This window comes from Balaenoptera musculus, chromosome 6, assembly GCF_009873245.2.
Source record: "Balaenoptera musculus isolate JJ_BM4_2016_0621 chromosome 6, mBalMus1.pri.v3, whole genome shotgun sequence".
In the NCBI taxonomy this organism is placed as follows: domain Eukaryota; kingdom Metazoa; phylum Chordata; class Mammalia; order Artiodactyla; family Balaenopteridae; genus Balaenoptera; species Balaenoptera musculus.
Window position 1 is genome coordinate 110,076,492 of NC_045790.1, and position 235,695 is coordinate 110,312,186.

At 42.7% G+C, this 235,695-nt stretch overlaps 2 protein-coding genes, 1 long non-coding RNA gene and 1 pseudogene across 16 annotated transcripts; 3 read left to right on the forward strand and 1 right to left on the reverse strand.

Annotated features, from left to right (window-relative positions):
* Positions 1-4,840: 4,840 nt before the first annotated feature.
* FNBP1 (formin binding protein 1) lies at positions 4,841-148,361 on the reverse strand. Of its 11 annotated transcripts, none has more exons than XM_036854771.1 (18): positions 148,079-148,361; positions 103,871-103,986; positions 83,087-83,143; positions 82,239-82,386; positions 67,082-67,144; positions 66,542-66,646; positions 39,445-39,573; positions 37,993-38,139; positions 35,805-36,002; positions 34,680-34,832; positions 31,630-31,713; positions 29,074-29,088; positions 25,103-25,212; positions 16,127-16,259; positions 14,086-14,207; positions 13,632-13,771; positions 11,607-11,765; positions 4,841-7,865 (listed from the first exon to the last, which is right to left on the reverse strand). In XM_036854771.1, exons 1-18 carry the CDS (start codon positions 148,100-148,102, stop codon positions 7,858-7,860), a joined length of 1,911 nt encoding a protein of 636 aa, XP_036710666.1. In that variant the 5' UTR covers positions 148,103-148,361; the 3' UTR covers positions 4,841-7,857. The 11 variants fall into 11 exon arrangements, with proteins under 11 accessions (XP_036710666.1, XP_036710665.1, XP_036710664.1 ...); XM_036854770.1 differs by having other exon boundaries at positions 13,632-13,768; positions 34,680-34,862; XM_036854769.1 differs by having other exon boundaries at positions 34,680-34,862.
* On the forward strand, positions 7,889-10,158 carry LOC118896662. Its single transcript, XR_005020236.1, has 2 exons — positions 7,889-8,376; positions 9,311-10,158. It is a non-coding gene; the product is annotated as an uncharacterized LOC118896662 (long non-coding RNA).
* Positions 22,098-22,428, forward strand: LOC118896915 (annotated as a pseudogene).
* A 7,092-nt stretch (positions 148,362-155,453) lies between the features above and the next one.
* On the forward strand, positions 155,454-229,298 carry GPR107 (G protein-coupled receptor 107). Of its 4 annotated transcripts, XM_036855168.1 has the most exons (19): positions 155,465-155,615; positions 174,258-174,380; positions 174,689-174,739; positions 174,991-175,070; positions 176,112-176,251; positions 177,845-177,882; positions 179,486-179,542; positions 182,991-183,101; positions 183,452-183,585; positions 188,172-188,247; positions 189,817-189,890; positions 190,292-190,409; positions 193,450-193,580; positions 195,779-195,822; positions 210,743-210,792; positions 211,984-212,067; positions 212,800-212,921; positions 226,630-226,731; positions 226,843-229,298. In XM_036855168.1, exons 1-19 carry the CDS (start codon positions 155,475-155,477, stop codon positions 226,937-226,939), a joined length of 1,773 nt encoding a protein of 590 aa, XP_036711063.1. In that variant the 5' UTR covers positions 155,465-155,474; the 3' UTR covers positions 226,940-229,298. The 4 variants fall into 4 exon arrangements, with proteins under 4 accessions (XP_036711064.1, XP_036711063.1, XP_036711066.1 ...); XM_036855169.1 differs by lacking the exon at positions 226,630-226,731 and having other exon boundaries at positions 155,454-155,615; XM_036855171.1 differs by lacking the exons at positions 155,465-155,615; positions 174,258-174,380; positions 174,689-174,739; ... (2 more) ...; positions 177,845-177,882; positions 179,486-179,542 and adding an exon at positions 181,030-181,162.
* Positions 229,299-235,695: the final 6,397 nt, after the last annotated feature.

Genomic DNA, 235,695 nt, shown 5'->3' on the forward strand with positions numbered 1-235,695 from the left:
GACAAGAATTAATATTTCACTCTATTTCAAATGCTTAGAAAGCTTTTATTGTGAGTTAGATTGCGAATGCAAAGTTTACAGCCTTCTGGTACTGAAAACCAGATACACAAAACAATGTTACAGACGATGAAGATAAAGAGTATTTTTTCTTTTCAGGGCTTTGAAAAAAAATCACTTAAACTCTTATTACTGAATAGAGTGAGCCTAGAATCCTGTTTATATTCCAGGGAAAAGAAAGTCTGCATTTGTTTCATGGCTTAAACCATCTGGTTTATACATATTACATTGCAGTAGTGATATTGAAAAATTGTCTCTTGCCTAGTGTTTTTATTGTCCTATGAACAGGAATTAAATTTTAAAGTACTGCTTGAAGATGGCTGTGCTAACTAATGTCAACGCAGGAACAATATTTTTACCTGTTTCTAGATGACAATATTACTAACATTTCTAAAATGAAGGCATTTGTTTAGTCTCAGTTACTTAAGAAAAATATAAATCGTAAAAAGGACGCTGAGATAAATCATGATCTCAGAGGAACTTTCAGATCGTCATTGTTCAGAAGCAAAATAAATACAATGGACCATCAAAACAAAACAAAAAAATTAATGTGACAAATGAGCAGACACCACGGGGGGCTTTGCATGGCTCCCCGAGAGCCAGCGCATCCGGAGGCTTCAGGAGGAAGTGGAGGCCGAGCTGCTTTAAACACCCTTCGGCCTGTGTCTCTCCTTTCCTGGAACCAGCCCCGGCCCCAGAGGAGGGGGGCCAGATGTGGTCGGGGGATGAGGCCAGCACAGCCCCAGGGCCGCTCGCCTCCTGGCATCACACCACGGACTCGGTGCCTGCCGGCTGCTCAGAGCAGCCTCGGAGCAGGGGTCCCCCTCCCTGGACCCCGCGAGGGCTGCACTGGGGGTACCCTTTCCCTTTCCTCCCCTGACGGCTGACGTTGGCACCTCCGTCACAGCATCGTGGTTGCTGGTGTCTGGCATCGGGAGCTCCCTCACATTTAGTGAGGCTAGTCGTTTATAGTCGCTGTGGTTTTGGTTGGTTCTGTTTATGCTTTGGGGGTTTGGAGGGGAGAGAAGAACTTGAGATTTTATGTATGACTTTAAACATTTACCTGTGAAATCCCATCAGACGTGCATGTGCAGAGACACGTTCAACACAGAGTGATAAAACAGGTGACAGGTACCGCCCCTAGGTAGGACTGTTAACCAGCTCCACTGAAGCCCCTTCGGGGCCTCCGGATCACCGCCCCCCTGCCCACCCCCGAGGACGCTCCTTCCCTGCGTTTCCTTCAGCCCTCACTTTTCTTTATAGTTTCACCACATACGTGTGTGTCTGAGCGTCGTTTTAGCTTTGCTCACATTCGAATGTTGGATCCCATGGTACAGATTTTGTGATTGGCTTTTCCTGTTAAACATGGAAGATGGGAATGGGAAAGTTTTGTCTGGAGGGTTGCTTGATGCGGAGGTTTGGAGACATTCATTTGTTGTATGTACTACAGGAAGGTGAGAGAGAGAGGTAGGTACCAGTTGGCCTTAAGATGTTTCCTCTATACTTTCCCTTGAAATACCAGGCTTTTCAGTGGCTCGGCCACACTGAGATGCTGGCATGTGAAGACAGGACAGGAGCATGTGATTGTTCACCTCCATTCACAGACGAGCGGAGACAGGCAGTGCTGGGCGGCAGGGGAGGCCGCCTCTGTGTCCTCTCTCCCACGTGCCATCCCGTGGTCGGGCTCCTCTTCCAGGCTGGCCCAGGCCTCGCTCCAGCGACACCTTTTAGAGTCACAAGCCAGCCGGCAGACTGGGGAGTTTGTAGGCCAACTGCCACCTGTGTCTGCAGGCCTTTCCACCTGTCTGTGCTTCTGCTGACAAAGCTGCATCAGAAAGTACATTCCCTGGTGGTCCAGTGGATAAGAGTCCGCGCTTCCAAGGCAGGGGGCACGGGTTCAATCCCTGGTGGGGGAACTAGGATCCCACATGCTGCGCGGTGTGGCGGGGAAAAAAACAAAACAAAACAAAAAACATTTGCAAGGTGCAGCCACCCCAGAAGTATAGCTTCCTACCTTTGTTCTAGTTGGAATTATGTGCAAACGTAAATTATCCTGCGAGTCTTTCACGACCTCATTTTGAGCCCCAGAGAGCCTCTGGGGAAGCAAAAGGTGTTTTGGAATACCTCCCTCTGGCTCTCTTCCCTACGACACCTTTACCTACAGCAGAGAGAGGCCCCGTTGATCGTAGCAAAGGCACAGGGTGCAGAGGAAATTGATGCCCTTGGGAAAAGCTGTGAAAAAGAGCCGTCCACATTTTGGACAAAGTGTGTCCTGGAAGGCTGCCCTAGGGACATGTTGGGACGCAGCCTCCAGGCCTTCCTTGGACTTGCCACCAGCGAGCAGCCCAGATGAGGGCTGTCTGGAGAGCCCGAACTGCGGGCAGGGCTCTTGGCCTGGCGTGTGGGAGGATGTGCACCCCGTGAGGGGCACGAGGCCCCCGGGGCAGAATGCCGCAGCACCCAGGGGATCCTCCCGCCCCCGCTGCTTCCGGGGCCCAACAGGAAAATGAAGAAATCCCCGTTTCCTCCCGCGGCTTTTGGTCCCTTAGCTCTGAGGACAAAGCTACGTTGGGGGCCGTTCTCAGTTTCTGCTGTACCTTCTGTGGCCCAGCGACGTCTCCAGCTAATGGGAGGTCATTTAAGTAAATGGCACTCACTGTACCGTCTGGACAGAGACAGCGTTTAAGTCAGGGCCGAATGCACGCAGCTCCGGAGAAACGGCTCCTGACGCTCTCAAAGAGGCTGCGAAGTGCCGTTTGCAGCGTTTGCACTTTAATCCCCGGTCTCAGAGGGCGCTGGCAACAAGGCTTATGCCTCCCGTTCTCAGAAAAGGCCAGCAGAGTCCAGGGAAGAGGAAGAGAGGCCCCCTCCAGGCCAGGTGGGCCCTCACTCAGACCCGCACCAGCCATCTCTTGCTGTCCCGTGGATCGCACAATTCCAGAGATCTCTCTTGCTTTAGTTTAAAAAGTGACGGCATACTCGAATCCCCCTGCTTCTGCCCACTTCCATTTCCTTCCTGGTCACCCTGCTGGGGACCCTCGTCCTTCCCTCCTCGCCCGCCGGCTTCTCTCCCACTAGGGGTCGCCAGCGCCTCTGCGCGGCGGCGGCGGCGGGAGGCGTGGCCTGGGCGTGGCCGGCAGGTGGGGAGCGGGGAGAGGCGGGGCCAAGCAGGGCGGATGCTGAGATTCCCAGCCCCACCGGAGGAGCCTGACCGACGGGTCTGAGTCAGGGGTTTGTGCGCTTACAGAGGCTGCCTTCGGGAGCACACCGGGAAACCAGGTAACTGCCCGCAGCACGTACTGCGTTGCCGCCGCTGGTTTCCGTGTGCGATGGGGTGAGGCGTCACCTCCCCGAACGCTTGAACCAGGTAGGTGCGTAAAGACGGGCCAAGCTGGGAGGCGGTTCAGTGTTTCAGACCCGCGAGCGCAGCGTAAGGTCACAGAGCTGCCAGCCGTGAACTCTGTCCCCGAATCAGAATAACACAGGCTCCATCACGGAGCCGGGAGGGAGCTCGGAATCAGAGCTGACAGCTAAGAACGGCTGTGGAGGTGGCGTCCACCAAGTGTTTTCCCAGCGGTCTCCTGTCCTCACCCCACTACCGGGGAAACTGAGGCCCAGGGAGGTGGGGACACGCGCCCCATTCAGACCCAGCTCCCAGCCCCTCACGATGGCGGGGTCCTGCAGGGGGGAAGGTTCTACGTGAGACAGAGGGAGACATTCTGTCTCTTACCGACTGTTAGAGACTAGTCCCCAAATATGATAAAAGCCCAGAAAGAACATGCTGGAGACATTCTTCCCAGATTGACCTTTTGCTGACAACCTGGACAAGAGGACCTCAGTAGGACAGTCATAGGGCCACCTAGTTCCCTTGACCATCCCCTCTCTTCCTGAGAACCCCGACTTGATTGTTTGGAGGCCTTGGCTCCCCGACGCCATCCTCCCCAGCACCGACGGCAGCAGACTTTGCTGAGAACATGGCGAAGCTCTTGCTTGAAAGGCCAGTCACACGCATCTGTGGGAGGAGGCCGCAGCTGCAGTGAGGCCTGGTCTCTTAGGGGTGGCCTCACCTCCCACCCCTCAGCGAGTGAGTGGCACTTGGCATTAGTCAGGCCGCCCTGCTCACTTAATATTTCACTCCCTCAACAACGGTTTTCCTAAATCGGCTCTAAAGAGCCTTAGGAAACAAAGAGGTGTGGGCACGAACCAGTCTTCCCCCCAAAGCCTGGGGTGAGAGTTTCAACGCTGGGTATGGAAAGGGCCTCCCGCTGCATGCAGCCGCTTGGTGCAGGCACGAGGCCCTCACCCTTAAACGCTGCACACTGTCCGCGGCGTCACAGAAACCAGTGATAATTCCAGCCAAGCTGCCAAGGAGAGGGTGGGCTTGAGCACTCGTGACACCAGACTGCCAATGAAACGCAAACTCGCTACGATTTCCCGGCCCCTCGGTCCCCACAGTAGGGTCCCCGAAACCCCAGAGTAGCTGCCAGCTGAATTTGCATGCACGAAAAATGGCCTGGACCTAAGGAGCCTCCCCAAATCCCTGCACTGAATCAACCTGAATCCCACATCACTGAGGTCTCTGACAGCTTCCCCCAGTGGGCGGGGCTGGAATTTGGAGCTCCCTGGGTCTCAGGCCCCTCCCCAAGCAGATGGCACCGGGACTGGTGTCGGGTTGACACAGTAAATCAGTGACATGCAGATGGGAGCCCAGCCCCCAGCCCAGGGTACTCTGACTGCTTCTGTGACCCGGGTCGCCTCTTTGTGCAACAGAACAGTCCCGCGATACCGTGCCAGAAGTTACACTTTTATTTAACATTTAGAGGATTAACATATAGTTACAAGGTCAATATAAGCCTTCCAATGGAAGCACTTTATTTGGTTTAATTCCATCTCCAGAGACAAATGGGCAATTCCATAACCTTTACAATGGCAATGGGCCGTTTACAACACTGAAATGCCTCCAAAGTTTAGAATTAGTGCAACACACACAGATAAACCAAGAAGTTTAAAGGTGCTCGACACCAGGTTAAAATAAAATTTTGGATCACTTTTTAAAGTTTTTTGATATAAGCACAGGAGGCAGAGCCATTAGGAAGTATGAAGTCGACATTTCTGGAAAAATACTTAGCATCAACATAACTTTTTCATGTTCAGTAAACTTTTCCCCAGTAATTACAGATGTTACCAAAAGGCATTAGAGGCCTCTATGCTACTGCTGGAGAGGCACCCTGCTTGCACCCAAAAGCTTCCGGATGATCGTGATACAAACCCGAAGGAAAATCCCATTACAGCTTTCCATGCCTGTTTATTTTTTCCTATCCTGCAAAGGAAAAATTGGGTAAACAACAAGTTCCTCTCTTTCATTTTGTTTAAGTTATTTTCAGGGTAGCTTCTTTAAAAATGAGTTATTCTTACGGCACAACAATATTCTAGCATTGGTGGAGAAATGACGGGCAGTGGATACGAGGGAAGGCTGAGAAAGAAGCACATGGGAAATTCCACGTTTCTACTCTATGTGAACTGCTCTATAATAATATATAGATGATTTCACAGTAGGATTCCCAGAGTAAATGATATACCTCAACTATCCTATAATAACTTATTTCCTTTACTAAGCCCAGCTGGTACAGCATTGCGCTTTCCCCATAGCCACACAGACTGTCAGAGAAGCAAACACCAAGGTTAACATTGAAAAGCACTCATTATCCATTCTTTTTTGGACACAGGTGGTACAGAGAAGAAAAAAGGCACAGGGGATACAAGAGGATACCAGCATATTCTATATTGGGTTTAACAGACATTAAAAGAACAAATTACTGCAGTTTATGCCTTTTCCCCTAGGTTGTAAGAAATTAATCTATCCTGACCCCTAATACGAAAGATGCAATGCACATGCATTCCCAAGGCTCTAAAATCAGATTTTAAAAATATGTTTAGCATCTTTGTAGAGTGAAGAGTGGGCAGCTTGACTTGGTGAGATTCAGAAGTTGCTGGAGACACCCGGTCACCCTGCCACTGGGACTGTCCGTAGGAACCACGCACCTGCTGGTCTGCAGGGACACGGGTGAGGCCCTGACTCTTCTCGCCCTTTGGCATCCTGGCTTCACCGTCATCTGCCAAGACGGTCCTCTCATGAGACTCAGGAGCATGTGACAATGGGGCCGCCCCTTGGGTGTTAACGGAGCGGCCCCCAGACGCCCACAGCTGCAGAGGCTCGCTCCGGGGAAGAAAGAGTGAGGGGGTGTCTCACGCTTGCTCAAACCTGAAGCCACTTCCTCTTCCCCTGCTTGCCCTTGGTATTTGCTTCCTCAGGGTTTCTTGTCACCAAGGGTTGACTGAGCCACTCTCAGAGGCTGGTGTGTGGTCAACCCTGGTTTGCCGAGAGGAACCGTTTTCCTACCACTGAACAAAGGCCCAACCCTCAGGACCTGTCCTTTCTGTCCTTGTCCCTTCGGCTCCTGTAAGATTTCCTTGTCTTGATTCATAAGTGTTGAGAAGCAATGAAGACGCTCAGGGTGACCTCCTAGTTACCAAAAGCCAAACCAGAGAAGAAAGATGCTGGTGGCATCCCTGGGCTTCTGACGGCATCCTCGCTCGCAGAAACTCACAGCCAGTGATTTCTCTGGGCTGTTTCTGCACCGAATAAGTAGAGAAGCTCTGCTGCTCTAAGGCATGAGTGACCACAGGGTACATGACCTCATGTCTTCCTCAAAGATCCATAAGAGGAAGGAAATTTAGCTCAAAAAACAAACTTGATTAATTCCGCTTGGCCTGGAGAGCAGGTGGGAAAACGTGGAAGCTGTAGCCACAGGATCACTTGATGGACCACAAGAAGCACAGGGTCTTTGGTGATGAAAGCACTAGAATCCTAAGATGCGGATCTTGGACTTCATGGAAAGGGGAGAGTCTTCCCTTGGCAATGAGCTAATGCCGAGGTGAGACCCTCGTCCACGATCTGCAGTTCTCGTTAACAGGTGGCCAACGGGGAGAAGGGGGGCTGGGGCCTTCCTTGACCCCATGAAAGGTGGACACAGGCAGGACAGCTGGGCTGGCCCAAGAGCTGGAATTTGACTTTCGCTGTGGACTTTTCCAGGCCACTGAAGACAGGGCCCCAAACAAAAATGTGTGTACGTGTGTGTATGTGAGTGTGCGTGTACATGCCCCAGTGCCCGCCACGGACACTCTCAGGCTGTGAAACGTTTCAAGGGCCAGTTGTTTAGTATGAGGTGAGGACGCACAGTCAGGAAAGGACCACCGAATACCCAATGGACTTGGGAGAAGATGAGTATTTTCTAACGTAAAGGACACGGGGACACGTGAGTGACATTCGGGCGCTCAGTCCAGCTGGTGCAGACCTGACCCTCCTTGTTCAGATTCGGTTCGTCTCCCCAGGAGACCAGTGGCAAAGTTTTCACGAAAGGCACAGTGTGAATTGTGGACGGGCCGGGATGCGCCAGGTGGGCTGAGGGCCGAGGCCCGGGAAGGAGGGACCACGCATCAAGCCGCCTTCTGTGGCCCCGAGTTGGATGGGGACCGAGACAGGGACAGACCTCCCCGCGAGAGGCAGCCAGTCTGGGCCAGGGGAGGAACCAGGCTACGAGGAACATGCTGTAAAAAGAAAAGAAAGAAAAAGGCAAGCAGCTGCACGTGGGGATGGATGTCGCTTCAGGCTTAGGTTCCGAGGGCCACACACCAGCAGAGCCCCAAGGCGCTGGCGGGCACCCAGGCCTGTGGGGACAAGCAGACCGAAGGGTTTCTCCTGGGAAGGCTCTCCCGAGGCTCTGGCTCCCGGAACCATCTTTAGGAATCTACAACACAAAAGACAGAGAGAGGAAAAGGCTGTTAGAGTGTCTGGCAGCAGGTCAGGGGCGGGCACTCCGCTCCTCAGTGCAAAGTGCACTGCCCTGGGGGTGGGGGGGGGAGGGAGCATTTTTAGAGCAATGGGTTACCACAGGGCGAGTCTGAGATAAGGAACTTTCACGGTTTCATCTGCAATCAGAGCAGCTAGTCTTTCCTTCAGGGGTAAGAGGAGCCGCCCAGGAGATGATGCGCCCAGGCACCCGAACTCATCTTTCTCATAAATTGAGTTCTGAGACAGAGAAAGAAACCAGCTTCCCAGAATGATGCCCGAAGCCCAAAGGCCTGGTTCCCTCTCCGACTGACACTCTCAGTTCCTTGGCAGTACAAGGCAACATCTTTGGTGAAAAGGAAAACCTGTCGCTCAGCGTTTACTCAGCAATAAACAGTGAAAGTTCTTCATCTTGAGGGGACAGAAGAGAAACAGGAGGCAGACTCCACAAGCCCGGAGGTGAACACAGGGTGAGAAACAGAGAAGGTGTCATCATATAAAAGGGGGAAAGGGCAGGATTTTTTGAAAAGCATTTGGCTAGAAAATTCCCCATTATTAAAGACGAAAGAGTTAAATACTCGGATTACACAGAATAATTTTCTCGGAAAGGTGAAAAATCATTTAAAATACACAACACTGAGAAAAATATAACGTTTATTAGAGAGGCAGATACGAGGGTACAACTAAAAGGTGCCAGACAGATTCTTTTCTTGTAGGATAAGGAGAGAGAGAAACAGTCATGTTGGCCATATTCAAACAAAACTTACTCAGAACCCAAGTGTCTACAATAAACTCAAGTGTGGATCAGCCGGCAGGGGGCCTAGCTACCAGTGTAACCGTCCTTCCGGCTCCCCCAGCGGTTACAAAAACAAAAAGGTCATTAGGCATCAGAATCACCAATAAAACAAACAGATAAAAGAGTAAAACATTAAAACAACGAATTCAAGTAATCTTTTTAGTTTTTCTATTGCAGTATATACAAATCTATTGGGGCGGGGGGCGGTTATGGACATGTTTCACAGAGAGCAATTAAAAAAAACAAAAACAAAACCATGAAAGAGGACAGTCACAATTCAGTTGACCAGTTGGAACTTACTCTAGTCTAACTATTTTGGCAATTATTAAATAGTCACATGGTAGACACCACACACAAACACAAAAGTGCACTGGCATTACTGACAATAAAACAACTCCTTTTGAGTTATGGGCGTCGGAAAGCAGCAGCCCCGCCCACCTGGGATGGGCTTAAGGGGAGGGCAGTGTTTATGGAGCAGGCTGAACAGATTTATAAACAAGGCAGGGAAGGAAGGCTTCTACATACATGATTAACCTCTAAGTGTATCTCTGAACAAAAGGAGAAAACTTTATATACAAGCTGAGACTTTGCTACTTTTATTTTAACAGATAACTGTTGGAAGAACACAAGTTATACTTTGGGTGGAAATGGAAATTTGTGATTCTCCGGGAATCAAGACTTTTGCTAATCCTCTGCGCATTGACTAGATGGACCTGAAACTACAAAATATCTTTCACCGTTGAGTCACTAGTACATAGATTCATCTGGTAAAGGTACTGAGGCATACAACCTAAAATAATGATCATAATTTATGTGCCCAAATCGCCCCTCCCATCCCCGAAAGCCAGCTGAGCTATTTCCTGAATCAGATTTGCACAACTCTAAAGAGGAGGGGAAAAACAAAAGAAACAACACCAACCAACTTCGTGGAATGCCATACTTTTCAAGTCAGGCTTTTAAAAGACTAATGTTATGCCTCATTTTAAGACATTTTCAGTGCTTAGTTTGCTGTCTCCAATAATTCACAGTCTGGAAATGAGTTCATCACAGGATAGAAAGGTTAGGTTTTAATATCTTAGGGAGTCACTTGGTTACCTGCCCAAAGCTGTGACCCCCCTACTGCTCGTTAAATCCCCATGGTCAGCTGATTTTCTCGCTGCAGTAGTTAAAAGGAAGAACTGAAATGATTCTCCTGAGAGGTCTGGGGTCAGGGTGAGTGGCTTTATTGATATTACGGCAGCAAAGGTATAATAAAGCAAAAGAAATCTGAATTACAAAATTATATTTTTTAAAAAATCAGGCTGGCCGGGGTCGGTTTCCCACTTTTGATATTGGACCACAATTGTGTCAGATGTAACCACTGGGGGAAGCTGGATGTAGGGGATCTTTCTGTACTATCTTTGCAACTTCCTGAGACTCTATAATCATTTAAAAATAAAAAGTGTTTTAAAAATCAGACAGTCATTAAGTAAGGTTACTAAATTCCATCTTGGCGGCCCTTGGGAAATGTAAGAGAGCTTTCTGCTACATTCTGCACCAGTCACCCATGCCTCCTGCCAGCTCCTAGACCCTTGATGTGCTGCTGTCAGTTTTAAAATCAGCTTTAAATTGATCTGACATTCTAAAAGGAGCCCACAGTGTAGAAGCAAGGAGCTAATTTCCTATTTAAGAGTAGGAAGGACATGAATAAATAATTTTCAAAGCCAAATAAAAAGAGAATCTCAACCCCATACCTTTATTCTGACTCACTTTTAGCTGGTTTTCTGTGATCTCAGGGAAGATTCTAGAAATGAGCACAGCCATTGGGCATGTCACCCATTTCACTACCTATCCTGCCAATTTAAAAATGCAGATCCCCATGTGACCCAGATTCTTTTAAGATGGTGAAACATAAAACGAGCTAGAAGTTCTAAAACAGTTTTCAGTAAATTCACACTTTGGGTCTTAAAGATGCCAATGATTAAAAAACAAACCAAAAAACCCTTGAAAAGTGATGTGCTGGGGTCTGTGTGTAGAAGCAGTTGCTTACAAGGGTCTATTCACAGCCCCACCTGGGCAAGTATGAGCGGAATACAGCTCCACTTCCCACAAAACCTCCGACAGAACAGAACGGAGTGCGCTGTTTTTATGTTAAGTTTATCTAAACAACACTAGCACATCTGATCAACTCTGTCAATTGGCAGAAGGAAGGAAGATCAGTAGTCATATGTAAAAATCAACTGGTTGGTCGACCAAAGTTTTCCATATTTCAATTGGTTGTTTAGGATCATATAGACATAACCTGAAAACACGGTGATCTAACAATTATCTTAAACATGTTTAAGGAAATATACACACTTTTGGTACCAATCTTATTCTTTACTTATTCTGTACTTCATTGATGACTTCCTTCGAAGTGAATGACTGTAAAATTTAACAAACTAGCGTAGTTCAGTTTATGAAGTTACAAAATGTAACATTCTAAGGTAGTTCAATTTCTGGCAGATACTACATATAAATAAGAGAACTGAAGTCTTCTGCACCCCTAGGATGTGCATGGACTTTTAGATTCAGAAATACGGATTAGAAGCTAGAAGGCAACTTTTTGGTTATCTACAGATGCTGCCCAAGAAGAAATGTTTATCGGATTTCAAAGGACACAGTTGTAAATTGGCAGCTGGCAGCTTTCCAAGTGAAATGTCATTAGCAAGTGAAACTTGATTATCGTCAAAACCAGCCCAGGAAATTCAGGTGTAAGATGCCTGAAAGTCCACCTCGTCCCTAAAGGAAACTGCGACGCTCCCCATTCAGTCTTTTGAAGAACTGCCTGTAACAGTCATAGTTGTGGGAGCAACAACTCCAATGTTTTAAAGTTTTGTGTGTTTTTGGTTTTTTTTAAGTTGTATTAAATATAAGTCTTAGCACCTTTGGCATTTTTGTCCAAATAGACTTCGACGTACGAAGTGGGGACATAACCCTCTTCATCTTCATTTCTCCGGATGCGGGTCCACCCGTCGCCTTTGTCTTCCTCTATAACGTACACTGTTTCTCCTTCAACTACTGAAATGGTTCCTTCGTTCTGACCTGAAAAAGCAATATCAGAGTATTTTAGGCTTCTTGTCAAATCCGGGTTGAGAGCACAGCTTTGCAACGACGAAACAAGTGTAGGAAAAGATGGATGCACTGACCCTTCTGCTCTCCTCCCACACAGAAGCTTCCAGGTCCTCACCTTGCGTCTCTCTAGGACCCTCTTCTAACTCCTCCTGGGAGCCCTCTCGTTCCTCCCTCCCAGAACAGGAGGAATTTTCCACAGAGGAAATCTTGGGTCCGCTTCTCTACTCTTCCCTGAAGGTACTCCTATGGCGTCAATTACATCTCTTTACACAGCACCCCGGCTTTTCTTTCTCCTGTTCTGGTTCTCGTCTGAGGTAAGGTTCCACTTCGCCTTCTGCCTGAAGCCCATTTCCACCTTGATGGTACCCGGGCACCTGGAACGCGATAGGGGTGAACCCGGACTCACTGTTTTTCCTCCCAAACTAGATCCTCCTCCCACTTTCCCATTTCAGTGGACATCTCCATCGTCCCAGGAATGCAACTTCAGGGATCATCTGTGATTTCCTCCCCTCTTTGTTTCCAACTTCCAATCAGACACGCGTCTGAGCAGTTTATTGGCTGCAGCATCTCTGTGTCCATTCCCTAATCAAGGCCCCAAACACCATTTGCTAAGATAATTTCAAAAGACTAGCCGCCATCGCCCAAGCAGTGTCCTGAAAGGCAGACTGTTTAGGGGGCTGTTAATAGCAGTACTGTGGGCGCGGGGGGGAGAGGGATGGTGTGGACGTGAAGTAAAACCAGGAACATTGAACCTGGCACTTCTTTTTCTTATTTTGTCACAATGAATATTTAGTTTATTAAAGGCTCTAAAAGTCCTAGAGTAAAGGGAATTCCCTGGTGGTCCAGTGGTTAGGATTCCGTACTTCCACTGCAGGGGGCCCAGGTTCAATCCCTGGTCAGAGAACTAAGATCCTGCAAGCTGTGAGGTGTGGCCAAAAGAAAAAAAAAAGAGTCCTACAGTAAAGAAATTCATTTATCCCAGGGCTTCTGAAAATGATCTGAGCTCTGATTGCTTCTTTCACATCATCCTTATCAGCATCCTGCAAGATGCCGTTTCAAGGCTCATCAGTTTAGGAAACACCAGGCTAGTCTTTCTAACCAATTTCCCTGTCTTCTAACTGATCCTACACATACGACAATAAATGTCTCAAGGTACAGCTCTGCTTGTGTCAACAACCTGCTCAAATACTTTCAGTAGCTTCTCGACATTTGCCAAATAAAATCCAGACGTTTCTGTTACCCATACCCCCCACTGGCACCGCCTACACCCTCATCTTACCACCTAAGACATCTGAGCGCCAGCCATACGAACCCCATGCCTTCCTCGCTCCATGCTTGGCAGTGCCCGTGCCTCTGACACACTTCAGCACGGAGAGTTCTCCAAATCCCCTTAAGGAAGTGATCTCATCCTCGCGTGAATCCCCCATCACTCTGTAGCCCTCCTCTGGTGAATATTGCAGGCAGCCCTCTCTCTACGTGTGTCTGCTTTATTTCCTCCAAAGGTGGATGCCAGAACATACCATCTGCCTCCCACCCTTTCAGGGGTCTTTACAAGACAGAAGTTCTATAAGTATTGAATGAATGGATGAAATAATCATTATTCCATACTATCTGCTGCAATTAAGCTCACTCAAAGTTGTTCAAAAGTACAGACCCAAAGGTAAAATATACAGCCATCGACCAGATCATAATCATAATCACAAATACCACGAGCAGAGCAAAAGAGCAATGAGGGAAAGTTCTGGACGACTTCAAAAGAAAGCCTGATCACAGAAAGAGAAGAGTGACTCAGACAGTTCCCAAAAAGTGGGGAAATTAGGTGACACGCAGTGTTACCTTCGAACGTGTAGAGAGCTTTACACGTCCCTATGGCAGGGAGGGACTCCTCATCATCAAACTCATCGTCGAAATCCGTGGCCAGCACCTTGACCTCACTCTCCTGACTCTGCTCCTCCGTGTAACTGCCATCCGGGCTGCTCAAGAAAGCAAAACACACAGCAACTATAGCCACTGACCCCAGCGAGGACTCAAATTCAGCCCCCGCGAGAGCAAAGTGCTTGCAACCCACCCCCATCCCCATCCCCCGATTGTTGTAACTAGGACCATCTTCAATCACCCCGCAGGCTTGGGCACCATCCACGGGGAACTAGACACCTGCACCGTGGGAAACATCACAGGCCAATCATCACAGACGCTTGGGATCTAACAAGTACCTTGTGCTCGTCTCTGATTCCAGAACTGAGAAATAAATACGAAGCCAAAAAAAGCAGGCGCCGTACAGATACTGTACCTCTCCCGATCCTGTGCACAGCTGTTGACGGCCGGGGGGTTCTGCACATCGTACATGCCACTCTGCCGACGGGCCTGTTCGCTGCGTGCTGGGAGTCTGCCTTCAACCTCGGCCAGCCAGGCCTGCAAACAGAAGCCATGAAAGACTCTGGTCTGAGCTCAGCTGAGGGCCTGACCATGCAGGCTTCAGGCCCCAAATTTGGGCTGCTCGTTGGTCATTGAAGCAGACTGGAGAAGGACCCCCTGGGGGCAGAGTCTCCAATTTGTGTGCCTTGACTGTATAAATGTACTCGAAGGCAAAGTTGGAGAAGTACAGGCAAACGTATATTTAGCCACTGCTCATAATGTGGCAGAAAGACACTGGCCTCCGTTACACTCCTGGGCTTTTTAAGCAGCTGTGTGATTTTGGTTAAGTCACTTCTAGTTCTTTCTGGTTCCCAAAATTCTGTGACCATGAGGTCACACTGGGAAACATGAGGGTCCTGCCACACTTAAGCCATGACTCAGTTTGAAAGCCACACTTCCCATTTTTGTTAAGGAGTGTAACATTTTTCTTTTTTTAAATAGTGAAGAAAACTCATACATAGGAAATCAAAGTAGATCAAAGTATCTTCAGCAACATTTGAAATAGTGTAAAAGAGGCAAAAGAATCAAAATGATCAGCAAAGGACATTTCTAGGTTCTAAAATCTCAAATGCTAATACCTTATTGACAGATTCTAGAAAGAATGAAAAAAACCATATTTGACCTTTTATGGCTAGAAATAATCTATTCTGGTTGGAATGCTCAGTTACTAATTTATTTTTCCAGGCTCTGTAGTCTTTACATTTCGAGGGGAAAAAGAAGCCTTCTGTCCACAGCTTTTGAGTGCCCCACTCCCTCCTTAAAAGATTTATTATTTGTGTTTCTTTTTCATTTCTTATCTGTGTTTCCCATTGGTTTTCACATATATCATCTTTTGATAATGGATCCTTTGAAAGAACAATAACATATTTCAATGGTTTTTTCCCCCCCAGAAGTAAACTCTTGTACTTATGATCAATTGATTTGCGACAAAGGGGCCAAGACAATTCAAGGAGGAAAAGGTCTTTTCAACAAATGGTGCCAGGACAACATAAAAAAGAATGAAGGTGGACCTCTACCTTTAACCATATACAAAAATTAACTCAAAATGAACCATAGACCTAAATGTAAAAGCTAAAACTATAAAACTTAGAAGAAAACATAGCATAAATGTTTGTGATCTTGGATTAGGTACTGGTAACTTAGCTATGACACCAAAAGCACAAGTGATAGAAGAAAAAAAAAATGATTCCATCAAAATTAAGATTTTTGGGGACTTCCCTGGCGGTCCAGTGCTTAGGACTCGGTGCTTTAACTGCCGTGGCCCGGGTTCAATCCCTGGTCGGGGAACCAAGATCCTGCAAGCCGTGTGGCATGGCCAAAAAAATAAAAACATAAATAAAACTTTTGTGTTTCAAAGGACACCTTGAAGAGAGTAAAAAAACAATCCACAGAATGGGAGAAAATATTTGTAAATCATAGATCTGAAAAGGAATTTGCATCCAGAATATATTTTGAAAATTTTTACACTGATACCAAAGCCAGGCAAAGACACTACATGAAAATTACAAATATCAATGGTCTTTTAAAAATTATCTTTTTGATTCACTGAGATGATGGACGACTGTATATTCCCAATTATACCCACTGTCAACAGGAGATGAAGCAGAACAACTTAAGTGAAACACTTAGATGAAAAAAAAAAACAAAACGAACACTGTATACAAATATAACCTTAAATAGTGTCCCTTTTAAGGGACACCATTAAAATAGGATATGCTGAAAAGCTGAACACCCAGTGGATGACAGTGTCTTTTTCCTTTTATCATAACTCATGAGACACCTGATTTTTCCAGCTGCATCTCTCGCAGGGAAAGAAACGCTGGCGATTTACAACCATATGCATCTCGTGACCCCTCCACCCACTTCTATTTCTTTTTTTTTTCCAACAAAGCTTTTCCACAACAGCTTTTTCCTACCTCAAATTTCTGGGCCTCCAGTCTCAGTTTTTCTATATTTTGGCTGACTTCTGCTAATTTGTGATCCAAACTGGCGGGGTCTCCCATTTGCGGATTCTTTAGGTAGACATCTTTCATTTTTGTGATGGCATCTCTGAAAAGAAGAAGGGGCAGAGCGTGGTAAAGGTTAATGCTGTCGTCAGCCAGTCATATTCTCCCACCACCATGAAAACTACGGGAATGAGGGCATGGCGAGACTGCACCGCGGTGTGGATTGGAGGGGGATACTGGGTCAGCCTCCCTCTAAAACGTCTCTATAAGGATTCTGCTACCAAGGTCGGTATGATCCAGAGACCCATATTTAAGTTCCAGTTGCCTTTTCGGAACGAAATCTCCCTCTTGTCTTTAGCGAGTAAGAAACATAAATTAATCCTGCACATCGCTTTGCCCTACATAACAAGAGACAAAACCCCAATATTTCCATGTACATGTTTTGCATGCAAACCATGGTCTCGTGGGCTGCAATGTTTACCTCATGAAGAAGCGCAGGTCATTGCTTTGGGAATTTTAAAGATTAAGTTAAACAGTTCGATTTCAATGATTTCAACTATTAAGAAACGGAGCCCACAGTCGGGATCCATGACAGGTGGGCAACAGAGCCTTAAAGCTACACACTGCAAGATCCCACACCCCTCCTGCAATCCTGTCTGGAAGGCCGCCCGTAGCAGCTCTCTGAAGGTTGTTTCTAGGACCAGAGAGCTCTGCTAACTGGAACCCTGGCTTCAAGGGACTTCAGGAGCATTCGAGTTAAATTTAGAGCAAATGACTCCCTGCCGAGGGTGAGGGGCTAACTTTAATGAGCTTCAGCAAAAGAAACTCTACACCAATCACCCAGCATAAGACCAACAACACAAACTGTATTTTGAGTCATGGGAAATAGTTTAATCAAAAATACAGAAATAGGGGCTTCCCTGGTGGCGCAATGGTTGAGAGTCGGCCTGCCAATGCAGGGGACACGGGTTCGAGCCCTGGTCTGGGAGGATCCCACATGCCGCGGAGCGACTGGGCCCGTGAGCCACAACTACTGAGCCTGCGCGTCTGGAGCCTGTGCTCCACAACGAGAGGCCGCGACAGTGAGAGGCCCGCGCACCGCGATGAAGAGTGGCCCCCACTTGCCACAACTAGAGAAAGCCCTCGCACAGAAACGAAGACCCAACACAGCCAAAAAAAAAAAAAAAAAAAAACAGAAATAAGTGGAAGAGAATTTCCACAAGTCCTCACCACCCCTCCACCTGCCCCCTTGCCTCTGAGCCCGTGTTGCCCCTTGGTGGGCACAAGGAACCCTCTGTTCTTCCCTAAGACCACATCTCCACGGGAGCCCTCCACCCACTTGCCCTCCCAGCCCACTTACCTCGCTCTACTTTCTTTTATTTCCACTGCATGTATCTCTTCCCAACATTATATGACTTGTTATTATGCTTATTGTTTATTGTCTGCCTCTCCCACCTAGAACAGCAGCTCTCCGAGGAGCTCTCTGGGCTCAACCCCTTTATGAACATGATAAACCCCCAGTGACCGGACGACGCCTGGCGCACTATAGATGCTCACTAAGTATTTGTTACATGAATAAATGTCCCTACAACAAACAAACTGCAAGGTCATCCACATGTACACAAGTCTTCTCTTGACTTCATGGCCTATACCTCCAGTACCCTATTTCTCTGCAAAACTTCTCAAAAGAGTTGTTTAAAATCACTATCTCCCATTCCTCTTGCCCAGGTCTCTCCTAATCAATCTCTGCAGGTTTTTCAATTTTGTTAATCATTTCAAGGAACCAACTTTTGGCTCTGTTCATCCTCTCTGTTGAATGTGTGATTCTTTCTATTTCATTAATTGATACTCTTTCCTTTATCGTTTCCTTTCTTCTATTTTCTTTGGTTCAATTTGCTACTCTTTTTCTAACTTCTTGAGATAGATGCTAAGCTCATTGATTTGCAGCCTTCTTTGTTTCTAATATGTATTGGAAGCTTTAAATTTCCTTTTATAAGCATGGCTTTAGTGACATCCCAAAAACGGAGATGGAGAATGTACATTAAGGTTAAGGCTCAGTTCTGTTTCATATATTTTCTAGTATCTATGATGACTTCTTCCTTAATCTATGTGTTACTTAGAGCCACATTTCTTTCTCTTTTTTTTTTTAAGCAGTAAAAACAGATTATATTTAAAAAACACAAAAAACAAAAAACAATTGCAGTCGGGGAAAACACACCTCAGTTTAGAGCTGGGTTCAATTCCTAATACAGTAAAGATAGCTGGGGATTTTTAGCCAATAAGCAGAATGAGGGACTCAGTGGATGGAAAATCAAAGGTGAATGGAGTGATTCCTGCTAAACCAACTTAACAGGATTCTTCCTGATGTCATGCCAGAGTGATAGATAACAAGGGTGGGGAGCCTTTCTAACTTGACTGAGCAGGCTTCTTGCTATAACTGAGCCAATGCAGAGAGCCACATTTTATTTTATTTTATTTTTTAATGGGTATAGTTGTTTTACAATGCTGTGTTAGTTGAGAGCCACATTTCTTAATTTCTAAATTTTTGTTATTGATATCCAGCTTAATTGCAGCCTTCAGAGAACATACCTTGAATGATGTCTATCCTTTGATGTTTGTTGAGATTCATTTTATACAACCAGGATATGCCCAATTTTTGGAAATGTTCTATGTGTGCTTGAAAAGAATGTGTAGCATGCAGTTATTGGATATCTGTGTATTAGGTCAGTTTTGTTAATTATATTGTTCAAATCCTCTATCCTGACTCTCTGCTAATCTATTCTATCAATTACCGAGAAAAGTGCATTAAAAATCTCCCACTATAATGATGTATTTGTATTTCTTGTACTTATGTCAGAAGGTTGATAGCATAACCTTTTCTATATTTTGAGGTGATGCTATTATGGTTCTACAGATTTAAAATTGTATGTCTTCTTGGTGAATTGAGCTATTTGTTATTTGAATCATTTATTTTATGAAGTTGATCCTTTTGAGCTGAATAGTTTGGGGTGTTTTTTGGCCTGAAAGTCAGTCTTCTCACACCAGTTTTCCTTCTGGTTGGTACCTGCACGGTCTGTCTTTTTCCATTCTTTTTTTAAAAAATTAATTAATTAATTTTTTTTTTTTTTGGCTGCATTGGGTCTTCGTTGCTGCACGCAGGCTTCTCATTACAGTGGCTTCTCTTGTTGCGGAGCACGGGCTCTAGGCATGTGGGCTTCAGTAGCTGTGTCTCGCAGGCTCTAGAGCACAGGCTCAATAGTTGTGGCACATGCGCTTAGTTGCTCCACACCACGTGGGACCTTCCCAGACCAGGACTTGAACCCCTGACCCCTGCATTGGCAGGCGGATTCTTAACCACTGAGCCACCAGGGAAGCCCCATCTTTTTCCAGTCTTTACTTTCAACCTTTCTGCACTTTATGAGTTGGACGTGTCTTTTGTAACTAGCATACATGTGGGTTTTAGTTTTTTGTCCAATCTGAAAATCTCTTTTAGTTGGAACATGTAGTCTGTTCACATTTAACATACTGATTCATTTTATTTTACAAACACAATATGCCAGGCACTGTCCTCAGCACCTGACATACCCTGACACACTTAATCGTCATAGACAGGCATATTAACTCCCTTTTCAAGGTGAGGAAACCGAGGTACTAAGAGGTTAAGAATCTTGTCCAAAGTGTGCAAAAGAAACAGGTGGAACCAGATTGGAATCCGGGGTGTCTAGTGTGCTTGGAATTTTAAATCTTCCACTCTATTTTGTGCTTTTGATTTGTCCTGCCTATTCTATATATTAATATTTTTTCTCTCCTTTCTTGACTTTTTGGATTGATTATTTTAAAAAAACAAAACCGAAAACAAACAAAAATCCAACCTTTTCCAGATCATGCCACCTCTGCTCAAAACCTTTTATTTTCTGTTCCTCCTGCACAAAATGTAAGTTGCATGAGAACAGATGTTTTTGATGTGCTGTTCATCACTTTATCCTCATTGCTATACCTAGAATATTTCCTTGTACACAGTAAATGCTCAATAAACAGAGGTGAAGTGAGCGGTTGAACGTGATTTGCCTTATTACCAGCAAGCGCTGCTCTGGGGTTTCAAACGTTAACCAAGTTCCATGGCCACAACCCAAGTGACACAGAAACTTTTCTGCATGATATCAAACAATTAGAGAGAGTCTGTCAACAACCTATAAAATGTCATTTCAGATATTTGAGTCATAACTTGTTACTCCTGTGCAAAATATAAGTGCTCACTTAGTAAACAGCAGGAGGTTTATAATACATTTATAAACCCTTTTATATTTGGTCCCAGATGTTATAAAATGTACAAAGACTTTTATTTATAAAAAGTACAAAAAGTTTTATTTCATAAAGTATATTTTTAATATAAAACTAGAACAAAGTTCATCATATGTGTTCCTCTTTTCAACATAGTGCAACAATGTTTATAAAATGATCTATTTTTCAGGAGTTGCTCTCCCAGAGATTAAAAAAAAAAATCAAAACCCACTTTTCTTTTGCATGTACTTAAACTGACTGCCTTACCAAGTTTGTTTGTTTATCTTTTGCACAACCAAGTTTTAACCCCAGCTTCAATATAACTAAGTTTATGTAGGACTACAATTTGGCCTACTTATAGAGCACAAAATCTCAAGTTATCTTTTAAGTTCAAATCGCTATTAATGATGCTTCACTTAATTCCCTCAGTGAGAATATAGGTGAGAGAATAAAAAGTAGCTGTTCTTTTCTTTTTTTTAACTGGAGTACAGTTGATTTACAATGTTGTGTTAGTTTCAGGTGTACAGCAAAGTGATTCAGTTATACATATACATATCTAACTTTTTTTCCAGATTCTTTTCCCTTATAGGTTATTACAAAATATTGAGTATAGTTCCCTAAAGTGGCTTTTCAATCAGGATTATTAGCAAGTATCCCCTAAATGATGTGAAGGTATTATTCGTTATAAATGTGGGAAGGAAGTGCAAATGGGAAGAGATATTGAATCTTTTCCTCCTTTTTTCTTTTTTTTTTTTTGCATATGCACCAACCTACCATCCCTAGGATCAAACTTACAGAACAGCTCAGAAACCAGGGGACTCTCACCGTGGGAGCCTGGGCAGATGGGCAGATGCTTGTCAAGAACAAGCAAATATTTACACCTCTAATGGCTGGTGATGTGTATAAGACGTACTGTGACTTGTTTTCTAGATACCATCAACACACTCTATAAAAAGACAAGAAGACATGAGAATCTATAGGAAGGCTGATTTTTACTTACCCTCAAATAGAAAGACAAGTATATTTTGTATCCAAAGCTCGGACGTGGGGCAAGCGAGAGGGTGGGGGTCATGCCACTTTGCTCTTCCTCATTTGTACAAAACCTCACCTCTACACTCAGGATAGAGAGATAACAGGAGTTCCCTGGTGGCCTAGTGGTTAGGATTCCAGGCTTTCACTGCCACAGCCCGGGTTCAATCCCTGGTCAGGGAACTAAGATCCTACAAGCCACGTGGTGCGGCCAAACAAAGCAAAACAAAACAAAAACAAACAAAAAAAACCCCACCGGGGCTTCCCTGGTGGCGCAGTGGTTGAGAATCTGCCTGCCGATGCAGGGGACATGGGTTCGTGCCCCGGTCTGGGAAGATCCCACATGCCGTGGAGCAACTAGGCCCGTGAGCCACAACTACTGAGGCTGCGCGTCTGGAGCCTGTGCTCTCGCAACAAGAGAGGCCACGATAGTGAGAGACCTGCGCACTGCGATGAAGAGTGGCCCCCGCTTGCTGCAACTGGAGAAAGCCCTCGCACAGAAACGAAGACCCAACACAGCCAAAAATAAATAAATAAATAAATAAATAATTTTAAAAACCACCAGAAAACCTTTTTGAAGCCATTTGGAGCCTGAGATGTCTTGTCATTGTCTGAAGATTCTTCAATCACTATGCCAAGCGACACAGATGTTTCTCTTTCTTCATATGATGAAGATCAAGTATCTAAACTTATCCAGAAAGCTAGAGAGGCACCATTTGTCCCCATTGGAATGGCAGGTTTTTGCAGCAATCGTTGCATATGGATTATATAGATTGAAGAGCAGGGGAAATACTAAAATGTCTGTTTATTTGATCCACATGCGTGTGGCAGCCCAAGGCTTTGTTATGGGAGCAATGACTCTTGGTGTGGGCTATTCCACCTACCGAGAATTCTGGGCAAAACCTAAACCTTGGAACAGGAGATGCTGTCTTGGTCTTCTTGGCGGTGCTTGCTTTAGTTAGACATCTCATATTGAGATTTATGTTTATGTTGAAAATAAACTGGGTCAGACAATAACATGGTAATTTGAACACTGGCGTCCTTTCTTGCAGGCTTGGTTTGCCTGGTGACCAAGTTACCGTGACTAGTTCACTAGCTAGGTCATTCAGGGAAGTCAAATTAGCACAGAAGAAACATGTCACTTTTAAATGCACTTGGTAGTGGTACAATGTCCACCTTATTTTTTTTTTAAGATTTATTTATTATTAATTAATTAATTTAATTTATTTTTGACTGTGTCAGGTCTTAGTTGCGGCATGGGGGATCTTCACTGGGGTGCGCGGGCTTCTCTCTAGTTGTGGTGCGTGGGTTTTCTCTTGTCTAGTTGTGGTGCGTGGGTTTTCTCTTGTCTAGTTGTGGTGCGTGGGTTTTCTCTTGTCTAGTTGTGGTGCGTGGGTTTTCTCTTGTCTAGTTGTGGTGCGTGGGTTTTCTCTTCTCTAGTTGTGGCACGCAGGCTCCAGGGCGCGTGGGCTCTGTAGTTTGTGGCACGCGGGCTCTCTTGCTGAGGCGCACAAGCTCAGTAGTTGTGGCGCGTAGGCTTAGTTGCCCCGCGGCATGTGGGATCTTAGTTCCCCGACCAGGGATCGAACCTGCGGTCCCCTGCATTGTAAGGTGGATTCTTTACCACTGGACCACAGGGAAGTCCCCAATGTCCACCTTCTTAAACTCTTCTGATGAAATTAGTTCTAAAGAGGACAACACGCCAACCAATCCTGAAATGCTCCCAGTTAGTTGCTGCAGAATATCATATGCTTTTGATGTAATGTAGGACTCTTATTTACCTCAGTTAATTTAACTCTTTCTGACTGCCTTGTGGACTGAGTACTGTTTTGAGGGCCGGTTGGCTATTGAGGAACGCTTTCAGGAACGGAATACAACATTATAAACCTCCTAGCAATTATGTGTATGTTTTTAAACCAAACCTAAAAAGCTGATAACAGAGCTGCTTAGAAGTAGTATTTATTTCAGAATCATAGTTGTAAACATGAAAATAACTTAAGGGACTTCCCTGGTGGTGCAGCGGTTAAGAATCTGCCTGCCAATGCAGGGGACATGGGTTCGAGCCCTGGTCCAGGAAGATCCCACATGCCGCAGAGCAACTAAGCCCGTGAGCCACAACTACTGAAGCCCGCGCACGGCAACAATGAGTAGCCCCCACTCCCCGCAACTAGAGAAAACCCGCGCCCAGCAATGAAGACCCAACGCAGCCATAAAGAAGTTAATTAATTAATTAATTTAAAAAAAGAAAATAATTGTAGATCCCCGTTTAGCACTTTTGTAATTGCAGGGTTTTATTTTGCTGCTGTTATATTAGAATTTTATTTTATTGGAGTAAAATTGCTTTACAGTGTTGTGTTAGTTTCTACCGTACAATGAAGTGAATCAGCTATATGTGTACATATATCCCCTCCCTCGTGGACCTCCCCCCTGCCCCTGCATCTAGGTCATCACAGAGCACCACGCTGAGCTCCCTGTGCTATACAGGGAGGTTCCCACTAGCTATCTATTTTACACATGGTAGTATATTTATGCCAAACCTAATCTCCCAATTCGTCCCATCCTCCCCTTCCCCCCCGTGTCCACATGTCCATTCTCTACATCTATGTCTCTATTCCTGCTCTACAAATAGGTTCATCTGTACCATTTTTCTAGATTCCACATATATGCGTTAATATACGATATTTGTTTCTCTCTTTCTGGCTTACTTCACTCTGTATGACAGTCTCTAGGTCCATCCACATCTCTGCAAATGAGATGTTGTTCCTTTTGTTCCAATGTTGTTCCAATTTTGTTCCTTTTTATGGCTAATATACATCTTGAAATAGAAATGTGTTTTTTAAGTGCTAATGCAAAGGTAAATGAAAAACACTTTTTTTAATGTGTGCAGTATGTTTATTTTCTCTATAAGAATCATAAATATTAAACTAAATAGATTACCTATAATGGAAGTGATTTATGAGCAAACTGGTTTGGTCAGACATTATACAAACTTTGGTATGCTACAGAATGCTTTGTTGTACTTGTGAAATTTTCTTGTCTAACCTGAATTTACATTCCATGGTGATAACATGGTAAATGTAGCATTATTAAAGTAAGTGAACACATACAAAAATAAAGAAGATAACCATATGTATTTTGTTGCCCAAACTCAGAATAATACCTATTTGTTAAAAGAATCCTCCCTGTCTTTTTGTTTTTTTAATTTTACACTTTATTTATTTATTTATTTTTGGCTGTGTTGGGTCTTCGTTTCTGTGCGTGGGCTTTCTCTAGTTGCGGCGAGTGGGGGCCACTCTTCATCGCGGTGCGCGGGCCTCTCACTGTCGCGGCCTCTCTTGTTGCGGAGCACAGGCTCCAGATGCGCAGGCTCAGTAGTTGTGGCTCATAGGTCCAGTTGTTCCACGGCATGTGGGATCTTCCCAGACCAGGGCTCGAACCCGTGTCCCCTGCATTGGCAGGCAGATTCTCAACCACTGCACCACCAGGGAAGCCCCCTCCCTGTCTTTAATAAAGCAACCCAGCAATCCAACCAAACACACAGCTAAAATAATCACTTGGATTAAAATCTAATTTAGGGCCTCCCATCTTTCCAAACTGAACTCAAATTTCTTAATAAGTCATATTGATCCACTCTACCTTTGATCCATCTCCTTTTGAATTTCTTTATTTAATTCATCGACTTTCTGTTGTAGCTTTTTCCTTCTCTGTTCAGGTGGGAGGTTGCTGAAATCTTCTGGAGTCGCACCCTGCAGATGCAAATAGAAATAAGCCAGAAAACCTCACGGTGCTCCTTGACAAAAAGACACCGAGGGAAGCCTGCGGGAAAGAGTCCCCAGATAACAGGGCAATGCAGATGTCTGCATGTGTTTTCATGAACTAAATTAAGCTCTTTCCCACGACACCCAGCTGAGATGCAAAAATCAGTGCATGCAAACCGCAAAAGGCCCGCAAACCGTTTCATGCCGGCCCCGCCACCTCTGACAAGGCAGGGAGCACCGAGACAGGAAGATATACCTCTGACTCCAGAGAGGATCAATGAAAAACAAATTTGGAGACTGATTCTGCACTTTACTGTCAGTGTCGGTGGCAACACTGAAGCTTTAGGTTTATGTTTCTTCACATAAAACAGTGATAAGTGCCCCCGCCAACTGTTTCATTTCCATGGCACTGCTTCTCCCCACCCCACCCAGTCTGAGTATTCCTTCCCGTCTCTTCACACAGGCTGAGGCCAAAAGTTTCCATCCCCGTGAAGTGACAGATGGGACGTCTAGTTCCTCAGAGAATGTGGGTAAAAGGGACATTAAAAAAAAATCCCCCCCCCACCTCCCTCCCATGCACTCTTCTTGCCTCTGCTGCCTCTAAAAAATCTGGTCGGTTCTTTTTCGTCATCTTTAGGATCATCTCAGAGAATTCATAGAGAACACCGCCCCCAGCCCCAAATTCAAAACCAACTTCCCACAGTGTATGAAATCGGCCTCAGCTGTTTCTAATTCATCAGAAGAAGTGTACTTTGATATCTTGATTCCCTTTCAAAAAAATTGCTCTCTTTCCTCTGTGCACGTGATTTAAGTAGAAAATATCAACCGTGAGTTTCTAGACTCCTACCTACGCTTACACGTCAGAAGCTGTAGCTAAGCTGTGGTCATCAGGTGCTTTTCCTTAAATGAGGCTATTTTCATAAAGAAAGAGAAATTTATCAACAGCCAGGGATAAGCCAGGGAATTTAGAAAAGAGATTTTGCTTTAGAACCAATTAAACAAAGGCAAGACGGGCTTGCCTGGGAGTGGGTGGAAAAGAAGGGACCGGATAATATAATTGCAAAATTAGCTTGAGTTTGCCAAGCAGCTTACACGGGGGCTTGTGACTGAAGTTCCTAGGCTGCTTATGAGAAAATGCCAGGCTGCTGGGTTGGAAGTTTGTGATTCAGCAAATAGTTCACCACTAAGGCCACCAAAGACCTTTCAGCTAATAGTCTCAAAGACTTGTGTGTGTGTGTGTGTGTGTTTGAGTGAAAAGCAAAATAGAAGTGATTATTCCCTAATGCCAAACCAAGGAAGTTCAACTTGCTTCTAAAACTAAGATGAAGCCAACTAATCTTCAATATACAAATAAAGCAGACTTATTTTTCCTTTTCCATATACTATTGGGCTATAACACTTGAAACCTTAATTAAGTGCTTTTCAATTTTCTCAACTCAGTCACTGAGCCTGAAAGCTCAGTACTTTGTTCTCATGCTGAATTGACTTAAAACAGATCAGCATGTTTTCTAGAACAGAGATTTTGTTTTTGTTTCATTTTTGTTTTAATGCTAGAATGCGACAAAACACAGCGTGAGATACACTGCTGCAGAAGTCAGCAAACCTAGTAAGCAGTCAGTGTTAATTCATACAGATTTATTGAGCCTCGCTATGTGCTATGAGACCCAAAAGAGCTTTCTCAGTGATGGAAATGTTCTCACATCTGCACCGTCCAATATAGTAGCCACACGTAGCTGCTGAGCCCTTGAAGCGTGCCCAGTACAACCGTGGAACTGAATTTTAAAATTTTAGTTACTTTTCATTTAAATTAAGTTAAATTTAATTAAGTTACCTGGGGTGAGTGGATACCATATTGTACCACATAGGTCTAGACTGTGAACAGGTGTAAGATTTGCACTGGATAAACAGGTGCATAGAAATCTGTAGTAAAAAACACTCTAACTTATGACTTATAAATAGATAGCCCAAACAACAATAACAACAAATGCAACCCTGATTATCTACAAAAACGAAAGCAATTAAATAATAAATGAATCCCCTTCACTTGATCAGGAGTTAGTCTAACTGACCAATTAGGTCCCTTTCAATAGATATTCTATATTTCTGTGTTGTTATTTAAAAACTAATCCCAGTAACTATGCCTCAAACAAACTTCATGTTACCATTGGAGATTCAGGTCAACAGCTTCTTCTAGATCCAAAGAAACTTGAGGTTTCTGGAAAGTACCTTCAAAGGTTCATTTTGTCCTATTCGCCTTTTGAAGATTGAATTCTTTCAAACAATACTCTCACCTATGATTCATTTTGCCACAAAAGAATTTTTAGTTCTACCTTCGAGTCAGAATAGATTTTCTGAACTCTTTGGAGGGGCACCTAAGAGACTGGCAGTACCAGGGTTTGGAAAAAGGGCCAAAATACGCATATTTTCAATGGCTGTGGCTCTAAGAGGATCTTGTTTTACGTGCTACTGGAATCAAACACTTGCTCCTGGGCAATGAAATGAGCTGCTTCTTGAGTTTTATTATTTTTACACCCAAGCCGTCTGTGTGTAACTTCTTTGTTAGCTTCAAAGTAAGGGCATCAAGCAACAATTCAATACAAGGTTGGTAAAATGATTTATCTCAAACAGAAAGACTGCCTGATAATATTATCTTCAGCTGCTAACACGTGAGCAAAAGAACAAATAAAGGGCAAAAAAGAAACCCTGGCATCTGACAGACTCCCAGTTAACGGATCCAATTTCTCCCAAATTCATACTGCTGCTAATGACTGATGTTCATTTAAGATCTTTCCTTCTTGTAGAATTCTTCTTGGGATTTTATTTTGCCGTCTAAGAAATGTTTAATTTAATAAAATATTCCTTTTCCTTAGGGCTGGAACAGTTGCCAAATACTGAGTCAGGTCAAAAAATTAGGTATATATATGTTTATGTATATACTGAAACACATATAAAAGTATGTATAAGGATAACCATAAAATATTGTCCTACTTTCTCAACAGCAGCGCATAAAATGCTGATCTTGTTCCTGGTTGAAGAAGTGTCACAGTTCACCATTGTCCATAATTTTAGGATATTCTCAGCTCTGGTGTTTGAGACTATTACGTAACTTACACATATTTGAAGTACAGTAATGGGTTATGTGGTTAAGAGTTTCTTTTAATAGATTTAATGATTAGTTTGACTATTTACTAGGGCTATGGAATTAAAAGTAGAAACAACACCGAACACTAAAGAAATCATTTTAGAAAGGCTTAGGAGGCTCTTTTCATTGTCCATAAAATCGTCTTTGATTTCTTAAATCAGCTATGCGCAAGGCACCAATGTATTTATGTAGCAACTTAAAGATTTCATGACCTCCAGTTCTCGAAGGTGCCTTAGACCTGAGTTGGAGCCCGGCATCATTCCTGCATGTCTCCCTCAGGTCCCCAGCATTTTTCATCTGCTTCTATGGCTCCCGGGGAGGAGCAATTTTCAATGATTATATTTGCTTTTATTCCAAATGATCCAATACATAAACTCCCTCATATTTAATGTTCATATTTATGTTCATATTTAAATAAAGTTTATCAACATCTGTCATCCTCTTAAGACTCCAGTGGTAAAGAAAACCAAATCATGAGTTAAGCGTTAATTTTCTTAGCAACTTGAAAAGATTACGATCACCTCTGTTAGACTCTGGACCTTTGTATTCCAGAGGTCTAATAAAGAAACACCAACAAAAGCACACACAAGAGAAACACAAATCAACAGTTAACTCTGAAGATATGTTGCACAGTGGCACAGCACCCACAAAACATACACCAAAAAACCTGATTAGATTCAGGACATGCATGGAGGAATTGTGCTTACCAGCTTGAGAGAAAGCTTCGTGTAAAAATTGAAGGGGTAATAGGGAAAAAAAGAGAGAGAGAGAGAGAGAGAGAGAAACAACAACACATGAGAAGAAGAGGAACTTGGTCCATTCCACTGAATTAACATAACACACCAATTCACCTGGCACTTTGTGAAAATGATTTGTAGCGGTTCTGTGCCAAAGTTCCCAAGAGGGGCTGATCGACCAAAACCTTTCTTTAGCTGCCACGTTGCCAGAGCAAAGAATACAGATAGAAAAGGAAAGTTTCCGTTTACTGCTCTGGATTGGTCACATCAGCCTGAGTATAAACTAATATAAGTTTGCAGTCGGTGAAACAGCATGATTACAAAAGATGGAAATAATCGCATAGCCTTTTGTTCACCGAATTTCCCATGGAAAGTTTCACACAGACTAAAAGCGTTGGGAAAGCAATTAGTTCCAGAACATCCCAGTAATATTTTTATCTTAAGGAGATCTAATAAATACGAACAGTGGCATTTCCTAAAGGTATTAAGGCAAAGTCTCAAACTGGTAAGTGGGAACCAAGGACTGGAAGATGCTCTAAGAACCAACCTCCAGGGAGCCTTTCAGCGCCCGGCTGGAGGTGGAAGCATGATGCTCTCTTCCACCTGCGGACTTCATGTACCTCTTGCTCTGCAGAAGGTGTCTTCTGGGGCTTTCTATCGAACTCAGAGCCCTACCCACAGGGGTTCTATAGCATCTGGGGAGTTAACAGAAGCTGCTGCTCTTACAAGTTTCCTGTAGGAAATAGATAGCCAACTGTCTCAACTACTGAGGTGTACTTACTCCTTGCTATGGAGTTCCTGTTAATTACCAGGACACAGCAGCTGCAATTCTGCTAGGCCCGGAGACTGGCAAAACTATACTAATTACTGGATCCAAAACCAGATTAAAAGGCATCTCAAAATTAGGAAAAGAAACATTGGTTCTTCAGAAACAGGTGAGACATGCTTTTTGGCTATAAAGCAGTATTTTGAGAGCTCGGTGCACACTTACTTAGCTGTTATCAACCCTAAAGTTTAGGCAATTGGTAGTAGGATCCAAAAATATGTCGGAGACAAAGTACCAAAGAAAGTGTCCTTTGATTTTAAATTGGGAGGGGAGAGGGTGTTAAAAATTCCTTAACTAGATTTTAAAAATCTTATTCTTCAGATTAACTCAAAGTTGATACTTCTTTGTGAACAAGCATTAAGCTTTTAAAGAAATTGTCCCTATGGGGAAAAAGACTTTTAAGGAAAGATGTAGCAAGACAAAACTTTGGGGGAAGCAGGTACAGTCAGATTCATGACCGCTCTCACACAGGCAACCTACATGAATGCCTTGAGCCCCTCTTGTAAACTTTAGCACAGATCTGTTCATCACAATTTGAGTTCTTTACAGACAACACTTATGGTGCACAGCAGAAAACTTTGCAAATATCTTCCCTGCAAAGCATACGTCCATATACAAATGCTTCTCAGACATTACTGTATAAATGTCCTAATTTGAACTCAGCACTCTATCTGCTTGCTATTTGGCTACTTCCATTGCTTAAAGTAATATATTCTTTCTTAAGCATTCCAAAAACAGAATTCTAACATCAAAACTAAGAGCATAGGAATATAACCATTTCATAATAAAAAACAAGTCATTAGGATTGAGAACAAATCTCAACAGAGATAGGCAATATCGAATTCTCAGACAAATTCAATTTTCTGAAGTGAACAGTGATGGATAATCTACAAGAAGTGCCATCACAGTATATGGTATCCTTTTTAACAATTATAAACTGGTTTTTGGTCTTAAGCTGTAAGCCAGCCAGTTAGATCATTTCAAATTAGAAACTGAATCATCTGCCAAGAGAATACTTTTAAAGGTTGCATTAAGTGCATTGCAAGACACCTGAAGAGCTAAAAAGCTGTCAGTTTCAGGCAACAATTACGGACCCTGGGGAGCCACGAGTGTCAATAACACATGAGGGCACACAGAGCTGGCGGATCCATGTGTTATTGGGCCGTCACAGGTACTAACCTCAAGTACAAAGAAAGGGGACGGTGAACATGAATATATAAGTATCTGGTTTAAGGTCCACGGAAAGTCATTTCACTGCTCTATGACCTTGCTCAGGCTTCGCTGATTTTTTGGTTGTCCCTTACGGATCCACGGATCCATCTGTTTCAGACGTGGGTGTGGGTAAGCGTGCTACACGCTGCCGTCTGCGAGAGTGTCATTCTCCCGTGACCAGCTGCCTTTTAGGGGTGAAATTCTGCCGTAAAATCATACCTAGTGACATCAGCTCAGACGGCAATCCCAATCAGTGAAAAGGGGAAAAACACAAGCTCAGCTCACTGACATTTTTAGGAAGTTTGATAGTTTGGTTCCTTTTTCCATGCAACTTTTCCGGAAGAAGAAGCCTGTGTGGTTGGATCGATACAGTGAGGCTTTTCCCAGCGTCCGGGTCAGAGAGCATCTGGGTCCCCAGTCTTGGTGCTGTCACAGGGGTTAGTGCCTGTGCCGTGACCGTATGACCTAGCCGTCACAGGTAAACTTACAACATAATCCCTAGCTTCAAAAGCATACGTGGGTTTCCCTATCGTCCTCTTCATGAGTTCTTTGTGAAAACAGAGAGACTGAGTCTGCCAATAATCAGCAAGAGAACAAGGTAAAATAAACAAAATGAAAGTAACCAGAAGATTGTTACATCTGATAAACAATTGGTCGGGATTTTCAAAATCTTTTGATCAACGATGATGGTATTTTTCTGTACAATTAACTCTAAAACGTGGGGAAAGTATGTCCATATTTTAGATTTAGAAGCCCCTTGCTCATACCAGAAAAAGAAATGTTAAGACAATAAAGTTACACTTTGTAGACTGCAAATTGAGAACACACAATCTAGCTTCATTCTTCTTTGACTTCAGTAAAGATGAAATAATGGTTAATAATGGCGGCATGCCAATCTTTAAAGATGTTCAATGAGACATTTGCTTACAAATGTGAATGATTTACAACAAAAAATATTTTTATCCTACTTAGCTCTTCAGAAACGAAATTACTTAGCGAAGAAACGTTTGCATAGGATTTATACATTCTGATAATAGAAACAAATGATTAAAATCTGGATCTGAAAGCTGAAAAACATGATAAATAAAAAGACATATTAAAATAACAGGTTTGTTATTCTCCTAGAATCCTTTTCCTATCTTTGGCGCAACAGTCTTAAAAAGTAGAATAAATGAAATAGCAAGGACTGCATCATTTTAGTCATGGATCCCATTAAACCACGTACCTTCCGTTTTGAAATTGCTTTAAAATCAAATTTATTTCCCCAAACTTCAGATTTTTTTAAACTTCCTCATCTTACTTGTATGATGTATTTCCTTTCCTTTTTTTTTTTTTCTGCACTGCTACTTCCTGAAGAAAAGTACATCAAATCTGATCCTAAAAACAGATCAACTAAAAATGAGGGAAGCAAAAATATGTTTCTATTTATTTACTGATGCTTCTAGTGTGTGTGTGTGTGTGTGTGTGTGTTTATTCTTGAAAACACACTCAAAGTTTAGGAAATTTTTTTAAAAAAATAGAAGTTTGCTGAGCACAGATTTGAGGTGTAAGAAATAAAATTTATTTTTGCTAATTATGTTTTTTTTTTTTTAAATGGGATAGGGTTCCTTTAATTAATCAAAATAACCTGTTTCTCATTTCACTGTTTTTGTTTTCAAGTGTTAATTTTTTCCTAGCCATCTTTTCTTACACTTATTGATTACTGACATTCTTGGTCTCTTCCTAAACATTTAGAGAACACCATGAAACATGATTCAGAAACCATGTGCAACCAAAAGACTGTGATGTTGAGAGAAGAATGGAATAGATACATACACAAATGGTAAACAATCATGAATATTCAACATCCTTCATTATGAGATTGCAAAAGACAATGCAGAGATATATTTATAAATATAATAAATGAGTGCTCTGTGAAGGTTTTGGAAGCAGCAGAGATGGGGTAACTGATTTACAGTTAATGGAAAATTTTATAGTCTATAGTCTAGTATAGCGACACACAGTCATATGTTGAAAATTCTTCGATGAACAAGGAGCAGAGATGGATGGAGAATTCTAAAAGCCAGCATAATGGAGATCTAATTATAGAACTCAACACGATTCATCATCCACTTTTGAAGCTATATTCTGCCTTCCAACAAGGCCTCCCTTGAAATCTTTAGGAAATTAAATTCTAATTCTTAACCTGGATATGCTGGGTAACCTTAAAACAGGATAATTCCACCAACTGCATTCTTTGCATAAAACGTTGAGATTCCATTACTAAAGGAACTCTGCATATAAAGAAATGAGGTTTTTGTCCCTTATTTTAAAAGGTAACAATGTAGCTATCTACTATATTTACAACTTTTTTACACAGAGGAAGGGAAAAGTAAAAGTTGTATTTGTACAAGAACACATCCCACTACAACTATATTTCAACTCCCACAGGACAGGACAAAAGAAAACCTTACTGGATATGTTAATGCACTGAATGTTTGTTTACTCATTATTCATTATAAAGAATATCTGCGGACGGCTTAGACTAGACTGACCATTTAGGTTTATTCAGGAGGCTAGGAATGACCTTGTTCCAACCTTTTTCTAAAAAACCAAACTGGTATCTACTTTGGACTGCTGATCAATTCCATAAAACCCTGTGACTTAAGCACATGAGATCTTAATTAGGATGGCAAACCTGAGTCTAAATAACATCCACTTATGAGTCAATCATAGGATAATAGATTCTCCCTGAGTATGGACTTATAGAATCTCAGATCATAAGCAGGCTCCCTGGCTTTAAATCCTGGCTCAATATCTTCCTAACTTCATCTTTGTATGCACCAGTTTTCTTATCAGTAAAATAAAGAACTCTTAGTACCTAGGTTCATAGGGTGGTTGAAAAAAGTAAATGAGCGCATAGAACAGAGTCTGGCAAATGACAAGCACTCAGTAAATGTGAGCCGCTATTATTTCCCCCTTTAAGATAAATACTGCATTATGCCTTTTTGCAGTCAGTCTGTTATCAGATATTTAATCAACATCTTGTACGATCACCAAAATAGCTAAAGAAACCGCTGTAACCCATGCCATTTCGCCTCAAACCCTGAGGCATAGCTCAGAGAAAAGTACCCTCATTACATATTGTTTCAGTAATTATTAAGCAAATATTTTCTGACTATACAGTGATTTCCAACGCCTCAAATGTTGCTAGCTTTAGAAACGAAATCTAAGTTTCCTTTTTTGGTAAAATCAAGGTAAAATATTAATGACTTAGATGTTTCAAAAGGGAAACGGAGAAAGGTCCATCCAAAATGTACTACAGACAAAAAGAACTCTGGGGTGGCTGGCTCCACACCCCTCCCCCACCCATCCTGCTTCCTTCCTTCTTTCCTCTCTCTGTGGCTCTTCTTCTTTCCGGCTATAATGAATCATAGGTTCTTATTGTTTTATGTTATGGGAAAACACAATGGAGTCATTCACAAACAAAATAAGTTATGCAGAACAAAACATGCAACCAAAGCGCACAAGAGAGACAGGATTCCAGAGCAGAACTTACCCCACGCTTTAGACTCCTGAAGCAGTGGATTTTGGGTTTGGAGGTCATGAACTCGTTGAAGCGATGGGAGAGGGGTTCCTTTTGCTGCTTGGGAGACTGGGGGCCGTTGGGAACAGCAGAGGGTGAGGCAGAGGCAGGGGGAGGTGGGGGAGGCTGATGGGGGGATGTTAAAAGGGACATAAGCTACGTGTAAGAGACGGAGCAGTGACAGAGTAAAAAATCAGAAACAAGAAGATAAGACACAAAACAAAAATAAGCATCAAATAATATTTGAAACCCAAAGCAAGTCAAACACAAACAATTAAATATTTCGGCCATGGTCCAAAAGAAAATATGTAAGGATATGTTAAATGAGAATATGATGAAAGTGGGAGCTTTAGTAAGTAAAGCAACAGAAGAATAGCAAAAAATATCTGACAAGAAGCTCATGCAGACTTTCACATGCAAACTACCGTTCTAATTAGTTACTCTAAACCAGTGTAAGCCAGAAGGGTAAATATTTCTAAACCACCTAAACTAACACAGCTTGATGGGAGAAAATGAAAGTCCTTAAATGCTAAGGTTGTGAAAACAGCAAAGACAGTCTTGAAATATTAAATTATTCTAAGGTTAAAGCAGTCATGTCGCCTTGATCATACTTTATGCCCAGGTTAATGCTGTCATGCACTTACGTATCACACTATAAAAAGAAAATGAAAAATGTTCATGGATACATATGTTAACATGAGTTGGAAACCAAGTTATTAACCCATGGAAACAATTTCAATTAGATATGCTGATACATAGTTATAGAAATGTTGTACAATTTTCCTACTCCCAGCCCAGGTAACCAGCAATCTAGGAGACTTAGGAGTGAAAGGCATGATGCAAAACAGCCAGAGGTCAGTAATCTGTTAGTGTGGGTGACACAGTGCAGGTGATAATGTGTCTGAAATAAGACAAATGGCCATAGCCAAGGTACCATCACCAAAGAGAGATACTGTCTTAAAATAAAATAGCACACTAGCTTTTTTTTTTTGCATTCTGAAACAAGCTTAAAATCTTCGTTCCTTTAAGACTAAAAGATAAAGTGAACACCTCCACACTTTATAACACTCATTTCACACTGGGTCCAGCCATCAGTACCTTATTTTTTTTGATGAACGGCCATAACTTTCCTTTGGATTTGCCACCAAATTTGAGCTCTGATTTGCCTTCTCCTCTGGAATTTGAAAGGCTGTTATCTGACACAGTGCGCTTCATCGGCTGAGTGTAATCCTCAAATTCAATGTCTCCAGGCGGCTCAAAACCAGACTTATAAGCTTCTATGGCCAGCTGTGAATCCTGAAATTACACCCATCACACACAAATACGTTCAAATGCATGCAAATACCTTTTACACAATGAACTATGATGACCTCATACAGATGATATTCTAAATAAGTTATATTGATTAATAATAGATTTTCTAGTAATATTTTTATCATTAGAAAGAATAATTTGTAAAGCTACATGTCTAGCTGAGATTTGAAGATACTTTTAATAACTGACCATTTTTCTACATTTACAGAAACGAATATTAATTAAGAATGACTTTGCTAAAAGCAGAAAAATTGGGCCATTTATTACGCAATTCCCTTGAAAAATACAGTAGTACAAAAACTGGTTCTCATCAGAAGGTCTTAAAGCAATTTGGCATACACAAAGTCAAAACAAAGAGTAGATAATCTCTCTGATTTCTTCGGTTAATTGTGGTTCAAAGATATGACTTTATTGAATAATTTTTCTTTATGTATATATTTGTTCACAGTCTCTCCTCTACTAGAATGTAAGCTCCTTTCTGTTTTTCCTCCACTGTGTCCCTAGTACCTAGATGATGTCCAGTGATAATGGTGCAATAAATGTTTGCTGAATAAATCAGTGAACTGATTGCCTACTCTGTGGTGTGCACCCTGCTAGGAACTTTGAGTTCAGAATCTTCTTGGGGTCAGGTGGTGAAGACCAACACGTAAGGAAATGACAACCATCGTGTCAAAGATAGATAGATAGATGTATAGTTAAACTGTTACAAAAGCACATGTGATTTGTAATAACTTTCTAACTCAATGATCATCTGATTTAAAAAATCTACTAGATGGGACTTCCCTGGTGGCGCAGTGGTTAAGAATCCACCTGCCAATGCAGGGGACATGGGTTCGAGCCTTGGTCCAGGAAGATCCCACATGCCATGGAACAACTAAGCCCATGCACCACAACTACTGAGCCTGTGCTCTAGAGCCTGCGAGCCACAACTACTGAGCCCACGTGCCTAGAGCCCGTGAGCCACAACTACTGAGCCCAAGTGCCACAACTGCTGAAGCCCACTCGCCTAGAGCCCGTGCTCCGCAACAAGAGAAGCTGCCGTAATGAGAAGCCCGTGCACTGCAACGAAGAGTAGCCCCCGCTCGCCACAACTAGAGAAAGCCCACATGCAGCAACAAAGACCCATTGCAGCCAAAAAAATATATAAAATAAATAAATAAATCTTTAAAAAAAAAAACTACTAGAGAAGACAATTTGGAAAAATCTCAACTTCCTACAGTGAGCCCACATTTTAATTTGCCATAGCTATTTCAGTTGACACTGATTTTGTAGGTGTGCCAAAGGGATGAACTGTCTTGCAATAGCCAATCACCCTTCCTTCTTAGTAACAAGAACCCTGATTTTAAGTCAGGCACATGGCCACCCAGCAAAAAGGCTTCACTCCCCAGTCTTTTGTACAGCAGGAGGTGGCCCCTAAGTTTTGACCTCTGAGATCTCTTGAGATGTAGGCAAAAGTACAGGGAGCAATTTTAGGAAGCCTCTTTAAAGAGATGGCATGGGCCCTTCTCTATATAACGTTTTCTGGAATTTGGATGTGATGGTTGGAGCTACAGAAGCCATATTGAGTTTGAAAGTCATATCATCAAAAGCTGTGAACTAGGAGAAGCCTGGGTCCCTGAGAACTTGTGGACCATCTGCCCATACCATGGTTGGACCCTCTTGCCTCTAGACATCTTTACATGGGAGGAAAAATAAACCACCTTAAGACAACACTGCCATTGTTATATGAACCTAAACCTATACTAGCAGATTCAGCTCTACAATCCTAAGTGTGCCAGTGACTATACTAATCCAAAACACAGAGGGCTGAACTAAAAAACTCTAAAATGGTGCTGTTACTGTTGAAAAGTATTTGTGACCACTGAAAGCAACTACTTTCAGGTGATTAAATATGGTCACTGTGCAAAGGGGCAGGGAAATAATGGGACCACAAACTCTTAGTTATAAATTAAGTCCGAGCTACAGTACTTACATTTTTCGGATCAATTGACTCGGCTGCCTTTACTATTCCATCCAAGCACTTCCCGATGATTGGAATCACCTGCCGATCCAGCTCTGCATACGTCTTCACTGATTCTCCAATTCTCACTATCCTCCTCTCCTCCATCTCTTGTATTTTCTGAAACATTAGAATTTGCATAAAATTAATTTGGTCCACTGTTTTCTGGGTTTTAAAAAAATCAATTAATTAATTAATTTAATTTTGGTTGCTTTGGGTCTTCATTGCTGTGCACGGGCTTTCTCTAGTTGCGGCGAGCGGGGGCTACTCTTTGTTGTAGTCCGTGGGCTTCTCATTGCAGTGGCTTCTCTTGTTGCGAAGCACAGGCTCTAGGCACACGGGCTTCCGTAGTTGTGGCTCGTGGGCTCTAGAGTACAGGATCAGTAGTTGTGGCACTCGGGCTTAGTTGCTCTGCAACATGTGGGATCTTCCCAGACCAGGGCTCGAACCCGTGTCCCCTGCATTGGCAGGCAGATTCTTAACTACTATGCCACCAAGGAAGCCCCAGTTTGGTCCACTGTTACTTAAGGAAGTTGTTTCTTGACAGCACTGTTACCTCTAAAAAATTCTCTAGGCGGGAAATAGGCCTATAAAAAGGTTAGAGTTACAGCAACCGTAAATTTCTTGTGCCTCTACCTTAGCCAGCTGGACACCTATTTTATGAATTGCTGGGCTGCCTAAATGTACACTTTACACAATTCCATTCCAATTTCATTAAGAACCCGAAACTCAAGTAGTTTTACTATTAACACCATTTGGTATTAGATTTTAAACATCTCCTCCACCTTTGAGGCACTGCTTTATCCTTTACCAAAAGTATGGTATTTGGTTAACTGCCTTGACCCAACACAGGCTTACATTAACTAGTATACCTGGCTTCTACAAGCTGGAGGTTCTTGTTTGCTGTGTAGACACTATGACAGAAATATTTATTATTTTTTCTACAGTTGGACTTTAAGTTGTAAAAAATTCCCAGAGTGGGAATGTATGTATCTTTTCTCATACTATTTTTGACAACCTAAAGTAGCCAAAAGAAAAACAATCCAAAGGAAAGAACTGTCATCTGTTCAAATCCTACAACTGTCTCAATGCCGCTTAGATTCCTAAAGGTAAGTTGGAAGTTTTGTAACCAGAACGGTCCTTTTACCAAAAAGAGTGTTAATCTGAGAATCACAGTTCTAAGACTGACCAAGAATGGCTGCAGGGGCAAACCAAGGAAGTTTGCAAAGGCTATTGATTAATCCTGAGATTCATGTTAGATTTCATCTTAATGTCAGTCAGTGCTTGATCTGAATGTTTTAAAAAATGATTTGAATTAGAGGAAACTTAGAATTATATAAATACTTAGAATATAAGCCCAGAAATCATGATTCCAAGGCAACGTTTTTCTAGGCAAAGCAAATCTGAGAGATCTGAACTCCTTACCTGAAAGATATTGGGAATGTGAGTATGGTAATATTCATGCTGCTCGTGGTTGAATTTCTGAAGAATTGATGAGTAATCTGCTTTGCTGTCCTCTGCCATTTGGTGACGCATTTGAGCTTGTTGTCGTGCCTTAGGGCAAAAAATGAGAATACCCCCATGTTTACACATAATAAATAAAAGCCTAGGATTGCAAACTGGAGGAACTGGAGGATCAAATTTACCTTCCATTTGTTGTATTTAGCAGGTGCTGTTTTTTAAAAAAATTGTTTAAACAATCCAATCCAAAAATGGGTAGAAGACATGAAAAGACATTTCTCCAAAGAAGACACATAGATGGCCAACAGGCACATGAAAAGATGCTCGACATCACTAATTATTATAGAAATGCAAGTCAAAACAACAGTGAAATATCACCTTGCACCTGTCAAAATGGCTATCAGGAAAAAGTCTACAAATAACAAATGTTGGTGAGGATGTAGAGAAAAGTGAACCCTTGTACACTATTGGTGGAAACTGGTGCAGCCCCTATGGAAAACAATATAGAGGTTCCTCAAAAAACTAAAAATAAAACTACCATATGATCCAGCAATTCCACTCTTGGGTATATATCCAGGAAAAAAAATGAAAACATTAATTCGAAAAGATACATGCACCCCAATATTCATAGCAGCACTATTTACAATAGCCAAGACATGGAAGCAACCCAAGTGTCTATCAACAGATGACTGGATTAGGAAGATGTGATACACACACACACACACACACATACACACACACACATATATACACACACACAATGGAATATTACTCAGATATAAAAAAGAATGAAACACTAACATTTGCAGCAACATGGATGGCCCTAGGGAATATTATGCTTAGTGAAATAAGTCAGACAGAGAAAGATAAATACTGTATGAGATCACTTACATGTGGAATCTAAAAAAATAGTACAAATGAATATCAGACTCACAGATAGAAAACAAACTTGTGGTTACCAAAGGGGAAAGGGACAAATTAGGGGTATGGGATTAACGATACAAGCTACTATATTTATAATAGATAAGCAACAAGGATATACTGTATAGCACAGGGAATTATGGCCATTATCTTGTAATAACCTAGAGTGGAGTATACTCTGCAAAAATACTGAATCACTATGCTGTACACCCGAAACTAACATAATATTATAAATCAACTGCACTTCAATTAAAAAGAAAAAAGAAAAAGAAATTATTTAGAATTTGAATTTACTTTAGGCAAGGATGTGCACCCTAATTTTTCACAAACCCCACCATTCTCTATCGTCTTAACTTGGCATTACTTGCTAGTTTGACACATGCGCCAACATTCTTTATTGTCTGCACTTGGCCCAATTCGCACATTGATGTTACCTAGATTTAGGTTCCCTTGTGGGAACCACTGATCATATTTTTTATTTCCTGAGGAGGGGACGGGCGATCCATAAATTTTTTAATCCGATTCTCAACGGAGTTCATGAATTTAAAAGGCATATCGGGGCTTCCTTGGTGGTGCAGTGGTTGAGAATCCGCCTGCCAATGGAGGGGACACGACTGTGATCCCTGGTCCAGAAAGATCCCACATACCGCGGAGCAACTAAGCCTGTGTGCCACAACTACTGAAGCCCGTGTGCCACAACTACTGAAGCCCGCGCGCCTAGAGCCCGTGCTCCACAAGAGAAGCCGCCGCAATGAGAAGCCCGCGCACCGCAACGAAGAGTAGGCCCCGCTCGCCGTAACTAGGGAAAGCCTGTGCACAGCAGTGAAGACCCAACACAGCTAAAAATAAATAAATAAATTAATTAAAAAAAAAAGGTATATGAACCACTGATCTAAAGCGACCTTTCTAAAACGCTCCACTATGTTTATTTTCAGAATATACTTCAAAGAAGCAGTAAGTATGGTGCTCTCTTTGTGCTTTTTATGTGTGTGTGTGTGCGTGCGTGCTATTTTGTGTTTTACTGCATTGCTTTTCTCCTAAATAATAATAGAATTCTTAAATTTGTTTCTCTCTTCTCATCCATTTTTTGGCTAATTACACACAGGCAAGAAAGGGGCTCTTAGTGACAAGCTGCAGAATCGATTTGAAAGTTCAAACAAGAATGTCTGTAAAGTCACAAGTCCTCCACAAATAGCAGAGATTGTTATGCTGGTAAGAGCTCCTCAGATTCCTCTAGCACCTTGGAGGTGCCTTGATAAATACAATCTCATGAATCTCTAAGACAATCTGAGGTCCGTGCAGGGAAAAAACTACCCCCTGCCAGATGAAGAGATGGCTTGGCCTGTATACGGGGCAAACTTACCACACTGAACCAACAACACAACAGGAAAAGGGCCTTGTTCCAACATACCCAAGGCAACTTTTGTTTGTTGTTTTGTCTTGTTTTACTGAACCTAACTGCTTAAAAAAAGAAAAAGAAAAAACAAAGAACCGTTCAAATGCCAACACGAAGAAGAAAGGCTGGAGTCGTTTGTCCCACTCTCTGTGTGATCACTGGTACCAGATCGGTTTCTTCGCACCTCCATGTCCTTCATTGGTTTCCTGCCTCTGTGACTTGAAGGCTTAACCTGATTTCACTTCCTTGATATGCTTTGCTCATCTGTGTATCCGTGAAAGCCCAAGGTGGTCATTCAGAGGTGCTTCCTTTATTTTCTTCCCTGTTCATATGTAAACACTTCCCAAATGCAGGGAACAATATTAATATTTCCAAACTGATTTCCTTACTACCTGAGGTTTCTTAGTTTCTTAAGACCTTTAGGTACCTCAAAACCAATTTACCAACTTCTCACCTCCCCTCAGTTAGTTCAGCTGCCACATTCTTCCTCTTTGTCAGCGGACTGTTAACTCCCTTCCTGACCATACGCTTTGGCTTCTGCTTTACTGTGTTCACTAGCAAATACATTAAGCTAGTTCCCAGCATGTTGAGTCCCCAGCTACCCTGCAAAATCCATGCCTTTCCAATACACAGTAACCCTCCTCCATTTAAATAGTAGCCTCCCCACCTACGTGCACTCCATCTGTTCCCCTGATGCAACCAACTCAAAAACCCTTTTAACTCTTTCAATTGCCTAGAATTTTATCATTTCTCACTCTATTATGATTATGGGGGAAAAAACAAACAAACAAGGAAATTCCCAGGTAGACCTCCCATTTCTAAAAAATTCTCTCTTTCATTTACAAAACTTCCTCAGAAAAAAAGTCTCAGAAAAATCCCAGGGGAGGGAGGTTGCGTCATCTCTTTTGTAAGGAGAGTAGTAAGATGGACAGTCTCCTTATTTATTTTGGAGAAATGATTCTAATTTGGTGAAAACTTAAAATAGCTTAGTTCTGAAACAGAGATCAGAATGTCATCATTAAATGCACTTATGTGTGTATACACACACACACACACACACACACACACACACCCCACATAAGCAGATTAATGCTTCCTGACAATCAAGCCATCATAACGACCATGGAATATTTTACTCATGAGAACTGGAGGTGAGCCTGCCAGAGGTACCCCAGCACCATCTGATTGGAAGTGGTTGTCATCCTCTAACCTCCGAACTCCCCAGAATCTCTAATCACGTTTTTGCTTTGGCTATATAATTGCTTTTATAAGCATATTAATTCATAATAGTTTCACAGTGCCCTGCACAATGCATTCCTGAAATGTAACTAGGTGACCAGTAGATGTAAACTATGGAAGAAACTGAGATAAGGAAGAACATGGATAAAATCCAGCCTGGAAAGTGAGCTGAGTAGAAGAAAACAAACAGACTCCAGAGGGAATGGGTCTACCTTTTGTTAAAGAAGCATGATCTCTCTGGGAGTTTTCCTGAAAGGAAAAGTTTGGACCTGAGGTTGCAAAAGCCTCTGTACCTCTGCAGATTCTCTGTGACTCACTAAAAGGATAAAGCAACATTTAAAAGCAGCAAAATATTGTCACACATCAGATTCTGCAAGGCCACAGCAGGAAGACAGGACTGTCTTACTCTCAATCGCAGCATCCAGCTGCTTTGAATTAATACTCACTGTTGAATCCCAGGCCCAGGAATGTGCCATTGTTCTGACCAAGATTTACTATGGCAATCTATTTTTGTTTCGTAAGCTGCTAGGTTTATTTTGCGATGGAACTTCAAGAGTCTCCCTCTAAAACTAGTGCTGAGTCAGTTACTCATTACTACAAATATGTTTTTAAAAATATCTTTAAAAGTATTTTCAAAAACTTATTTGGAGTAACCGCTAAGTAACTAGATATTTTCGAGAGTGTATCTCCTAATGTCTAAGGCTACATGAAGATTAGAAGCATCACAACTTCTCCTCCCTTTTTAAGTCCATCTGAAAATAGCAACTATTATCTTAAAGAGGTACAGTATTTCTATTCTCAGCCAGACCATTAGCTATTTCTTTTCATTCATGTTCTCATTCTAAGAAAAAAAGATACTGCATCTTATAGCAATATTACTGTAGGGCAGAGAGAAGGTCAGAGGATTTTTTTTTTTTTTTAATGACTCAGAGTTACAGAATTTAGAGATAACATTCTAAAAAAGTCCAGAATGACCACAACTGCCTGAGGCTGTAATTCACAGACATCTTTAAATAAGAACTACACCAGTTTCACTGTCAATCAGAAAGACTGAATTTAAATTTCAGAATTTCTTTGACAAATCCTTGGGAATCTCCCCAAATAAATCCAAATAGGCCTAAGTATGTATTGCTTAAGCGCTACTTCACTGCTTAGTAATTCTTAACACCGTCTAACTCAACATCCTATGGAAATAAAGCTGTGCTGCCTAAAAGGTCAGAGTTACAGTTTCTAAATAAAGAAAACAATATTTTAGAAACTGAGCTGCAGCCCAATGCTTCTAAATCCTCACAGGTTTAAAGACAAAAATACTAAAATCCATTCAGTTAGTTAAATTTAGATGATTAGCATGGCCAAAATGTGTAGCTATTTCCTGTTCAATTCGCTATTACATTTTCCTTAATATTTCAAATATTAAGAAGAAAGGAACACTGCTGGCGGAGTCTCAATTGTCATAAACAGAGAAAATGAGCTATACTAAGGAATGTGTTTACTTTCACACAGGGAACGCAGTTATACTTACCAGGTTATACCCTCACATCTTTTATCAGGGCTGCTTATAGCTTTTGACCTTTTAACAAAATGAGCAAATATGGACTGGTTCTATTTATATATTTATTGTTAAATACATTATGAGATGTATTAATTTTTGAACATGACCTCAGATTTCTCAGGACTGTAGACACTGTTGTTCCTTAAATGATAAACTATTTATTGCAGCAGCATTCCTAGCTTTTGGAAAGTCATATTTTTCCTTGGTTAGAAGTATGTAAATATAACAACTTAGAAAGGCCCCACTTGATTACCAAAAATTGGGGGAGCACAATGAAAAATGTTTCATCACTGGTAGTTCCAACAGCAGTAAATGTTCTCTGGAGCAGCTTGACTTTCAATATTTTATTTCATCATTATCATAAGAAGAGATCAATTGTATTTTAGGCCAGAGGGGAAAGGAGGGCTAAATTGAGATTTTATTCTGAATTTACTATTCTGAACCACAGCTAGGCTGTCCATATTTATTATCCAATAGCCAGTGACCTGCAACAGCTCCACTTAGGGGGCAGATGGCCTGACCACCAGCCCCGAAATCCAGCCAAAAGGGCACAGAGCCTGGGCTGGAGACACAGCAAGAATCCAGCAGGGCACCTGGCTCTCGATTCACCCCTCTGCAACTACCTGAGCCTCTGACTTAATATTGTGAATAAAATCAAACCTACGAATTTAATAACCTGGGTTATCTGGCCTCTCTCCATCTTTAGTTCTTTTTTCACCCAATTTCAAAAATATGCTTGCTGTAAATAATTCAAATTTACAGAATTATAAGGTTTAGAAACTAAAATTCCCTGCACATTCCACCCTCTGGTAAACATTGGTAATAGTGACAACCTAGTGTCCTTCCCTGGTGGAGCGGGATTTGAGATAACACTGAGAGGAGGTAGAGCAGCCTTGGGAAATTCACCGGAAAGTTCCAAGAACACAGCTGCAAGGACATCATTAAATGACACCACCACATTACAATGATCCCCAAGCAACAGCTGGCAAAGATGGTGAGTCTCAGAGTCACCAGTAGCTCCAATGATTGGAGCACCTTTTCTTTTGGACATGGCCAGGTTAAAGAGAAGAAATGCACACATTTTCACAGCATACAAGAGAGGTAGGGGCCACTGGATATTGTGACCTATTCTCTAGGTGTGTCGTCCCCCCCGCCCCATGCAGCACCGCACAGCATGTGGGATCTTAGTTCCCCAACCAGGGATCAAACCCACACCCCCTGCAGTGGAAGCATGAAATCTTAACCACTGACCACCAGGAAAGTCCCTCTAGGTTGTTTTTTTTTTTAAAATAAAGGATGTACTTTTTTTTTTTTTTTTAAGTAATTTATTTATTTATTTATTTTTGGCTGCGTTGGGTCTTCATTGCTGCGTGCCGGCTTTCTCCAGTTGCAGTGAGTGGGGGCTACTCTTTGTTGCTGTGCACAGGCTTCTCATTGTGGTGGCTTCTCTTGCTGCGGAACACGGGCTCTAGGTGCGCAGGCTCAGTAGTTGTGGTGCACGGGTTTAGTTGCTCCGCGGCATGTGGGATCTTCCCGGACCAGGGATCAAACCCGTGTCCCTGCATTGGCAGGCGGATTCTTAACCACTGCGCCACCAGGGAAGTGCTCCTCTAGGTATTTTTGAGACCAGAAAAACAGCAATCTATTGAGACTCCCTGAAACTTCTAACTGGTAAACTGAATTTCTCTATGATTTGTCAATGATTAGGAGTAAAACTGATTTCACCCTAGTCTTTGACCCAGCAATTCTACTTCTGGGAATTTATCCTAATGAAATAATTTTCAGTGTTCACAAAAGATATCCACACAGTATTGTTTATAATAGTTAAAAATTTGAGACCATGTGCAGTAATGTGATTGGTTAATTATATGTCATACCCTTGATGGACTATTGTGTAGCCTGGAAGAAAAATAATGTGAAAGAGTATTTAATAAGGGAAAGTGAAAGCTATATATAATTTAATTTTTTTCAAGTTTCTAAAACAGTATTTACAGTATAATCTCATTATTATAAAAATAAAACATTAATAATGATCACTTCTGAAAAGAGTGATGAAGTTAGTTTATTTTGCCAAAAAGCTTAGCGAAAGAGGCAAATTCTAATGCAGAATTCCAGAAACAGTGAAAGATTGAAGAGGTATGGCTTGCCTTTGAGGTACACACACACACACACACACACACACACACACACACACACACACTGCTCTGAAAGATATAGTAGGAGGGATATTAACAAAGGAAGAGACGGAAAAGTTCTCTGTCTGGAGTAATGTTGTTGTATGATAAATGGCATTGTTTCAATTTCCCAGCAAACTGTTGCATCTAGAATACATTTTCAAGTTCAAGACTAAAATGCATCTAAAAATTCCTATTCAGACAGAGCACCGTGTGTTTTTGTTGGAGACTTCCAGGCCGGGGACTTGCCAAAACAATGAGTCTGTCTTTGATAAATTGTAAGGGCAGCTAAAATACAGAACACAGAAAAACTTCAAAATAAGTTAACCAAAGAAATATGCTTGAAATATTCCAGCAATTTCCTGATTTCTTTTTTTTTTTTAAACAGGCTTACAACTTCTAGTCCCAGCATTGTAGGTTACTTTGGTGCTGAAATAGGAGAGAATATGGAAAGATAGCAAAATGAGACCAGCATCTCAATCCCTCAGGGGCCATTCACTTGCTAAATAGTTTAGAAAAGGCCTTCTGTTTCCCTATACCCCAGTTGCCTTATTTAAAAAGTAGAATTAGAAGGTGAGTGACAATTTCTGCTGAAACAGAAGCCACTGCTGATATGGTTGCTCTTGATGCTGGCATACCTCCAAGTTAAGCTGGTGAAAACAAACTTGGTATGAGCTCAGAGATCTTGGTAAAATATAAATCATGGTCTCCAAGACTTGCCCCCTCCTCCTCCCTGGCTTCTAACACATTATTATTGGTAAGGGTCTTGAGTTTTCAGTTATAGTAGGTTGAGATTGATGATTTCTTTCTCTTCCCTTTCTCCCCTTAATAAGTAACATCACCCCAAAATATGACACTCACAAGGTTCCATATATGCACAGCTGAAGAGAACAGCCTGGATTCTGGAAAGTTGATGCCTATATGATCACCATTCTCTATGGCTGTGGCATTATTGTCAAGAGCAAAACTACTGAAAGCACTCTGGAATGCAGTTCTACAAAACATATATATTCCTTAGAAGAGTAAAAAAAATTAATCATGTTATATACCCCAGAGAAAGAAATGAAATACCATGAAATCTGAGGTATATATATGTACGTACACACACACACACACACACACACACACACACACACACAAAATGGAATATTACTCAGCCATTAAAAATAATGAAATAATGCCATTTGCAGCAACATGGATGACCTAGATATTATCACATTAAATGAAGTAAGTCAGAGAAAGACAAATACCATATGCTGTCACTTATATGTGGAATCTAAAAAAAAATGAGACGTGAACTTATCTACAAAACAGAAGTAGACTCACAAAACAAACTTATGGTTACAAAAGGGGAAAGGGGAGGGGGATAAATTAGGAATTTGGGATTAACAGATACACACTACTATATATAAAATAAACAACAAGGACCTACTAGATAGCACAGGGAACTATATTCAATATCTTGTAATAACCTATAATGGAAAAGAATCTGAAAAGGTATATATATATATATATATATATATATATATATATATATTTATGGCTGAATCACTTTGCTGTACACATGAAACATTATTAAAAAAACTATACTTCAGTTTAAAAAAAAAAAAAAGAGAAATCTGAGGTGTTTGGTGAGCAGCTGTCCATCCTTAGTACCCAAGTCACAATAGATGTTTAATCAGGAATGTTTAATACTAAAAATCTTACAGATGTTATTTTCAGTAATATATTATTAATAGGTCAAGATAAAAGATTACAGGCCCTTCCTGAATTTTGACCACAGTACTACTTTTCTCTGCGTTCTTTAAGCTGGGCAACACCTAGCAAAACTTCTAGTGGTCAAAGAAGACAACAAAGAAGTTTGATTAGGTATCAGGCTATGGGATGAAGTGGGGTAAGAGTGTCCTCTGAGAAACAAAACCTTAAGCCTGTGTATACCATAAAGGTGTTGCAAGAATCTCCACCACAAGAAATTAACATAAAAATCGGCCCCAGGTTGTCTGGCCAAAATAAATATAAAACCCTAATGGGAGTGGGGATACACCCACAATCCTGCTTTTAAGGGATTCCCAGAGGAAAAAAACCATCCCTGTTGAAGGTATGCTCATACAAAAAATAATAGTATTAACAATCATAAATGCACAAGGAAATAAACCACTGTGAGAGCTGACACAGTAGAGAGAAAAACTATCACCATAAAAACTTGAGCTAGGGACTTCCCTGGTAGTGCAGTGGTTAAGAATCTGCCTGCCAATGCAGGGGACATGGGTTCGGGCCCTGGTCCAGGAAGATCCCACATGCCGCAGAGCAACTAAGCCCGTGCACCACAACTACTGAAGCCCGCGTGCCTAGAGCCCATGCTCTGCAACAAGAGAAACCACTGCAATGAGAAGCACGTGCACCGCAATGAGGAGTAGCCCCCCTCGCCACAACTAGAGAAAGCCCATGTGCAACAACGAAGACCCAACGCAGCCATAAACAAATAAATTAATTAATTAATTAATTTTATAAAAACCTGAGCTAAAAGAAAAATTTAAAGAACATATAAAACAAGAACATTTAAAAGGATTAAAGAAATAAAAGAAGCAATAGAAATCACAAGAAAATGAAAGACATTATAAAGATGAAGTATATCTGAGAAAGAACCAAATGGAACTTCCAGAAATAAAAAATGCACTCATTGAAATTTAAAAACTTAATAGATCAGTTAAATAATAGAATAATTGAAGAGAACTCATGAAGTAGCTGAGAAAGTTACACAAAGTGTGATATATAGAGATAAAGAAATGAAATGAAGGAAAAAGAAGTTAAGAAGCATGGGGAATAGAATGAGAAGTTTCATACATATCTGAGCCCCAGAACCAACAATTCAAGAGAATGAAAGAAAGGCATATTTGCAGAGTTAACACCTGAGATTTTTCCTACATGTATGAAAGGAACAAATCCCCAATGAACCCTAAGCAGAGTAAATAAGAAACAAAAAGTCTGTACTTTGAAATATCACAGTGATGCCACGGAACACCAGAGGCAATGATGAGGTCTTAAGAGCTAGGGAGGACAGTCAAATATCCACAAAAGGAACATAGTTATTAAGTAGTTAGCCAACTTCCCAAAAGGAACAATGAATGACAAAAGACAATGGAATGAGGTTTTCAAAATGTTTAGAGAAAATCATTGTCAGCTTAGAATTCTATACCTAACTAAACCATCACATTAGAGTGAGGACAAAATAAAAACATTTCAGACAAATAAAGAACTTACTACTCACAAACCCTTATGGAAAAAAATAAAAACAACCTATCATTCAGAAAGGAGGGAATTTAACCCAGAAAGGAGGAATATGCAAGCAGTAACAACACTTGGCCTGCCTTAGTACATGTCTCTGGTTGTGTGGATAGATGGTGAAGACATGGCTGCCTCCTTTAGATGGTCCCTGGACCCACCTCTCCTTATTGGGCCCCTAGTATATACTGAGGCTTCACGTCAATTGCTATTTATCACCTTATCCCAGCCCATTATCACCAGCCTAGTTCTGTAGGCAAGAGCAGTGGCTAACAATAAAGAGCTCGTTTAATATAAACCAGGAGTGAAATCATACGGTACACTGGTAAGGACACTGAGTTCACAAAGAATTCATTGAAATGTGCTTCAGTCTTAGCTCTCCCACATCCAGCATGGCCATTTTAGGTTACTGGTAATTTTTTAAAATTTTTTAAATTTTATTTTTATGGCTGTGTCAAGTCTTAGTTGTGGCACGCGGGATCTTCTCTCAGGTGTGCAGGCTCTTTGTTGTGGCATGCAGGCTTCTCTCTAGTTGTGAAGTGCAGGCTTTTCTCTAGTTGTGGTGTGCGGGTTTTCTCTTCTCTAGTTGTGGCACACAGGCTCCAGAGCGCGTGGGCTCCGTAGTTTGTGGCACGCAGGCTCTCTAGTTGAGGTGCGCGAGCTCAGTAGTTGTGGTGTGCGGGCTTAGTTGCCCCGCGGCATGTGGGATCTTAGTTCCCGGACCAGGGATAGAACCCGCATCCCCTGCAGCGGAAAGTGGATTCTTTACCACTGGACCACCAGGGAAGTCCCAGGTTAATGGAAATTTAACACTGTATAGCCTTACCTTTTTTATCTATAAAGGGATAAAAGAATTATGGCAAGGACTGAAACCCTCTTCGAAAAAAATAAAACACGTTCCCAGTGTAAGTTTTTTGAGAAGTAGGTCCAGTACCATTTCATGCAGATCACATTCATTCTCCCATTTCACTCTTAATATCCTTCACAGTCTGTTCTCATGTCACCTCTCTGGAAGATCCTACTCAACTCCCTGTCTGTCAACATCAGCAGCATGCTTCCCGCAATGCCTGAGATGAAGTTCTCTCCATCTCAGATGCTCCCTCTCTGCTCTATCCATTCAATTTCTACCCATCCATCATACTCAAGTCCTGATTCTTCCTTCAGCCCTATCCCAACAACCTGTAATCCACATGGAGCTTTTTCAGATGCAGAATCTATGAGCAACTTTTAAGCTCCTAGTATTTGCTGGTCATAAGACCAGGTGATTTCACATATGATATACCTCATTAATCATTTTTTATCTACTGCTGCTCTGAATATCTTCACCCCGCAGCTTGGCATGTTATACACATTATCTGATTCTGCAACTGACTCGAGTTTTCCTTGTCTCTCTATCTCTTCGTTATCTGCTAAGCAAGGCCCTCAAGAAAGGTATTCATTATAATCTTACTGATGCTCTGAACTATTTGTTCAATAAATACTCTAATAGAATCTCTAGGATGTTTAAAATATACTTAATCGGGGACTTCCCCGGCGGTCCAGTGGTTAAGACTCTGGGCTTCCACTGCAGGGGGCACGCGATTCTAGCCCGTGCACCTAGAGCCCGTGCTCTGCAACAAGAGAAGCCACCGCACCGCAACGAAGAGTAGCCCCTGCTCGCCGCAACTAGAGAAAGCCCGCGTGCAGCAACGAAGACCCACCACAGCCAAAAATAAAAAGAATTAATGAATTAATTTAAAAAAATATTAAGAACCAGCTCCTGGCCAAGATAGACCATTTACTATCAGTAAAAATTAAAATATTTTATTAAATGAGTTGCTGTACAAAAGCCTTTAGAACGATGAGGGGCACAAAGGAAATGCCAAGTATTGAAGCCACACACACACACAAACACACACACTCAAATAAGTAAATATCATTTATTTATTTTATTTTATATTCATGTTCATATATTCATATAATATGAATATTTGTATTCATGTTTTATTCAATTCACTTTTATTTTCAGATCTAGGGTATGGGAATGACCTAACTTACTTCATTCTATTGCTATTTTGAACATTCACTTAAAGGCTTTGTTGTTAGGAGTACTAAAGCAAAGCTAAGATAGATTCTCGTGTTAGCATTTTCATGTAAGTAACATAATGCATACTGGAAATAGTTCACTGAAGAGGCTTTTAAAAGTATTTGGTCTGGGCTTCCCTGGTGGCGCAGTGTTTGAGAATCCACCTGCTAATGCAGGGGACACGGGTTCGAGCCCTGGTCTGGGAAGATCCCACATGCCGCGGAGCAACTAGGCCCGTGAGCCACAGCTACTGAGCCTGTGCGTCTGAAGCCTGTGCTCCACAACAAGAGAGGCCACGACAGTGAGAGGCCCGCGCACAGCGATGAAGAGTGGCCCCTGCTCACCGCAACTAGAGAAAGCCCTCGCACAGAAACGAAGACCCAACACAGCCAAAAATAAATAAATTAAAAAAAAAAAAAAAGTATTTGGTCTTTATATACATTCACTTTGGGGAGCACCCCACCCTCCAACATTTCTGATGCTCTGAGATTTTGACATTTTGACTTTCCTGTTTCTTTTTAAATGTTTGTTTACCCAAACTCCATTTGCTGTGTAAAAACCACTTATTTCCAAAGCAAAGAAGCGAAAATTAAGGTCAACAACATAGAGGCTGTAGTAATTGCTAGCAAATGAACTAAAACTGGGAGCTGAATGCAACGTTAAGAATACCTGTATGTGAAACATTTAACCACAGTAAATAATTTTATGTTTCAACATTCCTATCACAAATTCATTTTTTAAATATTGAGTGTCACAGCCTTAAAAAAAAAAACAACGCATCCTACTAATATTCAAAGTTGTGTCCTGTTTCCAAATATAAATTCATTTATTCCACATTTGATAATTGGGGAAAATTTCCATTAAATTCCATTTCCCATGTGAAGCATCAAAAAAGAAGAAAACATATCCGTATTAACTCAGGACAAACATTAAGCATCAAAACAACCGAAACCATCCAGGATGTTCATTTAATACAGGCACACTGAGAAGCAAAATAAACAAAACATAAACTCTACAGATATGACTACTTACAGGACAAATATAAACAAGAGGATAAAAAAGATGACTTTTCTAGAATCTTTGATTTGAACACTGAACCACTTTTAAAGAATAGTCACAGCAACGATATCCATTTTTAATTCTATACATTTTTCTCTTGTTGCAAACGAAAACAATTTTAAACTAAAAGATCAAGCTGCCGTTGCGAAATTTATTTCCTGCATTCATACAAACCACTTCCTCTTTTGGAAAAAAAAAATTGTTTTCTAAATTGTTACAGTGAACAATTCCTTCAGATAACCAGTCAGACATTTGATATGAAGCAAATTTGGGGAAAGCCCCAAAGATATTAACATGTTTAATAAAGATGTCAACCTCATGGTTGCAGCAAGGGCAGAGAAAAAATTTAATAGTACAATTCCTTATACGTACAATAACTAAAGTAGTCATCTTGCTAGAGAATGTTTCCCCAAATGGTAAAAAAATTTAACACTCTGCTACTCAGCTGGCTTCAGTTAGAACAGAACCAACTTTGTCCTGCCTGTGCTTCACAGAGCAGACATCCCTGATTCCAACTGAGGACAACCTCTTAAACTAGTAAATTTCATTTGTTTTATCAAGATAATTATCAAACTGATAATCATTCAAAGTAAATTCCTTCATTCTTGCTTACCACTGACATAGATTCTTTACTAAAATTGTATTTTTCTCTTTAAAAGATTCTATTATGTAATATATGACATAAAAAGAGTGCATGCATAGTTTATTGTCATTAGAAATGTGAAGTTTTATCACATACTTCTTAGAATTCTACCTTAATTCATAAATGACTCAGAATGTCCTGTTCTACTTCATGATAGGGGCATCTATGTAGAATTTAAAAGCTAATAATGTTCAAAGCCAACTATGTTTGGAAGCCATAATATCACACAAAAATGGAATGCAAACTCCCTAAGAAATGGATACACTGTTCTAAGGGCTCATGGTCAGCATTTTAATTTAATTTAACTTTTAAAACATTTCCTTAAATCGGGTTATACAGTAAAACTCATGATTAGGCCAAACAGGGCAACTTCTCACATTGTATAGAGAATTCTTCTGGTTAGTCAACACTCAGAACTGCAATGAATTTGAATTAAGAAGCCAAGTTAACTGTTTGACGGCAAACAACTGCCCAGAAAATGAAGACGTTAGCAGTCAAAGAATCACACAATTTAAATGAAACTAGACCTGTAAGAAAAGGAGAAATTGATGCCAGAGTTTAAAAACCATAACTTGAGCTCACTAACAATTTCTGCAGCTACTTGTAACCACGAACTGCAGTTTCTGTTAAACAATATCCTATTTTGCATTTAGAAATTATGTAAGAGCCAACAGTCACAAGGCAAGGGCGAATTAGAGAAAGGGAATTATTCATTGCCTGACATGGATGAACTCAGTTTAATGCATGCATTTAGAAAATACTGTTCTCTCTGTTCGGAAATATTAGTTCACATTCCATTCATTTTGATAACCTTTTCCTTTTTCATCCCAGCACCGCACTAGCCAGCTGCAGCATTATCAGAAAGCAGAGATTAGGCACTGCCTCTCATCCACATTTGTCTAGCATGTTATTATTCCAAAGCACAGCGACAGATAAAACCCGACTTTAAAGTGTTTGTCACCAAAATGGCATTCAAGAAGTATGTAGGGAGCACATGGGAAAATTCACCATACAGTCACTAAGTATTAGGAAGAAAACGAAAGTCAAATTCCTTCAAGTCAAGGATTGTGTGATTCCATGACGGTATCTATGCCACCACCACACCTCACCAGCACATAGGCAACAAATAATGGGTGAGGGAATGAATGGATGGGAACACTTCACAACTCAGGAATGCTGTCAACAAGTTAGATGCTTTTTGAAAATGACGATAAGGTCATGAAATCATGATTCCATTAGAATTCCCTTAAATTAAAAAATATATATATACGGTAACACATTTGGGGGCCCATGTTTAAATAGAAATAGACAGGGAACATATGTATATGTATAACTGATTCACTTTGTTATAAAGCAGAAACTAACACACCATTGTAAAGCAAGTATACTCCAATAAAGATGTTAAAAAAAAAAAAAAGAAATAGACAACTTCGGAATTTAGTTGGATGAAAAGCTATACCAAGCGGAAGCAAACTGCAAGAAAAAAATTACTAGAAACATTTTAATAAAATAAATTAATGGCTACTTAGCATTCTGATTCTTCACAAGTAACCTCCAAACTCTATAAAGCTTGAAATACTGACTCCGTTAAAAAGTAGTCTCTTGCCCACCTCTTTACACACTATACTCTACCCCCGGCCCCCCAAATCGAGAATACATCAAGAGTTTAAATGGTCCTTTGGCACCATGTCCAATCTGATGGCACTGGGCTTCTGAGAGATGGGGCCACGGAGAGCTGGGCTCTCTGTATTTCTAAGCCTGATCCTTAAAGATGTGTAACTTGGAAATGATAATATTCTGGTTGTCTAGGCTTTTTCCATCACACAACAATATTTTAATAGCAATGATGAAAATTTTAAAATAAAAGATGACCCACATATCGATTAAAGGCATAGAAAAGGCTTTATTGGGGGTAAGTAAAGATAACTGTATTAGCATATACATACATACATATGTATATATGTACACACTCACACACACACACACATATATACATACACACTCATATACGAAGTGTATAAAGAGCACCTGTATGCCAGAAAGAAGAAAATCTATTTTTAAAATGAGCTAAAGGGACTTTTCTAGCAGTCCAGCAGTTAAGACTCCACGTTCCCAATGCAGGGGGCCCGGGTTCGATACCTGGTAAGGGAACTAGATCCCGCATGCCACAACTAAAGACACCCCATGCCGCAACTAAAAATCACACATGCTGCAACTAAGACCTGGCACAGCCAAATAAATAAATAAATAAATATATATATATTTTAATGTTGACCTTGAATGCAGTTAAATCACTGCACTTTATTTTTTCTTTCCTTTTTTTAAAAATGTTTTATTATTTTATTTTTATTTATTTTTGGCTGCGTTGCTGTGCACGGGCTTTCTTCTAATTGCCACAAGTGGGAGCTGCAATTCGTTGTGGTGCATGGGCTTCTCATTGTGGTGGCTTCTCTTTTTGTGGAGCATGGGCTCTAGGCGCGCGGTCTTCAGTAGTTGTGGCACACGGGCTCTAGAGCACAGGCTCAGTAGTTGTGGCACACGGGCTTAGTTGCTCCGCGGCATGTGGGGTCTTCCCGGACCAGGGCTCAAACCCGTGTCCCCTGCATTGGCAGGCGGATTCTCAATGACTGCGCCAGCACGGAAGCCCCTAAATAAAATTTTTTTTCTTTAATAAAATGAGCTAAAGATTTGGGCACTTCAAAAAAGAGGTTACTCAAATGGTGGATAATGGCATACGAAAAGATGCTCAACATCATTTGTCATCAAGGAAATACAAATGCAAATTAAAACCACTACCAGAGTCCACTCCATGCTCATCAAAAAGGCTAAAATAAAAGGACTGAGAATACCGACCCTCCATGAGGGTGAGGAGCAGCTGCGGAAGGTGTGTCGGTTGGTACAGCCACTTTGTCAAAGCTCTGACAGCGCATCACGCCAAATACGCACCTGTGACCCAGGGTTCCACCGCACCTCAGGTACACACCCAAGGCGGAGAGACCATGGCCACCAACTGACATGTATAAAAATGTTCACAGGAGCTTTTATTCTTTTTTTTTTCCTTAGGAGCTTTATTCTTAATTTAGTCTCAATATGGAAACAGTCCAAACATCTACCAACCTGAGAATGGATAAATTGTGGTACATCCACACAGTGGGCACCACACGGCAACACGGACCACCCCCGCATGACAAAAATATGAATCTCACAGACATCATATTGAGTTAGAGAAGTCAAACAGAAGAATATGTATTATATAATTTGTATGAAGTACAGAAATAGGCTAAACGAATATATGTCAGAGGTAAGAATAACAGTTATTATTATTATTACAATAACTTTGGGGTGGGGGGAGGGTTCCAGGGAGCCTGCTGGGGTCCTAGAAATGTTCCTTATCTGGGGTGGTGGCACACGATTTCATATATATGTAAAAACTCATTGAGCTGTCCACGTAACATGTGGCCACGTTATGGTATGTAAATTACACCTCAATAAAAACCTATTTTAAAAGGTCTATAAGGACACATACCAATGGCGAGACTGACCACCTCTGAGTAGGGTCTGGAAGGTGGACGGCTGGACAGCAGAGAATACTTCCACCTTATCCTCAGTGCTTTAATTTTTTTACAAGAGACTCCTATATTTGAGTAAGACATAATATGGTTTGATTTTTCCATGTTCCCTTGCAGTCCTTTGACTGCTCAATATTACAAGACAGATAGTAAGGACTATCTTTTCCATCTCCTTAAAAAGGAGGAAAAAAGTCTGGTTTTACCTTCAACTTGAGCGTATGGGTCACGAGCCATGAGATGACCTATTCCAACCTCTATTGGTTCTTTGACATAGCCAGCTTCCCTGATTTCAAATCACTACAACTCATTCCAAGTCTTCAAATCCAAAGCTTTCTGACAGTGGCATAAAAACCATTCCATTGAACTTATTTTCTTTCCCCATCGTTCTTCTAAGGCACATGGCATCCTCACAACATCCAAATATGTTCACTGGCCCAGAGGTAAAACTGTCAGTTTTTTTTTCTTATGTCTACTTTCTATGTATAAATTTACATTTAGTTAAACTGGGTGCCTCAAGGCTAACAAATACCCTCTTGTAAGCAAATGACTAAACATCTGGCCACACACTGATGCTGAACACAAAGCAAAAACGTGGACTCGAGCAGATTTAGGCAATTTGAACACAGAGCCAATCCCTCTGCGGAACATTTAACTTCCCAAAAGGAGAAGAAGAAAATCAGGCTCCTACCCAGATCCTACGCAGCTTAGAAGATGCATGCACATATAGTTCCCATGAGCTGTGTCATCAAACACAAGCGTAGTTTAGGAAAGTCCATCCTACTCATGGTGGGAGCAGCTACAATGTCTTTGTAAACACAGGCATGGCATTCCAAGTGTCGTGGGGCTGACTGCTGGAAAAAGGAGGGGGAGTGATCTTGAATACAATTGGATAATTTAATCATGGGCAGAAACTGGAGGAAAAGACATTTATATTAGATCTGAAGGCTATTAGAAGTCAAAATGGGAAATTACATTAAGTATCCATAAGAACTGAAACACTGCATCCTTTCAGCTTGATACTGACAAGAGGCTTCACTGCTGATAATGCAAAAACTGATATAACAATCAAATCACAGTTGGTTTTGGGGAAATTATAGTGCTTCAAGTGATACCCATAAGCAAAATAACTTAAGAATAACTTAAGAATTCCAATGTTTAGACATTGCTCTATGAGCTTTAACATTTGTGATGCTAAAATCCAGTAATTTATCACATCCTTAGGGAGGAGGTAAATAGTACTTCCATAAAAATAACAAAATGACTCTCTACGTATAAGAAATAATAATACATCCTTGGAAATATTAAAATAGTTGAGGAGAGCAATTCAGTTTGGTAGTACCTTCCAAAAGTCCTAAAGCTGCAACTGGACCCAGCAATTACACGTTCGTTAAGTTAACTACCTTGGATCTGACCTGAGGGAGGAAAATTAAAAAGTCATCCCGGAAATTTTTCAATCACAAAGGACTAGAACTCACACAGCATGTGTGGATCCCCAACCCCAAGCTGGAAATTCAGATTGATGCAGTCCTGGCCTGGTAGTGACCCCAGGTAATGCCAACTCCCTGGAGAACCCACTTTAAATGTAGGCCAGAGATGAAATTCCAAGAAACGCACATTTATAATCACACACACTCTGTTTTGAATCTCACATGTTTTTCTGCTGTGACATACTTTCTTATGTGACTGAAATATAAGGCAATGATGTTGGTATAACACAGAAGGCTTGCCAGTCTATATGCAATTTTTCACAGTAAATTAATGTTTCGAAGCAATCACAGGTAAGCCTTAGCAACGTCATGCAGATTTTAAGAAAAAGGCTAAGTACGCCTGAAACTAATATAATATTGTACGTCAATTATACTTCAATTTAAAAAAAGAAAGAAAGAAAAAGGCTAAAAATCTACAGAATTGCAACTAGTGGCTGCTTCAGTGTCTTCAAGAACTGCTACAATACTCATTCTGTTGAACTACCTGGTAAAGCTACGAATGCAAAATCTGGAAAGATATTTCCACCTGTGGCAGAACGACAGATAAGTGCAGGAAGTATTTAGCCAGGATCAGATTTTTCATTTTGCTGAAAGTGAATGCTTCCAAGGACCTACATGTCTTAAGGCCCTAATACTCAGAAGGACCTACATCTTAAAGGACAAGGACTGTGATACTCAATTCAAATACTAGTTGTTTTACTAGGATTGTTGTTTTGTTGGTTCTCTGGTTACAAAGTTCTGTAAGTATTGAGTGATCTATTTCTAAGCCTATTTTCCCCTAAGTCCTGTTCATTATTTTTAGCAGCTTTTTTTGCAGAACATAAAGTTTTTCAGCAACGCATTTATGGCATTATAGAAGAAAGGACAAAAATATAGGAGGAAACAAGTCACCATAAACAAGTCAGCAGACACAACAAACTGAAGAAACAGGCCCATATAAATTGTAGATACTGAAATTAATCAAATAGAGAATATGAAGTCAGTGTGTTTAGTATGTTTAAAGAAGTAAAATATGGTACAAGGGTGTGAGAAAGCAACAAGAAAATAACAAATGACTAGATAGATTTTAAAGAGAACTATAAAGAACTTCTAGAAATGAAAATGTAACAACTGAAATTAGAAACTCAATGGACATGTTAAACCACAGATTAGACACAGCTTAAGAGAGAATTACTGAAATGAAAGTTATATCTAAAGGAATTACATGGAACACAGCAGAGAAAGAGAGAGACAAAGAGATGGAAAATACAAATATAGCTTAATAGGCATGGAGGACATAGAGTAGATATTTTAACTAATGCCTTATAATCAGAGTTCCAATGGAAACAATAGAATGAGGAATAGGCAAGCATCAGAAAATTCCAATCTGGAGGTAATAAGCCCGATGAATCAAAAGGAAGGTAAAGAAAGTCACCCCTATTTTAAAGACAAAAAGACAAGAAAATAGATTTTAATAGTTACTAAAAAGAAGAGACAGATTATCTTCAAAGGATTAACAATTATACTGGCTTCTCACACACTGTGACTTGTCAACTACAAATGGGAGTCAAAAGATGGTAGCATAAGACCCTCCAGGTGCAATACAATCACCCTAGGGCTGTACACATGGAGAAATCATGTTTCAAGAATGAAAGTGAAAAAAGGACAGTTCCAATCAAACAAAAACTGAGATTTTACTGGAATAAATCTCTGCTAAGGGAACTTCTAAAGGTGTCTTTTGGGAAGAAGGAATAAGACCCCAGGTACAAAAAGAAATGGTGAATAAAGAAAATAGAAAGTATACTTACAGAACTATAAAAAAAAAAATTAATGCAGTTGAACCAAAAATATTCACAAATACATTGCAATGTTAAGAGGGAGCTGGTTTTAGTTAAAGTTGGTTGGGTGGACACTAGTAAAGACCTTAATTTTCTTTATAGTTAGGCTGAACATATATGTTAAAACGTCTAGGACTTCCCTGGTGGCGCAGTGGTTAAGAATTCGCCTGCCAATGCAGGAGACATGGGTTCGAGCCCTGCTCCAGGAAGATCCCACGTGCTGCGGAGCAACTAAGCCCGTGTGCCACAACTACTGAGCCTGCGCTCTAGAGCCCATGAGACACAACTACTGAGCCCACGTGCCACAGCTACTGAAGCCTGCGTGCCTAGAGCCTGTGCTCCGCAACAAGAGAAGCCACCACAATGAGAAGCCCGTGCACCGCAATGAAGAGTAGCCCCCGCTTGCCACAACTAGAGAAAGCCCACACACAGCAACAAAGACCCAATGCAGCCAAAAAAAAAAAAAAAAAAAGTCTAGGTTTACCAAATAAAGCACAGAAATAGAATACATAATCTTCAAAGCAGTAGAGGAGAAAATGGAATGAGGAAAACAAAACACAATTTTCAAAAATCCAAGAAGGCAAGAAACAGAGAGTATCAGGGAAAGGGGGAAGGAAACATAGAAAAAGTGAAACAAATAGAAATAAAATGAGATGGTATACATCCATCCAAACTCTCCAGGTGAAAGGTAAAGACCATCAGACTGGATTAAAAAGAAATCCAGCTATATGCCATTTACAAAAGACACATCTAAATATGGGAACAAAGAAACATATAGACTAAAACTATGGGAAAGACTTGCCAGGCAAATGCTGACCCAAAGAAAAGGCTGGTTTATGTTGGGTAAAATAGACTTCAAGGCATAAAGCATGACTGTGGAAAGAAGATCACCACATATCAGTGAAAAATTAAATCACATTGAAGACATTACAATTCTAAACTTTATTTTTTAATAAAACAGTTTTACAATGGAAGAGCAAAATGGACAGAAAATAACAAATCTTTCATCATTATCATCCCAATAGTTAATGTAATGATCACTGGCCACTGCCATAAATGGCTTTGAGTATCTTGTACATATTATCTCAACCAACACTGGCATCAGTCGTTTCCTTCTGTGTTCCCATTTTACAGACAAGGAAAGTGAGGCACAAAGAAGTGACATATCTCTATCAAAATACATTACAACAAGCAGACAAAAAATCCTTAATGATGGGAAGATGTGGGTAATCAGCAAGTTTGCTCTAATGAAAAAATGTAGAACTCTGCAACCAAGAAGTGGAAAATACACATTCTTTTCAATTACTTAGAGAACATTTATAAAAACTGACCCTGTACTAGGCTATAAGACAAGTCTCAACAAACGTAAAAGTCTCAAACTCAGACTTTCTATAACCACAATGCAATTAAGTTAGAAATCATTAACAAAAAGATAAGTTTAAATACACCATACAATTGGAAATTTAAAAATATGCTTCCAAATAAATTAGTGGAGAGACTAAATAGTAAAAGAAATGAAAAATATCTGAAAATGAATAATAATAATAATAATACTGCATACCAAAATTCATGGGTTGCAAATAAAACAGTACTTAAATGGGAACTTTGTTCCTTAAATGCTTATATTAGAAAAGAAGAAAAGTTGAAATGAGGAAAGCATCTGCAGAAAGAAATTTTTAAAAGGGCAATAAAATAAATCCAAAGATATTGACAGAAGAGGAAGAGGAGGAAGAAGAAGAAAAAGAAAATAAATAAAATAGAAAGTAAAAAGAAGTTCCATAAAGATAACTTCTGGTTCTTGTAAAATACTAATAAAAAATGATTTAAAAAACAGACCCTCGGGACTTCCCTGGCAGTCCAATGGTTAAGACTCTGCGCTTCCACTGAAGGGAGCATGGTTCGATACCTGGTCGGGGAACTAAGATCCCACATGCTGCACGGTGTGGCCAAAAACAAACAAACAAACAAACAAACAAATAAAAGATGAAGACCATTAACGTCCTTTAAAAAAAAAAAACAGACCCTCGGACTTCCCTGGTGGTGCAGTGGTTGGGAGTCTGCCTGCTGGTGCAGGGGACACGGGTTCAAGCCCTGGTTGGGGAAGATCCCACATGCCATGGAGCAACTAGGCCCATGCGCCACAGCTACTAAGCCTGTGCTCTGGAGCCCATGAGCCACAGCTGCTGAGCCCATGTGCCGCAACTACTGAAGCCCGTGCGCCTAGAGCCTGTGCTCTGCAACAAAGAGAAGCCACCGCAATGAGAAGCCAGCACACCGCAAAGAGGAGTATCCCTCACTCACCGCAGCTAGAGAAGGACCGCACGCAGCAGCAAAGACCCAACACAGCCAAAAATAAATAAATAAATAAAAATTTTAAAATGTATACATTATTAAAACAAAACAAAACAAAACAGACCCTTCCCGGGACTTCGCTGGTGGTTCAGTGGTTGAGAATCACCTTCCAATCCAGAGGACATGGGTTCGATCCCTGGTTGGGGAACTAAGATCCCACATGCCGTGGGGCAACTAATCCTGCACGCCGCAACTACTGAGACTGTGCACTCTGGAGCCCACATGCCACAACTGGAGAGAAGCCCGTGCCGCATCGAAAGATCCCTCATGCCACAATGATGATCCCGGATGCCACATTTAAGACCAAATGCAGCCAAATAAATAAATAAATAAATAAATAAGAATTGATTTAAAAAAAAAAAGGCCCTCCCCCAAAAGTATAAATAAATAATATTAGGAATAAATAAGGGGGACACACAATATATGCAGCAAAAAATTAAGGTGAGAGAATATCATGGGCAACTTTTGGCCACTTAACTTGAAAACTTGGGATGAAATGGATATATTTCTAGAAAAATATAACATACCAGGATCAACCAAAGAAAAGATAATAAAGGAATTGGATCAGTAGTTAGAAACTCTCCCACAATAAAGTATTACAAAATATTTAAGGAACAGTTAATTTCATCTTACATATATTATCCAGAAAATAAAGGGCAAGACTCCAAAACTAAAAAGAAGTAAAGCAAAAGCTAGAACAGCCAAGAAAGAAAAATTACAGGTCAATTTCAGTGACTATAGATGCAAAATCTTAAAATGTTAACAAAATAAATTCAGCTCTGTCTAAAAAAAAATACATCATAACCTAGTTATATTAGTCCCAGGAACGCTAATTTGGTTCAATACAAGAAAATTTAATAATGTAATCTACCTGTTAATGGATTAAAGGAAGCAGAAAAGGTATTTGATGATGTTCAATATTAAGTCAAGCTTTAAAAAAAAACTTCTTGGGGTTTCCCTGGTGGCGCAGTGGTTGAGAATCTGCCTGCCAATGCAGGGGACACGGGTTCGAGCCCTGGTCTGGGAGGATCCCACATGCCGCGGAGCAACTAGGCCCATGAGCCACAACTACTGAGCCTGCGCGTCTGGAGCCTGTGCTCCGCAACAAGAGAGGCCACGATAGTGAGAGGCCCGCACACCGTGATGAAGAGTGGCCCCCGCTTGCCGCAACTAGAGAAAGCCCTCGCACAGAAACGAAGACCCAACACAGCCAAAAATAAATAAATAAATAAATAAATAAAATTTTTAAAAAACAAAAAACAAAAAACTTCTTGGCAAAATAGAAAAAGAAGGGAAGTCCCTTAGCCCAATAAAGGGTATATTATAATCATGCTTAATGGGGAAACATTTGAAGCACTCTCTTTATAATCTAGAACGAGATAAGGAAGTCCACAATAACTGCTACTGCCAGCATAATAGAGGTCATAACCAGCAGAGCAAGATAAGAGAAATAAATAAAAGACATAAAGATTGAAAAAGAAGAAATAAGACTGTATTATTTGCTGGTGTTATGACTGTCTCTACGGAAAACCCAAAAATAGAAATAAAAAGAGAGTTTAGCAAGCATCTGGCTCTAAAATTAATATATAAAAGTTATGTGCTCTATAGTCCACATGAATTAAGTAAAAAACATAATATCAAATGAAAAACAGTCAAGTCACATGAAAAGAAATGAAAGTATGATTTTGTTTCTATAAAAGTGAAAAGGGCGCAAAATTATGAAATAAACTCTTTGGAGGTACAGACACCTACGGTAAAGCTATGAAGAAGCGAGGAGGTGATTAACACCAAATTAAGGATAAAGTTTACCTCTAGGGTGAAGAGAAGGATGAAGTTAGGAAGGGAGACTTGAAAGGCAACAATAAGATTTTTATTTCTTAAGACAGGTTGTGGATTAGCAGCTGTTCCCTTTGTTACTATTCTTTACACTGTACATGTGTAGTATACATAATCTTTTTTAAAGAAAAGGCTCTGAGGGAGTTCCCTGGCAGTCCTAGTGGTTAGGACTCCGTGCATCCACTTCAGGGGGCACGGGTTCGATCCCTGGTCAGGGAACTAAGATCTCGCAAGCCACGCGGCACGGCCAAAAAAAAAAAAAAAAAAAAGCTTTGTTTAGAGACCAGGAAGGAATGGTGGAGGCTCTGAAAGGTATTTTATTAACCGTAGTTGGATGTTTTAATTTTTTTCTCCCACTTCATTTGGTTGTATTTTCAGGTATTTCTACAATGAGCAAGGATAGATAGCTTTTTTTCTAAGAAAAGGCCATAATAGTAATGCCTTTTAAAAAGTCTTTCAATAAATAAAAATCACTCCAATTTTACATTTAGGGTAATAAAATATTTGCTACAGAATGCATACCTTTGTGCCAGGCATGCTTCTGGGACACATATACTGATTTTACCTCCTCTAACCCCAAATGTTTTTTTGATAAACTTTGGGTCAATCTATTTTAATGGAATAACATATTAAATACTTTGGGGAATTAATATTTTATGAGAACTTATAACAAATTTATGGTAACTTTACCAGCAAATTAATATATCTTTTGGTAAAGTAAATATCTCCACTCAAGATCAAATATAGACATTAAGAATGTGTTTTCTAATATATTAGATAATTTTAGAGGAAGGCATACTAATATATACCTAGGCTTTAAGCAAGGAATTTGGCAGAATTGGGCAATAAATAACTAATTCACACTATTTTCTGAGCAAATTCAATTCCAAATAATCTGGCAAAAGTGAAAGAAATCTACAAAAATGCAGGGTTTTCCCCCATGTAAAGCATGAGTCTGTGAATGCCAAAATAGCCCTGGGCAGTCACGAATGAATACTGTTATTAACAGCCTAGTTTTGTTTACACTAATATTGATGACTTTTATAAAAAGAAACTTTAACTTCCAGGGAAAAAACACAGAGGGAACCACAGGAAGACACAGTACAAGCTTTATAATAATATTCCTAATTGCTAATCCAAGTCCATTTCGGGAAAAGCTTTCGGGAGGACTCTCCAATGCAAGCCTTCAAGTACAACCTGTTAGCAACCTGAATGAATCCATTAGAACACAGGCCACTCGTGTGAATCTCTTTATCTTTTTAACAGAAGCACCGTAAGCGGCCGAGCTCTTCCAGATGGCACTGGACAGTCTGCTCCAGCTTTTAAGAGGCTGACTTTTTCTTTGAAAAGCCATTAAGAGAGAACCACAGCCTGCGGAAACCACCCCCTAAGGTATGTTCATGGTCTAAGTCTCCGTGTTATCGTCCTGATGACTAAATAAATCAACAAACTGCTCAAATCATAACACCGAAGATTCCCCAAATTTTAGATTCTCTCCCTGACACCCCACCGCCAACATCCTTCCGTTGACACAACACGAAAATGATCCCAAGTAAAGTGGCCTTTTGTGGTTGCAGCAGAAAGGAGAACTTGGGGACCAGCAGTCTGGGAGGATACGTGATGAACATTAAAAAGGGAAATGAAAGAAAGACCCTCACTTTCACCTTACCTTTTCAACATCTGCTTTTGTAACATTTATGTCAGCATCCATTTTCTCAAAGTACTGCTGGGCTCGGTCAGCCTCTTTGCAATCCCTCTCAAAACGTCTTTTACTCTAAAAGCAGAAGAAGATGGTGGCGGGGAAAGTAATTTTTAATGAAACCGTGAGATTCTTATGAGAAGATGTAATTTTATCGACATCCGCCCCGCCCCCCACCACCCCGAAAGCTTTCTTCTCCAAACTGATTTGTTCCGTGTCATCATTTCAGGAAGTTATTTTAAAATCCACATTTATTTCCATCCAAACTGTCTAATCTTTGTTCTTTCCATATGATTTTTAGAAAAAGACTCTGCTTGAACTCTTTTGGGCTTAACATTTTACTTTCAGTAATGATTTCTAGAAACCAGTTAAATTCAAATTATAAAAATCTCTAAAGACAATAAATAGTGTCTCTGTTTGTTTTGTACTTACTGGTTGATTCAAGCTTAAGTTAAATTCAAACGAGAAAATCTATAAAGACATTTCTTGAGCGGTTGGGTTTTCACTTACTGATTCTAGTTGCTTCCAGCAAGTCTCTATGTGCTGCTGTGCCTTCCGTCCGTCGTGAAAGTGCTGGAGGGGGGAACACACCCATAATTAGTACCCCCTCTTTCTCATATTAACACTTGAGAAAAGAAAAATTCATCCACTTCAATGATATTTAAATATTGAATATCTAGCATGTGCATGCCAGAGAAATTTAAGAGTTAAAAAATAAACGGGAAATGAAAACAGTAATAGTCAAGAGTTCACTTTCAAACTTTAGCTATAATAATACTGAATGCTAAGACTTACATACACCACTTGTAAAAATGACAGGAATGCTTTATTAAGACGGCAATCACTTTGATCTTTATTTTTAATTGCTTTGAGATGTAATTCATATACCAAAAGATTCACCCATTGGCATTGTTCAATTCAATGGGTTTTAGTATAGTCACAAAATAGGCAACCCTCACCAGTCAATTTTAGAATATTTTTATTACCCCAAAAAGAAACGCCGTACCTCTTAGCTGTCACCCGCCATCCTCCCCAGCCCTAGGCAACCACCACACCACTTCCTGTCTGTATAGATTTGCTTATTCTGGAAGTTTCATATGAATGGAATCGTACAATATGATGTCTTTTGTGACTGACATCATGCCTTCATTATTTCATAATGTTCACTTAGCCTAATGTTTTCAAGGTTTATCCACGTGATGACATGTATCAGTACTTTATTCCTTTTTATTGCGGCGTGATATTTCTTTGGATGACTATACCACATCTTGTTGGTCCATTCACCAGCTAATGGGCATTTGGTTGTTCCCAGTTTGGGGCTATTATGAATAATGCAGCTGCAAACATTTGTATAAGTTTTGTGTGGATAGATGTTTCCATTACTTAGATTTTCTTAAAACTTAAAATTCACCTCCCTGCCATCTGCAAAGGCCCTGAGGCAGGTATGTGCTTGGTGTTGACCATCAAGCACACCAGAGGGCCAGACCAAAGTGAGCCTCAAGAATATGAGGAGATGGGGTCAGAGAAGAAAGGGGCAGCCTGTGCAGGGTCTCGTAGGCTTTTTGTATGAATGAGCGGGGGATCTGTAGATGCCGTAAAGGAAGGTTCCAGGTGGGAGTCTCTCTCCAACCCTGGAAATGATGGAGACTTGGACCATGGGGTAGCAGTGCAGGTGGTGACAGAGGCTCAGATTCTCGGTGTCCTTTGATCAGGAAAACCACTAGGATTTGCTGGCGAATCAGATCAGATGTGGGCTGTGAGATACGGAGGGGTCCGGGTGATTCCAAGGTTGTTCAGACTTGCATGGACTACGTGAACAGAAGCCCTTGCCCTCTGGTTCCGTTAGATTTGCCACGGAGAGGGTTCTGGCATATCAGAGGGCGTGAATTTCCATCTGCAGCTTTCCCTCGCTAGGATGCCAGGGGCTGGCCAGGTCCTTTGACCAAAGGCCACAGCTCCGGTCAGGCAGCGCCCCTGCAGCTGATCTCTGAAGTTCCTACAAGGCTGCCTTGCCCTTTGAGACCCAGGGCCACGGCAGCTCCCCACCGTGATTAGCCTGGGGGTACCGCTCCATCCCTTACTGCTTTTCCTGAGCCCTTTCCACAAGTGGTAAATGCTCCTTTTAATAAATGGCCTTCCCTCAATGACTAGGCTTGAATGTGCTGTCTGTTTTCTGGCCGCCGAGGTAAGCACGGCTGGGAGGGGTGTGCTGTAGAGAAGGCACGGTGAAAGGGGGACAGGCACGGAGAGGTCCCCTTGGTACAGCCTCAAAGCCTTTTCTCTCAGTCGTCAGCGCCTATGGCTTAGCCGAGTCACAAAAGGTAGCTGACTCCTGGGAGGCCAGGGAGGAGGAGACAAAATCAGATTTTTTTTTTTTTTTTTTAAGAACAGTGTTCCTTTATAAGGGAATGTTTTCTTGTCTCTCTTCTGAGGTCAAGTTTCACCATTTTAAGCGCCTCTTGACAGCAAGGTTTATCCATCTAGCAATTTTTTGGTCTAGAGGAGCCCCGTGGGGCTTCATTTTTCAAGTCTCATAATAGACACAGGGATAGGACCGAAAAGAGATGGAGTTGAAGGTAGGAATAAACAAGCAAGAGAGGATCGGGCTTCGTGAGGAGTAAGGTAAGCTGAGAGCAGAGTTAGGGAGCTTTGGAGGAAGTACAGGTTTTCTGAATGCCACATATATCGTTTTAAAGACGGCTCAGGAGGGAGATCAAGGCTCAGCTGTGCCCCTCGGCCCTGAGAGTCCCTCGTCATTGTCCCAAACAGTCCAGAGGACCGGCCCCATTTCCTAAGCTGGTCCCCTGCAGCTTTTCTGCAGTTTGCAGAAAAGATACTTCCATTCCCTCAAATCTTACTTCGAGATTCAAAGACAGACACAAAAAGAAAAAGAAAACCTAGGCACCCAATTCAGAGCTGGGCTCTAAGCTTCCGCTCCAACTCGACAGCAACTCTGAAATGAATGTTTTCACAAAACGAAAGCTCCCTCACAGCCAGGGCCGTCCTGATGGAGAGGAAACGCACACAAAGAACATGGAGAAGTGACGGACACGGCACAGGAAAGGTGGAATGGGCTTTACTAGCAAAGGAATCTTCTCTGAAGACAATAGTGTTCCAAAAAAGGACATGTTTTTGGAAGCACGAGGGATGATTTTTATTGAAAATCTACTACATAGTAAACTCTCTTGTCACTTCTTCATTCCAAGGTTCAAAAATAAATATGAATTTATTTTTCAAGCACGGTGTGGACCTTGCTTGACGTTACTGGTGAGCTTTTTGCCAGGAAGGACTCCTGTCACGACACACCCCATGACACCACAATTCGGTGGGACCGAAACCATGATCTGAGAACTACACCTGTGATTGCATTCCATGTAGCTTAAGAAAAAAAATCGAGGTGTCACTGATTTTCCTTCCAGTCTTTCTTGCCTAGTATGTGTTCCTCCAAAATGGATTTGCCTGCAACACACAAAAACAACCTTGTGCTGCCTGACCCCTTAGGAAACTAACGGATGGAACAAAAGCCCTCCTGACAGTCCTGAGTATCCCATGACCTAAATAGCGGCGGTCCTTGGTAGCCAGCTCCATCTTCCCTCCTTTAATCGGAAAAGCTATCTTAACAGTTACAAAGTTAAACAAACCAACCAGCTTGCCAGATGTGTTTGTTGTTTACTAACAAACAATGGTCAAACATTTCTTCTCTGGACAGATAGCAAGTGTGGATCTAAAAAGTGTGTCTCCAAGCCCTAAATAAAGAGGAATTGTTCTCTAGAAAAAGATAATAAGCACTTCTTTTGGAGCCACGGGGTGAAGTCATCACAGCTCTTTTCTCGTGTCAGAGGAGAGACAGGAAATGCCATCTCTAGAGACCCAGAAAAATGCTCTTTGCTTTCTCCTGTAATAAGATGCTTTAGTTTCTCTTCAAACATAATAATAGACCTTTTAAAAATGCCTGATGGTATCTGGGGTGACAGCTGAACTTACTTTCATTTCAACTTTTTGGTTGAACCTTAAAAATATACAGGTAAAATCTATACAAATAAAATCAGCCCTGAAAAATTTTTTAGAAATTTCCTGGGGGCCAGGGGTAGCTGAGATAAAAAATCACAGGGAACCTAAAATAGGCAAACATTAACTTAAAGCAAAATGACAATGACAGGGACTTCCCCGGTGGCGCAGTGGTTAAGAATCCTCCTGCCAATACAGGGGACACGGGTTTGATCCCTGGTCCAGGAAGATCCCACATGCCTCGGAGCAACTAAGCCCGTGCGCCACAACTACTGAAGCCTGCACTCTAGAGCCCAACTACTGAGCCCAAGTGCAGCCAAAAATAAATAAATTAAATAAATAAATTAAAAAAAAAAAAAGACAATGACAAAGCTTCCAAGGAGATTTTACTGCACTGCAAGAAATCATACTTAGGCTGGATAAACAAACAGTGAGAATGTTTATTATTCACACGTTACAGTTAGGTACAACAGCCGCTCCTTTTACTATATATATATAATATATCATTAATTTTTAAAACTACATTTAAAAAAGCAAAATATGGCATTGATGTGAGAACAGCCACTTCAAAAATAGAAAAAAGTGGAAAAAAAAATAAAAAGAATAAACACTCAACTAAGGACAGCCAGCCATCTGGAATTTTAAATAAAACTCAGATTCCACAGATGAAAACAAAGGAACACAAAAACTTGAAAAGGCCAAGAGAAAAGGAGCTTCCAGAAAATATGTCTGTGACAAATATTAGAATTTCCTCAAAACCTACAGTGTGGTGGGTTTGAATGCTAGCAGCTTCTAAGCCTGACTCAGGATTAATTAACGTAGCAATAAATCTGTGTGTGTAGATCTTTATGTGGACCGTGTAGGAAAACTGTGAAGCATCTTCAGACCTGCTCAAGGGAGCATTCCGTCACTTCACTGAAGTCCCAAACCATAAACCCAGAAACGTTCCTGACAGGAGTTGCATTCTGCTTTTCTTCAGTAAGGCCTGTTTTCCCCCAAATTCATTTATAATAAAAATATCTTCTCAATGAACTTGTTTAAAGCTCCTAAAAATGCCTGCTTCCCAGTGCCATGTTTTCAGTTATTTAACTTCCCCCGTAACACTGACCATCCAGGCACTGGGCAGCACCCCCCACCTCTACCCTCCCCAGTCCAGGTCCAGGTCCAGCAGCCCCGGCCAAGTTTCCTTCATCCCCTCTCCAGCTGCTCCCCTACGCCACCGACCCTCTTATTCTCAGGCTGGCTTTTACTCCCCAGAACTCTCCCCACAACCACACTTTTTTTTCCCCTTGGCTTTGCCGTGCAGCTTGTGGGATCTTAGTTCCCCGACCAGGGACCCAACCCCAGGCCTCGGCAGTGCGAGCACTGAGTCCTAACCACTGGACCGCCAGGGAATTCCCCACATCCACACTTTTTACCTAGACTCCAGTAGTCTTTTTTAAGCTGTTCTTCAAAACAATCCCTTCTTTCACATCCCTTAAAGTTCTAATTCCTCTGAAGAATCCCAATTAACTCAGGATGAAAGGATCTTCAAATGATCAGTATTAAGCAGCAAATGACTCAGATTCCTCACTTGATCTCTTCCAAGGGTATGAAACTGTTCTTCCAAACCAAAACAAGGAAAATCGCCCTTAATAAGGACTTTAGATAGAGTTCGAGGTTGATGGGTGAAACGTTTGGGACAGTAATCCTTCCTTGGGCTGAAAGATCTTAAAATCTAACTCAAATCGTTCACTCGACAGGTGTTAATTCCACACCCACATGTGCAGGGTGTTGCTTTACTTGCGAATAAAACAAAGCCCCTTTCCTAGTGAAATAGTGGCCACAGCAGTAAGAGAAAGAGGGTAAGGAACTCAAGAGGAATGGGTGTGGGTAGAGGCAGCATTTAGATAGGGCGGTCTGGGAGGATGCTTGAGCAGAGACTTGAATAAAGTGTAGGAGTGAAATTGCAAAGCTCTCGGAAACACCCTTCCAAGCAGCAGGAACAGTTAATGCAGATGCTTTGAAGTCGGAAAGGGCTTGGCGTGTCCAAGGAACAGCTAGAAGCCAGTGCAATTAGACTGAGAGGAAGGATAAGGCAGAAGAAGGCGGCAAGGGCTAGACCGTGGACAGCCTCCCAAGCCACATGAGCACAATGGAAAGCTACTGGAAATTTTAAGAAGGGAAGGGACATTGTCTGATTTGCACTATCACAAGGTTGCACTGGCTTCTGCATGGAGAATGGACTGAATGGGGGCAGGAGGTGCAAGGAGACCAGGCAGGAGGATGGGGACCACCTGCCTAAGGATGAGCTGGTGGTGGAGACGGAGATGGGGAGCTGGACCACGGACCATGGGGCAAGCCTGGAAGCAGAGATGAATTAAAAATAAAAGGCTTAGGACAGTCCTCCAGATGAGAGATGATGAGAGACTGGATGTGGTGAGAAGTGTTTGGATTCAGAACAATTACTGAAGGGGGAGCTGACAGGACTTGACACTAGACAGAAGATGGGGCATAAGGGAAAAGTAAGTCCTGGGTGCCCCACGTTTTTGGCCAGAACAACTGGGTTAAAAAGGACTGCCATTCACAGATGGCAGGAATTGCAGATTGGAATGGGGCATGATAAAGGATAAACTTTGGGGAATCCAAAGTTTGTTTTGGACAGGTTGACAGGGCCACCGCATTGCACAACTCTGGGGCATCCTTCACCCTGTTGCCGGGCTCCAGGGCCTCTGCTGACAGCGGTGCGGACATGGGTGATGGGTGATGCTATATCAGACATCTAAGGGGAGATGACTGGATATAGGAGAGTCAGGTGAGACACACCACAGTAGTCAAGAAATTCTCACACTTTTTGGAAGAGAAAGAAGGTCTCATTCTAACTTACAAGGGGGAAATACAAAACCCAAAGTCGCATTTCAAATCCAAGAAATCAAGGACAGAATTTAAGGATCCTGATAATTAAGTATGTTACCCAATAAATGAGAAAATAAAATTTTTTTGGTTCACCAGGCCAGTGGTGTTGCAGTGACAGAACCACAGTGGGGACAGGGTGTTATTTAATTGAATGCCGCTATCACATGTTCTTTGAAAACAAAGAGAACAGAACAAAACAAAATACACCTAGACATACATTAAACCAGGGGCTATTAGTGGGTGCTGTATAAGCGTGACATGCAGAAGACCAACAACTTTTATAGGGTTTCCCGCATTTTGATTTATTTAAATAAATGCAGTAACATCAGTAAGGAAGAACAGCACTTTAGACCCACTGCTCCTTTTCCAGATCATGAAATCTAAAATCTGTCTTGCTTTTCTGTGTTTTCTTCCTACAGGTTCTGGCTTTATAGCAGATTATCCACAGTTGAATCTCAATAGAACTGAATAAATCAAAAACAGATTTGTAATTAGCTTGGTCATATAGATAAGCTCCTTTTACTTTTTGCTTTCCTTCATGCTAAGTTTTGTCTCTTTGCTGTCATCTCTTATAAAAACATGTTCTAGGGAGTGCCCTGGTGGTCCAGTGGTTAGGATTCAGCACTTTCACTGCTGTGGCCCAGGTCAGGGAACTGAGATCCCACAAGCTGCATGGCATAGAGCAGCCGAAAAACAAACCAACCAACAAAGACCAACCAAAAAACCAAAACATGTTCTAAACATACTAGAGTCAGTCTGGGCTGCAGAACTGCCTTATAGGAAATTAAGCCTCTTCATAAGTTTCATAAATACGACATAGCCAATACCTAAACTTTTTAATGTGTGGCTTTTATTTTATTTATTTATTTTAAAAATTTATTTATTTATTTATGGCTGAGTTGGGTCTTTGTTGCCGTGCGCGGGCTTTCTCTAGTTGCGGTGAGCTGGGGCTACTCTTCGTTGCAGTGAGCGGGCTGTAGAGCGCGGGCTCAGTAGTTGTGGCACTCGGGCTCAGTAGCTGTGGCACATGGGCTTAGTTGCTCCGCGGCACGTGGGATCTTCCCGGACCAGGGCTCGAACTCGTGTCCCCTGCACTGGCAGGCAGATTCTTAACCGCTGTGTAAATGTGTGGCTTTTAGTATCCATTTTTTTTTAAATTTATTTATTTATTTATTTATTTATTTATTTATTTATTTATTTATTTATGGCTGTGTTGGGTCTTCGTTTCTGTGCGAGGGCTTTCTCCAGCTGCGGTGAGCGGGGGCCACTCTTCATCGCGGTGCGCGGGCCTCTCACTGTCGCGGCCTCTCCCATTGCGGAGCACAGGCTCCAGACGCGCAGGCTCAGTAGTTGTGGCTCATGGGCCTAGTTGCTCCGCGGCATGTGGGATCTTCCCAGACCAGGGCTCGAACCCGTGTCCCCTGCATTGGCAGGCAGATTCTCAACCACTGCGCCACCAGGGAAGCCCTAGTATCCATTTTTAAACATTTCCAAAACCTTGGGGGAAAATTTCATATTGTCAATTCTCAGTAATGTGGGGTCTTGCAAGCATTATCTGAGATTTATAAAAATTTTAGTGAGTCACTGAAGGTATAATTATTTCCTCCAGAACTCTTCAGATAACCATTGCCAAAAAAGTGATTCTGCTCCTGGCCAACATTTCGTAATCAAGCGTTCTTTCCACCTGCCAGGAGAAACGTAGTTGGAGGTTCCAGTAAATGTTGGCTGGAAATTCCTCATTCCCCTCCTGGAGCCTTAAATCTCCATAAATCCCTCATATGTGGTTAGTGGTGACCACTACAGATAACCCTACCCAGACTCAAAGGTTGGAGCTGAATCTCTCTCTCTAAAATTCTTTAATAACTTGATTCAGAGTGCAAAAATTGCTAGTAAGAGCATATTTATAATAGTTCTTTCAGAGGAATCTATCTGATAGAAACTCTGAATTACCCACATCTCAGATAAGCCAATTCACACCCAAGTTGGTCCTTTCAGCAACTTGGGAATCTCATCTTTTCTTCTTTTAAAGACCATCAATCTCACAAATGGCCAAAGTTGAACCAAGAACCATGAATCTGGTCTGCTTTGACCTCATATTCTCATTTCTGGGAATTTAGCTTGGAGAAATAATCCCCACCTCCCACACAAAGAAAACAGCTACAAAAGTAAAGAATTCACGGCAGTATTATTTATATAACTAACTAACTAAATAAATAAATAATCAGAAACCACTAATAACCTATGATCAAACAGTAATTAGTTAAGTGAATTATGTGTTAGAATAATACATAGCCACTAAAATTCTAATTATGAAAACTATATAGTTTCATGTAGAAACATATAAAGTGTTTATGATATTGAATGGGGAATAAAGAAAAACAAATTATACCTATACTAGGACTAATACCCTTAGATATTATATGTATATTATATCCATATATAGAGGATATCAATACTTCGCTATATAAATAACTATATATCTATAAATGACATCCAAAAGGAAACTTGGAAAAATGATTTTGATTGATAAGAATTGTGAGTTTTTGTTCTTTAATTCAGAGTTTTAGTAACATTCTTTAAAAACTTTGGTAACTAATCAATGAATCACAGCAACTCCCCTTAAAAAGGGAAAGTAAATAAAAGAAACAGACGTTCTTATTGTATGTGGTCAGCTTAAAGAGATGATGAATCTTGTACTTCCTGTAAGTTTATAAAAATCTAGGAAAATCAGGCAAGTATAAAATGTCTAAACTTTACACATTAAAACTAATCATGTTGTCTTAGAAAGAACTGTTGATTTTCCACTTATTTCTATCCATTATCATTGAACACCAGTAAATCCCAGACATTGTCACAGGATCAGATGCATTGATAATTTATGTTTGAGAATAAAAGACTGAAGGCAAAACAAAGGAACGGTCACTGTGTGCTTTGACTTATATTCACCCCAAGGACTGGCCACTGAGTCCATCACCTCTAAAGAGAAGGTGAGCATCTTGACAAAAATACAATTGCTTTAAGTGGAGCCCATGAGGTGAAGAAATTAAGAGCCCCCCTCCTCTCAGGCTTCCAGGAGTGTTGGTGTTTCTTAATGAGAACTGCTGCTGGCTTGAACACCAGGCTTAGGAAAGAACCTCAACAGCTGTGCTCTTGCAAATGGCAAGTCAAAGCTCTCTTTTAAAGAATTTCCTTTTACAAAATCAACATATTCTCATCAAAATGAGCAAACGGATTTTTGTGTGTCAGGACCAACACTGGTTATTCATAATATTATGTGAGTGAGCTGCATTGTAATAGGAGAACATAGCATATGTGGAAACTGCTGCATAAAAATCACATTTTCTCAAGTCTACAAATAACAAACGCTGGAGAGGGTGTGGAGAAAAGGGAACCCTCCAACTCTGCTGGTGGGAATGTAAGTTGGTGCAGCCATTATGGAAAACAGTATGGAGGTTCCTCAGAAAACTAAAAATAGAACTACCATATGATCCAGCAATTCCACTCCTGGGCATATACTGAGACAAAACTATAATTCAAAAAGATACACGCACCCCTATGTTCACAGCAACACTATTCACAATAGCCAAAACATGGAAACAACCTAAATGTCTATCAACAGATGAATGGAAAAAGAAGATGTGGTACATATATACAATGGAATACTACTCAGCCATAAAAACGAACGAAATAATGCCATTTGCAGCAGCATGGATGGACCTAGAGATTATCGTACTAAGTGAAGTAAGTCAGAAAGAGAAAGACAAATACCATACGATATCACTTACATGTGGAATCTAAAATATGGCACAAATGAACCTACCTATGAAACAGAAACAGACTCACAGACATAGAGAACGAAGCCAGGGGCAGGGGGGCGGGGGTGGTGTGGTGGGGAGGGAGAGGGACGGACTGGGAGTTTGGGGTTTAGTAGATGCAAACTATTACATTTAGAATGGATAAACAACAAGGTCCTACTGTATCGCACAGGGAACTATATCCAATCTCCTGGGGTAAACCATAATGGAAAAGAATTTTTTTTTTATGTTGACAAAGTCTTTTCACACTTTTTTTTTTTCTTTTTTTGGCCGCACCACGCGGCATGTGGGATCTTAGTTCCCAGACCAGGGGTCAAACCTGTGCCCCCTGCTGCGGAAGCGCAGAGTCTTTCTTAACCGCTGGACCACCAGGGAAGTCCCAAAAGAAATGTATATATATGTGTGTGTAACTGAGTCACTCTGTTGTACAGCAGAGACTGGCATAACATTGTAAATCAACTATACTTCAATAAAAAATAAAATAAATTTTAAAAAATCATCCTTTCTCCCAAAAACATGAACAGCAAGTACTATCCTATTTTACTTTTAAGACTTCAAGAGTTTTTAAAATTAATTTTTATTGGAGTATAGTTGATGTACAATGTTGTGTTAGCTTCTGCTGTACAGCAAAATGAATCAGTTATACCTTTAAGACTTTAAGCTTTTGTTTAAGATCAAACAGCTGGCTCATGAGCACGATATGGCCTCAGGGGCAAGGAGAATATCCATCTCTCCCACTACCTTACTGTATTCTACTTCCTTTCAAATGCATTCAAAAAAGGAAGGAAACCTCATCTGTTTGCATGGTGAGCTATTTCTCACCAGGCACTCTTGTTAGAGATTCATCTATTCCAACATCGCAAAATCTATATGAAAAATAATTTTCTACTAGTATTCTGAACTGAACTTGGAAATCCTCTCTATATGCAGTAACGAGATCCAGCAGTAATCCTGTAAATTCTAAATCATCCCTTTGGGCAGGGAGGATTTCGCCACTGTATCAAATGGCCCAAAATGTATTAGGCTGATGGTTAAGAATGGTACTTTAGCAAGACACTATTTGTAGTCAGCCATGAGAAACAGTAACTCCACCTAAAATTTTAAAAGCGGCTTGTTTTCAATGCCATCAGCCAATTCAACATTTTTTAGACTGGTCCTGTTATGGACAATATGTTATGACATATGGTCACAAGGAGACCTGTATATGCTCCTGTTTTCTGTAATAAACCCTGATCAAACCCTTTCTGGAGTAGAAAGGAGATTCTGTATTGAGAAACAGAATGACCTGATGGAAGGTACCAGATATGCAGTGCCTATATATCAATACACAGAATGTGGTGCTAGGCGGTTTGTACCTGTTTTCTTGCGATCCTCCCCTGAACTCGGGAAGGTGGTTTATTATAATCAGCCTCAGTTACAGATGCAGAACTGGCTGCTCAGAGAGTTATATAACCTGCCTAAGGTTTCCTAGCTGGTGGGGCTGCCCGGGTCCTGAGTGGGTTTGTTGACTGCAGAGCGTGGGTCCTTTCCTCTCCTCCCTGCCTGCCAGGAGCTGCGGCTCTCTGGACATACTGCTGATTGAGGCTCTCCTCTCCTCTAAAGAAGATCTGAAGTTCACTGTCAGCCCTTCATGGTCCCGCATCAAAGCAGCAACTGGATTTGACCCCAGAAGAGCTGGATTTGGGCTCTCGCTCTGTTGTGGCACTTCTGCTGATAATTACCGTCACCAGAAAGTGGAAACCATCACATTCTCCTATGGTTTTGACAGTCATCCTTATGAAAATTAGATCACTTACTAAGAAAAGTCAGGGTAGCCAAAAGTGAAAGGTTGCAAGGAGAAATACTGCATAGTGTGAGATGATCTCAAGGAGCCCTTTCTACAGCTGACTGCTGATGGAGACCTTCACACCAGTTAGCCCAGCATTCTTGGGGGTCAGTTCAAGAAAATAACTCAGTGGGAACCAGAGCATGTGTGTGAATGCGCGCTGCCCTGAGAGGTGGGCTGCCTGGTAACAAAATGTAAGATAATGAGCACAATGTATAAGATAACAGCCCTCCCCCTCCCCCAGGGATGCTGTGAGGATAGAAGTCAGTTATTATAACCTGTAAAAACGATCCCTTGAGGCCAAACAGTTAAATATCCAATATTATGAGAGTAATTTTAGAAATCAGAGAACATCAACACAATGCCACATCATGCAGTCATTCAAAATAATGGTAGCTATTACCCACATAATAAACAAAGCAGAAATGTTCATGATGCATGATAGCAAAACACCACAAATGTACATATACTTACTGATACTCTTTCTAGAATTTTAAAAGGTTTCACAATTTCCAAAATTTTCATCTCAATAGAATTACAAAAGGCTTTAAGAAAGCACACTGTTTACAGCTCCTCTCAACAGAACATCTGACTCAGAGAAGCATACATGCAGTTCTCCTTAAAATAAAAGGAACGCTATGCATCGCAAGATATTATTTAACGTGTGTCTGCACCACCTATAATTTACTCATTAAATTACTATAATTTTTTATTAAAAAAGGAAAAGAATTCAAAGTACAGACATGACAGACTGTAAAAAAGACATGATTACCAGTGAGTAAATAAAACAAAAGGACACAATCATAACACAGCAAAGAAATACAAGGATCTGCAACTAGTGAAACGAAGTCTAACTGAGAACTAAGCTATGCCGAAGAAGGCTGCTTCTGCTTCTCAATTCTTTCTTTCACTCCAAGAGTATTGATCAAGAGCCTGCTTTGTGTCACACTGGGCACCGTTCCAGGGACTGAGAATACAACAGTGGACAAGAAAACTCTTGCCCTAGTGGAGCTTACAGCGTGGGGTGAAAGAAAAACAAACAAGTAAATACATAAAATGTTAGATGCTGGTTAAGTACTAAAGAAAAATAAAGCAGGGGGAGGTGGTAGGAATGGGGTGGAGAAGGTGGGGGGACTTTGTACTTTTAAATAAGGTAAACAAGATAGACTTCAATGAGATGATATTCCTGAGAAAGAAGTCAGGAAGTGAGTTCTGCAGATACCTGGGGGAAAAGCTTACCAAGGCGAGAAAAGCCAGTGCAAAGGCCCAGGGGCAGGATCGCACAGGGCATTGATCGCACAGGGTAAGAAGGCCACATGGTTGGAGGGGGAGAATTCAAATAAGTAGGAGGAGGCCAAGTTATGTGGGCTTCACATTTCATGATTCACTCCAGAAATACAATTAATGATTCCTACTAAGGTAAGTGCACAGTTTTTGTTTAGGGTGTTGGCTAAAATGCTAAACTGTATGAGTGAAGGAAGGTCAGCAAGAGATACAAGCCACTGACCAAAGTAACAAATAAGAAGAAGGCATAAACTTTGCAAGGTCAAGGGCAAGTCAGGAACGAGGGAAGTAGTCCAGCATTGTGTTCAGATTTATTGTGTTTACTTTATGATTATATTAGGTATTTTGCTTAATTCCAAACCTTAATATTCTGTTTCACTTCTTCCTTTCCATCATATAAAAGAAAAGCTCTCCTTTAGTGCATGGTCTATAGAGACTGTCACCTAATTGGAGCTCTGGTGCAGGGTTTCTCAGCCCCTATGGACATTTTGGACCAGGTAATTCTTTGTCGCGGAGGCTGTTCTGAGTGTTATAGGGTGTTTGACAGCACCTTTGGGCTCTACCCACTACATGCCAGCAGCAACCCCCCAGCTATAATGCCCCTAATAACCAAAAATGTCTCCAGACATTGACAAATGTTTGCTGGGGTGGGGAGCAAAATTGTGCCTGCTTGGTAATCACTGCTTTAATGTGAATAGATAAAAACATCAGCTCGGTGTATTAGCTCTTTTTTTAATCCAATGGGTTGATCCTAAGGCATATATCTCTTCCTAACTTCTAAACATACCCAAAGCTATTTGCTACATATTTACAGTTCAGAAAGAACTAAACTCCTCAGATGTTCCAAACACCTTCCTGTCTCAGGGCCTTTGCACGGTTGCTCCCTCTGTTGAATGTTTGTCCCATGCAACTTCTACTTGTCCCTCAAGTCCTGTTAAAGCCTTAACTGTCAAGCCTCCCGGGAAGCTTTCCCATGATCCAGAGCATAAGCATGTTAGGTGTTCCCATTCATTATATGTTCTCACATATGTACTCGTACTTTGTCAAAACTATCACAACTGCAATTAAATAATTATTTTGGTCATTATTATTTAATATCTCCACCATTTCAGCAAGAACCCTATTAATCTTGTTGTCTCATGTATCTCCAGAGCATTAAAAGAATTACTGTGGACTCAAATTTATATAGAAAAGCATATCACTGGCCAACTTTGGTACTTTATTACTAACAAATTATTATGCACCTCACAGGCGATCAAAGTACAATGATACAGACCACCATGGCTTAATGATAAATCTCTTAGGGCAAAATCTTGACTATGAATATACTTTACTTGAGGGTACATTTTTCCCTTTTGTTAACAACAAAAGCTATGAAAAGATTGTAATGATGACAAAAGGAACAAAAAGGCCCTCTTCATTAGATGACAATGAATGAGCCATGGAACGAAGTGGCTGTAACTGAGGTCATCTTTCTGGCTCTTTTGAACTCCTTATAACATTTATTTTAACACAGTTTATTCCACACAGCGTACATCATATTGTATTGCTTACTCTTGTATATCCGATAGCCGCAAATATATTTAAATTCCTCAAAGGGGTTAGTATTCTGGGATCCACAAATGAGTTTCAGAATGTCCGAGGGATGCTTGAAATCGGATGTAAAGACCTAGAAACACTTTCTACGAACAGGGTCAGGAATGTTTATACGCGTCTCAAAGGTGGCAATTTAAGACCCACCATCTCATATGATTCCATTTATTGATAATTTTAAAACTTGTAGGGATACTCCCATCATCTTTGGTCCATCTTTTAGGAAGAAAAAACAAATTTTAGTTACCGATTTCCTCTCCTGCTTCAATTCCTGGACGTAGCGTGCTAACTCCACGGTGATCTGGGAGGTCATATTCTCGGAGATGACTTCATGCTGCCCAGCATAATCGTTCATCTCATTCAGGGTGGAAAGGAAGGCTTTACATGCTGTATACCTACAGAACAGAATGCACACCACTCCTTTTCAAACAAGGCCCATCCTCTCTCATGTTGCTTCCCACCAGCGATACAGTAATTAAAATCAGGTTAATTTGCATCCAGTTCCCATAGGGTCTTGACAATTCATTACACATAAGAGGGTTCTCATCAAAATGGCGCAGAATAAATTACAACTGAAATATTTTTCATTTTGTGAAGCCAAATTGCCCTACATAAGGCAATATTTGGCTTTGTTAATAGCCCACATATAACCCAAAATACATATACGTACTATAGGTACTAATGTCATGGATATTTAGATCTAACTTATAGACAATACTTTTGGGCTTTTCATGTTAAGATGTCTTAATTGCTGTCTGAACAGACATATTTCTTGGATGAATGAGACACCTGATATTACAAAACCAAATCAAGATGTAGAATGCACAGTCCACACTTCCTGTATTTGCTTAGATTATATTCTAAGCTTATCCTAATTACCTTAATTGAAACAATCTGGAATAGGTCTAGTGACTCAGTATAACTTATTTCAGTAGGTTTTTATTGTCTTTCCCCCAATTTAAAAACTGACACAGATATGAATGAGGAAGGCAACTTGTTTTTGTAGATATATCTACAAAATATATGTAGATTTCCTTTATAATCATCAACAATGCCATACAGATATTACCACATAACGATCAGTGATAAACACACCTGTATTCTTCTTCCTCCTTCGAGTTCTTTTTAGGTTGGTATTTCTTCGAAAGATTCCTAAAACAAAAAGACAGACATGTCACCTTATACAGAAGGATAATTGAGAAATGAGGAATGAACGAAGTCAGTGCTTTTGTTTACAAGTTAAAAAAAGAAGTCACAAAATGTCCACAGCTGAAATCCATTTATTTCCTTCCATCTTTCAGCGTGAAAGACTTGCATAGCTTTGACTCTTTTACCTAAAGGTAGAGCAAATAAGAACAGAAATGGTCGCCAACTGGTCATTTACCTGGATGTTAAGACCTGACATTATTTAACTGGAGAGGGCAGACCATGTGTTTCTATGCAACCATTATTGCTCTAAATCCAAGGCAAGCATATGGACTGAGTCCAAATGTTTAAATGAAAAATCAAAGTGTCAAGGGCAGGTTTTCAAGGCTGTGTGCTGCTCTCCCAAAACCTAATGAAAACTACTTGTGAATAAGTCTTCTTGAAGGAAGTAGAGACAATATTGGGGGGATGGTTATGCTAAGCCAGTTAGCAAGGAGAACTTTTAACCTGCTTAGCAGGCTTGCACTGAACACACTCAGATGAGTCAAAATTGCTCTAATCTCTCTTCCTAATCCCATCTCCAGGTCAAGAATCCAGATACTCCCCTCTACATTCTGCATGCTTCAAGTTACACAAAAACTAAGAGGTAATCTTGAAAAAAGAAAACTCACTAACATTTGTTCCACTGATTGATTTCTTTTGGGTCCTGATTTTGGCTTGTGTAGTTAGAAGAACAGCCATAGAGGGACTTCCCTGGTGGTCCAGTGGTTAAGAATCCATCTTGCAATGCAGGGGACACCAGTTCGAACCCTGGTCAGGGAACTAAGATCCCACATGCCGCAGGGCAACTAAGCCCATGCGCCACAACTAGAGAGAAGCCCTAACGATGCAACGAAAGATCCCACGTGCCACAACTAAGACCTGATGCAGCCAATAAATAAATAAATAAATATTGAAAAAAAAAAAGGAAGAAGAACAGCCATAGATAAAGAAGATGTGGTACATATATACAATGGAATACTACTCGGTCATTAAAAAGAATGAAATAATGCCATTTGCAGCAACATGGATGGACCTAGAGTAAGGATGGACCTTACTAAGTGAAGTAAGTCAGAAAGAGAAAGATAAATACCATATGATATCACTTATATGTGGAATCTAAAATATGGCACAAATAAACCTATCTACGAAACAGAAACAGACTCACAGACATAGAGAACAGACTTGTGGTTGCCAAGGGGGAGAGGGCTGGACTGAGAGTTTGGGGTTAGTAGATGCAAACTATTACATATAGAATGGATGGACAACAAGGTCCTACTATATAGCACAGGGAACTATATTCAGTGTCCTGGGATAAACCATAACGGAAAAGAATATGAAAAAGAATGTGTGTGTGTGTGTGTGTGTGTGTGTATATATATATATATATATATATATATATATATATAGCTGAGTCACTTTGCTGTACAGCAACTAACATCAACTATACTTCAATTAAAAAAAAAAGAAGAAGAACAGCCCTAGGAGAGGACTAGTGGTCCACAGTGGGACTCTTCATATGACAGCATCTCAGTATTCACTTCCCTGTTTATTCCATGTTGCTATTCCTCTTTCATAGTAGCTACTTTCATTATTTCACATTCTATTTCTTTCATTTCCCCTGAATCTACAGATGTGCCTAGAAAAGTGTGCAATAATAAATTTACAGGGCTTCCCTGGTGGTGCAGTGGTTGAGAATCTGCCTGCCAATGCAGGGGACACGGGTTCGAGCCCTGGTCTGGGAAGATCCCACATGCCGCGGAGCAACTAGGCCCGTGAGCCACAATTACTGAGCCTGCGCGTCTGGAGCCTGTGCTCCGCAACAAGAGAGGCCGCGATAATGAGAGGCCCGTGCATCGCGATGAAGAGTGGTCCCCACTTGCCGAAACTAGAGAAAGCCCTCGCACAGAAACGAAGACCCAACACAGCCATAAATAAATAAATAAATAAATAAATAATTTTTAAAAGTTACTGTAAATTTACAATTTTGATCATGGTACGTTTTACAGACAAAGCGAAATGTGAGTTCACCTCTAACAGGTGTTACTAGGTGACATGAGAGGCAGAGGACTTTAGTAAAAAGGACATTGCTCTGGGAATCCAGAGGCCATGTGACTAGATGGTGTAACCTCAGACAAAGCAATGGGCAAGCCTGTGCTTCCAGTTTCTCATCTCTAAGCCCGAGGCAGGTGGGTGAAATGACCTCTATTGTCCCTTAAAGTTTGTAAATTCCCAGGGAATATATATCACCCAATAGAATAGTGATTGTTGCAATTACTTTAAAAAGAAGGCATGGGTATATAACAATTTAAAAATTATAATTAGACAAACTGATGAAAGAAAAATGTACTGACTTGGAGGTTGCTATCACGTGAGCTATGCTTAAACAAACTACATTGTGTTCTCTCTACTGATACTCTGGATACACAGCAAAGATTATCTAATAGATCTAGATTTGAAAGAATGTGAAAAAGCAGTATTTCCTCTAAGCATGTGCCTTAAGAGAAAAATTAATGCAAAAGAGAGAAATTTTTGTTTTTAATTTAATTTAATTTTTTAACATCTTTATTGCAGTATAATTGCTTTACAATGGTGTGTTAGTTTCTGCTTTATAACAAAGTGAATCAGCTATACATAGCTGATTCACTTTGTTAAAAGAGAGAAATCTTATATATTGAAAGCACGGTAGAATTCTTTGAGTTGCCTACCACATTTAGTCCTTAAAAAGGTAGATTTAATAAAAACAATAGCTCCGACTTACATGTACCAGGAATAAAAGGGGAGCCATGGAAAGCAGATGACTAATCAATAGGTTATTTTCCAAATATATTTAAAGCAGCATATATGGGACCTGCAGTATTGAAAAGCCTAGAGGTTGCATGTGAGATATTTTTAGTGCATGGTTTTAAATATTGACCATTTCTTCCGCTAACTATAAATTACAAATGGAAAATGTCACTTCTAAATTCACATCTTATATAAAAACTCATTCAAAACTGTTATTTTAGAGGTTGATTTAAATCTACATTTTCTTTTTAGCTTTCAGTCATTAGCAGCCGTAAAAATAACTTAAACTTTATATCTAGTTGAAGGAAACATAGCTTGAAGAGATCCAGGTGAAACCAGTACTTTTTATAGTTCCGTTTTACCAGTCAAATCCTAAACAGGATTAAAGACCAGTTGTGGGTGCTCTCCAGTAAAAACGGTCCAGTACTGAAGAATGAGTATCACTTTGACGATGTTAGCATATATAGCATTCAAAATGCTTCTTAAAAGCATCAATGAATATTTCACTCTATAAACACCAGCAGAAAACTAAAAGCTTAAGAGGTCTATAAGAGAACTTCAGATCTAAGGATATTTCTCTCAGGGACCACTACAAAAAAAAGAGCAACTTGCATTTCCATTCTCTGGCGGTGGGCTTTCTCGCCCCATTTGTATGAGGTTATTTTAAAAATAAGCAAGCAAATAAACACCAAAAGCACCTTTAAATTTATGGGGTCCTTCTGAGAAATTTAAATTGTTTTATATACTCGCTCTTCAGATAGGCTAATTGAAAGGTAAGAGGAAAACAGATATCTTTTAATAAAGATACTGGATTTAAATTTGGTTGGTCCTAAGAACTGCAGTTAGGCTTTTAAAAAGGAAACACTTGGGCCTCATTCCAGACCCTCTGAAATGGAAGGTCCAAGGCTGGACATAGGAATGTTTTGTGTTGTTGTTGTTTTTTTTAATCTGTCTTTTATATTTTAAAAGCTCACCACAGATTGCCAGATAAAGATGGCACAATAAAATCTGATCAGAGAATTGTGCTTTTCCAACAAGAGGTGAAATAAAAGCCAGGAAATTTTCAACAGCAGAAAATAAACCAATGAAGAAAGGCACATAACCTCAATCTACACACTTTGAGAAGCGGTGACCAGCGTGAGGGACAGAAGATTCTGGAACAGTGTAGAACAGATGCTTGAGTCCACAAAACCCTGAAAGCCGATTCAGACAGAAGTAAACTGAGGGGTGAGTAAGCACTCAGGGAACAGTGACAGAAAAGATCTGAGAGGAAGACATGCAGGCCGACCACCCTGATTCCAGGGCTTGGCAGGAGCTGGGGCTGGCCACCTGGGCCTCTACTTCCCAGGGCTGCAGGCTGAATGCCTGGGGAAGATCACCACAAAACCTAGGGATTCCCAAGGAATAGGGGTGAACGCCTTTGACCTAATGGAGTGAATGCTAAAACAGAGCCTCTAACAAAGTTTCAGAACAGACAACAAAACTCAGAGTCTCAAAGACAAGATGTACAAAAACAAGTGCTTTTGAGACCATGCCCCATGGGGTTAATAGAAACTGGTGACTAACAGAAATTCTTGAGCTTGCCTTCCAGTTTATTAAAAACCCCTTCACGTGTAACCTGCCTTCACCGATCAAGCCGATGCTTTAATTGTTGCTACAAAAGGCTTAGTTGTCCTCCAAGCATCACACAGCCGAAACAATAAGATGTTTGCCTGGGTTGTTTTCCAGGAACTTAGAGCTAGCTGTGTCTAGCTCAAGCTCAAGCCAGCTAAGACTGGTTGGGACTACCTAAAACAGGGCCTGCACAGGTGTCTGGTAAAGGACATTTTGACACCAGAGGGCCAAAAACCCCACCTTCAGATCATGCTAAGCGCCTCCATTTTTGAACATGCATCCCATGAAGAAGCAAGTAACTCAGATATGCCTGCACAGAACACTAATTACCTCACCTTTTCCCTACCTGCAATCACCTTTCCCCACGCCTAAGACCACCCTGCTTCTTTATGCCATAAATATCCCAAGTCCCTCGCCTTCAGGGAGGTGGATCTGAGACTTGTTCTCCTATCTCCTCGCTTGGCTGCCTTGTGAATAAACCCTTTCCCTGCTGCAAACCTCGGCGACTCAGTGTTTGGCTTGCTGCATGTTGGCAAATGAACCTGGTTTGGCAACACTTTCGCCCACCTTACCCTATAAGGGAGCTCAGAGGGAAAGACCAATGGCACCGGAAGCACAGCAGTGATCATTCACATTCTATCAGATCAAACAGGGGCACTGGTGTTGCTTGTGTTAATAACAAAAACATGCTTAGGCATCAACCTAAGACGTTTACATGTTTTATCTCATTAAGTCCCCTCAAGACCCTTATAAGGTGGGAATTATCGTCATTATTATTATTCACATATTACAAATGAAAAAGACAAAGTACAGAGAGTAATTTGTCCCAAATCATATTACTATTAAGTGGAAGAACATCCCAGGCATTGGGACTCTAGAGTCTGTTACTTGAAACCACTTCACTAAACTGCCTGTATTAAATATAAGCAAGGTGAAAAGATGCAGTATGTAATACAGAAGAAAAGGAAGGGACTTCCCTGGTGGCGCAGTGCTTAGGAATCCGCCTGTCAATGCAGGGGACACAGGTTCGATCCCTGGTCCGAGAAGATCCCACATGCCGTGTGGAGCAACAAAGCCTGTGCGCCACAACTACTGAAGCCCGTGCGCCTAGAGCCCTTGCTCAGCAGCAAGAGAAGCCACTGCAATGAGAAGTCCTTGCACTGCAATGAAGAGTAGCCCCCACTCACTGCAACTAGAGAAAGCCCACGCACAGCAACGAAGACTCAATGCGGCCAAATTTTTTTAAAAATAAAAATAAAAAAGAAGAAGAAAAGGAAGGAAGAAAATGACAGAGAAAAACCCAATCTGTAAGAAAACATACAAGGAAATGAAGCAAATCCTAACTTTGGATTAGGATTTGCAGAATATTTTACACTATAAACAAATTTAATAAAAACACAAAGCCAATAAAGCAAGAATCCCCAGCCTACAGGATAAAACAGAATGGGATGAAACTGGGAGGCTGCAAAGCTAAGGAAATGAACTAAGAACTAAAACACACCACTCCAGAGCTAATAAATAAATTAGGCTGGATATCAAATTTAAGTGAGGAAAGTTTTAAGACAATCATAACGTGGAAAGCAACTCTCATAATCAGAAAAAGAAAAAAGATCTGAAGAACAAGATGCTGTAACATAAGGAAAATGGATCTCTGAAGCATATGACCCAATAAGTAGAATAGAAAAAAATTCAGATATAATTGACAAAAGTTCCCCTGAAATAAATTATTGACTTTTCATATGAAAGGGAAATTGATAAAGAGTGATCAACCACAAGGCATTGCTTGGTAAAGTTATCAAACTGCTAAGTGGAACAAAAAAGTTCTTCACATACAGAGTCAAAAAAGCAAGTCACCTACAAAGAATAAAAATTTGGCTGGCCCCAGACTTTTCAACCAGAAGACAATGCAGCAACAAAGTTTGGAGAGAAAAGTATGACCAGAGAATAATCAAGTCAAATTGTTGTTAAGTGCAGTCTACCCTCTGCATCTGTGGGGTCTACATCCACAGAGTCAACCAACTGTGGATCAAAAATATTGGGGGGAAAATTCCAGAAAGTTCCAAAAAGCAACACGTGAATTTACTTCATGATGGCAACTGTTTACACAGCATTTACATTGTATTACGTATTATAAGTAATCAAGAGATGATTTAAAGTATACAGAAGGGTGTGTGTAGATTATACACAAATATTATGCCATGTCATATAAGGGACTTGAGCATCTTCAGATTTTGGTATCCGAGGAGGGCAGGGGCAGGGGCAGGGGGTGGTGTTCCTGGAACCAATCCCCCACGGATTCTGAGGGGTGACTGTATAGTGGCATTCTCAAACAAGAAAGAACTGGAGGATTATGCCACAGGCTCCTATAGGGAGAAAATATCCCTATTTTTCTTGAGGCCAACAAACAAGTGGAGAGGCTGTGGTAGAGGGAATGGTGATGAGCATAAATCTATAATTAAGGCAAATTAACTGTGAGACTCATGTTACAGACTAAATTATATAACTCAATTAGGAGAGGAAGTAAAACAGGTAAATACTATTTTCTTTATCTTTCCTACCAGTGAGTCAATTGAGCCTGTTTAAAATTACAACATGAGGGGTTTCCCTGGTGGCGCAGTGGTTGAGAATCTGCCTGCCAACGCAGGGGACACGGGTTCGAGCCCTGGTCTGGGAGGATCCCACATGCCACGGAGCAACTAGGCCCGCGAGCCACAACCACTGAGCCTGCGCATCTGGAGCCTCTGCTCCGCAACAAGAGAGGCCGCGACAGTGAGAGACCCGCGCACCGCGATGAAGAGTGGTCCCCGCTTGCCGCAACTAGAGAAAGCCCTCGCGCAGAAACAAAGACCCAACACAGCAAAAAATAAAATAAATAAATAAATAAATAAATAAATAAATAAATAAATAAATAAATAAATAAAACTCCAATCTACTAAAAAAAAAAAATTACATGAGTTAAAACAAAAACAAAAATCATGAACGACACCCTACACATTTTTCATAATCTTTTTTCAAAATCTTATAAGAATTTGTTTAATATTTCAAGTTTGCTAAATCCTTCAGTTTCACTTTAATAAAATATTTTTAATTGTTCAAGTAAATTTAAATTTAATACCTTGCATATACAATATGCAACATATTTTATAAAATGACTTTTACACAGTTACCTTTTATTTACAATGAAAAAAAAAAAAAAAAAAAAAAAATTGACCAGGACAAGAATGATTCATCAAGAAGAAAGTACAAACAGCTCAAATGTATAAAAACATACTCAACCTCATTCATGCTAAGAGAAACACAAATTACCTGTCAGACTTAGCAATTTTTTCTTATCAAATCGGCAAAGATAAAAAAGATGGGGAACAAGAAGCATTGAGGGTCAAGGCGAGAAGCACCGCCACACACTCTGAAATGGTGATAAGGGTCACAGCTTCCGAGAAGCGCAACTTGGCAAATTCTACCAGAACCAAAGTGCTGCTTTTAGGCACTTATTCTCTAGATATGCTTGCCCAAGTGTATCATTCAAGGTTATCCAGTGCAACTCTGTTCAGAGTTGCAAACAATTGGAAACAACATATCCACCAATTCAATGCAACACTGTATAGCTGTAAAAAATAAAAATGAACCCTCGGAATAATTTCCAGGATGCAGAAAGGCAAGGGCACACTGAACTGCTGGGGAAGCAAGGAAGAAAAGAAATTTGACACTTCCTTGCCTGTGTATCCATAATATCTCTCTGGAAGGATACGTAAGAGACAGATAACATTTACTGTCCCTGGGAACAGGGGTAAGAGAAGGGACACTTCACTGTAAACCATTTTGTACTTTTAGAAGTTTTAATCATATGAATTCATTACCTGGTCATAACAAATAATTTAGTTTGTTTTGTTTTTGTTTGTTTGTTTGTTTTGGCTGCGTTGGGTCTTCGTTGCTGAGGGCAGGCTTTCTGTAGTTGCGGTGAGCGGGAGCTACTGTTCCTTGCGGTGTGTGGGCTTCTCATTGCTGTGGCTTCTCTTGTCGCGGAGCACAGGCTCTAGGGTGCGTGGCCTTCAGTAGATGTGGTGAGTGGGCTCAGTAGTTGTGGTGCACGGGCTTAGTTGCTCTGAGGCATGTGGGATCTTCCCGGGCCAGGGATCGAACTCATGTCCCCTGCATTGGCAGGCATATTTTTAGCCACTGCGCCACCAGGGAAGTCCTGTTTGTTTATTTTTAAAGAAACAGTTGCTAAGGGGCAAGCAACAATAGTTGGTTCTCTTATATAGGTCATGTAAGATGTTTTAAGATTATATTAAGGGGACTTCCCTGGTGGCGCAGTGGTTAAGAAGCCACCTGCCAATGTAGGGGACACAGGTTCAAGCCCTGGTCCGGGAAGATCCCACATGCCACGGAGCAACTAAGTTGTGGCCCATGTGCCACAACTACTGAGCCTGCGCTCTAGTCCATGAGCCACAACTACTGAGCCCATGCACCACAACTACTGAAGCCCACGCGCCTAGAGCCCGTGCTCCACAACAAGAGAAGCCACCGCAATGAGAAGCCCGTGCACCGCAATGAAGAGTAGCCCCCACTCGCCGCACTAGAGAAAGCCTGCGTGCAGCAACGAAGACCCAATGCAGCCATAAATAAAAAATAAGAATTTTGAAAAAGATTATATTAAGAATTTGGGACTTTCCTGGTGGTCCAGTGGTAAAGAATCCGCCTTCCAATGCAGGGGACGTGGGTTCAATCCCTGGTCAGGGGACTAAGATCCCACAGGCCACGGGGCAACTAAGCTCCCGTGCCACAACTACTGAGCTCATGCACCTCAACTAGAGCCCGTGAGCCCAAACTACAGAGCCCATGTGCTCTAGAACCTGCGCACCACAACTACAGATTACACATGCCCTGGAGCCTGAGCGCCACAACTAGAGAAGAGAAAACCCACACGTCACAGCTAGAGAGAAGCCCACGCACCACAATGAAAGATCCCGCATGTCTCAACGAAGATCCTGAGTGCTGCAATTAAGACCCGACGCAGCCAAAAATAAATATAATAAATAAATCTTTTTTTTAAAAAAAAGATTATATTAAGAATTTGACCCTACGCTGCCTTGAATGGATATTAACTATAGCAGGGGTCAGCAAACTTATATATAAGCACATATATGTGTAGATGCTTATATATAAAAGCAAATTTATAAAGGGCCAGACAGTAAATATTTTAGACCTGTAAATATTTTAGACTTGCAGCCTCATGGTCATGGGGCTGCAAAAGCAGCCATGGACAATACATAAATGAATGGATGCACCTGTATTCCAATAAAACTTTATTTATAAAACCAGGCAGTGATGGGTTTGGCCATGGCCATGGCCAGTAGTTTGTTAACCACTGACCTACAGAAATCAAAGCCCTAATTATCATCTTCCATGTCTAAAATAAGTTGTTAGAGTTTTTTTTCCTCTAATGCAGACAAGAAATTATTTAACGACAGACAACTCCCCAAAGAGATCATGATGGTTTTTCAACATCATATTGATGTTTTAAGCAAGTCTTTGTTGAATATGCTCCAGTCACACTGGTCTTTCCGTTCCTTGAACATGTCCCCACCTCAGGACCTTTGCACTCGCTGATTCCTTGGCCTGGAAGAACTGCTCTCAGATTTTTGCATGCCTGCTTTCTCCTTGTCTGTCAGTTCTCAAGCAATGGATTTCCCTGGCCAGTCAGGCTAAGTAAGCCTTGCCCTGCCATCATGCTCTAATGCATCACTGGTTTTACTTATTCGGGGTGATAAATGCTATCTTTAAGTGATTTACTGCCTTGCTTATTTGCATGCAGTCTTTTCTCCATAGTGAGAAGGTGAGTCCCTCAGGCTCAGGCACTTCCTGTGTCTCGTTCACTAGAGTCCCCCCCACCCCCTAACTCTGTTGACACATTATTAGTTGTTCTGTTTGTTTTTAAACCCTCATCAGCTCCCATAGGCCTGTGCAAACACATAATTCTCCTTGAAGCAGTGCTGACCGAATACTGTAGACCTGTTCCCTGTTGATTCACTCTTTCTACAACTATTTACTAAGCACCTATTTTATGCACTGTTCCATACTACAGGGATTCATTAGTGAACACAACGCAAAGAGCCCTGCCCTTGAGAGGCTTATATTCTAGCAGGGAGGGAGCAGAAGACAATGAACAACACAATATATAAGAAAATTACATAATGTTAGAAAGTTATCAGCGCTTTGGAAAAACCGAAAAGTCCAGCAGGGAGGCAGGGAGGCCCTCACTGAGCAGGTGACATTTGAGCAAAGACTTGAAGGAGGTGAGGGAGTTGGCCACGTGGATCCTGGGGGATGAACCCCTAGGTGACATCTATATGAAAGGCTAATGCAGCATCCCGGGGTGAGAGCATGCCTGGCACGTACAAGATACAGCAAGGAGGCCAATTCTGTTACAGCAGAGATACGAAGGGAGAGAGAGAAAGAGATAATGTCTGAGAGGTAGAGAGACCCGTTCATGTAGGGCTTTGTAGGACATCCACCGTAAGGATTTTCGATTTACTTCGAGGGAAATGGGGAGACGCTGGTGTTTTGAATGAGGAGTACTGTGATCTGGCTGTCTTGTGGAAAAGACGGACAGTAGGAAACAAGGGAGGAATAAGAAACCAGCTAGAAGACTCATAATAAGCCAGGTAAGAGGTGATGGGGACTTGGACCACAATGCCAGCAGTGGAGGTGCTAAGAAGGGCAGGGATCCTGGATCAATCTGGAAAGCAGAGGTACCAGGACTTCCCGACGGGGGCGGGGGAGTGTGGGAGAAAGACAAAAGCCAAAGATGACTCTGGAGTTTTTGACCCAAGCAAGGAAGGATGCAGCTGCCCTCCAGCCGAGCCGGGGAGTTGGGGGGAGCCGGGCTGCGGAGATGCAGATTTTGTTGGGTTTTTTTTGTTTGTTTTTGGCTGCGTTGGGTCTTCGTTGCTGCGTGCGGGCTTTCTCTAGTTGCGGTGAGTGGGGGCTACTCTTCGTTGCGGTGCGCGGGCTTCTCATTGCGGTGGCTTCTCTTGTTGTGGATCACAGGCTCTAGGCGCGTGGGCTTCAGTAATTGTGGCACGCAGGCTCAGTAGTTGTGGCGCACGGGCCCAACTGCTCCACGGCATGTGGGATCTTCCTGGACCAGGGCTCGAACCCATGTCCCCTGCATTGGCAGGCGGGCTCCCAACCACTGCACCACCAGGGAAGCCCCGGAAATGCAGATTTTGAGTGGATATTCTGTTTCAGACATCCACATGGAGATTCTGAGTAACCTGTTTCTGGAGTTCAGGACAGAGGTCAAGCTTGGAGACATATCTGTTGCCGTAAAGATCGTACTTAAAGCCATCACCAGGAGAGTATAAATAGAGAAGGGAAGGTGACAGAGAACTGGGTGCCGGGGCACATCGGAGTGAAGTGGCAGAAGGAGAGGAGGAACCGCGAAGGGGGTTGAGCAGAGCTTCCGAAGGGCTTCTGGTGAGATAGGAAGGAAGCCAAGAGACTGGGGTTTCAGACGCCAAGTGAGGAAAGTGTTTCGAGGAGGGAGCATCCACCCCTTCAAAGATGCTCAGGGGTCAAGGGTGGTGAGAACTGAAGACGGGCGACTGGGTGGGACAGGATGAAGGTCACTGGTGCCCCGAGGAGCCATTCTGGTGCAGAGGTGCAGGTGAGCTTAATAGAGAGAGGAGGGAAACTGGAGAGACACTGTTGGGAAGGTTTGCTGCAAAGGAAGGCAAAGAAATGGTGGCAGCTGGTGGGGGAAGTGAGCTCAAGAAAAGTTTTGTTTTCTTGTTTGTTTTTTAATGATGGGAGACAATGGTACATTCTTGTGACCATGGGAATAATCCAGTAGAAAGTAAAGCCTTGATAACATAGGAGACAGAGGAAAACTAATGGGAACAGAGCTCCGGAGTCGGAGAGATGGGGGAAGATCTAGTGTGCAAGAGGAGGGCTTGGATTCTGCCAGGAGCATCAGAGGAGGGGGCATCGAGGTGTGGGAACAGATGCTGACAGATGGGTCACAGGGCCTGAGAGTCTGAGGGTGTTTTCCTCTATCTGCTTCAATTTTCTCAGTGAAGTAGGAAGCAAGTGGTGAGGATGGGAAGGGAGGTGTGGGGGTTTGTGGAAAGGGAAGCTCTGAAAGACGCAGGCAAGTGGGAAACCAAATCAACAAAGGGCAGATAGTATGATTACTCATCAGCATCAAGGGCCCTGCCCAGATCTCAGTCCAAAGAATTAGAAGACACCTCCAAAGGATTAGTAATTGTCTTGAATTGTCTTCAATTACTCATAATCTTTTTTTATCAACTTCTCCCAATAAGCACAAATTTAGATACTTTGCAGGCATGTGATGAAACAGATGTTAACATTTAAATCTCAGGAAAAGGACTTCCTAAGAGATTACCATCAGAGCAGTAATACCGCTACTCTATTTCAAGTCATGAAACATGATCCAGAACAGGGTAAAATGGTCGATGGAGAGCTATTAAATGTTATCCCAAACCTATTATTGGGATTTGGAGTCTTTTCCAATAGCCTCCAATTTTGTTACCTAAATCATCACTTCCCTCATAGAGGGGGATGAGAAAGGGCAGGGAGCCAGGTGCTTCCCAGAGGGAAACAAAGAAAGCACCTTCCCTTCATGACAGAGAACTGATGGAGAAATTTGCTGAGAACCGACTTAATGACATCCCATGACAAACCTCCAAAGCAAAACAAGACAGTGGATAAGGCACCAGGAAAGAAGAGACTAGGCTAAGAGAAAAAGAATACAACAAATATAGGGAAATCCATTAGGTGAGACCTTACTTTGCCTAAAGCTGTTAGGTAACCCATTTCCACATGAAAGACAACATTTTATGACAGCGCAATGTTTAAATAATCAGCAAAGCAGCTCATTCTCCATTCACACTTTCAGTTTTAAAAGCCTTAAAGTGCTAATGAGGCTGATACACATACAGGGCACCAGAAATTCATCTGGAATAAAAGTTATTTATAAAAAAAATTTACTTATTAAATTCTTATTAAGCAAATTTAAGAATAATTTATTTATTATTAAATTATTCTTAAATAAATTTATTATTAAATACATTAAATAAAATTATTTATACAAATTATTTCATTGAGCAATCTGTTTTACATTTTATTTACTCAACGGAAACAAAACTTATCATCCATAAAAGTATACCATATGTACTACCACTTAGGTGCTTATTTACAAACCACAACAACAGCCCTCTGTGAAGCCACATTCTTTCAAAGATACATGACATACACCTTATCCAGATGCTCTTTGGATTAAAATGAAATATTTCTAAACCAAAAGTCATCTAGACATTTCACAGTCTGTGCAAACCAGCCAAACAAGAAATCATTAAAGGGACTTACTTCCCTGGTAGCACAGTGGTTAAGAATCCACCTGCCAATGCAGGGGACACAGGTTCAAGCCCTGGTCTGGGAAGATCCCACATGCCGCAGAGCAACTGTGCTCTAGAGCCCGTGTGTCTATAGCCTGTGCTCCTCAACAAGAGAAGACACTGCAATGAGAAGCCCGCACACCGCAACGAAGACCCAAAGCAGCCAAAAATAAATAAATAATTAAATAATTAAATTTTTTTAAAAAAGAAATCATTAAAGATTTTGCCACTTCAAGTTCAAGCTTAGTTCTACCAGCCACTTTTAAACATTTTATATAAAAACACAACTTTCTTGGATAATTTCATCATTGTTGAATTGTTATAAGAAAGGCCTCGGGCTTCCCTGGTGGCGCAGTGGTTGAGAATCTGCCTGCCAATGCAGGGGACACGGGTTTGAGCCCTGGTCTGGGAAGATCCCACATGCCGCGGAGCAACCAGGCCCGTAAGCCACAACTACTGAGCCTGCGCGTCTGGAGCCTGTGCTCTGCAACAAGAGAGGCCACGATAGTGAGAAGTCCGCGCATCGCGATGAAGAGTGGCCCCCGCTTGCCACAAATAGAGAAAGCCCTCACACAGAAACGAAGACCCAACACAGCCAAAAATAAATAATAAATAAAGAAAGGCCTCCACAGGACCTCTCACACACTGCTGGAGGGATCGTGAATCAGACAAACTGTCTGGAAAATTGTTTGACTCCATCTACGAAAGCTAAACATACACAAAGCCTATGACCCAGGAATTCCACTCCTGGGTATATACTTTATATCCCCCAACTGGAAACAAGCAATAGCCTAGTGACAGTAGACTGGACAAACTGTGATACATCCATATACCAAAATACTAAACAGCAATCAAAAGAAAATCACCACCACATGCAACAACACAAATGAATCTCATAGACATAATGAGGAACAAAGGAAGCCAAATACAAACAGTGCATAATAAATGATTACATTTGCATAAGGTTCAAAAGTAAGCAAGACTAATCCAAGCTGTCAGAGATCAGGAAAGTGGTCAACCATGGGGGGAGGGGGATGAACTGGAAAGGGCTGGGGCGATGGGGGGCCTCTGAGGCTGGTAATTTCCTGTTTCTTGACCTGGGTGCTGGTCACATAGTGGTATTCACTATGAAAATTTCTGGGGCTTTACATTTATGATCTGTGCACTTTTCTGTATATATATTATATCTTTAAAAAGTTTTCTGGGGAAAAAAAAAAAGGTGCTCCAAAATTCAGCAGAATCCTTTTAAGAAACAGAGCCTAGAGGTCAGACAGCAGAAGCAAGAAGAACTACAATCCTGCAGCCTGTGAAACAAAAACCACATTCACAGAAAGACAGACAAGATGAAAAGGCAGAGGGCAATGTAACAGATTAAGGAACAAGATAAAACCCCAGAAAAACAACTAAATGAAGTGGACATAGGCAACCTTCCAGAAAAAGAATTCGGAATAATGATAGTGAAGATGATCCAGGACTTCGGAAAAAGAATGGAGGCAAAGATCGAGAAGATGCAAGAAATGTTTAACAAAGACCTAGAAGAATTAAAGAACAAACACACAGAGATGAACTATACAATAACTGAAATGAAAATACACTAGAAGGAATTAATAGCAGAATAACTGAGGCAGAAGAACGGATAAGTGACCTGGAAGACAGAATGGTGGAATTCACTGCTGCGGAACAGAATAAAGAAAAAAGAATGAAAAGAAATGAAGACAGCCTAAAAGACCTCTGGGACAACATTAAATGCACCAACATTCGCATTATAGGGGTCCGAGAAGGAGAAGAGAGAGAGAAAGGACCCGAGAAAATATTTGAGGAGATTATAGTCGAAAACTTCCCTAACATGGGAAAGGAAATAGCCACCCAAGTCCAAGAAGCGCAGAGAGTCCCAGGCAGGATAAACCCAAGGAGAAACACGCCAAGACACACAGTAATCAAATTGGCAAAAATTAAAGAAAAAGAAAAATTATTGAAAGCAGCAAGGGAAAAACGACAAATAACATACAAGGGAACTCCCATAAGGTTAACAACTGATTTCTCAGCAGAAACTCTACAAGCCAGAAGGGAATGGCACGACATACTTAAAGTGATGAAAGGGAAGAAACTACAACCAAGATTACTCTATCCAGCAAGGCTCTCATTCAGATTCGATGGAGAAATCAAAAGCTTTACAGACAAGCAAAAGCTAAGAGAATTCAGCACCACCAAACCAGCTCTACAACAAATGCTAAAGGAACTTTTCTAAGTGGGAAACACAAGAGAAGAAAAGGACCTACAAAAACAAACCCAAAACAGTTAAGAAAATGGTCATAGGAACATACATATCGATAATTACCTTAAACGTGAATGGATTAAATGCTCCAACCAAAAGACACAGGCTTGCTGAATGGATACAAAAACAAGACCCATATATATGCTGTCTACAAGAGACCCACTTCAGACCTAGGGACACATACAGACTGAAAGTGAGGGGATAGAAAAAGATATTCCATGCAAATGGAAATCAAAAGAAAGCTGGAGTAGCTATACTCATATCAGATAAAATAGACTTTAAAATAAAGAATGTTACAAGAGACAAGGAAGGACACTACATAATGATCAAGGGATCAACCCAAGAAGAAGATATAACAATTATAAATATATATGCACCCAACATAGGAGCACCTCAATACATAAGGCAACTGCTAACAGCTATAAAAGAGGAAATCGGCAGTAACACAATAATAGTGGGGGACTTTAACACCTCACTTACACCAATGGACAGATCATCCAAAAGGAAAATAAATAAGGAAACAGAAGCTTTAAATGACACAATAGACCAGATAGATTTAATTGATATTTATAGGACAGTCCATCCAAAAACAGCAGATTACACTTTCTTCTCAAGTGTGCACAGAACATTCTCCAGGATAGATCACATCTTGGGTCACAAATCAAGCCTCAGTAAATTTAAGAAAACTGAAATCATATCAAGCATGTTTTCTGACCACAACTCTATGAGATTAGAAATGAATTGCAGGGGAAAAAACGTAAAAAACACAAACACATGGAGGCTAAACAATACGTTACTAAATAATCAAGAGATCACTGAAGAAATCAAAAAATACCTAGAGACAAATGACAATGAAAATACGACGATCCAAAACCTGTGGGATGCAGCAAAAGCAGTTCTAAGGGGGAAGTGTATAGCTATACAAGCCTACCTCAAGAAACAAGAAAAATCTCAAATAAACAATCTAACCTTACACCTAAAGGAACTGGAGAAAGAAGAACAAACAAAACCCAAAGTTAGCAGAAGGAAAGAAATCATAAAGATCAGAGCAGAAATAAATGAAATAGAAACAAAGAAAACAACAGCAAAGATCAATAAAACTAAAAGCTCGTTCTTTGAGAAGATAAACAAAACTGATAAACCATTAGCCAGACTCATCAAGAAAAAGAGGGAGAGGACTCAAATCAATAAAATTAGAAATGAAAAAGGAGAAGTTACAACAGACACTGCAGAAATACAAAGCATCCTAAGAGACTACTACAAGCAACTCTATGCCAATAAAATGGACAACCTGGAAGAAATGGACAAATTCTTAGAAAGGTATAACCTTCCAAGACTAAACCAGGAAGAAATAGAAAATATGAACAGACCAATCACAAGGAATGAAATTGAACCTGTGATTAAAAATCTTCCAACAGGGCTTCCCCAGTGGCGCAGTGGTTGAGAATCTGCCTGCCAATGCAGGGGACGCGGGTTCGAGCCCTGGTCTGGGAGGATCCCACGTGCCGCGGAGCGGCTGGGCCCGTGAGCCACGGCTACTGAGCCTGCGCGTCTGGAGCCTGTGCTCCGCAACAAGAGAGGCCGCTATAGTGAGAGGCCCGCGCACCGCGATGAAGAGTGGCCCCCGCTTGCCTCAACTAGAGAAAGCCCTCACACAGAAACGAAGACCCAACACAGCCAAAATAAATAAATAAATTAATTAAAAAAAAAAAAAAAAAAAAATCTTCCAACAAACAAAAGTCCAGGACCAGATGGCTTCACAGGTGAATTCTATCAAACATTTAGAGAAGAGCTAACATCGATCCTTCTCAAACTCTTCCAAAAAATTGCAGAGGAAGGAACACTCCCAAACTCATTCTATGAGGCCACCATCACCCTGATACCAAAACCAGACAAAGATGCTACAAAAAAAGAAAATTACAGACCAATATCACTCATGAATATAGATGCAAAAATCCTCAACAAAATACTAGCAAACAGAATCCAACAACACATTAAAAGGATCATATACCATGATCAAGTGGGATTTATCCCAGGGATGTACAGATTCTTCAATATAGGCAAATCAATCAATGTGATACACCATATTAACAAATTGAAGAATAAAAACCATATGATCATCTCAATAGATGCAGAAAAAGCTTTTGACAAAATTCAACACCCATTTATGATAAAAACTCTCCAGAAAGTGAGCATAGAGGGAACCTACCTCAACATAATAAAGGCCACAGACGACAAACCCACAGCAAACAACATTCTCAATGGTGAAAAACTGAAAGCATTTCCTCTAAGATCAGGAACGAGACAAGGATGTCCACTCTCACCACTATTATTCAACATAGTTTTGGAACTCCTAGCCACGGCAATCAGAGAAGAAAAAGAAATAAAAGGAATACAAATTGGAAAAGAAGTAAAACCGTCACTGTTTGCAGATGACATGATACTATACATAGAGAATCCTAAAAATACCACCAGAAAACTACTAGAGCTAATCAATGAATTTGGTAAAGTTGCAGGGTACAAAATTAATGCACAGAAATCTTTTGCATTCCTATCCACTAATGACGAAAAATCTGAAAGAGAAATTAAGGAAACACTCCCATTTACTATTGCAACAAAAAGAATAAAATACCTAGGAATAAACCTACCTAGGGAGACAAAAGACCTGTATGCAGAAAACTATAAGACACTGATGAAAGAAATTAAAGATGATACCAGCAGATGGAGAGATATACCATGTTCTTGGATTGGAAGAATCAATACTGTGAAAATGACTATACTACCCAAAGCAATCTACAGATTCAAGGCAACCCCTATCAAATTACCAATGGCATTTTTTACAGAACTAGAACAAAAAATCTTAAAATGTGTATGGAGACACAAAAGACCCCGAATAGCCAAAGCAGTCTTGAGGGAAGAAAACGGAGCTGGAAGAATCAGACTCCCTGACTTCAGATTATACTACAAAGCTACAGTAATCAAGACAATATGGTACTGGCACAAAAACAGAAACATAGGTCAATGGAACAAGATGGAAAGCCCAGAGATAAACCCACACACCTACGGTCAACTAATCTATGACAAAGGAGGCAAGGATATACAATGGAGACAAGACAGTCTCTTCAATAAGTGGTGCTGGGAAAACTGGACAGCTACATGTAAAAGAATGAAATTAGAACACTCCCTAACACCATACACAAAAATAAACTCAAAATGGATTTGAGACCTAAATGTAAGACCAGACACTATAAAACTCTTAGAGGAAAACATAGGAAGAACACTCTTGACATAAATCACAGCAAGATCTTTTTTGATCCACCTCCAAGAGTAATGGAAATAAAAACAAAAATAAACAAATGAGACCTAATGAAACTTAAAAGCTTTTGCACAGCAAAGGAAACCATAAACAAGTTGAAAAGACAACCCTCAGAACGGGAGAAAGTATTTGCAAACGAATCAACGGACAAAGGATTAATCTCCAAAATATATAAACAGCTCATGCAGCTCAATATTAAAGAAACAAACAACCCAATCCAAAAATGGGCAGAAAACCTAAATGGACATTTATCCAAAGAAGACATACAGATGGCCAAGAAGCACATGAAAAGCTGCTCAACATCACTAATTATTAGAGAAATGCAAATCAAAACTACAATGAGGTATCACCTCACACCAGTTAGAATGGGCATCATCAGAAAATCTACAAACAACAAACGCTGGAGAGGGTGTGGAGAAAAGGGAACCCTCTTGCACTGTTGGTGGGAATGTAAATTGATACAGCCCCTATGGAGAAAAGTATGGAGGTTCCTTAAAAAACTAAAAATAGAATTACCATATGATCCAGCAATCCCACTACTGGGCATATACCCAGAGAAAACCATAATTCAAAGAGACACATGCACCCCAATGTTCATTGCAGCACTATTTACAATAGCCAGGTCATGGAAGCAACCTAAATGCCCGTCGACAGATGAATGGATAAAGAAGATGTGGTACATATATACAATGGAATATTACTCAGCCATAAAAAGGAACGAAATTGAGTCATTTGTAGAAATGTGGGTGGATCTAGAGACTGTCATACAGAGTGAAGTAAGTCAGAAAGCGAAAAACAAATATCGTATATTAACGCATGTATGTGGAACCTAGAAAAATGGTACAGATGAACCGGTTTGCAGCACAGAAATTGAGACACAGATGTAGAGAACAAATGTATGGACACCAAGGGGGGAAAGCCACGGGGGGTGTGGGGATGGTGGTGTGCTGAATTGGGCGATTGGGATTGACATGTATACACTGCTGTGTATAAAACTGATGACTAATAAGAACCTGCTGTATAAAAAAATAAATAAAATTAAATTTAAAAATTAAAAAAAAAAAGAAACAGAGCCTAAAAGCAATAACTTGGTTTTTATGTTTACTGTCCTCTAAAAAATAATTTTCAATATTAAAAAAAAAAATTGTTTCTACTGAAATAAAAGCTTACATGAAAGGGGAAAATAAATATTTAAAGGATTATACATTTACAGTATAAAATGAGGATATAAATTATCTTTACATCCATTCTGCAGTTAACAAACTTTCTCAATATCAACTTACCTGAGTTGCTTTGCATAGCTGAGTTCAATCTCTGTCCTTTCCTTTACAAATTTGATGTATTTCTCAAGAATATCAATTCCCCACTGTGTGTGTTTTTCTAAGTTGTCAAATTGATCCTGTTAATAAAAAACAAAGGGAGAGCTTGTAATCTTTCTCTGTGATTAACGTAACTTCAGTGAACAATTCTCTCAACAATAAATCAGTACGTAGAAAGCAGTTCTAACATTTTCCATGATTGTACTCGGGTGCTTTTTCGCTGAGCAATTTTAAATCAACATTACCAAATTTGGTTTGAAAACTGCCTGAGATATTGAACTCTGACCCCTCTGTTCACGTCCCCTATTCCTGTTAGAAACATGGTGTTTGGATGTATTTAATGTCCTAGTGCAAAGCAAAGTGTCTTCTGCAGATACCAAAAACTGAGAGATGAAACACACTCCCGTGTCAACTCAGTCACACTATTAGCACCTTAACTGTTATCTCTGAGTTAGCATTCAGGATAAGCTCACTGAAATTTGGGACAAGGAAATGGCAGGGAGAAGAGTTACAAAATACTGCTTTCTTCAAACAAATGACTCATGCGGACTTCATTCCAACATTCAACCATGCATCAAGCCTACTCTATTTGCCAGGAATGGTGCTAGGGGCTGGGGAACAAGAAAGAAGAGAATTATAGCCACGATGTACAGGCTGCCTCAAGATTCCTAGTCTGGAAGAGAGCGGGTAGGTATTCCAGCCACCCGTAATGCAAAGGCAGGGAGAGGCCCAGGAATCAGGGGGACCGGTCCTGCTGGAGCTCAAGGTGGGGGTAGGGCGCAAGGGAATGAGTGGTGGTGGGTGACGGAACTACAGGGTCCCGGCCTGATCACCCAGGGCCTTGAATGCCGAGTTAAGGTGTCTAGACTCCCTGGTGGGCACAAGTGAGCCACTGAAGGGCTCGCAAACGGAGTGGCACAACCAGAGATATGTTTAGCATCACCAGGAGCTGGATGTCAGGGGACTGTTCAATAGTCCAAAGCAGAGAAACTGGGAGCAGAGGGGAGGATTTTATAGACCATGAACAAAGAATCAGCTAGTCTTCGTGACTGATCCGATGGGGAGGCTGGAAGGGATATGCAGGAGAGGGGAGGATTCTAGGGCGACTCCTTGGTTCTGCTTCCTGTGAGTACACAGGCGGAGGGGCAGCAGTTTGGGGTGAAGTGACATGTGGAGTCAGGGACTGACATGTCCAGAAGAGAGTTGGAAACACAGATGTATTCAGGGCTCAAGGACGGAGGCCAGGGAGCTGGTAGATCTGAAACAATAGCCAAGGATCAGAACCCCAGAGTCGGCTGCAGCTCTGCACTGAATTCATAAAGAGGGCCAAGCCCAGGGAGGAGAGCCCGGAAAGACCTACGAAGGTGAAGAGGGTGTTAGCACAACATTGGGGAAGAGGAATTTGCAAAGGTGAAAGTCTGCTCATAAGAGGTAACAGCAATAGCGGATGAGGTTCTAGCCCCAGCTCTGGGACTTCGCAGAGAAAGGCCACGGAACATCTCAAGGTTTTAGTCATCCGCCTACAAGATGAAGATAGAATCCCCGCCTAATTTGAGAAATCGGTCGTGAGGATCATGTAAAATGGAAAAGTGCCAAGTCAAATACAAACACATAAAGCCACCATGTAACCCTATCCCAGGCGTATACAATCTTACAATATACACTCGGCATTGCCCTTCAGCTTATTTTTTAGATCCAGCGTCTTCAATTTTAAACCTATCATTGTGCTTTGATTCTATTTTCCATTCAAAGCAGTGCAAACTGTAACATGAGAAAACGTTCCATATACTTGACCTGGAGCAGCAGGGTGGCAGAGTCAAGACACTTTTTTCTCAAACTTGAGAAACCCTTGGGGCTTCCCTGGTGGCGCAGTGGTTAAGAATCCGCCTGCCAATGCAGGGGACACGGGTTCGTGCCCTGGTCCGGGAAGATCCCACATGCCGCGGAGCGTCTAGGCCCGTGAGCCACAACTACTGAGCCTGCGCGTCTGGAGCCTGTGCTCCCAACAAGAGAGGCCGCGATAGTGAGAGGCCCGCGCACCGCGATGAAGAGTGGCCCCCGCTCGCCGCAACTGGAGAAAGCCCTCGCACAGAAACGAAGACCCAACACAGCCAAAAATGAATAAATAAATAAATAAATAAATTAATTAAATAAATAAAATAATAAAAAAAAATTCAATCCTTTCCTGGAAAATGTCACTGGTCTAAGAAAATATTCCATACTATTTCAACCTAATCTTTAAAAAAAAAAAAAAAGAAACACTGCTCAAGAATGTTATTTATTTATGTTACCTATAAGGTCAAGGGTTGTCAGGCAAATTTATAGTGTAAACAAGACTGTAGATCTCTTTAAACTACTTGAGAGCGCAAATATACAAACAGTTCAAGTAATGATTACAATCATTCCTAGTTATTTAGAGAAGGCTTCTTTAAAGCTCTCTGCTAATCGGTAACCCTTTGTTAATATAGTTTCATATTGACCTTATTTATTTAAAATTCCTTTTCACACACCTCCCTCCATTTGAGAGCCCTCTCTCTGTATAATTTCCTATCTCCAGAGCCTTACTGTTTTTAGCAGTTATAGATGTTTATAGATGTTATAAACATCTATAGATGTTTATAGATGTTTCCTTGAAGACTTACTAAGATAGTCTGCTCTTAGATTTCACCCTTGTCCTGCTAACAACCTAAGTTCATATTTTTCCTTATTATATTACTTTGCAATTCTTTTTAGCCCTAATATGTATAATATAAAGCAACAGCTTTTGAGATCAAAACACTTTTTTAAAAAATCTACATTTGAATTGAGTCCACCTTAAAAATTACGGGCCTCAAACCAACAATATGTTTTCAATAAAGTTATCTGTATTCAAGAACATTCTGCAAGCTATAATAAAGCACTTACTAAAATAACAGGGTCCAAGTGAGATAGAAGATCTTAATAATAAAAAACCTGACTCAGTAACAAATAAACTAGTACTTGCTTGTGAATATAGCATAGTTCTTTTTTATGCTACATTAAAACATCTCCAGTGATGCCAGGCTCTACTGCTGCTGTCACATGGATGGCCACAACATGGACTTTCTTGACAGCAGCTACGAGAAAATTCAAAACAGATGAAAAACTAATCAACCCACTTACATTCTTGACTAAAATGTGGAAAACTTAATGGAAAAAAAACTCCAAATCTTAAAAAGACTCTTTTGTAAGCAAATATTTTAGGTGGTGTTTTTAAAAATAGCCTTTGCTACTTTGGGGATGGTACCATTATCAAAAATGAGTCCTTTCCATTATCTGTGAATTATACCTCAATTAAAGACAGGGAGGGAGGGAGGGATGGAGAGGGAGAGAAAGAGAGAGAGAGAAATGCATCCCTTCCTGTTTAATGTCACATGATGACAGTTTTGAAGACTCCTTTGCCCTCTTAAAAATCGTTGAGGAGGGCTTCCCTGGTGGCGCAGTGGTTAAGAATTCGCCTGCCAATGCAGGGGACATGGGTTCGAGCCCTGGTTCAGGAAGATCCCACATGCCGCAGGGCAACTAAGCCCGTGCGCCACAACTAGTGAGCCTGTGCTCTAGAGCCCACACACCACAACTACTGAGCCCACAAGCCACAACTACTGAAGCCCGTGTGTCCAGAGCCCGTGCTCCGCAACAAGAGAGGCCACCACAATGAGAAGCCCGCGCAACACAACAAAGAGTAGCCCCCGCTCGCCGCAACTAGAGACCGCGCACAGCAACGAAGACCCAACGCAGCCATAAATAAATAAATAAATAAATTTAAAAACAAATCGTTGAGGACCCCAAAGAGCTTTTGTTTACATGGTTTATAGCTATCAATATTTACTCTATCAGAAATTAAAAACTAAAAGATTTTTAAAATACCTATCAATTCACTTAAAAAGACAATAATAAATCCATTACATATTAATGTAACTAGCATATATTTTTTTTTAATTTTTAGGAACTTTACTTTCCAAAACAAAACAAAACAAAATGAGAAGAATGGCACTGTTTTACATTTCTGTAAATCTCTTTAATGTCTGGTTTAATAGAAGACAGCTGGATTCTCATATTCTTTTACATTTAGTCTGTTATGAGTCTTTACTTTGGTGGAAGTACATCAAAAAATACAACTTCGGGGCTTCCCTGGTGGCGCAGTGGTTGAGAATCTGCCTGCCAATGCAGGGGACACGGGTTCGAGCCCTGGTCTGGGAAGATCCCACATGCCGCGGAGCAACTGGGCCCGTGAGCCACAATTACTGAGCCTGCGCGTCTGGAGCCTGTGCTCCGCAACAAGAGAGGCCGCGATAGTGAGAGGCCCGCGCACCGCGATGAAGAGTGGCCCCCGCTTGCCACAACTAGAGAAAGCCCTCGCACAGAAACGAAGACCCAACACAGCCATAAATAAAATAAATAAATAAATAATTTAAAAAAAATACAACTTCACACAGATATGTAGTTAGAAAATGGAGGAGTATTTCAATGCCTTTCCTAGGTAATTGCAGATGTTCTTATTTGACACCACACCCAAACTCAACAAATAGTAGTTTCTTAAAGGCTAGCTGCAATGTGAAATCTGAAACCATGGCAATGAATTTTTCATACTGGTTACAATAAAATGCACTAGTCTATCTTGCACTTTGAATGGATCTTTTACCTACGCATGACTGCATTATGCATTGGTCATTTGGAAAATATTATTTCACTGATATATGCAGATCTTCCAAGTGTTGACACATTTCAGTATAAAATATTTTAAAATTCCATGTTTATTTCACTACCTATCTTATCTGATGAGTCTTTAAATATGTGGAAACTGTCAAGCTCACAGTGCCATGTACACATTTTCCAAAATTCTAATTTCCACTTAAAAGCTGGAATTTTATCATTGGCAACAAATGTTGTCAGTTGTTTCCTTGAGGTGACAGGCTCACTTCATTCATTTTTGAGAAAATGTCTGCCAAATGCCCAAGAGTTTGTCTGTCGATCGTTCTTTGAAGTAAAAACGGTGTCCTATGATAAAAGCAGCTAGACCAGCTCAAAACAATCACTTAAGTATTTTGGTTTAAGCATACTTCCTGTCTGTCTTGTCACACACACTATTAAAAAGATGTATGATGTATATTCAAAGGTTGAGATTTAATAAAATTAATAATCTTTACTGTTTCATCAAGGACATTTAAAAACAAAACCGATTTATTTTTTTAACAACTAATGGTGAAGAACTCAGTTAACTTCTACTACAATTTGGAGCCACCGCCCTGATTCCTGCTAAGGCACCAGCCATCTTACCAACACTGCTTTTGCACCATCAGTACAAATGCCAACACAGTGAAAAAGACAATGTCTTAGTATCATTATGAAAATAGTTTTGACTGCATGGACTCCATGAGAGGGTTTCTGGAACCTCCAGAGGTCCGGGGACCACACTTTAGGAACCACTGTCATATGACACATACTCTAAAATTTCTACTTGAAAGCTTCATATTGCCAAAGATGAAGAAAGTCAGATAATGTATGACCTAATGGAAAATGTTTAATTTATAAGAGCATACTATATTTACACTCAACAAATAACTCCAAAATTGCCAAAAGGACTGCAAATGGACGCATCCAAGTAGCTGGTTACAACCTGACAGGTACCTTTCCAGAATCTCCCCTCTCCCCCAGAGCCTCCTCTTGAATTCTCATTGCTCCCTGAATTCCAACCAGCCAAAGGCTCCTGCCAGGAGCTTTCAGCTATAAGGGACTGAGTAAGCTCAAGAGACAAATGAGGAAAGTTGCAATTGTATTAATCAATATACGATTGCTGTATTTTACAATTATTTTTCAGCTGTGGTTTTCTGTCCTAGACTGTGATTAAGCTCCTTTATACACTGAAGACTGAACCGAAATAAGCATGAACTCTGGCATTTGTTTGGCTCATTGTATCTTCATCAGTTTCTAAAAAATCATGAAGCTGGGACTTCCCTGGTGGCGCAGTGGTTAAGAATCCGCCTGCCAGTGCAGGGGACACCGGTTAGATCCCTGGTCCAGGAAGATCCCACATGCCACGGAGCAACTAAGCCCATGCACCACAACTACTGAAGCCCACGTGCCTAGAGCCCGTGCTCAGCAACAAGGGAACCACCACAAAGAGAAGCCCTTGCACTGCAATGAAGAGTAGCCCCTGCTCACCGCAACTAGAGAAAGCCCACGTGCAGCAACGAAGACCCAATGCAGCCAAAATAAAAAAATAAATAAATTTATTTTTTTTAAAAATCATGAAGCTGAATACAAACAAATTTTGCCTTCCCATATACCTACAATATAAACCCATCAGTCAGGGTTGAGACTGGTCTCTCTAGGTCAGCATACAATGATTATTCTTGGTTATTTAGGAAGACTTCTGAAATCTGATTTTTTTTTCAAATGATGCAAAAGAATTAACACAGGAACTACATGCACAAAAGCTATTTACTTTAAGATGAGGAGACCCAAATCAGCCACAAGGAAGTTTTCTCCAAAGTGTAGGTCAATTTTTAACACGATACTTCCTGTAATCAAAAAGTATTCTAGGGACTTCCCTGGTGGCACAGTGGTTAAGACTCTGCGCTCCCAATGCAGGGGACCCGGGTTCGATCCCTGGTCAGGGAACTGGATCCCACATGCATGCCACAACTAAGGAGCCCGCCTGCCACAACTAAGGAGCCCGCCTGCTGCAACTAAGACCCAGCACAACCAAATAAATAAAGTATGCTAAACAGATACATTCAAAATCTCTGGAAAAAGCCAATCTAGTAAGAAACTAAGTTGCTAAAGTTGCCTCTGTGTAAATGGCTCAGACTCAGAGGAAGGGTATACTGAGGGTAGCTCTCCTCCACTTAAATCCGTCCCTCTGCAAGTTAATTACTCAGGGAAGGGAACTATCCCCGCCATATCACTGGGGCACTTCCATCTGTGCTATCAAACCACCATGTTAGGATACTCTAATTCTATAAAAATCCACTTTCCTAAGGACTTGGGCACTTTATAAAGCGGCAGACCTTAAATGGCTCCATTTCAACAGAATCGCTTGGAATGCAATTACTGGTGTTGGCTTCCTCTTCTCTTTGAGGGAAGAGTGTCAGAAGGAATTTGAAAAAGAATAGATACAGGTATATGTATAACTGAATCACTTTGCTGTACACCTGAAACTAACACAACATTGTTAATCAACTATACTTCAATATAAAATAAAAATTAAAAAATAAGAGTGTCAGAAGGTATAGATTTATCCTCAGTAAATGTAACAAAACCTCCATTTAAAGTGTTTTTAGGGACTTCCGTGGTGGTGCAGTCAGTGGATAAGACTCCACACTCCCAATGCAGGGGCCTCAGGTTCAATCCCTGGTCAGGGAACGAGATCCCATATGCATGCCGCAACTAAGAGTTCGCATGCCACAACTAAGGAGCCCACGTGCTGCAACTAAGACCTGGTGCAACCAAATAAATCAATTTAAAAAAATGTTTTAAAAAAATCCATTTGAGTCTGAATAGTCAAGTGGCTGCATCTACAGAAACAAAAAACGTTTTATAAAACTTTATAAACAAGGGACCTCCCTGGTGGTCCAGTGGTTAAGAATCCACCTTCCGATGCAAGGGACGTGGTCCGATCCCTGGTAGGGGAACGAAGATCCCACATGCCGCGGGGCAACTAAGCCCTCGCGCCACAACTACTGAGCCTGCACACTCCGGAGCCCGCGCACCACAACTAGCAAGAAGCCCGTGCGTCGCAGTGAAGATCGCATGTGCTGCAACTAAGACCCGACGCAGCCAAATTAATTAATTAATTAATTTTTAAAAACTTAATAAACAAAAATGTGTCATCCAAAATACCACCTGCAATTCTATTTCTTGAATGTTTAACAAAGACTTCAATTCATTTTCACGGACAAAAGAAGACTTGTTCTCATACATTAAATTAAAAGCAGAAATACCCCCAAATATAGGTTCAACATAAAAGTTGTCAAACCTTAAAAGTGATGAAAAACCATTACCCAAAGTGACTTCAATGTTTGACCACAGTAGATAAAATGTGAAAGGCAGCATTAGAGTGTTTCTTTCAAGCAGCCAGAAACCCTTGTGTTTTGGCAATACAAGTAGAGGCAGATTCTGTCAAACCATATACACAATACATCTGCTGATTCTGAAACGGGTCCTGTGAATTAGTGTGGTGTGCTCCTTGGGTTGAAAATGCCTACTCAAGCAAGAGCCTGTGACATAATTGACAAAATAGGGGCTCTGATATCATAGGGTCATGGCTGGACAGTCAAGTTAGTACAATGGATTTTAATTAGGAAGGGAATGCACGCAAAATGAAAGGTTTTCCTGAACTCAGAATCTTTTTAAAAAGCAAGTCTACAACATGTCATAAAAATAGGTATACAAATTTAGGTATATTTGCTGTAACGAGTCACCATTGAACACTCTTTCTGTTGTGAAAATGAAAAGACTAAAGAATTAGTCCATGTTCACGGTTCTTTCCAGCCATTGCATTGGAAACATGAGAGGTAAGAACATAAACAAACACAAGATGAAAATACATGTATGAGTCAAAAAAAAAAAACTTTAGCTGAAGTTTGAGGCAACAGCATATGGATGAAGTTAGCGACATGAAGAATGTGGAAAGGCGCACAGAACGTGAAAAGCTGCATTTTGGAATTTTTCTAACGATAATTATATTGTGTAAAAAGGGCAATAAAGAGGCTAATGTTGGATGTACAACAAATGAGAGGCCCCAGAAAGCAGAAGACTTGGGGCTAATGAATGTGGGGTGCCCTCAGCCAAATGTGATGCGATTTCACATTGCATCCTGAAGTGAAAAGAGAAGGTGACAACTATAACATGGAGAAAAAGCACCAGAATTTTGACTCTACCAGAGTCCAAGCAGATGAGATTTGGAGGGGAAATTGCTATGGAACGTATTCCTTTAAGAAGCCACAATGAGGGGCTTCCCTGGTGGCGCAGTGGTTAGGAATCCGCCTGCCAATGCAGGGGACACGGGTTCGTGACCCGGTCCGGGAAGATCCCACATGCCGCGGAGCGGCTAGGCCCGTGAGCCACAACCACTGAGCCTGCGCGTCTGGAGCCTGTGCTCCGCAACAAGAGAGGCTGCGATAGTGAGAGGCCTGAGCACCGCGATGAAGAGTGGCCCCCGCTCGCCGCAACTGGAGAAAGCCCTTGCACAGAAACTAAGACCCAACACATCCAAAAATAAATAAATAAATAAATTTATTAAAAAAAAAAAAAGAAAAGAAGCCACAATGAGTTTCCGGCCTATGTCAATGTTCTTAGAACACCTTAGTCACTTTCCACCCCCATCTCTGTTCCTTTGGATACAGTAAAAGCAACAAACAAACATCTGTAACTCCCCCAAACAGACTGAGTGAAAGAGACTGCAAAGGATAAGATTTTAAGGAAAACACATTTCAAATAGCGCTTACTTTCTTTCATTAAAAAAAAAAACAAGCCAACCCACTAACTTTGTAAATGATATTTTTAACAGTATTTTTCCAGATAGGCATTATCAAATATCTTAAGCAGACGAGGCAAAGAATTAAGGATGATGGGTGCAGGGGGGAGGGATAAATTAGGGAGTTTTGGATTAACAGATACACACTACTGTATATAAAGTAGATAAACAACAAGGACCTACTGTATAGCACAGGAACTCTACTCAATACTCCATAATGATGTATATGGGAAAAGAATCTAAAAAAGAGTGGATATATGTACATGTACAACTGATTCACTTTGCTGTACACCTGAAACACAACACTGTAAATCAACTATACTTCAAAGAAAGAAAGGAAGGAAGGAAGGAAGAAAGAAAAAAAAGGACGATGAAGCTATAAAAACTAGGTTCAGAAAGCTGGGTCTAGCTTGTACGTAGTGGGCTGAATCAATGCTAATTGAAGATAGAAACTAGTCAGAGAACAAAATCTTGTTCTTCATAAGAAAAAACGCTCTGTCTCATTGTGACAGCACACAAGAGGGGCTTTGCTTAGTCAACTCATGACTGTAAGATGAACATCTGTAACACAAACACCCAGAATCGTTACTGTCTGGCTTCAACCTGGCACGGAATCTCCTCATTCATTTCCTGGTTTCTGTGCATCAGCTTGGAACACTGAAGGTTGTCTAAATATGAACTGGTTCCTTTCCCGAGCCCACTCCATCAGCAGGTGCAAGAGTTCAGTCCCCTTCCCCTCCTCCAGCTGTCCAGCATTCCTCTGTGCCCTGGAGAACTCACTGTACCTCTCAAACATCCCACACTGTCCTCCACGGGTGATTCTCTCCTCCAGGAAGCATGTTCAAGACCAACACAAGGGCAGAAGAAAAGAGGGAGGGAAGGAGGAGGAAACCACACTCTAAATACCAGGAAGAACTTTGAAGGCAGTCCAAAGACTAAGGAAGAGCAAAGTACATAAGCTAAATTTTTAATGAAAAGGAAAAGCCAGATTTTAAAAGTCTGACTTATTTCTAAACTCTATAAAAATATTTCCAGGTGTGTGTGGGGCGTTGGGCAAAATATTATAGAAATATCACAGGGAAAAAATTTTTTAAGCCCTGGCACCAGAAACTTAGTTAACATCAATGAAAAAGATTATCTGAACATTTAGCAATTTACTCACTTCCAATTTTAAGTAAAGAAGGTTAAGCAAAAACAGGCTGTCCCTTTCCAAGACAGGGGATACCAAGTCTCAATCCCACTGCCACAACCCAGTGTCTGACCCAAAGAACCCACATGACAGGCTAGATTGGACCCATCAGAAAGTCTCTGAAAATAGGTGCTGGACGTAAGAGGTGAAAATTGTCCCTGTGCATGCTAAGTTAGAGAAAAAAAAACGTGAGCCTGCAGAGATGGAGAATAAAGCAGAGATGCCAGACAGCATTACTCTGGGCATTCAAAATGGGTGTATGGCGAGCTTTCCACTGGCTGACTCAAGTCCTTTGGGAGACTGGCCTGTTCTTCCAGCCCCTGGTTCTGTAAGATATCCCTTGGAACAGACCCTCCTTGCTGGCAACGAAGCAGTTGCCTGCCCCCCATTCTGTGGGTCGAGCACCTCTCCTGATACAAGGTCTCTTTTCCCATCTCCCTTGCAACTAGGACATGAACATGTGACATCACCCTGGCTAGTCAGGTGTATGGGATATCTACAGGTGGCTCCTGAGAAAGATTATCCTCCCTATTAAACTCCTCCTCTGGGCTTCCCTGGTGGCGCAGTGGTTGAGAGTCTGCCTGCCGATGCAGGGGACACGGGTTCGAGCCCTGGTCTGGGAGGATCCCACATGCCGCGGAGCAACTGGGCCCGTAAGCCACAACTACTGAGCCTGCGCTCCGCAACAAGAGAGGCCGCGATAGTGAGAGGCCCGCGCACCGCGATGAAGAGTGGCCCCCACTTGCCGCAACTAGAGAAAGCCCTCGCACAGAAACGAAGACCCAACACAGCCATAAATAAATAAATAAATAAATAAACCCAAAGCTTTAAAAACAAACAAACAAACAAAAGTTTATTAAACTCCTCCTCTTCTTAACTTGACTTGGTCATAGCTGCCTGTGGTGCTTGGAACTGCACCCTCTCTCCCCAATTTGCCCAGCTGCCTTTTACTGCTCCTTCTTGTTGCAGTTTAAACATCACTTCCTCTGAAAGGCTTTCTCTAATCCCACATCTAGATTGAGTCCCATACTTCCAGGCTCCCACTGCCTTTTTATTTTAACCCCCACTACAACTCCAGTGTTTCCACTATAATTCCAGTGCCTATGGTCAGCGCTCAGTAAGAAATGGTTGAATGCTTGCAATTTTGGAAAAGAAACAAGGGGGTGTGGGTTAGATTGAAAGTAACAAAAGACACGAAGAAAAGAGGCTTAGATGGTAAGGACACATACTCTCTCACATTACAAAGAGTCCAGAGGCAGGGATGTTCCAGGATTGGTGTTGATGGTCAGTAATTTCATTAAAGAGCCAGATGTTTTTCATCTCTTGTTTCTGCCATTCCCAGCACATCAGTGATGTTTCCTCCTCCTGGTTACAGGAAGTCCCCTTTCTAAATTCTAAAAAATCTGAAATTCCAAACACATCTGGCTCCAAAGGTTTTGGATAATATCAATAGATGTTGAACGTAATTTGGGGAAATCAGTTGCTCAATAAGACAAGATAGGAAAAATAAAAGGTACAAGGATTGGAAAGGAAGAAATATGTCACTCACAGAAGAAATATGTCACTCACAGATTATATGATTAACTATGTAGCATAGACAAAAGAATCCAGTGATAATTTTTTAGAATTAAGAGTTTAACATGATTGCTGGATATAAAATCAATGTACAGGACACAATTGCTTTTCTATAAACCAGCAACAAACAGAACATGAAATTTTAGAAACAATTTCATTTACAATAGCATGAAAAGTTGCAAGTAGATAGAAATGAACTTAATAAAAAATGTGTGAGATCGTCAAGGAGAAAATGATAAAATTTTCTTAAGAGACATTAAAGAAAACCAGAATAAGTGGAGAGATACAAGCCATGTTCATGGATTGGAAGGCTCTATACTGTAAATGTATCAAATCTCCCCCAAATTATCTATAGATCCAATGCAGTTTCAATTAAAATCTCAACAAGTTTTTGGAGAATATAACTCAAAGATTAAAAGGAGTTGAGGGACTTCCCTGGTGGCGCAGTTAAGAATCCGCCTGCCAACACAGGGGACACACGTTTGAGCCCTGGTCCTGGAGGATCCCACATGCCACGGAGCAACTAAGCCCGCGTGCCACAACTACTGAGCCTGTGCTCTAGAGCCCGTGAGCCACAACTACGGAGCCCGAGTGCCACAACTACTGAAGCCCACACGCCTAGAGCCTGTGTTCCACAATAAAGAGAAGCTACTGCAGTGAGAAGCCCGCGCGCCGCAACAAAGAGTAGACCCCGCTCGCCCGCAACTAGAGAAAGCCCACGTGCAGCAACGAAGACCCAATGCAGCCAAAGATAAAAAATAAATAAATTGAAAAAAAAAGGAGTTGAAAAGGTAAATCAATAGCCAAAAACACGCTTGAAGAACAAGACAGGGGTGGGTACTAGCCACACCGGATACTGACTTATTATGAAGTTAATTAAGAGGCTGTGTGGTATTGGCCAGGGACAGAAAAATAGGTGAATGCAAAGAACAGAAAGGCCAGGAACAGACTCATGTCAAAAAAGACTTTGTATAGAGAACCTGATGGCAGGACCTGGGGTCTGGAGCTAGAATGAATTGGTTTGAACTCTGGCTCTTTGACATACCAGCTATGTCACATGGAGCAAGTTACTTAACTTCTCTGTGTTTCTGCTTCTTGTCTAAAAAATGGGCATGATAGCAGGATCTATTTGTAGGGTTACTGTAAGGTTTAAATAAGTTATCTCATGCTTAGAGCACTGCTTGGTACATGGTAAGCCCTCAGGAAGTGTGAATACTAGCATCACCACCACCACCACCACCATCATCATCATCAAAGGCCAATGGGGAAAAAACAAGCTGTTCAATAAAAGGTGCTGGAAGCGGCGGGGGGTGGGTGGTGGTGGTGTGATGAATTGGGAGATTGGGATTGACATATATACACTAATATGTATAAAATGGATAACGAATAAGAACCTGCTGTATAAAAAAATAAAATAAAATTCAAAAATTCAAAAAAGATAAAATAAAATAAAAGGTGCTGGGATCATCATATATCTATTGAAAAAAATGAAATCAAAACTCTCTTACAATACATACACAAACTAATTCCAGGTAGATTAAGGACCTAAATGGAAAGGGCAAGACTATAACATTTTCAGGAGACAATATAGGAGAATGCTTTTCTGACCTTGAGGTAGGAAAGGATTTTTAAACAAGATACAAAAAAGCATTCACTGTAATGAAAAATAGATTGATAAACCTGACTGTATAAAAACTAAAAACTTCTGTTCATGAAAAGATACCAGGAGGAAAGTGAAACGATACAGGACAAACTGGGAGAAGATATTTGTAACACATGATCAACAAAGGGCTAGTAAGTATCTAGAATATAGAAGGAACTCCTTCAAATCAATTTTCTTTTTTTAATTGAGGTATAACTGACATATAACATTATATTAGTTTCAGGTGTACAAAATAATTATTTGATATTTATATTGTGAAATGATTGCCACAGTAAGTCTAGTTAACATCAGTCACCATACACAGTTACAAAAAAATGTTTTTCTTGTGATGAGAACTAAATCATTTCTCAAAAAGAGGAAATAACGGGCTTCCCTGGTGGCGCAGTGGTTGGGAATCTGCCTGCCAATGCAGGGGACACGGGTTCGAGCCCTGGTCTGGGAAGATCCCACATGCCGCGGAGCAACTGGGCCCGTGAGCCACAACTACTGAGCCTGCACGTCTGGAGCCTGTGCTCCGCAACAAGAGAGGCCGCAATAGTGAGAGGCCCGCGCACCGCGATTAAGAGTGGCTCCCACTTGCCGCAACTGGAGAAAGCCCTCGCACAGAAACGAAGACCCAACACAGCCAAAAATAAATAAATAAATAAATAAATAAATAAATAAATAAAAAAAAGAGGAAATAACCCAATAGGAAACGGGGCAAAAATCATAATAATTTTAAGAATGAAATGACATATAGCCTTTATTAGTAATCAAGAAAATGCATATTAAAATTATACCCACCCACCTGGCAAAATTTTAACTCAGAAAACACCAAGTGTTAACAAGGATGTGTTGCTAGGTGAATGCTAATATACCGCTGGGGACCTTGGAACACAGGTTGGTTTACCTAGTAAAGGTGAGCATTTGCCCCTGTATAACCCAGCAATTCTTCTGCTGGAGATGTATCTTAAGGTCTAGGACCAAAACAATAAACTCTTGCTCATGTGTACCAAGGGACATGCACAGGAATGTTTATAGCAGCATGATTCACAGCAGCAAAATACAAACAACCCAACTGTCCATCTGATTCCATTTATATAAAGTCCAAAAAGAGACAAAACTAAACAATGTATTGTTTACCGATATATTCATAAGTGATGAAAAACTACAAAGAAAAACAAAATAGTATTTTTAATACAAAATTTTGAATAATACTCAATTAGGGCAGGAGAGTATGAAGGTGGAGATGTGATCAGGCTCATAGGGGGCTTCTGGAGTGAAGTTCTATTTCTTTCCCTGGGTGAAATGCACATGGATGTTCATCTCACTGCTATTTCTGTACACATCATTCTATTCATACAGTTTCATACATTCATTTGTAATATACCATAATTAATATTTAATTGCTAGTTTACAGTTGGATTGACAGGGAAATCTTCAGTATAAGAGGGACTTAAGATCACTTGAACCTCTGCCAACTGGAGAACAAAAATGAAGATACATTTATGAAAGAAAAAAAATGAAGTCAACAGAAACATCTTACATAAAGTATTGAACTATTACTTTTTCCTTGATTGATGTGCTTATTTTGTTCCCATAAAAAATATAAAACGTTCTTCAGAAGATGGGCATCATTTAATACCCAAGTATGGATTGATTATTGATTGCAAAAAAAGACTTCACACTTAGAAAGAAAAAACTTTTTAAAAATCCAAGACTAGGGCTTCCCTGGTGGCGCAGTGGTTGAGAGTCTGCCTGCCAATGCGGGGGACACGGGTTCGAGCCCTGGTCTGGGAGGATCCCACATGCCACGGAGCAACTGGGCCCGTGAGCCACAACTACTGAGCCTGCGCGTCTGGAGCCTGTGCTCCGCAACGAGAGAGGCCGCGATGGTGAGAGGCCCGCGCACCGCGATGAGGAGTGGTCCCCACTTGCCGCAATTGGAGAAGGCCCTCGCAGAGAAACGAAGACCCAGCACAGTCATAAATAAATAAATGAATAAATAAAAGAACGTGAATTTCTTTAAAAAAAAAAAAAAAATCCAAGACTATTATTGTCTAAAAGCCAAAAATATTTTTCACATAATATCACAGGAATATAATCATTTCTCTCAAGTAAAATGTCGATGAAGGTTAAGAGAACACAAAATATTACAGTCAACAACATATGCTGTTTCTTCCCTATGCCAAAATCACATTCATCCATTCATTCATCCAGCGATATTTTATTGAGCACTTACTATGTGTTAAACACTATTCTAGGAACTGAGGGTGCAGCAGCAAAGAGAAACATAAATTTTCTATTCTCATGGAGCTTACATACTACTAGATCTTTACTGTACAATGCTATAAAGAAATCTCAGAAAGATTAATTCAAAATTAGTTTACATTCCCATGAGAAGAACTACTGGGTCTCCAGATAGGAACATCTTAACACCCACTGATACCTATTAGCAGAAGTGACAGTCAAAATATTTAACAACCACTTATCAACTGACTCCCCATCCAATCAGAACAGAGGCCAGCTGTGTTGTAGCATCCTGACTGAAAACCAGCGTTGTCTGCTGCCGAAGTCTCTTCCAAAACAGGTGAAACAATTACACCCCACCAACAGAGAACAAGGGTCCCTATCTTACTGAACCCTGACCAGAACTGAATATTACCATTTGTAAAACAAAGAACAAATGAACAAAAACAAAACCAAAAAACCCATTTTGCTTACTGGGTAAGGAAAGTGCTTTATTATGAATTTCTTTGATTATTCGTGGAATTAACCTTTTTTAGACATGTTCATTAGCATTTGGAATTTCCTCTTATAATGGTTCTGTTCTTAATCCTTATTCACTTCTCTGTTAGAAATTTTGAAATTATCTTATTGTTCTGCATAAGCTCATCATATCTTAGAGTGTCATATTTGGTATAAATGTTGGATTTAAAATTTGATATGTATTTTTGACACAGAGAAATATAAATGTACGTTTACCTAGGGGGTTAGAACTGTGACTATTTTCCACTTCTCTGTGTGTTCCAAATTTTCTTCAATGAGCATTTTTCCTGATTATCAATATAGTACAATGCTAATTTAATTAACAAGTTATTATTTTAAAGACACCCAAGGAAATAACATAAGGAAATATCTATTCTGGAAGTACCTTTAACCTTCACTTTATTGTATTACCACTTCCTTCCAGGTAGTAATTCATGATAAAATAACATAAATGTTGCCATTTTACTCAAGTTTGATGCTTTTACTAAAAGGAAAAACATCTCTACTGACATATCATGTAACATTAAACAGAAATCCAGGGTTCACTTTCAAATGTCTTTTCCTCTAAATTTCTAAATCTACTGCCAAGTGCTGCCACCTTCATACTAATCAGTTTACCGAAGGTGCACCAGGTACTCTTACCTGTAATCCCAACGCTAGTTACCTCTTTCACTGAGCATGACCTCATCTGAGCCTGACTCACTACATCTTGCACCATCAGTCAAGACTAACATGGCACATACCACCTGGGGGCCCTTGTTAAATATTTGTGGAATGAATGAATGAGTCAATGGAAACTCCTTCAGCCATTACTGTAATTCTTCTGCTATTTAATTTCTTCAAGCCCATTATCAGAGTCAATTTAGTTCACATACGTCATTTATTTTCCTGGATTTCAGGATAACGTGTGCCAGCCTCTCTGCCAAGAGCTAGGGATGCAACTGTGAACAGAAAAGTACCCTGTTCTCATGAAGCTATTAAAAATGTTACTTTCGAAGAGCCTGCAGTAACATGAGATTTTACATATATAGGGTTGCTTTGTTTTTTTTTGCCTTGTTTCTTAAACCTCCAATCATACCATTAGGAGCACTTAAGGCCCTGAGCTCGGGTGCAAAAAAAAGCTTAAAAAAAGAATTCTAGTACATGACTGCTTTCCCTAAGCTGTTGCCAAAGAATGTGAGGCAGCTAAATGTTTAGATACCTATAATCCTGGCACAAGTGTTTTCTGTTCATTAATTATACACGGATAGTCAGTTTTCTTAATAAGTAAAAGCTATTCAGGTTTTAAAAATAAACATGAATAGATAGTTCAAAGAAAACCCGCATGTTTGGCTCTATTTTTGAGTGGTTGTAAATTATTTCTAGCTGCATCTTATTTCATTCTTTTGAGCTATTTCTGTGTTACAGATTTATTTTGGGCAAATGCTAATATAACCAATACACTATACTAATGCTTTAAAAACAAACTAAAATGAGTAAACTAAAAACATACAGCGCTGTTGGTCAGGCTAAGTGTTTTATTGCAGGGCAGGGGGAGGTTTGTGGACTCTGTGGCATGAGACTCCAGTCTCAGCGCCTCACTGCACTAGCAGTGTGAAGTTGCATAACTTCTGTGTTACAGTTTCCTCATCTGTAAGTGAAAATAATAATACCACACTTAAAGCCATTGAACTGTATACTTAAAAGTGGCTAAAATGGCAAATTTTATATTATGTATATTTTACAATAAAAAAAGTTTATGAAAAAGACTATTAAGAGAAGTCAGAAAGATCACATTAGACTAGACACTATAGGGCCACGCTGGCCATTGGCAGGAATTTTAGAGTAGGTTGGGGAGTCACTGAAATACTTTGAGAACAGTGAATTGTTCTGATATCGCTTACTGACTTTCAGTATTCATTTTTCACCCCTTCGAAGTTTCTACTTTACCAGAAAGACTAGAAGGCTAAAAACTACATTTCTGGGCTTCCCTGGTGGCGCAGTGGTTGAGAATCTGCCTGCCAATGCAGGGGACATGGGTTCGAGCCCTGGTCTGGGAAGATCCCACATGCCGCGAAGTAACTAGGCCCGTGAGCCACAATTACTGAGCCTGCGCGTCTGGAACCTGTGCTCCGCAACAAGAGAGGCCGCGATGGTGAAGAGGCCCGCGCACCGCGATGAAGAGTGGCCCCCGCTTGCCGCAACTGGAGAAGGCCCTTGCACAGAAACGAAGACCCAACATAGCCAAGAATAAAATATATAAATAAATAAATAAATAAATAAATAAATAAAAGATTACTTAAAAAAAAAAAAGAATAATAATTTAAAAAAAAAACAAACTACATTTCTCAGACTCTCTTGTACGTAGGGATCTGTGTTTAGGTTTCACAAGCGAGATAATGCTCATGAGATCTGAAAAGTGAAAATGAGGCAGTGGGGGAAAAAAAGTACCAACCTGGTAAAGTGGTTGGGACATAAAATGAGTGAATATGGAGTAAAGTGCTGAGAATTGGCACCAAGTAATTAAGTAGCTAAATAATAGCTTACTGACAAATTAAACATCATATCATAGCGATATCATAACACAGGTCAAATGGTTAAATTCTGTACCCTAAAAGACAGGTAAGGGACTTCCCTGGCCATCCAGTGTTTAAGAATCCATGCTTCCACTGCAGGGGGCACGGGTTCGATCCCCGGTCAGGGAACTAAGATACCGCATGCCAAGTGTTGTGGCCAAAAACTAAAAAATTAAAATAAAAAATTAAAAGACTAGGTAAAACCATCTTTAACACTAGATTCCATTCCCACTTTCTGCACATGGGTTACTCACAGTGTGAGCTAGTAAGGAATCCAACATTGCTGGTGGTTATGACCATAATCCTGAGTCTAAGAGCAGAAATCCCAGTGTTCCAGGGATTTGGGGTAGGACTGTAGGAAACCTCTAATTCAGTGGGAAGTGCCCATATTTCAGGAATTCTTCAAAGAATTATGCAAACACAAGGGTGCAGAAGATGTTAACAACTCAAGATAATCTGCATGGTCATCCATCGACCGATGAATGCATAAAGAAGATATGATACATACATACAATGGAATACCATTCAGCCATAAAATAGAATAAAATAATGCCATTTGCAGCAACGTGGATGGACCTAGAGATTATCATACTAATTGAAGTAAGTCAGAAAGAGATAGACAAATACCATATAATATCACTTATGTGTGGAATCTAAAATATGACACAACTGAACTTATCTACGAAATAGAAACAGACTCACAGACATAGAGAACAGACTTGTGGTTGCCAAGGGGGAGGAAGATGGGGGAGGGATGGGTTGGGAGTTTGGGACTAGCAGATGCGAACTACTATATGCAAGATGGATAAACAACAAGATCCTACTGCATAGCACAGGGAACTATATTCAATATCCTGTGATAAACCATAATGGAAAAGAGTATGAAAAAGAATATATATATGTATATATATGTACATATACATGTACGTATATATGTACATATATATGTATATATATGTACATACAAATATAAAACTGAATCACTTTTCTGTACAGCAGAAATTAACACAACATTGTAAATCAACTATACTTCAATAAAATAAATTTTTTTAAAAATGGAATCTTCAGAAACATTTTATGAAATCATACATCAATAAAACCTTAGGGGACTTCCCTGGTGGCGCAGTGGTTAAGAATCTGCCTGACAATGCAGGGGACACAGGTTCGATCCCTGGTCCAGGAAGATCCCACATGCCGTGGAGCAACTAAGCCCACGAGCCACAACAACTAAGCCCGTGTGCCACAACTACTGAGCCCACATGCCACAACTACTGAAGCCCGTGCTCCTAGAGCCTGTGCTCCCCAACAAGAGAAGCCTCCACAATGAGAAGCCCGCACACCACAACGAAGAGTAGCCCCCTCTCGCCGCAACTAGAGAGAAAGCCCGCGTGCAGCAACAAAGACCCAACACAGCCAAAAATAAATAAATAAATAAATAAATTTACTTAAAAAAAAAATTAAAACATTAGCCTCTGGGGGTGGAAAATGTCTTTTTAAAAGAAAGGAGCAACATTGTAAAGCAACCATACTCCAATAAAAATTAATAAAAAAAAAAAGGAAAGGAAAGAACCAATGCAGATTCTTTTAAGTTTAAAATAAAAATCGATAGACAATTTTTTTCCTTCACAAGAGCTAATAGGTTAACAGGTTACTTAATGATCTTGGTTTACTGCACTGATTTATTTTTTTACTTTTTAATTAATAGACTTTTTTTTCCCCAGCAGTTTCAGGTTTACAGGAAAATTGAGCAGAATGTACAGAGTTCCCATATACTGCTCTCCCCATCCCAGTTTCTGCTATTATTAACATCTTGCATCAGTGTGGTACACTTGCTATAAATCATTAGCCAATATTGATGCATTATTATTAACTAAAGTCCATAGTTTACATCATGGTTCACTCTTGGTGTTGTACATTTTATGGGTCTCACCAAATGAATAATGGCATGTATCCACCATTACAGTATCATACAGAAGCGTTTCACTGCCCTAAGAATCCCCTATGCTCTACCTATTCATCCCTCCCTCCATCCTAAACCCTGGCAACCTGTGATTTTTTTACTATCTGCATAGTTTTGCCTTTTCCAGAATGTAATACAGTTAGAATCAGACAGTGGGTAGCTTTTTCAGACCGGCTCTTTCACTTAGCAATGTGCATTTAAAGTTTCTCCATGTCTTACAAGGACCTACTGTATAGCACAGGGAACTATACTCAATATTATATAATAACCTATAAGAGAAAAGAATCTGAAAAAGGATATATATACATATATATATATATGGGATATGTATAACTGAATCCCTGTGCTGTACACCTGAAACTTACACAATTTGGAAATCAACTACACTTCAATTAAAAGATTTTTTTAAAAAAGTTCCTCCATGTCTTTCTGTGACTTGAAAGTTCATTTCTCTTTATTGCTGAATAATATTCCATTGTCTGGATGTACCAGTTTGCTTTACACCATTCACCTACTGAAAGACATCACAGTTCTTTCTGAGTTTTGGCAATTATGAATAAAGCTATAAACATCAGTGTGCCGGTCTGACTGATATTTTCCCTTCCAAAAAAAATTCTTTTTTGTTCTGGAGTTGTTCTCTTTATTTCTTTATTTTAAAAAGCGACATGGATAACAAAAGAATGACAGTATTATTTAAAAAGCACACTGCACAGAAAAGTCAGGATTTCCTCAAATTAAGAAAACTTTCTCTTGGATGGTTCTCTCAGCACTATTAGGCATTTATAAGAAATTCTAATGAACAAAAAAGGACATGGCGCCTTTAAGAACTATGAATAATTTAAGGTGGGGCAAATTGTAAGAATGTTGTGCAATTTTTATTTTCAGGCAGTATTTGTAAAGATAGCATAAACTAGCAAGACAATATTTACTTCTCCAGAGAAGCCTCTTGAAATTACCTGGACTTAGCTGGCTCCCCAATCATAGTCTCATAATATTATGTACCTTTCTCTTGCGACATTGATCAGAGTATAAATCCGCATCTACCTGGGAAGTTATTTAATTAGTAAGCTCTATGAGGGCAGACACCCTCTGGGTGCTCACCCCTGTATTCCCGCAGGACATAACAGAATGAATATCTTGGCAAAAGTACTATTTTAATAATATCAAAAGAGCCAGTGTTAGTGAGAAATTTCTTAAACTTAAAAACGTATTTCTGGTTTTGAGAAGATTTAAATGGCATCACATTCATGGCTAATTAAAAATTATTGTAGAAAGAAAAGACAAAAGAATTACTAAGGTTCACTGCAATTTTCACTATCTCAAAATTTTGTTTTTAGACCTGCCATATAGCATATAGAGAATACCTGGATTATTTTAAATGCAGTCAAAAGAGTCCACTTTTATATACAGTTACCACTTAGTAACATAAGAATATATGAATAAAGAAATGTGTCTATATAAACAATGGAATATTATTCATCAAGAGAAAGAAGGAAATACCACCATTTGTGACACATGGATAGACTTGGAGGGTATTATGCTAAGCGAAAGAAGTCAGACAGAGAAAGACAAATACTGTATGGTATCACTTATATGTGGAATCTAAAAAAAGCCAAACTCAGAGAAACAGAGTAGAATGGTGGTTAACAAGAACCAGGGGAGAATATGGAAATGGGAAGATGCTGGTGAAAGGGTACAACCTTCCAGTTAGAAGATGAACAAGTTCTAATGTACAGCATGGTGATTATAGTTAATAATGTTATATTATATACTTAAAAGTCGCTAGGAGAGTAGATCTTAAATGTTCTCACCACAAAAAAAGAGATGGTAATTATGTGACATGATGGAGGTGTTAGGTAACACTAAGGTGGTAATCACTCTGTAATATATAAGTGTATCAAATCAACAAGTTGTACATCTTAAACATATACAATGTTATATGTCAATTATATTTCAATAAAGCTCAGGTACAGAAGAATATAATGTAGCTGAATTGTACCAGAAGAATTTCTACTAACTCTGAAAATTCTGCCCCCTGAAAATCTGAAGTACGGACTTTATTTCAAGCAAGTAAGAATCATCTTTTGCTAGCTAGAAATAGTAAAATAATACATTAAAAAAGACAATCAAATCATTATATTTTTCCCCAGACAAAGGCCAACATACACCAGCCAAGCTGATTTTTTGGATTGAACTGACAATCAGATTGCACTGGTTTCATAAAAAGTCTTTATGGGTTTAATAGTGATTTTGGATGAAAGATACACCCATGGAGTGATTTAAGAAAATATTTTGGAATACCAATTTTGTAATTTGCTCTGATGTTTACTAAAATCAATGAGTAAAGCTCCAAAAGAGATCATTATGACTGCGCCATCTGGAGCCCAAACTGCCACACAAATTCAAATCTGACAGTAATTAACTGGAAAGAAATAAACAATACCACCCCTGCTTGTTTTGTTGTTTGTTTTGGTTTTCTGAATGATGGCTGGCCAGGAAGGAACCTCAAATTTTTCAAGTGGTCAAATGCACAATGCTGATTTTATCTCTATAAACACTGCACTATTTTAACAGGACCCCACTAGATTAAAAACAAAACAAAAAAGACTACAGAACTTGAAAGTAACCACTACAAGTCCCTTGTAAAGCTGTTCTGATGATTTGCCTTTTAGGCAACAGAACTATGTTTTAATCATATTTCTCCACGTGGATACTAAAGGGGAAATCCCCATTGGCTGTCAAAACCCTAGCATGACACACATGCCACGAACAGCAGTGATTCTGCCTAGGAGACAATGTCATATGTGCTTATTTTCACATCAGCAATATACATGAACATAGATTTTCTCATTTAATCGGGGGTACTTTAGAAATGCCCTCTAACTTTTCTTGTGTTAGGCATTTTTTCCCTCTTTTTGGTTTACTAAGTGTTGTCTATTTGAGACTATTAGTGCAATAATAACTTTAAAACGACTGTTTCTGTAACACAAACTACGTCACGTCAACATAAAACCAAAGGGTACTAAGAATTTAGTAACAACACCAAAAATTACCAATAGGAAGAGAGCATTACTATGCTACGCCAACTCAGCAGAGATAGAGTCCAATTCAAACCTTAAGTTTCTTGTACTCTGCTCTGAATGCCTTAACAGATTCAAGGGAGGTTAGCACTCCAGAACTTTGAAAAGCTGCCATTTTCTCAAGTGGCAGGCAGCCTTCAGCCCTTCATTCCCACTGCAGGAACAACAGAGAGTATAAAACCCACTGGCCCCTGTAGATCGTGGGCGTCAGCATACAGCCAGAGTTAGTTCTAACATCCTCTATTACTGAGATGAATTAAAATCACTGTTAAATAGATACCCATAGATTCCCACCTCTGTTTAAAAAAAAAAAAAAAAAAAGACTTCTCCAAAATAATCTCAAATTGCTGGCTACTTTTCCAAAGTGCTTCTGACCTAACATAAAACTGGTCATTCAGAACAGATGGGTTTTTAGGTGTTGAAAAATTATGATGGCAATTTCTAGAAATCTCATACCTATTCAACTTAAGGACGGCTGTCAGGTCTTTTCATACCCAACCCCTCGGCACCTCGCTCGGTGCCTTGCACAATGCATGTTTGTGGAAGTGAGTTATAACACAGGTAAACTGAATGATGTTTATAGTCAATCTAGCTATAGTGGCTTTAGAAAAAGAAAGAACCAAATAGTTATTTTCGGTCCCACGCTGCAATTACAGTAAGGTGTAAAAAAGTCAACCTTGACCGCTCACCCTCAGTTCCCACTCTCTTCTACTTCAGAACACTACCATTAGCCAACTTAACTGAAAGCCACTAAATAATGGTTTGGGTAGATAGCTTAACAACTGATTTGGTGAAAAATTAATTTTGCAGAGAGAACAGTTACCAATTAATTTTTTGAGTTCGGTCTAACGTTGTGGGTATATTTTTAAATAGCACCTAATATACCCTTAGAACCTTTTTTGCAACAAGAGTTCTTAGACAGTCACTAAGGAGACTTCAAACACGACACAGCAATCCTTTAATTATTTGGGAAAACATTTCTAGAACCCTTCTGAGAAGCTTAAACTCAATTGTTTTATACAGTGTTTACAATGGCTTTTACATTTCCAAAGACCAAGGAGCTTCCCAGATGATCAGTTTGCCATCTTAGAGATAACAAATACGCCCAGTACCAGTCTGATTTTTTATCTTTTTTTCTTTTAAATTGAGGTGAAATTCACATAACATAAAATTAACAGCACTCGATTGTTGAGTGGATATCAAAACGTTTGATTACACACAGTTGGGGAAAACTCTAACACATGGCTGGTGAGAGCACAATTGTTAGACCCTCTTTGGAGGGTGGTTTGGTGATACTTATCTAAGTTCTTGGTATTTATCCTCCAAATATACTTACACGGATGTAAAATAACACATATAAGACTATTAATCTGTACTATGTTTAATAGGGAAATATATTGAAGACAACTTAGTGACCACAGCAAATTTCAATATATCCATAGGATAGAATTTTATTTATTAAATAAGAATTAAGTTACATTAAGAAGAATAAGGCATGTATAGCACAGGAAATTATACTCAATATTTTGTAATAACCTATAAGGGAAAAGAATCTGAAAAAATATATATTATATACATATATGTATAACTACATCACTTTGCTATACACCTGAAACTAACACAACATTGAAAATTAACTATACTTGAATTTAAAAAAAAAAAAAGGAAAAAAGGGGAAAAAAAGAAGAAGAATGAGGCAGCTAAGGAAAACAAAACAAAACAAAACACCAAGATAGTATAAGCGATAAAAGTAAGGTTAAAAAAAAGTGCAAACAGTATACTAACATTTGTATGGGGGGAGGGGCATCTGTTTATAAATGCTTGATAGCTCTCTGGAAGAATTCACAAAAACCTAGTAACAGTGGTTGCCCCCAGGGAGGAAAAGAGGTATATCGTCTATTCAAATACATAAATAAATTCAAGACGTAAATAAGAAATAAATCATTCTTTTGAAATCATGACTTTTCCCCAATTTGGCTGCTTTAATAGAGTCTTCTATCATGGCTGAGCTCTCAGAGTTCATTTAAGTGTGGAAATGCATGAAGTATATTATGGGGACAAAATAACACACAAGTAGGGTTGGCGGGAGGAGGTGAAGGGGCACGAAGCTACCCCGGGCAAGGGTATTCCTGGTGGAGGGCAAAGCTGGGACAAAGCAGTACAGAGCCCTGGGGGAGAAGCAGGCTGGTGCGCAGGATGGATTGAAAAGGCAGATGTGGCTGGAAGAGAGTGTCTGGGGGCACCGGGTAGGCAGACAAGGTAAAGGACTGTCTAAATTCAGCTTTTACTCTGAGATGGTAAAGGCCTCCTTAGGTTTGGGCTCAGGTCCGCCCCTCACCCACTGCATAGGAGGTAACCCAGGTTACCCAGGACATGTTCTCCCCACAGTACCCCTTGGAGCTGCCTACAGGATCCAAAGGATGGGTCATCTTTTTAAATCTGGGCATTTAGCATTTACTCAGTTTCTCTGAGCTCAACCTTCTATTGACATCAGCAAACCTTACATTCCCTCTAGCTAGTCTCTCTTTTCTCCCTTTCTTTCTTTACTTTCATCCCATATGACATTGCCTGGTCCCTAGGACGGGCCCACAATTCAAAGATGACCAAGCAAATAGTGTAGAAAATCCTTTAATCTCCCTTTGAGATACCCTAGTCTCTGCCACATTGAAAAACCAAGTTAAGTATAATCTTCAGCTTGGCCTACATTTGCAATCATTTAACAGCCAGCCCCACACTCCAAGCATGTGACCTGGGTGTGGTCTATACCTCAAAGAAACACAATTTATTTTTAAACAAACAGATCTTTTTACAGACTACCGGACATGGGTAACACCTAACTGAGCACTGCTGATAGAGATAATCCTTTGCCCAATTCTGCAACTGACTCTGCAATTGATTAAAGTTTTTAATCATCTTCTTCTCTCCTTCTTCTTCTTCTTCTTCTTCTTCTTCTTTGGTAATAATCAAAGAATGTATAGATCTGCTTGAAATTATCAGAAACATTCTTTATCCCAGCCAACTGTTTCCAATGTCTTTCATCTAACTGAGGGTTTCCTTCTCATCTAATTAGCTTTTCCTTCCACTTTCTCAATTACCAGCACTTCATAATCCAAAAATAATCCAGAAAGTAAAGAAGAAAGAAGTCATTAACCTGCATTTCATTTCCATCAGGTGCTTGAATATTTTTATCTAGAAATGAAGCACTTGCCTAAAGTTTTTCTGGAATGGTCTTATTTATCTACCTTATTTACCTACTGATCTACCAAAGTGACAAAATAAATTAAACACCAAGCCTTTCAGGTTTCTCAGCCAAAAAGCTTTTGTTCAGCAAAACAGTCCCTGATATTTCTGCTTATAGTGTCATACCCAAGACATTCAATCCATGTACAGAGTGCCTGACAACTTAAGGAATGTGCCTAATGATTCTATTTCTGTGTCACTTTTTGAATTGCTGAAACTTTTACAAACCTCCTATTAACATTACTGGCATTTCTTTGGGCTACAGTGTGGGAACTATACATAAAATTTCTAAAGAGTTTCTAGCCTTGGAAGTAGTTACTCTACCATAACTGACCTTGATGTATTCTCCGTGTATTATGAATCAGTACCCCTGGGACAACCACTTCCAGTGTCAGTTGATCCTGGAACTGGGATTACCCTAGAACACTTGAGTTGAAGAGACTTGAGGTCATGCAGTCTAATCTACACCCAATTCACTGGTCACGTCTACAAAACCCCCAACAAAGAAGTATTCATTCAGTTTCTTCTCAACATGGAACCCAAGACGTGAACCCAAATATCACCACAACCAGCAACATACGAAGGTGAATAACAATAGCCAATGCTCATAAAGCTTATTGTGTCGGACATTTAGTGCTCTAAGTATTCATTAACTCATTTAATGTTCTCAGTAATCCCATAAAGCAGGCACTATTATTATCCCCATTTTACAGATGAAGGAACTGAGGTTAGATGACTTGTCCCAAATTACTCAGCTAGGTTCATCAGACTATGAACCACGCAGTTGGCATCCAAACCCATGCTCTTGAACAATACGGCACTGACTAAACTGTAGAAATCTTCTAAGAATAGAACAAAAGAATTTAAAAATAAGCAGCCATTAGAGACTAGAAGCCCAAGTGTTCCACTCACAGAGTGAAGACAGAGTGAGTAGCAGAGAGACAACGAGATCCATATGCTTAGCTTTAGTCTGACAGATTCACTGCCTCCAGAATATTGATTCTATTTCACAACTAAAACTACAGAAATTATTGCGTTTTTTTGATATTTCTTAAAAAACACTTCTTTAGTGGATCAGCATGGCTTACATTTCAAAGGAGAGAAGATGAATTTTAGGGAGAGAAAACTAGAAAAACCATTTCTTACAAAAAGGATGGGCAATGAAATGTCCTCTTCTGTGGGTCAATGGCTATGACAATAATGTAAAAATTCTTGAGATTTTGTAAAGAATGACACAGCATCATCATAGTCAAAGTGCACAATCTGGTGACAAGAACCTTAGAACAAACTTAGTTTGAGGAGTTTACTTTCTCCTATAAGTCTTCATGTCAGAGGTTCTCACTTTCCTATTCCATCATCTTCAGAGAAAGTAAATATGAATACTTCTTGAATGTTCCCCAACTTTTCAATTTCTTATTTGAAGGGATTTCTTCAGAGAGAAAGTGATTTTATTTTATTTTTAAGAAAAGGACACATGGTAGCCCTATTCTTAAATAAATAAACAAGGATAGTAGTATTATTATCTAGCCTGACATCCAAGGATATTGTTCTAGTTGTTATTGTATAAGAAATCAGCCCCAAAACTTAGTTGGAGAGAACCATTTAATTATAGGTCAGCGATTTGACAGGGACAATTTGTCTCTGCTCCTCCGTGGCTGGGGCCCCAGCTGGAAAGGCTTGAAGGCTGCAGGGACTTGATTGCAAGGGGGTACAATCATCTGGACACCCTTCACTCAGGCTGGCCGCCGATTACATCTGTTCGCCGAAACCTCAATTGGGTTGTCAGCTGGAACCCCTACAGTTGACTTCTCCATATGGATTCTCTATGTGGGCTGCTTGGGCTTCCTAACAATATGGTGCTTGAGTTCTAAGCGGAAGCATCCTAAAAGAGCAAGGCAAAAGTGCATGGCATATTTATGATCCTGCTTCAGAAAGGATCATATGGCATCATATGGCACCATTTCACCATATTCTACCCATCAGGGAAGTCACAAAGATCTGCCTAGGTTCAAGGGGAAGGGATGTAAGCCCTCCCCTTCCCCTCAGTGGGAGGAGTCTCAACATCACACTAGAAGAGCACGTGGAATTGGAGATACTGCTGTGGCCATCCTTACAAAACAGAATCTGTCACACATATGAAGTAGAGCTCCCCCCAAAATCTGATCAATTTGGTGATCTAGTATTGCCGATTTTAAACTATCAGGTATGACAGAGATCTAAGTCAACACAGTGTAAACTGAATAATTCTAAACATTTGCTAATCATCTCCAAAGCAAATAGGCAGCTTTCAAAGAAACTGAAAATCTTAGACTGTCTGCAAAAACCTATTAAAATGATGCATGTGTGACATTAATTTCTAATGATTACCAAAAACTCACTACCCGTCAGTGGCCATTTATTTTTATTTTTTCATTTACAAGTTGGTACATTAGTTTTATTTCTACACCTATCGAAGCTTCAAGATCTGTTTATTATGCTCATATAACAATTTACAAAACCAATCAACTCTTAATAGTCTATGCCCCTCCTAACCTAAACCAAGTTTCACATAATGATTCTCAGTAAGGCAAACAGTTCAGCAAACAGGGAGCACAGCCGCTGTCCAAAAGGGCAACATATTATGACAGTTTTTCCAAGTGACAGAGTTCTAAAGTTAAATAAGAGTGCTTGCAGGAATATAACTATGTCAAGAGCTTAGAATTTTACCATTATAATTCTAGCTTTTCCTACTTACATTGGGTAATCAGATCCAAACAGACCCAAACAGCTTGGATCTGTTCCCGGAGCTCCAGATGCGTACATTTAACTAGCTACTAGATACAAGATACTTAGATATCTAATAGGCATCTTGCAAAATGTCCAGCACTAAAATTCTGTTCTTTTCCCCATCAACCTTAATCCTACTGTTTTCAGTCTCTCAAAGCCTTATTTTTCTCCATAGCATTTATCATTATTGGATACATTAGCTATACCCTTATACTTGCCTTTAGATCACATATATTAAGGCAAAATTTTTTATTCTGTGGTTTACTGCCATTTTCCCTTCGTCTAGAACAAAGGGAAATATGCCTGGCATATAGCAGGTGGTCAATAATATTGTTGAATGAATTATGACTTATCTGGGTCCCTGAGTAAATCACAAGGAGAGAACCAAGGAATAAAGGGATAAAGGAATAAAGGGTACCTTAGAACGATTATGCTTGTAAGTGGTTGACAGGGTAAGAAAGTAGCTCCAAAATATTGCTAGATTTAAAATTTTTTGTAAAGAATAAAAATGAGCAAAAACTGAGACTGTATGCGTAGGAATCTTACTGTTAAATCATGCTACCTAAGCCACATCAGAATTACCAAGGAGAGCTTTTAAATTTATAGATGCTCATTCTTGCCAGTTTGGGAAATGTTGGATGGAATCTCAGGGACGAAAGATGGAATAGAGATTAGAATTTAGAAGGTCTAAACATAACCAAAGGGACCTCCCTGGTGGTGCAGTGGTTAAGAATCCGCCTGCAGGGGACACGGGTTTGATCCCTGGTCTGGGAAGATCCCACATGCTGCAGAGCAACGAAGTCCGTGCACCACAACTACTGAGCCTGCACTCTAGAGCCTGCGAGCCACAACTACCGAGCCCATGTGCCGCAACTACTGAAGCCTGCGCACCTAGAGCCCATGCTCCACAACAAGAGAAGCCACCACAATGAGAAGCTCCACACCGCAAGGGGAGTAGCCCCCACTCGCCTCAACTAGAGAAAGCCTGTGCGCAGCAACGAAGACCCAGTGCAGCCAAACTATCTATCTATCTGTCTGTTTGTCTGTCTGTCTATCTATCTATCTGTATAACCGAATACCCTGTAGTCTGTCTAAAGAAAGGACAGGTTAAAAGGAAAGGGAATCACCCACATAGCATCTGTAAAAACAGACTCTATTCTACCCTTAATGTAGATCTATCCCTCTAGAAGAGATAGATGCCTCAAGCTTCCACAGCTTGGTGTCACAATCCATTAAATTCCTCCAACTCGATTTTGATTTTATGCTCTCCAAGAAACTGTGTATAGAGTTTAGCCTTCCACATAGATTAGCCTTCAGGGAGAAAGTGTGCACTTCAGCAAATATGAATAGCTAGTCTCCTTATGGATATACTTCTCATTATAAATTTGAAACTTGCATTCTGGTTTGTGCATCAGTCTTGGGAGTTCGGTTAATGTGAGTCACCTCCAAGGCATACTGAAAATACCAACTCTGTTAGCTTAAAAGAGCTGAGGAACAGACCCTGGTAGCCCTATCAAGGTTGTACTAACTGAGCAGAAACAAAGAGAGGGCAAGAAAGAAAGAAGTGACTGTAGGTTTTGGTTTTGTATCCAACTGGAGAAAAAAACCAAAAAAAACCCGAGGCTGATATACTTACTACTTAACCCACTAGCCAAAGCAGTGAATTGACCTCATCCTCCTGATGCCCTGGCTCACCATTCCCGATGTACACTGCCAGGTCTTCTCTCGGCATCCAAGACTCCTTAGCAATTCATTTTCATCAATTCTACCCTTATAAAAATGTGGAGGGGTACTCTCTGCTCCAACTCACAGGATTAGTCCAATCAGCCAATTAGCCTAGTCTAGCCCAAAGCTATCTCCCTCCTTTCCAGTCCTCTCCACACTGCAGTAAGGAGACTGACAATTAGCCCCATAGCAACTGCTTTCAGCAGTTCAAGCGTGGGTGCCTTGTATGCCCTCAAGGTAAAGCCATAGTCACCTGGTTTCAGCTACAGTCTACGTTTCCAGGCTCCTCTTCACATGCTTGGCTCATTCTGGAGCTCTGCGTCCTGTTATACTTATGAGTCTTTGGACATGGCATCTACTCCCTCCTCCAGAAAGACTGTCTAGATCACCCTCCCAACCTGACCACCTCCCTTCACCTGTGTAACTTACCAGTCCTTCAGGACACCATACAGATGTCATTTCCTCCCCAACTGAGTTATACTCCTGTGTACAAGTTTCCATGTGGTTACCCTACCTGAGTCCTTGTCACACTGTACTGCAGTTTCCTATCTATGTTTCTGCCCCTCCCCAACTAGACTAAGCTACTTGTAGGCAAGAACCATGTCTGGGCACTTAGTAGATGCTCAAAGAATAAATAGATACTTTGGACAAAATATGGACGTCTCAATCATCCTCATCTCTCTTGTCTGATATAATTTTTATAATTTTGGTCTCTTCTTTTACATACTAAAGTCACATTACTTGCCACCAACCATCACCTATCTCTCTGCCAAAAACGGTAATGGCAATTAAGAATTACATGTATCCTGGGAATTCCCTGCAGTCCAGTGGTTAGGACTCTACGCTTTCACTGCCATGGCTGGGGTTCAGTTCCTGGTCGGGGAACTAAGATCCCACAAGCTGAGCAGAGCAGCCAAAAAAACAAAACAAAACAAAAAGAATTACATCTATCCTAAGATGATAGGGAGACTCTTCAGGTACATTTTAGTATTGTTTGAAAATTGAACAATGCAAACAGATTGCTTTGCTAGTTTTAAAGATAAGTAAATTTTATTTTATTTTTTAATATTTATTTATTTATTTATTTATTTATTTATTTATGGCTGCACTGGGTCTTTGCTGCTGTGCCTGGGCTTTTCTCTAGTTGTGGTGAGCTAGGGCTACTCTTCGTTGCGGTGTGTGGGCTTCTCATTGCGGTGGCTTCTCTTTGTTGTGGAGCACGAGCTCTAGGCGCGAGGGCTCAGTAGTTGTGGCTCGCAGGCTCTGGAGCGCAGGCTCAGTAGTTGTGGCGCACGGGCTTAGTTGCTCTGCGGCTTGTGGGATCTTCCCGGACCAGGGCTCGAACCTGTGTCTCCTGCATTGGCAGGCGGATTCTTAACCACTGCACCACCAAAGATAAGTAAATTTTAAATTTAAAAATTCAGTCATGCTGGGCTTCCCTGGTGGCGCAATGGTTCGAGCCCTGGTCCGGGACGATCCCATATGCCGCAGAGCAAATAGGCCCGTGCGCCACAACTACTGAGCCTGTGCTCTAGAGTCCATGAGCCACAACTACTGAGCCCGTGTGCCACAAGTACTGAAGCCCACGTGCTTAGAGGCCGTGCTCCACAACACGAGAAGCCACCGCAATGAGAAGCCCGCGCACCGCAATGAAGAGTAGCCCCCGCTCACCGCAACTAGAGGAAGCCCACGTGCAGCAGTGAAGACCCAACGCAGCCAAAAATAAAATAAATAAAATAAAAATTAAAAAAAAAAATTCAGTCATGCTGAAAAATACAGTTTACATACATATACACACTCATGAAATACAAATTTCTTTGCCCAAACATTGCCAGGCATTTCCATATATATCTGTCCTAACACAAATATTTTAAAACTCCTTAGTTCTCTTTGCTAAGAAGAAAACAATCTCAAACTAAGCTGACATGTAGAATAATTCATTAGCTGTCTCAAGCAGCAAATATCCAGCTTTTGGGGGGAAATAATGTGACTTCGGTAGTTTTTTTTTTTTAAGTGGTATTAATAGCCAAAGAGAACTATCTCCCTCTGAGGGATAACATTTAAATTATCCCTTAAGTAGACCCAAGTATATTGCTAAAAAATTAGTATGGTTAGAGTTTTGCAGTGCATTTTATATTTTTAAAAAAAGGAAAAAGAAAAGAGATAAACATGCATAGTCTCCTATAATCCAGATTTCCTTTCCAAAGCACTGATTTCCAGGCACTTTCCTACTATTAGGTTATTTTATTTTATGGTTAACATGAAAACAGAATTTTAAATCAAAGGACAGACTGCACTGTGCAAACTAGAATTGCTCATTTTTCACAAGTCCCAGTTCCAGCAGGAGAGCTCTGCAATTTGTTCTCAAGGAACAGGATTTTTTTTTTCCTTTAACCCTCCCCTAGACTCTCCTAAGTACTTTCCCATCACCTCTCATCCAACAGTCTCAAAGCACTTCACAAACAAGCACTGATCTTTATGCTTTCTGTGGAGCCGAAGGCAAGCATCGCCACACCACTTTATAGATGGGGAAAACGAGGAGCAGAGATGAAGACTTGCTGGACACGAATAAATGCTGGAAGAGGCAAGCCACACGGCCCTGGCTTAGCCCTTCCAGGCTGTCTCATCCACCTGGGTGGGCCCACGCCATTTCTCCCAAGCACCCGTCGGGTATTTTAATGCATTTCAGGAACCCACTCTCAGTTTTGGTTGTGCAAATAGAAGTACAAGGGGAATAGCTTCCTGTGAAGGTGCCAAGTTTTCTTTTGCTATTGATATGAAAGGAAATATTTAGTTTCCTGTTCCTCAAGAACCAAAACTTTGAAGCCCTGCATGGGACAGCCAGAGCACCCCCAAAGTGGTCAAAATTGAATTCTCTTTGTTTCGTCTCAATTTCATTAAAAATACTTTTCAACAAGACATAATTTTGTTAGACCCCCCCAAATCAGAAAATTGATATTACTCTTACTATTTAATACCTTTACAAATTAATTTCTTTAAATTAAAAAGAAAAAAAAACTTCGGACTTAAAGGAATGGGAGGGAATCACTAGACATATATGAAACACCTGCTAGAACAGAAGCTTCATTCATAATAGTTTCTGTTGCGTTTACAACACGGTACTGTGAGTCATTGGTTCTTAATGATTCTCAACGTGAGTAACATGAAACGTTTTAGAAAGCAAAACCTCCATCAGTGATAGGGGAAATATGAGTAATGGGGAAAAGAGGGATTGTGAGTTACTAATACAGAAGATGAATTTTTTTAAAACTACATTTGTTTAGTGTTCGGAGACAAATATTTAAATTCTAGCACTAGCATTCATTGTTTGGGTGGGTCTGGTCTATAAAATGGAAATAAACTCACAGGGTCCTTGTTAGGTTATGAAAGGATGCATTTAAATACCCTAATCAAGGTGTGTCAAGCACTTAACAAGTTGGTTCTCTTCCATTTTCATACTTTAAAAGATGGAGGGAGAATTTGGGTTCTATGCATGATTCCTCAGAAAGGGAGGGAGCAGAGTAGTATTTATTACAGTGTGTGGCGGGGAAGACTGAGGGCTCTAAAAAACCATGTGGCGGCAAAAAGATGAAACAAGAATGCCAAAGATATTGATAATCTTGAAGTTGGGAGATGAGTACATGGGGGTCATCATATTCTCTCTAAGTATGTTTGAAAATTCCTATAATAAAAAGTACAAACAATAAAAATACATTTTGATGGTATTAACTTAAAAAAAAAAGGACGAGGGCTTCCCTGGTGGCGCAGTGGTTCAGAATCTGCCTGCCAATGCAGGGGACATGGGTTCGAGCCCTGGTCTGGGAAGATCCCACATGCCGCGGAGCAACTAGGCCCGTGAGCCACAATTACTGAGCCTGCGCGTCTGGAGCCTGTGCTCCGCAACAAGAGAGGCCGCGATAGTGAGAGGCCCGCGCACCGCGATGAAGAGTGGCCCCCACTTGCCGCAACTAGAGAAAGCCCTCGCACAGAAACGAAGACCCAACACAGCCATAAATAAATAAATAAATAAATAAATAAATAAATAAATAAATAAATAAATAAAAATTAAAAAAAAAAAAAAAAAAAGGACGAGAAGGAGAGCTCTAGAGTCCCAGACCTGGGATTGAATCTCTGCTTTCTACTCTGTGAACTTGATAAGTTAGTTTACCGTTCTGTGCTTCGATTTCCTTTCTTGTAAAAGGGGATAATGAGGATGTGGCCAGTGCAGAGATGTGCCGCTCAGATCCTTCTTCCAGAAAGACCTCCCTGCCCAGCTGGTTAGCGGACAGCCTCCTTTAGGGTACGGTCTGCTATTTATTTTATTTATTTATTTTTGGCTGCATTGGGTTTTCATTGCTGTGCACAGGCTTTCTCTAGTTTCGGCAAGCAGGGGCTACTCTTCATTGTGGTGTGCGGGCTTCTCATTGCAGTGGCTTCTCCTGTTGTGGAGCACGGGTTCTAGGGTGCACGGGTTTCATAGTTGTGGCATGCAGACTCAGTAGTTGTGGTGCACGGGCTCAGTTGCTCCACGGCATGTGGGATCTTCCCAGACCGGGGATCGAACCCATGTCCCCTGCACTGGCAGGCAGATTCTTAACCACTGTGCCACCAGGGAAGTCCTAAGAAATAATTCTTATTAAAAACTTCATGCCAATGATTAGAATGGTGTGTTCAAAGTTTTAAAAAGAAACCACGATATAGTTAATGTGATATTATAGTTTAAATGTGAACAGGTTTTAATAACTTTTGCAGCAAGAGATTGGAAGTTTCATCTATTTTGCTGTTGGCAGTGGTGGTATGAATACAGTGCTAGTATTAAACAACTGAGGTTGTTAAGATTTACATAGCCCATCAACAGACGAATGGATAAAGAAGATGTGGTACATGTATACAATGGAATATTACTCAGCCATAAAAAGGAATGAAATTGGGTCATTGGTAGAGACGTGGATGGACCTAGAGACTGTCATACAGAATGAAGTAAGTCAGAAAGAGGAAAACAAATATCGTATATTAACGCATATATGTGGAATCTAGAAAAATGGTACAGACGAACCGGTTTGCAAGGCAGAAATAGAGACACAAATATAGAGAACAAACGTATAGACACCAAGGGGGGGAAGGCGGGGGGCTGGTGGTGGGATGAATTGGGAGATTGGGATTGACATATATACACTAATATGTATAAAATAGATAACTAATAAGAACCTGCTGTATAAAAATAAATAAATAAATAAAATACAAATTTAAAAAGAATTACATAAATTTTTTTTTCTTTTTTCTTTTTGGCTGTGTTGGGTCTTCGTTGCTGCGCGTGGGCTTCCCATTGCAGTGGCTTCTCTTGTTGTGGAGCATGGGCTCTAGGCACAAGGGTTTCAGTAGTTGTGGCATACAGGCTCTAGAGCGCAGGCTCAGTAGTTGTGGCACACGGGCTTAGCTGCTCCGTGGCATGTGGGATCTTCCCGGACCAGGGCTCAAATCTGTGTCTCCTGCATTGACAGGCAGATTCTTAACCACTGCGCCACCAAGGAAGTCCCGAGTTACATAAATTTAGCATAGAATTTTACAGATGAGGCTTATGAGTTAAAAGAATCAATATTAAAAACTTGTATATTCCCAACTAACTCTTTAAGATAATATACATATTTGGCCCTTTATGACTTTTTAAATTTTTTTTACCTAGACACATCACTAGGCTCAAGCTAGTATGACTATATATTATTAAATCAGGAAACAAATATTGCATTACAAACACTAATTCCAGAAGACTTCACACCCACATTCCAAAATCTAATTAGATTAATTTCCCAGGGCATACGTGTATTCTTGGTAGCTTGCAATTTTTAAGTGTCAAAATAAAGCCTTATTTTTAAATGTGGGTGGTGTTGATGAAACAAGTATGAGTAATACTTGCAGGAAACACAATATTAGCTTTAGCAAGGAAGTGGGTGATACTTGAATAGTCCTTCAAAGAGGCACTTTCCATGTCGCACCAATGTAAAGCAAGAGTTCTAATGTGATCACACGGTAAGCACAGACAAAACCCCTTACGGTGCTTGAAACACAGTTTTACTTACCAAAAATGCAATGTTCAGGATGATATCTAATGTATAAAGTGAAGGCAACAAGCTGATGGGTAAATTTCCAACCACAGAATCACCTGACCTCCCCTGTTTTGTTTAATATCTACTAACCAGAGAGACAAATATCATATCGCTTACATGTGGAATCTAAAAAAATGATACAAATGAACTTATTTACAAAACAGAAATAGACTGGGGATTCCCTGGTGGTCCAGTGGTTAGGACTTGGTGCTTTCAATACTGTGGGCCCGGGTTCAATCCCTGGTCGGGGAACTAAGATCACACATGTCCCGAGCTGCACGGCACAATAAATAAATAAAGACAAACAAAAACAGACTCACAGACATAGAAGACAAACTTCTGGTTACCAAAAGGGAAAGGGGGGGAGGGGAGGGATAAATTAGGAGTTTGGGATTAGCAGATACAAACTACTATATATCAGTAAAAAAGATAAACAAGAAGGACCTACTGTATAGCACAGGGAACTATATTCAATATCTTGTAATAACTTATAATGAAAAAATGTGAAAAAGAATATATATATATATATAACTGAATCACTTTGCTGTACACCTGAAACATTATAAATCAACTACACTTCGATTACAAAAAATAAAGATAAAAAGTAAACTAATTTTTTAAAAAATCTACTAACCAGAAAAGACTGTGTAAACCCTGTTTTAACAGAGAGGTAGGGATGACAGAATTAAACTTGATTTGGTCTATCTTTCGAGGCAGTTCTGCTCTGCTCACCGAAGTTCCAAGAGTGATGTCTCCCCTGTTGGTCTTGCCATGTTTATCCCAAACAGAAATCTCTGAAGGATTAAAGAAGAAAGAGCAGGAGAAGAGCTATGAACTGTTGTTAGTACTCTACTCCATTTAGTACTGGCAAGTAAGAATAGGTACTAATTCTCCAAATCCTGCAACTATTAACAGTCCATTAGGGCTTCCCTGGTGGCGCAGTGGTTAAGAATCCGCCTGCCAATGCAGGGGACATGGGTTCGAGCCCTGGTCCAGGAAGATCCCACATGCTGTGGAGCAACTAAGCCCGTGCGCCACAACTACTGAGCCTGCAAGCCACAACTACTGAGCCCGCATGCCACAACTACTGAAGCCTGTGCGCCTAGAGCCCGTGCTCCGCAATGAGAGAAGCCACCGCAATGAGAAGCCCGCGCACCGCAACGAAGAGTAGCCCCCGCTCGCCGCAACTGGGCAACGAAGACCCAACGCAGCCAAAAATAAATAGATTAATTAATTAATTTAAAAAATTATTTTAAAAAAATGCCTAGAGGGACTTCCCTGGCGGTCCAGTGTTTACGACTCCTCACTTCTGAACTAAAATCCCACAGGCCGGGCTTCCCTGGTGGTGCAGTGGTTGAGAATCTGCCTGCCAATGCAGGGGACACGGGTTCGAGCCCTGGTCTGGGAAGATTCCACATGCCGCGGAGCAACTAAGCCCGTGTGCCACAACTACTGAGCCTGCGCGTCTGGAGCCTGTGCTCCGTAACAAGAGAGGCCGCGATAGTGAGAGGCCCGCGCACCGCGATGAAGAGTGGCCCCCACTTGCCGCAACTAGAGAAAGCCCTTGCACAGAAACAAAGACCCAACACAGCCAAAAATAAAAAAATAAATAAATAAATAAAAGTGAAATTCTTAAAAAAAAAAAAAAAAATCCCACAGGCCGTGCAGTGTGTCCCCCCCACAAAACGGAGATCTAGACTGTGTATTTGTGAGGAAGCAGTATAAATCTCTGGACCTTCTGCTCAATTTTGCTGTGAAACTATAACTGCTCTAAAAAATAAGTCTATTTAAAAAAAAATGGTGCCTAGAATTATTTTTTTTTAAATGTTTACAACTGCCAAAGTGCAGAAAGGCATTAAAACTACCCTCCCATTACATTAAAACAGCAAATGTTAAAACAAAAGGAAAAAAAGGATTCATTCATTTATTCAATAAATACTTCTTTCTTTCTTTTTAATATATTTATTTATTTTTGGCTGTGCTGGGTCTTTGTTGCTGTGCGCGGGCTTTCTCTAGTTGCAGTGAGCAGGGTCTACTCTTTGTTGTGGTGCGCGGGCTTCTCATTGCGGTGGCTTCTCTTATTGCGGAGCACGGGCTCTAGGCACACAGGCTTCAGTAGTTGTGGCAGGCGGGCTTCAGTAGTTGTGGCACGCGGGCTCAGTAGTTGTGGCTTGCAGGCTCAGTAGTTGTGGCGCACGGGCTTAGTTGCTCCACAGCATGTGGGATCTTCCCGGACCAGGGCTGGAACCCGTGTCCCCTGCATTGGCAGGCAGATTCTTAACCACTGCCCCACCAGGGAAGTCCCTCAATAAATATTTCTTGAACTCCCAACTGTGAGGCAGGCATTGTTCCTGGTCCAGTTGGTAGACAACTCTTTCACTGCTGCCTCTTAAAGGTGCACACCACAATCAATGTCACTATATTCAACAAATTGTGGAATGCACATTATATGCCTGGCACTGTCCTAAAAACATAGGTTTAAGAAAAAAAATTAAGTACAATCAACACAGGTGGCTTAACATAGTAATATGTTAACCAATATGTATTATTCGGGTCTCTCTGTTTGCTTTCTTGCTGTTATTATTTTGGGCTACTCCATTTCTTATTAGCACCAAAAGAAAGATGGCAGAGAGGACACTAGGAGATAAAGGTAGATTCTGTCACTGAGTAAATTTTTAGCCACAAAGAGTAGAACAGTTATAAGGAAAGCTAAAATTTCCAATGGACTTTTTCTTACTTCACATTAATGATCAAGCTTACAAAAAGTTGAGCTGACACTTCAATAACTTCTCACTTCTTTCTAACACGTAGGTACAAAACCAAAAAAAAAATTCAAATGTAAGAAATTCTTGCTTTGCCATTTCTCCAATGACCAGTCACAATTTCAACAAGTCAGTGAAAACTATTTAGCCTATTAACATGACTTTTTAAACAAAGTCGTGAGTAAATGCATTTTGGTTAATTTTGGTACAGAAACAATTTTACCCTAGTCACTTTAAATCAGCCGTTTATACTTTGTTATAGCTCCTGATATAAAATAGAAGGCCCCTATTTTAATACAATTTAATCCAATAAAGTTATTACAAATTATGGGTTTTGAGTCCATTTTTATGATTGCCTGATAACTTCCTGACATTTCATGATTTCTCAAAAATGTCCTAGAATATCAAAGTTTACGCCTATGGAGAGGTTAAAAAAAAAAAAAAAGGAGAAAAGAGAACGGTTTTACTCTGTCTACAAAGCAGGATGTGGCTAAGAACAGGCCTTTAATGTAAAGTGCATGTTAGAAACCTGTCGTTTTGAAAAGCCTGCCTGGATGTTGACTGGCATCCTAAAATGTGTGTGAAACTGGATGGCATTTGTGGAGCTCTATGAAAGCTGAGAACACCTATTACAAAGAGCTCGTGGCTACCCGAACCAGAGCTCCATCTCTCTCCATACAGAAGCATCATTCTGCCATGTTAGGCTTGAGCGCCCCATCATTATCTCATTACCTATGTGCATGATCCCCACAGCCACCATTCAAGGAAAACCCTCAATCACGGCCCTGCCAGGCTGCCCAGGGCTGCCCAACGCACCGCACAACACTGAGTCTCTCACCACCAGAGAACTGGAGGTTTATTTTTCAGAATCCTTCATTATTCTAATTTTTAAAAAATCTCAAACATTAATAAAACAAGGCAACTGGAAACAGACATTTCGTTCCCCTTCTACTTCTTGGAATTTAAACTCAGATTTTGCACTTCTCTTAGCACAAATTATGTGATCATTCTTTTCCCTCTATTAACCTCTAAGCCACTCAAGGGCAAAGGGCAATACTCTACTGGAATGCCTTTTTCTTTTTTTTAACTCTTCACTGACATATACTTGTATAGAGACAACGGATGACTCATTCTTCCTCATAAACTTAAAAACAAGTGAAAAAAATTCTCAATTAGTTTACACACCTTCTCCCTTAAAAATCTTTTCCAATTATTTTCACTGTAGAAAATTTCAAGCATAGACAGTAGAAAGCATAGTATCACAAGTCCTCCTGTACCCATCAACCAGCTTCAACAATGACCAACTCCCAAGCACGTTCCCTTCATTGACATCCCCATCCACTACCACCCCAAATTCTTTTGAAGCAAATCCAAGATTTCCTTTCATTCATATATATTCCAGTTCCCACTGATTTTCAACAACTCCCTGTCTTTGCCTTCCTTCCCACCCTCTACCTCCAAAAATAAGTGTACAGAATAATGCAGGTGATTGTAGCTATTTTACCGGTTTTCTTCTCTTAGCTACCCCCCCTCTTCTGGATCACCTTCTATAACGTTCACCAACATCACCGTGAAGTGCCCACCATTGTGTTCAGTCCCTTTAACTACAGCCTATTTCACTTAGAAATATATTGCATTCCCCCCACCCCAATAATCGCCTTCTCTAGTTTGAACAAGTGAAACAAAATCGTGCCAAATTTTCTATTCTCTTGATTAAAAATTACTTCTGATTTGTTCCCCTCATCCCAGAAAAGGTAAAAAGAGCCAAAGGGAGTGGAGAAGGAATAGAAGAAGAAAGAAATTCAACACTTAAAATGGTAGATTCTGCCTAATTGGCCGTGTGTAAATACTTAAAACCATCTGTTACTTTATTTTTTAAATGAATATTTGTAAACATCAGTCGAAAATTGGAGTCCCTTTTGATAGAGGATGTTTATAAAATGAGTTATCTTAATGTAAGGGAGCTATTGCCTTCAGGATTTCGGTATTAATACCAGTGGCTGCTTCTGAGCCTAAGAAGTGGTTATGTAAAAACAATTAAAGCAAAAAAAAAAAAAAAAAAATTAAGGGAGGATGCGCGCTGTTTCTATAGCTGCTCTAACCTTGTTTTATTTTGACGTGAGATTTCTTCGCCTCAGCTCAGAGAGCCACCACCACCCCACACCTCCACACCCTTTACAAATGGAATTCCGAAGGGAGGCACTTTCGAGTTCACCATGGGAAATGTCTCATCTTGAGAACATTTCAGGGCGATAGTTGAGATTTCATCTACTCCTCCCTCTGGACACTGCTCTGCACATCCCTTGCCCGGTGATTGCCTCAGGAATCCAGAGGAAGGCAGGGAAACGAGCTCCGGTCCACAAGCCACAGCCTCTCCTCCCCGAGGACGGCCTGTGCACCGCCTTGGCATCCTCCTTTCGCCCTGGTCCGGGGAGAGGAGCTTCCAGACAGCACGCTACTTGTTTATCCATCCGCGCCCCAGGTTAAGAATCCCGGCGGGGCGCTCCCTACCCCAGTTTAGCCTCTTTCCTCTGAGCAGTTAAAAAATATAAAATCTACCCCGCGAATGCCTCTTCCTGAAGGTGATAACACCAGATCTCCCTCTAACTCCGACTACTTTCCCCTCCAGGCCAAACGCCGCAGTCCCCACATCAAATCGAGGAGCTGAGCTGCCCCTCAAAAAATCACAAGTGCACCCCTAAACCACCACAGGGCAAACGTCCTCGCCACTAGGAGGAAGACACCAGTTCTCGCCCCTGCGCCCCAAAACCCAAGACCCGGGGCCGGCCCCTCCAGGGCCGCCCCGCCCCCCGGAGGAGCGCCTGACCCGCCCGCACCTCCACGAAGAGAAAGCAGCCTAGGACCTCGGGTCTGGGCGCCGAACACCGAACGCAGCCCTGAAAATCCCCGGGCCTCCACGCCCCCATTGGGTCGGCCCGCGGCGCATCGGTTACTCGCTCCGGGGGATTAAGGCTCTTCCCAACACACACCGCTGGCCTCGGGGCGCCGAGGAGAGGGAGTCCCGCCCGCGCCTCCGGCTCAGGCCGCGGGGGGACCCAGATCCGCGCCCCCTGCTCGGGCCGCCGGGGACCCACCCCAGCGCCCCTCACCTCCGAAGGGCGAATCTGGCTCGCACCTCCTGCTCAAGCCAAGGCCAACGAGAGGCTCCCGGACCTGCGCCTACCCCCAGGCCGCCGGGACCCCGACCAGCGCGCGGTCGCCTCCACCCGGGCAGCCCGGCCCGCGCCCCCAGCCCAGGCGCGCCAGGCACCTTCCCCCGCATCCCGGCGGGCCCAGCCCCTCACTCACCCAGAGCTCGGTGCCCCAGCTCATGGTGCAGGGGGCGGGAAGGGGCGCGCCGCGCGGCAGGCGCGGCTCTCCGGTCCCCCTCCCAGGCGATCCCTTCGCCCCTCGAGATCCCCGCGACCGAGGAAAGCCCGTGCCCGCGCGGTCGCCGCCTCCTCCGGCTCGCCGCTCCTCGCCTTGAGTCTCCTCGGCGGCTCCTCCTCCCCTTCGCTCCTCAGCAAAATGGCCCGAGGAAGCAGCAGCCGCGGTCGCCGCAGCGCCCGCCAGCCCGCCCCACAGCCGGAGAGCAAGGGGAGGGGGAGGGGCGGGAGGGGGCGGGACTGCACGCCGGGGGCGGGGTCGGCCTGACAGCTCGCGCACGCGCGCGCCCCGCCCCCGGCCCCGGCCCCGGCCCCGGCCCCACCTCCCCCTAGGCGCCCTCCGCCCCGCCCGCGTGGTCCGGGGGTCCGGAAGGACCCGGAGGGAGGAGGGGGCACCGCCGGGACTTGGAGGCCCGGACCTTCCCCCCGCACCCCACTACCGATTTTTTTTTATTACTTATTAGCAACCACACTCTCTGCTCTTAGGACAACCACTCGCCTTTGAACATAGCCGGCCCCGGTTATTACGGGTGCTCTGCAGAGGCCTGAGGTTGCTCCCCTGCGCCGAGCGCCGCTTTGAATTTCAGGACCATACTTTTCCCTGGCAGCCATTCACACCGACCGGAGTTCGCTCGGATGGTCTTTCCCCACCGCCCGGGAACCGTGGAGGCCCGAGGAGCCTTGCAGCCTTGCGCGGTGGGAGTGGGGCCTGGTATGGTGCTGTGTGTGTACTGCACACAGAGGGACGTCGAGGCGAAGAGCGGCCAAACAGCTTTCCAACAGTGATTTCCAACTTGTTCGGCCAAGAAACTCTCAGACGTGAAATCACGTTGCCGCTTAGTGGGTAAAAGCAAAGGCGCTGGGTCCACAGATAACGCGTTTGGTTCCAATCCAGCCTCCCGCACTTAGTAGCTGGGTGGCCTCCGACAATGCCTCCACCTCTAGAAGCTCAGAGCCCTCGCCTGACAAATGGAGTTATTTAATAATGTAGCCATCTTGCCGTGTGCTGGCGAGGATCAAGGAAATGAGCACCTGTTACCTGGCCTGTTGGTGGTAAACTGAGAGCTCATTTTTCAGTAGATACGGACTCCTTTTTCTCTGTATTTGGAGGGTCTACACAAATAACATTCCAGGAATGGAGAATTGCTTGAGTTCCAACTCCTTCCTCTGAATCGCTAGGCCTTTTCTCCCCAACTTTTCTTTCTTCCTCAGCTAATGCTACTGACTTTTCTGAATAACTGTGGACTCCTAAAATGGGCCCCATTTTAGAAATATTTCACAGTGATGCATCTCTCCAATCCCACTACACCCAGCCTCAACCAGCTTATCATTCTCCACGAGAGGGTGAAGCAAGGGTGGTGTTTTACTCTTGCAGATAAACCAAGTTCTACTTCCTTTGTTGGACAGAATTACAATAAATTTAAACAGTCAAAACTGTTTTGGTCTTTCTTCAGTTACAAGTTCCCTCCATCCCCTTGTTTTTAGTGTGTGTGTTTAAATATTTTGTTCTCGGTTACCAGGTCTGGGAACTCTTTACCCAAGCCTGCTAGATGTGTAACAATCAGAACTGCCATCCACTTATCTCCCAAGGTAGATTAATAGCCAGAGTGAGTTGGAGGGGTTAGAAATTCAAACAATACTGCACAGTTTAGGTGGCTATTTGGAAATGGTAAGTGAAACGCAGATCATCTAACAAGACCCTGCCTCGGTATTCACCTCAATTTCCCTTCCTACCAAGGTTTAATATTTTTTCAAGTACACTTGACTGCCTTCTAGGAGACTTCTCATAAACAGAGTGACCACGTGTGAAAAGATGCTAATCAGGAGGAAAAGCAACCTGCTGCTCTAAAGAAGAGAAAGAAGAGGGGACAAAGAGGAAGGGACAGCAGAAAAAAAAAAGAGAGACCACATTAAAAGGAAACCTTTTAAGATGAGTAAGCCGGAAATAGTTATAGGAGCCCATAAAAAGCCACAGCAGCAGAACTATATGGAACTGGGTTAATTAGACCACACTGCAAACATCTTTAACTTCATTAAGACTGGTGGTGGGCTTCCCTGGTGGCGCAGTGGTTAAGAATCTGCCTGCCAATGCAGGGAACACGGGTTCGAGCCCTGGTCCGGGAAGATCCCACATGCCGCGGAGCAACTGAGCCCGTGCGCTACAACTACTGAGCCTGTGCTCTAGAGCCCACGAGCTACAACTACTGAGCCCGTGTGCCACTACTGACACCTGCGCGCCTAGAGCCCATGCTCCACAACAAGAGAAGCCACCACAATGAGAAGCCCGTGCATCGCAATGAAGAGTAGCCCCCGCTCGCCACAACTAGAGAAAGCCTGCGCGCAGCAACAAAGACCCAACACAGCCAAAAACAAATAAATAAATAAATTTATATTAAAAAAAAAAAAGACTGCTGGTAACTGAAAAAGGTTTTAAAGTATCAGAATCTCCAAGAAATAAAAGAAAAAAACACCATTGATTTTAAAACAATGGAAGCCAACAGGATTCAGGATAAAGAGAAATAAGCCAGCAGAGAAAAACATAAATACAGCACAGTATTTTTTAGGGTGAACTAAATCCACTTCAGTTTCCCTTATAATAAAAGGGAGTGAGTTTTAAAAATTCTATTAACATTACTGTGACTGACCTACTTAGGAATCAATTTTCACAAGAGGTATTGTAAACCCTGTCTATGTAAATGCTGGAATTACCTAGGTGGTCAGTCTGGGTTATATACACCTGTTTTCCCTTTCAGGAACATCTAGAGAACACTGATTTACAAAGTTATGATCTTGACAGGTGACTATATAAATTTCCACTGAATAATCTGATCACATGGACATTATTAGCACTGAAATAAGGTATCTAGACAGAGACCCTGTGTAGTTGCCATGTAGTTAGAGGTAAACAATTCTAACAGGGTCGTTTGGCAACTCTAATGCTGCTTACAAGTAATAAACATCTAATTCAGGGGCTTAGATGTACAGATATCTCTATCTAATCTATTTTAAAGAAGCTAGGTTTTGTAATTGTTCAATTGGGATCCTAGTGTTCCACTACTTATTAGGTACGTGGCCTTCTGCAAGTTACTTAAACTCTCAGAATTTCACTTAAAACAGGGACCTCACAGGTTGTTGTGAGGCTGGAAGGAGGGAGCTGGCGGTGAGCACAGGCTTTGGTGTTAGCCAGAGTGGATAGCCCTGCACAGAAAGCTCTAGAGCTTTGGTTGAATTATTTTCCTTCTCTAAGCCTCAGTCTCCTCCTCCATAAAATGGAAATAATGCTACTTTGCTCCAAAGGTTACTGCAAAGATTAAAAGAAAGAATACATGTAAAATGCTTAGCACGTGAGGGCACAAGTATTGGTTCCCTTTCCTTTCCTCTTGTTTTCTGGAGGATTTTTACTTCCTCTATCAAGTAAAGCAATCCTTTAAAGCACTTCTGATGCAGCAAGACAGATTGCCTGAACTGCAATTGATTGGTGGTTGTCTATTGGTGAAGTACTCTTCCTAATGAAATTCTCAAGATTTTTTTTTTTTCCTTTAAAATAGCTTCCATCAGTTTCTAGCTTTTAATTCTCCATTTGCTTATCATTCAAACTCTAGTGGAAAAAGCTGAAGTGGGATAAAAGTAGGAACTCTGTGGTGAGTAGAATCTTAAAACTGCAACCAATTTTTGTACCTGACAGTGGAATTCCCCTGAAGTTCTATAAAGATGTGCCTAAAATCAGGAAAAACCAGCTGTATGTGGCTGAGCCAGTTACACACTGTGCCACCAAACTGAGGAGTAATGAACTGGAAATTTTTCTCCAGCCTGCAGGACTCAAGATGTGTCAGGGCCTAGCTTTTCCGAGAAGATCACCCTCTGCAAGGAGAGGCCGTGGGCTTCCCCCATGCCCCAAGAAATGACATTTCAAGTCAAAGAACGAAAGTGACATTTGACTTCTGAGTGTGTTGCCAGACCCCAATTTAACTTTTGGTTCCCTATACTGTGTTTATAGAGGGTTTTGGTCTGAAATGTCATCCCTTTTGATAAGAAAGACAAATGGCAATCATAAGTGGAGAATATTAACCCAATAATTACATTAAACGTCTCTGGAAATTTCTAAATTGATGCTAAACATTATGAATCACACTAGGTTCAAACTACCAATTCTGCTACTAGTGGCAAACTTCAGCGGATCTTGCAAAGTTAGAGGAAATAGAAAAATAAAATCCACTTGACTAAGAGGATAAGGCCGAAAGTCAGGTTTAGGAGATAGTATTTCCAGCCCCTCCAGGCCTTTTCAGTCAGTACCTCAAAGTTTAATGCCCCTTTGAAAATGTTGCCAGGGAGAGGCAGGCCTAACTTGTTCTGTTACTCAACAGGTCTGTTTCCGGTTACAGTACCATGATTATGCAAATAATCTGTTCTTGAAACTCTGAAATCATGTGCTTAAATATAAAAATATATAAATAAATATAAAATTGCCAAGATAGCAGTTTTCACAGAATTTGAGAAGCAACTGTCTAATCAATACTTCACTTTAAGTCTTTGTAATTTGTGTTCCCTTTCTTACTTCTCTCAATTCCAAGCTAATGACTGGCACAATATAGTTCTCAAATACCTGAAGAAGCTATTCCTCATAAACGTCTGGACAGATGCCATTGGTATGTGACCCTGTGAAGGTCACATAATAATTCCCAAGTGAAAAGAAGCAAGGAATAAGAACCCAGCTTTGAGCCCTTGTAAAACTGTTTCCCAGAGACTAAAAGACAAACGTCTTCTACTTTATAAACTAGTTATTACAATATTAAATAAAATTAATATTCTTCCTGATCAATCCATTTTTAGAAGCCTATTATATTCAAATTTAAAACCAGACATTCTCAAAAATGGTACCTCACTTTAAAAAGTAAACTATAATAATACTCCAAAACACTGTAAATTGCCTTTAAAAATGAAACTGCACTTGAAAATCCCCATTTCTTTTAACAATTAGTTTCATACTGAAGTGAGAATCAGCTAACTGCCTTTGGTATTTCCTCTAGATACCTAAAAGAAAGTTATCAACTATTTTACATTTCTTTTATGTTCTTTCATACTGCTGATTGTTAAAATACTTTCTGAAAATTTCTCTTGCATTTCACTTGATAACACGCTGGTTACTCAGATTCTGGGATTTTATTTTTTGAAAATTTAAAATTATAAGAATTAAAAGAAAATAATAATAAAATTATAAGAATTAGAAAGCCATGTACGGTATAGCGCAAGAAGCGCAGATCCTGTTCTGAAGCAGATGCAGTTCCAGTCCTGGTTCTAAAGATGCTTGCCCAAAATTACCCAACTCATTGTGTGATCTTGAGCAAGTCACTTGAGTTCCTTGGATTTGTTTTCACATCTGTTAAATAAGGTGGAAGGATCTGTTGATTATCGAAGGACCCTTCCAGCCTCACATGAAATGAATTTTTTACAACAATAGCAAGACAGGGATTAAGTGCTGGGCTTTATGGGAGAGGCCTGGATGAGAGTCATTTATAAATGATCAGACCACCCTGAATAAATTAATTTATCTAACCAAGTCTTATCTTTAAAAAAGGAACAGAAATATAGATCTTATAAAGATTTTGGTCTTAAATTAGAAAATGTACATATAAAGTACTTAGCAGAATATTTGGCAAACTTAATTGCTCAATAAATAGATTAACTATTATCTCCTTTGTGGATTTCCAAAACAATAAAGTTTCTTCTTCTCAGTTTCCTGTAAGATGGGGTAGTAAGATCAGATGAGAATTCTGTTCAAAGAAGTAAAGTTGCATATTCACAATAGATGGCTAAGGATATGAGGTTGGAGAAAGAAGTAAACAACCAAATAGTAAACATTGCCTTTCTAGCTTCTCGGCTACACCTTAGTACCCTGTTTTTTTTCTTGCAGAGGGTGTGACAGAACCTGTACTGGTTTTGGACTCAAGGGAAGAATTCATAGATTCATGACTTTTACTACTATGATTGCACAGCTAAAAGATCTAGGACCCTCCCTCCTCTATTCTGTACTTTCCCAACTGATCCTTTTTAACCTGAGTACAGCACTTTAGCTCCATTTAAATACATCATGTTAATTTAGGTTCCTAGGTCCAGTTAAAAACGAAGAATCTGATTCTGTCATAAAACACATTAGTACACTGATAGTCACTCAGTATTGGGATTCCTGGTGGTTTTTATTTTCTCCTCTTTTGCTTAAATGATTGCACACAAAGAGCATGCATTATTTGTGTGGCAAGAAAAACAAAACGAAAAAACAAAAACAAACCAAAAAAAACCTCAAAAAACTAAAAACTAAATAAACCTAGCTAGTCTATTGGCAATTTTAATAAGCACGTTCTTCTGTAACTCCTTGATAAAAAATAGTTGAGTTCAAGGCAACCAGCTACTGAATCCTTCCCTTAAAGATCTCCTTACATAAATTAAAAAATAAATAATAAATAATAAAGAAAAAAAGATCTCCCTACAAATTCCAAAGATAAGAGGCAAAGGAAGTTTCCACACGGAATTAAAAGATTCATACTCTAGTGGTCGGATAAACTAGCATGAAGCAATATAACATAGTATTTAGTAGTTTCCACGTGATTCCCAGTTCAACCTGGAACAAATGACTTAATTTCTTAGAGCTTCAGTTTGCTTACCGGTAAAGGGGGGATAATGCTTATACCTACCTCCTATCTCATCAGATTGTTCCAAGGATTAAATGCAAAAATGCACACAAAAGGTCTAACGAAGTGCCTGATAAGGGCTCAATAAATTCCTATCACTACAACCACTTCGTCAAAAATTTCAGTGTGAAGAGCCTCAAAAAAACCAAAGGACTAAAGACAAGCCACGAACTTGGCATTTTCCACCGAGTCAACGCTGCTCGGGAAATCAGTCCCATCAACGGCCAGGCACCCTGGAGGTACCCCCACCCTTGGAAAGCGGGGTGCCTCGGTGGGCCGGGTCGCGCAGGCCCAAGGTCGCTTTCCAAGCTCCGCCGGGCGGAGGCGACGACCGGGCTGGTCCTGCCCAGCGACTGCTGCCATGGCAACCGCCACAGGGTCCCCCAATGAAGGCGCCACCTCTTCTGGCTAAACCTAAAGTCCTCACAGCGGAGGCCAACTGAACGGCCTCGAAGTGGCCAGCTTAGGCCTCTCGGCGACTTCCCCGGCCCCACAGTCCAGGAAAAAGGCCACAGTTCCCGCACCGCTGCCGCGGAGGCCCTGAGCCCTCCTTCCAGGCCCTTCCGGCGGCCGCCGTCCTTTAACCCCCGGAAGTGGGCGGGAGAGGAAGCGGCTGGTGATGCTGGAACAAATATGGCCGCCCCGGCGTCCGTCGGCTCCTCGGGCTCCCGCAGTCCTCGGCTGCCCGCCGGCCTTCGGCTGTTCCCCCTACTGGGGCTGCTGCAGCTGCTGGCCGAGCCTGGCCTGGGCCGCGTCCACCACCTGGCGCTCAAGGTAAGGCCGACCGGGGCCGGGTAGGAGCGGGCCGGGGGCCGGAGGCCGCGGCCACTCCCGGGGGCTGGGGGCTACTTTGGCCCAGAGGAGGGGGGGGTGGTCTGTGAGCGTTTGGGTTCCCGCCCTTTTTCCCGGGCGCGGCCACCCTCCGAGAGGGGTCTGTTGGGAACTGTGGGAATGGCGGGAGTCCTCGGTCTGTCTGGAAAGGGTAGGAAGATTCGAGCTGAAAGAGGGGCAGGGGCTGAACTGCGGCGTAACCCCGAAGGACTCCGGAGGCCGCGCTTGCAGTCCCTGCTGGTTTCCCTAGCTTCCTTGCCGACAGCAATCTGCTTTTCCTCCTCCCTTGTCACCTCCAACTTTTATGCCCCACTTCGCTTGTCCGCGGTCTCCACTTGTCCATGCCCTTGTACTTGGCAGAACCTTTGCCTCAATTTCCTGGTTCGGCTTCGGGCGCACTTTGGACCGATCAAAGCGGGAATCTCCAGGAGGAATTTCAAATCTCGCTTGAAATACGTGACCGGAAATTTAAACCCAACGTTTAAAATATGTTTCTAATTAGAGGGCCTGCCTTTTTATCTCTCGCTCCTGTCATTGTCTGTCTAGGAAAGAGATTTATGATAGGCCTAGAATGATCCCTTGGATCTTGCTTTATAACTCAAAACATGCCTCCAGGCGATTCAGCAGGTTAATAGATCTGGAAAGTAGAAAAATAAATCGTTATGACTCAAAGCCTTGTGCATTGTTTTCGTAATATACAATTTTCTTAGAAGTGTGGGATTGTAGAAAGTTTGTCTTATTAAAACAGTACTTTAACAAAGCATTGTATTTTGTGAATGTACAGTTTAAAGAATACAGAATCTGGATTTATAAACCTGGCCAGACCCATACTCCATACCCTGGCTATCAGTTGTTTGTAAATAAAATGTATACTGATTAAAATGGTTCTCAACCACAGGAAGCCAAGTGAGACTTGGCTCCTTTTGGGAATCTGCTGAAAGGTATTGAATCTCTCCCCAGAAAATGCAGGTAGAAATGTAGGCAAAACTTTCTTGGAATTTCTAGGGCTTTATAATCCTGCGGAAGCTTATCCATAGGCCCTAGTCCCCAGGTTTATGACTCCAAGAGATGAACTCCTAAAATTCTTTCACTTTATAGTTTGGGATCATGAGTCTTAGATGAAGTCATGCAACTGAGTTTATGTAGTTTATAAATTAGAGACAAAGCTAATACTAGAACACACTGGATCATGTCTCTTGGCTTTGGGCATTTCTAAAATTAAAGTGTCAGATGGGCAACATCAGTAGGTAAATACTGACAATATTGGTATAGAGGAAAAAGTACACTATCCTCAGTGGTAGAAGCAACCCGAGTTGGTGTAATTCTGGTGATTGATTTCTCCATATTGTGCTAAATTAATTAATATTTTTCATCTTTGTAATTGTTTCTCAAGTACTGTGGTGCCCTTTCCATAGTCAATACTGTAGTTGCTCCTTTTCTCTTAAAGTAAACAGTATGGCGTTTTGCCCAAGGAAATGGAAATCACCTGAAGAGAGCCTGTCAGAGCAGCAGCATTAGATTATCTTCTTTTGCTTGAGACTGAGAGAAATAGGAGAATTTCAACCATACACCAAATAGACAGAATAGTATAGTGAACGCCCATGTAGCTGTCACCCAGCCTCAGTAACCATTAACCAGTGGCTAATTCTGCCCTTTCCCCACACAAATCACTTCTCACTTGCATTCTTTATTGTTTAATTAGAAACAAGTCTTTTTTTCAGTTTTTATTCAGTTGTCTCATCCCATGCTACATTTTCCATCATTCTTCTGGTTTTCTCAGTCTTCTCAAATTTCTTCTCTTTTGTTCTTTCTTTAGATTCCTTAACTTTCTGAAACAACTTTATTGAGGCATAGTTTATATACATTAAAATTCACCCATTTTAAGTGTACAATTCAGTGATTGTTAGTAAATTTACTGAGTTGTGCATCTATCACCACTGTTCAGCCATAGAACATTTCCATCACCTCTGTAAGATCCCTTGTGTTGCTTTACAGTTAATTCCTGTTCCCACCTCCAGCCCCAGACAACCACTAATCTACTTTCTGTCTCTGTAGATTTGCCCTTTCTGGATATTTCATGTAAATGGAATCACACAGTATGTGATCTTTTATGTGTGGCTTCTTTTATTTATGTTGTTGAGGTTCATACATGTTGTACTGTGTATTAGTAATTCATTCCTTTCAATGGCTGACTACTATTCCATTGTATGCATATACCACCTTATGCTCAGCCATTCACCAGTGATGGACATTTGGGTTTCCTTTTTTGGCTATTGTGAATAATATTGCTGCAAACATTCACATGCAAGTCTTTGTGGGGACATATGTTTTCATTTTGGGGGGTGATAGCTAGGAGTGGAGTAGAATTGCTGGGTCATATGGTGGATCTGTATTTAACTTCTTAAGAAACTGCCAAAGCACTTTCAAAGTGACTGTACCATTTTACAGTCCCACCAGAAATTTGTGAGGGTTCTCCTTTCTACATATTGTGCCAACATTAGTACTTCTTACGTTATTTTAGAGTGAATCAAAGTCATCATGTTGTTTGATCCATAAATATTTCAGTATGTACCTATAAGAAACAGGGACTCTTTCAAAAACATAACTACAATGCCATTATAACAAAAAAGAAGTTAATCTTTAATATCATGAAATACCAAATCAGGTTCAAATTTCCATTGGTCATAAATGGATTTAAACTTTTTAAAAATCAGAATCTAAATATTGTCCTTGCAGTATGATTGGTTAATATGTCTCTTAAGTCTCTCTTGATCTAGGGGCGATTCAGCAGGTTAATAGATCTGGAAAGTAGAAAAATAAATCGTTCCTCCAAGCACCCCTGTACTGGATTTTGCTGATTATTTCCTTGTGGTGTAATTTAGTATGTTCATCTATCCTTCATCCTATGTGGCCTAGATATGCTGGATCGTGTGTGTGTGTGTGTGTGTGTGTGTATTTAAGAAAAGCTAGAAATTCAGGCTTTTATGTGAAATTAGCTAGCAACTAACTCAAATTTAAAAACGAAAACAAAACACGGTGTTGGCCAAATACAACACATTTGTGGGCCAGTCTAAGTCAGTGGACTGCCAGTTGGAGAGCTGTTTAAAATATAGAAGTGGCTAGGTAAGTGACCATCAGCTAGCTCAGTTAAATGTTACTGTATTTATTTTCTAAATTCAGTTTGTGAGAAAAACTAAACTGAAGTATCGTTACTCCACTTGCTTTATATTTGAAAGCAGTTTAAAATATGAAGTTATTGAGGAACATAAAACACTTCTTGTGTTCTACTATTTAGTACAAAGAGCAGAATTGTATTCTAGTATTTAGTGAAAAGTTTAAAACAACTTTTTTAAAAAAAGGAGAAAATACACCGAAATGGTAGTTGTCTTTAAGAATTATGGGAATTTTTTTCTTATTTCATCTCCAGAGCTGACCTTTCTTCTGAGCTCTGGACAAGTATATCCGATTTCTTAACCCCCGTTTCCACTCAGATGGCTCATAAGCACCTCTGTATGTTAGAAACCAACCTGACCTCCCACTCCCTTCACCCTCAACCTATATGTACTCTTTCTCTAGTTTTTCTTTTCTTAGTATCTGGGACCACCAGCTGCTCATTTTCTCAAGTCAGAAATCTTTTATTCTTATCTTCTCATCACCACGTTCCATAGATGTGTGTTCTAAATAAATAGATCTCCAATCCATTCACTGCTCTCTCTCATCACCACTGTGACTGTTGGGTCTAGGCCATCCTCATATCTCTTGGACCAGGGCGGTCTCCTCATACCTGGTGTCCTAGCATTACTCCAGTTCGTATTTTGTTTTGTCGCTGGAATGATCTTCCTAAAAGCCAAAGCCAGTCGTGTCAGTCCCCTTTTAAGCCCATCAGTGGCACCCTGGTCCCCTCAGGGGGAACTCAAAACCCCTAGACCGCCAGTCTTTCTGTTAGCCAGCCTCCTCTCTAGTCTCATTGCCCTTCCTTTCTTTAGTTTCTTAGTTCATGTGTGTGCAGCTTGGTGAATTTTTTTAATGACTGAATGTACCCACATAACCAGCACCCAGGTCAAGAAGCTGGACATTACTAGCACACCAGAAGCCCCCCTGGTCTTCTCTTCCAGTCACTAAAAGTCTTGAAATAACCAACACACACCTAAGCGAGGAGGGGAGAGGTCTTGTCCTGCTCAGTTTTGTACTGTAAGGCCACACAGTACTGTAGTGGGGCTCAAGCAGACCGATGGGTCAGAATAGGAAGCACAGATAAGAGACTTATGTCAACCTGAGAACCTGATGTGCAGTAGAGGGGGCATCATAGGGCAGTGGAAGTTAGGACAGATTGCTCTCAAGTGGTCTTAGGATAAGTAGCTGGCTCTCCATGGGGGCGGGGGGGAGCAGGGAATAGATGCCTACCGTACAAAAATGTATATATTCTACGTGAATTAAAGACCAAAATGTGAAAACAGAAACTCTAAAACTTTTAGAATAACATATCGTGAATATTCTATGACTTTGGAATAGAGAACGATGTTTTTTAAAAGACATTTAAAAATACTATCGGGAATAAAGATTGATGGTTTTTTTTTTATTGAAATATAGTTGATTTACAATGTTGTGATAATTTCTGCTGCACAGCAAAGTGACTCAGTTATACACGTATATATTCTTTTTCATATTCTTTTCCATTATGGTTTATCACAGGATATTGAACAGAGTTCCCTGTGTTATACAGTAGAATCTTGTTGTTTATCCATCCTATACTATATAATAGTTTGGATCTGCTAATCACAGACTCCCAGTACTTCCCTCCCCCACCCCCCGGTAGGTTTTTTGAAGGAGAAAAGTATCAGGAATAAGGATCAATACGTTTTCTCCTTCAAAATGTAAAAAGACGGGGGCTTCCCTGGTGGCGCAGTGGTTGAGAATCTGCCTGCCAGTGCAGGGGACACGGGTTCGAGCCCTGGTCTGGGAAGATCCCACATGCCGTGGAGCAACTAGGCCCGTGAGCCACAATTACTGAGCCTGCGCGTCTGGAGCCTGTGCTCCGCAACAAGAGAGGCCGCGACAGTGAGAGGCCCGCGCACTGCGATGAAGAGTGGCCCCCGCTTGCCGCAACTAGAGAAAGCCCTCGCATAGAAACGAAGACCCAACACAGCCATACATAAATAAATAAATTAAAAAAAATTTAAAAAAAAAAAAAAATGTAAAAAGACTTATATAACAAAAGAAAAAAAAGAGACTGGGAGAAGATACTTGCAGTATAAAAATCAAAGATTAGTAGCCAGGATATATGAAGAACTTAAAATAAAATCCAGGGACTTCCCTGGTGGCACAGTGATTAAGAATCTGCTTGCCAGTGCAGGGGACATGGGTTCGATCCCTGGTCCGGGAAGATCGCACATGCTGCGGAGCGACTAAGCCCGCGAGCCACAACTACTGAGCCCGTACACCGCAACAAGAGAAGCCACTGCAAGGAGAAGCCCGCGCACCGCAACGAAGAGTAGCCCCTGTTCACCACAACTAGAGAAAGCCCACGCACAGCAACAAAGACCCAGTGCAGCCAAACATAAATAATAAATAAATAAATAAATATTTTAAAAATCTAAAAGGAAAATGGACATATGATATTTTATTTTTTTTAAATTTTATTATTTTATTTTTGGCTGCGTTGGGTCTTCGTTGCTGTGTGCGGGCTTTCTCTGTTTGCGGCGAGTGGGGGCTACTCTTCGTTGCGGTGTGCGGGCTTCTCATTGCGGTGGCTCCTCTTGTTGCAGAGCACAGGCTCTAGGCGCCTGGGCTTCAGTAGTTGTGGCACGTAGGCTCAGTAGTTGTGGCTCGCGGGCTCTAGAGCGCAGGCTCGGTAGTTGTGGCACATGGGCTTAGTTGCTCCGTGGCATGTGGGATCTTCCCGGACCAGGGCTCGACCCTTGTCCCCTGCATTGGCAGGCAGATTCTTCACCACTGCGCCACCAGGGAAGCCCGGACATATGATATTTTAAAAAAAGCATTTCACAGAAGAAAAACCCAAATGGCTGATAAACCTAGATGAGGTGCTCAAACTCATGAAGTACCAGGAAATGCAAATTCGGTCAACATCAGCCTTGATTTTCCCCAAAACTGGGAAAAATGAAATGTTTGATGACATCAAGTTTCAGTAAGGATGTAAGGAAACTTTCATATACTTTGGGGATCCATTTGGCAATTTCTAGTAAAATTGAAAATGTGCCATCTAGATATATATATACCCTCAGTCCCCACACACATAATGCATAAGATATGTACAGGGAATGTTCATAACAGCATTGTCACAGCAGAAGATTGGGAATTAACCTGAATGCACAAGTAATGCTTTGGGGAAATGGATATACTGTGATGTACATAATGATGGAACACAAGCAGATAAAGTGAGGAACTAGAGCATATTCAATGTATCAACACAGGTAGGTGCTCAAAGAATACAGAGTTGTCTGAAAATGCAAGTTGCCAGAAATACACATACACTGTGACACAGTTTATCCAAATTTTAAAAACATAGCAGTGCTATATGATGTTTATGGTTATGGACATGTCCACTGAAAAATAGAAGTGCACTTAACCAATTCATGAGCTTGGAAAGCGATGGTGGAGCAGAATAGGGTTCAGTAGAGGTACAAAGGCACTTCACCTTGTCCATGAAGTTCTGTTCTTTTCCTCCTTCCCGCCCTCCCTCCCTCCCTGTGGCTCTGAAGCAACTGTAATACAGACATTTGGTAATTGTGGGGAGTGGGTAGACGGATATTTATTTGTTGCTGTTCCTTTTACTGTTCTACAGCTAGGGGTATTGTGAGTCTTATGAGGGCACGGCTCGCTTGTCTCGCTGACCATCGATTGCGCAGGGCCTGACACAGATGAGGATTCAGGAAGAGTATGTTGAGTGAAGAAATGGATGTGTGTCTGTGTTCCAGATTTTCTAAAATGAGCGCTTACTACTGGAAAAAGTATGGTTGCCAATGTTTATAAAAATACAAGTTCTCTGCACCTGGGTGGTGGGCTTGTGAGTGCTTAGTACGTGGCTGATCTTGTTATAGATGCCACCAAACAGCAAGATTATAAATTATGGCTCTGTACTTTTCTGTTTTGTTTGGTTAGTACCACTGAAAAGCTACAATGACTGAAAAATGTGTTTTAAATATTCTTAGATGTAAAAGGAAAACACCAAACTATTATTATTAGTTTATACCTGAGTGGTAAGGTTGTAGCTACTTTTCTGTACTTTTTCAATTTCATTTTCTGTGAGCATGTGCAAGTTTTATAATTCAAAATAAATGATATTAAAATAAAACAGAGATTAGAGGGAAATCTCCAAATTCTGAATAGTTTTCACAAGGTGGTGAAACAGTAGTGACTCGGGGGCAGGGGAGAACTTTGATTCTTTTTTCCCTAATATAGTTGTCTTTTTTTTTTTTTGGCCACAGCATGTGGGATCTTAGTTCCCCGACCAAGGATCGAACCCGTGCCCCCTGCGGTGGAAGCACAGAGTCCTATCCACTGGACCGCCAGGAAATTCCCCGTTTATAATTTTTAAAAATTAAATTTGATTACAAAAACTATCCTATTCACTCTGGAAGTCAAATAAAAATGATTTTTTTGAATACAGTACTTCATTTTCAGAGGCATAGTTTACAGAAAACCCAAAATTTTTTTGCTTGGATAAAGTGTAGATTAGAACAACAGAAGTTACAATTACCTTTCGTAAAACATTTGAGGGAGTCAAATAGTATTTAGTATATGACAAGTAAGTTTGCCTTTTGGTGACGTAAGAGCTTTTCTGTTACGAGTCCTAGTCCTTGCTGTTCCCCGTCCCCTTAGTTGGATTCTTCCGAGTTAACCACTGGTTCCATTTGGTGTGTCCCTTCCCCGTTAAGGTCTTCATATACACATTTCCCACACGTATGTTTCTTTCTTTTCTTTGTTTGGTGTAATCACTTTAAAACATCTAAGTCAGGTCAGGGTGTGTGCAGAGCTCTTCGATGACTTCTAAGCCGATGTCCAGCCGTCCTGGCCTCTTGCACTCCTCCGTCCACAGAGCACAGGTTCACCTGAGGGTGGCACTCCTGGGTGCCGAGGCCCAAGTGCCCTTCCTCTTGATGCCTGCAGGCTGAGGGCCAGCTCCTCTCGATCCCTGCTCAAAGACGCCTTCCCAGCGAAGCTTTCTCTGAGCAGCCTCGCTTGGGTGGCAGTCCTGCACGCCCTCCTCCTCGCCCTTCCCTGCTGTGTTTCTCTGCAGCGCTCATCACCATTGAGCAGACCGTGTCTTATACTGTGTATTTGTTCTTATCTGTCTGTCTCTCCTAGAATGTAAGCTCAGCGAGAGAGGCCTTTTTGTTCATTTTTTCAGTGTTTTGTTCTCAAAACCTAGAGCAGTGCCCGTAGGTACTCAATAAATACTTGTTGAATGAATGAACTTTTTCATTTATTAGTTGTGGACATTTAAAAAATGTTAGTATATATATGGGTCTACTTCCTTCTATTTAACTACTACAGTAATATTCATTGTAAGAGGGACTCACCATTTCTAAAAATCATTCTTTTGTTGATGGAAGTTTATAGTGTATTTTTACTGCTTGATTTTAGCTGTTATAAACAAAGCTGCTATGAATATTCTTGTCATATATCTTTGTGTATTTCTATGGGGTAGATTCCTAGGAAAGGTACCAAATAGCCCTCTATAAAGGTTTTATCAATTTGCACTCCAGCAGTAGAGTATGAGCATGTTCAGAGTGTGCAGTTACCCACATACTCCACAGCACATTATGTCTTAGCTTGTGCCAACCTGATACGGAAGAGGTGACATCTTGTTTTAAGCTGACTGTTGGTGAGGTTCAGGATCTCAGCATGTTTATTAGCCCCCTGCTGTCTTTTAATTTCAGATCTTCTCTGTAGACCAGAAATTTTAGGAAAACTTATTTCAGTAAGAATATACTTTTCAGTGTATATATGTTCTTAAATGCTGGTAAAGCGTTTGTGGTGGGAAAAATAAAGTTGCATGCAAACAGAAAACATGAAGAAGAGAAAAAAAATTGCACCCATAATTAAGACCCAAAGCTTCACTTTTTAAAAAATAAATTTATTTATTTAATTTATTTTTATTTTTGGCTGTGTTGTGTCTTCATTACTGCGCATGGGCTTTCTCTAGTTGCGGCGAGCAGGAGCTACTCTTTGTTGTAGTGCACGGGCTTCTCATTGCGGTGGCTTCTCTTGTTGCGGAGCACGGGCTCTAGGCGCATGGACTTCAGTAGTTGTGGCACGCGAGCTCAGTAGTTGTGGCTTGCAGGCTCTAGAGCGCAGGCTCAGTAGTTGTGGCACATGGGCTTAGTTGCTCCGCGGCATGTGGGATCTTCCCGGACCAGGGCTCAAACCCGTGTCCCCTGCATTGGCAGGTGGATTCTTAACCATTGCGTCACTAGGGAAGCCCCAAAACTTCACATTTTAAATAAACTTTTTGGGTAAATTTTTGGCTTAGAATTTCAACAATCTTAAAGTTTTAATTTTACAAAGTAGTTTCTTGCAAATAAGAACAAACCTTTCAGGGGACTTCCTTGGTGGTCCAGTGGGTAAGACTCCGCACTCCCAATGCAGGGGGCCCAGGTTGGATCCCTGGTCGGGGAACTAGATCCCGCATGCATGCTGCAACTAGGATCCGGTGTGCTGCAACTAAGACCCGGCACAGCATGCATGCATGCACGCATAAATAAATAAATAAACAAATATATTTATTTATTTACCAAAAAAAACCTTTCAGAATAATCTGAAATAATCCAGAATAATCTGATGCTGCATTTTTTTCTGAGATCCTCTATGATAAATTAAGTATACATTAATTCAGATGGCCTCATCATCAAGCTAATGCTTATTTCTTTGTTTGAACTAGTACTTTTGAGATTATAACTGTGGGCCAATTATGTTTCCACGAACTTCAGATAATATAAATCTACTAAGGAAGGCCAGGAAAAAATATAAGTTTTTACAAAAATCAACCATATAAATATGTACCTGGGAACAGTCCTGTATTTTGTTTATGTTCTGGTAACCTTGACTTCTCATGAGTGAACAAATTCATTTAATTAACTTGATAAGCAGTTTACTGTGATTAGGAATATAACTTGTTTTTAAGGTTATTTTTTTATTCCTCCCCTATATGGGGAGGAATGTAAGGGAACAAAATTGACGACAAGTTGATGGCTTGAAATTTTCTATAATAAAAAAGTTTTAAAACAAACAAAAGACATACTGTTTATTTGGTTGTAAAAAGTATTAATTTTCTTTTTTTCTTTTTCGGCCGCACCATGCGGCATGTGGGATCTTAGTTCCCCGACCAGGGATTGAACCCGCATCTCCTGCATTGGAAGGCATATTCTTTACCACTGGACCACCAGGGAAGTCCCTGTAAAAAGTATGAGATGGATAAGAGCACAGGTTTGGGTTTTAAACAAACCTGAGTTAGAATACTGGCTTTGCCAGCTACTAACATTACGATTTTAAGCAAGTTTTAGCACTCTGAGCCTCATCTGTAAAATGGGCATAACAACACCTGCCTCACAATGTTGTAATGAGTGAATGGTGATAGAGTTCTTCCTAGCACAGTACAAGGTCAAATGTTTGCGATCTCTGTGATCCTTGGAGAAACAGACAAACCTTACTGCTGGTTCAGTGCTGATGGAAATGATTGAGTGGGCTTTGAAAATGTAATTAAATCTTCATCGCTTGTGTCAGATATTGTCATCTTCACCCCGCTTTGGCAACTCCTTGCCTTGTTGCCTCCTTTTACTTTGTCACTCCGCCATCAAGACACTGACATTGCTGCCTCTTACCTGGGAGAGTATCTGGAGGGACAGATGTGAGTGCTGAGGCTTCTCTCTTGCCCTCTCACACCCCATCCCCAGACGTTGCCTGTAGCACTCTGGCTGTAGCACTGACAGTGGACGGGATGTTCATCCCAGGGCCCCCAGATCTCTGGCTTCCTTGTGGTGGAAGGAGAGGTTTCCTTGTTCCTGGACAGTTAGGCCTGGCTGTTGGAGATTTTTTTTGAGACTGAGTGTTTATCACTTCTTGGGCCTCAGCCCTTAGGGGTGTTTTGTAGATATTGGTTTATTTACATTGAATTAAATCAAAGTTGAATGAGTGGTTAGAATGTTTGACCTTCCTGGTTACTTTCAATCTCAAAGTTTGTGTCTCTACGATTTGTATAGTGAAATACAGTTTACAAAGTCACTTCCATACGTATCTTATTTGATATGGTGACATGATAGCTTAAAATGGAGTGTCAGAGGTTAGATTAGGCGAGGGTCCTGCAGTTATTACTGGCAAATGGTAATACTTAGAAATAACGATTGATTTTTTTTTTTGTAATTACAGATTAACACATGGTCTTTGTTAGAAATTTAGGAAATATAGAAAAGTATGAAGAAAAAATTGCTACCCACCATCCCACTGGTACTAACCTTTTCATGGTTTGATGAATTTCTTTCAAATCCTTTATAAATAATTGTAAATATATATACCTTTTAATTTTTTAAAACAAATTTAGCTCTTACTGTATATAGTTTGATTCTGTTCTTTGCATTTAATATTTTTTCTAGCTTTATTGAGGTATAATTGACAAATAAAAATTGTATGTATTTAAGACATACAATGTGTGTGTATGTTTGTGAATAGTTAAGATTTACTCTCTTAGCAGATTTCAAGTATACAGTATTGTTTTTTTAAAATAAATTTATTTATTTATTTATTTATTTTTGGCTGTGTTGGGTCTTTGTTGCTGCGCGCGGGCTTTCTCTAGTTGCGGTGAGTGGGGGCTACTCTTCATTGTGGTGCACGGGCCTCTCATTGCGGTGGCTTCTCTTGTTGTGGAGCACAGGCCCTAGAGCGCGTGGGCTTCAGTAATTGTGGCACACGGGCTCAGTAATTGTGGCTCGTGGGCTTAGTTGCTCCGTGACACGTGGGATCTTCCCGGACCAGGGCTCGAACCCATGTCCCCTGCATTGGCAGGCGGATTCTTAACCACTGCGCCACTAGGGAAACCCCAAGTATACAGTATAGTTAACTGTAGTCACCACGTTGTGCATTAAATCTGCAGAACTTACTCATCCTGCGTATCTGAAACTTTGTACCCTTTGACCAACATCTTTCCATTTCCCTCTGCCCCGAGCCTTGGTAACCACCATTCTGCTCTTTGCTTCTTAGAATTCAACTTTTTTAGGTTCCACATATAAGTGAGACTGTGCAGTATTTGTCTTTGTGTGTCTGGCTTATTTAACTTAGCGTAATATCTTCCAGGTTCATCTGTGTTGTTGCAAATGACAAGGTTTCCTTCTTTTTTAAGGCTGAAAAATAGTCCATACATGAACACACATTTTCTTTATCCATTTATCTGCTGACAGCTACTCAGATTGTTTCCATATCTTGGCTATTGTGAATAATGTTACAGCTATCTCTTCAAGATAGTGATTTTACTTCCTTTGGATTTATACCCAGAAGTGGGATTGCTGGATCATATAGAGTTGTATGGGTTTTTTTGGCCGCACCCGCGTCTTATGGGATCTTAGTTCCCTGACCAGGGATTGAACCCGGGCCACGGCACTGAAAGCAGTGAGTCCTAACCACTGGACTGCCAGGGAATTCCCTAGAGTTCTAATTTTAATTTTTTGAGGAACCTTCATACTGTTTTCCATAATGACTGGTCTAATTTACACTCCCACCAACAGTGTACAAGAGTTCCCTTGTCTCCACTCCCTCATCAACACTTGTTGTCTTTTGACTTTTTGATAATAGCCATTCTAGCATGTGTGAGGTGATATTTCATTGTGGCTTTAATTTACATTTCCCTGATGATTAGTGATATTGAGCACCTTTTATGTCTTCTTTTGAGAAATGTCTATTCAGATCCTTTATCCTTTTTTAAAAAAAATTATTTATTTATTTTTGGCTGTGTTGTGTCTTCGTTACTGCGTGCGGGCTTTCTCTAGTTGCGGCGAGTGGGCTTCTCATTGTCGTGGCTTCTCTTGTTGCGGAGCACGGGCTCTAGGCGCGCAGGCTTCAGTAGTTGTGGCACGCGAGCTTCAGTAGTTGTGACTCACGGGCTCTAGAGCTCAGGCTCAGTAGTTGTGGCGCATGGACTTAGTTGCTCTGCGGCATATGGGATCTTCCCGGGCCAGGGCTTGAACCCGTGTGCCCTGCATTGGCAGTCAGATTCTTAAGCACTGCGCCACCAGGGAAGCCCCCTTTATCCATTGTTAAATCAGGATATTTGTTTTCTTGCTATTGAGTTGTTTGAGCTCCCTGTGTATTTTGGATATTAACCCCTTATCAGATACATGGTTTGCAAATATTTTTCCTCATTCCGTAGGTTGTCTCTTCACTCTGTTGATTGTTTTCTTTGCTGTGCGGAAGCTTTTTTGTTTGATGCAGTCGCATTTGTCTATTTTTCTTTTGTTGCCTGTGCTTTTGGTTTCTATCCAAAAAGTTATTGCCCAGACCATTGTTAAGAAGCTGTTTTCCTATGTTTTCTTGTAGTAGTTTTACAGTTTCAGGTCTTACATTTAAGTCATTAATCCATTTTGAGCTGATTTTTATATATGGTGTGAGAAAAGAGTCCAGTTTCATTCTTCTGCATTTGGATATACAGTTTTCCCAACACCATTTATTGAAGAGACTATCCTTTCCCCACTGTGTGTTCTTGGCACCTTTGTCAAAGATCAGTTGAACATAAATGAGTGGATTTATTTCTGGGCTCTATTTTCTGTTCCATTGGTCTATATGTCTTTATGCTAGTACCATAGTATTTTGATTACTATAAGTTTGTAAGACATTTTGAAATCAGTCAGTGTGTTGCCTTCAGCTTTGTTCTTGTTACTCAAGATTGCTTTAAGGTCTTTTGTGGTACCATGTGAATTTAGGATTGTTCTATTTCTGTGAAAAATGCCACTGGAATTTTGATAGGGATTACATTGAATGATATGGATAGAATGGACATTTTAACAATGTTAATTCTTCCAATCCATGAGTACAGCTTATCTCTCCATTTATTTGTGTCTTCTTTAATTTCTTTCATCAGTGTTTTTGTCGTTTTCAGTGTATAGTTCTTTCTTCTCTTTGGTAAAATTTATTCCTAAGTTTTTTTTTTAAATATTTATTTATTTATTTATTATTTATTTTGGCTGCACTGGGTCTTAGTTGCAGCATGCGGGATCTTCGTTGTGGCATGCAGGATCTTTAGTTGTGGCGTGTGGACTTCTTAGTTGCAGCATGTGAACTTTTGGTTGCGGCATGCATGCGGGATCTAGTTCCCCAACCAGGGATCTAACCCAGGCCCCCTGCATTGGGAGTGCAGAGTCTTACCCGCTGGACCACCAGGGAAGTCCCTGTTGTTTTTTTATGCTATTGAAAATAGAATTGTTTTCTTTATTTCTCTTTCAGATATTTCGTTATTGTATCAGAAATGCCACTAATTTTTGTATGTTGATTTTGTCTTGCAACTTTACTGAATTTGTTTATTAGGTTTTTAAAAATATTTTATTTATTTATTTATTTGGTTGTGCCAGGTCTTAGTTGCAGCTGGTGGGCTCCTTAGTTGTGGCATGGGAACTCTTTTTTTTTTTTTTAATACAGTAATCACTGAAGAGAAAGTTACATATTAAATATTTATTTATTTATTTATTTATTTTTGGGTGTGTTGGGTCTTCGTTTCCGTGCAAGGGCTTTCTCTGGTTGCGGCAAGCGGGGGCCACTCTTCATCGTGGTGCGCGGGCCTCTCACTATCGCGGCCTCTCTTATTGCGGAGCACAGGCTCCAGACGCGCAGGCTCAGTAGTTGTGGCTCACGGACCTAGTTGCTCCGCAGCATGTGGGATCTTCCCAGACCAGGGCCCGAACCCGTGTCCCCTGCATTGGCAGGCAGATTCTCAACCACTGTGCCACCAGGGAAGCCCCCGGCATGGGAACTCTTAGTTGCGGCATGCTTGTGGGGTCTAGTTCCCTGACCAGGGTTTGAACCTGGGCCCCCTGCATTGGAAGGGCGGAGTCTTAACCACTGCCCCACCAGGGAAGTCCCATGAATTTATTAGTTTTAATAGTTTCTTGGAGGAGTCTTTAGTGTTTTCTATATATAAGATCATGTCGTCTCTGAATAGAAACAATTTTACTTTTCCCTTTCCGATTTGGATACCTGTTGTTTCTTTTTCTTGTCTGATTGCTCTGGGTAGAACTTCTAGTACTGTGTTGAATGGTGAGAGTAGGCATCCTTGCCTTGTGCCTGATCTTAGGGGGAAAGTTTACATCTTTTCACTGCTGAGTATGATGTTAGCTATGGACTTGTCATATTACAGCCTGTATCATGCTGAGGTACATTCCTTCCATACCTAATCTGTTGAGCATCTTTATCATGAAAGGGTGTTGTATTTGTCAAATGCCTTTTCTGCATTTACTGAGATAATCGTAGGATTTTTTCCTTCACTTTGTTAATGTGGTGTATCACATTTATTGATTTACATATGTTGAACCATCCTTGCATCCCAGGGATAAGTTTTACTTGATCATGGTGTATGAGCCTTTTTTTTTTTTTTTTTTTTCTTTGCGCCTTTTAATGGGCTGTTGAATTTGGTTTGCTAGTATTTTGTTGAGGATTTTTGCATCTTTGTTCATCAGGGATATTGGCTTGTAATTTTCTTTTCTTGTAGTGTCCTTATAGGCTTGGTATCAGGATGATTCTGACCTTGTAGAATAAGTTTGGAAGTGTTTCCTCCTCTTCAGTTTTTTGGAAGAGTTTGAGAAACACTGGTGTTAATTTTTCCTTAACTGTTTGAACAGAACAGATTTTCTGTTTCTTCAGATTGAGTCTTGGTAAGTTATATGTTTCTAGGAATTTGTCCATTTCTTCTAGGTACTCCAACCTGCATTTAATATTATATTGTTATTACTTTCCAATATTAGGGGATAGTGGTGTGAAAATGGCTTTCATGTCAGATCTGTGTTGAAATCCCAGCTTTACCACTTAGAGTCTCCGTAGTCTTGGGTAGCGTTTCATCTCTGAAACCCTGTCATGGGGATACTGCTTTTAACCACACTGGGCTGAGTGAGGATTAGACATCATAGGAAAGCCCTTGGCACATAACCCAGTTCTTGGTAAGTGCTGGAAACAGGGAGTTGTGATGCTGTTGTGATTGTTTAAAATATTCTTCAAAAACATGTTTTTAATGGCATTGTATTATCAAGTAAAATGCTATATAAAAGTGAAAAAAAAACAGTAAAGGAATATAGAGTTTGTGTGGAAAAAAATCACTGTTATAAGGTTGCAATTGAAACATTTTCCCCCAAAAACCTAGAAAATAGACATTGTAGTGGACTACGTGAATATAAAAATCGATTAACAGGCTTCCATTTTTGCTACACAGCATCTAAATGCAGGATAAATTAGAACAAACATACTTTCAAAATTTAAACTTATTGAAGTATAATATACATGCTAAAGAAAATACTCATTGTAAGCGTACAACTCAATGAATTTCCACTGTGTAAGAACACTTGTGCAACCAGCAACAACGTTACCAAGCATTTCCAGAAGCTCCTTAAGGCCGCATTCCCCAAGTGACTGGAAAGTATCTCCCTCCCAAGAATAACCAACCACCATCCTGACCTCTGTTGCCTTAGCAAATTTCCCCCTACGTTTGAATTTGAATTTGTTATACCTATGGGGAATATGGCTTATTTTGCTTAGTGTTATGTCTGTGAGATCCCTCCACATTGCGTGGGGCAGGAATTTTTTCATTTTCCTTCATTGTCCCTCTGTAGCCCTTCTCATCTGTGGATTTTGCCAGAGTATTAAGCCCTAATGTCCAAAGTGATCCACCATATGTAGCTGAATTAGTTTCTGTCCTGTGAGTCTAGGATGGTAGTAGCCTTGTAACACCTTCGGGAGAACTGAGAAGATGCCCACTCAAATCATGTTCTCTGGAGGTTCATCTCTCGTGGAGTCCCAGGAAAGACTGGGAGCTTTAGCTTTTCTGGTTTTTGTGGTCAAGCAGCTCTCCAGTGTCTTCTAGCAGATGACTTCTGGAAGATAACAGTTAAGTTATCTTATCTGGCTTTTTTTTTCTCCCTGGGAGTGCTGGTTTGCTGCAAGCTCCTCCATCCCACCTGCAAGTGGAAGTCTAGCAAATGCATAGCTGGGCTCCGAGAAAGAGGAGGGGAGGTCCCAGGGCCAGATAAAGGGGAGAGGGAGAGAAGGAGCTGAAGCCCCAGTGGCAAAATAACACAAGCCAGGGCTGCCCCAAGGCATAGAAATTTGGACCCAGAGCCTTGGATTTTGAGCAGCTGGTGAGGGGGAGCAGGAGCCAAAGCCCTAGACCCAGGCCAGGAGGGGCGCTGGAACTGTGTCCCTCTCCCCAGCTCATAATAGCAGACTCTCAAGAGCTCTGTTCGTTGAGTGAGAGAGTGGGCTCGGAAATAAAACCCTCCTAACGGCAGTAAAACGTGTCTTAGCTATGGGAGGAGTCAGTTTGATTTTTCTGCTGAAGATCTGATCCTTAGCCTCTCATCATAGGCGTTTGGTGTTTGCAATTAGACTACCTCTGAAGTCCAGGAGCTCCAAGTCTAGAGATAAAAAATTACCCCTCACACAAAGAAACCAATTGCTAGGAAAGTCAGCAGAGATGACCAAGAGCAGAATTAGGGGTCTCAGAGCTGCTCAGTGTGTTGTAAGATAGCTATATTTAAAATGAAAGAAACAACGGATAGAGTTTTAAAATATGAGCAAGAAACAAACACTACTGCCATTAATGACTATGCAGATTTGAGGAAGAACCAAATCCGAGTTTTAGAAAAGTACTTAGCATAATGTCTTGCATTTAGGAGCTACTTAGTAACTGTGAACGTTTGGGCAAATAATTTTCAATATAAAACTCATGACTTTACACAGTGTGAAGCGTCTTTGTGGAACCTCAACTTTAGAAGTATTCACGAATACCATTGTTCCGTTGGCCCTAAAATTTGTTGACTGAGTTGACATTGGAATCGCCATTTTGAGATAGTTTCAAGTAACGTTCAGATATTCCTGTTGTCCTGCAGTGTGAGGAGCTGGTCACACTGAAACGCCTAAGAAGGTTTATATAAATGGGTGTATTCTTGGAGCGGCTCTGGCCTCTTCTCCCTCCCGCCATGCCCCCCTCCCCCGCCTCCATGTTTTGAGTGCCTACTGGATGCCAGGCCTTGTACTTGAAGGAAGCATGGGAGGATGACTAAAACACTGTTCCTCCTTCCCTGGAATCCACATTCCACAGACCATCGAGTCTGCCCCCGGGACCCTTACAAATACACTGGAATGAATCGAATCTATTGTGTGTTTCCTTCTGCAAAATTGTTGCTATATTATGAGTTTCTGATGAGTCTTCTTCAGCTTTTGGAGCAAGAAAAGGTCCCACAGCTGTCTATATTACTGAATATATAGAAACATTGGTTAGGTAGCAGGGAACTAGATAGCCATAGTTTTCCAAGCAAATGAATAGGTTAACTAATCAAGTTGACTTCTCCATGTTACTAATTCCACCACTGCAAATCCTTTTAGGATGATGTGAGGCATAAGGTTCATCTGAACACCTTTGGATTCTTCAAGAATGGGTACATGATGGTGAATGTCAGTAGCCTTTCAGTGAATGAGCCTGAAGGAACCACAGACAAGGACGCAGCTGTAAGTGCCTTTCCAGGAGATCTTTTCTGTTGCTTAGGTGAAAGCTTCACCCCATACTTAAATATGAAGTATCAAAATATAGAGACCATTAAACTTGTGAGCGGGCGTCAGATAGTTTTATTCTTAACAGTTAAGTTGTAATTCTTGAATAATTTTAGTAGTAACTGATCCTTCTTACAAAATGAATGCTAAGAAAACCAAGAGGTGGCCAGGCCAAAAGAGTCACCTTTCTGCTCTTGGAGTAATGAAGGTATGGGCGCCCGGACATCATGTGGTTATTTACTTCCATTGTTTTTACCTCCTCTTAGATTGCATTCAGCCTAGACCGCACAAAGAATGATGGATTTTCTTCTTATCTGGTGAGCATCAAATGCATGACCTGATCACTCCCTTCACTTGAACCCAAGACACTGGGTGGAAACACCCTGCTTCCATCAGTGCTGTTGTCTTGAGGTGGTAGCAGCTTTGACTTCCAAGCATCTCTGAGCACCCACAGTTGTGTTATTTGAACGGAGTCTGGGCCACTTATTTGCTTTGTTCCTGAAAACGTTTTGTTCTTACTCTAGTGTGAATGAATAAGGTGGTGTGTAATTGGGTCTTCCTTTCTCAGGATGAAGATGTGAATTACTGTATTTTAAAGAAACAGTCTGCCTCTGTCACCCTTCTAATCCTAGACATCTCCAGAAGTGAGTAAGTAATTCTACTGATCCTTCAGTTCAATCCTAGAGTAAAGTTAGGGGGAATTTGGTAGTTAAGTTACCATTTATTGTCTGCCACATGCCAAATATTTTGCTGAGTGCTGGAGATTAAAAACAAGATGAGGAAGACAGAGGTCCAGTCCTGGAGGAGCTTCTAGATGGATGAGGGAGACAGAAGAGCAATACAAACGATCACAGCAAACTAGAGAAGTAGTAGAGCAGAGAGACTGAGGATTGCAGAAGAGAAGGGAAGGCTTCAGAGAAGTGTTGGTGCAACCACCCTTCTCATGAATAGACTTTACAGGTGAATAAGAAAGGGAGGAGCGTTTTAGGCAAAGGGAACGTGATGTACAAAGGCGGAGTGGTGTGAGATAGCGTGGTGTGTTCAGTGAGGTGAGTGCATTGTCTGCATCCAGCTAAGGGGACGAGAGGAAGGCTCCTTCCCGTTCAGTGCTAGACATGCTCCCCTTGGCACGCGTGGCAGTGCCAGCTGAGGCTGTGTGTCCACTCAGGCGTGGAAGCTTGCTGGTGCCTCCTCAGGCGGGATGGGGCAAACACAATCACGGTCTGGTAAGCAGGGAGAAGGGGGGAGATGCATATTAGGTGGGCTGCTAATAATGCTCACTGCCCCTCGTGCGGTCCCCAAGGCTTCACTTTAACATCTTACTGGGGTTTTTTTTTTACCTCTTGTTCCTTTTCCCTTGTACACCAATTTGTTGAACACATTGCACATACTTAGGAGGGAATGTGTACCTCAGAATTGTATGGTTGCTACGAACTTAAGCTTTAGAGTGAGACTGCCCAGGTCCTCTCCCAGCTGCTCACTAGCTTACTGCTCTTGGGCAGGTTCTTTAACCTTTCTGAGCTTTCATTTCAGCATCTGTAAAATGCAGATAATAGAATCTGCATCATACGACATCATGGGACTGCATGAGATGATGGATTTAGAGCTGGAAACAACACCTAACTTATAACACTTAATGGCCATAAGCATTACTTTGAACTCTTTTTCTTCTGTCTTGTTTGAATATAGAGTGCGAATAAGATCTCCACCAGAAGCTGGTACCCAGTTACCAAAGATCATCTTCAGCAAGATTGAGAAAGTCCTTGGTCAGAACCAGGAGCCTGGTGTTAACGCTGTTTCAGCAGGCAGCCAGACTCAGAAAAAACAAGGTAAACTGTGAGGTAGAAACTAGCATTTTCTTCACTACCCTGATTTGTAGATTCTTTTTTGTTCCTAAGTAAAAACAAATAGGATCTTAGCATTATTTTATTTTTGAGGTGATATAAAAATATGTAACAAAGAAAAATGTGGAAAAGATGGGAGAAGAAAAGTCATTTCTCCATACTCCCTGTGTTAGAATTTTAGTAATTTATGTTTCCTTCTAAACTTGTTTCCTAAGTCTAGAGTGTTTGATTTTTAAAACTCATACACATGTGTATAATTTTATAAGCATCCCTGTTCACTCAACTTTAAGTTATTTCATACTTATCAGATATCCCATTAAATGGATACTGTAATTTGCTCAGCCTTTCCCCGTAAAGAGACATATTTCTACTTTGATGCTATTATATTAAAACATTGTTACATCAGACATTGTTATTTGTAGATTTTTTTTCATATGTAGAGCTTTCTTTAGGATGGGTTCCCAGAATTGGAATTTCTGGCTCAAAGGATATGAATACTTTTGAGAATATTGATACATATTTTCATTCCTTTCCACATGAGTTGTGTGAATTTATACTCCTGTTGGGAAATATATAAGAATAGTGCCCACGTCACCATGTCCTAGACAATACTGGGTTTTTGGTTTTGTTTTGTTTTGTTTTTTAAATTCTAAAGTGAAAGGCAAAAAGGTATTCTTGATTTTGAAGTCACTCTTATTACTGAAGCTGCTCTTTTCCTCCATATGTTGATTAACCAATTTATATTTATCACCTCTTTCATTAACCGTTAGGTTTATCGAATAATTTATGAGTGTTTTAAAGATAACTATTTATTGTATTATTTATGTGGTTTTTTTCTCAGTTTGTCAAAATTCTAACCCAGCTGAAAAGATGTGCAGAAATGTTACATTTGTGTGATGGTGTAGTTTCACGTACGTGCACCATCTCCTTGTCCAGGCTCCTCAGGCTCACATAACCATTCCCTGGGCAGAAAATCTTCTTTTCCTTCTTTTTATTCTGAAACTCTCTCCCTTCCTGCAGGGAGTTTGAGATGCTGTCTTCCTCACGAAGAGAGTCTTAAGTAAAAATAAGACACAGATGCCCTCTCTGTTCATTGAAAGATGTCATTAGCAATTTCTACACTCCTTGCCGTGGAAATAAAAATAGTATGCTTTATGCTAATGTTATTTCCTATTTTTCCGTGTATATAAATAAATCTCATATATTATATATATATGTATTTTAAACAATGATCTGTTTTCAAACGTAATTACTTAGAAGATAAGGAAGTCATTCCACGTGGTGTCTCTGACAGTGACATGCACTAGGTTATTTAGAGATGATTTCCCTCGTCTGTACTGAGCATTATCATTTATTAGATTGCATTTATAATAGATCAGGTTGCCATTTGCGGCTTCTACAGCTCAGGAGTGTTTGGGGTTCTAAGCAGATGGCATTTCACAAGATGGCACGTGGCCTCACCGTTTTGATTGTTTGCATTATTTGATATTAGACGAGCTAGAGTCTCATAAAATGATACTGTAATATACATATGAGCTGAATCATGCAATAATAGCTCTTAAATGGTTCTGCTTCTAGACAGTGGAAAGTCTGAAAGAAGTACAGTGGATTCAAAGGTAAGAAATAACCTGACTTATGCTCTCAGCTTTCCTGGGTGTATATGTATGTCTGTGTATGTGTGTGCATATAGGAATGTATATACATATGTATATATGTACACACACAGGTGTGCACACATACATCTGCATGCCTGATCTACAGGGGGTTGCCTTCTGTTTGGGGAGATAACTTAGGCACTCGGAAACAATTTCAAAGTAAGACTGAGTGCTGAGCTATACAGCACTTACATGATAGAGGCTCAGATAGTGAGGGGAGAGGGAAGTGGGCTCTCGGAGAGCCCTCTGGAGGGAGGCGTCACCAGGGCTTGAAGTTTGGTAGATTGTTCGGGGAAGAAGAGAAGGAAGGAGATGAAGACCATCATGAGCAAAGACCGGAAGTGGAGATGAGCATGACAGGTGCTGGGCACTGGCCTATTGGAAGTAAAAGGTACCTATTTGGGAGCAGAGAGGAGCAGTCTTAGATAACAGAGGGCTGGAAAATTGAAGGTATCGATGCACAGAAAACAGGAAGTCATCATGTGTTCTTGACAAGGATGGAATGTGATACAGAAGGTGTTAAGGGAAGGTCATAGTTCTGAAGGAATGTGCAGGGTAGCCTTGGAGAGGGAGACAGTGAAATTAGAGGGACCAGGAGGAATGCTGTTGTGATAATACAGGTTTAGGGTGATGAGGATCTGAACTAGAGCAGAGCTTTGGAATCAGTCTGGGAGGTCATTTGGGGGTGGTGGGAGGGTAGGAGAAGAGGTAGATTTTTTTTTTTTTTTTTTCCCCCAGAGGTGTAGGAAGTAGAAATAGCAGAAGGAAAAACGGGAAAGTTTTGGTTTGGGATATCTTGATTTTTCAGTGATGGGACATCCAAATGGCAGTATTTTATTTTGTTTTATTTTAACAGCTTTATTGAAGTATAATTGATATACAATAAACTGCACATATTTAAAGTGACAATTTGATAAGTTTTGGCTTGTGTGTACACCTGTGAAACCACCACCACAACAAGAGAGTGAACATGTCCATCACCCCAGAGGTTTCTCCTGTCCCTTTGTCACCTTCCTTTCCCTAAGTAACAACTGATCTGTAACTATAGATTAGTTTTATAGAAGCTGCTATGAATGAAGTACGCGGTACCTACTCTTTTCTGTCTTCTTTCATTTAGCGTAATTATTTTAGGTTCGCCCATGTTCTGTGGATCAGTAGCTCCTTCTTTTTGTTACTTACCTTTAGTCCTCTGTACCGGTGGCAACATGTAGATCATTTGAAGTCGGGGATGGAGCCCAGGTGCTGTGTCGGGGTGTGACCTGGGTTGGCATCCGTTGTCTAGCTGGAAGCTTTAAAACTAGAGAGGTGTTCAGTAGTGAATAGGGGGTATTGAAGAGACAAGAGGTAGATGAGGAAAGGAAATGGGTAAAGAATTACCATTCTCTGTGAAAGGTGATGTCATACATCTTGAAAAAATGGTGAATTTCTTTTTCAGTGAGGTTTTGAAGACCAGCAAATTTCAGGTTTAAGAAAAGCATGTTTTGGAGTTTTAAAATTTTTATTTTTATTAGCATGCTTTTTCCGCCAGTCTCATTCTAAAATAGGTTGTTAATGTCTTTTTTAGGCAACAGGAGAGAAATCCTTTTCTGTTCGTAATAATGATGGGGCAGTTTCATTTCAGGTATGTATTCTCTTTCAGTCAAGCTTCGTAGAATTTATCTCTACCATGTAAAAGGGTGAATTTTTATAGAAATTTTGAATTTAGGAGTAGTAATTTAGGTATGCTGTATGTCAGTCACTTGAATACAGTAGCTCTCTCCATAACAAACCTACGAGGTGGGTATTGTTACCCACCACTTATCAAATCATAAATCTCTGAGAGAGAATAACTCAGAGTGTTATGTCCAGTGTGAGTGAGAAGGCCCGGATTCCAACCCGGTTCTCCCTGGCTGTCCCCACACCTCTGCCTCTGCAGTCCCACGCTGCCTCCCATTCAGAGTGTGTCAGAAACACAGACTTCTGTACCTGAAAGGACCATTGTGATCTTTTAGGGTGATGTCATTTCAGAGGTGAGTTCACTGAGCCTTAGAGGCCTGAGTGACCTGCTCAGCTGCCACCGTTGTTAACTGCACACGGGTGTTCATGGCAGCATCACAGCCCGTGTGTGGGGTACGGGGGAGGACACTGGACTGGATCTCAGAGCCCATGTGCCAGCTGGTGACCTTGGACAGCTCCCTCAACTTCTGAACCTCGCTCTTGAATCATCTGAAAATGGAAAATGAGGGCGCGTGTCTCATAGGGTGGTTAGGTGTATCATTCTTCAGAAATAAAAGTGCTTTGTAAAGCACTATACAGATAATCTTTTATCATTAATTTGTAAGAATCACTGTCACTTTTCTAACCAGTTTTCATTAATTGAGGTATAATTTGCTTAGAGGGAAATGCCCAGGTCTTACGTGTATGGTTCAATCAATTCTGACAACCGCATGCACCCACGTAACCCCCTCTCAAGATTCTCTGTATTTTCACCATCTCCGAAAGTCCCCACCCCTGCATCTGCTATTCTGATTTCTTTCACCATAGGTTCTTTTGCCTATCTAACAATTTTTATATGTTCTTTTAAGTTTAGTGGCCGTCGGTGTTAACAGCTAACTGAGGGCTTTTGGGGTGCTCATCTGCTCTGAACCCCCAACAGCTTCCCATCTGTCTCAGAGTAAAAGTCCAAGTCCTTCCACGTGGTCTGCAAGCCCACATGGTCCAGCTGCTGTCAACTTTCTGACCTCAGCTCCTGTTTCCTCCCCACCCCCTGCTTATTACTCTCTTTCAGCTACACAGGCCACCTTGCTGCTCCTAGAAAAGATCAGGCCTTGGGCTCTGCTCTAGCTGTACCCGCTGGAGGAACATTCGTCCCTCAGAATCTGTGTGATCAATTTCTTCCTCCTTCAAGTCTTTGCTCAAATGTCACCTTTTCAACAAAGCTTCCTCCAATCGCCCTGTTTTAAATGCAGCACCCCCCTGCCCCGCCCTTGGCTCTGTTTTTTCCCTTAGTGCTTCTTTCCAACATACGGTATACTTGTACTTATTTATTGTATTTATTATCTGTCCCTCCCTTCAGAAGGTAGCCATAAGGGCAGGGATTTCTATCTGCTTTATTGCTGCTGTATATGAAATTCCTCATCTTGGGCCTGGCCCATAACAGGCTGCCCATCAGTCATTATGGAGATGAATGAGTGAGTCAGACATCGTGCTAAGTACTCATACGTCATCATTATCTCAGTTCATCCTCCCAGCAGTCTGTGAAGTAGGTACTGTTATCATTCTCCTTTTACAGATGAGGAAACTGAGGCTCAGAGAGGTTAAGTAACTTGCCCAAGGGGAGGGTTCAAACCCAGGTTTGTCTCACTCCAAGGCCCATGTGTTTAATCACTTTGCTTTACTACCTTCTTAAGAAAATACAAAAGGTACTTTTCTCTCTTCTTTCCCTCACTTTAAAATGTTTGTTAATAAAATAAGTATTTTGAATTTTTTTTTTTTTTTAAGTCACAAAAGGAAAGCATTTATAGGATACACATTTGTCAGTTACTAGTGCTTTGTGTCAAGGTGAGCACTGAGGGGAAAGCAGCATTTGTGGTGATTCAGAACATTGCTTCAGACAGCCAGTTGATAGGGTTCTTGGGATGCATAAAACAGGCAGCACACAAGTGGACCGCTTGCGTGTTCTCTGGCTTCCCCTCTCCTTGTGAAGAAGTCAGTAGGTGGCTCCTTAGTGTTCTGCTACCCGGTGTCCTCCCAGTTTCGGACAGTACGGTCGTTCTGAGCTTTTCTGCTCCATCCACAGAGTAGGTCTGATAGTTTATCTACCTAGAGCTGGAAGGGGACTGTCAGGGCTTACCCCAACCCTAAAATTCTCATTTTTGCTTTATTTTGTTTTGTTTTTTTTTCCTTCAAGTGTCAGGTGTCTACTCTGTTCCACCGTGACGGTTCTATTGATTTTTTAAAAAAATATTTTTTAGAAATTTCCTGAGAGTCTTACTTTTGTAATTAAAATTACATGTTTAGAAAAGTTTTCTTTTTCTGGCTACCTTGGGTGGACAAGAATACATACTCTCACTTTACAGTGATGAGTTTGGGACATGGTTTAATGCTAATAATTTCAGCTTGAATAATTCTTGGTCTCTTCTTTTCCTCTTCTTGTCAGATGTCTCTTTTTTCCCCCATTCTTTTAAATTTTGAGGTATAGGACCTATAGAAGAGTGTATAGTACTTATGTTGAGTACAAGTAATTATAAATAATCACCTTTGTAACCTTCACTTGGGACAAGAACTAGAAGAGTGCCAACACCCCAGAACCCCCTTGTGGCCCTCGTGCTCTTCTCAACCCTAGAGTAACCCCTGTCGTGAGAGATGTTATCATAACCATTCCCACTTTTCTTCAGAGTTTACCACCGATATATGTAACCCTAAGCAGTATATTTTAGGCTTTTAGTAAAATGTTCTCTGGAATTGATTAAGGTGTCACATTCTGTGATCTTTTTATATACATACATTTTTAAATTTACATTAAACTTCATTTGAATACATGAAATAATGTTGAAAAATGTCTAAATGTAGAAAATGTAGCCTCTGTTACTGTTGTTTAAAATCATATGGGTAAATTTTGATGAGGGAATACTGGTCCTTTACCTTTTCAAATATCAGATGAACCTCCTTTCTTTCTCAGAAGTATTTTTTAACAAAGAGCAAAACAACAATATGTTGTCTTGAAAACCAGAAAACTGTATCTTAGGTTAGCTCTGCAGACTTCTGCAAAAACCCATCACTGATGGATAGATACATGATAAAGCAAGTGTAGTAAACTGTTAATTGTAGAATCTAGGTAGTGGGTACATAGGTATTCACTGTATAATTCTGTTAGCCTTTCTGTTAGCTTGAAAATTCTTATAACAAAATATTAGGAGGGTATCATAGAATAAGAAAACGTCTATTTAAACTCTGCTCTGGGAGAGTTTGATTAATCTAAGTAAGCAGTCTGTTTTCTTCTGTTCATGGTATTCACGACTTATTTCTAAGATTTAAATATTTAGCCGAGGATTTGGGTACCCTTAAATTTTTTTCTTCTTCACTTTCAGTTTTTCTTTAACATCAGCACTGAAGACCAAGAAGGCCTCTACAGTCTTTATTTTCATAAATGCCCTGGAAGTGAAATACGGTCTAATGACAAGTTTTCATTCAGCCTCGATGTGAGTACCATACAGAAACTCACATGTGGGTGTTGTCAGCCGTGTAAAATGGGAGACAGTTATTTCTTTATGAGAGTAGTTTTAAGAACACTTAAGCCAGAGTAAGAGAAACATGTGGCCAAAATAACATTTATGCCAGTGGGCAGGATACTTCAGCAGAGGGTTCATAAATAAGAAAATATACAGCAATTTAGGATGTGTTTACACTTTCAGCCTATGCATTAAGAATGTGGTTGTTACCTGCTGGTACTCACTTTCTTGAACTTCCATGAAACAGCTAAGATTCCAGATTGCTGAATATGGGATGATCTGTTTCTGAAAAGTAAAAATTAATGTCATGTTGGTTTCAGATCGACATCACAGAGAAGAATCCTGACAGCTACCTCTCAGCGGGAGAAATTCCTCTCCCCAAATTATACATTTCTATGGCCTTTTTCTTTTTTCTCTCTGGGACCATCTGGATTCACATCCTTCGAAAACGACGGTAAATTATCACCTCCTTGAGCCCTTCATCCAAGAGTGTTCGGGGACTTGTGTAATTTCACCTTTTGCTGCCTTCTGAACCTGGAGGACTTGGCACTAGCGATCCTGTTCTCTTCAAAGGGCATCTTCCCCGAGACAAAGGGAGACCGTGCAGGAGCCTTAGCCACCTGGGAGGCCTTTGCATGCCGTGGTGTTTGTTCACTTCCCATTGCTTTGTTTAAAAAGCAAATCCAAATATTTCAGTAATATACGAGCAAAATAAAATGTATAAGCAAAACATTTCCATAGCGAGGACACTGGAGTCCAGGACTCAGAGTGAACACGTCGGTCCCATTCAGGGGCTCTTTGTTCTTAAGAGATGAGTGACGACAGCCCAGTGCCTGGTGGGAGCATGGAGTTGCTGCTGCGCACTGAAGGCCCCTGCCCAGAGCCTGGGCGGGGTAGATACTGACCTCCAGAGGATCATCACTCGAGAAAACCCCTTCAAAGCCCACCTGCCTGACTCTTGGCCTTTCTTCTGAAATCCCTGAGGCTTTAACTTGCCGTTCTTGGTACTTGAGGGGAGCAGCAACATATGTGTGGAGCTAGTGTTTAATTGTGCTGCTCCCCCAAAATGGAAAACAAAACACTAATTTTCAGTTAAAAAATAGTGTGAAGTGTTTGTTATAGTATAAGGCCCATAAACTGTGTAAATGATGCTATGTGAATATGGTATTATAATATAGATTTAAATTCAGACAATTATTAAGCACCCCCAAGTACCAGATACCTCTTTCTCTGGAGCAGTGGGACAGATTGAGATCCCTTTAACCTCTGGTGGCCAGATTGTCTTCTAGTGGACATGCTCAGCTCGGGTCCTGGGCTCTGCTGGATGTGGTTGCTGGTTCCTGTTTGTTGTAAATCTTTTACATCCGCTGGCTGGAACTGTGTCTTGTTTACTTGTGAAGAACCCTACATAATCATGTTTGGACTAGAGATCAGGCAGCCATTAATAAGAAAAAAAGAATCCTACAAATTCAGGCCATAAAAGGTGTTTGGGGGGGCGGGGTTTGGTTTGTTTTTTTTTAAAGAAAGTTTTGCTTTTGCCGTTATTAGAAAAGTAAGAACTAGGAGTCGGGGACCTGATTTCAGGTGTAAATGCTGACTCTTACTGCCTGTGTGCCTTCCTTCACTCTAAGTCTCTTTTTCCTCGGCTACAAAACTGGGACAGTCGTAACTGCCCTGCCTTCCCCTCAAAGTCTTAGATCCTTAGGTTTCTTACGTGATTCCCCCTGAAATGATGTGTACGAGAGGGTTTTGCAGATCAGGGTGCTATGCAAAGATGAGGGACATACAAAATAGTTTAGCCAGATGTTCAGTGGTATTTTAATTTCCCTTTATTTGGCGATACAACAGTCATTGTCACTGGTTCACTTATATAAAATCGTGACAACAGTTTAAAATCTGTGGTTAAACGAGGCTGACCTACCTTTGTACAACGTATTTTAAACTTGTTGAAGTATACCGTATATACAGAAACGTATCATTTCAGCCCTCTGCCCCATCCCCCTGTTTTTCCAGGAGTCTCACAGCCAGCCATGTGAGTCACGTCACAGATGTGACTCCAGGGCTGCCAGCGCATTTCAGAGACTTGTATCCCCTTAGTGCTGGAGGGAACTGAGAGATTTTTTGCCTCATCTTATTGAGGCCTTGAGGGGGGACGTGAGAGACATGGCTAGCGTCCCCCGACAGAGCTGGCCCTGGGGCCCAGAGTGGCTTGCTGTGCCTTTGTGGTTCTATCATGGGCCCCAGAGCACGGGAAGTGGGAAGGGAACACGGGCAGCTGATCGGTTTGGTACCTGCTCTCTGCCCAGCCAGGCACTGGACGTCGTGGCTCCTTGAGGTCATTGTTGGCCCATTTTCAGCAGAGGTTTCTGAGGCCTAGAGAGATGAAGGTCGTCAGGGTAGAACCCGTATGTGAGCCAGGTCGGTGTGGCTCCAGAGCCCGAGATCTTTCCTTCATTCACATAACGGCCCAGCCATCAGTGCTGTAACTTGGACCGCGAGTCTTGGTGGCCAGGGTGTGTGGTGAGCACAGCCCTTGACGGTTCTGCACTCTGGGTAAATCTCATTACTATTCAGGAGGGGCAGACTACTCCGGCCTTGACTTCCCTTTCGACCTTCAAGTAGGTAGGCACTGGAGCAGGAAAGTACCAGGGAGGAAACCAGTCCGGAAACTGGGTGTGCGTCAGCTCACGACACGCCCTCCTTATCGGTCTGTGCCAGGCCCTCTCCTGTTTTATTTCCTGTCCCCTCTCCCGTTCCTTCCCCCGCACGGCCAGCCACTCAGATGCGTTTAGTATGTGTTTTGGGGATATTTGTGTATTCTTGTAAACAAATAATGTTTATTGGTATTGCATGTATTTTTTTAAATAAATTTATTTATTTTATGTATTTATTATTTTTGGCTGTGTTGGGTCTTCGTTGCAGCACGTGAGCTTTCTCTAGTTGCAGCGAGCAGGGGCTACTCTTTGTTGCAGTGCGCGGGCTTCTCATTGCGGTGGCTTCTCTCGTTGCAGAGCGCAGGCTCTAGGCACGCAGGCTTCAGTAGTTATGGCGCACGGGCTTCGGTAGTTGTGGCGCACGGGCTGTAGAGGACAGGCTCAGTAGTTGTGGCACACGGGCTTAGTTGCTCCGCGGCATGTGGGATCTTCCTGGACCAGGGCTCGAACCCGTGTCCCCTGCATTGGCAGGCGGATTCTTAACCACTGTGCCACCAGGGAAGCCCTGCATGTATTTTTAATTTATATAAACTGTTCCACCTGTAGGTGTTGTTTTTGGACATTTTTCACTCAGAACGTCCTCTTTAAGCTCTAGTCACATGACTGCGTGCACATCCAGTTCGTCACTGTTCAGCTGCTCCGGGTCATCCACAGTGAGCGTCCCCATCCCACTCACCCAGCCCCTTAGTGGTGGACCCCGAGGTTGTCTTCATTTCCCTGCTCCCCCTACTGTCATGACCCACCCTCCTTCCTGTCCCCGGAGGGCTCTGCACCTCGGAAGGAGGTGCCCTGGGTGTCGGGGAGCTCTCCTTTAATTTCGCTAAGTGCCGCCAGTTGCCCGCCAGGATGCGTGCCTGTGCCGGCTTATGCTCCTACTACACGTGTGCCAACACTGACACCTTAATGTTTTGCCAGTGTGATGGGTATAAACTGGTACGTCATTTTCTTCTGCATTTCTCTGAATATCAGTGATGTGAATTATCTTTGCAGAGACATGTTAACCTTCTGGGTTTTCCCTCTGTGACTGCCTGTATTTGCATATTTTTCTGTGGGATTTTCTGTGTTTTTCTTGTTGCTTTGCATAAGTTCCTTGCACACTGGGATCTCAACCCCTTGCATGTCTTAGACGTTGCGAATTTCTTCTCCCAGTTGAATTGTTGAGTGAAAATCTTTCATACTAATGGAGTCACAGCTGTCTAATTTTAGTCTTTTGGGCAGTGCTCCTAGGATCTTAGGAGGCCCATTCCTACTCCGGGATTACAAAATGCGTGTTTTATGTTCAGCAGCAGGCTCCGCCTGGGTTGTAAGGAAGTGTGAAGCAGAGATCCAGCTTTCCGTATTTCTTATATAGGTTTGAGCTAATTTTTTCCCAGTGTCAGTCATTAAGCAGGCTGTTCTTTTCCCACTGACTTGGTATCACCTTAACTATCAAGCTTCCATACACACACGAATCTATTCATAAGCCTTCTAGTCTATTCTGTTGGTTTACTTGTCTGATGCGACACCCGTTTCCCATTTTTTTACTGCTATGGCTTTGCAGAATGTCTTGATATCCGAGAGTGGGAGTCCCCAGTGTAGCTCTTACTCAAGTCTTTGTTTGCTTTCTTTAATAGAGTTTAAGACTTTTCTCCATCATGGTTTTGTTTGTCTTATTAGGTTAATTCCTAGGACGAGGCGGGAAGGGGTAGAGGAGTTGAATGCCTGGCAGCCTGAAGGTGGACTCGTGCCCGTAGGGGGAGGTGGGGCAGTGGGTGCTTTGCGCCACTGTCCTGGTATGTTTGGCAGGTTCCAGCTGTGAGGGGGGAGAGAGGGGCACGACCCCAGCGCTTTCTCTTTGACCATCCCTGCTGCCTGGCTCCAAATCCGCCTCTCCTCCTGGCCACAGATTTCCCCTATAGCTGTGCCTAATCACCTCTGCCTTCTTGGGGATTTCATGCCATTTTCATAGATCCATCTGCCTCATTCTTGCCTCTGCGGGCTTTCCAAGGTGGTTTCTGGAGAAGAAGCTGGCAGCCTGTTTAGATTTCCATCTTATCAGGCCTGGAAACCCGTTGTGCGTAACTCGGCTCCATTCACAGCATTGAATTATATAGTAGAGGTGACTTGGGACTCCATTCACAGCATTGAATTATATAGTAGAGGTGACTTGGGACTCCATTCCAGGCCTTTTCTGCTGGCAGCAACCACTTGTTTAAAAAGCTTCATGTTTGTGGTTTGCTTAGATTATATTTACTGCCTCCTTATAAATATATGATGCCTGGAGCTTCACCTGTTCTTTGGGAGTACGAAATATTCCTTTAATTCTTTTCTCTCTGTTTTTACATAGGAATGATGTATTTAAAATTCACTGGTTGATGGCCGCCCTTCCTTTCACCAAGTCTCTTTCCTTGGTGTTCCACGCAGTACGTATTAGCATTTTGGGGTCATTCACGAAATGATGTACAATGCCTATACTGTCTGGAAAAATAAGGTAGAAGACAGGACACATCAAACAGAAGATGAAAGAATACCTTTGTCATGAAGCCTCCTTTGGGAGGGACTGGTCACGGAGATAAATCATCACAGTCTCCCTAATACTAGACTTGAGATCTTCAGACGTTACCTTCAGACTCAGAGTTTTCTCAGAACACTTGTTGGTGTTTATTTTTTTTGTTTTTGTTTTCCCAGTCATTTCTTGAGATTAGTGTGCCACCTGCTGAATTGTTTCCGTGACTTCCTTTATTTTTCCAAGTATTCCCTCATGTTCCCGTTTGATTTGAAGTTCAGTGTTAGGATACTTATTTGAGAGAAAACTGATCCTCTAAGGATTGAGGCATAAGAATTGAGCTTAAGCTTTGAATATTTAGTACCGATGCAGATTGAAACGAGCCTGCCCATGGGAGTAAGATCACAACTTCCCTGATTTGTAGGCCTACGAGGTATCCACGGGTCATACGTGAGGGTGACAGTCTCCAGACATGTGCACAAGATCCTACTGCACTTAAAACTATTGTCATAGAAAAAGTAATAATATAGCCAGTTACAATTTCAAGAAATGACAATTATTTGGATAATTTCCCATTTGGGTGTAAGGTAAAAGATTCTTTCTGGAACCATGTAGATAACGAATGATAAGATTCTTGAGTCACTTTCATATCTAGACAGCCACGTGTGGGAGAATGAAAGATGTATAAAGAAACTGATGTCAGCTTTGGGAGTCCTGCCCGGAAGCATTTGGGCCACTACTGAAACTGGTCACTTTAGTTAAAATGCACTGGTGATTTCAGGTAGCTCTAAATTTACAGATCTTTTTTTCCCAAAGAAAACATAGTTGAAGCTAGGTGATTCCACGTAGATTTTTTTACTGACTTTACTGACTGATTTATTATGTAAGCAGCAAGGCTATGAAAGATAAAGTTCTTGACTGGGGCACTGAAAAGACCTGTGGCATTTGGAGGTTTTTTTTGTTTGTTTGTTTGTTTGTTTTTTGGTGGTTTTATACGTCATTTTATTTTATTTTATTTTACCTGGGCTACGGCAGTGAAAACCTGGAATCCTAACCACCAGGGAACTCCCTTGGAGATTTTAAAGAAAAGAATAGGCATCCATTTGCCAGAGTGAATCACCTGCCTCAAGAGAGGGGGCCCTGGGACTTCCCTGGTGACCGAGTGCTTAAGATTCTGAGCTTCAAATGCTGGGGGTGCAGGTTCGATCCCTGGTCGGGGACTAAGATCCCACATGCCGCGTGGCACGGCCAAAAAAAGAGAGGGACCCGGACTAGGTGTTAGTGACATGGAACCCTTGCGTCAAGTTTCTCAAGCTACCTGACATTTGTAGTGCGCTCACAGGCTTCACTGTGCCTCAGCAAGCTCAGTATTAGGGATTGGGAGCGGGTGTCCCCCGCCACGAGGGCCTCTGGTGGCATTTCCTGTTCTGCTGTGTGTAAGGCACGTAGTAGATGATCTTTCTGAAATGCACTTGTTTGATTGCAGATCGACTACCACTATATCTCCTCCCAGGGCTTCCCGATCGAAGGGTGGGCTGTGGTGTACTACATCACTCATCTGTAAGTATGCAGAGTGACGCAGGAAGCACCCGTCCTGCGACGTGGCTTGCCAGACAAGTTGGGGGAGCCGTGGCAGGACGAGACCTGCCCCACGTTGACTGGCCCTGCCCTCCCAGGGCAGCCTGCCAAATTCCTGCCAGGCCCGAGGCGCGTGGCGTACAGTGGCTGTCCCGACTTGAGAACTCGGGGCTGTCGACGTGCTCCTGCCGAGCACATGGCGGGGTGCATAGCTAACTGTCTGTGTGCCTGAAAGTGCTGCTCGCTGGCGGTGAATTCCCTGAGTTTGGCCGCCTGTCTTTTGCAGGAAGTGCATGAAATCATAGAATGAGCTGTAGACTCCAACTCTCAGAGTGAGAGGCTGAAGAGACCCGTTGGTGTCTGTTCATTTTGTTCCTTTGCAGCTTGAAAGGGGCACTGCTGTTCATCACCATCGCACTCATTGGCACCGGCTGGGCTTTCATTAAGCACATCCTTTCTGATAAAGACAAAAAGATCTTCATGATTGTCATCCCGCTTCAGGTAAAGGAGCCCTAGTCCTGCCTAGTCCTCGTTCTCTCTTGACACTTCGCTGGGCTCAGCTCCAGGCCAGCCTGGGAAGAGGGAGTCAGTTCTCCTGCAAACCCCCGCTTCTGCCTTTGGGATTGAAGACTGGGCCTCTCTTTCTGAATTCTCCCAGACCTAGACCTCAGGTCGTTGCACTGGGGGATGCTCCACCATCCACCATCTTTAAGCCAGCATGTGAATAGGGAGCTGCTGAGAAGTTAGGGAATCTGTTTGCCTTGTAACAAGATGGTCCTGTTAGCAAAGAAGCTTGGGTACACAGTGACTTGATCAACAAATTTTTTTTTCCCCCGGCATGCCGCACAGCTTGCAGGATCTTAGTTCCCCACCCAGGGATTGAACCTGGGCCACGGCAGTGAAAGCGCCAAGTCCTAACCACTGGACCGCCAGGGAATTCCCAACAAATTATTTTAAAACTGAATGACACCAGTGAGTTTTCCACAAGGTAGAATATGAGACATTGGGGCAAACATTTATTAAATGCTTTATATGTTTGGGGCCCTGGACTGAGGCCAACTTTATAAAATTGTGAGCCCCTCAAGAGAGGAACCTTGTCTTATGTGTAACAGTCTTATTGGATATAGAACCTGGACGTAAGGGACGCATACTAAACAGAGAGGTCCTAGCAGGGATGCACAGCTCCTCAGCTCTGCTTGACCAGGGAGCTTCTATTTGATAAAGTTGTTCTCGTCAGCCAATCATTTTGGAGCACAGTGTAAGTGTGGCAGGTGAGGGTGGGAGAGGGACGACTTTCTGGGCACCCAGGTCGGCCTGCTCCACTCTGGTGATTGGCGGTTTGGCAATGTTTGCGGCAAAACCATCTTCACGTTCAATAATAAGGGGCACACACTAGTGCCAAGTGAATGGTACAGACCAGTTGCTGTAGGTTTCCAGCGAGAGAGTGTTCACCCCACTTCGAATGATCCGGAAGAGCTTCATGGTGGAGATGGGCCTTGCCGAGATTTTAAGGTAAGACACATGACAGAGGCAAACATGACACGACTGTCTGGTGTACAGGAGATGCTGAGGCGCTGGGCAGGTCTTGGCTGTTGAGCCACTGGGGCCACTTCTCTGCCGGGCTGAGTCCTCCAGCCTGCCGAGGTCTCAGAGCTCGGAGGCGGTGGGCTGGGGTGCTCCTCCCCGTGCGGTCCTGCCCCGTCTCGCCTTCCCTCTAGGAGCTGCTGCCCTCCCCTCCAGTTTGACTCTTCCTCACATAGCCTAAACTGTGATATAACGGACACACCTTCCCAGCTTCCCCCCTTTTGTTCCCCACAAGGTTACGTGGCAGGTCACTCTGAGGAAACAAGGCCATTTAAAAAACTAAATATTAGGAAGTTATGAGTATTTAAATGTAAGGACTCGTCTGGGAAGTCCTTGAGCATCAGCCTTGAAAAGTTGAAACTGTTTCCTTTTGGTCAAGGGGAGCCACTGTGCCTTTCTGAGTAGGGAGTGAGTGATGTAAAAATGGAGTTTCGAGAACATTATTGGCGCTTGGTTCCACACCAGCACTTCTGGGAACATTTTGTGTCTCGTGTCATGAGTGTGAACTAAGGACAAAATGGAATTAAGCATTTAAGCTGTTAGTTTCCCACTTTGTCTGCATGGACAGAGCCACAGATGCAGACGTTTAGGAGGAACTGGGCTGCAGGAGGAACCCAGAGGCTGGGTGTCGGTGGGAGACTGAAATTTCAAGCTAATTTTTGCATTTGTGTTAAGTGAACTATGGCTTCAGTGATGATTTAACTGTTAAGTCCTAGATGGAAAGAGAAACTACCCTTGCCAAGTCATTGCACGACAGGTTTCACATTTTCATAGAAGTGTGGAGAATTCCCTTTAGAGCAGTGAAGGAGAGTATTTGGGACCATGGACTTCGCATGGAGTACAGAGGTGGGATTCTAATCTCTGCTTTCATACCTAGTGATAATCTTCGAAAGAATATCTCATAAATTATGTCTCCCTTATGCTCAATAGTGTCACAGTTTTTAAAATATTGCTCTCTCTGTTTAGCCAGCTGAGGGACTTTTCATAACATGCTAAGAGCTTAATGACAGGACCGAACATACAAGGCACATCCTTCACTTTGGAGATTGAAGCAGGCCGTGGACGCGGACGCACCTCAGTGCGGAGAACCAAGCCGCGTCCCCTGTGGGGCAGGCCGACCTGGGTTATTCCTCTGAGGAGCAACGTGCCACTCACCCAGTGGGCTGAAACTGGCCCTCCTTGCCGCTCTGGTCTCTGATAAAACAGTCCTGTTATCTGTCCCCGAGAGCCAGGGGCCCCATGCGTGAGATCTCAGGCCTGAGGAGGTGGCTGGAGGGGAAGTGAAGTGCCACCTGTTCAGCACCTGAGCCACTGCTGAGGCTGAAGGTGCCTACAGAGCAGAGTGTCCCGGTCGTCTGTGGCTGCATAACAGGTCGCCCTGTTATGGCTTAGTGACTTCGCAGCGCAATGACTGTTTACTCTGTCTCACATTTTCTGTCGGTCAGGAATTCGGCAGCGGCTTACGTGGGTGGGTCTGGTAGGTCTCATGCAGTTCTGGTAGACGGTGGTGGGGCTGTCTTCACTTGCCTCTGTCTCCTGGGCTGGGAGGACTTGGTCAGATGAAGCGGGAACTGTGGGGACTCCTCGGGCATCTTCTCTCTCTGCCTGGGTTCTCCGGCAGGGCGGCTTCAGGGTAGCCAGGCTTCTTATAAGACCGGGGCTCCAAAGGTGTGTGAGAGCCAGGCAGGGGCAGTGTCCTTTGCGTGACCTGCCTTGGAAGTGACATGTGTCAGTCACGGCCACCCTCCATTGGTCAGAGCAGTTGCAAGCTCGAGGAGGCACGGAGACTACTTCTTGATCGGAGGGAAGCAAAGTTCTGCAAGAGCACGTGGACCTGGAAACCATGCTGTGGTCCCAGGTTGGGGCCTGTAGGTCCCGGTGTCCCCCCCCACATCGGGGCTGCTCTTGTAAAGATCTGTCCATGCTTTGGGGCCTCAGCAACTTCTGTGTCCTGCAGGTCCTGGCAAACGTGGCCTATATCATCATAGAGTCCACCGAGGAGGGGACGACTGAGTATGGCTTGTGGAAGGATTCCCTGTTCCTGGTGGACCTGCTGTGCTGTGGAGCCATCCTCTTCCCGGTGGTATGGTGAGTGCCTGCGGCAGAGAGGCTGCGTGTGCACCGTGGTCTTGTCTGTCCAGCCCGATGGCTGAACCCGCCGTTCCCAAACTGGTCAGAATCACACAGGGCATCTGTTTAAAAGTGACAACTTCCTGGGCCCCAGACTCACCTGAATTAGTCTCCAGGGGCAGGACCTTGGAATTTTTGTCTCTTTCAGGTTCCCCGGTAGATTGTGATAACGCTCATCTGGCACAGGCTTTTAGCAGTTCAGACACTAGAGAAGATTCTTGAGATGAGAACCTAGTGGCAACATAAAATAGCAGAATGAATTTAAAGAGAAGGGAGTTGAAGAACGCCCATAAACGGCCTCATCTTGCCAAATGAGGTAGAAAGTGAGGAAGTTTATTATTAACATAAAACTAGTGATAGTTCTCAGCTCATAAACATTGCAGATATCTTCAGAATGGTTTGCTTCATTCCTGGAAGTGGCAGGCTTTAGATGCATGTATGTATTGTGCTTTGATTGTGTGTAAAGACACGTTAGTGCCAAGTCAGTGGTTGATGAGAAAGAATATCCTCCTGAGATCTCATCAAAGTGAAGGAACTTCTTGCTTCATTAGGAAGCAATTAGAGGAAGAAGGGCTAACAAAAATCAAACACTCGCCTTCATAATGATCTAGTTCCGTGGCTACTTGAAAGCAATCAATTCTTTTAGAATAAAGTTTAAAAACATAGATTTACCTACCTTTTATTAGAAGTGAGGTGTTCCACTCTGCAGTGCCCCGTGCAGTGAATTAATATTTTTAGACTCCTGGGGTCAATCAGGTCATTCAGTTATTCTGATTATTTAGAACATGGTGCCAGTGGAGTGTAATCCTCATTCCAGCCAGTTGTTTAGATTGACTCTTAATGCTAACTCCGTCATACATCACATGTGTACATGCATCAGTTCAGCAGGTAGAGCAGACAGCTGCCAGCATAGGAGAGAGAGCATGAGTGAGTCTTCTTAATCTCCACAACCTCCCCGTATCCTGCTCAGGCTTCTGTAACAGGATGACCAGCATTGTCTTCAGGTAGAAAGAGCATCTTATTATTAGGGAACAGAGCCTCAGCCCCCACTGCCACATTTGCACAGTAACATAGAAAGGACCTGGGGGGTTGGGGAAGCCCCAGATGCGCTCTGGAGCTACAAGGGGCCATTTCCTGCCATTTGTTAATTACAGCACTAAGGAGCAGGTGCCAGATGGCAAGATTCTTCAAGGTAAACACTCTGAAAATTGCTGTAAAATGAAAAAACTCAAGTACTAGAGAGGTAGTTTAAGAAACAGTATCAAAAATTTTTTTAAACATTCAGATTCAGCCAGCTTTGGTTCAGTGTCAGCTTTGTGCCACTTAATTTCACATGTTGCGCCATTCACTTCTCACAGGTGGGCAAACTGCGGAGGTTTTAGGAGAAATGACTTATTTACAGTTGAGTAGAGAGTGGGCAGCTGTGCCAGGACTGCAGCCCGGGTCTGTGAGACCCCAGCCCTCCTCCGCCTGTGCCATGTCTGCTTGTGCTGTGCCCTTCCTCCCACACAGTCCTTCCCTCGGTGCCTGTGAACTCTGCCTAGAACGCTGGTCTACAGCTTCTTTAAGAACGATCACGTTCCCCTGTCTGAATGGTAATTAGTTACCAGCACCTCACAGCCAGAAAAGATTCCCTGAAGTCTTGGCATTTTTTCAGCGAAGTTAGAAATCTCAGGTCGATGAAGTATCGAGTCTGCATGAGGCCTTGTGCTCGCAGCTCCTAGACCGAGACTTCGGAAGTCGGCCTGTGACCTTCTTACAGGGTCCGTTCTCTCCAGGTAGCAGGCGAACTCACTGAGGCCCCATTGTCCTAGCTGTGTTGCGGCGGGGGCGTAGCTGTGGGACTGAGAGATTAGGTAGAAAAAGATGAAGAGTGTTACGTTATTGTGTTTTGATCTATCCCCTCACACCCAGGTCTCTGCCAGGCTTTTTTGAGCCAGCAGAGGGCATCTTTAACCCTCAGGCTTGGGCACCATACATGCTGAAGGGTTGATTATCAACAATCATGTTGTCTAGGGAGCGTGCTCTAAAATCATCTAGTCCAGGCTTTTAAGTTTATAATTGAGAAATTCAAGGCCTCAAGTTACTAGTGCTGAAAATAGAGAGGAGTGCAAATTTGTTAGCTAACCTTTTGTTCTCCAAATGTTTATTTTTAGGTCAATCAGACATTTACAAGAAGCATCAGCAACAGATGGAAAAGGCAAGTTCCTTTGGGTGCTGGACAGCGTTCCCTAAAGCCACATGCCTGGGCACTGCTGAGGGTGGAGCAGGAAGGCCTGTGCCCAAGGGAGAGCCCTAGGGGCTTTGGAAGAGCAACCCCAGGTTGTTTGGTGGTGAGGCAGGTGGGGAGCATTACCGAGAGCAGTTGTGTAAGGCCTGGAGGTGACTGCTTATCTCCACTCGTGAGTGGGATCTTCACCTTCTCAGAACTGAGTCAGGAGGAGAAAATGTTGTCTTGGAAGGACCAGATTACACTTCACTGTGAGAACAGGAGGTATTATGGATTGGGAATGACTATGTGTAAAACATCCCTTCCTGCTGATTTAACACGCTTTCAAAATAGTTGTGTCAGTATTAATTTAAAAAGAGACTCATGCCAGAAAGAACCTCTGAAACTCTCTGATTTTTAAATGGTTGTGCCATTATAACCCTTTTGCATCTTCTTGATTTTTTTTTAAATTTTATTTATTTATTTATTTATGGTTGTGTTGGGTCTTCGTTTCTGTGCGAGGGCTTTCTCTAGTTGTGGCAAGTGGGGGCCACTCTTCATCGCGGTGCGCGGGCCTCTCACTATCACGGTCTGTCTTGTTGCGGAGCACAGGCTCCAGACGCGCAGGCTCAGTAATTGCGGCTCACGGGCCTAGTTGCTCCGCGGCATGTGGGATCTTCCCAGACCAGGGCTCGAACCCGTGTCCCCTGCATTGGCAGGCAGATTCTCAACCACTGCGCCACCAGGGAAGCCCCATCTTCTTGATTTTTGAACCATGCCTCCTAAGTCTGAAAAGAAACCACAGAGAAAATGTTTTGCATTTCTGGGCTTATTTGAATAATGTCCACGACTACAGGCTGCCGTGGGCCACGTGGGGATTTCAGGCCACAGCGGGTTGAGGAGCCATGCTCTCTCAAAGGTCCCGTCGGCCTCTGGATCCATGAAATCCCACACGCAGTGCTGGTAGTAATGTTCTTTAAGGCAGATTATTCATTTGTTCTTGTTAAATAAAATTTTGTTGCTGACCTGTTTTCTGATTGTAAAAGTAATGTAGATTCATTTTGGAAAATAGATAGTAGGTACACATCTTCCTTCACATTTGCTATACAATTAATATCACATGATTTTCTTTAAATTGAATTAACCTGACTTCAAGGCTTCACGCCAGTGTCAGGCACGATCCCGGCGTTCTTACCGAGAGCACAGTGCTCGCTGGGGTATCTCCAGTTTGGGGCCCACAGTAGTTCCTGTCGGGATTCCTGCTTTCTGGGTCCGTTAAGCGCTCTTGCTGTGAGAAGCCTGGTGTGTGAGGGTCATGCCAGGCTGGGAGCCCCGGTACTCAGATTCCAGGCTCCCAAGGTGCCCCCAGCTTCCCAGGTGGCCATAAGGCCCCACTTGCAGAATGTGCCAACTCTCTTTCTAGTCCCAGGAAATAGCTTTTTTTTTGTTTTTTTCTCTCTTCCTTCAAAGGCCCTGGATTCCCTTCTCCCTCTGGAATGCCCTCTGGGATAGATTCTTTTCAGTGAGTTTAAGCTGGAACGTGGTCTGCAGAAATCTTTTGCTTTTAGCCTGGCTTTCTGAGCCACGGATCTCAGAGAGCTGTTCTGCCTTCTTGGAGTGGGGTAAAGGAAAGCTGCAAAAAATAAACCATGAATTAGAATCTTGCTAAAGCACACTGCCACAAACAGGAAATAAAAACCCACCTTCTGGGAACTTATTGTTTGGGCATATTCTTGCCTTTTTTTTTTTTTTTTTCTTCTTCTATGCATGTTATATAAAAAGTTGGTTTTATTATTTCTGTAACTTAATGAATAGGTCTTTCTCTTACCTTAATATATTGAAATGAGACATTTTAACTTTTTCATCTTTTTACACTTCAGTAGTTCTGGGTTCATTTTACTGTTTGAAAATGTCTAAAACTCCCAAGGGTAATGTTTTCCAGTTGATAAGTTTTATCTGTACTTTTCTTTTTTTTATTAATTTATTTATTTGGCTGCGTCAGGTCTGTGTTGCGGCGCGTGGGTTTCTCTCTAGTTGTGACGCGCGGGCTCAGTAGTTGCGGTGTGCGGGCTTAGTTGCCCTGCGGCATATGAGATCTTAGTTCCCCGACCAGGGATCGAACCCGCGTACCCTGCATTGGCAGGTGGATTCTTAACCTCTGGGCCACCAGAGAAGTCCTATCTGTACTTTTCTTCTTGGCTTCATCCTTACCCCTTTGTGAATTCCTCTATTCCTTCCTCACCACTCCCTTCTCCCCTTCTCCGTTGTTCTGATCCTCTGACACCTCTCTGCCTTCTCCACTTTGCTTTTAGAGGGCTTGGGGGCGACTGTGGTAATTAACTGTCTCTGTGACCATTTATTCCCTGAGACATTGATTGTTGGCTGAGGATGTTAGTAAAGTGTCCTGCCTGCGGTGGACAACACAGCAAGTGAAGCCCAAGATGGGGGGTCACAGTTGTCCCCCAGCATCTGTAGTAAAGAGAAACTTTATGGAACAGGAACGCTTTTGTCATCCCCTGGGGCATACAAGGCAGTTTCTTGTTTTTTCCACCAGGTGACAGCATGGGACCTCTTCAGCAGAGAGCGAATATGAAAACGGGAAGTCATGCAGGCACACCAGGGCTTTCGTTCCACCATTCTCAGGGACATACCATTAAGAAAGCACCCATTTCTCGTCAGCATATATCACAAGCCCTTTGAAAGAGGGACAGAGTTGATTAGAATAGGGGTGTCTTCTTGATTCGTGTTCTTTCACTGAACTGATTTAGGTTGTGGGGTGCTTTTGAGCTAATCCACAAATGCATATTTCACTCTGAACTTTGAAGAATGGTTATGCACGTGACCCTTCCAGGAACAGGGCAGCCGTGTCCCCACGGTTGAAGTCTCCCCTGCAGAGAACTCAGGGACAGCACGCTGTGCTGGCACACCGTCCTCGGGCGTGGCTGCTGAGCGGCCATGCCCTGCTCGGCCACCCCAGGACCGAGGTGAGGCAGCACGGGAGATCTTGAGTGAGCGCATTGCCCACCGCCTGCTGGCTCTGGAATGTTGCGGGTGACCCGCTCTGCTCCTCAGTTCGCCCTGCCTGAGATCTAGCCCATCCTGGAGGCAGCTGACAGAGCAGAGGCCGTGGGCAATAAAGTCTCCTACTGGATTTGGAAGCTTTTGGCTGGATGGAGCCTGACACTTTGGTTCTTATTCTTAGTCTCATTATTCCACTGACTCTTTACGTGACCTTGACCGCGACTTGGGCTTAAGAATGTCAGTTTAAGTGCAGTCTAGGCTGACTGATTGCAAGTGGGGGAAAGGCTGTTTGTAGTTTTTCTCCCTGCACGTGGGATTCATATTGCTTTCTTTTCTTTTCTTTTTTCTTTCTTTTTTTTCTTTTTTAATTTTTTTAAAATTTATTATTTATTTATTATTTTTATTTTTGGCTGTGTTGGGTCTTCGTTTCTGTGCGAGGGCTTTCTCCAGTTGCGGCAAGTGGGGGCCACTCTTCATCACGGTGCGCGGGCCTCTCACTATCGCGGCCTCTCTTGTTGCGGAGCAGAGGCTCCAGACGCTCAGGCTCAGTAGTTGTGGCTCACGGGCCCACTTGCTCCGCGGCATGTGGGATCTTCCCAGACCAGGGCTGGAACCCGTGTCCCCTGCATTGGCAGGCGGATTCTCAACCACTGCGCCACCAGGGAAGCCCTCTTTTTTCTTTTTTGATGGGTAAGAAGTGGATTTATTTAGAGAGAAACACACTCCACAGAGTGTGGGCCATCTCAGAAGGCGAGAGCGGCGCCAGGGTACGGGGTTGTCAGTTTTTATAGGAGTGGGTAATTTCATAGGTAATGAGTGGGAGGAGTGTTCCAGCTATCTGGGGGCATGTTGCTTTCAAAGAATGTGGGTTTGGATTTGCTTACTTCTTTGTGTCTAGATTCCTTTTGACAGAAGCTGAGAAAGTATAAAGGAAAACATTAAGGGCGAAGCTGCCCACCGTCCTTAAGTCGTGTCTTTGTCTCTTCTGTCACACGTGGTGGCTTCTCTCAGGTGCTCTGTCATTTAGTGTCACTGCCGTGCCACAGCCTCTGCGAGGAGGCTTCGTTGAGTCTTCACAGGCGCGCCCAGCTCTGCTGCGCTGTGTTTTGCCTGCCAGGGGTCACTGGCTCTTTCTGCCTTTGAGCCTGCACCCTTGTTCCCTTCTCTGTCTCCAGTGTCATTACCTCAGAGGACTGGACTGGGGAGACACACCATACATCTAATTAACAGTCTCTGCTTCGCAGCATCTTCTTTTTTCCCCTTTTGTTTCTGAGGAAATTTCAGCGGAAGCATTCTTCGGAATCTTAGCTTTCACGTGAGCTTCAAAAGCACTTAAACAAATGGTGATTGGCTGGTTGAAGAGGTTGTGGAGGAAAGGCTTCATTCCCAGCTGCCTCTATGTTCTGAAAGTAGCTGTGGCCCTGAGAGGGCAGCCGTTCTCAAGAGGGTCCTCGGGATCAGAACTTGTTTCATAGTAAGACTTTATCAGCCTTCTTTGCTGTTCATGTTTGCACTGATGGTGCAGAAGCAGAGGTGGGTAAAACAGCTGGCGCCTTAGCATGATTCAGGACGCTGGCACCAAACTGTTAGTGGCCACTGCATTCTTCATTGCCATCTACTTCCTGGGGGTGAAAAAGGCTCACTTCACTTAAGAATGACCTTGATGAATTAGGAGAAAGCACTAATGTTATTAAGTCTCAACCCTTGAATATATGTCTTTTACCATTCTGTGTGGAATGGGAAGTACCCAGGAAGCACTTCTGCATTGTACCGGGGTGTGGTGGTCATCTTGAGGAAAAGCACGTGTGCAGTTGTTTGAGTTGTGAGCTGAACTAGCTGCTTTCTCTCGGGACACTGTTTTTATTTGAAAGAATGATGACAGTCGAACTATGTTTACTCAGACCTGGGCTTTTAACAAACATTTTCCTGAAAATGAACGAAGTGAATGTGTCACTTCAGGAAAACAATTAAAAATATTTGTTGTCAGTGATCTGATTTTCACTTGAAAGCACAGATTTTAATTTAGGAAAACTTATAATCTACCACTGTAAGCTTGACAGCTTCCCAGTTCTTAACAGACATCTGACGTGAGCAGGGGTGATATTAAACAAATGTGACTTTAAAAATATTTTATGATAAAAGTTTCAGTATTTCAGAGATCTGCTTAACTCAGTGAAACAATATTTTCTACCTGATCAGTGTATGTTACACAGTCATGCATGAATAAAAGATCTATTCAGAGTGTAAGATGGACCAGTGGATTTTACTGTGACAGAGTGCGAAAGTTCATTGCTACAGGGACTTCCCTCGTGGCGCAATGGTTAAGAATCCGCCTGCCAGTGCAGGGGACATGGGTCCGATCCCTGGTCCGCGAAGATCCCACATGCCGCAGAGCAACTAACCCGTGTGCCACAACTACCGAGCCTGCGCTCTGGAGCCTGTGAGCCACAACTGCTGAAGCCCGCGTGCTGCAACTACTGAGCCCACGTGCCGCAACTACTGAGCCCGTGTGCTGCAGCTACTGAAGCCTGTGCACCTAGAGCCGGTGCTCCACAGCAAGAGAGGCCACCGCAATGAGAAGCCCGCGACCCCGCTCGCCACAGCTAGAGAAAGCCCGTGTGCAGCAGCGAAGACCCAATGCAGCCAAAAATTTAAAAAAAAAAATTTTTTTTAATTAAAAAACCCAGTAATCGAAAAAAGAAAAGAAAGTTCATTGCTACAGTTTCAGATTCCCCACCTCACCTATCTTTAAGAAGCTAACCATTTGTCGAGCTTTAATGCAGAATCAAAGACGACTGTTCACAGTTCTCTGAGAAGGCCGACATCTGATTAGGCCCTATTTTCTTTATAGACTTCAACCAAAACACTCCCTCACTCCAGATTTGAAGGCAGAAGCAAATGCAAGAATCCAGTTGTGTTCTATTAAGCTAGACGTTAAAGGGATTTACAAAAATGGAAAACAGTTTCACTCTTCTCATGAAATTTTTTTGAAAGAGTTATTTTTTAATAAGGAAAACATTGTTTATATTAACATGTAATGGATTATTTATTTTGTTACTTTTAAATGAATTATTTAATGTTTTTGGAATTTGTTTCAGTTTCTAATACGGTAAGTATTGGTAGACTCCACCCACATTAACAAAAGCTCTTTGGGGTCCTCAGTAAGTTTTTAAAAGCGTGAAGGGGTCCTGAGACTGAAAGTTTGAGAAACGTGTGTTAGAGACAAGGCTTCTTGAGTCTCTGGTGGTCATGATGACCGTGGGGGGAGTGAAAGCCTGCCTGGCTCTCTTCTCCTGTGCCTACGGAGCCCACTTCAGACTTACTTGGCCATATTCTATGACTATTTAAGATGTCTGTTCATTCTGGGCAACTCACGGGGGGAAAAATGTTTTATTTGGATATGTTCATATAAACAGGCCTAATGAAAAACCCACTGATGAGAAAGGAAGAGAAATACCCTCTGTCTGTTTTTATAGATAAAGTCTTATTGGAACACAGCTGTGCAGTGTGTATGCCTGTGGTTTGTGGCTGCTTTTGCGCTGAGGTGGCAGAGTTGAAGGGCTGTGGCAGAGATCCCCGGCCCACAAGGCCTAGACGCCTGCTCTCCAGGCCTGTATAGAAACAGTTTGCCGGCTCCTGGCTGTTGTAGACATTTAAGAGATACCATTTTAAAAACCGTACCTACAATGTAGTGCTGTTGACTGACTTCACTCTATACTGAGCACTTTGAAAACTATTAAGCTCACATAGATGTAAGAAATCACTGCCTTTAAGTATTTGCCGAACTCCAACTTTTGTATCCAGAACTGTGTTCTTTGATTGGAACAACAGCTTTTGCATCTTCATCTGCTCTGATATTTTACCTGACCTGTTACTCTAATGGGAATTGGTGCTTTTCTTTAACTAGCAAGATGGCTTTTCACATGGATCTCCTCTGTTTACCAGCAGGGCTTTGGGTTGTGCCCTTCCGCCTGGCCCACGTGAATAAGCACCTCTTCCTCAGTTCCTGGTTATAATTCTAGGTTTGTCCAAACTTTTTTTCACTTTCCAAGTGGAGACTAAGGAAGCCCCAGATGCGCTAATGCGCTAGGCACTGAGGACCGTGATTGGGTTAAACTTGGAGACTCTGGGTCAAAAGCCTGGAGGGGAAGGAGGAGGGCAGGAGAAGGCAGAGCCTCCGGGCTGCACATCTGGCGTGATTCCACCTCCTTGGCGTGGGGCTGGGGCTGGAGGTGGGGGTTGCGGGCGGTGCTCTAGGACGGGGTGCGGCCTGGGCAAGGCTGATTTCCTCCAGAACTGCCGTCCGCTAGTGTCTGCCCCCGCTGTGGAGGGCAGTCTGCTGGGCTCCTGGCTCTGGAGCGCTGTTTCCTGATGATAGGAGAGAAGAGGCAGAAGAGATGAGATTCCCTTCATCTGGTCCCTCAGAAGATGTTCGTGCCTCCTTTTGTCCGCGTGTAGCTAGAGCACGTACTTGTAAATGCACCTGTGTGCCAGCAGTCCGACGCACGCCACGGGAGCACTGTAACAGTCCTCGGCGCCAGAAGGGTGGAGCGTTCGCAGGCAGAACGCTTTCTCTCCGGCAGTGTGATAGAAGTACTCATAAAGCTCCTGCCTCTCTTCAGGCATGAGGTGAGGGGGCATATGTCGAGCTCTCAGAAGGATTCTGTCCTGTGCTCAGGGCCACTTCACTGAAGTGTGTGGCGACCCTCTGACTCTGATGTTCTTCCCATGGCATCCGTGAGTGCCTTACCCTGGCGTGTGCCACCGGGCACTTCAGGCGCGGGGAGGGGGTGCATGGCCTTCAGCAAATTTTCAAACAAGTCTGTGACCCTAGGAAGGGTGAAACCATAGCTAAGTAGACTGTCATGAAGAGAGAATGAGAGAAAAAAGTGTATTTTATGAGACTGGCTTAATACAGTGATTTTTAATTTTTTTTTAAAAATAAATTTATTTATTTATTTATTTTTGGCTGCATTGGGTCTTCGTTGCCTCACGTGGGCTTTCTCTAGTTGCGACGAGCAGGGGCTACTCTTTGTTGCGGTGCGCGGGCTTCTCATTGCGGTGGCTTCTCTTGTTGCGGAGCACGGGCTCTAGGCGCGTGGGCTTCAGTAATTGTGGCACGTGGGCTCAGTAGTTGTGGCTCGCAGACTCTAGAGTGCAGGCTCAGTAGTTGTGGCACACGGTCTTAGTTGCTGTGCGGCATGTGGGATCTTCCCGGACCAGGGCTCGAACCCATGTCCCCTGCATTGGCAGGTGGATTCTTAACCACTGTGCCACCAGGGAAGCCCAGTGATTTTTAATTTCTTTAAACACCAAAACCTCTTCTCATTACTTTCCCTCCACAGATCACACAAAATTCCTTCAATGTCATGAACCTAATCACAGCTTCTGATCAACATTTTGAAATAATCATTTAGCCAGTGATACCACCCTGAGTTCGTATAATCTACAACCAAAAGCAAAGGGGCCTCTCATGTTCTCAGGCTGAGAACCAGCCTCATCATGGTCACATTACCAGTTTTTTATTAGGCCTTTAAACCATTGGGAAGCTAACTGCCTGAGGGGTCCCTCCCTCGGCCACCCAGCGGGCCTGGTCAGTAATCTGGGTTGGCGGCTTACCTTGGCTCCGGGCGTGGTTCTCTGTCTAGGGGTGTCAGCACGCATTTGACTCTGAGAGTCTTGAGACAGACACAGTTGAAACCAGCGCTTCTCCATCACTGCAGTACTCAGGGAGGTCCGGTTGTCTTATTGAGAAGGTGCTGTCTGCTGTTAACCAGCTGTGTCTTCAAGCAGTGGGATGTCTGACTGTCTCCCTCACTGCCGCGGACTGAATCTGTGCAGTGGGCGGCCCTGGGGCTGGGGGAGTCCCAGACGCTCTGCTCAGCTCAGCTCATTGCGAACTTCCAGAGACGGGACGTGATGGGAGGGGCTGACAGGAGCAGAGTCTGAGATCAGCTTGGCCCTGAGGACCCCTCCTCTAGCAGGGCCTTTGGTGTGGTTCTAGAGTATAAGGGAAGTGAAAGGCAGAAACTTGCTTGACTTGACAGTGAAAGTCTTCGTAGAATTACTTTCCTCGTGTGGGATGGCCATCAGCCGCTCTCTTGGGCCATTCTTGTTTCTTTCTTTTTATTAGTCATTTAAGATAAAATTTTGCTTACAGTAAGATGCACAGTCATTAACTGTTCAGTTCAGTGACTTTTGACCACTCCTGGGTCATTGATTTAAGTACATATTGGAAATGTATTTTGAACCACTTTTCACACAACCCTCAACAGTTTGAATGTCAAAGAATTTCATTCTCTAAGTAGTTCTTCTTGTATTAGCGCACCCTTCCCGTACTTGCTCCTGATACCTTCTCTGCGAGATGCGTTAGTGGAATCTCTTCTTAATGGAGGCCAGAGGGCACCCCATGAGCTGATCACTCCCCAGAAAGGACCCTTTCAGAACAGTGGGGTCCCAGGTCGGTGTGTGGCCTGGCTTTCAGGTCTGTGCTTGACTGTGAACAGGGGAAGCAGCCCTTTCCCCCGTACAGAGTGGGCCTGAGCCCGAGGCTGAAGCAGGTTGTGGAAATGGTACTACTGAGAGTGAGTCAGAGTGAGTCTCCTGCCGTCCAGGCTTTGCCATCACACTCGTTTCTTTAATTTTTGTGCCTGACTCAAAATTCCCTCTGAAGTGTGGCAGGGAGGAAGCAGGAGAAAAAGGTGATGGGTAGGTGAGGATGTTTTCAAGCCCCGAGGCTTTCCTTGCACCCAGGGAAGGATTGTTTTGGAAATTTTTCAGCCTTTAAGTGGCTGTCGTGGGCCTTTGCCTCTGTGTGTCCCATGGATCATCCAGTATTGACTCCTCAGTACTGGATTGCTGGCAGCTCCTGGGCATTGCCCACACTCTGAGCCACCATCACACCCCTGAGCTGCCAGTGGGTTACGAAGCCATGAATTGCCTTTCTCTTAGCACAAAGTGTAGGTGTTAAAAGCTTGGTCCTTGGAGGGAGGGACTTGGGTTTGAGCACTGGCCTCCCCACTTGCAAGCTATGTGACCTTGGTAATTTACTAAACTTCTTCAGGCCTGAGTCCTTCATCTGTGAGGCAGTGGTAACAATGCCTCTTCCCTCATAGAGGCTGTTGGGAGGATTACATGAGATGAAGCATGAGGGGTGCCCAGGCTGGTGCCTGGTGCATGGTTACCACTCAGTAGATGTGACCACCAGCACTATTGTTCTTTTCGTTGTCACGGTTCCGAGACCACCCAGGGAAGACCACTGGGGAGGAAGGGGGCGACCTGCCTTCTTGCCAGCCTGTTTAGTTACCCACTGGTGTAAAGAGGAAAGGTGAAAGTCTAGGGAAGGTGTGATGTTTCCTCTAGATCGGGTGCGTTTGCTCTTTTGCTACTGCGTCAGAGAACTGACTTGTTAAGTATATGAGAACCTGCGTTCTTCCTGCCTCGCGGGCCCTTGTTCTGTTCTCATTGGGCACTTGTTCTGTTCTCATCAGTAAAAAGCACTTGCCAAAATCCAGAGTCATGGCTGTTTTCCTGAGAGTGAGTGGGAGGAAGAGGAATCCACAAGAAGTCAGCCTTGTAGGAGCTCCTGAAGCAGGTGGACCTGCTCCCTCCCTGCCCCCACTCCCTGCCCTTCCCCGTTCCCTGGGAGGCTTTTCAAAATCCTTATAGCCAGGCCCAGTTGCAGAAGAATCAGGGGCAACCTGGGCATCTAGCCTTAAATAAAGCTCTCCAGATGATTCCGGTGCTCACCCGGTTAAGAGCCACTGCCATCAAGAAATGCTAACCCACCATGAAGACGTTCGCCTCTAAAGGAGACTGATGCCCAGAGAAGGAAGTGGCAGGCCAGGCTAGGGCACACTGAGTTACGATGGTGCAGCGACCAGAATTCAGGTCTCCTGGCTCCTGTCCGAGGTATTTTTCCTCTCATCTTGCTCATTCTTTTACCATATTTGCTGTTCCTCGTGGTGGGATCAGAAATAGCCAGCCCAGACTTGGTGAGCCTTCACTCCCGTGGGAGACCAGCCCTGCCGTGGTCCAGTAAGCTGCAGGCTGTCAGCGTTCTTAACTGCAGGGAAAGCTTTTTTGGAAGAAAAGCAGGGGGAGGCTTGGGATTCCAGGCTGCGGCGTGCTGCGTCACTGCTCATTGCCGCACACTGGTGAGGCTGCACCCTCGGAGCTGGTCCTCCCCTGCTCAGCGCGCTGACTCAGCGCGTGCACGCGGCAGCCCTGCTTCCAGGAGAGCCCGGGGCCACCACTTGGTCCCGTTTCACTTACCAGAGCCTGGACTCCTGCCAGATGTGGCAGCCACCGCAACGCATTTGGTATCGGAAAACTATAAACAGTTGACCCTTCAACAACGCGGGGCTTGGGGCATTCGAACCCTCTGCGCAGTTGAAAATCTGAGTATAACTTACAGTCACCGCTGTTCTTCCGTATCTGCATTCCACAAACCACGGGTCCCCTAGTACTATAGTATTTACCGTTGGGAAAAAAAATCCACATAAGAGTGGACCTGAGCAGTTCAAATCCGTGTTGTTCAAGGATCAGCTGTAATCCTAATACGGTCCTAACGCTGTAACATCAGACGGTCATCCAGTGCTTGCTGTGTGCTGTTTGTTTTCCATGTATGGTGTCAATCAATCCCTCCAACCAACCCTAGTGGTAGGTGGTGTTATTCTTGTTTTACAGATGAAGGAACTGAGGCTCAGAGAAGTTAGGTGAATTATCTGAGGTCACACAGCTAGTAAGCAGCACAGTTGGAATTAGAACCCAAGATGTTCAAATGTGCAGGGCCTACGCTGTTACAACAATAAGTGAGCTTGCTTCCTGCCTTCACAGCCTTGGCTGTGACTAGAACACCCATGTGGGACCCGGGAGCCTGATCCCACGAGCAGCAGATTTGCAAACAGATGTCTGTCTTGTGACTGGAAATGATGTCTGTCGTGACTGGTGGGTTTCGGGATCAACCCTGAGCTCTGCGTATTGTGGCTGCATTTCTTAAGAGTCAACACCGGTTGTCCCCAAGGTCCGTTTATCCGTTCTAGCACGTGTCCTGGGATGGCACAGCATCGGTGCCCGTGCTGACGTTTCCTCGTGTTGCCTGGACGTGCGTGTGCAGGCTCATTATTTGAGTGCTTCCTGGCCTGCCTGACTTCTCGGAGTGTCTGACAGGCAGCCGTGGTGGTGCAGATCGCAGGGGGATGGGAGAGGCAGTGTCTCCCCCCCCTTCCTCTGACCCCATGGAGACCTGCGGTGACCAGACCCTTCTGCTTCCTCTCAGTCAGCCCTCCCTCTGCCCCTGATTTGCTTTCCTGTGATGGCGCGGGGCTCAGACTTCACCTGAAGAATTCTCTCTGGTACCCTCACCTTCATCCCACCCCTCCCCCAGCCACTAAGACAGGATCCACCTTATTCCCTGGCCCGCCACTGCTCTGCCCTGACAGATCCCTCACCACTGCTTAGAGGAACCTCCACAAATACAAGGTTTTCGACCTCAATGGGGCTGTCATTCTTCTTCTTCTTCTTTTTTTTTTTTTTGTGGCCGCGCTTAGTTCCCCGACCAGGGATTGAGCCCGGGCCCTCAGCAGTGAAAGCGCCGAGTCCTAACCACTGGACTGCCAGGGAAGTCCCTGGGCTCTTATTCCTGACTCTTCCATCTTTTCTCCAGGGAGATTATTCCAAAATGTAGATGTGATTCAGGCTTTGCCCTGCTTGAGACGCTTCAGAGGCTCCCTGGGGCCTTGGCACCAACGGGGAGTGCAGCTCGTGGTCTGCGTCTGACTCAGTTTTGGGCTTTGTCCTCAGCCCTGCCGGGTCCCTGGCCTCTCCGCGGTACAGCCGTGCTGAGCTGCTTTCTCTGCACCAAGACCTGATACCAGCACCTCCAGACCTTGGTATCTGCTCTTCCCAAATGTTCTCTCCGCTCGGCCTCTCCACTCTCCCTCCCTCCTGAGCCCCGGTCAGGCCTCTGCTTGGACACCACCTCCTTTGGGAATCCTGTCCTTCCTCCCTATCCCCTTAGTCTGAGTTGGGAGCCCTTCATTGGGCGTGGCCATGGCAACCATGCATATCCCAGCACAGCACCTTGAAATCCAGGAATAGAAACGTGCCGCTTCTCTCTGTCGGGCTGATGTTCCTTGTTGAAGCAAAGGCAGGAGATTCATTTGCCAGGATTTATTTCAGCAAGCAAAATTCAGCAGAGACTTGTAAAGCATTTTTATTGTTTAAATGGTCTGATTGTTGGTGCTGTTCTTTGTCAGTTATTCACAAAGAAGAGGATTGAACGTCCAAATTCAAGACCGATTTGCTTGTTTGGAAGGGGCCCAGTTCTCGTAGGCCACCTGGTTTTAAGGGGCAGACAGAGTGCAGAAGCAGCTGGCCATGTCGTTGACCGCCGCCAGTGTGAGCAGAGACTCGCACGCAAAGAGGAACACAGAAGGAACACTGGTTCATGCCGACGTGCAGAGTTTGAAATCTGGGGATGTAGTTATCCGACACTTCTCAGTTTTAACATCTTGACCTCGTGAAGCCTCTCCTGACCCCCAGGCGGGGAGGAGAACCTGACCCCACACCCGCACTGCCCAGTACTCTGTGCGCTTAGCATTGTGAGTGGCTGGCCGGTGATCCAGTGCCTCTCCTTCCCTAAGGGATGGCAGCCGCCCCTGGGGCAGGCGCCGTGGTCACTGCTGCATCCCGGGGCCTGGCCCAGAGTCAGAGTAGATGAAGAAGGACTGAGAACCAGAGAGATTTAATTTAAAAAATAGCAGGACCGCCAGAGGGGTTGCTAGATAAGAAAGCTTTTGCTGATCTGCCTACTTCATTTAGCTTCTTCAGGTGTTACTTGAGTGCATGAGTCCATCACAGCTCTATATGTGGGTATTATAGCCTCTCAATTTGGGGAGTTAGAATTTCTCAGATTTTCTGAACCTTCTCTCATTGACACACGCAGTTTCTCAGAGCGGATTCTTGCAGATACTGTTAGTTGATAATCACCTTGAAGATTAATTCAGGATTCCAGGAATCCTAAGCTTGACTGCCCCCCGACTAATCATGAGCCAGAGGAGGGAGACAGAAGGAAATCGCTCCTTCACCACCCACAGTTCCATTCCTAAAGGGAACCGGTAATTAAATGTTATTAAGCAAAATTAATTTGCCTCCTGCAGGGAGATTTATGATGAATGAAAGAATTGCTAATCGGGGAGGGAGCCAGGCTACCCTCTGTGGTCATCAATATTTCATGGCCATTGGCGGTGGCAGGAAGTTAGCTGTCCTGGCTTCCTGACCTTGAGCAATCTTGAAGGTAGGGCAAAGCTGGGGAGGTTGTATTTAAAGGGCTCTGTTACAAGACACTTAGTGAAAACCTAAGTGAAATTTGCAAGACGCACCCATGGGTTAATTGAATTTACACCCTCAGTTAGCTGGAGGCTCCCCTGGATGGGGCTCAGGGACCTACCTGGGACTGGTCCTATTGGGGGGGTGCAGCCCTGTAGCCACAGTAGCAGAGCTGAAATGTTTAATGATGGCTTTGCGGGGGCGGGGGAAGAGTCCTGATTTGTAGTGTCTGCCGATTTCTGTGGTGTCACTGTATTCTCTGCATGGCTGGTTAAAGCTTCTGAACGCGGAGTGGGGAGGTGCACTGGTTTACTGGAGCTGGGAGTCCCAGCATGTTGCCGCCACAACTCCCAAATTCTTCCTGGTGACTGGGGGAGACCCTGCCGAACTGCATTTCCAGAAATACAGATGTGCCCCGCCCCCCTCCCCCCCTCCCCCGCCTTGGGCGGTACTCATCTGCATTAGACTTGGCCTCTTGACTGAGAGGGTACCTGAATGTGATGGGCTTTAAGAATGAGAAAAGAAGTAGCCTCTCATTTTGTTCTTTTCTTCTCCCCAGCTGCCATTAACTTGGCAAAGCTGAAACTTTTCAGACATTACTACGTCTTGGTGAGTACAAAATTCCTAAATTTGTAAATAAGGTCAATTCATGGAGTAGAGCTAATGAACTTCCAAAGCATTGGTAGAAGCACAGGAAGTGTGCTACCTGGAGCTGTGTGTGGGCTTCGTTTTACAAAACCAAATGGTGGCCGTGGACATGGGAAATTAATTATCTGAGTTACTTCTTTTTAAATTTTAGTTTTAAATTGGGCTTTAAATACTCAGAAAAGTAATACATGCTTGATATTTTTAAAATGCAGGATTATAGGAACACAGCAAAAGCCCTTTATGACCCCGACCTTCTATACCCCTTCCCCTTTTCTTCCTCCTCCCCCAGGTATTATGGTTAACAGTTCAGTGGTTATTTCTCTAGATTCTTTTCTAGGCATATGCCACGCATAGCTGTTCCTTTGACTTGCTTTTTAAAAAATTCATTTACAAAAATGGGATCATATCTACAAACAGGACTGGAATGAACACGAAAAGTCCATTTCCTGGACTATATAAGGTATAGATTTCTTCTAGAATTTGCTTCCGTACTCCTAAACGAAAGCTTCTGAGTCATCTTCGTTTGTGCTTTTGGCATTGACTGTCACTTTGCACAGTCCCCTGCAAGCCTGTCTGCCCTGGGTGCAGTCCCAGTGAGCCGTCCACTCTCGAGGGGTCAGCGTGTTGAATCCTTTTCACATCCTCTCTTACTAGAATGCTTAGGATTATTGGTACTTCCTCTGAGCGTGGACCTCGAACATTTACAGCATCTGCTGAAGAGACTAAAAATCAGTATTTTCCCTGTGTGGCTTTATTTTGCTATTACTGCTGGAAAATATTTCTCAAATCCTAGGAATAAAAAACTAGTACCCTTTGGGGCTTGAAATCAGTGGGTTATGTATGAGAATTAGGCGACGAAAGGGTTACTCAGGAATTAAGAGCAACCACAGCAAAGTGTCCTCCCAATGGGTGTGACTGTGGTCAGTCCATATCTTGGTCACCTAGAGAAAAAGAAGAAATTCTTTCTAGTGTAACTAGCAGAGCATCTGTCTCTCTGCCATGTTTATTAATTAGCACTATAAGTGTCAAATAATCTTCAGGTAATTCTGTTTTCTCTTTTGTAGTTAATTTGTGAAAGCAGATCATTGGAAGAAAGTGGTGCCATAATTTCTATGTTGATTTTATTTCTTGTTTTCTTTGCCCCTCATACAGATCGTATGTTATATATACTTCACCAGGATCATTGCATTTCTCCTCAAACTTGCTGTTCCGTTCCAGTGGAAGTGGCTCTACCAGGTATGCTGCTCACAGGGGACAGTGCCAGAGAATTTGTGTCTGAGGATGAAGTCTTAGGGTGTAATTTAAGATTGTTACTAATTTATTTGGCGGTGGCCACTAAGACCTTTTGTTTCTTCCGGTCTGCAATTAAGATGATATGTTTGTCCAGGAAAGCTGCTGGATTACATGAGAAATCTGGAAGTAATTGCATTATTGATTTTAGTTTTCAATTTTAAAAGTTTTTGCAGAGAAAAGCCTCAGGCCGAGAAAGACTTGCCCTGTATAATTAAAATCTAGATGAAATCAGTTATAGGGCTTAGAATAGCTTGGAATCCAGACCTCCCTTTTTCTTGCCCATTATTACTATTTCAATCATAAAGTATCTTTGCAATATACTAGAACTAGTTTAACTACTAGGGTAGCCACCATATGATTTAGAGACTTTTTTTCTGGAGGCTCTCACTTGGTGCTTTAGACACTGTAGGAAAATGTATGTATGTAATGAGCTCTTAAAAGATGCCAATGAAGACACTTAAAACAAGGAGTCTCAAATGTCATCTCTGGGCAGAATGCGCCTAGCTAAGGCTTGAGCAAATCCCCTAAGGAAAATGCTCCCCAGCGGTCAGCTCTGGCATTTGAGTGACTGATCGGCGAGTGGTTGGGGGGAGGGGGTCAGTTTGTTTAGTTCCACTGCTTTCTGAAGAACAATATTCTAATCCCTTTATTTGGGGGTGGTTTTAAAATTTGCAGCTCCTGGATGAAATGGCCACGCTGGTGTTCTTTGTTCTAACGGGGTATAAGTTCCGTCCAGCTTCAGATAACCCCTACCTACAACTTTCTCAGGAAGAAGATGACTTGGAAATGGAATCTGTGTAAGAATCTCCTTTCTTCCCTCCCCTCCCTCGCCCCTTACGTAACTGAGAGCAGCGTGGTATGAACTGGAGCAGCTGCTCTCTGCAGTTTGTTGCTCCAGAGGTTGTCCCTCCCTTTTTAGCAGAAGGAAATGGACATGCAGGCCCCATGCTCTCGTGTTCAGTTTGAGGTACAGTACCTACCAAGCATCGCTCAGTCTTTTCGGGGGAAGTAGAACTTGCCATTCTATTAAGCATCATTGGAGCCAGCTTCCAATAACTTAGTGGCAAGAACTCGAGGATATACTTGGCCAGTTCGAAACTACTGAGGATGGGCACCCAACTTCCTGCTGGGCCTGCCATTGGGAGCTTATGTCTAAAAATGTAATCATCCGAGTCATCTGTAAGTGCCAATTATCCCCGCACGTCCTTTATCATCAGGTAACTGAGTAGCTTTTCACAGCTAGCACAATGACTTGACCTATATCTGAGCATTAAAATGAGCTGTTCTGAGTCACAGGCTAAGTGACTCTAGGGTCCTATTTTCTGGGAAAGGGCAACCGTTTTCTAGAAAAGTGAATGGTGATTAAGAATACTTGCTTATTAAAAAAAAAGGAAGAATATTTGCTTGTTAACTGATGAACTCTGCTGGGCCAGGTCAGTAGATGAGTTGGATGATTAGCTTGTGGCTGTGTTTCTCCCTTCCTGTCCACTCTTTCGAGAGTGCTGCCTTCAGTGCAGGCGGCCTTTTCACCTTTCCCAGTTCGCAGGCTGAGCCTCGGCCGGGCGGGCAGGTCAGGCAGCGTGGGATGTGCTCAGCTCCTGTGTGGGAACAGTAAATGGAAGCAGAGCCCCAAACAACAGCTCCCTGCTCAGAGGAGGAAGCCCCTTTTTTACAGAGAGTGGAGGGGAAAGCAGGAGAACCGTCAGATGTGCCTTGTTTAGAAGTGGCATAATCTGAGCAAGTGACTGTTGGTTGAAGAGGCACAAGTGACAGTCACCTGGAGTTAAGTGTACATTCAGTTTTTACTGTGACTTGTTCAGGACCACATTTTATGAAATGCCTTGTTTCCTTTATTGTTGTTTCCGGAAAGGAAAGTTCTTTTAAAATTGTTTAAATATAGAACAGAATATAGAATAGTTTTTTTATTTTTACTTTTTACTTGTGTTGCTTTTATTTATTTATTTATTTTAACATCTTTATTGGAGTAGAATTGCTTTACAATGTTGTGTCAGTTTCTGCTGTATAACAAAGTGAATCAGCTATATGTATACATATATCCCCGTATCTCCTCCCTCTTGCATCTCCCTCCCACCCTGCCTATCCCACCCCTCTAGGTGGTCACAAAGCACCGAACTGATCTCCCTGTGCTATGCGGCTCCTTCCCACTAGCTATCTATTTTACATTTGGTAGTGTATATACGTCCATGCCACTCTCTCACTTCGTCCCAGTTTACCCTTCCCCCTCCCTGTGTCCTCAAGTCCATTCTCTACGTCTGCATCATTATTCCTGCCCTACCCCTAGGTTCTTCAGAACCTTTTTTTTTTCTTTTAGATTCCATATATATGTGTTAGCATACGGTATTTGTTTTTCGCTTTCTGATTTACTTCACTCTGTATGACAGACTCTAGGTCCATCCACCTCACTATAAATAACTCAATTTCATTTCTTTTTATGGCTGAGTAATATTCCACTGTATATATGTGCCACATCTTCTTTATCCATTCATCAGTGGACACTTAGGTTGCTTCCATGTCCTGGCTATTGTAAATAGAGCTGCAATGAACGTTGTGGTACTTGACTCTTTTTGAATTATGGTTTTCTTAGGGTGTATACCCAGTAGTGGGATTGCTGGGTCCTATAGTAGTTCTATTTTTAGTTTTTTAAGGAACCTCCATATTGTTCTCCATAGTGGCTGTATCAATTTACATTCCCACCAACAGTGCAAGAGGGTTCCCTTTTCTCCACACCCTCTCCAGCATTTATTGTTTGTAGATTTTTTGATGATGGCCATTCTGACCGGTGTGAGGTAATACCTCGTTGTAGTTTTGATTTGCATTTCTCTAATGATTAGTGATGTTGAGCATCCTTTCATGGGTTTCTTGGCAATCTGTATATCTTCTTTGGAGAAATGTCTATTTAGGTCTTCTGCCCAGGTTTGGATTGGGTTGTTTGTTTTTTTGATATTGAGCTGCATGAGCTGCTTGTAAATTTTGGAGATTAATCCTTTGTCAGTTGCTTCATTTGCAAATATTTTCTCCCATTCTGAGGGTTGTCTTTTCATCTTGTTTATGGTTTCCTTTGCTGTGCAAAAACTTTGAAGTTTGATTAGGTCCCATTTATTTATTTTTGTTTTTATTTCCATTTCTCTAGGAGGTGGGTCATAAAGGATCTTGCTGTGATTTATGTCATGGAGTGTTCTGCCTATGTTTTCCTCTAAGAGTTTTATAGTGTCTGGCCTTACATTTAGGTCTTTAATCCATTTTGAGTTTATTTTTGTGTATGGTGTTAGGGAGTGTTCTAATTTCATTCTTTTACATGTAGCTGTCCAATTTTCCCAGCACCACTTATTGAAGAGGCTGTCTTTTCTCCATTGTATATTTTTGCCTCATTTATCAAAAATAAGGTGACCATATGTGCATGGGTTTATCTCTGGGCTTTCTATCCTGTTTGATAGATCTATATTTGTTTTTGTGCCAGTACCATACTGTCTTGACTACTGTAGCTTTGTAGTATGGTCTGAAGTCAGGGAGCCTGATTCCGCCTGCTCTGTTTTTCTTTCTCAAGATTGCTTTGGCTATTTGGGGTCTTTTGTGTTTCCATACAAATTGTGAAACTTTTTGTTCTATTTCTGTGAAAAATACCATTGGTAGTTTGATAGGGATTGCATGGAATCTGTAGATTGCTTTGGGTAGTATAGTCATTTTCACAATGTAGATTCTTCCAGTCCAAGAACATGGTATATCTCTCCATCTGTTTGTATAATCTTTCATTTCTTTTTTTTTAACATACTTTTTTTTTGAATTTTATTTATTTTTTTATACAGCAGGTTCTTATTAGTTATCCATTTTATACATATTAGTGTATCTGTATTAATTCCAATCTCCCAATTTAATTTCTTTCATCATGTCTTACAGTTTTCTGCATACAGGTCTTTTGTCTCCTTAGGTAGGTTTATTCCTAGGTATTTTATTCTTTTTGTTGCAGTGGTAAATGGGAGTGTTTCCTTAATTTCTCTTTCAGATTTTTCATCATTAGTGGATAGGAATGCAAGAGATTTTCTGTGCATTAATTTTGTATCCTTCTACTTACCAAATTCATTGATTAGCTCTAGTAGTTTTCTAGTAGCATCTTTAGGATTCTCTATGTATAGTATCATGTCATCTGCAAACAGTGACAGTTTTACTTCTTCTTTTCTGATTTGGATTCCTTTTATTTCTTTTTCTTTTCTGATTGCTGTGGCTAAAACTTCCAAAACTATGTTGAGTAATAGTGGTGAGAGTGGACAACCTTGTTTTGTTCCTGATCTTAGAGGAAATGGTTTCAGTTTTTCACCATTGAGAACAATGTTGGCTGTGGGTTTGTCATATATGGCCTTTATTATGTTGAGGTAAGTTCCCTCTGTGCCTACTTTATAGAGGGTTTTTATCATAAATGGGTGTTGAATTTTGTCAAAAGCTTTTTCTGCATCTATTGAGATGATCATATGGTTTTTCTCCTTCAATTTGTTAATATGGTTTATCACATTGATTTGCGTATATTGAAGAATCTTTGCATTCCTGGGATAAACCCCACGTGATCATGGTGTATGATCCTTTTAATGTGCTGTTGGATTCTGTTTGCTAGTATTTTGTTGAGGATTTTTGCATCTATGTTCATCAGTGATATTGGCCTGTAGTTTTCTTTCTTTGTGACATCTTTGTCTGGTTTTGGTATCAGGGTGATGGTGGCCTCATAGAATGAGTTTGGGAGTGTTCCTCCCTCTGCTATATCTTGGAAGAGTTTGAGAAGGATAGGTGTTAGCTCTTCTCCAAATGTTTGATAGAATTCGCCTGTGAAGCCATCTGGTCCTGGACTTTTGTTTGTTGGAAGATTTTTAATCACAGCACAAAAATTAATTGTGCTTAATTTTTAAGCACAATTTCAGTGCTTGTGATAGGTCTGTTTATATTTTCTATTTCTTTCTGGTTCAGTCTCGGAAGGTTGTGCATTTCTAAGAATCTATCCATTTCTTCCAGGTTGTCCATTTTATTGACATATAGTTGCTTGTAGTACTCTCTCATGATCATCTGTATTTCTGCAGTGTCAGTTGTTACTTCTCCTTTTTCATTTCTAATTCTATTGATTTGAGTCTTCTCTCTTTTTTTCTTGATGAGTCTGGCTAAGGGTTTATCAATTTTGTTTATCTTCTCAAAGAACCAACTTTTCGTTTTATTGATCTTTGCTATCATTTCCTTCATTTCTTTTTCATTTATTTCTGATCTGATCTTTATGATTTCTTTCCTTTTGCTAACTTTGGGGTTTTTTTGTTCTTCTTTCTCTAATTGCTTTAGGTGTAAGGTTTGGTTGTGTATTTGAGATGTTTCTTGTTTCTTGAGGTAGGATTGTATTGCTAACTTCCCTCTTAGAACTGCTTTTGCTGCATCCCATAGGTTTTGGGTTGTCGTGTTTTCATTGTCATTTGTTTCTAGGTATTTTTTGTTTTCCTCTTTGATTTCTTCAGTGACCTCTTGGTTATTTAGCCTCCATGTGTTTGTATTTTTTACAGATTTTTTCCTGTAGTTGATATCTAGTTTCATAGTCTTGTGGTTGGAAAAGCTACGTGATACGATTTCAATTTTCTTAAATTTACCAAGGCTTGATTTGTGACCCAAGATATGATCTATCCTGGAGAATGTTCCATGAGCACTTGAGAAGAAAGTGTATTCTGTTGTTTTTCGGTGGAATGTCCTATAAATATCAATTAAGTCTATCTTGTTTAATGTATCATTTAAAGCTTGTGCTTCCTCATTTATTTTCATTTTGGATGATCTGTCCATTGGTGAAAGTGGGGTGTTAAAGTCCCCTACTATTGTGTTACTGTCAATTTCCCCTTTTATGGCTGTTAGCATTTGCCTTATGTGTTGAGGTGCTCCTATGTTAGGTGCATAAATATTTACAATTGTCATATCTTCTTCTTGGTTTGATCCCTTGATCATTATGCAGTGTCCTTCTTTGTCTCTTGTAATAGTCTTTATTTTAAAGTCTATTTTGTCTGATATAAGAATTGCTACTCCAGCTTTCTTCTGATTTCCATTTGCATGGAATATCTTTTTCCATCCCCTCACTTTCAGTCTGTATGTGTCCCTAGGTCTGAAGTGGGTCTCTTGTAGACAGCATATATACCAGTCTTGTTTTTGTCTCCATTCAGCCAGTCTGTGTCTTTTGGTTGGAGCATTTAATCCGTTTACATTTAAGGTAATTATCGATATGTATGTTACTATTACCATTTTCTTAATTGTTTTGGGTTTGTTATTGTAGCTCTTTTCCTTCTCTTGTGTTTCCTGCCTAGAGAAGTTCCTTTAGCATTTGTTGTAAAGCTGGTTTGGTAGTGCTGAATTCTCTTAGCTTTTACTTGTCTGTATAGCTTTTAATTTCTCCATCGAATCTGAATGAGATCCTTGCTGGGTAGAGTAATCTTGGTTGTAGCTTTTTTCCCTTTCATCACTTTAGATATGTCCTGCCACTGTCTTCTGGCTTGCAGAGTTTCTGCTGAAAGATTAGCTGTTAACCTTATGGGGATTCCCTTGTATGTTAATTGTTGCTTTTCCCTTGCTGCTTTTAATATTTTTTCTTTGTATGTAATTTTTGATAGTTTGATGAATATGTGTCTTGGCATGTTTCTCCTTGGATTTATCCTGTATGGGACTCTCTGCGCTTCCTGGACTTGATTGACTATTTCCTTTCCCATATTAGGGAAGTTTTCAACTATAATCTCTTCAAATATTTTCTCAGTCCCTTTCTTTTTGTCTTCTTCTTCTGGGATCCCTATAATTTGAATGTTGGTGCGTTTAGTGTTGTCCCAGAGGTCTCTGAGATTGTCCTCAATTCTCTTCATTCTTTTTTCTTTATTCTGCTTTGCGGTAGTTATTTCCACTATTTTATCTTCCAGGTCACTTATCCGTTCTTCTGTCTCAGTTATTCTGCTATTGATTCCTTCTAGAGAATTTTTAATGTCATTTATTGTGTTGTTCATCATTGTTTGTTTGCTCTTTAGTTCTTCTAGGTCGTTGTTAAACGTTTCTTGTATTTTCTCCATTCTATTTCCAAGATTTTGGATCATCTTTACTATCATTACTCTGAATTCTTTTTCAGGTAGACTGCCTATTTCCTCTTCATTTGTTTGGTCTGGTGGGTTTTTACCTTGCTCCTTCATCTGCTGTGTGTTTCTCTGTCTTCTCATTTTGCTTAACTTACTGTGTTTGGGGTCTCCTTTTCACAGGCTGCAGGTTCATAGTTCCTGTTGTTTTTGGTGTCTGCTCCCAGTGGTTAAGGTTGGTTCAGTGGTTTGTGTAGGCTTCCTGGTAGAGGGGACTGGTGCCTGTTTGCTGGTGGATGAGGCTGGATCTTGTCTTTCTGGTGTGCAGGTCTGCGTCCGGTGGTGTGTTTTGGGGTGTCTGTGACCTTATTATGATTTTAGGCAGCCTCTCTGCTAATGGGTGGGGTTGTGTTCCTGTCTTGCTAGTTGTTTGACATAGGGTGTCTAGCACTGTAGCTTGCTGGTCGTTGAGTGGAGCTGGGTCTTAGCATTGAGATGGAGATCTCTGGGAGAGCATTTGCTGTTTGATATTACATGGAGCCGGGAAGTCTCTGGTGGACCAATGTCTTGAACTCGGCTCTCTCACCTCAGAGGCACAGGCCTGACACCCGTCTGGAGCACCAAGACCCTGTCAGCCACGCGGCCTCTTAATAAATGTTTAAGTGTATAATACAGTGTTGCTAATTATAGCCACAGTGTTTTACAGCATATATATGGAACTTAATCATCTTGCATAACTGCTTTTTAAGACATGCTCCCAGGCTGCCTTAAATCAAGATAGCCATTCCTTCCGTTAGGTCTCTCATTTGTGTAAATTTGTTTTCATGCTTCACGTTCACACACAAGTTGTTTAAACTAGTCATTTTAGTTTTCAGAAAAGCTTTCTAGTCACTTCTCCATTTCATTAGGGGCGTTTTCTGAGGTTCTGTCTTATCTTTTGTTTGGAACATCGTCTTCGATGTCTTCATTCTGCTCGACTCTGTGTTGGTATCTGTGCGTTAGATAAACAGCCCCCTCTCCCAGTCTTGAAGGAGGGGCCTCATGGAGGAGATGAGCCTCCTCCTTCAACCCTGCCCTGGCTCTTGGTTGTCTCGCAAACCTTTGTGGTCATCCAAGTGGCCTATTTTATTTTTAGTGGCTCCCGATAGTTGAGGGTTTTCCTAGAACTATCAGTGTCCCGAAGGGAAGGATCTCAGGCAGCACCGAGATTCAGGCCGATTGGAAGCCAGACCCTCAGGCCAGAATAGTTTTTTTAAATTAAGGTTTATTTTGAAGAAGTCTGAGTTCAATTTAAATGTCTGCCAATACCTTCTGAAGTAAGGTAATATTCAGAGACAATTGTCCTCATCAGATGGCTTAGAGAAATTTCTGGAATATTCACATCCGAAGATTCCTTATTGATGAATGCCTTTGACTTAAATCTAACCAAAAAGTGCTATATTATTCTTTGTACGTTTTTATTATATAGTTATAATGAACAGGCTTAGTTGGAAACAATTAAAATACTTAAGCTGTTGGTAAAAAAATAAAAAAATAGAGTCCATCTGGTAAGCAGCGGCGTCGGGAAGTAACCTGAGACGTGGTGTATTTTTCCTTTCCCCTGCGGGGAGCCCTTTAGCTCAGCATTCCGTAACTGTTTAAGGCAGGGTTGCTCTGGGGTCATAGCGAGAAGCTGAATGGCTGGGTCCTAGCATCTTCCGCTTGACTGAAGTGTGATCAGTTGATGTTCTCCCCAGCAAGGCAGGCGTTCCTGTTCCCCACATCCTTTCCATCAGCCATTGCATCTAGAAGCGCAGATGCTTTGTTAAGGTATGTTTGTCTCATTGGCAAAATTTTTAAAAATTTGTTTTGGTTTTTATTTCTCTCTGACAGTATTTGATGGTAGTGGTAACGAAAACGCAAGAGGGCCTGTGTGTGTGTTAAAATCAGGGGAGGAAAAGGGAAGAAGACAGACAGACCAGCAGTCCACTGGAGACTAGGGGGTGTGTGTTTTGTTCTTCTGGCAAGATTTGGGCAGGGTGGGCAGGTTGAGCCAAGGTTGACCCTTGGGTTGCCTCAGCTTCTACTCCTGTTACTGGGGAAGAGCGCTCTGTGCTCTGTTCTCCGGGGTTGGCTGAGGGTGGGCCCTCCCGTAATGGTGAAGTGAGCGTCTCTTCCGTGATGGGAGGGCTGCACACGTACCAGCTAGAGAAGGAGTCGGCCCAAATGAAGGTTTGCTTACAGGGGTGGTGGTGGTGTTCCCGGGAGCACCAGCCCATATGAGCCCTGTGAAAGACAAGTTGAGGAGCCACTTGAGGCCAGGTGCCTTTTAGTCAGCAAGGCAGTTGTGCTGGGGTTTCTCTCTAGCTAAGAACTTGACTGTTGGGAAAGTTCTGTGAATTTATAAGATGTGACAGCAGCAGAGGCCTGAGGGGGAGGCTTCAGCCGCAGGTGAGGGTCAAGGCTCAGCAGCTTCTGGGACCGCCGAGCCCGGGCTGTCATCTCCCTCTTCTGCTCGGAAGTACTGTTCCTGGAGGGCCCTTCTTAAATCCTCCAGAAATAACCCAAACCAGAGACCAGCAGAGCCTTGCCTGTATTTTCTAGAAGGTCATGAGTGCTCTGTCATGCACACTGGAGGGTGTTTCCTGAAGGAGGGCGCTAGGTCTGATCCCCACCCAGGATATTAAGCACCTCTTTGTGCAAAGTATCAATAATAATGTTTATGCCTCGCACACCTAAGACGAATTCACACCCTTCCTAATGTGCCCTCTGCACCAGAACTCTGACCTGGGCCACGCACTGACCTTGCCGACTGGGGTTCTGGGTAGCTTCTCATTCGCCTCTTCTTACCTCCTCTGTCTGAAGCTGAGCTGCGGGAGGACGGTGCACTGGCAAGTGAGTCTGGCCCAGGGTGGTGCGTCCTCCCCGCCTCCAGCCTGGGCCTGCGTGCAGTCCGGGCAGCTGCGCCCTCTGGGCCTGGGGAATGAGGGCGCCTTCGGAAGTAATGCTGACTTTCCATCTTTTTCTCCTTCTGTTCCTTTTGACATCTCTCTTTGGGCTAAAGCTCAGAGTGGCTTACTGATTTTGGTAACAGAATTTATCATAACAAAATCAGCAAGTTAAGTATTGGATGTAATTTCAGTTATCAGACTTATAGCCACCGCATGTGCTGTGCTTATCCTTGATGATCTGAATTATTTCTGCCACCTTGAGAAGCAGGAGTGGGAAGAGATTTGGTTTGGGTTCCAGGGCCCAGGAGCTGTGTCTCTGGAGTTCCCCTTCCAGAATGCCGGCTTCAGGGTTGCCAGTAACCTTTTACTACTTCCTGCATTCATGCAAGTGGGTAACCAATAAATGTAGAAACAGAGGTTGGAGACTAATAGAATTGTCTCTTAACCAAGCCTCTCTACAATTCAAGTCCAGAAATGGTTAGCATTTAGATTCAGTTTGGTTACAGAAACAGATGCATCCGTGTGCCACTTCGGCCCAGGCCACAGTTGACGGCAGTCTCGTGTGGCAGAAGGAGCAGTGGGGACCCGAAGCCCCCTTTCTCGTCTTTCCCGTATTCATTAGGCCCTGTTGGTTGCAAACACGAGACTCAGGCCTCTACAAGGAAAAGAGAGGTCACCACGTAGGGGCAGAAGGAAAGCGGGAGGCAGCTGGGTCCGTCCGCTCCCCCTGTCTCTGCGTTAGCCCCCCTTCTCTGGGCGCCTCTCTGCTCCACTGTCTTCTCCATCCTCCACGCTCCCCTGGACCCATCCCCCTGGGAGCACCTCTGTCGGCTTAGCACTGTTGCCGCTTGCCTCAGACCGGCTCAGGAGCTGCTGACCCTTGGGCCAGTGTCCTCTTGAAGTCAGGAGTGGCCACCTCGGCTCAGAAAAGTTGAGCAGGCCCTGGGGGCAGGACAGCTTCTGCTGGAAACAGCGTGGGACCTGGCAGCCAGAGAGGCTGGCTTGGCCCGGGCACTGAGTCTACTCGTGCTGGTGTGAGTGCTCTGTCGACTCTACAGGTGGTTCTGGACACCAGCCGGTGCCGAATCCCCCAGTCTCCTACGGGAACAGCGTGACAGAGTGTAGACAGCGCTGCAATAGAGGTGTGTGCCTGGAGCCACAGAAAGGCACCTCAGCAGTGGGGGCGAGAAGGAGCTGGTCAGGCAGGGCAGGAATGGGCAGAGGCAGGAAGGGCAGGCCTTGCCCTCTGGGGACCGGGCTCTCCCCGCCTGGGCGGCTCTGGGGGCTGCGCCTGCATTCGCACCCCTGGGGTTTGAGTTTAGACTGAAAATCACCGCTGCTCGGTGCTTGACCTGAGCTTTGTCCGGCGTCTTTCTGCGCCACATGGAGGGCCTCTGCGCGGGTTGTGTGTAGTGCGGGGTGCTGCTCCGAGGACGGCTCTTCGGCTGTTTGTCCCCCTTCAGTGTTTGTGCTGAAACCGGGACACGCGGGGAGGTGTGTGTGGAGCTGTGAAGTTGCCGAAGCGCCGCCTCCTGCCCGGGAGGCTCCCAGCGTCAGTCTGACCACGGTCTCCTCCTCTGTCTCCTCCTCTGTCTCCTCCTCTGTCTCCTTCTCTGTCTCCTCCTCTGTCTCCTCCTCTGTCTCCTCCACCTGGCGTCCCTCTCACTTCCCAGAGATTCACTGGGGAGCCAGGGCGCAGCGCCCGTCCAGCCTCACGCCACATCCATCATCGCCGGCTCCGCCCATGCCGCCCTTCTGTGCCCGCACACCCTTCACCCCGCAGCCGGGGGACTCCCGCTCAGCCGCTTCTCGCCCGGGGTGCCTCCGCTCCGCCCACTGACCGCTCCCCAGTCTCCAGCTCCAGCCCCTTGCCTGTCCTGAGCTTCGGGTCCCTCTGTCCACCTGCCCACCGTCACCCCAAGCTTGCCTCTCCCCTGCATACCCTGTGGGCTCCGGCATCCACCCACCCAGTCGCTGTCAGCAGAATATGGGTCTTGGCCTAGATGCCTCCCTCTCCCTCGGCCTGTGTGGGGCGAGTGGCCGCGTCTTGCAGGCTTAACGTCGCGTCTCCCGCCCTCTCCCCGCTTTATCCTGGCGCCCTGCCCTCGTGTGGCCGATGTCCTCACCTCCCATCTTCTCCCCTTCCCGTCCATTCTCCTCAGCCGCCCGAATCACCTGTAGACTGTTTTTTAAGTGGGTACCCTGGCTCCTCCCCGGAGACTAGATTCTGAATGTTGGGGGTTCAGGTGTCTCTGTGCTTTTTTAACTCCCCCGGATCCTGCTGGAGCCAGGCCCGAGAGCCCAGGTATGAGAGTCACGTCCACCCCGGTGACACGGCACGGAAGGCCGTCCACAGCCCCGCCCGCCCACCCTCGACTCTCCTGCCACGTTCCTTCACCAGCAGCTTCTTAGCACTCCCCGACTGTCGGGGAGCTTTCTTGTGTTCCCTCCATGCCTTGCCTTGTTAGATTTCTTTTCAGACACTCCCCTGCCCTCCTGCCACTCCTCCATCTTGCTGCTCCTCGTCTTTCAATACAGGCTTCAAAGCGGCCCCCAGCCCCCCACCCCCCCAGCAGAGGTGACTCTTCTCACCCCGAGCCGTCGCCACACCTGCGCCCTGGCACTCCTGTCCTGTGTGTGTGAAGTGGCTCTGCGTGTCCGTCTGGAAGACCGTCCCTTCTGCTGGGCAGGGGGCACCCTGGGAACACCAGTTCCAGCTCTCTGTCCTTGCCCCAGGCCTGGCATGACAGAGTGAACGTTGTTTTCTCAATTGGGCCGCCATCTGGCAAGGAGTATTTCCTTAGGGAAAGAAAGGGAGCAAAGGTTTTTCCCAAGCCTGCTCTCCGAGCCGTCCTCGGGTCACGGTGCCTGTGCTCTGCCCTCAGCGTCCGCACGGGTTGAGCTCCTCCTTGTCCTTTTTAACCTGGGGCAGTAGCCACAGATCCGCTGGCTCTTGCCAGGAGTGTTTCTGGAAGACTCGAGGTTGTATTTCTTCCCTTACGTCAACAGGTTTGGAGGCGCATACGGGTTGCCCTGCTGGGGCTGGAAAGGCTTGTGGTGCCCGTGTCCTAGTCTGGAGAAGGTCCCTTTAGAAGCTGCCCTGGGTGCATGGATTTCTCCTGGGAGAAGTGTGAGCGCTTCCCGGTGAGGTCAGGCCCGAGGCGGGCACCGGCTGGCGGGAAGTGATGCTAGGTTCTCTCAGATGCAGTGTTCCCTTTGTTTGGGGGCTGCATTTATACTCACGCACAGCCTCTGCAGGGATCCCTCAGTTCCCACAAGAACCACCTACCTGCAGCATACTTTGTCCTGACTTTACCAGACGTACAGATAACGCATGAGTCCAAAGGACTCTTGTTTGAGAAAAGCCCCAACTCTGGGGAGGACTGGATGGCGTTGGGGCTTGGTCACAGCAGCCGCGTGGTGGCAGGAGAGAAGCGAGAAAAAACTTTCTCTCCTTACTCAAATAAAATAATTTATCTACTGTTAGGTCCAGCTGGACAAACTCTAGATGTCACATGTAGGGCCACTGAGTCGCCATTTGTAAGTAACAGGATTTGGGAGTTGGTGGGGGGGATAGGTAGGGTCCTTGGAGAGAGTCTATTGGAATGATTGATTGAATTTATTTTACTGATTAGGAAATTCCTGTTGGTCCACGATGGAGGAACATAGGTGCCTCCTTGCTTCCTAGAGTCCTTAGGGAGATGCTGGGCCAGGGGTGTTTGTTTCTAACACTTTATTTTGGAGAACAGTTTTAGGTTCATAACATTGAACAAAATTGAACAGAGGGTACAGATACTTCGCATACGCCCCCGCCCCACACACGCCTAGCTTCCTCCATTATCAGCATCCCCTGTCCGCAGTAGGACATTGCTTACAATTGATGAGCCTCTATCAACTTATTATCGTCCAGAGCCCATAGTTTACAGTAGGGCTCCCTCCTGGTGTTGCACACTGTGAGGGTTTGGACAGGTGTGTGCCTACCGTTACATAATAGAATCACACAGAGTCATTTTGCTGCCCTGAAAATCCCCTGTGCTCCGCCTACCAGGTGGAGTTCAGTATCTGCTTGGTGTTTCCTGCTACGGAGCCGCTCCATTGCGTCATGGATACCCAGATCCTTAGACTCTGTCTAGCTCACATTTTGTGAGGCAAGAGGCTGTCTTCTCATAGACCCCCACCTTCTCAGGAGATGTCGTGAGTCACTCTCTGTCTCTAACGGTCAAAGAATCTTTGAGCCCAGAAAGTTCCTCCAAACCTGTGGTTCTGTCCCAGGACTCAGAAGTGATCCACTGTGGCTGGTTAGTGTAAATGTCTACAGCTGATTAGCTTTTTTTCAGCATGTTAATTATGACACAGATACTGGTGTCATAATTGTGACTAGTGTATATATGTAACATAAAAATTGGTGACAAAAAAGAAAGAGATGAATGCCGGTTGTGATAACAGCTGGTACGTAGTGACTGTGCACGATGGAGAATCTCATTTTTCCCTCACGACAGTTCTGGAAAGTGGGGACTGTGTTTCTGCCGCAGCACAGAGAGGTCACGTGACTCGGGCAGGCTTACACCGCATGCAGAGAGCGGGTCAGGATTTGAACCCAGGTGTGTCTGATTCCAGAGCCAACACCCTTTACCCCTGGCTGCCACTGTGCTGTGGTGAAGACGGCCTTTTACTTTAAGACTGAGGTTTTCCTCGTTTTTTCCCTCACTCAGAGTGACCACGTCAGGGGTGATGGAGAATATGAAGAAAGTCAAGAAGGTGACCAACGGCTCGGTGGAGCCGCAGGGTGAGTGGGAAGGCAGCGCGTGATGGAGCAGCTCCGAGGCGGCACTGTCAAAGGAAACAATTGATTCATAGTCCTGTTGGTCAGCGAGAGAGGTCGGCCCCTCCCGACGGTGACACCGCAGAGCACGTGGCTGGGAGCAAATTACCACGGAAGCCGAACTTTTCACTCTTTTCTGGAAGCCGGATCTGTGGCTAGTGATAGGCAGCTAGAATTCTCCTTCAGGTGGGAGTGCTGGGTAGGGGGTGTAAGAGAAGGAGGTTAAAAGGAAGACTTTGTTTTTAATCTCTATTATTTTAAATTGGGAACTCTTCAGGTAGGTGCAGTTGTGACCTAGTGTGTAGCAGCGGAATGTTGGTGGATGGGGCATGGTGGGTGGCGGTGTGTCTGCAGCCGTTCAGGGCATGGGAAGGGGCTTTAGGAAACGAGCAGATGTCGAGTGGGGCACGGGGGCTCACAAAGAAGGGAGCGGCGAGCATCGCTGCGTCTTGGGGAGAAAAAACGAGTGAGATCAGGTTATTTTAGAAAGCAAAGTCAAAACCCAATTTAGTATTAAGAACCTGCCCCAGGATTTCTGGCCCTGAATGTCACCGCAGACCTTCATCCCGGATTCTGAAAGTGACCAGGAACAACGGTCGTCCGAGGGCTGCGGTGTCAGAGTATAGGCCCTGGTGGTGGCAAATGGTTCTCTTGACTGAAGTGTGTTGTGTTACCTAATGGATGGACGGAAGTGTGTTTTTAAGCTCGAAAAGCCGCCTCCTGTAGGATTTCCCTGAACATCTGGTTCCCCCGACGGCCCAGAGCAGCACCGTCTCTGGCGGCCCTCTCTTCTCGCAGCTGCATCTATTTTGTGTGATCAGAATATGGGGAAACAGGAAGGACTTTTCCTTAAGGAGCAGCTGGGGGCAGAAAGGATAATGTTGAAGCAAATCCTTAAGGCAAATCGTCATCATGACAAAGCTTTTCCTGTAGCCAGGTAGGACTTCTAAAGGGAGGAATGAAGCAGACCTTGTCCCTGTATTCCAAGAGTAAGTATGTGAAGAAGATGAGGGTGATTAAACAGGTTTACTCTCGGGGTGTGGGGATGATGAGATCTTTCACAGAACCTCAGTGAGGTTGCCTTCCAAACTTTCAGAGCTTGGAGAGGAACACGGATAGCTTGCCAGAGGTGAACAGTATTGCAGCTCGTAGCCAAGTCATCTGAGTAGTGGGACAAGCTCAGAAGGTTCACTGTGATGGAGGGCATAGCAGGGCTTACCGCTCATTTCCTACTAAGGCTTTGGCTGCCAGAGCCTGAGCTGGGGACTGAAACACTGCATCAGGCAAGCTCCCTGGAGCGTGGGGTCCCGGCCGGGCCGGGTAGCTCCCGGTGCCCACGTGCGTCAGGAGCCCGAGCCCCACCCGACCTCCTGGCCTGCCTCCTGGGTGCTGGATGGTGACAGTAGCTGGTGGTTATTCTCTTGCCTCTGGCTTGGAAGGGTCGATCAGAAGCCACAAGATTTAGGGGTGCCGCTCAGTATGCCCGGTTTGGGAACCTGAAGTGTCTTTACTCAGAAAACAGTTGTTTTCCCTCTCCTGTACCATTGTCACTTCCTAAATGGCCAGTGAGGAAGCAAGTGTCCTTTTTATGCACTTCGATGAGCCCTCTGTGCTCTGCCCAGTGCCACCTCCACAGGGGCTCGGTCCTGGCTGAGTGAGGAGGAAGAGCCAGCATCTTCCAAGGTCGCTGCTGCCCATCTCTCCGCAGATATCTTAGGGAAGGGTTCGTGTGTCTTCCCATCTTCAGGGGCAAGGGAATATGCCCCAAGTATTCATCTAAGGGCCTTTTTTTGTCTTTTAAGTAATCTTGGAGCTGTGTGACGGGAGAAGGAAGTGGCAGGGAGGACGGGAGTATTTTTCAGACTTTGTTTTCCTGATGTGAACACCATCCCAGTGATTAAGAAATGTGTCTCATACTGTGTCCAAAACTCCCTTTGGTGCTTCCCTCCGAGGGACGTGTTTGCTGTTTGTCCTGCAAGCAGATGTTCTCGACTAGGCCAAGACCTCTTGGCAAGAACCAAAGGTTTGAGGAAACACACACACACACACACACACACACACACACACACACGAAAGGGTCTCCACGGAGGTGTCCTCACTTCATGTGCTGGAAGCGGGGAAGCGAGTGAATGAAGATGAGGGTGTGCATGTGGGCTGGCACCGGCCCCTGCTCAGCCCTCCTGCTCTGAGGTCCCCGGGCCCCAGCCGTCACAGGAGGGCATGAGCCAGAGGGCTGGGCTTCTCTGTGGTACCGGGTGGTCTTCAAATCCCACGCGGCACCTCTAGGCTCACAGAATGGCTGAGAGGCTGCAGTTTTACAGTCCTGACCCTTCTGGAACCGGAAGGTACAAATGAGATAAGGTGGTGGATTAGAAATAAAGGCAGGCCGCAGGCTTCCTAACAAACGGGTCGTCTGCCCACGTCCTATATTTTAACTGGCAGAAGGTTTAAAGGCAGGCCGCTGATCAAGAGAAATCAAAACCCCAGCCCAAGATTGGGAAAATAGGTGGTAGTTCAAGTTTTTACAAAATTATTTAAGCTCTTCATCCTGTTCCGCAAAAATTTGTTCTCTTTCTCTATGACTTGATGGCTATGAGCAGCATTCAGCTCTCCTCTTGAGTAAAGATGACTGATTGGGGTCTAAAGCCAAGTTGCTTCCCCAGCTGACAGCCCGCTTCCTGCAGCCCGATTTTCACCGTCCGCTTGGGCTCGTGGCGATGCAGTGTGTGAGTGGTTAAGCGCGCTCAGTATTTCAGGGATCGGTGCACATCACAGAACGATCGGTGGTATTTATAGCTTCGCCCTGTGCTGCTGCTCCCCGTTTCTGCCTGCGCGAAATATACGTACTTCCTCTAAGCATCCGGCCCTGGGCTGGAAGTGAAGGGTCTGTCTTCCTTTAATAAAGTGTGTGTGTTTTGCTGGAAAATTACTTCTTGGACCACAAGAACCATCACTGATCTCTTAATCCTGGCTCTTAACAGTGGCCAAAGACTCCATCAGCCTGTTTCTTGGTCCCGCAGTACTTTAACGTTTTAGCAGCAGTGCCTCCACTGAATATGCCTGCTGGCTCGTTCTCTTGTAAAGAGAAGCTTGCTCTAGTGTAAAAGATGGTTTCTCAGATCATAGCCTGAGTCAGTTCAGTTTTCTTTCAAGAAACCACTTTAGAGTAAAATTCCAGTTTTTTTTCCCCTGGACTGTCCGGCCAGCCAGGCGCACCCAGTCTCTTCATAAGTCCACTCCACGGGGCTGTCACGGCAAGGCGTCCACTCCCTCATTGTGATCTCGCCACAGGATGCTCTCCTCCCCCCTCCGTCTTCCCTCTCCCCCTCTTCCTCCTCCCCCCTCCCTCTTCCCCCTCCCCCTCCTCCTTCCCTCTCCCCCTCTTCCTCCTCCCCCCTCCCTCTTCCCCCTCCCCCTCCTCCTTCCCTCTCCCCCTCTTCCTCCTCCCCCCTCCTCCTTCCCCTCCTTCCTCCCCCTCCTCCCTCTCCCCCTTCCTCTTCCCCCCTCCTCCTTCCCCTCCTCCCCCTCCCCACTCCCTCCTCCTCCTCCCCCTCCCCTCCCCCTTCTCCTCCCCCTCCTCCTTCCCCCTCCCCCCCATCTCCTTCTCTTTCCTCGCCTTGGCCCTCGCCCATCAGTTCCACATGGGCTCAGTCTGGGATACGGGCTGAAGCCTTTGGTGCATTGCAGCATTTTCTCCCGGCAGCTGTGTGAAGGATGTATTTTCCAAGCTAAGGAGAATTTTATCCCAAGAGCACATATTATTGCTTTGGACCATATATGATCTGCCCCCCGCACGGAAGTGTATGTCTTGTTTTAGTCCGTACCGACCAAGGAACAGTGTCAAAGATGCCAGTTTTAATTGTGAGTGGCTCTGGCCGTCTCCGCCATCCTGGAGCCGTTCCTTCGAGGGAGGCGTCTAGGACCTGAGACAGTCTGATGGGTTATCGGCTCTGCTCTGCACACCCCGTGGAACAGTGGGGCTGTTGGTGCTTCCTGCTGCCGAGCAGTGAGTTCAGAGGGCACGGCTCCTCGCCCACTCCTCCTCCCGCTCTGCACTCCACACCTCGCCCTTGCTTCCCTGACCCACGCCTGACCGTCAGCAGATTCCAAACACGCTGAGTCCAGGGTGCCTGTGGCCTGCTGCTTTTTTTTCTCTTGAGAATTCAGAATTCCCCACTGAAGAAGTTAAGTTAGACTTTGACTTGATACCTCTTGGTGTATCAGAAACCATACCAGACGTTCTAGAAGATCTGCCCTTTACTCCAGTTTTCTCTAGGGTGTTTCTGGCAGGAGGTCGTACAAGAGCTCCACCTGAGTTGATGCTAATACTTGTCACCAGGACCTGGAATGTAGTTACTGACTGGCAAGCCGGACATTCCCCCCGGGCCCCTTCTGTCGCCTGGCGATGCAGCTGCCCTCTCTGCACGGCTTATGCTTGAAAGACAATGTTTTTCGGTGGCTCGTTGCTAGGACCTGGGCACGCACATCCTCTGAGAGGCTGTGTGCAGAAAGCACTCGGCGGGGAGGGGCGGGGAGGGGCAGGAGCAAGGGTTCGGTTGTGTCGCGTCAAGGACCTTTGGGACTCTACTGGCAGGAAGTCTGCAGGCAGGCCATTTGGGAAGGAGTGCGGATAAAGTCAGTAAAGGTCAAGGTAAAATAGAAGAGCTAGCTCGCCCCCAGACAGCAAGCTTATCTTGGGGTGGGGTTTGAGGCTTTGGGGTGGGCAGCCAAACCAGTCAGGGGGCCAGGCGGTCAGCCTTCTTAGCGTTTAAGACACTTACTACAAAAGGATCCAAAAATCCTGTCCACAAGGGGGTTTCTTGATGCCTTAAGCAGCTTTTGTGGATGATAAATTGGATTTGCCTAGTCATGTGACCTCAGAAGAACTCAGACACATCCAATCCAGAAATAAGTTTCATCTGGGGGAGAAAATGTCTGTAAATACTCTTTGCTTTCCAGGTTAGAATGGGATGCAGCAGGAGTTTTCGGTACTTTTTTTTTTTAACACTGATGGTCACTGAAGAGTGTTTATGTGAACATCTGCCGGGTGGAGGTTCCGATCGGGGTGATGTAGGGGACGGGTTCTCCTGCTGCGACGCAAACATGTAAAATAAAGATTCTGTGACAGGAACGTATGTTTGTAATCCGAGGGAGTTGCCGACTCCTGCCTGCTGTCTCTCCGCCCCCTCCCCCCTTGTAATTCTTTCCTTTGTGATTTTTGTTCATTAAATTAGTTAATTGCCTCCCACTCGTTCCCACTGGCAAGAGTGACACCTACTAGAGAAGCTCCCTGTGTCTCAGCTGCCACTGAAACTCAAACGTGACTTCAACTCCAGAGGCTTTGTTTTGGAACAGACTGAAGATCAGTTGTAGTTGACTGGTGTCCTGCCTCCACTGGGGACGAGGGTGCTCTCTGAGTCAGGGCCTGGGCACTGCTGCCGTTTGAGGGGAGATGACGGCGGAGACTTGGGGTAAAGCCCACCCTGCGACAGGCTCGGGTTCACCCTCTTATGATGTTGGTCATCACATAACCCTGCTGGTGTTCCCACATCAGAATCAGAGAAATCCAAGATTTCAGACTCAAAGCATTTTTGGAAGTCATCCAATCCCAAACCCCTTATTTTACTAGGAATGTTTTAAATTGAGGTGTAACTCACATACAGTAAAATTTACCCTTTAAGCGTGTAGTTGGATGAGTTTTGACAAGTGTATATACAGTTCTGTAGCCTCCGCCGTAAGTGAGATGGAACATTTCCACCACCCCATAAAGTCCCCTGTGCCCCTTCTCAGTCAAAACCAACCCCTATCCAGAACTACCACAGCCGCTGCTCTGATTTCTACACTGTAGGTTAGTTGGTTCTAGAACTTCACGTGAGTAGAATCACACTTCGTGTATGGTTACTTCCACGCAGGAGACTGTCTGTGATTTGTCCATCCAAAGCCCTGGCTTTAAAGCTGCAAAAAAGGGGGGCCTAGAGAGGGTTGTGCCCCACCCTCCCCCTCACCCAGCCAGTAAGTATCGGAGCTGAGGTGAGAACCCAGGTTTCCTGACTCCAGCCTTGGTGTGGTGATGAGGATTAAGTCAAGGGCCTGGCCTGGAGCTCTGTCGGGTACTGTTGCTGTGTTTGCAGTAACGTTAGAATGATCCTCAGTTCACTGTATCCCAGAAGCTCGGAATGAAGGGCCTCGGCGTCCGTGTCATTTCCCCTGGGCTTTCCAGTTACTGGCCATGCCTCACCCACAGCTCCTTCCTGACCCTGCAGAGGCCTTGGGTTACCCAGGGTGTCCATGGAAAGAAGCCTGAGGAGCGGGGACAGGGCATTCCAAGAGTAGAGCCCAGGAATCGGGTGAGACTCTCAAGGGTGAGAGATGCTGAGGCCACCCAGGAAGGGGACAGCTGAGGAAAGGTGTGGGAAGGACCTGGGGACCATCTAATCCAGTACTTCACAAACTGGAGCAAGCGTCAGAGTCCCCGGAGGGCCCAGGGCTTCTGATTCAGTAGGTCTCCTGCGGGGCCCGAGACGTTGCATTGCTAACAAGCTCCCAGGTGATGCCACTTCGGCCGGTCCCAGGTCACACCTTGAGAACCGCTGATGTAACCCAGCTCCCTTCTTGAGACTTGCCCCAGTCATTCAGGGGGTGCGTCGAGCACCCACCCGTGCAGACTCCTGCTGGACACACAGCAGCGAGACGGCGTCCTGACTCCGGGCCTGCCTGGCAGGGTTGCAGGGGTAATCCGGTGAGGGGTGCCAGCGGGCCAGCTGAACTGCTCCCCTCCATCAGCATTCGTTTCCTCCTCACCCGTTAGAAATGTAGCCATCCGGGCTGACTACCTGTGAGCTTCGCGGGCCGAGGACCCTGCATCTCCAGTGCCGCTCAGGGTCAGGAAGGCCTGTGCCAGTGGGTCCGACCACAGCTCACTCGCCTTCTGGTTTCTCTAACGAGCCAGAAGAGCAGACCAAGTGGGCAGCGGACAGCTGACCCAGAAGTACCTGCTGAGAGCGGCCGACTGCCACTGGGACCCTGTGGAGTCCTCCCGACGCCCACGTGGGCTCCTTCCCTGTGGCAGCCGCCTTCGGGCGCCCTGCCCTTCCCCAGGGATCTGGCAGGTCGGCAGGTTGAGAGCTGCGCGGTCCCTCAGGCTACTCGACAGTGAGGCTGGTTAAGTGGGGTGAGAAAGTAATGACTTTCTTCCCGCAGATCTGCGCCCGAGCGGCGTGCACAACGGGCGCCCCCGAGCATGCATCCAGCCCTAGAGCTGTCCTGGCCCCCACCACGCGGGGAGAAGCTGCCTCAGCGGTTTGGGGGCTGGATTTTAGGGGGTCAGTGTGCCCCTTGCAGGAGCTGCACCCTGCACCGCTCCTTCCCAGTTTGCCAGGGTTGCTGACTTTCATAAAAAACAAGGAATCTGCTCATGGAAACATCTGCAGAACCAACCGAGCTTAACTCTTGTTTATGCACTTAATACGTGTCTCATTCAGGGCCCGGGCTATAGGCTGCAAGCCTCACCGAGGGCTGAAAGCACTCCTCAACACACTAGTATTTGCAGGACCACAGCGTAAAATGATGTGAGCCTGGCTTCCACCGCATGATGGGAGAGCAATAAGGGGGGTGCATGGGGGAGAGTTGAGCGCGTAACTGCCTCCCCTCCTTCCTCCCACCCTTTCCATTTTAACTGGCCCCTTCGCATCAGCAGTACGGCTTGGTCAAGTTTTTTTCCCATTAAAAAAAAACAAATCTCCCTAGGCCAAGCTGCAGCCCCCGCTCCCCACTTACAGGGCGAACTTCTCAGATCTGCCTCTTTCCCCTCCAGTACCCCCAACTCACTGTGGTCTGGGTTCCACAGGCCAAAGTCTCCCGCAGCCTCTGGGGCTTGGTTATTACCTGCCGTGACTGAAGCAAACTGTGGCACGGTGGGACCCCTCCCCTTTCACCCTTGGCCACATCAGCTTGCACCCACTGCCTCCCTCCTCGGAATTCCACGCCAGCCAGGTTAGACTTCCGGTAGTTTTCCTTCTCTCTGCAGCTGCTTGGCCACAGTCGGCTTTCTGTGCCCAGCCCGTCGGTGTTGGGCTCCTCGGCACTGCCCCAGCTCTCTTCTTCTGCTCTCTGACACCCAGGATCGTATTCCCAGCCTAGAACTGTCCTGAGCTGCTAATGGTTTATCCAGCTGCCTCCTGGACTGTTTTGTTTTTGTTTTTTTGGCTGCACCGCGTGGCATGCGGGATCTTAATTCCCTGACCAGGGATCGAACCCGTGACCCCTGCAGTGGAAGCATGGAGTCTTAACCACTGGCCTGCCAGGGAAGTCCCTGGACTGTTTCAAAGGCACTTCAAAGCTACACTTGCAAAATGAAATTACCACGTCCCCTCCCCAATCCTAGTAAATGTGATCCAGGCCAAAAACTTGGGCTTTATCCTTGGCACTTCCCTTTCCCCCACCCCATCCCAGTCCTGTGGCTCAAGCCTACCCATTTCTCTCTCCCCACTGCCACTAGCCAGGCCAGCCACACTCACCCGTAACCTGGATTACAACATCAGCTGCTGCCTTGCAGCTGGTGGCCTGACCTCCAGTCTTGCCCCACTCCCAGCCTTTGCCACGCCTCGGCCGAGTGCCTGCCTACTGTGCTAAGCATAGAGGTGCAAAAGCAAGCAAGGAGGATGCATGGTCAATATACAGAAATCAACTATTTCTATATGCTTGCAATGAACAGTCCAAAAAATGAAATTAAAGCATTGCCATT

Excerpts from the sequence above, each read along its gene's own strand:
- FNBP1 (XM_036854769.1), bottom strand. The coding sequence starts at position 148,102 with ATGAGCTGGGGCACCGAGCTCTGG. Across the intron at positions 31,714-34,679 it reads TCAGGAGTCTAAAGCGTGGG|ACTCAGTCTCTCTGTTTTCA; the intron begins GTAAGTTCTGCT and ends GATTATTGGCAG. Across the intron at positions 14,208-16,126 it reads TGGAGGCCCAGAAATTTGAG|GCCTGGCTGGCCGAGGTTGA; the intron begins GTAGGAAAAAGC and ends TTCTGTTTGCAG.
- GPR107 (XM_036855168.1), top strand. The coding sequence starts at position 155,475 with ATGGCCGCCCCGGCGTCCGTCGGCTCCTCGGGCTCCCGCAGTCCTCGG. Across the intron at positions 179,543-182,990 it reads ATGGGGCAGTTTCATTTCAG|TTTTTCTTTAACATCAGCAC; the intron begins GTATGTATTCTC and ends CTTCACTTTCAG. Across the intron at positions 190,410-193,449 it reads TGATTGTCATCCCGCTTCAG|GTCCTGGCAAACGTGGCCTA; the intron begins GTAAAGGAGCCC and ends TGTGTCCTGCAG.